Raw genomic sequence first — 288358 nt, 5'->3', positions numbered from 1 at the left:
AGTGGCAAATAAACATAGAGCACTTTTTATTATTCCAATAACTATTAAAGTAACTGAAATAAACCATTCTAGCAGTATTTTATATATGAATTATTTATTACTATATCGTATTATGACTAACAATACACAAAAATCCACATGTCGATAGTAGGCACGTGTTACGAAAAAAATGTGATAAAATCTTTTCTAGAAAAATCTTTTGCTTATAAGAAAACAGAAGAATCACGTAGTAACTCATAATGCCGTCTTTACTCATAACATGTAAATTCGAGTGCTTTAAGTAAAAAATGTAGCTTGTAATGAAAAATTCAGACAGGCTTATCGTTTTTGGTGACATCGATGACCATTTTGTTTGGAATTTATAAGAATTGTATGTTTATTAAATAAACATTGATTAGATTAAGTTTCGTTATTAAATAATTGATGTAGATGTACCCAAAGGAGGTAATGGGTTAGAAAAGTAAAACATATTATTAATAAAAATGTTATGTACTGTTATATTGTGTAGTTATATATTAATACGACAAGGCATATTTAACGTTTTCCGAGCATCCTACCTATGTTAATGATGCAGTAAATACTCTTTGATTCTATACAATGCATATAACACTTAAATATACTACTTGAAACAGAGTAATTATAAAATACTTGTACAGAAACAAACAACATTACGAATACGAATCCAAGAAGTATATTCTTAATATCTTCTTCAGTAATATTTCACAAAGAACATAGGTACTAATCTTTGTCTTCTAGGGTTCCGCAGCAAACGCACAAAAGCACCTAAGCAATTCTCTTTTTCTGGAAAATTTGCTCATATTTTTCTCAAATTACTTTCATGGTTTTTATTTTATTTAATTCTTGGATCTACAAAAATTTCATCCATCTTATTAATGTTGAAACTTTGAATAAGTTTAGCGTTTAACAAACAAAATGAAAAGTAAAACGTCAAATTCAAACGCAATCACGTTAAAATCTAAATTAATTTATTCCGTGTACGGGCATAATTCGTCCAAATCGTATCGAGTACACAATTAATTTTCATTTATATAATAAATCTCTATTAAAAACCGCTTCAATTAGTGACAAAATGTGCTTATTATTTCTATAAAAGCGTCCAATTAAATTCTCTAGAAGCATCATGGAAGTGCATTCATTGAGAGTTATACGGGGGACGTTAAGAAAAAAATGGCGCCATTTGCCAAACCATTAATTCCTGTTCCATTTTAAAAGAGAATTAACATTTAATGTGGTTAAACGTATCTGTGGCTGGATCGGACTATGAATATTAAAATATTTCGATCATTATTAATCGGTCTGAGCGCTGGTGGATGGGGTTCTGTTACACCGTTGTGTAACCGCGAACATAGGTAATCAATTTATTTTATTGGAATACTTCCATGTTCTACATCGGTAGGTAATGTAATTTTGGGTTACAGATAATTATGTAGTGCATGTGTAAGAGCGGACGTACGGCGTGGTATGTACTGTAACAGTACTCCAATATTTATATTTTATTGTATGATATACATAATTAGTTTAATATTCAGTCAAGTAGATTTATGATCAGTCGAAATAACATTAAACTAGCAATAGTGCAATGTAAATAATGTGAAAATCGAAACTTTGCTTAGTTATGTATTTACTCATAAACTTGTACTTATAAAATAACTGCCATTTCAGTTCTATTTTGATTGCAGTATCGCTATAATCAACGAGTTCAAATCACGTAAATAATTGCAAATACATCAAATGCTCTTAGTTTATAATTGCTATTTGAAATTATTGGATGTCAAATTATTGTTTCAAAGAAATAGTTAATTGAAATGAATTTATAACCTATATTCATCATTAAAATTTCAGATATATTTAAACTTTAATAACAGAGCCACCCACATTACCTCTATATCAAGTTTTAAAATAATTTTTGCTAGGAATATGTATAATTTAATTATTGTACCTAGTACCTACTACAATCTATACTGTTATTATGAAGCTGAAGAGTTTGTTGGTTTGGTTGAACGCGCTAATCTTGGGAAATACTAGTGCGATTTGAAAAATTATTTCGTTGTTATATAGCCCATTTATTGACTAACAGGAGCGGAGCACTGCAGGTAAAACCGCGGAGCACAGCTAGTATAATATATATAAAAACAATAAATTTTAGTCTAGATACAAGTAATATAATATTTGAAATTACATCTTGTACAATTATTAAAACCTAAAAATACTGCTTGTTACAGCACGGTGTAACAGAGGACTCAATAAACCCCCAATCGGAAGGCAAACCGCTCCAAGCGCCGATCAGGAGATAGGGAATAATTTTTCACCATTATTTATGGAGGTTCGCTGGATGCGCACAAGACATTCCTTAATTGCTTGTTCAATTAATATTGCAAAGATATTCGGTGTGATAGAATTTTTCACCATAGTTTTACATTTGAATGGTTTTTATTGGGTATTGGTTTGATCAAAAATACCGTAATGGTTGAAGGGTTTTAGATGAAATTTTTGACTAGACTAGACTAGTGTCTTAAATCTAGATTTACAAAAGTTGAACTATAACAATGGACAATGTATTCGTTTTCAAATTTAAAAAGCTTAATCTGATTCTTTTATTATTACGACGATGTTAGTTTATTCCATGTCTTCATTACCGTAGTATTCCCATCTTATTTAATTTGAGAAGGTAGTACAAAATATTACTAACAGTTTATATTATACTTATCTGTATCAAATTACTTGAGCTGTTCTTGTAGGAATAAGAACCCCACTTCACTTCAACCATGTTTAAAACTATTAAGAGGTACAAAATCATGTTAAAAAGAATAGAATGTAAAAAAACAGTTATTATGGTCATAATAAGTCTATTTTAGTTTTAGAACAGGCTTATGAGATATTTACATCCACAAAAGCTAAGCAGTGGGCGCTATTTTGCTAACATGCTAAAAGCTGTTTATTTCTGCCCTTTGGCCTGATATTTAAAAACCTTATCAAGATGAATTTTCTTGAGGAAAAACTGTAAAAGAGATATTATATAAAAACATTATTGAATTTCCCGGAATCGCTAAACAAATTATTATTTGGAATTTGTACCGGCTTCTATTTTCTCTAATAATATACGAATACTTACGCTAATTTTGGAATACACATGCTATATAAAAACTTCATAAGAAATTCCGTTCTTGGTATTTTTTTCACTTGTTTTATTATCAACATTTATCTTCTAACACGTGTAACAACAAAAAAAGTATTAAAATACTATAAAATAATTAAAATCGTTATAAAAATAATGAAAAAATTAAGTCTTTATTACGAAACTCAATATAAAGTTAAATAGAACTTGAAATCGAATGTTACATAAGATCTACAATGGAATATCAAGGTCTACCTTCTTCTCTATCTTCCAATACTTACCAGTAGCATACCGATATTAGTAGATAAATGTTTTCAATTAACTCTACAATTAAAATAAAAGACATATTATCACTACAATTTACTATTAATTTTACCATCTAAATCGTTCCTACAGAAGCCTCAAGAAATATGTTAACAACATATTACTTTAAAAGAGTATTAATCAAATGATTGTTGATTACCATCTGATAACGGACAATATAACCGTTTATATGCCTTGATTATAAGAAACATCAGCCCCCGTACCATGATGTCTCATAGCAGTATTATGTCCACCGTTGGAAAGTGATGGCGCTAGACGATTCTATAGTGCTGTCTCTTTTTCCCACTGGTAATAATACTGCTTTAAGACATAATGTATATTTATTTATTTCATAACAACAAGTAATTAACAAGTTTTACCTCAAAGCATTATATGTTTAGTTTTACACAAAATATAATAGAATACAGTTTTCAATAACTATCGACTTAAGAATTTAAAAACATAGGATTTATATGTATTTATGGACGTATTAAATAAATCTGTCTAGGGTAGCAAGTTGTTTACTAATAATGTCAACATTAATGCAATAATGGCTTAGTGGTGAGGAACTCGGACTTCAAATAGATAAGTCGGAGGTTCGAGACCTAGCGAGAGAGCAGGAAATAAATTGATTTTTCAAATTATCTGCGAATGTTATAACATCACCTCTGTTCGAAACGGTGAAAGAAAACATCGTCAAGAAATCGACATGTCGAAGAATCAAAAAACTCGTCGACATTGGATATCTTCCAGCACTTGTCCAGCGTGGTGGATTATGGCCTGTACCCTCATAGGAGGCTGTGTCCCAGTAGTGGGATCATATTATGGGCTGATGACGACATCATGGTACAGGGGCAAGTGCCATAAATCTTTTATTATTACCTGCATTTGAAGAATCCGCAAATTGCTATGCGAAGTAATAACGAGGTGATGGAAAGATGGTCACAAATTGCAATAAGTGGACACTCCTGCAATATTTAACCTTTAGCGGGAGCCTTTAAGTCTTGTTATTTTGTATAATGAAAGGTTGGTTGGAAATTACGAGATTCATCATGTGGTGATGGAATTTAATGATAATATGTGTTAGTGCGAAAACATTTTCTTCATAAGGTGCCGGTTAACTTCATTAAAAGCTTACAATTCATACATATTCGGTAAGTAGCATAATATCTTCGTTTTTAGTCACCCGGGTCAGTCACTTGCGTACAATGTACGAATACTTGCACGCATAAAACATTTTCAAATGAAGTTCTACACTTGTGGGCTTGCGTAGTCGTGCGAATGTGAGTGACCGGCATCTGATTAAATAAGAAATGCAGAGAAAAAACACATTTTTCTACTAATTATCTCGTTTTGTATAAAAGGCGCAACATGGGCGCAACAATGGACATAAACCGTTTATGACGTGTTCTGTTTGGAATTCTATAGATTGAAACTGTATTTATAAGGTTAATATTCTAGGAATAATGGATCAAATTAATAACGACAAAAGTCTTATTTCACGCCCACATCAACTCATAATCCACATAAATCTGATCTAATCATAAAAAATCTCTGATAAAAATCTATGATATAATTAAGATAAACTTCTTTGAAACAAAAAAGTTGTTAGAACATCTATTCAAATATCCTTAACGTAGAGTAACATAAATTGCTAGCAAATGTATTGAAAATAGTTAAGTTTCTTGGTAAGCTGAAACTAGACACGCAGGGAATGTCAGGTGCAATGCTATACTCATCCCGAGCACCTGCCGCTTTACACGAAAAGGTTATGGGTACATTAATACCGGATAACGATTTGATACATTTTATTTGAAATACAGATTAAATTGCTGGACTTAATTTAAAATGTTTTTAATCACATACATAATACTTGGCTTGTGAAGATTAAATATGACAAAAAATAAAATGCATTTTCTTCTTTAAAATTGGATATGATTGACTGTGCTGAGTTTGATTTTTAGTCATACATAGCAACATTAAGCTAGGCTAGAAATTAAAATTTCACATTGATTCATATTTTAAAAGTTTATAGATACACTTAACTACATATTGGAAATTATTTATTTATTATTTATTTGACACTTTATTACACATATAATTTTTATAAAATTTAAAAGTAAATACTGAATCTCATGCTTTACAGCTTTAATATGTGTGACGGGGCGGCCTTATCACTTCAGAGGGATCTCTACCAGGCGACTGTATAAAGAGAGGCATCAAAATTGTCATAGCAATCAAGGACCTAAAAGAAGAAAAACATCCAGCAGGAGAGTACGTTGCCTGTTCATGAGAACAATACAGTTTACGATGGTTAAAAGCTTGCATATAGCGGATAAGAAATCGCTTTATACCATTAATATACCATCACCCTTAGCACCGACAGGTAGCTGTGTTGATGTCGGAAGTATTTTACTCTAATGATCAATACAGTGAAGGTTTGGCTATTAGTGCTGAAATATCACTATCATTCAGAGAATTTCCTCTTAATGTGAATTTTCAGTATACTATTCTAATACCAGGGAATAGTAATAATTTTATGAGAACGAAAAATTATTTTTTAGTTTGTTCAAAACTTCAGATAGTTATTTGTTAAAATGGCCACTTAGGACGGAGAGCATTTTTTACACAGTAATTCATTACTATACAGCGTTACTTTAGCGGTTCGTATGCTGAAAGAGAGCATGAAAGAAAAATCTCATCGTTCCTCAGACAGAACATAAACGATAAACGATAAATTTGATTTATTGATTTATATTAATTTTTATTTATTGACTGGCCGGTTGGCTTGGTTGGTAGTGGCCCTGCCTTCAAAGCCAGAGGTCGTGGGTTCGATCCCCACCCGGGGCAAATATTTGTGTGATGAACATAGATGTTTGCTCTATGTCTGGGTGTTAATTATCTATATAAGTATTTATTTAAAATTATATATGTATGTTTATCTGCCATCTGGTTTCCATAACACAAGCGAAAGCTTAGTATGGGATCAGATCGTGCCGTGTGTGAAAATTGTCCCGAAATATTTATTTATTTATATTTTGATATCAGTCGATAAATGCATTTCCTGTATTGCCAAATAATCATTATGTCATCGACGTAAAGGGTCCATGAGAATGAGGTATTTAGAATGAGTTATACAATTGGACTAGTATCCTCTTTCTTCCAATTGTTATAGTCCACCGTATATTTCATGTCTCTCTTTATAAAATCTAGTACACTATACTATAATTAAATAATCCGCTAAGAGAAGTGTTTTACAATCCTCAATATTTCCACGCCATTTTTAAGCACATACAACGATTCAATAACGATTGAACGTAATAACATTCTAACTTTGCTCAAGAGGGGTAAAACCTCATTCATCTCCGACACTCGTCTTGTCGCTGCATCTAATTGGCTTTGAGCTATCTTTTTAAAGAGCTTAGATGTAGTGCGGGGCTTTGCCACTACTCGATGTGTTTTTTTATATTATGATGCTTGGTATTTTTTTTTTTGCGTTTTGTTTCAAGTTTATCTCATTCATAGGTGGAAGTAGGTTTAAAAAGACGGAACATACCTAAAGATGATTTATTGGGTTACGAGTGTGTATCTACGTTTGTGAACACATTATTTCATTTCGCTTCATTGTCCTTTTGCTTGCGCTGCTATAAAAATAAATTCCAATATTTTATCACATAAATATTAAACATCTCAAGTGTGTTGCCCTAAATTTAATTAGGCCACTAATGAAAAAGCAATGTTTACCTTCAAAGGTAAAAAGTTACATTCTTATGCTGTTCTTACAAACAGTACATTTTCTTGTAACATTATAATATTGTTCCTAGGTACCAAAACTTAGCCTATTATACCACCTATCAATGCATTAATACATACACCACAACCTCAAGATAAAGTTTGTCATGCACACTCAGAAAATGTCCGTAACCAGTGGCAAACTGCGCACTTAAGCCGTCATTGACATCGACTGCATAGGCCCATTCATCCCGCTCAAAATATTGACAACCCCTTTCAGCGTTTGAAAGCGCTCGAAAATAAAGGCGAAGACCCGATTTTTTCCTTACTAAGTCCCTTCAATGGAACGCATAGGGAGTTTCCCGAATAACTCTTTCCGCAGTAAGCCTTTAAAAAAGTGTTTTTGGTTGAAACAGGCTTGAGGCTTTAGGAATCGTCGAGATCAAAGATAGAGGATCTTGTAATGAGCATTTTGAAGGACTATTCATGGGTGTTTACTTAATCATAGGTTAAAGTTACAATGTTCGACCAACAGATGACGCTAGGTGTATTCACTCGCGTATTAATTCTCGCTATAGAAATGTTTTTAATTTTTAATAAGTATTTTTACTGGTGTATGAAATATAGTTTGGTTTTTTACAAGTTTTGTGAGTGTTTAATTCAGTGATCCCCTAGTGATTCAACATTGGTGCCGAAACCCCGGAATTGGACTTGGTAAAAGTAAAGTGAAGTGAAGTTAGGACTTAGAAAAAATTAACAAATCTCAAACACTTAGAATTTTCGTTAAAGTTAATTTGTGGACTTAGAATAATTTGCAGTGATTTAACACTTAGAAAATTTACGAACATTTCTTCAAACACTTAGAATATTTTCTGGACTTAGTAAATTTTGCAGTGATCCGACACTTAGAAAATTTTGCAATAATTTTATGGACACTTAGAAAAATTTTGATGACTGTGCTTGGGACTTAGAATTTTTCGAGTTCATGTCAAGGACTTAGAATTTTTCATGGAGTTTCTGTCAAGGACTTAGAATTTTTTCGTCGAGTTTATTTTGAACTTAGAAAATTTCTTATACTTTTACTTGTCACATAGAAGATTGCATTTTAGACAAATATGGAAGCACATATGTCAATTCAATATGACCTTTTTGAGAAATTAAAGAAGGCGGAACTGAACTTCCGGAAGTCACCAAAGGAAAGAATTAAACCATCATACATTGAGACTCGTTTAGAGAATTTGGAAGACTTATGGAGAGAATTTAAAGCTGGTCATCGGAAGATTATTGCTTCAATATCTGCAGCGGAAAAGCCTAAGACTAAGTACTTCTCGGATGATTTATATGAAGAATTTGAGGAATTCTACACAACGTTTAAATGTGTCTTAAAAGATGCCTGTGCAACTGTACCTAAAAGCAATAATAATATTTCTAGTGTAAGTGTAACTAAAGAAGAAGTGAAACTTCCCACCATACAGCTACAAACATTCAGTGGAAAGTATGAAGATTGGCAAGCGTTTCATGACATGCACATTTCTATTGTTCAGAATAATGCATCTTTGAGCAATGTTGAAAAATTTCATTATTTGAAATCCAGTTTAACCGGAGAAGCTGCAACTTATTTGAATAATTATGCTACAACGGATCAAAATTATTTGGAAGCCTGGAAACAATTGGTGAAACGTTATGACAATAAGAAATATAATGTTAATACTGTTATGAAAAGGCTTTTTTCACAAAAGAAGATAACACATGAGATTTCAACAGGATTGAAGAGTTTAATTGATACTACATCATCTTGTTTAACGTCACTTTACAATATGAAAATTAAAACAGATAATTGGGATACATTTATTGTATATTTTGTTGTTACTCGGTTGGATGCGGAGACTCACAGATTATGGGAGAATCATGACAGCCAATTGAATCCAGAGGAATTGGCTACCTGGACACAACTTTTATCCTTCTTGGAGACAAGGTTTAGAACTTTGGAAAAATTTGAAGCTGTGAAGCATACACCAAAGTCTCAGCAGGCTACTCCCGTCGTTAAACATAAATCTTTTCACAGTTCCATTCAACGTAAAGAATCTGTTGACAACATTTGTGCATTGTGCGAAGGGCCACATTTTATATACAGCTGTAAAAGCTTTCTCCAGCAGCCAGTGAATGCCCGTCAGAGCACAGTAGAAGATAAAAGATTGTGTTTCAATTGCCTATCATCTACCCACACTGTTAAGAAATGCCGCCATTCAACGTGTTGCAAAAAATGTGGAAGGCGACATCATTCGCTGCTTCATCGCGAAAGGGATAATGCGCAAGAGAATCTTACGCATAATCAGCACTCACAGAACCAAGACAGATCATCCCCATCAAACTCATCAACTGAGACGAAGATTTCAGCCCATTTTTCGAAAGTGAACCCCGTTCCATTGTCAACTGAAATTCATGTCTCAGCCCATACAACTAGAGAAACTAGTCACGATGTGGTTCTCGCCACAGCCATAATCAAAGCGTATTCTAGAAATGGTGTTAAACATATAGTGAGAGCGTTGCTTGATCAAGGCTCACAAGCATCGTTCATTTCTGAAAAGACTGTACAATTACTTGGACTTCCACGCATTCCCATAAATGGTTTGGTGTCAGGTCTTGGTGAGGGTTTAGCTAGGAGTAAATACATGGTCTCATTATTCATTGAATCGTATCACAACCCGTCTACCACAATCCAAGTAAATGCTCACGTTTTAAGTTCGTTGACTACTCATATTCCATCTCATAGATTGCATACGCCCAGTTGGCCAGATGTACATAATCTTACATTGGCTGACCCAAGTTATAATATTCCAGGTAAAATAGACGTTCTTTTAGGAGCGGATATTTACAGTGAAATCTTGCTTAATGGTGTGCTTAAAAATTCACAGGGTCTAGTAGCGCAAGAAACTACGTTAGGATGGATTTTATCAGGTAAGCTTCCACAAAGTTCAGAAAGATTAACAAATAGAAGTATAACTATGCATGTTCAAGAAAGAAGCGACGAGCTTTTAAAGAAGTTTTTTGAAATGGAAGCAGAACCAGACAGTATAGAAAGAAAATTATCGCCAAGTGAAATAAAATGTGAAGAGTTATATGACGCAACAACTACGAGAAATTCAGACGGAAGATTTATAGTTAAGTTACCATTCACTAGTGACGATCCTCAATGCATGTATGGAAATTCAAAAGACATAGCAGTAAGAAAATTGAAAGCGTTAGAAAGAAGACTTAAACAAAATTTAGAATTATACGAAGATTACCGAAAAGTTTTATGTGAATATTTGGAACTAAATCATATGATAGAAATTGAAGAGACAGATATCGATAACCCAAAGGCAGTTTATTTACCTCATCACGCTGTAGTAAGGAAGGAAAAGGACACTACTAAGGTGAGAGTCGTATTTAATGCATCATCGAAAGGTGTCAATGATGTATCTTTAAACGACGATCTGCACATAGGTCCTAAACTACAGCAAGATTTGAGACATCTGCTCATGAGGTGGAGAACTCATCGGGTATGTATCATAGGAGATTTGGTTAAGATGTATCGACAGATATTGGTTAAAGACGAAGATACCAACTTTCAAAGGATCGTGTGGAGAAATGACTCGAATCAACCAATTAAGCATTATAAATTATTGACCTTAACTTTTGGGACTGCTTGTGCTCCTTATTTAGCAGTTAAGACATTACAGACATTAGCAAAACAAGAGCAGCTCAGGTTCCCTACTGCATCGGAAATTACTCAGCGTGATTTTTATATCGACGACTTAATGACCGGATGCGAAAATCTAGATGAAGCTTTACACATATACGACGAAATGAATAGTCTAATGAAGTCTGGTGGTTTTCAAATGCAAAAGTGGAGTAGCAATGACACCAACTTTCTAAGTAAAATTGGTAAAGATAAAATGAGTGATGATTTCGTACGCATCAAATCAGATAATCAATTTAAAGTTCTCGGATTATCTTGGAACAGAGAGACTGATAATTTCGAATATACAATTAATTTACCAGATGGTCAACATCCTGTAACGAAGCGCCGAATATTATCTGATATAGCTCGATTATATGATCCGATAGGTTGGATAGCACCGGTAGTAGTTAAAGCAAAGATATTTATACAGAAGGTATGGAAAGCAGGATTAGATTGGGATGCAAATTTAACAGAAGACCTATTGATAGAATGGAATAATTTCAGGAAAGAGTTGAATGATCTGAAGAATATCGTGATTCCGCGCTGGCTTCATACAAGCAAAGATTGTGATATGGAGCTACACGCATTTTCGGATGCTTCTAAAGCTGCATATGCAGCAGCAATTTATCTACGAGTTGTTAATAAACTTGACAAATCTGTGCATGTTACCTTAATCACAGCGAAGACTAAAGTTGCACCCATCGACAAAGAAATATCGATTCCACGATTAGAGCTCTGCGGTGCGACACTTGCAGCTAAACTCGTGTCTGAGGTCGCTCAAGTCATGGGTATAGTTAAAGAAAATACTTACGCTTGGACGGATTCAACTGTAGTCCTTGCATGGTTGAAAGGTCCTTCATCTCGTTGGGCTACATTTGTGAGCAATAGAGTATCAATTATACTTACCATTTTGGAATATAATCAGTGGGGACATGTACCTTCGGAATCGAATCCAGCGGACTGCGCCTCTCGTGGTCTTAAATCTACAGAATTAAAGAATTACTCACTTTGGTGGAAGGGTCCTGACTGGTTGTGTAATTCTACAATTGATATCGATCAACCGATTATACCAGATACAGAAGAAGAAAGAAATACTAAATCATTTTGTGTTCAACATCAGAAGGAAGAAGATTTTGAGTGGATTAGATTTTCGTCATTGTTTAAAATGTTGAGAGTCATGGCATGGTGTCGTAGAATTTTTAATAGAGGAAAGGCTAAATTACCGAAGTATTTAACATCTAATGAATTGAACGAGGCTTTATTTATGTGTATCAAACAAGTTCAACAACATGAATTTGCTGAAGATATAAAACATCTATCATCCAAAGGCTACGTTACAAAGAAAAGCGTTCTTCACAAACTCACACCTTTTTTGGACGAAAAAGGCATTGTGAGAGTTGGTGGAAGAATCAAACAACATCCTATTATTATTCCCGGAAGAAGTCATTTAGCTACACTAATAATTTCAGATACTCATAGTCGTACTCTCCATGGAGGCCCTCAACTCATGCTAAATATTATTAGAGCAAAATATTGGATTCTACGAGCACGAGATCGTGTCAAAAATTTCTATAGAAGCTGTATCACATGTTTACGTCATTCTAAAGCTCAGAAAACGCAAATAATGGGTGAACTCCCAGATGTTCGATTAAATCCGAGCAAACCGTTTAGATCTACCGGAGTGGATTACGCTGGCCCTATATTAATGCGTTTCTCTCCAGGTCGTGGTTCCAAAGCCTACAAAGGGTACATTAATTGTATTTTCGTGTGCATGGTGACCCGAGCTATTCATTTGGAAGCAGTTTCTGATTTGAGTGCAAAAGGATTTATAGCTGCATTCCGAAGATTTACATCAAGGCGAGGTCACTGCCAGGATTTATATAGCGACAATGCTACCAATTTTGTAGGAGCGGACAAACTCTTGCAAAGCATGTTACGGGAGGCACGTAAAGAAAATCCCAATGAATTAGTGGATTTGTTGTCTTACGAATCTACGACGTGGCATTACATACCTCCATATTCGCCAAATTTTGGTGGATTGTGGGAGGCAGGGGTGCGATGCGTTAAAACACATTTACGTAAGGTGATAGGTGATAGTACGTTAACCTACGAAGAACTTACTACTGTACTTCACCAAATCGAAGCTTGCTTAAACTCACGTCCTATTACTTTACTTAATAATAATCCGGACGATCCCCTACCCCTGACACCAGGTCATTTTCTAGTCGGAGAACCGCTCATTAATATTCCAGATGAAAATCATCTTGTCCAAAACATATCTCATCTAGAAAGGTGGAAAACAGTACAGAAAATGGTTAATGAATTTTGGACAAGATGGTCCAAAGAATATTTAATAACGATGGCCCATCGTCAAAAATGGACCACTAAAACTCCTGAACCAAACATAGGCGATATTGTTGTTTTAAGAGATGAACAGCTGCCGCCTTGTAAATGGGCATTAGGTAAAATTGTCTTTTTTTTATTGTGAAATAAAATCACTCGTGTAGTAACTGTGAAATGTAAGAACGGTCTCTTTAAACGCGCTTTAAGTAAAGTTTGTGTATTGCCTAAATGATTTTTTTTGTATCCAAGTTCTTTCACGGTGGGCGGCAGATCTGTGCAGGTCTAATAGGTTTTTTTGTTATACATTAAGTAATGTGGAGAAGTTAGTTTCGTTTTTTATTATTTTTACTTTTGTTTTGTATAGAGTAATAGATATCTATTCACAGAGAATGTATTGTTCAACGCATACTTGTTGACAGAGTTACGAATTTATAAATGTAAATTTTTTTTGCCTGTAGCAGCAATACAAAAATATTTTCATTGCTTATTTTGTTTTGAGTATGTAGTTAGCTTGCTATGTAGTAGTGTTAAAGGTCGTAACTTCTTTTTTTGTATACTTTGTTCACTTATAAGTATTATTGTATTTATGTTGATTAAGAGGACAAGTCCTCGGTGGGCGGAATGTTTACTTAATCATAGGTTAAAGTTACAATGTTCGACCAACAGATGACGCTAGGTGTATTCACTCGCGTATTAATTCTCGCTATAGAAATGTTTTTAATTTTTAATAAGTATTTTTACTGGTGTATGAAATATAGTTTGGTTTTTTACAAGTTTTGTGAGTGTTTAATTCAGTGATCCCCTAGTGATTCAACAATGGGAGCTGACTATTTGAATATTATAGTTCTGTTTGCTTGTTTGCTGTTGCTTGAGAATCGAGACTGAATCAAGTTAATTTCTGTCTCTTATACAATACTAGTTTTCCACCCGCGGTTTTGCCCGCTTTGTTTAAAACCTAATAATTTATATACTAAAATCTTGCTCTTGAATCACTTTATCTATTAAAAAACGTATAATCCGTTGCTTAGTTTTAAACATTTAAGCATACACAGGGACAGAGAAAGCGACTTTGTTTTATACAAGTGATACATGCCTAGGCATTTCTAATTTGTCAAGCCATAGCACTACCAATTAATTCCTTGTCCCAGTATTACTGGGCTTATATTTTAAATAATCGTGCACCTTAAGTGTTTAATTATCAATTCCGAGCACGTATCACGCGTGGAGAAATGTCGGAAGCTGTTCATTATGGGCTATCTGATGTTATCAGTGCAGCTGTTAAATTACACCTCACTGCATTTTAGTTTGCGTTTAAACTGACCTGGAATGGGTATCTTCTTGCTAATATTATAAACGTGTACGTGATGTATGTTTGTTCCTCTTTCAAGCGAATACACGAAACGGATTTGGATGATACTGGACAGTGATTATGTACCGGAATAACACGAGCTATAGAAATAACGATGCAACGAATTCAGTAAATAAAAAATTTAAGAATATTTCAACTAAAACATTGACAATAATAAATGTGACATAAATATCATAAAAAACGTTACACAATCAATAAAATGAGCCAAATAGCCTCTTTATTCACAATTGTATGCATAATTTCTATCCTATATTACTTATATTTACCTTTGTTTTCACGAAAAAGTAACCTATGTGTGATTCAGTTTATCTTTATAATACGAAAAGGTTTAAGAATGCAAAAAAGGGCAAATAAGTACCTAAATTTTTTTTTTTCAGTAGGCTATACATATAAGAAATGGTTACGCGTAAAGCCTTGAGTAAAAAAAACTTTAGATCCTTAAGACGTGTATTCTTATTAATTTAAAATAAAAGATTATCGAAAAAGTAAAATATTATCGAAATAATATTCCCTGCAAAGTTTACTATTATTTCTACAAAGTTGAACTCTTCTAAGTTAAATGAAATTTTAAATCTTCTAATATATAAAAATCAATGCCACTTTTCGTTGTAATTCCATAACTCGAGAACGGCTGAACCGATTTCGATAATTCTTTTTTTATTATATTCCTTGAAGTACGAGGATGGTTCTTATGTAGAGAAAACGTTAATATGTACCACGGGCGAAGCCGGGGCGGACCGCTAGTCTAATATATAAAAATCAATGCCACTTTTCGTTGTAATTCCATAACTCGAGAACGGCTGAACCGATTTCGATAATTCTTTTTTTATTATATTCCTTGAAGTACGAGGATGGTTCTTATGTAGAGAAAACGTTAATATGTACCACGGGCGAAGCCGGGGCGGACCGCTAGTCCTATATAAAAATTTAATACCACGAACAAAATAAACTCTACAATACAATAATATATTCAAAGGTAAAACTATGTTTTAAAATCTGAAAATACTGGAAAGTGTTAAAACGGTTTATTTAACTAAATACACATAAAGTGTTAACTATTAAAATATCATTTTAAACGAAAACATATTATTATGTTTATTATAAAAACGATTTCCGGCCGAGTGAGTAATAAAAATAAATAAAATAAATACAGTATCTGTGTGTATTTATAATTATAACTGTATCACTTCGATACAGACAGTAAAGCGTGTGTTGGTTTATAATCGACTTTAAATGTAATGATAGGAATCCTAGTGAATTTATTTTTAACTAGCCTCTTTTCCCGTGTTTGTATGAGATGACCTGAAATAAAACGAACATTAAATTCAGACTGTATTATAGCTATGTAGTGCTAATTTTTTCTAAATCGGTCCAACAGTTCTTGAGCTAAATGATAACAAACGGAAAATTAATCTTGTTTCTATGAAAGTTATTAAAGGTATGAGCAGTCCAATTCTTCTCATATTATTTTCTTAATACATTGATATTTTTAATAAAATTTATACATAGTTTTTAAATTTTTTTAACGATGCAAATCAGTAAGTACCTACATTAAAGTTGGTGATTAAACCAAACTCGCTTAAAAGAATTATAAAATATTTAAATGATATTAATACTTTTTAATTGTTCCTTTTTTGTGGAACCCTAAAGCCAAATAATGGCTTATTGCATCTGTTTGCTGAGATAAATGAACTGCAACGGTAAATTCTTATTAACGCCTCTGAGTTATGTCGATAATAATATGCTTTTTAATTTTTAATTAATATACATTGCCTGGATGATATTGCCATTTAGGAATAAGGTTTTTGGAGTTATAAATAAGGTTAAATATTAAGGGTTTTATGAATTAGTATTTATAATTATGATTAAATAATAATGATGTGAGTGTTTGGGTTCAATTTCTATAAATAAAATAATAAATATTATAGGACATTATTACACAAATCGACCTAGTCCCACAGTAAACTCAATTAAGGCTTGTGTTGTGGGTACTAGGCGACGATAAATATAATATTTAATAAATATATATATAGATAATAACACCCAGTCCCAAGAATAAATAATTGAGTTCATCACACAAATATTTGCCCTGACCGGGGATCGAACCCGGGACCGTCGGGACCGTGAAACCCGGGACCGTGAATGCAAACGTAAATCATTAAAATAAATAAGTACTGAAAAATTAGAATACAAAGCATTTCAATACACTGAAAAGGGAAATATACCCAGTGTGAAAAGCCCTTAATCAAATTTCGATAGAGCCATCTCAGGTGTTGTGTATAATAAAACGAGAATTAAGCTATACGGTCTTGACCAAGTTTGCAAAACCCTTTTATTTCAAAACGTCGTTTAACCATAATCCTTTTAAATAATTTTCAACTCTATGCTAAGTGGATAGAGTTAAAACTCCATTGTGTTTGTCTCGTAGTTATGTGTTGTGTTTTAATCTGTTTGAGTGTCGATAGTCGAAGTCTTGTTACAGTTTCAATATGCTGTAGTTTTGAGGGTGTATTATAGAGAGTTCCAACTCATTTACGATTAGTTTGGGGTAACTTTGCCAACAATTTGACTAGATATTAGCCATTGTTTGGAATATTGCATTGGAAATTTCTAGATTATTCGAATTCTTTCTCTGATTGTGATGTTGTTCAGAATAATTGCTTTTGGTATTTTTAATGATTGCACTAATAGAGTTACATTTGCTTTGTTTGTGTGTGTGGTATCGTTGGAATCGTCTCTTTTGTAGAAATATCATGCTCAGGCTTGGTTACATAAGTCAGTATTTTCTAATAAATAGCTTGTAAATTTATTTACTAAGTTAACATAATTATTTCATGTTATCGGGTTTCTAGTGATCGAAATATTGTTATTTACAATATTAGTTTCAGTATTTCGTAGAAATAGAATAAGTATTACTAGTATTTACTTAGTAAAGAACTTTTTTAATTGATCAATACAAATCTAAAGTTTTTTTTTTTTTAGTTTTACTAAGGGCAAAGAAATATTGCTTATTATTATTACAGTATATTACCTAAATATACTGTAATAATAAATGCGAAAAGTTTTATGTAGGCAACGATTCGAACGAGTGTATTTTATTGTTTGATTAAGTAGAGCTAGATAGAGAATAGAGAAAGATTAAGTAGGTTAGAGTAAGGCCTCTGCGTCTGCTCGATGGAAAACCAGATGGACGTAGAAATCGAGGAAGACCAAAGCTCCGTTGGTTAGATGGTGTGGAACAGGACTTGGAAGCGATCGGTGTAAAGAATTGGAGATCCCGGGCAAGGGATCGCGGGGTCTGGAGGAAAGTACTGGACCAGGCCAAGGCCCACTCGCGGCTGTAGAGCCTCAGATAGGATAGGATAGGATAGGATAGAGTAAGGCGTCATGATGTAGGCTATGAAGCTTCAATCCTATGGGAATTTCCTTTGATCACGCTAGCAAAGCCGCCGGTAACATCTAGTAGTTTTACCAAAAGAATATTTAGAAATAGCTGCGCTCCGCGGTTTGTCTTAGCGTGATGATATATAGCCTACAGCCTTCCTCGATAAATGGGCTATCTAACACCGAAATCATTTTCAAATCGGTCCAGAAGTTCCTGAGATTAGCGCTTTCAAACAAACAAACAAACTCTTCAGCTTTATAATAATATATAGGTGCAGATTAATAATTTTAACTTAACATATTTCTCACGAGATTATTCATATCTATAAATTATTAATTACGCATAACATCCGTTCTATAGATATCAGTACCAAGTAATATACTTAGTACTTATGGAGTACTTTGTATTCTGAACATTGGATGCACTTCGCTTCTGCAAGCTTCGGATTGGATACGTGATAGCGTGCTGTAGAAATTTCATCAGTTCGATAGAAATTTTAGACTATTCCGCTGTATTGGAATGAGTATTACTATGCTAATGTTATGTGGAAAGTGTATAGTGTTGTGTTAATTCATGCATAATATTGATGATTTAAACTTATTTGCGATCAATGATTTAACGGATTTTCAATGTTTAAAATTACTGGAGTGTATTTCTTTTACATCGTTTATGTGAAATAGAGAAAAGTTTGATTATATAAAAACTAACTAACTACACACAGAAAATGATACCTATATCTTATTAGTCACTGATTTAATTGATTGATTGGCTCTATGTGCTTATGGAATAAAATAATATAAATAGACACCTATAATAGAAACAAAAACTACGGTAAACTAATCATGCATACAAAACTCTGCCAAAATCTAGATTCTGAAGTTTTTGGAATATTACGTAAATACAGAATTTTTTATGTCGAATCTCCCTTATCCTACTGTTTCAAAATTTATTCCCATACTTTTTACCTATTTCTTCCAAACTCAGAAGTATTAACATTCGCAAGAAACACTTTTTTCTGAAAACATTTATCGCTGTTTATTTTTTCGGACGAGCGCCTCGCGTATCTCATGTATTGAGTTTCATATCTCCCGATCCATTAGACACCCCTTCCGGTTTGGCTGGATTCAATGAACGGCGTTTTGGTACGTCTTTAGTTTTTTTTTTTTTTTTTTTGATATAATAGAGCGGGTAACGGAGCAGATGGGTCACCTAGTGAGGTGATCACCACCGCCCATGAGCACTCACAAAGTTACCTTTGTGAGGCTGTTACCGACTTTCGAAGGTGGGTGTAGGCTCTCTTTTTAAATAAGTCTAAGTCATACATGTGCGGAAATACCGAACTTGGTAGACTGTTCCACAGGGTGGTGGTACGTGGAAAAAAGTGTCGCGAGAAGCGTACGGTACTCGTTCGCCAGCGGTCCAAATGATGTGCATGGAAGTTGGCTTTATGGCGGGCGGTGCGGTGATGGAATTCCGCAGCAGGTATGAGCTCGAATAGCTCATTTGAACACTCCCCATGGTATATGCGATAGAAGACACACAGCGAGGCAATGTCCCTTCGCAAAGCAAGAGGGTCAAGTCGATCGCTAAGTCTTGGGTCGCCAATCATTCTAACTGCTCTACGTTGTACACGATCAAGTGGAAGGAGTTGGTAAATCGGGGCACCAGCCCAGAGATGTGAGCAGTACTCCATGTGTGGCCGTATCTGAGCTTTATAAAGTAAAAGAAGATGGTCAGGCATTAAAACATAGTATTATGTTTTAATAGTAAGAAGTTTATAATATGCTATCCTACTTGTAAACTCATAATTAATCGAATCGACAGCTTCTTTCAGCTTCTGCTCTATGTTTTATCAGTAAGAGTATAATATGCTATCCTACTTATCCTGATAAGCAAAACAACAGATAAAATAATTCCCTCTCCACCAAGGACCACCCAAAGCACGATAAATGATAAATTCGCTGTACAAAATCGCAAGAGACCATTAGCCCTTCACGAGTTCCCCGCCCTTAAGTGAAATACCACATTAATATGACTTATCGAAGCCTCGCCATAATTGTAGTGTCCTCAGAATGACAAATGCTTGCTTTTTATGGCTTTCAGATATAGTATGCGATTTATGATTGGAGAAATCAAAATATGGATGGACGTTGTTGAAGGTTTTTGATATCTAACCTCATTTTGAGGTCTATCCATTTTTTTAATAATTCTCTTCAAGTGTTCACACCTTTAATAGGAATTTTGTTAATCGTACCCAAATCGTTATTTCACAATCGTCATGGTTATGTGAAAATGTCTGAATGTCTCATACTCCTTCATATAAAAATAACTGCTCAGGTGTCACATTTGATATAGATATCATACTCCTCATTAGCGTACTTTATTACCACACGGTCACGAGGTGAAAGCCAAAGGTTTTAAACTCCATAGTTGCTCTTTTAAATCATGTCAGTTTTACAATTTGATTTTACAAAATAACTATTATTATCATATAAATAATGTAGGTTTAACTTATATACAATAATTGGTGAATTCAAAAACCAAAACAGTAAACCTAAACAATTGATAGTTGGTAACAAGGAACCGAAAGACATATTAGGCCAATTAAAATCGCTCAGGGACGTCCCTAATGGTCCCAAAGGTACCATCTGTACCAATCATGGTGACGTCACGGGCTTTGATCGATCAGGCTTAGTTCTTAAGAGCTTCCTAATGCTTGCTTAATTAATTTGGGTCGCAGGAAGGTGAGACTTGTGAAAATTTCTAGTTGATTCATCATTTGGTGAGAAGCGGTGATAAACTGGGAGTGTTCTTAGTTTTCTGGTCATTCTGCTTATTTCTAGTTCGTCAATATTTTTCGTATTATATAAACATGATATAGTAGTTTTTTTTAGGTCCAATATTTTTAATAATAAATCAGTTAATCAGAATATAGTATCTATCAGTGGAAGCGGTCATATTATAGTTTCACAGCATAGTTAATAAATTTTCAAATCATATTATCTGCGTAGGACATCTCTGGTGGCAAGGCACCCTTATAATCGAATTTTTCATACCAATTGCAATTTAAGATTTATCCATTATACAATTAAACAAATCCAAAGAAGTATTTCGGACAAATTCGCAAAGTTTTCTCGATCAAAACTCGTTAATTCGTTTGAATTAAAATGAAATTTGGAATCATTACGATTCCGCCATCTGCTTGTAATTTCGGGAGGGGCGAAGGGAGCCCTTCGGTTACTCCATTAATGAGCAATAACCGAATGTTCTAGCTAATTTGAAAAGAAATGTCGTGGTCCTTGGTGTAAGCTTCAAGCTTCCAGAGTATGCAAAATAATTATTATAATTTTTTTGAGGAAATAATTTTCTACTGAGAGAAAAATCATATAAGCACTAATTAAAATATTATATTGTAAACGATTTAAAGGTATTTGACCAAAAATTTTCTGTATAAAAGTGTGATAAATAAGATATGAGATAAAGCTTTAAAGATTATCTATTAGGTATCAGACCCAAATATACCCCTTCTGGGATATTTTAGGAAGAATGCCTCGAACATAAATATGCAGAGAAGAATACTATATTTTGTCTCTTTATGAAAGTAAAGATTTAGGGGCGGATTCATCACAAGCTGATAATATCCCTGACTATTTTTCAAGCAAAATTTCATACAATTTGTCTACATAACTGTCAAATAAGCTAATCAAAACAACCAGGATGCTGTGGACTTTCTAGTCTTGTATTATAAACTGGTATACATTATAATCCCCTTGAAACGTGACACTGTTGCTATTCAGCGACCGTCCATCTTGGCTAATTGTTAATTGAAAATCGAGCCACGGAGGTTCCCTAGAAAATTAGAGTATCCGTCCAGTGCCAATATCAACTAGAACTGTAGGGAATAGCGATACATACATACATTTCTCGTGTTTGCTTGGTCCCTGTTTTCATTGCTTTGGACTCGTGGAACACAAATTATATGTTGCTAACGTGAAGTTCGTGGAAGTTCGCATGATATTAATATTTGCAAGCAAGCTGGTCGCGGCTTGACTCTCATATTTTTTAGTAGTTACATAACACTTATGTAGATGTATCACATTAAAATTTACAATCTGACTTTACTAATGTTTAAGATTAGTTACAAATTTTATCCCCCTATTTTACCCTCATAGTAATTAAATTGCAAAAACAAAGAGAAATGCTACTTGCATTGTTTAAGTTCATATCCTGAATTAAACTACACCATGCAATTTCTTCGATAAAAGAATCAGTTTAACGTATTCCTGAGAGCGTAAATAAAAAAACAGATTGATGATCACATTAATTACCTACATACTAATAATTGTGGTAACATTTTATAGTTACAAATTACTTCTCTGTTCTCTTTCATAAAGTATCTAACAGTATTTAATGCAAACTTCACAATTCCTTGGACCAAGCCCGTGACCGTTAAAATTAACATTAACAAATTAGCTGATTAAGCATCCAAAGGACCCAATTAGTGAATTGGAATTATAAAATTTCGCTTAACGTATCGCCATCTGGCGCTTTGTGATCTCCTTTTTATTGTAATGAATTTACAATTTACGATTACTGTTTTATCAGGGATAATAGTATGTTCATTAATGTGTTAATTATATTTTGAGTGGCTGAAATCGGTTATTAAAGTTTAGAAAACGAAGTTAATGTGGTTTTGATAATCAAATTCTATTCTACCGTATATAAGGGCAATGTACACAATGAGGTAAATAAAAAGAGTCCTTAAAATAAAATACGTCTAGTCGTGCCAAAAATATACATCAGTCTATAAATGTGGGATGATAAGGTGAGATGTACGATTAATTGATGTTTATTAACGTGTGTAAGATTAGTTTCTGAACGATGATTAGAATGAAAGAACGATAGACTATGATTGAATCAATGAGAGAATGTGAAGTAATGAGCGAATGAGGAATGATCTGTCTCTTTTCATTGGGATCGTGGGTGAAGACGGCTGTTTCTCTGTAAGATGTTTTCTAAAAATTAAGATTGTGGTCCGAAAATAAATCTCAAGAAGTTCAAAGTGTTTTTCATTTAGCCCCGATCCTACAATCTTGGGGGCTCGTCCAATTGAAAGAGGAAAATCGAAGATTACGACGGAAAGACGATCGGCGGGAAAGTAAGGTTATCTCACCGGGCGAGGCGGCGCGGCGTGGTACAACTTTTCATGCTAATAAGACGACGAAGACTAATAAGACGTATTCCAATAAGACGACAACTATAAGAAAGACGCAAAGATGGGAAGAAAGGATAAGAGAAACAGCAGCAGTTTTAATATTGAAGACGAAGGACGAAAAGAATTTAAACAAAATGGCGGCGACACACAGCAGCAACAGAACACACTATTCATGACGGCGGACCTTATACCGAAATTTACCGGACAAGACTCTAATTACCCTGTACAAAAGTGGATTCAAGATATCGAAGATAATGGATTAATATTTCAGTGGACACCATTACAGCAACTTCTTGTTGCCAGGCGATCACTTAGTGGGACGGCGCTTCTTTGGCTTAAATCGGAACGACCATTTAAGACATGGCAGGAGCTGGCGGAAGAAATATTAAAGGAATTTCCATCTACGTGGGATACGAAAACGGTACATGAATTAATGAGTGCGAGAAAAAAACAGGCGAATGAAAGCTGCATTGATTATCTACTTATCATGAAGGAGATGGGTAAGCGCGGCAAATTAGCGGATTACGTGACTATAAAGTACATAGTTGACGGTATTATCGATGATGAATCCAGTAAGATTATGCTATATGGGATTAAAACGTACGCGGAATTAAAAGAAAAGCTGAAAATTTATGAGTTATTGAAGTCAAAAACAAAGAAAATTAGTACCAGTCAAGACCGTCAAGAAAAGCCTACAAGTGTATATTCGAATTCATCTCATGTAAGAAACACATTACGTTGTTATAATTGTGGTGATCACGGGCATGCCTCATCAAGCTGCCCTAATAAAGAAAAAGGAGCTAAATGTTTTCGTTGTAACTCATACGGACATATAGCATCAGCATGTGATTTGAAAAAAACAGGTGCATCAAAATTTCAAAGTAGAAGCATTCATAAACAAGATGGCGTCAGCGCAAGCGGCGGCGATAAGAACGAAATTCCATCGCAACAAATCGGAAGTATGAAAAGAACGATGTTCGGATCTATCGGCGAATCAGGTTCCGATCTGAAGTTTGTCGGTCAAGATGGCGGCATAAGAAATATTGAACGAATGATTGATTATGATTGCAATGAAGTTTCTATTGATCAGTTGACAGATGACAAGTCTCAACAGGTTATGAAGATTGTAAACAATGACGAAATAACAAAGAAAAGTGAAGAAAAACGTTTGAAAAAAATTGTTTTGAATAATACTGAAACCACAGCGCTCATGGACAGTGGTAGCGACGTGAATTTGATCAACGAGGACGTTTATTTATCGATGTGTACACCAAAATACGACGACAATGTTGTACTCACCGGTCTTGGCAGTGCAAAAGTTAAAACACTTGGACATTGTATTGTGAAGTTACGAATCGACGGGCGTGATTTCGAACAAGAGACATTTTATATTGTACCTAATAACTGTATGCCTTACCGTGCTATTGTAGGTCGTGCGTTCTTGAGCAATGTTGTTATGGTAATGGATGAAGGAACAGTGTTTGTTTTTCCGAAAGGTGAAAGTTGGATGACGAAAATTAATTGTTTTTTTTCTACTGTTGATCTTGTAGGTACAGTAAGTAATGAAAGTGTGAAAGATGAAGTAGTGAGGTTAGTTGACAGCTACAAGCCACAGCAAACAAAGGAAGCTCCAGTGGAACTGAAAATAACTTTGATGGACGAGACACCTGTTGCACAGCGGCCACGCAGACTGTCACCTAAGGAGCAGCACGAGGTCGACCAGCAGATACAAGAATGGTTAAAAGACGGCATTATAAGGGTAAGTTATTCAGATTTTGCTAGTCCTCTGGTATTGGTAAAAAAGAAAGACGGTTCAATTAGGATTTGTATTGATTATAGACTGTTAAACAAAAAGATTTTAAAGGATGAATATCCTCTTCCAATAGTAGACGATCTTATAGATAAATTAGCAAGCGCTAAAGTATATTCAGCCTTAGATTTAAAGAATGGATATTTTCATTTGAAAATAAATGAAGAGTCATGCAAATATACAGCTTTTGTCACTCCGACAGGACAATATGAATTTTTGAGAGCACCATTTGGCTTAGCTACTTGTCCTAAAGTGTTCATGAGATTAATTACAACAATTTTCAGAGATATGATTGCATCGGGAATTATTATAATATTCATCGATGATTTGTTAATTCCAGCTCGAGACGAACAGCAAGCTGTTATGAGATTGAAACAAGTTTTACAAAGAGCATCAGAATATGGATTGAATATCAACTGGAAGAAGTCGCAGCTGTTAGTAAAGAGAGTTGAGTATCTTGGACATGTGATTGAAAATGGAACGGTCATGCCTTCCCCTGAAAAGACTGAAGCTGTACTCAAATTTCCAGAACCACAGAATATCAAGCAGTTACATAGTTTCTTAGGACTGTGCTCATATTTTCGAAAGTTTATTGAAAATTATGCTCAGATTGCTCAACCACTTACAGATTTATTGAAGAAAGATGCAAATTTTAAATTTTATGATGAACACAGATTAGTTTTTAACATGCTTAAACAGAGTTTAACAAGTTCACCTGTACTCAAGATTTATGATTTTAAAGATGAAACAGAATTACACACGGATGCGTCAAGTGTAGCATATTCAGCAATTTTAATGCAAAGGAGTAGAGAAGACGGAGAACTGCATCCTGTTCATTTCATGAGTCGTAGAACATCGGAGGCAGAAAGCAAGTTCACAAGTTATGAATTGGAAGCTTTAGCCATCATAGAAGGAGTTAAAAAGTTCAGACATTACTTACATGGTAAACCTTTTAAGATTGTAACAGACTGCAAAGCATTTGAGATGACTTTAAAGAAGAAAGACTTGGTGCAATGTACTAGAGTAGCAAGATGGATTTTACTTCTGCAAGATTATGAATTTACTGTTGAACATCGCAGCGGTAGTAAGATGCGACATACCGATGCATTGAGTCGAAATCCATATGTGTCTACAATTACTATGGACCTGCATAAAGAATTACAATGCGCACAGGAGAGCGACGACGGTTTGAAAGCTATTAATTCTGTGCCTCCAGTGAATAAGGGAATAACTCAAAAACATCACTTTTCAGGAGAGACAAAAAACTATATATCAACACTAAATCTTTATAACTTCAAATTTTTAAGCTTGTATGGGGGTAAGATATGATGTTAGACTTTAGTTTTACATATAAACAGATATTTTAACAACCCCATAAATATACTTTTTTCGTGTTTTTTTGTAGTTGTGGCCTTATGAACGAGTACTTCATGGAATAACTCAATGTATTCACATAATTTTTTTTTTGCTCTTTGCAATATAACGACTTATGCCCTAAAGCACTATGTTCATAGTCGCATAACACGACTTATATTATTGCCAGTTTTGGTTTTATAGAAATAATGCGACTTATCATGCTTGAAATTTGTGTACTTTATGACTCAATTGAAGCCTTTTAGTGGAACAACCATGCATGTAGCTTGAAAAACGAGTGAAATCAACGGATTTTTTAACGTTATTAGATATAATAAAAACAAAACAACATTTAGGTGTTTATGCATTTAACCCTAGAAGTCCAATCTACGTAAATTTGATGTACACCGCGGCGAAATATCTTTGTCTTTTCTATATTTACCATCGAATCACTTCGAAATCCAGAAACAACTCATTAGCCGTCGAGACCTAGCAGTACATAGTTGGCTCTTCCCGGTAAATTCCGCCATTTTGTAGTAAAGAGGATGTTGTACGTCATTTTGACGTATAATTGGGCTTTTCGTAACTTTAACGATTGTTTAAAAAATTTATTTTGTGATTTATTTGAATATTTTTTTTCCAAGTCACGTTTTACATGATATAGTATTATATACTATAAGTATATTGAGTATAAAATAGGATCCAGAAAACTTTAACACTAGGACGAAAAGCCTTCAATTTTAGTAAATGACTGTTGTCCTCTGCTGGATTTGGACTCCAAGAAAGAGGATTGGGTGGCTGAGATGTTGTCTGGTGGTTATAAACGAATATGTGTTATACATTGAGGATACAAGCACTATAAAGAGTTAAGAGAAGCTCGAAAACCATATTCCTGTATGTTAAGTTACCTTACAGGGAAAGTTATAGGTGGTCTGTGGCGATATTTTACGGCATGATATGAAATTTTAACAATTTCTATATCTTATAATATCAAAATAATATAGATAAATAAAGAAAAAACAATGAGCCGCAGAGATTTTATGAAAAAATTAAGCACAGATTTGAAGGTGCCTTGGATGCAAATACGACTTGAAGAGACTCTACAAGACTGGTTATAATTTTTTTTTCTATGCGTCTATAATTATAGTATTATTGGTTAGATTAAATTAAAAAAAAAAGATTAAAAACTAGTTATTTTTTATAAAACTTACCCAATTATAAGAAGAAAATATAAGTTTAACATTATTGTTGGCTTTTTTAGATAATTCAATAATTATCGTTCTGTATTTATATAAACAAAGAGTATAATATCATTAAATGCACTTAATGTGTTAATTAAAACTGTATTTTTATCTATTGCAAAAAATAGTTAATTTCCATAGAAATATTATTAGTATTCCAAGTTGATTGATAAATACCTTTTTTTTTAAATATAAAGATTTATTGTTGCATATTTATTGAAAAAACGATTGAAAAATATTATTAAGCAAAAAGAAATAGTGTCTGTTGTTTCCGTGCAGTATTCAAATAGACCAATTACAACACGGCATTAATGCGAAACTATCTCATGTCGTCACTTGAACCAATGACACTAAGAGTTGTTCCTTTATGCTCATGTTAGAAAAATGACACAAATGCGTTTATATACTAAAATAGTGTTAGCACGGATGGAACAAAATGAATTATGTCTTTATTCAAAAAGTATAACTACACATACGTCCTCGTGTTCGTGGGTTATTTTGACTCGAGATGAATAGTTCCTTTGCGATTGCCTAAAATGATGGATAAGGTAACTTATACCGTTAATCACACCCTACTTATACCGTTTGGGTCATTCGAAAAAATGGGTTAGGATGCAGCTAGAGATATGTCCTTTTGATATGTTGTGTATTTTGACGAGCTGAATCCAATGGTGCAATAAAAACCAAAGGGAATAACTCGTCTTACTCCCTTATTCACTGGAGGCACAGTATTGATGTCCTGCAAGACGGAAAGACATACAATGACTACTATATTTATCAAGGCTTACTACGTAAAGGGCCAGAGCAGTCCCTTGTAGTTCCCAGAAAAATGGAGGATTTTATTATAAGAAAAGCACATGAAAATGGACATTTTGGAAAAAAGAAGACTACAGAACTGATAAGTAAAGATTATTATATTGAAAACTTAGAGAAGAAGGTAACTGATCTATTGGCGTCATGTGTTCCTTGTATCTTGGGCAGCAGAAAAGAAGGTAAACAAGAAGGCTATTTACATCCTATTTCTAAAGAAGAAGGACCCCTGCACACTTTACACTGTGATCACATAGGGCCTCTAGCGGAGACAAAGAAAAAGTATAATTACATACTCTTTTTTTTTTTTTTTTTTTTTTTTACTTAGGATAGGGAAGCGCTTGACCACAATCTCGCCTGATGGAAAGCTGAGATGCGGTCTAAGATGGTACGCGCTTCCCTAGTAGGTACCGGTTCACTCTTCGCTTGAAGACCCCCATATTGTACTCGTCGGGGAACACAGATTTAGGAAGCGCGTTCCAGTCCCTTGCGGTTCGAATGAAGAATGTAGAATCGAACCGCTTAGTCCGGGTACATGGAACGTCCACCATATGGCGATGCCTAGAATCTGTGCGCCTCGACGATCGATGGAAGAACGGGGATGGCGGAACAAGTTCGTGAAGTTCCGCAGCGCACTCACCAAAGTGTATCCGGTAAAAAACCGATAAGCTGGCCACTCTGCGACGATGAGCGAGGCTCTGGAGTTTTTACTTAGACTATCTTTATAGTTACTCACTATTGTGGATGGTTTCACAAAATTTGTATGGATATTCCCAGTGAAGACGGTATCAGCTAAAGAAACTATAGAGAAAATGGAGATTTTACAACAGACATTTGGTAATCCAGCCAGAATAGTAAGCGATAGAGGAGCAGCATTCACGAGTAAAGATTTTGAAGAGTATTGTGAGCAAGAAGGAATCCAGCACATTAAAATCACAACAGGAGTGCCAAGAGGGAATGGTCAGGTTGAACGTATTCACCGCACAATGATATCAGTACTTACCAAGATGAGTATAGAGCAGCCTACTCACTGGTATAAGCACACAAGTAAGTTGCAAAGAGCACTAAATAGTACTTACCAGAGAAGCATCAAAACAACACCTTTTGAACTGCTTACTGGAGTAAAGATGCGACAAAAAGAAGATATTGAACTCGTACATATGCTAGAAGAAGAATATGTATCTAGTTTTATAGCTCAGAGAGAAGAAACAAGAATGAAAGCAAAAGAACAGATTTTAAGAATACAAGAAGAAAATAAGAAACATTATAACAAGAAAAGGAAACCTAGTATACAATACAACGTAGGAGATTTGGTTGCTATTAAGAAGACTCAATTTGGAACATCTATGAAGTTAAAAGCAAAATTTATTGGTCCATATAAGATTACAGGCATAAAGGGAAATGACAGGTATGATGTTGAAAAAGTTTTTGATACTGGAGAGGGATCCAAGAAGACATCTTCTTGTGCTGAATTTATGAAGAAATGGTCTGATCGAGTTTGAGGTAAAAATACTGTTTCATATTTTTGTCTTAACATTTTTATCTGTTTCAGGTTATTCTGATGACTTATATTTTCTATAATAAAATAATGTGTATGAAAGACTATGCTTGAAAGAAAGGTGGAAGATTTGTTTATTTTATAAGATTTATTGCTCAAGTTTATTATCTTGTGATACATGTTAAAGTTGTATGTGTTAACTACACTACTAAGAAGGAAAGGTTATGGGTTAAATAAAACAATAAGGTTTATTGTTTAAAGTCTTTATTTATATTTTGTGTAACAAGGAGTAAGAAAATTTTTTTTTCTTTAAGTTTTTTAAACTAAGTTACTATGGAAAAGTTTTCTGTAATGTTTTGTAAGTTTTGATTTTATTTGAAAATGTAATGTTTTCTTAAGGGTTTATTTTGTTATGAGTATTTAAAGTAGAACGGTACCATTGTTTTTGTTTAAGTTGAAAGTTTTAAAGTGTAAAGAAACTTGTAAGATTTTGTTTTTTGTTTAATTTAAAGTCTTAACATTTAAAGATATTTGTAAGTTTTTGTTTATGCGGAAAGTTTAAAAAATTTAAAGATGTGTAAAATGTATAATTGTTTATGTTAAACGGTGTTATGATGACTGATGATGGAAGATGATGATGAATGACTGATGACTGTGTGTGCATGTCTGAGGGCAGACATGGTGCAGGAATGGCCGAGTGTGGGATGATAAGGTGAGATGTACGATTAATTGATGTTTATTAACGTGTGTAAGATTAGTTTCTGAACGATGATTAGAATGAAAGAACGATAGACTATGATTGAATCAATGAGAGAATGTGAAGTAATGAGCGAATGAGGAATGATCTGTCTCTTTTCATTGGGATCGTGGGTGAAGACGGCTGTTTCTCTGTAAGATGTTTTCTAAAAATTAAGATTGTGGTCCGAAAATAAATCTCAAGAAGTTCAAAGTGTTTTTCATTTAGCCCCGATCCTACATAAATAATATATGAATTCATATTTAAAAATGTCTTGTATAGCAATAGACTGGTCTAAATAAAAAATAAACCCTATTTTGTGAACGAAGAATTTAGCTGCAGATATTTATGTTGATTGACTGTGTTATATTTAACACACGTGGGTTGAAAACCAGTAAATTGTATACAGAAATACGTATGATAATTTAAAATAAATACTAGTTAATTTGAGCTGTAAATTCATTGTGTGCGACCACGACGTTCTGTGCCCTCATAAATCTACTGCTTAGAGCAGTCGGTAATTAGGTATACTGTGATGCTGAGCTTACACGAGCGAGACGAGACAATGTTATTTCTAATACCATGTGATTTATTGTTTAATTCGGGCAAGAATATGTTTTTAGCTCATTGGGACTGTTCTGCTTTTAGTTTGGAATGCAGTTTAGGTTGCACAATTGGAGGAGAGAAAATTCGGTTGAGAATGTTGTATTTTTTTTACTCCATTCTCTCTCACTCACGCAATTATAGTTTGTAATTTAAAATAACGAAAACGTATTGTTTCCTATCTAATTCGCACATGTATGATGCAAACGAATATATAATGTAATTAAGAACAGAAATATAACTTTCTAACGTTTATTCTGATTCTAAATTCTCAGGAGTATGCCGGAATTATAACAGATTCATTATCTATATTATATTAAATCAATGATACTTTACAAGCATTAAATATTGTCCCCATATTCTGCATAAGGCTCTACTCGACCCACAAAAAGGGTCATTCACAGATCGTTAAACTTGCATCCTTAAAAATACATAAACTCAATATTTCGTTACAAAGACATCCTCAAATAAAAGTAAACAAAAAAGCGAAATAACCCTACATTATACGGAATATAGTCCCCAGGTGACCGTTGAGCGAATGACCGAACGAATGAAGGAAATGAATGGGCCGGCCCAGTTAATGGGCGACGTCAAGACTTCTTTGTGGAATAAAACAAATACGGGTAATACATATTTATTACGAAGTGTACTTGAAGTGGTCGGGTTTTTGATAGGTACGCTTGTGAAGTTGTTCCTCCAGTGAATACAGAGAATCCTCTGTCGTATCTACTCTCAAATTGAAAGGAAGTAAAGAGTCCTCTATACTGTAAAAATCTGTTCATGTTCTCGCATTCGCTTTCGGATATATTATGCGTTTTAATTTATCAACTGCTAGTCTAGCAGTTGGTTAACGCTTTGCAGATAGGTACTGCTATATCACTAGATACATACAAAGTATATTATAATACTATAGATCCGTTAAAGGAAGAAAGTGTCGTGTGTGTATAAGAAGCATGAATAATTCCGATTGTCAAACAATGTGTAAAGTTACATACAATTTATAAATCTATTTCGTAATATGAAAAATATTTCAATTAGTTTCTTATATTACTGTTGGAATAATATAATATTAGTTCTAGCTCTCTTTTTACATAGGTATATTTATTTTTATGTGTCATCAGCAGCTATCTGCTTACCAGTAAAATCACTTACAGCTGAAATAATAAAGTAAAAGAGCTTAATAAGTACTGTTTTTTTATATACGATCTAGAATCTGTAACTACATTCTTGCAAATAAATATAATTTGAATTTGAATTTGAATTTAAAAACAAAATTCTCGAGAAAATCTGTTTATTTTCACATCGAGTGCCTTGATACAAAAGAGCTCAACATAAAACAATAAAATATTTTGTCTAGACTAAGGTTCTAGTTTTTCCGGGCTGGTAACTGCGTCCGGTTTCCGGGGTCTCCGCCGGAAGTTTGCCCGGACGGGCGTCCGGTGCGTTGTCCTTGCGAGCCTTCGATTATTTTGTACCTACTGTATTTAGTAATTGAGTTTATTGTTTTAGATTAAGCTATTCAAAAGACTTGAAGCTATTTAAAGTACAGTATGAGCTAAAATAAATAAAAAAGCAACAGCTATTTCAGACCAATTATTTTCTTTTATTTGCGATTAACCCATTGAGCCCCAAGCGGCCCCATCGGTCCCAGACACAATAGATTTTCTATTGTCTCTGTGGTACCCGGGGCCTGAGATAATAAAAAAATTGCTTGTCTACTTGTGCGGAAATCATAGTGTCGCGAGTCCGACTTGAATTTAACCAGTTTTTTTATTTATTTTAATGTCTGATTTCATTTCGATTCATATATTTTATTTTGATAATGATTTGCAATGTTTAAAACTATAAACTTTGTAGTCAGATATAGACATACTGCACTAGTCTACACTTTCCCGATTTGAAGCTTCTTTATTCTTTATTTTATACCAAGGTTACTCTATAATAATCAGAGATTTATTAACTTTATGTAAACTAGAATAACCTCATCATTACATACTCTAAGCACTAAAAACTAAAGCAATTAGTTATGCCTCAGTCAATAAACGCATGTCCGTAGAAGTTGGAGTAAGTTCCATGTTGTTGGATTATTGAGTTGCTAAACGGGAGGCGACAAACTATTAGTCGATTGTAATTATGGGTTAACTCAAACTCAAGTTCCAACTCAAACTTGAATTTATACTTGGATTATGTATTGAGAATAGAGATAGACTTATCTGAGAAGTTTTGAAACTCTGTAGATGGCTCTTGTAGCTGGTATGTAATATGAAGACAAAGAACAAAAGATTTTGTTAACCCGCCATTGGTGACGTGAATTTGACTTACCCCGTTGGTGGCCCCGGTCTCACGCATCAGGGTTTTTGACGATGAGTTTTTCTGTAATTTGCGGTTCGTGCTACTTTTCATTGGGATAGATATAAAGTTTGATCTTTTATTGTCAACAAAACATAGGTATTTCGTATATCAAATCTCTTTTATTAGCATACGACAATATCTTTGGAATAACTAAAATTTTCAAGTATTTTAACAAAGTTTTTTTTTAAACTCAAAAATAAAGCAACAATCTTAATTATTTAAAGAATGCTTTAATATTTTTTGAACGCTAGTACCTAGAATACCTAAATAGCTTACGTAATATCGTACGTAACTATAATAAGATCGAGGAGATCGAGGAGATTAGAGGTACTTTATTAAATGGTTCATATTATCATAATTAATTTCTTTATAAAATTTAGTTCAAGGGGAATAAATTAATATAATCTTAATGAACATCTGTGTTGTTAACTTGTTGACACAACTATAACTTTTATAATATATTATCTCGTTGTAAAATTTATCTAAGCGATTAAAAAAACTATTATAAAGCTTCAAGATATTTATTGATTAATACGCATTTTCAATTATTTTCAATAATTGGATTTAAAAGTATTGTATTGTATTGTATTGTGTATCTTAAAAGTTATTATTAGTTTATGATTATTCATATTTTCATGAATAAAATAACATTTATATAAAAAAAAAGTTTTGCTATGTCACATTTTGACTGCCAAATGTAAACTTTACCTGCACATAGTACTAGACAAAACATAGAATTTAATTCCCCTCTAATCTAGGTATTAACAACCGTAAATTTACCATTATGCCCTCACTATATATTCTATTTGCTATATCAAGTGATAGTAAAACTCAAACGATGCTAATTAATCGTGGTTTTGGTGCAACCACAGCAGTATGTGTGTATTCATTTGGAAGCTCGTGGTTTTCTGTATTCTAGAAACGGTAACGTCGTTTATGTTTGTATGTTTATAATTAAAATGTGAAAAAGTAAATTCTATAAAAGGGTATATTCAAATATTTATTGAATATTGATGTATCCTATATAACTCTGTTGCTCTGGTATTCATGCCTAAAAATAAATTATAAAAGGGCTCAGAAGTTGATTTTAATTGAAATTGAAATATACAATATTTTTTTGAATATCATTGAATCAGTCTTTTGATATGGTTATGAGCTATTTTTTCTGGATTTCGTAGCAGTTATTTTCAATTAAAAAGCCCCTTCACAGACAAAGCCACATAAAAAATAGAACCCAAATGTTCATCGCTGTTCAAAAATACAAAGAAATTTAAAAATTATAAGAGCGAAAAGAAACTAACGCAAATTTTAAACCGGGGAACAATCAGTTGAAAGTTCAACCGGCAATGCAAGAATTACAAGGTTGAGTCCGTTTTAATTAATCCTAGTATGTCCCTTGGGTGAGTTAAGTTTTTCCATTTCGGATGGTAAGAAGTCTGGGGCTAATTCGCATTTGATTGCCTTTCCTGCGACGTTGATTAGGTAAGGTAGACAGTAAACCAACTTTTAAAGAAGGATTTTGCTAGGAATTCGATGCTTTAGTTTGGTGGTAAGGTTTTATTATTTATATAAAGTTATGTTTTACATTAAGGATAATATATTTTTTGTACCTTTTTAAGCAAAGTACGCAAACAATAATTGCTTGTTATACTATTAAATATAATCGTGAGGAAGCCGGCATATCAAAACTTCGAAACTTCGTCGACATGTGACATTTGTCAACCCGTACTTGGCCAGTGGTGGGTTATGACCTGAAACCATCATAGGAGGCCTGTGTGTGTGTGTCGTGTGAAAATGTATGACCTGATGATGTTGATGATTAATTATAACGGATAGTTATAATCGGATAGTTATAATACGTAGGTACGATGGTTTAAAAGCGTCTGACAACAGACACTAAAACATAGATTTCAACAGATAAATCACGTGCTCAGACTGTTAGTTCATTAATTAACACATAAATATAACATCTCCAATAGATTCACCGACAAATTGATACATTTACATTAACATAACCTCATACCAGTTTTAACTTCAATTACAACCGTATAAATAAAATATCACCATATTAAAAACCTGCCTGACAGCGAGCCATTAAAGCTAACGCAGTCGTTTTATAATTTCTCACTTTTTTTCTCAAGGCGAGGTAATTGCGTTAACCTGTGAAGCCTCGGGGCGTAATTGCGATCACCCCTTTACTTGATCTGACAGATATTACACGTAATTTTGCATGTTTGCGCTTTATTACACCGCATAGACCGGGAGGCGGTGGGAGAAATGATACAGACTTCGGTTTGAAGGAATATTTTATCACTACTTTGCCGGACAAAGAAAAATTAAATCGTGAATAACTAATTCATACATTGTTTCGATAACTTAAATATGAGCATTTGTTTTTAAAATCATAAGATACTTGTTGTTTATCTATGCGCTGGTGAAAATATAGAGTATCAGTAATAAACTTTATTGTATATTCATAAAATTCAATAGTATGAATCACTTCATTGATACCCTGACCTATATACCTATATAGTTTGTTTATGTACATTGTAAAAGCATTTAAACATATTCTATTCTTGTTTGTTAATAATAAACAGCTCTATCCACAATTTAATCTCATATTCCACAGCGAGCTCCTGGTCTATACAAAGAGATTATCGCTCAAGGAATATTTATGCGCCATAATACACAGGATATCAATAACGAGGAAATTGCGGTGAATTATGTATTATTTTAAGACTAGAACGGTGTTATATGTATTAAATATTAAAGTTAATGTTGTACATTTACCTATTTGTAATAATATCTGTTGTTATTCTGAGCTAGGTATTATGTTCAATAGGAACCTACAATAAAATATAACCTTTCTTGTTTTATCTAATCTACACTGTACAATGGTTTTTAAATAATTAAATACCATTTTATTAAACGTCGGTTTAAAATTGTTTGTGGACCATAAAAATGTTTTATGTAATAATTTTGAATCCTTTTTAATATTTCCTAAATATTTTTGTATTGAAAAATATCATTTAGGTACCTACGTGAAAATTTTCAAGACACATTTGAACGGCATTTGATTTTACAAAATTTTATCGCACCTTATTTTTTATTCTGCCCTAACACAAAAATAACAATAATTAAACCTGAAACTTATATTTGTAAAAAGACTTTTCCCGATGATGTCCTCATATTTCCCAACAAAAGAACATACTTGTTATAAGAAAAAAACGTTAAAATGTAAAACTGGTGCTGGGGTGCATAAAATAAACGTCGTTGAAAGGAAACTTCAGAAATAAATCGAAAGGGGACCTTTTATGTGTATCTTAATGATGTATCACAATGTTGAGTTTGATTTAGGGGAATACTTGTATGCCCTTTATAGTGACGCATAATTTGATGGATTTTGCTTAACGATAGGTGGGAGAGGTAAAGATGCATACATAAAAAAAATAACGTTATTAATCGAGGAACCTCGAAAAGATTTTGAGGTTTTTGGGAAGTTTTGTAAAAATATTAGTATTTTTATTTCACCCGTAAATCAGAAATAAATTCGAGATAATCTCGATAATCAGAGTGTTTAAATTTGATTTTAAAATATTTAAATTAAAACAAAGTTGTATTATTTTAAATAACTAATAATTACTATAGATAGAGTCAAATAAAGATCCTCTACTTCTTGGAAACATGTAAGCTCCTCAAAATATAAAGCTTCATCCGTCCTTTATCGAAATGACAGTAGAATTGAAAAAACAATAAATAAGTAGAACATTCAAGGTACTTTTTATTGTTAACGTAAGTTTACGAAAATATCACATATTATGAAGTCGGTTTTATCTATGTTACAGGTTCTATTTTAAGTTAGTTCCTCACAAAATCTCAGGTTACTAAAATTAACCGCTCTAGTCTAGAAACTGGAGTCTTTTTCATCGAACGGATATAATATAGTCCACTGATCGGTTTATTTATTTATCATAAGCCAAAGTCATATTAATATTTGACATTCTTATATGCTAATATGTATTGTTATATACATATACGTTGTAGATATGTTTGTGATAAACACAAAAACTTCTTAATCGATTTCTGCATTAGGTAATTTACTGTTAGACTAAATATCGAGGAACTCTATATGCTATATAATATATATAATTACGCTATGGCGACTTAAAGCAAAACTAAGGTAAAACCGCAGGGCGCAGGTAGTATAAAATATTCATAACTTTTCTTGAAACAAGAGTGCGGTAATTAACAAATGATGATTTGTCAAAATGATAAATTTGTAACAAGAATTTAATGCGAATAGAACCCGGTCAAAATTTAGAGATCCTTGGGCTATAATAATGCCGGCCTCCCGTTGGTATTACCTGGAATTCATTGGAGAAATATACAGGAGTGTATTTTGCTTTTGAACGTCGCGAAACGTAGATATTGTTTGAAATATAGTACTTAAAATAATTAGAGCAACACTAGGTAAACTGAATGAAGGATTCGCAGAATTTACATATATACAGTGTATTTGTACTGACGTAATATTATTACCATTTAATGTTTCCAGTTAAAAGAGCTTCAAACTATACCATACTGAATACAAGACAGCGTTCTCTATAGCGCTTATGAACTAACTCAAATCGTACATACATTTCATCTCAATACACTATTTACTTGAAGTATTGGTTATTTATTTTACTCTTCAATATGTTATATTTAAAAAAAACACAGTATAGTGTATTTGGCGGCCTTATCACTTAGCAGTGGTCTCTTCCAGGCAACCGAGGCAATTGGTAACCAGCTCAATAAAATTCAAATGGCAGGTCGAAAAAGACGTGATGTGAACAAGGTAACAACAACACTACAAACAATTACATGACCAATTGAAAGGAGACACGTACAAAATTAACACCCGTGTGTTCAAAAAGTATCGTTTTTCCTTTCGATTAGTCGAGATTAAATTACCCGTTGATCCCAAACAATGCCCTCGGGAGCCCCCGTCTGGTGTTTAACCGTTTCCGAAGGCCTCTGGAGGATCGTCTAAAATAATTCGTTTTGTTTAGATTATTGTTAGAATCTTTAGAACTGTAGGTGGATTGGGAGTATCTTTGGAAGTCCTGATTACGGTAAAGAGCGACTCATTGTAGTAAGATTGTGTTCTAATAATATTATGTTTGTGATGGTTAATGACGAAATTACCTACTACTACTACTATTGGATCGATTTCTTGATTTTAGTTCTAGTTTTAATGTCTAAAAGATAATTTTAACGTTAAAGCATCCCTTCGTACATCCAAAAAATCTTTAATAAATTAACCATATATTGGACGTTTCATTAGATCTACCTATGCAACACTATACAATTCACTTATCACAACAACAACCTCAAGATAGATGTAATATATTTATTTACGTCATCGCATGCGAAAACTGTTCTAGCAAAAGAAATTTTACGTAACAAAATCGTGCCCCGCCTTCGATACTCCATTTCTAACAAGACCATTTAAAAACACAAAAAGTAACAAATGAACGAAACAAAAGAGGCAAGATTTAGCTGCAATGGAACAAAAACGTTACGCGAAATAGCGGAAGTGGTTGTTCCCGCCAAATGGGAGAATCCACTTCCGGTATGGCTCCACCGGATGTTTACTTAGCCGCCACAACCTCACGGCCGGATGTAGGTATTGATATATCGGTCATCTATAATTTTAATGACCTTATAAAGTTATAGATCGTGAAATGCTGGAGAAACAAGCTCTGTTCTTAACACACACATGCACATTAAAACTACATTATACTATTACGAGCACAAGAATGTTTTTTATGTGAATTGAGAATATGATGAGTTGGATCAATTATTAATTCTTGGTGTTTAAAAACAGGTACTATATAAATTACTGAACAGATTTTACTGACATTTGCTTCTAGCTTATTGTTACTGAGAATTTGAAAATGAAAATGAAAATGAAAATAATGAAAATATATTTATTTCTCATACACACAGTTTTCATATACAGAAAATGGATGAGTCCTCCTAGTAAGTTTACAAAAACCTGTGTCAGGAGGACCCGCTCTTCCATAACTAGAGTTTACAAACATAATACGTGTGCAGATGTATGTCTGTCAGTGAGTGTGTGTGTGTATGTGTGTGTGTGTGTGTGTGCACGTGTGTGTGCGTGTGTGTGTGTGTGTTTGTGTGTGTGTTTGTGTGTGTGTGTGTGCGTGTGTGTGTGTGTATGTTTGGGTATGTATGAGCTAAAACTAACTTCCTAAAACTAGCTTTAACTACCTATCTAAATTAAAAAAAAATCTCTGTAATTCTATGTCAAGAATACGATTTTAAAGCTTTTAAAAATACATAAAGTGCAAAAAAATAACAGTTATATCATGCTGCGATTTAGCCATATTACTAAAACCACAGTTCTAGCTCTAAACGCTAGTTACAAAAAATATTAACGCTATAGCAGATAGTTTAATTAATAACGAAATAGTCAGTTAGATAAGTTTAAACGTGATAAAAACCGCGAAACAACGAATATGGTATAAACTGTCCTTCTAAACAAGCCACATAAACAGAGCCAAATTAAACAGGAACATAAAGTATTTGCGCAGCGGAGATAATGAAAAAACTTCTAAAATGATCACTCGCCCGTACCTTAGCAGGGGACCTGACTTTGTTCAACTCTTGTGACTTTTACGTTAAACACGACTAACAGTGTACGGGGGATTTTATTATGAATCCACTTTGATTTTTAGTACTTTTTCATTAGATTTTGTTGTATGTACTTTTAGTTTAGACTAAACTGTTTTAGCGTATTGTTCCGCTCTTGTTGGTACTAGCGTAATAATATTTCGCTGATAGCCTTTCCTCGATAAATGGACTAACTGATAATGAAATAATTTTTCAAATCGGACCATGATTTTTGTGATTTTTTCCTTCGTTTATGTGTTCGTAACAAACAAACTCTGCAGCCTTATAATATTAGTATAGGTATATGAAGTGACCTTCAAAACCACTGAAAACAGTGCACACCTTTCAAGTTACGTAATCTATCTTTACCAGGTGAATATTTTACGCATACAAAAAAAAAACTTTAAAATGCTCTTCTAAAAAATATGAAAATAAAATCTAAAAACACGCTGTAGTTTCATGGACGACCAGTGAACTATTTGTAACATTTGATGTCAAGCACCTCACGTTTTTAACAATCGAACGCTCTATATTTAATATTTGTTTTCTATTTTTTTCTGAAATGTATTTTTGTAGTTTTCAAAGTACATATAAAAATAATAAGTATATAGTGGTGCTTGACAAGGCTTTGTTTAGATGAAAACTAAACACATACGTGCAATCAGGGTATAATTGTCTATATTTATTTTCTCTTTCCTCATTTAGTCAGGTTTTTCAACACTAACGACACAACACTTTCAACAAAGTACTCAATTAGAGTACTTTATTTCATAGGTAAAGAAATTTTATCAATTACATAACTGATGATTTTCAGCAAGAAGTCGATCAGTATCTTGTCGACTTCAAAATACAGACAAGTAACTCTTATGCGAATAGTTAACCAAATCTATCAAATCGTACAAAAGTACGGCATTTCCGACTACAAAAATAGTTACACAAACTATACACTAAAAGATTTATAGCACACAAACCGGACAAAACAATGATGCGTACAAAATAAATGGTGGGTCTAAATATTTTAGTGCCGAATTGGAGCGAGCCTCCCAGAGGCAATCGCTCGGAAACTCAATGACAGTTATTGGTCCTGTAGAACTCTTTCCATGCAAATATTTTAAGAATCCGCCAAGTTTACGGTTAGCTTGTTGATTTTTTAATCATGCGAACAATTTATTTTAATTTCCCCTTTCAGAGGAAAACGTTTGGAAATGTATTTTTAGTGTAAAGAATTTACGGATACTTGCTTCTACCTTGAATATTGATAACGAAGCGCAGAATAAGGCAATCTGCGCTTCTTATTATAAAGACGTAATAAAAAAATCTAATTTTGTCTAAAATTGAAAAGTTTGTTTGTTTGGTTGGTAAAATGTAGTTAGTTATCTTATGAATTATCAGTTCATAATGAAAAACATTGTTAGACAGTCTATTTATAGTTATTACTAGCGGTCCGCCCCGGCTTCGCCCGTGGTACATATTCACGTTTTCTCTACATAAGAACCATCCTCGTACTTCAAGGAATATAATAAAAAAAGAATTAAAGAAATCGGTTCAGCTGTTCTAAAGTTATGCGCTTACCAACACATTTTGGGATTCATTTTTATATTATAGATTACGTTTCTAAACTTTCATGTTCGCCAAGTATCATTTATTTGTATGTTAACCAACAAAAATATATATATATTTTTAATTTCTCAATACATTCAGACCTATAAAACTAAGGTTTGTCACACATGTAGTTAACTCAATCCCCAAGGGGATACGGAAGCGATGTTACCTTTTATAGTTGTCAACCCTTCACGACCTGTCTCCCCTTTGGATTGGTTTACAACTGTCCCCAGGGCCCCTTAATGTGTGAGGGTTAGCAAATTGTTACCTTACTTCGATTATGACATGCCTGGCGTTTTTAGCCAAAATACCGTAATCTTTGTGAAGTATGTCTCAATATTTTCACCAAAATTACCACTATAATTTATTCCATATCTATATATACTTACTAATATCTATATAGTCCTTTCTCGGGTATCAAAATATCTACATACTAAATGTCATGAAAATTGGTTCAGTAGTTTAGGCGTGATTGAGTAACAGACAAACAGACAGAGTTACTTTCGCATTTTAATATTAGTATGGATGGCTGTAAGCTACAATCATCACGGTAAGGCCAATAGGAGCGGAGTAATGCGGGTAAAACCGCAGGGTAGAGCTTACATTTTATGCACATAAACCTACTTAATCAAATTACAATTATTTATTTAACTCAATGTAAGTTATTAATCGTTGCGTATTTTTAGGGCAAACGAAAGAGCAAGTATTACAACTTTTAATGAGCAACTGTATTAACTTAGCGGAAAAATAATCCCCAACTATTACCAGGGGATATTGCTTACAGTATTTTAACGAGCTCAGAAATTCATAGTATGAATAGTTTGTGCAGCTTTTGTTTTTCACCTGACTTTTATACCTACATATCTTTTTTCTCAATGTATTGAGAAGTTACTCTTGGATATTGGTGTGAATTTTAAAAATTTAGAAATTCAAATTTAGTTTGTACTTTGTACAATGTACAATATTTGTGTCAACTTTACTGAAATCCGAGGAAAACATCCTAAAGTGTGCATTTTATATTAAAATTATTTTCAATAAAAAAAAAAAAAACTAAAGCACCACCGAATTGTCAAAACTGAAGGACCAACAAGAAGGCACTAGCTTATAAATAAACATAATCATCAAGATCGGTTCCGAATTGAGAATTTCCTCCTTTTTTTGAAGTCGGTAATATCAAAGTTCAACGACCTTGGGTTAGCTTTATGGTATAATTTGCAATGAATAAGCGGTGATTACTCATAAAATATCAGCTCATAATGCGCGTTTATGTGAAAAATTATGTTTCCCATTTAGAATACTAATATAATATTGTGCTAAAAATATAATAAACGTGAAATATTTCCAAGAAGCCGATTTATAACATACTAGCCGCGCCCCTCTTGTTATTAACTACTTTCTGACCTTTTTTCTTGTAACTTGGCCGAGTTTTGAGGCCTCAATTGCCGTGATTTTAAACGACCCATTACCTTCCTCAAGTATTACGGTAACAATTTTTCTACCAGACTGAGTTTCTGGTTAAGATGCACGCAAATGATTGTTATCTTGGCATGATATTTTGACTACTTTAGTAGGTAATCTGTGAATGGACAGTTTATTGGCAAGGATAATACTTTTGTTTCATATTTGTACAATGTATGTGTCGTGGTCATATCGTAGATTTGATCATTTCCTGATATGAGTGGCCATTTCACGAAATGGTCGCATATCGTGAAATGGCCAACATAGTTTGATCAGATCGTTAAATCGTCAACGTTTCACGATTTGGTCATCCACATTTGGCCAGATCGTATAAAATATAAAGAGTCCATAAAATGTTAAAAAATTTCAGAATAACTATACCTATTCTAAAAACTCTTTGCTATGACTTTCTTCATAATATTGTTATTAAACGAATTATGAAGTTTTTAACTGCGAATAATTTAATTTTCGCCAGCGGCCGCCATCTTATCACATAAACACAGAGCTTGCAGCGCCTCTACCAACGATTAATGTAACTATTTTACGATATGATCAAATAATTTTGATCATTTCATGAAAAAACCGTGCGTTAACTGGCCATATCGTGAAACGATTTCTTATCATTGATCTGCCCAAACCACATCATGATGTGGCCAAACTAAATTGGCCATTTCACGATATGCGACCATTTCGTGAAATGGCCACTCATATCATGAAATGATCAAATCTACGATATGACCACGACATATGCATCAATAAGCTTTTACTGACGTAATAATATGCCTAAGTAGCTAATAAACATTACGGATTTTTAAAAGTAACTGAGCAACAATCTTTCGTATATATTAAGCTAAACCGCTACAGACTCTTAAATAAAATGGTTACGTAAATATACGATCTATAGGCAAATTCGCGCTCAAAATACCGCAAAAAATCTTGAAAGCCAACAAGAATCAAATTTAGCGTAATCCCATAGATTACACAATAAATTTATTGTAATAACGGCCGTGATCGCGTGATCGACATTATAACATGGCGTCGAATTAATACTAACAATTACTCCCGTCGCACGCACAAAAAAAGCGAACAAATTGCTTGTGTGCGTGCGTTAGATGTGTGGGGGACAAGGTGAAAGCTTTAGGACAAAATCTAATACATAATATTATATAATCTATAATATAAAAGTGAAGAGTTTGTTTTTTTGTTTGAACGCGCTAATCTCAAGAACTAACTGGTCCGGTTTAAAAATTATTTCGGTGTTAGATAGCCCATTTATCGAGGAAGGCTATAGGCTATATAATTAAATATCATTACGCTAAGACCAACAGGAGCGGAGAAACCGCGAAGCGCAGCTAGTATGGTAATAAAAATAATATAGGTTTTGCTATAGAAGCAATTAGATATGGGATAGAAGCTCCAAGGGTTAATAGGTACATTGTATTATTTATTTATATAATGCATAGGAAGGACGCGATTGTAAAATATAATTATTTTTATTGTAATGTTAGGAATGCTGGAACCGTAGGTATTTTTTTAGCTGCTACAAATCTAATGTAGATAGAGCCAAAATCAAAATAAGTTTTTGTCTTGTGGCTCTAACACAAGGTTATTTTTCTAAACAAAACTAGATGAAATACTATATTTTATTACGTTAATTTCATGTCAGATAAATGGCATAAAGCATCCCTCTTCTTTTTTCATCAATCGTTGTACACATTTCTTTGCATAATATTATATTTATAAATTAGGTAGGTACTTCATAATTTTGCAACAAGTATACAAATCGCTCCCGCTTATGACTTAAACGCTTATAGGTTGTGGCGTTCTTGATATTCGATTAGATCAATTATACAGTAGCAATACGTATCGCATATTTGATTAGTGCTATAAAATTATTGATGAACTTAAATTTAGACATCATTAGTTAATATTGGATCCGCTAACTAGCTTTGTAAGTGAAGGTGGATATGATAATGAGCGTCGCGTTTTAATTGGACATTTTATTGAAGTAATAAAATAATTTAAATTAATGAACTCATTAAGACTAATGTAGTGATGGCTCAGTGGTGAGGACCGCGGATTTCAAATCTATAAGACCGGGGTTTGAGAGCACGCGAGCGTGAAGCAAATTGCTTTTTCAATCTGCGACATATTGAAGAATCTAAAGTTCGACGACATGCGACAACTACCAATCCTGGTGGATTATGGTCCGTACATTTTACAGAAATAATTCTGTAACTGAAATATCTTTACTAAAATGCGTCACTGAAATTGCAGCTTAAAAAGTACAAGACCACGATTACAAATAATCCGTTGATTACAAAACATCTAATACCATTGGAAATGTATTATATTTTTATTTACTCCTTTTTCAATTAGTAACGGATCTCAGCTTCTTTTGACCCTTGTCACGGAAAGTCCGCGCCGGTTTTACTTCGAAGCCGGCAATACGTTTTTGTAGAGAAGTATTTACTTGGCTGAAATGGAAAATGAGGTAAGCCAAAAGGAGTATAAGTACTAGATTTTAATACGACACTTTTTTAAACGGTATTTATATAATGACAAAGCATTTTAATTTACTTGGGTGGGTTATAAACGAAGAAGAAGAAGAAGAAAATTATAAATCAGTTATAAGGAGTCAGGTTTAATAAAATAATTGATAATAATATAAAACCTTTTGCAGCGGCTATAATAAAGAATGCCAGAAAGATAATGCCATAAAAATAAAATTAAAACTTGAAACTCCTCTTTGTTCACGATGTACAAATAGTTTATCGAAATCATCAAAATTTAACTATAGAGAAAAAAAAATAGATTTTGGTCTTTTCAGGTGCAATGTTAAACGATACTAATGAACAAAAATAAACCACAAAAAATGTCCCTTACCAAACTTTAAGCTGTTACAGAAAGTAAGTTAAAATCCAGGCAAAATATTACACGAGGATACAAAATCCAAGCGGCACAAAGATTCAAACGAATCCCTTCGTAATTAAAATTTTAATCCTGACTTTATGCTTAGTTCTAATATGACGACCCTTTGGGTGAAACATTTATAACATGATTATAGAATTACTATACTTTTGTAAGCCGATTAAATGAAGATTTGTGTTGTTGTTTTGTTATTCCCGTATTAATGCAATGGTAAGAATGGTCATCTTAAACTAATATTTACTTTTGTTAACAGTTGCTGACATAAAAATAAGCATGAGTTTAATTAAACATCATAGTTTTGAAGTGAAACTTCTTTAGGCGAGTTGACAGTAAAATTTCAAGGTCATGTCATGGAGCAAGGCGAGGATTTTGGTATATTTGAATCTTGCCAAAGAAGTTTCACTTCTGATACGTGTTCTTCACTTCTCTTCTCTTCTCTTACTTTTATTGATTACATTTACAGTCTAGTATTCCTGTTGTATCAATTAATTTTTGTCAATTCAGCATTCCACTTAAAAGTCACTTATAAGTCACTAAGTCACTAAAAACAAAGCCCGAAAAGAAAATAATAATTAAATAACTAAAAGTATGTTATTAAATTGTTCATTTAAAAACAGCGAATTACAGATGTATCAAAATGAACTCCCGCCCACTTTATTTTGTTCATTTGACCTTTCTTTACACATCAAAAAAGCAATTATCGAAGCTTCTTCGTTATAAATAAAGCTCATATTCCTTTAAAATATTCGCTCTATGTGCGTCTATTGCATGATCGTTTTATGTCATACAAAATTAAACCTTATCTTTATGTACTAAAACTCATATTTGCGTGAAAAGTTTTTGGATACGGTATGAAAAAAAATCCCTTTGTATTAGATAATATAAATATTGAACAGGAAGCATTGTGACAGAAATTATGCCATCATATGTGACGGGAGCGTTTTTATTCAATTTCGTTTTTTTCGGTCACGTTGTGGTATTATTTTGTTGTACGGTTAGCATAGAAATTTATATAAAGACATATTGCTGTTCATACCATGAAATGACTACCACAGACATTGTATGTCATGCTATGCCTTTCTATAATGAATTAATGAATTTAACTGAAATCAGTGAATTTCAGTCATGGTGATGGTTGGTTGGTTGGCTAACTCGAATCGTAAGTACAAAAAGACGTGTGGCACTCGGGGACTACCGCGGTAAAGTTATTGCATAGCATGCGTTCAAGCCACACATCCGCGCCCGTCGGAGTGGGGAGCGTGAGGTTTTTTCGTTACGGAATTTCCGGATTCGGTCCCCGCGCTCAAGGCCCGCGATAGAAGCTATGCAATAGCTTAAAAATCAATACATGTTAGTGTAAAAACATAATGATTTGAGGATTTTGTCGACTATGACGAGATATTGATAGATAGACCTACACATGACAATTACATCAGTGAAAAACATAATTTCATGATCTACAGCTTAAATTTGTTGTAATCGATTAATGATAAATCTATATTTTTTTACTTAGTTCAAAAGACTAGCCTTGATTTGTTATCATTTGATTACACCAATAAAAAATACAATAGGCTAGTAATTATTGATTATTATCACTATTTTTATAAGGTCAATTTCACAAAACATTTTATTATCTCCATTATATTTTATATTTCATTATTGCATTGCTGACTCTACATATTCATTTTGACATTTAAATGTGTTTCGCCATGTTGCCATAACAATTGAATTGTACCGGCCGCATGCTATCTTGTACTGTAGTCTGTACGGTGTTATAGTAGCGTCAGCAACATAAGATAATAAACAAACTTGGTCTTGCATACGACTCTATTATGGTGATTTATGATGACAGTAAAGCATATATTACTAAATATTTATCGATAATAATACGATGTATAAAGAGGAAATAGTTCATTGTTTATTTGTTTGTTTATGAGCATTTACAGGCAACTGGATCAATTTGAACAAATCTTTGACCCCAATAACGTAAAATTATCGCGCAGGAACATGAATATAAGTATCGTGTGTGTTTCCTACCCCTCTTATTTACTATCCTATCTTCCAAACAAAGAATTTTTCTCTTTGTATTAGTTGAATATAGAGCGAAATTAAAAAAATAATAATAAAACAAATTATCATGCGGTTTCAGTATATTTTCATACGCTTATTATGTAGATACTAGAATCACAGATTATTTCTGTCAAGTTCGTATCTAAGCCACGACCTCTATTTCTTTTCAAATAACAGATCACTGGACAAACCAGATCGTCAAAATATACCAATAAAAATAACATATCAAAGAAGGGAAGCAATAAATTCGCAAAGTGAAGGTTTATTTCAACAAAACACCATAAACTCCCACGTACAGTTATTTTGTGGGATATAAAAACATTCCGGGATTCAGTTACATCGATTTATAAATTTATCATTACCGTCGCTGTAGGATTTGTGAGAAAGACAAATGTATACCAGTCTGGAACGGGTTTATTCTGGGAGATTTAAATTCGAGGCTTTTTATTAAAATTTTTAGTTTGATTCCAAAAATTAACATTTATAATTAATAGTATAATAATGTGAATTTAATAATTATTATTAGTGTTGATTGATAGATTGACATCGATATGGTAAATCTACGAGTTTCTATTTGTCTAATTTATTTTAAATAAGCAATGTGCACCATTTTTTTCATAAAAAAAATGTTATATTGTTCAACTGATTATTTTACCATTCAATTAAACAGCTGAAATTCGATCGAATTCCTTAGCCAAGTCATTCAAATGTAGTAACTTTCTGCCTCTTGCCGCAGAAATTCATTTATAATAAATAACATTGAGTTGCGTTATGCGAGGCATGGAGCACAAATAAAAATATCTATTAATAATATATATTTGACTAATATCTTATGACAGCCGGAAATAGTACGAAGTTAGTAAGAAATGAATCAGAAAAAGATGATATAGCTTGTATACAATATTATAATCGCTATCTATGAAAGGTTTCGGTCAAAATTTCATATCAGATAGCCTATAAGTAATTCCAAAAACCTAGGTCTAATTTGTAACAAAATATAGAATGGAAATATTTTCTAATTTGCTTATAAACTACTGTTTTTTAATATTTGATCATATCTCTGGGTATTAAAACATCAATCATTCCAAACTATAATTTTACTGGTATTTATGCAACCATATTAGCCAGATTAAGTAAATTTAAATTCTTCTTGATTCCTGATAACTTATTTTAGTTATTGTAAGTATAAAATAACAAATTTTTGTTATTTTAAACGTATTTACGTTAAAAAATTAATTTGGCTGTCAGTATTAAAAATAGCTCGAATTCACATATACTAAAGCATCAGAATAATCCTTCTAAAGGTTATTACAAACCAGTCCGGTAACTCGATCGCATGTATTGTCTCTTTGTTCTATGACTAATGTTCATATCCAGCGGTTAAGTTAATGGTCTCACTTTAACCTTTTCTTTATGTTTTATCGAGTTATTCCGGTAATTATGTTAAAGTTTTAAGGATTGGGATTATTTGTAACTGGTTAAATTATGGAAAGGAGGTGAATGATGGTACAGATGTGAAGTTAACTCTATGTAATTATAATGTTTTACGCTGCCATTGATAAACTAATATTGTAATAGGTATATAAATTCGTGTCGCGATGTTGTAAATTAAACGTTTCCGATATCAGATGCTTATGAGTTCTTGTGTGAATAGCGAGTAGGTCTGTGAATCGGACAACACAACGTTTGCCGGGGCATCTAGTATAATATACGCTCTATATTAATAATTTTTAAATAATGAAACTACTAATAATTTTATGCATTAAATCTTATCTTAAATCGAGGCAAAACAGCTTCTGCAAACACATCTATTGATTTTAAACCAAATCGGGCCAAAACATAAACCTTTTTTTCCCAGATCTTAAACAAGTCTAAACCTAAAGGTACAAAAAAGAGCTATTAAGCGGATAAAATACTTGCAGTTTGCAAATGTAACAGGACTCGTTAGTAGCCCGCATCCATCTGTTTGACCAACATTAAGTGACTATTGACAATCGTCTGATTGCTACCTCTTAGTCTTTATCCAAGCTGTATTACTTTTAGTGGAGAGAAGATTTCATCGATACTTAAAACGTTTTAAAATTGTGATTTAAAATAGTGAATAGGGATAGATATTATGTTGTAAGACACAATATTTTTATTTGTACAAGCAATTTTCTCGATATTTTAATCCTTATTCGTCGAATAAAGTATCTATTATAAAAACCGTTTCGAAAATGTATCCTGTTGTTACGATATTGTATATTACTTTATTGGAGGAATAAGTAGTAAAATGTATAGAAAAATCGCCTAAAAGTAGCTTACTTTTGTTCTTGGTCCTTGACTACATAGTCGAGAGGACCAAGATCAAAATTCATCTAAATCGGTAATGTAGTTTAGCTGTCAAAGTCTAACATAGTTTATAATAATATCTAAACATTTCGAGTCACTAAATTATATTAAGCTTAAAATGCTACACTTTCCAGATGTTAGATTCTGCGCTCAATAGTAATGTCAGCTGAAATACAGGTTTCAGTACGTGACACGGTGGATTTTTGTAACGTTGTCTATTTGATATTACTAGCGGGAATCAGGTTTGAGTTATGTAAAAGGATGAGGTCCAGATTTTAAAATTAGTTGTAAAATTGTAGTTTATATATTATAGATATAGATATAGATATAGGTATAGATATAGATTTTAGAATTTTTTTATAAGTAGAAACTTAGACTTTCTTTCAAGATTTCAATATTTTTACAAAAAATATATAATGAGCACCTAACATAGGTATTTACTAATTAATTACAGCTCTGTTCCTTTTAAGTTTGTATGAAGTTCCGAATCACTTTATAGGTTAAAAGGTAAATGTATTTTGCAACAGTTTTAGTTATTTGATTTCTTCCTAGTTTTCTGTATCCTTTTGAAATTGGGAATCGAACCTGCGACCTCCTTGTTTCTTTCTCCGTATTTACCACTATACCTAGATTCAGTAAAGTTTTTTTAATACCTTTGCCCTCTATAAAACTATTTCCCATATCTTACACTCAAATAACACCAATATAGTGTTGTAGGCGTTATAATTTATCGATGTGTTTACATTAATGACATTTCTTTTGTTTTATTCGTATACGTGTGGTACAGCAATTGTGTCGACGTTTATTACTCTTTAAATCTGAGAACTATTTTTAATGCTGTAGGTTTTGGTAATTTTTAGTGGCGGAACAGAGACTGGAGAGGAGGCATGCTTTAAGTAAGTATATTAAAAATATTGATAATATTTTTGAAGTGAAACTTCTTGAGGCGCGTTGAGAGTAAACTTTGAAGGGCGCGTCATGGAAATACCGTCACGGCTACGATTTTGGAATCTTTGAATCTTGCAAAAGAAGTTTCACTTCTGACATATGTGCTCGGCACACATGCTCTTTTTTCATTACATTTCAATGCACTGAATTTCGAGGCATGTTTTATGTTTGATTTGAATTATTATTGTATGTAACGCTACATAAGAATCTTAAATCATGTTTTCGTAATTTATGAGAATTAAAATGAAAATTAAATAAGTGGCTCTCATCTTTTCAAATATTGCTATTAAATTTTTCCATACCATTATTTACGTCCATTATTTTCCTCCCATCTCTTTATATAATATCATCATACTAAACCCCTTTCTTGTAAAACTCCTTTATAAGTTATTAGTGCGTTCGAACCTCGCATCACTGAACAAACCCTTATTTCAAAACTAGAGCATCCGCTTGAAGCGTTCTCAACTGGAGATGCTTTTTAAAGATTTTCCGTTGCATTATTGAGAGTGCCGACAGCTCCATCGATTGTTTGTTCATAGATTATGTGAACAGGTGCTCCAAACTATGACAGTTTAATGCCTTGGTAAGCAGAACTCGGGGAGGAACTTGCTTGCTTTCACTTGCTAGGAATGATTTATGTACACTCCGTGTTCTTTTTTGTTCGGAAACAACGGTTGCATAAATATAATTGTGTTACAACAATATTTTAAAACGAAACTAAGAATGTCTATTCTAGTTCGAGTCATATTAGTAATATTATCATAGTTGACCTTGACCAAATGCGGTTACCAAAGGAGCCTCTATTACAATAATTGTTTTTTATTAATTTTCATAGTGTAATAACAGTTAATTACAATTCCCATTTGTATTAATTTGTATAAACAGAGCATAATATATAATATATTTATAACAAATTATTAAAAATAAATATTAAAAACAAGTAAATCAAATCCCCAATATTATTACGATAAACAAAAAACGTAATTTACATACCACATTCACATACCACATCTGTTAGTTTATTCTTTGACCCAAAGATGAAGTCTACTGGAAAGCGAGTGTAATATAAACTTTAGGTTTTTCCGTTTTTATTTGTCGATGCTCAAATACAGTCGCAGATAGTTCTTGTGTCGGTCTTGAGCACAAATTATCGCTTATCGTACTTTCTAGAAAAAAATCTTCCAATAGGAATGTCTGAACTACGAAATAATTTTGTGAAGAACTAGCGAGTTTTCTTTGAACTGTTTCTTTCAAAGTTTTTTGTATACCCGAAAAGGACTCGTCATACAAAAACGAAATCTCGAAAACAGCTGAACCGATTTCATTAATTATTTTTTATATTCCTTGAAGTCCTTGCTTATGGACAGAAAACGTAAACATGTACCACGGGTGAATCCGGGGCGTACCGCTAGTACTAAATATTATATTTTGCAAGATTTTTAGTTTAGTTTAACTTATACCTACCTTTCAAATGTAACTTTCCCAACACATAACTCTAATTGTTGAGGTAATAGAGATTTACCAATTATTAATACTAATATACATCTACTCATTCTATTATATATTTATAATATTATTGAATAATATGTATTCCGACTTCTTGGTGGAATTTAATTATAAATTACTTAATAAAATTATTAACCAATGCTTTCATTTCATTTCCAATTATAAAACTGCTTCTATAAATGAATTCAATTACCGCAAACGCCGGAGAGGTGATATTTTTAAACAGCTTTATATTTACTTGTTTAATATCCATTTCATTATCGTTTAATTATTTATCATTATCATCATCATCATCATCAGCCCATAATCCATACTAATATTATAAATGCGAAAGTAACTCTGTCTGTCTGTCTGTCTGCAGTTACTCAATCACGCCTAAACTACTGAACCAATTTGCATGAAATTTGGTATGGAGATATTTTGATACCCGAGAAAGGACATAGGCTACCTTTTATTGCGAAATATGTACCAGGGGCGAAGCCCGGGCGGACCACTAGTTGATAATATATTGTGTTCCCACTGCAGGGACACGGGCCTTTTTTGCTGGTATATATCATGAAAACAACGTTAAAAAGTCACATGATTGTTATTCTTTGTCATAATATAAATCTTTAGTAAATATTAGGAAGTAGTGCTACTACTACTTACTTACTTCTTACTTACGCCCACTATTTCGAGCGTTTATGAACAAAACTAAACAACAAACTTGTTAAATGTATAAATGTGTAACTTGTCTCATATTTAGGAACAATTTCGACTCAGTTTTGTAACAGTCTATTGGCTATTTGGCAAAAGCTTCCAACAAAAACAGATAATATGATTTGGCGGAGTTTTCATAAGTGGCTAAAGAACTTCCGCTTAAAAGAAAGGAAGTCGGATTCTTTTATTTTTTCTAACTTTCTTTGTGCAGAAATTGCTGTTGGAAATCTCAATTTGAAATGTATTTTGGCCTTTGAGTAATTTTAATGTTTAACCATTAGGGTGCATGGAATTTCTTTTAGGTGCTATATGTATAAATTTATTTCATTGACGTCTGCGTGGTTTGATGGTGATTTAAAGGCTTTTTTTTAGTTTCAAATGTGTGTATTGTATGATAGAATTAACTCATTTTCTTTCTTTCTGTCTATCTATTTTTTTTAAATATCTCGTATCGTCTATCTTCAATCCACGATCCGACCTGCAAAATGCTCTCTTGTAAAATATAAATATAATTTTTCTTCGATTTCATGCTATCTTACATAATTTTATCAAAAATGATCCATAACGTTGTTGGTAAAAACATAACTATCAAACAAACAAATACTGTGTCATGTGATTTACATCCCTTCTTTGTTTAATTAACACTTAGGTAAATTTTTACTTCCTTATAAAATATTATATTAGGTAATAACAAAAAATGTTTTAATTCATCTATCAAAACAACAAACACAATCAAAATCCCTTCCGCACTGCAGTCAAATCATAACAACTTCATAAGAATGTGATCAAAAGCGTTTTAAAAAATAAGAGAAAGGTAATTTTTTTGTGCTCGATTAATTTTCGTTTATCAATAACTCAGATGAGAATGAGTTGTCATTTCAGAGCATAATTAGTTACGGGATTATGGCCCCCGTACAAAGACGTTCGGGCTATTAAATAATATATTTTAATGGGAATGATTAATCTATGTAAAAAATATGTATATTTCCTTAAGAGTTTTATTAAACTATCGTGTCAAGTTCTACGTATTAAAAAAATATTTAGCCAATGGTAATTAGACATAACTTTTAATATAGCCCCACATTGCATTAGAATGTTATATAAAAAGCATGTTTACAGTTCGTTACTTCCTTGTTCTTAAATGAAATTCTGTAAAGTAAAACTATTTATCAAAGTAGGAAAAAGAAAATCTGTTACCTTTTCTTCTATTTTATGAGTTAAAAGGCATATACCTACAATACAATGCAATACAATACAGATAATAATAATTTGACAAGAATTTATTCAATCAGGGATAGGACATAGGATCTTTAATTTACAGCTTACAACATTCCCTGAGCTAAGAGGTCTTTGTTCAAGTTCTTAACATAATAAATGTTTACTAATAAACTAGCTCCGTATCTAAGCTTGAGATAGCCTTAATCAAAACAAATGTATCCCCTTTTCATCCCCTTAAGATTTATTTTCGTTACCAAAATCCAAGATTGAGTTTTTATCTATGCATATACCTAAAAAAAAAAATATTTTCTTGTGATGATGAAAATGTCACAGAAACAGACACAATAAGTAATTTTTTTATTATACTAGGCGCTAGCTCCGGTTTTGCTTGAAGCGGGGTGAAAACTAAAACATACATAGCCCATGTCAGTCCTGACTATAGTAGATTTCTACTGACAAAATATTAAAAATAGATTGACTTATTCTTGAATTTATTCTGTAAAAAACATACAAACAATCAAGTATTCCCTTTATAACATTGCTGTACATTCAAAACACATATTCATAAAACCACACAACACTTTTTTTAATCCTTAACCATAAGCGGTAGCGTTTTAATGTCCACCGATCGCGGAATTAATGGCCCCATAATTAAGTGACTAAGTAATTTATGGAGCAGTTAGAACGCAATAAATTAGGAGTTAAGCCATGGTTGCCATTAATTACATTGATTTTGGTAACATCGGCTATAGGCTATTGCTCTCAATAAGCTGCCATGTTGCCCAAATATTCTAGTTCATCAAATAATACCTGTATTTGCCTTACCTTGTGTTTAATTGAATAAAAGTTAAGGATATCATCATAAATAAGTAATAACGACAGATTAGTATTAGTCGTTTCAAAATCGAAGAATCGAATCTAATGAAAGAATGTCTTGAGAATGGAAAATATACACATAATAACATCGATAAAGATAACGGGATTAATAGATAATTAACAAAGTTCAAATAGAAAAAAAATCTTCTATAATTTAAATGTTAAAATTAAATTACATTAGACAATTATTCCACCACTACAGCAAACAAGGAAGGATTTATAAAATACATAGAATATACTTACTTCTTGCATATAGCATCAGCATTTTAAGCAAAATATTGTACATGTTTTATTTCTATAGATTTTACTAGCTGTGCCCTGCGGTTTTACCCGCAGTGCTCCACTCCTGTTGGTCTTAGCGGGATGGTATATTATATAGCCTATAGCCTTCCTTGATAACTTTATAGGCTTTCTAACACCGAAAGAATTTTTCAAATCGGACCAGTAGTTCCTGAGATTAGCGCGTTCAAACAAACAAACCAACACTTCAGCTTTGTAATATTTCTATATATTTTATTTTATTTTATTATAGAAGTTAAAAGTGATCTTATATGCAATTCAATAATATGCAAAATAAACAATAAAAACTAGATTTAAAATCCAGTGTCATTCAGAATAGATTTTATCGTCCATCAGAAAACAGATCAAAATTTTTGTTTAATTCAATTCCTTCTCACGTACTAAAGTTTTATTATAAGTTATTAAGTTCAACAGATTTATGTTGTCTCATTTCAAATTTTATGGTGTTTATAAATATTTGTTAGGGCCATAGGCCATTATTCGAGTGTACCCACTGCGCATGTCGATATCAAAGTGATATCTCTGTAGTGTAATGTAATCTAGTGTCATTTTAATTGAACTAATAATACAAACCTTTTGTAGAATATTGTTTATTAATTGGGCTCATCAAGTAGTAGTATCTCTTCCAGAAAACCAAGGTAAGTTATTAATATTATTGTTACATAAACTCAGAAATTAGAATAACACAATTTTGATTGCGCTATTTATTATAACAACAAATATTCCTTACACTACCTAGTTAAACTTTGCGGGAGCGATTTGACTTTTTTAAAAAAGAAATAAAATAAAATTAAAATTAAACTTATTTAATTACTTAACTATAACAAGTGGACGATTTGGAGTCACAAATGTTAATGCCAGAATTACATGCAATGATACAAGCGATACCTTATTGCGAAACAAATGTTTTCCATTATGTGGAATGCTTATGTTAAATTGCAAGAACTCTCCGGTGGTCTTGCTGAGGCCAGCGGAAGGCTATTGCTCAACCTAACACAGAGGGTTGGGGTGGATGCGTAACTCCTCCCTCCTTAAGTGCGAAATTATCGGTTTGTTCATTTTTAATAACTATCCGATGATTTCGCAAACACATTACATTTAATATCTTATAACGAAGTAAGTAAAGTAAAAATAGAATTACAAGTACAAATATTAAAAATAGAGACGTATAGCCTAAAGTAGCACTGAATCTAAAGTTTCTTTCACTGTTAACCATTTCACTATCACTGAACACTGATTGCTTTAATATCGTTGACATATATTTAACTTCGTCCAAGTTGATTCCTCGCATATTGAGTACACGAGTACTGGATAATGTTGGAGTTCTATTCACAGGTAATTGCGGCAAAACTATAATTTTTGTTGGTTCTACAGGATCATTCTCAGTGATTACTTGGTGAAGGCGAATCGTTATATTCTGGATCTCGATGCTACATGGTTCGTCGATGGTCATTATGTATGTGCCCACGACAGGATATTTGCTGCCATCACCATTGCAAATTTGAGTCAGAGTATTTCTGTATTGTGAGAAAAGTATCCAACTTATAGATGTGATTCTTTGAATTCTTATATTCTCTATATTGATTAGCTGTTGTTCGCAGTGCATTGGGTTTCCTTCAAATTTAAGCAGTTGTTCTATGCAAGTAGTTTCAGGATAAGGCGTTTGATTTTGTTCATCGCATAGAAATTGTTCTCCAGCAGCGAGCGATCGGCACGGTTTTAAGATCGGTAAGTATTTCATCCCCTTTGCCAACAGGTAAGGATATTTAGGAAAAATGGAAAGGGTTTTACTATCGGAAGCACGGTACATAGGTATAGAGTATAATTTGTAATAGTTATAAGTATAATTATCTGTAATTGAAACCTCCATTATGAACGTAATCTGGTTTTGTTTAATATATGATTTAACATTAATAGTTTCTTCTAGTTTTACTAAATTTGCCTCACTCGCTTTAAACACTAAACTTTCAGTTTGAGATATAAGAACTAAATGTTGCAACAACTCTGTAGAATTAATAATGCTTTGATGTAGTATGGATACTTTACTAAATGCTAGAGCAGTCTCTATTTCTTCTAATTTTATAAAAATAGTACGAAAGTTACTTACAAATAAATTTAAAAGGCTTACAACATAAGTAGTATAAACCCAATGATTATCCTTAGATGCTAATTCCTTAATCATAGATTATACAATTTCTAAACGCTTATCTAATATATTAGAATTTTGATTTAAGACTTCAGTAGAATTGATAAAACTATAGAGGATTTTAGATATTAAAGTAATTTTATTTCTAATGATAGTTTGATCGTTTTCAAGTTTAGGTGTAAGTTTATCGCGTATCTCATTGCGTCACTATAGTCTAAATTTCCGGTTATGTTTAAGAGGTTGTAGTTGAAGTGCCAGCGCGGACCTCATCACTATCAGCCAACACCACAACGCGGAGGGCGTTTTACATTTTTAATAGGGACCTTAGTCTTCCTTTTACCAATCTCTATCGGTATAACGTTCATTGAACCTTGTTCTATAAACTTGGTTTTATGGAGTATAGGTATACCGGACGATTCTACAATATTAGCTGAATGAACTGAATGAACAATATTAGCGAAATGAGTATCCGATTTCGACGTTACAAATTGTGACCTTCTAGGAGAACTCAGCGCCGATAGAGTTTCAGGATCGGGAATAGATATCGTTTCACTAGAATTGCGTTCTGATATAGAAATTGTACTAGAGTCGTTACGCGTTCTTGGCCTATTGTCTCTATCGCCTATATTAACAACCATAGATTCGTTTTCGTTATCGGAATGCGTAGCGTTAACCCTAATTTTAGATAAAGCGTCCGCGTTTAAATTTTGCTTCCCATGATCAATCACAAATTTGGAATTAATTTCAGAAATATAAATATGTGGCAATTTCAGATTTGGATCGCAATTTGATTCTACGGTTTTTTCTTGGTAGAGGCTTTCGTTTGAAAATTTTTTTTATCAGACGGAAGCACATTAATGTCTTGAGTATCGTCAGTGGGTGTATAAATCTCATTCTCATCGTATTCGTAATTCGTATCATAAGGATTACAGCCATAGTAATTGGTATAGTCGTAAGGATTATAGCTATAGTAATTCGTATAGTCGTAAGGATTGTAGTAATAGTAATAATTGTCATTATGTAAGTCGGTTTCGTTCACTCTAAAACCTGGCTGAGTTATATTTTGTGGTCGAGGGGGTGCCGTCCTCATGGAAACGTCAGTAGACTCAAAGTGGTTATTTTGAGGAGGTCTTTGACCGAAATTCTGTGGCGTCATACCAAAAGTTTGAGGAGGTCTATAACCAAATTGTGGGTTTTGATTAAATGTTGGTCTATAACCAAATTGTGGATTTTGATTGAATGAAGGCCTATACCCGAACTGTGGGTTATTATTAAATGGTTGTTGAGGTGTAAATTTAAAACCAAATTTTGCCTGCTGTGCATTTTGAGGTACATTTGGTATCCCAAAATTAAATCTTTGTTGAGGATTATTTTGTAAAAATTGGGGCACCGTAACGTTAGGCGTTTGTTTCGGCACCGTTGTATTACTATGGATACGATTGCGAGATTGGTATTGCTCGTGAAAATTAACTTCTTCTAAAACGATTTCTAAAGCCTGTTCTAATGTACTAGGTGATTTCAGTCTTACAATACGCACCATGCTTTCGGGCAAATTATATAAGAAAACGTTCAGGGCTGTATGATTATAAATCGCAATTTTCGCGCGTTTAATTTCCATATCTACCGATAAATTTACCTTCGATATTAATAATGATCGAATATTCTGTATCCTATTACAAAATTCAAGGTAACTTTCGCCGGATTTAATTTTACAGGACTCGAGAGAGATTTTTATGCAATCCTCACTACGCGGATCACCAAAATGCTGTTCTAGTAATTCCTTTAAAGCGGGCCAAGTATTAATGTCTTCGCGCTCGGATAATAACGCGGCGGCATCGCCTATTAATCTACTAGTTATGGCATGTAAAACGTAAATATTCTGTTCTTCATGCCCTCTAAATTTATTAATTATATATTCACATTTTCGAAAGAATAGATTCAAAATTCTTTTGTCTCCACCAAAAAGAGGAATAAGCTTTAACATATCACTCGGAATTGTTATTACGTTTACGCTTTCCATGTTAAATAAGTACAGAGTAATTAAAGTTCTGAAGTCTTTAACCAATTACAATAATTTCGAATTATAAAAATCACACACACACAGAAATCAATTTAAAACACAATATAATAAAAATTATTAAAATATAGCAGAATAAAAAATTATATGTTATCAATTACTATAAAAATTAAAACTTGAAGTAAAGTGAATCACATATAAAATATAAAATTTATTAATTGAATTACGATCAATTTTGAGATCATTTAAATCAATTAATATTAATATTTCTTTATGCAAAAATTCATTTACTTTTCTTATGTAAAACTTTTATTTAAGTTACTCTCTATAGCTAATTAGTCTGTGCAGAGTTTTATGCAAGACAATTCTTAGAATTAAATACGATATTCCTTATTGTATAAGTTATAACTAATTACTGATTTAATAGAATTTCATATTAACCTCCTGGGGCCTGCGGTCATATATATATTACATAAACAATAAAAAAATATTTCAACGCCATCTTTTGCGTATATGCGCGAATAATACCTCAAATCGATGTAGTGGTATGTCATTCGCTATACTAAACGGTTTTTGGTTTTATAAGTGACAGTGATTTGAAGTATTCTCATTTCGAAGTTGACGGTGGCTGTGCGACGGCAAACACGTGGTCAGTAATCTTACATTTCTAGTGGAACCATTCGTATATTGCAGTATATCTTTGTATATCTAATGATAATAGATATTATTTCTGCAACTGCAATAGTTATTTTGTAAGATAAATCTAAAACTTGTGAAAAATATTAATGTTTTCTTTTATGTCATACTGGTAAGACATTTGGTCTCAATTCTTGCCAAATTGGTATTGGTTACTAGAGCCCCATGTATTACCTATGTGACATTCTTTAGTTTATGTTACAGATTTTATTATAATTTCCAAGGATTATAAGATATTGAGATCTACCAACACCTGGATGAGTCAAATATTGACCTATATGATGGACCTATGGAGTTTCTTGCCGGTTCTTCTCCATAGATACTGCTTTCCGAATCGGTGGTAAATGTTAATACTGTTGTGACGATTCAAAATTATTTTTAGAAGAAGTCTAATTGAATAAATAAATGTTTGAGATGAAGATAATACCCCAAATGATACCGATGAAGCCGCCCAATTACCAGAACATGATTCTTCTTCCATTCGTCCAATGAGTATGAGTCATTTCAGAACAGAATCGTCACTATGTATGTCATCTTCAGTTGTTGGCAGACCATCTCGGGGATGCACATGACATGGACCAAGCTTATGGGGAGGCTGACCGAGAGGATGGATTAGAAATAAGACCTAGGGGTGGACGTGACAATATAAATAAACCACCACGCCGGTTTAAAATACATGAACTGGTCGTTTCTCACCCTTAAAAATACCTATCTTTGAACCAAGGTACAAAAAATAGACACAGAACAATGGATAGAATAATAACTATTTAGATTCAAGTTTAAAAATATATAATAACTAAAAAAACATGTAGTTTTTCTTCATTTTCATAAACTTATTACACTTGGAACTGGGACCCCCTGTAATATATACATGACATAAAGAAAATCCAAGTTTTCCACGAAAGATTTTTTTTACCATTTTTTTGAATATCTATAATTGCATTAGAACAGATACAGCTAATTTTTATTTCAAAAGAAAGAGAAAAAAATCCTGGGTCTCAGGAGGTTAAAACCAGATCCGTTATAATGAGAGACGTTCAATCCCAAAATAACAGTTAAAAAATAATTAAAAGTCAAAATTACACTCTCGTGAAAAGGATATAGGAATATATGAGAAAGGATGGCAAAAAGTTTTACTCACCAACCGATCGTCGATCCCATGTCCTTGTCGTGGTCGTTTAACAAATTTATATTTCGGTTCTTTTAGGATAGCACGGTCTTTATAGCAATGTTCTAGGGCTAATTTTGAAGACCTCTAGACATGCAGACCTTATGTGGCTATCCTACCGGCTGCGCCAGTTAAACTTTGCGGGAGCGATTTGACTTTTTTAAAAAAGAAATAAAATAAAATTAAAATTAAACTTATTTAATTACTTAACTATAACAAGTGGACGATTTGGAGTCACAAATGTTAATGCCAGAATTACATGCAATGATACAAGCGATACCTTATTGCGAAACAAATGTTTTCCATTATGTGGAATGCTTATGTTAAATTGCAAGAACTCTCCGGTGGTCTTGCTGAGGCCAGCGGAAGGCTATTGCTCAACCTAACACAGAGGGTTGGGGTGGATGCGTAACTACCTATACCTACAATATACTATACCTGTCATTTACGATATTTTATATCATATTATAAGTGAAGTATAATAATTAAAAAATCTTTGAATACTTTTTTACAACCCTTCAATCACAAAGAAGCAGTTAGGCTCTAGTAGATATCGTATCTATTAGCACAGTGCGTAAACACTCCAATACACATCCAATTGAAATATGTTGTAATTTGTAAAACAATTTATTGTGTTTATTTATTACGTCCTCTAAAGATATTTAATAAATCCCACTTTAAATTCGTGTTTAAATCGCGTCTCTTAATTAATTTGTTACTTAGTAATTATTTATTATAACATGTTCAACTTGCAAGCGGTATTACGTAATTAATCAAAGACATAAGATTTTATGACACTAGCTTCGCGATCGTGGGTTTGCTTGCGATATGGTATGGCGATAAAGATGTAGATTTATAAGCCTTTTTAAGAACTTTTAATTGATTTCGAGTAGTTTTTGAGTTTACTCGTAACAAACATACAACTAATATACTATAACTACACTGAATGAATGAATTAAAATCCTTTATTGCTATAGAAATAAAAATATAAAAGTATACAATACATATTTTAAAATAAGCAAAAGGCGACATTAACGCTAGATAGCGATCTCTACCAGGCAACTTACGAGTTGGCCAATATTTATACTCTTTTCTTTATTTAGATAATAATAATTAATTGATTCTGTTTTGTAATTCTCAAAGATTAAGCTGTGCCTAGTAACTTAGGTAAATGTCAGAGAAATTCAATTCTCAAAGGGAAAAATAAAAATAAAACACGAAAAACCATTAATGCTCGATATTTTAATTGAAAACATTTACAGAAACAAATTTCATTCTCCATTCAACAATAAACCATACTTTGTATGAATAGACAATTGACGTAAGTCTATTTGTGTTAATTTTTACAGTTCTTAGCACCGTTAGCACTAATTTAGACTAGACATTTTATGTATGTACATATTTACAATATTTACAGTAACCTTAAATTAATATCGTGACGATATTATTGCGATATCGTCGCGATATGAACTGCTTATTTACTAATAAGCTAATGTTAATATTCAGAATAATTTACAAGGAAATTAATTTAACTAATCTAATACAATAATTTCGTATGTAACAAATTCAAAACGACACATTAAAATAAACATAAAATACAGAATACTTACAAAAAATAAACAATAATAATAATATTAAAAACAGTCTTTGAATACTGAAACATCTCATACTTTAAAATTATACAAAAATAAATATAATAATTCATCAAATCTTCGTCAACTAAGACTTCATTGTTATATTAAAAGAATTTTCTCTAACATGATGATAAAGGCTTTTAAAACAATATATTTCAAGACAAATATATGCAAAATTTCATCAGTATATTCCTATAAAATAACATAGAAACAAATACTAGGAAACTGACATTTGAGAGCGTTATCTATGTAGCGTCAGATAACATTCTATGACGTCACTGGTTCAAAACTAACTGGGAATATGTATTTTGACAGAATAACTAACTTTTACTGTGACTTTCACACTAAAATTGATTTATTCACTCTTTTATTATAATTTTCTTCTAGTACATAATTAAAACAATATAAAAAAATGCTACATACTTTCACTAATATAATTTAGAATATTGTTATCAAAAACCTTTACCATCACATCAAAAGTAAACTTCACATTTCACCCGGTTTCACATCAATATTGTCGTTAATTTGCTAATAACACTTGAGCGATGTATTTACAAAAGACTTAACTAATTACGGCCACACACAGCATCTATACTAAAATTATAAAGGTGAATTTTTCGTTTGTTTGAACGCGCTAATCTCAGGAACTACTGGTCCGATTTGAAAAATTATGTGGTGTTAGATAGCCCATTTATCGAGGAAGGTTATAGCCTATAATCATCACGCTAAGACCAACAGGAGCGGAGCACTGCGGGTAAAACCACAGGGCACAGCTAGTTTATAATATAGAGTTATTATAATAATATATATATACTCCAATAACTTTGGCATACATTGCATGTTACAACCAAGACAATAAACGCTACAATCTAACATTTGCAGAAATGTAATACACATTCTCTTGAACAGAGAGGTTTTATTAAGGAGTTCCAAACATTTCAAACTCAAAGCCTTTGCAAGTAATATCATATAAATTGCTCAAGGTATTTCTTTGGCTTTCGTAAATATATCTGTAATATATGCCATATTAGTCTCTAAACAAAGAGGTCTAAATTATTAAAAAACGATCCTAGCAGAAAACCTATTAAAAATCTTAAGTTTTAACATATTTAATGAAAATTAAGATTTGCTACTGTTTCATATGAAGTTTTTTTTTTAAATTTCATTGTTTTTTTGTAAGTTGGATAAAAAAGTCTTTATTTTAACATACTTTTAAATTGTTAAGTATTTAATTCACTTGAAAAAAATAACGGAAACTGCTTTCACATCGCCATGATTATTTTTAAACCAAAAAAAAAATACATCAAATTTCATATTTGTTACCTACTCCAAAATATTTCAATTCGTTAACAGTGTCGCACGAAGTATTTACTCTATTAACTATTTGGTCTTCAAAATCCCGTGGGATCTAGAAAAATCCACGAAATCACATCCAGTTGACATCTACGTCGATAATTGGGTGACAAACAAACAAACAGTTTGACAACTGACCCGGACCCGCCTTTGACAAATGACAGGCGTGTTAATTTGAAGGGAAACCTGTCGTTACATTTGTATAGAAATGTGTGAATGCCGACTTTTATAGTAATGTAGATAAATATATTATAATATTTAAGTTAAATTTAATATATTTACTTATTGATTTTAGTACAAATATTTATTTAAAATATTCGAAGTGATTTTTTTTTGTAATAAACATAAAAACATTCTTTGATCTACAACATCTTAATGTAGTGTTTCTTTCATTTTTTTTTACTTTATTGGAAAATAACAGAAGTTAACTGTCTTCAAATATGGTCTCGGCATTATTTAAATGGGACCAACCAGTTTATCAGGAAGTTAAACCATAAAATACAGTCGAAATGTGAACCTCTTTTTTAAAGTCGGTTGAAAAAAATACTCAAAAACAGTATCAATGCACGAAACATAATAACAAATACTAGAGGTATTTAAAAGTAGCGAAAAATAAATCTCAAGATGGCGATCTTCAAACAAATTGCTGAACTTTGTTTTTCAATCAAATAAATTATCGTTGAAACGCCTCTCTTGTGAAGAGCCATTAAATTGGTTCAATTTTCTGAAAACCACGTCGAAGAAATCGCTGATAAATATTAGTGTTGATTTGATTTGCGGTCATGACCTTGTTGTAACTTTTAAAACCTTTTAGACTTCGCATCTTACATACCTTATTTTACTTAACAAAATAATATAATCTCTCTCTTTAATAATACTATAGTCTATGAAGAACGCTTTCTTTTTAATTAACTGAATAATAGTCAGAAGCAACCGTTCTAATATTATTGTGTACTAGCTTCCGCCCGCGACTCCGTCCGCGCGGAAAATTTAAGAAAAATTAAGATTTATTTTTTCTACGTATTTTTCCGGGATTAAAAGTATCCTATTTTATGCCCAGGATAATAAGGAATAATTATACCAAGTTTAATCGAAATCGAACCGTTAGTTTTCACGTGATGCCTGAACATACAGACAGAGTCAGACAAAAAATTTTTTAATCACATATTTGGGCTTGGTATCGATCCAGTAACACCCTCTGCTATTTATTTTTTCAATATTTTCAATGTACAGAATTGACCCTTCTACAGATTTATTATTTATTTATTTATTTATTTAATTTAGACATACCAACAGAGTACACATGAAAATTATCACAATTAAAACTAAACAACTATCGAATATTAATATGATGTATACACCAATTACAGGTATGCACAAGAAAACTTTTAATATAATTACGTTACTGTTGTTTTAAGTGCTTAAATAAATTTAATTAAAAGAATAGAAAAAATAAATCGTTCAACATAATTTCTTCTACTGAATTTTTGTGCCAAACAAGAAATTTGTAATTTTTTTGCGAAAAACTATAATTGAATCAAAATTTATGTCTATTATACCACCCAGCGACTTACATAGGTCATTAAAAGTACTACATATGCGAGTTACTGGAGAGTTTCTACCAACATTATTACGACAATTTGGAAGGTCAAAAACTTTGAAAACAGGATAACGTGGTAAATTATTTGGAACAGCAAACCTAACTAGACTTAAGATTTGTGGGCTATGATTTATATTTCTGAGGATTTTAAATAGGAACATAGTATCACGCAACAATCTACGATTACGAAGTGAAATCATTTTGAAGAATGATAATCGATATTCATAAGGCGATCTATGTGAAATTCCAGGTGAAAGGAAAGCTATATGTCTGGTAAATATACGCTGAATATTTTCAATTCTTTGAGAGTGAACAGCATAGAACGGATTCCACACTACACTTGCATATTCTAAATGGCTTCTAACTAATGAATTAAAGAGTATATATATGTATAGATTTCGTCAGGTTGGATATTAATCAACAATACAAACAATACTTACAAAAATCTGTTCAATGTTAAAACATTGAACAGATTTTTGTATAATCTAGACTTAGAAATATCAGCAAATTTTATGACATAGTCAAACGTAGACTTTATTTCAAAAATCAAACCCATTGGTAAATGGAACAGATAAACGGATTTCTAGGAAATGGTACGATTTTAAGTTTAATTAAAACTTTACTGCATACATATAAAAAATAATATAATCCCAAAAATTATTACACTTATTAGACTCTATTACCAGATAAAATAGCTATTCCAAATGACGTTAATTGTCATAATTTAGACGAAAATGGTTTAAAAAAATAATTATCTGCTATAATTAAAATCCTCATATAAAACAATCATGAAGCTATACGGCCTACGATATCCGGTATTGCATTGTTTAAAAATTAATAGCTTTGTGACAACATAACGTATTTAATTTACCTTTATATTCAAAGCCTTGTAATTGTAGATGACACATGAATCCAATTTATCACGTTGAGTTGAAATAATGTTTGTACAATTATTATATCCATTTTTGTAAAGTAAAGGAATTTAACCGACTTCAAAAAGAAGGAGGAGGTTTCAAACACTAAGCACTTAGTATTAAGCCCGTGGCACCGACATCATACCTTTTTAGGAAATAGCACATCTAAATAATATTATGTAGTAATTAATAATATCAAATCTTTTTTTATTTTTTACTTTTCCGTTTTTGAAGTCGGTTGTTTTTAACGAATTTATTTTTATTGCATTCGCAATTGGCCGCCACATCATAATATATCATTTTTGGTGAAATATTTTGCAACCACACATTTCCATTTCATACAGAACTAGTTTCACTAAAACCCTTTGAAGATTATGTTTTTCTTTTTATCAGATAAAGACGGACAGAAACTCGTTGATTTCAATTTACGTAACACGACGTAATATAAGAGACAAGCTTGTAAATGAATATACGTTGGACAAATGGAAAATTGCATTTGGTCGCGTAATGTCTTGGAGTGGCCGTAATATCTCTGAGGACGTGGCATTACTTTTTCATGCAACTCTGTTTTATGTCTGATAAAATGTTTGAAATGTTAAATTAAGATATAGCTTTGTGTTATTTCAGTGGACAGTACTTTTGAAACAAAATATATGAAATTTCATTTCAAATTACGCGATGAAAGTCGTAATGCAGTGAAATTCTAAATCAAAATGTAATACTTTAAGGATATTATGAGAGATTTTTGATTAACTTAAGAGATTTCTAAATATATTTCAATACAATAATAAACAAACAAACATTTTAATTCCATTATGTACTGATCATTTAATACTGAATGTTGTTAGAAATATAACATTTTGTTTTCAAAACGTGTATGTAATATTTCAATTAAGATTTTATGAAAGTTGAATGAAAAAGTAAGACCACGTGCCAAATTAACTTATCACTAGATTTCGAAGTAAAAACATTTTTACACACGTTTAAAGGAACACAGTCATCTTATTTATATTTACATCGGAGGGATTTTGAGCATTGCTATGAGTCAGTTATAGATTTTTTTGCTAATTCTATTGTAAAAATACGTCACAGGCCAGAGCAAGGGAGCATTATGACGTCATGTATTTTTTCGCTACAGCTATCACTAAGAAAATAATTAAATAATATACAACGTTAGCTAATCTGTTTACCTATTAAAAAAACAATAAATTGCCGAAAATAGAGTAATTATTTCATCGAATCGCGAAAATAAGCATTTTCTAAATGTAGAGCAAACCTGATTTTTTACTTTTATTTTTTTTTATATCTGTTCATTGCAACCACTGGATGTTAGAATAACAAGCCATTTAATAAATTAACAAAAATGTCATGAAATTTATTTTCAACGTGCGTTGGTGGTTGACTCCTACGCTATTTGCAAAATGTTAGAAGAAAGATAACAATCATATTTAGCAAGTTTTAATAAAATTGTATGTTATTAACAGCGCTGTTATTTATAGCAGAAATGCCTACGTTGTTCTTGAGGTGTGTATTTTAGATAATTTATATTTTTAACAACGCCCATGTTATTTTAAGATGTTTATCGATTACCTTTTTAGCAAGTGACTAAATCGTTAAGATCGTTAATCTTATAATTGCTTATTAATTAAACGTTGAGCCATGGAACTCAGCAGTTGTTTACTGTTGAAATAAACGGTAGTGCTCTAGGTTTAACAGACCTGGTGTTCTGATGTCATTGCGTAAAACATACAAATTATATATTGCAAGTTATAATTGAAGTATCTCCCTATTTTAATACAAAACAAATCTAATGGACCCTCCACACAATGGGCAGCGTTGGGCGAAAGGCTATCGTTATAGTGTAGAGGGCCTAAATGTCTATGATCGGCCGTCATTTTAGATGTTTATTCAAAGCGGCAAACATCGCTCATTTGTTGGGCCAACGTTGCCCATTGTGTGGCCCATAAAACCAAGTAAACATCATCACAACAATGCTCCAGAAAGTATCTAAATGCAGCTCTCTTGCACGCGGTGCGACGTGGTGACGACCTCCGGCCGCAAGCGGTGCGCGGTGAGTGATGACGTCACGCCGCCCCCGGAGCTCGGGCTGGTGGTTACGCCCTTGTTCGCGCGACCCAGGCTGTGGTATGACTGTGGAATGCGGGTAGTTTGTAAAAAATATTTTTTCATGCGATACATAAATTGAGATACTGAACATCGTTATGTACTACATGATTGTAGAATGCGGTTTATAGTTGTAAAAAATGATTATTATGTTATTTAGAATTTTAGACACAGAACATCGATAAGCTACAAGAGTAAGCTAAAAACGCGATGTGGTCACAGAAAAAAACAACTTTCAAATCTTATTCTTGGACTACGGTGGATAGGACTTAAGGCCGTGTACGCGGTCCGTGCGCTGTTTGGCTCAAATATGTGATTTTTCAAACCAGATTGTCCACCAACCACTTATCTTACAAACATATGAATTACTAATAATGTTAGGAAATTTTATTGTCTATATAGTTAGTTAAGAGTTTTTTTCAATTAATACAGTATTTGTGAATACCATCAAGATAACTGAGCCGATGATTACTTGATTTCACTTTTAGTGTCAATTTCGAAGCTAAAAATATCTGAAATTGCTGACAGATCTAACACACAATTTTTTTAACTAACTGCAAAAATCCTTATTAAAATAGTTAGTTAAAAGATTTTTTTATTTTGGACTCCTAACTTACGAAATTAAAATCCACAACAATGTGAATTTTTTTAGAAATTATAGTCGACAAAATGATTATTTTCACCAAGATATTTGACTTAATTGAATATAATTTATACATATTGCAATAAAAGAATGTCTTACTTATAAGATAAAATTTAAAAAATCAACTAAGGTACCTCTATTATTTTTCTACAATTTTTTTAAAAGTACTATAAAACACTGCGCGCGACCCGATTCAAATCAGTCGGCAGCGAGCCTTTCCAGAGAGAGGACATGTTGCTCGGCGCTCTCCTGTGGACCTATGCTGTTCATAGTAAAAGGATAGCGCAAGCCGCGATCTATCGTAATAGATCGCGGAGATTTTGACTTGCGTTAAATTGACTAGATAAAATAGTGATCTATCTTTATCTAAATAGAGAAATCATTTTCTTGTATCAAAAATAATCCAACACAAGCTAACAGTTAAATACTCACACTAGTTAAAGGTATCTTATAATCTTTCTTCCTAAAATCGTAATACCCCCCACCGTCAGGCTCCGACCTCGCGTCGTCGTTTTTACTTAACTTGCTGTTCGATAGAGGGCGCTGAAGGCTCATGTAGCCGTTCGATACTGGCCGTCGTTCTGTGTAAATAAATTATTATATACAGAATCACGCTACTGTTATAAATTAAGTGAAATTTTTATGAATTAATACTTCCTCATAGAGATGAAAAATTCTTCCTGATTTTTTTTTTTTTTAATCGAATGTTTTCCACTTTGTATATAACATTTTTACATGAATATTCAGTTTATTGAAATTTCCTAAATTCTTCAATAAGGAATAGTTTTTAATTGATTGATGAAAACAGAACTTTTTAACATTGTTTAAAAATTTGACAAAAATTAAAGATAAAATTTTGAACAAACAGTAACGAAGATATTCTATTATAATTTCTATTTAATTAACAGACATTTTTCAAATATTGTATTCCAACTTAATTTTATTTTTCGATAGGTAGGTAATATGACATAGAATGTACACGTGTTCAAGTCAGCACCCAATTAACGTTGGAACAAATATTTGCTTTACAACCTTCGTTGTATGATTAAATATTATCGACATCAGCATCGTTAACAATGCTTATTACACTTCGATAGTACAGTAGCGTTTATAAATTTAAAATGTATAGGAATATAGCTCTTATGGTAGGTGTGAATAAGGTAGAATATCGCGTTTAGCGTCCTATTGTACAATTTAGATACCATTAAATATTAGAAGAGTGTACCTTATGCACTATATAAATTAGGTATAATATCGCCTTCAGCGTCTCATCATACATTTAATTTATATAAAAATTGTATAGGAATATCAACCTTACGTATTATATAAATTAGTAATAATATCAGTGTCAGCATCTGTAAATGCTGACAATGTAAGCAATGATTCGAAATTCAAAATTCTACAGAATTGTAGACTGCGCGTTCTTTGCCAAATGTGTAATAGCATAATATTATTTTTTTATAGGAATATAATCCTTACGTTCTACATAATAATGAGTCAGTGACCTGTGTGGTCCAATACTACAATTATTGTACTACAGCCTACTATGTAAATAATAATTTAAAATTCAGAATTGTTTAAAAATTGGTGCGTCTTATAGCTAGTTTGTTAAAAATGTTTATAGGAATATAGACCCTACATACCATATAAATTAGGTATAATATCCGGGTCAGCGTCATCCTGCGGCTCGTCGCGTAGTAGCGCACCGCCCGCACCCGCCGACCCTACGCTGGACACCTCACCACGAACTTCTTGCTTCACTGGCGTGGGGCACTGGCCAGCACGTTCGGTGTACATTGCTTCGCTGTTATGAAGAGAATATGATATGAAATTGATGTAGGGAATAGATGCGTAAATGCATGCTAAAATTATATTTTCAGAATTTTGAACGTCACTTTAAATTATACGTAAGTAGTTTTTTTGCAAAATTAACGTAACTTGCGATAATAAACTGAAGTAACAATATAAAAAGTAAGTATGTATTCATAAAGGCACGATAGTAGAGAGGCATTTGAACAAAAATCTAAAATAAAAATTATATCTAGATTCAAAGTATATACTTACATTAAATTTAAAATAAACTATACCAAAAGTAGGTAATAAGTACAAAAAACTACATTTTTTAATAAAAATCTCACCTCAAGGGAGCGTGTTTAGCGGGCAAGTGGCGGTGCCTGCTGGCGTGCCGGCGGTACAGCACAGCGAGGATGCCGCACACAGCCGTGGCCAGCAGTGCTGACATCGCCGCGATCGAGGCTAGCACTGGGGATACGCCTAGCGAACTGCTTTCACCTATGTAAAAAATATCATGCTATGAAAGATTTAGGTGGTAGCTGATTACGGCCTAATCAAAAGGAACAATGAATTTATAGAAGAGCAAATATTACGAATTAGTTGAATTATTATTAGGTAAGAAGAGGAATAGGAGGTGACGCTGAACGGTGAAAAATAATCAATTGTTACATCGGAATGAATTTTACCGCCTCCTTGGTACAGTGGTTGACGCGCGAGCGTAGTACCGATGGGTCCTGGGTTCGATTCCCGGTGTAGACGAAGAAAATAAAATGTTTCGGTCTGGTAGGACACAGAAGGTTGATCACCTACTTATCCCTAAAGAAAATCGATCAGTGAAACAGATGTATAATCTGCTCCTTACCCTACTAGGGGACATGGGACTTCACTCTACATAGGAATGCTTCAGAAAAAAAAAATGAACCTGTAGATAATCATCAATAAATTTTATAGCGCAGTGGTGGCTCAGTGGTGAGACCTCGGACTTCGAATCGATAAGTCCGTGGTTCGAGACCAGGCGAGCGCGCAGGAAATAAATTGATTTTTCAATTTATCTGCGCATGTTGTAACATCACCACTGCTCGAACGGTGAAGGAAAACATCGTGAGGAAACCGACATGTCGAAGAATTAAAAAAGTTCGACGACATGTGTCATCCGCCAACACGCACTTGGCCAGCGTGGTGGATTATGGCCTGTACCCCCATAGGAGGCCCGTGTCCCAGCAGTGGGAACATATATGGGCTGATGATGATGATGATGATGAAATTTTATAGTTTTAGGCATTATACATCACAGAATCAATAATTATAACTTTCCACAGGATCAGCTTGGCTTAATCACAGCAGTAAATCAAACACTAAATACACACATAATGTATTTCAACTATAATCTAGATCTGTAATGATATCCTAAAGCTACAAGACCTGACATTATGCTATCTAGGATTATAAATAGCACCGAATAACTTAATACAATGATTTGTGTATTACCTATAGGTTTACATAAATTACTAGCTGAAGTCTAGAATTTCTCATTAAGCTTTCGTGTTGGCACGCGATTGACTTCTTTCGGTATTTCTGAAATTGCATACGTAATTGAGACGTTGTAATGCGCTGGCTAATAGTTTTGAAGGTGCTGTGTCGAATGCAATGTTAGAAATTTGAATATTTTTCATTTCGGTATAAATTTTTGATGATTATTATCTAATTAACAAAGCACTGCAGTAAGTGTTTGATGTTACAAATGACACAGCAAAGAAAACATTATTTATAGCCCTTTTGTCTTACCCCTCTCTATTATGGAAAATATTGTAACGGGCATAATAAAAAAAGAACTACACAATTAATGAGCGCAGTTAGTACTGTGCTTTAATAACATTTCATAAATCAAACGCCCATGAAAAACCACTGAAAATAAAACTTATCCTAATCAGAGATTAAACGCAAATCTTGTCGCGTCACATTAAAAACCAACAGCATTTTATTATCACAATTTACAAGGAATAAGTGCCTTTCAAAATGAAGTCATTTCTTTTTCCGTAATGGCGTGACTCTGGTTCCAAGATTACAAGCGAATTCACGACTTTATTATTATTGGGTAGTAAATAAACGGTCCCTGAATTAGATCGGGATTATCTAAACAAAATTGCACTTTATTTCCATGCTACACGACTGGATTTCGAGCAGGCGCCCAGTGTGAATAAGTAGGTTGTAATGTAATTATAGTTTTATAGAGGAAAATTGGCTAAAGATTTTTTTAGCCAAAGCAATCCAAGTTGAATTAAGGACCACAAAATCTAGACGTAAGTAACTTCTTTAAAGGTTTACACTGAATAAAAATACATTTTTTTTTTTTAATTTTACGGAATAAACTAAGCGACTTCATAATATAAGGTATTATTATGGATTCGTCATAAGTACAAAACTGATTTTTAAAGCAGCGTATTTTATGGGTAGGGAATTGAGTTCTCCTCGTATGCAGTCTTTATATTAAAGAAGAAAGTTAAGACTTTATAAAACGTCATCAATTTTAAATTGTAGTTAAACTGAAAAAGCGGAGCAAGTACCTATAAAACAGGAACTTGCAGAGACGTTGTTTTAGTTTTTTTTTTTTTTTTTTGTTAATAGAATGAATCAAGAGGAATATTTATAACCATATAACATGCACTGAACGAGGTGATATTATTTGTTTATATTATTACTTACCAGTGAATTTAGCCTGTCCCTTTAACGTGACGTGTTCGATCGTGGACACGTCGCTTCTGCCTTTAGCGTTGACGGCGTACAGGTCTATCCTGTAACTGACTCCTGGTGGAAGACCACGGATCTCGAAGTATGGAGGTGTCCTGTTTGTTGATACGTTGTACCGTACCTAAGGAACGATTTTGAAGCTTTAAATCTTTTAAATGGCTTTTAAATACAAGTTTTTGCTTAGCCAACGATCGTGGTTGCGGGGTTTAAAATTAGTTTTATAAGTGTTTTATTACTTACGTAGTACGTTATTTAGGTAATACTATGCTGAAAGCAAACTTGTTCGGAATAAATAAACTTCAAAGTGTATATGAGAGTATGATTAAAGAGTAGGTAACGTCTCGTTGTATTTTTATATGGCATATAGTTAATACTTGACTTTACTTTTAAATTATATTAATTGATGTGATTTCGGAACTACACGAAAAATAATTCTTCAATTATAAATATCCCATATTAGTTTTCATAAAAATTCTCAGAAAAAAATGCAACAAATTGGCTTTACTAGGCTTTCCACTTACAATCAAAGAAGGCAGTTCCAACAGTTCCATGAGGAAGGTCTGTGGGAGGCCACCGTCGAAGTTCTCAACGCACTCCACGTATAAGGAGTCGAGACTCTGGTTAGCTACCGTGCAGTTTTGAAGCTGGAATGGTCGACCTGTGAAGACATAGGAGATTAAGAATCTTCGAACTAATACAAATTGTTTTATAATTAACTAGCTTACCGCCCGCGGCTTCGCCCGCTTTGTATAAAACCTAATAAATTATATACTAAAACCTTCCTCTTGAATCACTCTATCTATTAAAAAAACCGCATCAAAATCCGTTGCGTAGTTTTAAAGATTTAAGCATACAAACGGACATAGGGAAATAGGGACAGATAAAGCGACTTTGTTTTATACTATGTAGTGATACGAAGTGCACATTATAATATTTGAGTGCATTACAATTATTTCAACGTAAATACAAGCTCGTTTATGTTTCCAAAAACTTTCGTTTTAATAGATTGGAAGCTACTAGAATCAATAGACATAATGCATTTAATACATTTTTGTATTTGAAGAATCCATAGACATATCTTATTCCTAACCGTTTCGTTCAAAACCACATAAGTTTACTTCTTGTTTCGTAACAGAAACAACAAAATAATATAAGTTTTATATAGAAATTTTTATCGAAATGGTAAAAATGATGAAAGACTAAAGGCAAATTAGCACACTATAAAACACTTGTATAGCAATACATTACTTAAAATACTAGAATGAAAACAAAATCTCACCAGCAGCGACCAACTGGAACAAGCAAGGCACCTTCTGCTGGCCAACCGCGTTCTCGCCATAACACGCGAGGGTTCCGTACTCCATGTCCGTTGTTGGTGTGTAGTTTAGTGTAGATGTGTGCCCGTGGGTGCTGTATAACCTGTGGAATTGAATTTATTAGTAAAGTGTTTTCAAGAAAAGGATTGTTAATAAATCGCTTATGTTTTTTCTAGAGTAAAATTTAAGGTAGTTATGTTTTAGCATGTGTCCAAAACAGCTGATGATTAAATTTACAATTGCAAATTTAAGATGGGATAATATTTAAAAAACAATCAAGTTTTCATTTTCTATAGCCCTATCAATCTATCATTTAAAAAATTTTACCTACGTAAATAAGTAAACGGAATGACCACTGTCTCTTGATTCTCAGTTTAAAGGCAATAAAGTATCCAATAATTTATATGTACAAGTAAGAGTCATAGATTAAATCACAGTACCGTGGCGGCAGTTCAGACTGCTCCCCAGAGTTGTTAAACGTCCAATGGAAGGAGACGAGCGCTGGGTTCGCGTCCACAGAGCAATGCAGCAGTACTGTTTCGTGCTTCAGCGCGCCGAAGAGCTCGCTGTCTCGCCTTTCAGCGCATACTGGTGCATCTGTGGATTATTAGTCTGTGGTATATGTTGGAATGGAGGGTGTTGATATACAAAATAATAAAGTCCCTTGTTTATGGTAAATATTTATTAAATAGTCATGGTATGTGGTGGTTTAAGGAATATAGGTCAAAAATAATAGATGAATCATTTGATCACACTAAATAATTAAATTATTGCTTGTTATAAAATTAAAATGTTAGCTTCAAAATATATGCCACTTTGAAGTCTACTCAATTTTATACAAACGTACGCATGATTATATTTTATGTATACCTAAATCCAAATGTACAAAACTATTTAGACGAACATATCAATACAGTATTCTTGTAAATGTAAATCGATAGTTTAATAAGTCAGTATAAGAAATTTTATTTATTTATTTTTTACTTATTTCATTTATTGAAGTGAAACTTCTTTATCGAGGTTGGAAAAGAATTTAGTGTAACATTTTTCCGTTACGCGCCATCTTTTTCTTATCCCTACCACGCGTGATTCGACGTATTTCTGTAAAGTTGCATATAGTAAATTATTTTTTGAAAAATAAGGTCATAAAGAAGTTTCACTTCTTACGTGTGTACACGCACACATTTTTTTTTAGATAAATTTAATATCCATAATATAGTTGTTATTATAATGGCCTTAAAAAAACTATGTTAGTATAAGAAATGAATTATTATTTTCCAGCTTCCCAGCTAATCAAATAAAAGAACAGTAATAATAGTTAATTAATATTATCGCAGTGAAATAATTAAATAAATGAGCGCAAAGACGAAGAAATATTCCAACTTCCTATCAAAAGACTGAAATAAAACATAATTAAACAAGAAATTCAAATGCACATTGCGATTCCAATAAAACTGTAGTACCACCACAGAGTACCACTTTAGAAAAATCTATTCCGTACACGTTTTTAAAATTAAATAGAAATCTATATGGCAGCGACATGCGGTATTAGAGGGAAAACAGATGAAACATAAAGGTGGTGTTACATTGTACGTAATTGGCCGGTTAATTAATATCCTACTAATATTATAAATGCGAAAGTTTGTGAGGATGTGTGTATGTTTGTTACTCTTTCACGCAAATACTCTTGAACCGATTACAATGAAATTTAGCACAATTATAGAGGGTAACTTGGATTAACACATAGGATAGGTTTCATCACGGAAATCCCACGGGAACGAGAACTATGCGGGTTTTTCTTTCAAAACTTGGGCAAAGCCGCGGACGGAAAGCTTTTATATTAAAATTTTGCTTCTTTTCGCATTTAAAAGTTTCTGTGTCGACAATAAACTGTTTTGTATTCGAATAATGACTGTACATATTAATTATCTTATGATATATTTGTATTACATCTTGTGAAATATTATATTGTGCTTTTGATTCATTTCATTTTATTAACAAGAACAAATTATTTGGTTTTAAGCAACGATACGTACTAATTAATACACTCACCACTACAGCTTCCAAAAAAGCTATCTGAGTGTGGGATGAACTGACTTAAAAATAAAAATAAACGACAAAGCTCATAATGTAATATTTTTTAAATCTTTAGAGTACTCCTCTTGGTAATATAAGTATAGATTATAATTTATTATTAAACTTGCTACATTTTATAAGCATTTAAATGAAATGTAACCCAATTATCCACCTCACTGAACTTTCCTAATTTATTTGCACAGTATCTGGTGAATCAGTAAATAAATTAAATAAATTTAATCTAATGCTCGTAATTTTGTCCAATTTATACTTCTGATTTTACCACAGTGCTTGCGAAAAAGGGTATAGGTTCAATCCCCTTCGCACCAAAATGTAGTGTATTTTTCATGTTTAATTACTGTTTGTTTTATTTTTCGTGCCAATAAACAAAAATTTTTATTTAGAAAATATTCAATAAGTTATTTGTTAAATTAGGTACTAGATAACCTTTCTTAATTATAAATTTTCCGCCTAAATCCACATTTAATCGTGGCACACACACAAACACACAATTACAATAGTTTTTAAATGACCATAAAGCTACATTTTTTTTAAAACAGAAGATGTAAACCAAGCTTTAGTTCAAGGAAACAATATGCACCTACCTTTACATTTGATTATTGCGATCAATGATTGGCTCGCGAATACCAATTGAATATTTTGTTTTCATTGTATGAACCCTTTTGATTTCTTCTAATTGGATTCCAGATACTGATGTTTCTCTGATCACATTATTTTTACGTTCTTTTTGAATTGCAACGGAGTTATTGTTTCGTTCAGTGTGTTTTATTATAGACAATAGACAAAGTACATTTATTCACAAAAATAACACATTATTACAACAGCTGACAATCACAATAATTAAACATAGAAAAAATACAAATAAAAAACACGAAACACATAATTTATGACAATTTTATACATAATAAATAAATAATTAAATAGGTTGCTAATAAGTGTTATGGCTGTGAAAGGGTCCTGGCTCAGCATATGTCATGAGTCGACTGACTCACGACGCTGTTGATTCTGCCAGAACCCAGAAGGCAGATGGAACCAAAAACGGAAAAAAAAAGAAAAAACTAACCAGAAGTAAATAAAAAAATAATTTAATAGGCAATATAAATAGATATAATATAATATTATAAATTAATATAGTATTATTTACAAAGATAAAATGCAGGGATGAAAGAAAGTTGGTATATACATGCACACACATACATACGTGTGTAGAACAGGTCACAAGAAAAACACAAGGAGATCAGGACAGAAGAGTAAATAAAATAATAATGTTTATACAAGTACAATATGGAATGAATAATAAGAGGGATACAAAGAAAGATACAGTGTGGCTTACGGGGGAAGAAGCTGAAGCGACATGAGATACTTTTTGTATGCACGTCGGAAGCTAAATTTAGTCTGCAGACATTTAATAGGAGGTGGTATATTGTTCCAGCATTTGGTAGCAGCATATCTGAAGCTCCCACGAAATGCTGCAGTTTTGTGTGACGGCACTGACAACTCCTTGGTTACACCCCTTATTAGATTGTAGAGCTGTGTTTTTTCAACTTTAAAGGTCACAAAGGTAATTATATTTAAAGAAACATATTATATTGTATACTTTAAGAGGAATTAACTTGAAATTTTCAAAATGTTATGAATAAAGTCACCAAGGTTTAAAAATATCTTGAATTACCTACGCAACTTGTCCTAAAATTGACATGCACTTTTACTATAGTTTATTTTTTACTAGATTTCCGCCCGCGGCTTCGCCCGCGTTTGCAAAGGAAAACCCGCATAGTTCCCGTTCTCGTGGAATTTCGGGGATAAAAACTATCCTATGTGTTAATCCAAGTTACCCTCTATATGTGTGCTAAATTTCATTGTAATCGGTTGAGTAGTTTTTACGTGAAAGAGTAACAAACATCCATACATCCATACAAACTTTCGCATTTATATTAGTAGGATTTCATAGCAATTTATATGTAATCTTCAGCCAACGTCGCATAAAGATATTTTACTTGGTCAGATTGAAATAAAATGAAACTTGTTCTAATCTTGCCATTTCTAAAGGAACATTTCACACCAAGATTTGTAAACCCAGGTCACACGAAAATCGAATGCTCGTTTCCATTGTCAAGCCCGTCTCATAATTGGATTACGTCACGTGTTTTCCCGTATCGTGCCGTGAGCTCAAACGCCCTAGTTTCTAGTTTACCACATTTTAGCGTATTAAAAGTGTACTGCGCTTTTTTCCTTTTGTAAACATGGTTGTGATGAAAAATCCACAGAAGTTTGATATTATTAAAACGTTATAGTTTGCTTGCGAACGATGAATCTACGAGATTTGAAAGGGTTTTGTTATTATAATAATGATTATAAAACGTAGAACGAGCATAAAAGTATTTTATCACTAGCTTTCCGCCCGCGGCTTCGCCCGCGTTTTCCAAGAAAAACCCGCATAGTTCCCATTCCGAGTTAAAACCTCTATGGGTACATTCAATTTACCCTCTATATATTGTGTGCTAAATTTCATTGCAATCGGTTCAGTAGTATTTGCGTGAAAAAGTAACAAACATACATACATACACATACATCCATCCTCACAAACTTTCGCATTTATCTGATTAGTAAGAAGGATTAACATCATTACTAACAAATGCTTTACAATCTGAGATGTGCCAAATCTATCTCTTTCATTATAATAAAAATTGTAAGTTCACTATAAAAACATAAAATAATAATTTTAATAGCCTTCAGTTCTAGTGTGTGCTGATATAAAATGTGCATTTAGTAAAGCAAACAATTTTCATGAGTGATAAAAGTTTACGTTAGAACGTCGGCCATTTTGTTATGCTGTTCAAATTACGTGACCGGTGCTCTGAAATTTTTATGTAAAAATTTTAGCAGTGGAAATATTTTAGTAGTGTCTACATGCTAATTGTGTATAAAAAATTGTTATTTTGTATAGAAATAAAGTTTTTAACACTTGATACGGGGTAACTTTTTGTTTGTATGTGAGTAACTTGCTCTTATTTATTTTGCGATTACTGTTTACAAGTAAATAAATAACGTTATTTTAAAGTTAGGTAAATGTTCAAAGTTCGTATAAGATTTAAGTTTTTAATTATTAATTTAAATTATGATGTTGCTGTTCTATTTTTTAGAGCAAAGGATATAAAAATTTTAAGCAAAAACGGTAGTAAATTCTCAGTATAAACTTTTTACACTTGTCCGAAAACTCGAATTACCTACTCATACAGCATCATATGCGAATATAATATAATGCTGCTTAAGCAATAATATTATATTGAGTAAATACTTTGTATGTGTTGATAGATAAATTCACTGATTCTTAAAATAAGTTAAAAAATACTCCTTTCATAGGACGATTTGACACCAATTTTTTATATAGGATCCATTGGCCTTGCTAGGGTCTGAAAGGGTTTCTGCAAGCCCTACTTAGTCATTGTTACCGAACCTGAATCGATTGACGATAGATTTGAGCTTTTATTCTTTTTATCAGTAATAGATTGATCGATATTTCACTTAAATGTCTATAGCATTGTAATAAATCTTGAACTAAATGGTTTGAATCGTTTTACTCTCAATACAGATATGAGATTGTGTCATTGGTTCGTATTGATACCTATTAAAAAATCATAAAAACAGACAGAAATATTTAATTTAATTATATAAGAAAAAGTCTGATCATATCTGCATTGTTTATAATGTGTAACTAGCCATCTGCGCGTGGCTAACAAATTATATGTTACCAGCTTCCTAAACAATTACTCTTTCTATTAAAAAATCTTATTATGAATAGCATATTTTTAAGCTTAAGCTTGTAGCATACCTACATAGGGACGAACAAACGATGACAACGACTTTTTTACACTATATTATAATCTAGATTAGAACACAACTTTTTAACTGCACGAATAAAATTAGACTAGTAAGTATTTATCGCGATTACCTAAATAGGCCACATGGCAAATGCATTTCGTATTTTTCACTGAATTTATCCACTTTTTAAGCAGATTTTCCTGCACTTAGCCTGAGAATAAATGGATGATCCAACTTCCACTGAAAGATTCCAACTATGGAAATCGAACAGGCAAATGGAATTTCACAATTAAATTATTACTAAACAGTTTGTAGGGGATTAAATTGTCCTCCAATGGTAGATTTTAGGCGCTCTAATTGAATCGGGTTGGGAACCATAACTGCGTCATGTGGGTAATATATGGCATAATTTAACAAGTTATAGTATATCTGATGATGTTTGATAATTGTTTTGAATCTATTTATTTTGAAGATTGTCTAAATTAAGAAGGTTTATTGTAACTGTAGCAAATATATTAAAGACTAGCTTCCGCCCGCGACTCCGTCCGCGCGGATGTCGGTCTTCGCGTGGATGGTTATTTCTCCATTTTGAGTACCTCTGTCAATAACATCTTATAAATATCTATTGGACCCAATTCCCAAATACGGCTAGGCCTATAAGGGGCCATCCATAAAGTACGTCACACTAATTTCATGAGTTTTTGAGCACCCCCCCGTCCTTGTCACAGGTGGTCACATTTCTAAGACCCCCCCCTCCCTAGTGTGACGTCACATGTTTTGCAATTTAACATCGAAAATTTTTTAAATTAAAACAGCAGTTCCGAAATTAGTTTTTTTTTTATGAAATCAACATAACAATATTTGAAACAATAACAAAATAATAAACTAATGAATAAATATAAATTGTCAACAAAACAATTTAAACCGTATTGCCCTAAAGATAGAGTTGGACATATTTTTTAGTTTAATTTATATTTCAAATTACGCGATTAGTACCTCTAGATTTTGAAATGTGATGTCACGAAACTTAGGACCCCTCCCACCACCATGTCACACTTTGTCGACCCCCTCCCCCCCTCTTTACGTGTGACGTACTTTATGGATGGCCCCTAATAATACGCAACGTGTGTTCGCGGTTCTACGGAACAACGTCTATGGATAAAACTGAAAAATTAAGATTAATTTTTTTCTACGTATTTTTCCAGGATAAAAAGTATCCTATTTTACGCCCAGGATAATAAGGTATAATTATACCAAGTTTCATCGAAATCGAACCGCTAGTATTCACGTGATGCCTTCACATACAGACAGACAGACAGCCAAAAATTTTTTTAATCACATATTTGGGTTTGGTATCGATCCAGTAACACCCCCTGCTATTTATTTTTTCAATATTTTCAATGTACAGAATTGACCCTTCTACAGATTTATTATATGTATAGATTAATCTTAAGGTATATTAACTATGTTATTTACTGCACTTAATTATACTCTTCAATTCATTTTTTATATAAGGTTAAATTTCGCAAAAATAGCCTTGAGAAATATTCACAGACTTGGCGTTCGCCCTGGCCACAGTTGACAGATATATACTACGTACACCTGGCTACGCACGATTTATTGTTGTCATTTCAAATTTTATCACTTCTCATCCTAATCCCAATAGTCACGAATACTACTAACCAAAAGTCATTAAAATCGGTTCAGCCGTTCTTTAGATACCAATAGTGTAACTAACAAGGCCTTAAAGAAATTTTATGCCTTTAACGGATTTTAAACGCGACTTATTAATTAGGTATATCATTAACCCGACATTTCCCATACTTTTTTTCATAACATAGAAAGAATAAAAGTCGAACTAGTGTGTTGTGCTTCTTTAAAAAATCTTAACTATAGATAGAAGATTCACTTACATCGAACAAGCAAAGATACAGGATTACTTGTTCCCTTCCCTTCGCTGTTCGCAGCCATACATGTGTAGTCACCTGCCGCCGCTCGCGTCACGCTCTGTAGTACTAAACTCTGAGCGCTCAGAATGATACCGGCCGCCTCGTTGTGGTATATTTCTGTGTTCTAGAAGTAATAAATCAATTAAATACTTATAGGAATCATTTTTGCCGGAGTTAACAATGCACACTTGTTTTTATCAAAATACATATTAATTGGCATCGACCTGATCATTATTATTTTAGCAACAGAGAAAAATATGATAAAGATGGTTATTTATCATAACCTAGTTTTATGAAATACAGTGTTTCAAATTTTCCAACAACATTAAAACTAAGAAGTTTCAATAACTTAAATGAGCATTAACAATTTCATGCAGAAGCATTCAATTCCCCAAAACATACATTTCAAAAGACATGTCTTAAAACAACGCTCATTCTATGACTTATACCATTTAAAAATACACAATACGTATAAAACTATCGACATTAATTGGCTTATCAATTTCGTACTTACCCCATGAAACCAAACAAGCCTATGTGTCTTAGGATTTGCTTTAACAGTACATTCAAAGTACACGTCATCCCCTTCTTTAATTTCATCAGGGTTTAAATTGGATCCCATCTTCAGGTCCACGATTGGTACATCTGAAACAAGATATTTAATATTTATTATATTCTGAAAAGAAATATTACCTACTGCTTATTTAGAAACTCATACCAAAGATTAGTAAATTGTTAAAATATTTGGATAAAACTATTGAGTAGGTTTTGCGATAGGAACTTTTCATTTCAGTACAAAATTGATTTTCGGTAATATTGTTATAACAGCTCTTAAAACATTCCTACCAACAATATCTGTAAATGAACATGAAAAAAGTCCCTCTCTATCGTATTTTATTAGCAATACTTTATTTTATTAAGACATTAAAATACAAGTTTATTTCAAAAAATCAAAAACAAAATCAAAAATATTTATTCTGTAACAAATATGATTACAATTTTTTACAGTCATTGAGACATACATTTAAGCAATTACATGCTTGTGTTAGGACATCTCGCTCTTCCGACAGTACATTATGCTTAAGTGTTACACGAATAACATTTTCTTAGATAAAGAGAAATATGTAAAAACTATTTAGATATATCTATAGGCAACAGAACAAGTGTGTGTATATGTGTGTGTGTGTGTGTGTGTGTGTGTGTTGGTGTGTGTGTGGGTGTGTGAATGTGCGTGTGTGTACGTGAGAGTGTGTGTAATGTGTATATTATATTATAATATGTTGATTTATTTTATTTAATTTTAATATTTCTTCTATTTCCTCATAATTTTTATATTTTAACCATTTAATTAGTTGCAATTTACACTCCTTCGTTGTTTTAGGATATTATATATTTAAGGCTTTATTTATTAAGTTGTATAGGCAAGAAGATTGTTTAGCCTGTTGTCTTCGAGCATAGGCGGTTTTAACAAGTACATCAACGTTAAAATTCTATCCAGTAGAGAGAGTTGGAACCTATGACGCTCTACCACCCAAAAACAGCGTAGTATTTAAAGTAATCATTGAAGCACAAATTACATTCTACAAAACATTTCCAATATCCTTTTCTCTGTAGATGGTTACTCTGAATTCCATCTTGAAATCCAACTATATTAAAAGTATTTTAATTTAAAAATAATTATGTAAAAGGTCTCTGGATTTAATTTTAAAACACTGGTATTCTTTATTTATGATTCTGCATTTAAAATGTAAAAGGTTTATTATATTGGTATTGTGTTTATTTATTACCATGATTAAGAAGTTGCAAATAAACCATTTATTTAAGTAATATTATATGCTTCTTTTCAATCCTTTTTTTTTAGTTTGTGTGATAAATTAATAAAAATTCCTGTGCCGCTTATGATAAGTTTTTCAATACCAAATGAGCCACTATAGACCACCTTTACGTATTTATTTTCATACAGAAAATAAGTCTATCTTATCTGTTTTATGTATACAGTGTCACTGAGTCATAATTAAAATACGTCTAAGTCTCATCTTAATTGATGAAAAACTCGACAGTGAAATGGAAAATTGTTTTAGATCGTTTTAATTATATGAAAATTAAAAGATAAAATGTTGGAAGCGATGTTATATGAGTTTTGAAATAAGGCGTTTGTAGACTGACGTGTATGCTGAATTAATTTATTTTCATAAAGTTGTATTCCAGGACTTTGAAGGACATATACAAACAAAAATACGGTGACATACAGCGTAACATATTATTTGAATTTTAGTTTCATAATTATTCATACGATACGAATTATTCAGACGATATAGTTCTTCTCTCTGAATCAAATACCCAACTACAGTACATGCTACAAACACTTAATGAATACAGCAAACAAATCGGCTTAGAGATGAATCTAACTAAAACGATGTTAATGACAAACAGTAGAGTGAAACCCACAATTTCAGTTGACAACAAAACATTAAATTATACAGATACATATATTTACTTGGGTAAACAAATCAGCTTTGACAAAACAAACAACGACCAAGAGGTAGAAAGACGGATACAACTCACCTGGAATAAATATTGGAGCCTGAAAGAAATATTCAAAAGCAATATGGCGATACAAATTAAATCTAAGGTCATGACGTCTTGCCTCCTACCATGTTTAACGTACGCCTGTCAAACCTGGAAATTTACAAACAGTATAAGACAGAAAATATCTACATGTCAACGAGGCATGGAGCGCAGTATGCTCAACATAAGAAAGATACAAAAAATAAGACATACTAAAATCAGACAAACAACAAAAGCTACTGACGCACTAAACCAGTCTCTAAAACTCAAATGGAAGTGGGCGGGACATGTAGCGCGACTTCAAGACCAGAGATGGACAAGGAGAGTAACGACATGGACCGGCCCTCTGGGCAAGCGCTGTAGAGGAAGGCCGCTTACGAGATGGCAAGACGAGATTGTCAGGACGGCTGGCCATGACTGGATTCATAAAGCCCTGAATAGGGAAAAATGGAAAACGTTGGAGGAGGCCTTCACCCGAGGAGGGGTTCTGGAAAACAAACCAAAATACTGAACAAAACATTAAAAACTACAAATATATTTAAATTAATATAATCAAGACAAGTAAAGGTTAAGTTTAGTAAAAAACAAATGTTATTTAAGTTTCTTGTTTCCTGGAAATATAAGGCTTTTTATTTTATTATTATTATAATTATTCATACTGCCTAGTTTTTTGTAATTTTTATTTAATTATTAAGCTATTGCATAGCTTATATCGCGGGCCTTGAGCGCGGGGACCGAATCGAGAAATTCCGTATAAAGTCCTCTACATGTATTGTTATTATTGTGTTACTTCAATTCCGGTATTCCTATTCCCTTTTCTTCATTTCTAAACATTTCACAATTAAGAAACGTCCTAAAACTCAGTAATATTATTAAAAACGCTCGCGTGTATCCCGCCTTATGAATGAATATTATAGTTTCCCCGCTGTACAAGCAAATGAATTTTTAATTAAGTCGTAAGACTTATATTTGCGTAGGACTAGATTGTCTTTGTGAATACATTTTTATTAAAACATTTATCAGTAAGTATTTAAGCTTCTATTTAATAAGAATAACGACTTTTCTCACTTTTAATCTTCTGATATAAAACACAGCTTTCTTAGAAAAAATAATTGATACGAAGTGACTCTTATCTTCTTATTCTTCTTACAGAGATTATGAAATTGACACAACGAACTGAAACTGGGTTTAAGATTCCGCTTCGCATTTCTCAAAAAATCTTCATCGACTTATTTGAATAGATAGTGGCTTATATTTCTGACTAGACCCGCGGCTTCGCTCGCTTCGCCTGAAACCTAATAAGTTATATACTATAATTATGTAATTTATTAGTCACAAAAAAGAACTAATTGCGTTTTTTGTAAAAAGTTTTCAAATCTCAGTTTGTACAACTTTTATTTAAATGATAAATATTTTACGATTCTACGTTTTTTAGAGTACCTACGTTTTCTAAAAATTCTGTAACAAAACCCGTTACCGTATAGCAGAATACTAGACTGTTTCATATTGCCTGTACAAATATAGCTTTAACCTATGACCTAGATATCTAGTACTCACAACTTTGATAATTATGCGCATATGTGTAAGGGAATGAATAGAATTAACCTTTTAAATTGTTTTAATATTTTGTTTTTCTTGTATTAATTTGTTTGTTGATACTGTTGTATCTACTAACAGTTTTGTTTATTCGTTTGATCTTACACTTTTAAAAGATAAACAGTATGATCGTATGTTTTTGCGTAGGTATAGGTTGATTATTTAGGTACCTAGGTTTTAGGTCTAGGTCGCGTACGTATGTTGTATACGAACTTATAAATTACTAGCGGTCCGCCCCGGCTTCGCCCGTGGTACATAGTTCGCAATAAAAGGTATATATGTTCTTCGTAGGGTCTAAAGATTGTCTGTGCCAAATTTCATCAAAGTCGGTTGAGAGATTTAAACGGGAAAGCGTAACAGACAGACAGACAGAGTTACTTTCGCATTTATAATATTAGTAGGGATGTATCTACAATCTACATAATATTTTTTTATAGTTTTTGTTTCATATTTATAGTATAAAAATGTGTTATTATTAATATAAATGATATTACTACTTACAATGCACATTCAACCGCCATTTATCTTCAATAGCAGAGTCTGGTATGAACTTGTTCTCAGCTCGGCAAGTCAAATACTTGCCGTCGTCTTCCACACTCGGTAATAGGCTTAGAACACTAAGTGTTTCGTTGTTTTCTGAGAACTAGAACAGGGAAACATGATTAGTTATTTAAACATCTATACATAAATATATATAAAACTAGCTTTCCGTCCGCGTTTTCAAAGTAAACCCCGCAAGTTACCGTTTCCGGGGGATTTCCGGGATAAAACCTATCCTATGTGTTTATCCAAGTTACCCTCTATATGTGTGCTAAATTTAATAGTAATCGGTTCAGTAGTATTTGCGTGAAAGAGTAACAAACACACACATACACATCCTCACAAACTTTCGCACTTTTAATATTAGTAGGATAGGATAAAGTCGGGGTTGATACATCACATAACTGTTTTCATTTTGCATAGCTTTAAATACCAATAGTAAAATTCCATAAACAAACGTTATTGCCAATATTTTACGAAACTTTAATTTCATTTCACGGGACTCATATTAAACAATAACAAACACCATCCATTATAAATTATAATTAAATCAATTTACCACAAAACAGAAGCGTTATAATGTTAATAATCTAAATTAAAATCTAGACAGATCTTAACAAAAGGTACCTTAATTAACCGCCTATCTAATTACTTAGAGAACCAAACTTTGTATTAAAGGCCTAGCGGAAAATTCCAGACAATAGTTTTTTAAAACGAAGGAAAAAACACGAAGAATCCCTTACGGAATTCCCATTATAGTTCAAGACGGAACGAAATATCGTTTATGCAGCTCTAATTAATTTATAACTTGATAAAATGGCGCGGATGTAATTAAAATTTATTATTCTTGCAGTTTCAAGTTAATTTATTGATTGAAATTACTATATTTCAATGCTTTTAAAGGTATGAACTAGAAATAAGGTATTGTTATTTTAGGGAACATTGTATAGATAGGGTCATTCATTTAAAAGCGAAATTCTCAAAAAATGCATTTTTACGTTATTAAAAATTTAATACAATTTATCTGACTGAGAAGATAGAAGTTACCCTATTGTTTTCTTCTTATTGCATTATACCAGAATCTACATTTTAAATTTACCTACATTCTTATATTTATCTTAATGTTTATTGAATTGTTTCATTGTATTAAATAAATAAAAATAATAATGTTTTACTAAATATGTTCCTACATATATATAGTCATCACAACACTCAAAACCCTTACTCCAAACAATACAGAATTCGCAAGAAAGGAATCTATCAATTACACAAGACAATAGCTCACATTTTTCGCCATCCTCTTCAGTTGTCTATTGTTCTTCCACCAAGTGACTGACGCCTCCGGCCGGGAGCCCGTCGTCTTGCATTCGACCTCATACCGTTTGTCAGCGGAGACCTGCCGCTCCTTGGTCAGTATGGCCACGGTTATCGGCTTCACTGTTCAATGAATTAGATTTATTATAAGTATTCGATGATGCTTGAAGCGTGTCGTTTGTTTGGATTGATTTACGGTTTGGACTAGGCTTTGTAATATGTTACCTGTCTGATAGATTTAATATGATGTCGAATAATATGATCTTTTCGGGTACTTTTATCAAGTACTACTAATCTTTGTTAGAAACATTAAATTCATGTAACACATTATTATAATAGAGATGTTGACAAAAATATTATGTGAAGAAGATATTAATACGTGTAACTATAATAAAAACAAAGCTGTTTATTGCTTTATAACAGCTTGTTTAAAACGATCATAAAAAAGCAGTAAAACTTACAGTATATTATCTGATCACTGTTTTGTGTTTATCGTCATGATCAAAGCAGAAATTTATAATGTATTTTATATGTCACGCTATTTAAAGCAATTACTGTAAATATTAATGAAGTTTGTGAACGAAATTTAATTAATAATGAAATTTTTTTACATTTATTATAGAAAATATATTACATTTTATCCTCTTTTACATATGATAAGTACGATAAATGGAAGCAAAGATGAACTTTACTTTCATATCCTAATTTTAGTTATTTCATATCAATCTATTTAGCTATTATCAGTAATTTAGACTGTAGTCTAACAGAACATGATAAGGCAAAACAGTGCCACAACACAATACCAATCAAAATTCGTATGACTCACGATTAATATCAAGTATCAAGACTTTGGTCTCCGGCGGTGCAAGGTTGGTATTAGACGCCTGGCACACCAGTCTTGCATTCAAGTGCTGTCTACCAACATTCGGAAAGGTCAGCGTGTTGACCGTGATCCCATCTGCTCTTTGCTCGAAGGAGTCATCTATGACCACGTTCTCAAGGTACCACGTGACGCGTGGGCGTGGTCGACCTGCGAAAGACATTACCACATTTTTAACCCTTAGCTGGTATCGCCTTTTTTGGCAACACTACCGGTATCGTGGGTCAAATTCTACCCATACCAAACAATCTGTTGTAGAACGTAGATTTTTTATTATTTGTATAAAATATGGTAAGATAAGAAATAAAAAAATATTTTTTTACAAAATTAACTTTATTTAATTTTAGAATATATAAAAAATATCATGTTTTACACGGATTTGTAATTAACCTTATTTTATGGCACTTTTTGGTTAGTGTGAACTTAAAACATAAAAAAAAATATAAATATTAGAAAAACTTTAACTAAAATATATTTATGGCACTTCTCATATCTTTATTATAACAAAAAAATAAATTGCTTCTGAAATCAGCATAAAATAAAAAAAATGACAACCAAAACCAAAATGACTTCTACCATCAAATATCATCCTCATCTTCATCACTCTCATCTCTCGTATTTTCGTTCCACGTATATTTTCTATTATTCTCGTATCTCTTCTTCGTTTTCACTGTCGTCAGAACTTACTCCAAGTACACTGTCTTCTGAGCAACTAACAGATTAGGGATTGTCTCGATCGCTGATGATTTCGTCGTCACAAAGTTGGTTTACATTTGGTATTCTTTCATTTTTCAATTCCAAATCATCACTTAAGTCGTCCATCAACTCCTCGATTTGTCTGTCGTTCAAAAAGCCCTCCAATGTAGTACAAATAAACAATAAAACAAAAAAGTAAGTAATTACACTCAGTGAAAAAAGTTACTTATTTGGTGTCGTGGGTCGAACGTGACCCAGAAAGCTACATACCTCCACTCCTAAGATAGTCACGGTCCTGCACATCCACCCCCCGCTAAAGCTAGCGACGCACTGAGAATACTTAGAAGCGCACAGTCGTTGCATAAATATTTAAAGAATTATAACCCAAAATGTGCGCTTCTGGGTCAAATTTGACCCACGATACCTGCTAAGGGTTAAGAGGAACTGCTAAAAACGGAAACGTTATTTCGTTTGAGAGGTAAGGCTGTACGGTAACTGTGATTCAATTATTTATTCTATTAATGCACTATTTCGATCACTTTTATAATACATTTTATTACGGGTACTTATTACAAAAGTAAATAAATAAATATTATATTTAAACTAAAGATAGATTTTCGTTAAATATATTTTTTTCGTCAGTTAAAAGTCATGAACAAACACATAATTTAACCAACCGAAATGAAAAGAAACTACCAAATAAACTACCATGAGAATATTCACACATATTTTCAAACATTTCATACTTCCAAACAATTGTCAGTAACACAGACTTTACTCAGATTGAAATAAACCAACAACCCATACTCTTACCCATACTAAATCTAAATTATCCAAACCTCTTCCTTCACCATTCACAACAAATTACAAGCATTGTTTGAAATTCAAAGCAATTAAGCCGCCCATACACGAACATAAAAACGCGCGTGTATAATTAAATAAAACAATAACATAATAGTTTGTATGTTAAGACAATAGACACTCAGATATAATGACGACCACGTTTGGTCTATGCCATGTTCGATTTCATGTAATAATCCTAGAAAATGACTTCCCACCTAATTGAATGTTTGGTAATAAAGTGTCGTGTTTAGTTGTGAGTTAAAGATATAGCAGTGATTGTTCGACATGACGTGTAAATAATTGAGTATCTGTAGTTATGTATTGCCGAGTCAAAGCAAACAACGATTAAATACAATAGAATTACTATGAAGAGATAAAGCTATGTTTTGGGTTTGAAATAAATTTTGTTTTCTATTTGAATTATTATTTAAGTAGTTATTAAAGTAAGTGAAAACAATTATGGACACAATTCTATAATGGATATTAATAATTTATAAATTTTAAAAGATTAAAAAAAAAAAAAAAATTCTTTATTATTCAAGACACGTACATTTTAAAAGATGATTTTATTATTTCATGTTATTTTTTAATTCGCAAATTTATTCGTATTCGATAACAGTTTACCTCATTAAATAAAATAACAGGTCGAGTATAGCCAACACCGATCCCACAAACACAGGTAAGCCCAGGGTGGTCGTTTCTTTAATGATCTGATAACAATCAAGATATAGTGATATGATACTTAATGTGTGCATAATGTGGAGGTGTTAAATTATGGACTTTAATTATTTATAACGAAAAACTGGTAATTTGTGGTATTTTGGGAAATAAGGTTTGACTTTTTTGTAAAGTGTAGGTGTAAGAAATGTTAATTGTCCCCTTTTTTAGAAGAAAATTCTGATGATGTATAATTTAAACGTTTTATTTGTTCTTAAATTCCAATTTATTTATTAGACAATAAATGTTGCATGAAATGCACTTCGAATTTTGTTGATTTAACACTATTGATTATTAATTTAAATACGTAATTAGAAATAGCTCCGACTGAAAAAAAAATTGCTTTCAAAACTGCTTTAGAAATTTATCTATAACATCTACTACATACTAAGATGGAATGTACCTAGATTGAATTAAAATTAATTTCTTATGGTTTCTTTCGTTCGTATATCCAAATTTTATCGATTAATTTATCGACTTTGATCCATTTCTTAAAATGTATTGGGCGACAAACTAATAATGCGTTGAACAACTCAAAAATCACAGTTAATCACAGTTTAAACCAAGTTTAAACAGAACGTGAGGTTTAATCAATCATTTGAAACTAGTGTCATGTATCAAAAGAAATTTTTAGTCAGTAGCAATAAGCAAAAGTACGGGGAATCAATAATACGTGATTACTGAGCTTTGTATGCCAATTAGCTTATTTCAAACCACTTTATTCAATACTAGCTGTGCCGCGTGGTTTCACTCGCAGATGAACCTACAAAATCAAGTATTTCTATAGCTCTTGTGTTATTCTGAATTACAATCTATATAAATGTAAAGTTTCATCCAAATCTGTAAATCATTTTGTTCGTGAAAGAGTATCAAACGTATACATATACATTCACCATCACAAACATTCGCATTTAAAATATTAGCAGGAGTAAGAAGTAGGTTATGAAATATATTATTTTAAATTAAGTTTAATAGATTTTAATATAGATAGATATTATTAAAGTTTTTAACTCACCTCCCTCGACTTCGCAGATTAATAAAACATTAGAGCCTTCGTTATAAGGCTCTACGAGTTTTGTTCTGTCTCTTCTTTTAGCGTCGTATATTGTAGGTCTGCTGGGTGGGACTGAAATTGAAGTATAAAATCAATAATCAGTAGTAATTTAGTTACTCTGTACAATAAACTTACATTTATTAGTTATATAAGTTAAATTTTATTGGTAGCTACACATAGAATAATTATCATTTGTATGAACAAATAGCTAAATTTAATATAGCTATTTGTACTTATTAGAGATGATAAATTTTTAACCCAAGAATTAAATACAAACTTAAAATATACCAAAGTCTATACTACTACATATCTATACTTACTTATAACAGTAAAATTGACTTTCAAATTCCTAGTTGGCGAATTCTTAAAATCCACCCTACATCGATACACGCCCGCATCCACGGCCATAACGTTGTCTATCATCAGCACCGCTGGTGTGGCGCCCCCCCTGAAGTACGCCCTGTTCCCGAAGACCAGGGGGGAGGACCAGAGCTTGGGCTGGTTGTAGGAGCGGCCTCTGATGTCGTAACTGGCGAGAAGAAAGGATACATAAGCACAATAATGTTTAAATTTTTAAAGATATATATTTAAAAATTGTTTTACCATTAAAAAGAGTACATCTTAGTTGAAAAACATAGGGAATTCTGTATAGAGAAGTTGGAAAGCAGCTAGCATGTTACAATAACATGTAAATTAGTATGATAAAAAGGATTTATATGATTTATATTTACTATTTAACAAAAATATATAGAGCATTTTTGCTCTTCTAACATGATCGATTACTCTTCGGTACACAACTGAGTATCATAACCCAAATTTAGAACTTCCTGATCACTAGCAAGCGAACTTCTCAAAAGCTCAAATTCCCACCTGTACAGCGGTTCACCATCAGACTCCTTGAACCACAGCACCATGACAACCGCGTCGTCAGAGTGTAGCGGCTGGATGTCGCACGGCAATGACGCTTTCTTGCCGAGCACCCCTTGCACGTCTGATGTTGGCACTGCAAATAGAATTACGTTATAATATATTACATACAGTTATACAGGGTGTTGTATTTATAAAATATTATACAGGACGTTATATTTAGTAAGATATATGGAGAGACATAAGTAGAAACTATACCATCGGTTTAGGAGACAATAATTTTTGCTTAAAAATAAAATTTGAACTGCGTTTGTAAATTGACACATTATTTAGATAATAATATAACCATTATATTCTGCGTAATATTTGTAATCCATACAAATATTATAAATGCGAAAGTAACTCTGTCTGTCTGTCTGTTACTCAATCACGCCTAAACTACTGAACCAATTTGCATGAAATTTGGTATGGAGATATTTTGATACCCGAGAAAGGACATAGGCTACCTTTTATTGCGAAATATATCCACTAGTAATAGATAAACATTTATAAAACACTAGCTGTCCCGGCAAACTTTGTTCTACCTTACTCTTCATCACTTAGTATGAATAATAGATGTTAGCCGATTCTCAGACCTACCCGACATTCGACATACACACAAAATTTCATGAGAATCGGTCCAGCCGCTTTGGAGGAGTATGGTAACTAACATTGTGACAGGGGAATTTTATATAATTATTAGAAGAAGAAGATGAGAATACAAAAGTTAAAAAAAGTTAAGTTCCAACATTGATAGCAATGTACTTGATCCTTACATCTTAACTTTATAAAAACTTCTCGATTGTAATCTTTATTGAGCCAAAGAATAAAATGCTTGTTATACCCACATTTAAAAAAAGTAAACTCGAGATTATATTTTTTGGTTTTTATGGCATTCAAATGCTTTATAAATATAAATTTATAATTATTATTATAAATTTATATTTATAAATATAATTATCTTTTCTATCCTTTATAAATTTATATAAACTCGAGATGTTTAGATAAATTTTAAATTCAAAAAGAAAGCCTAAAAAATTCACAAATTCAAATAGGTCAAGACGACTTCAAAGAAATTGTAGTTTATCTCGTCTTTGTAAAAGGTATTCAAGTAAATTGACGTTTTTACAGCATTTTAAAGGAATTTTGTACTAGAATTGAAATTTCAATTGAGGCTATAGTTATTGTTTTAAATGGAATGTCTTGAAGGTATCGACCGCCTCCGTGGTACAGTGGTTGACGCTTCCCGGTAGAGACGAAGAAAAAAAAATGTCTCGGTCTGGTAGGACACAGAAGGCTGATCACCTACTTGTCCCTAAAGAAAATTGATCAGTGAAACAGATGTATAATGCATCTTCCCCTTACCCCACTAGGGGACATGGGACTTCACTTTTCGTGAAGGTATGAAATTCAAGCGTTTTCTTTCATTCAAGTTATGTCATAAAATTGCCTTTGAAGATGAACTAGAAAAAAAAATTACACGTCACACTGATGATTCTCAAAATAGAGGAATGACCTTTTCAGTTCGCACCGGGAATCGAACTTAAACCTTTTCACTTGCAACTTTCAAATGATCGATAAACTTACGAACCAAATTTAATTTAATTAATCTCAAATATTATTATGTTCCTGAAACGTAAATTATTAAAGTTCATAGTATGTATTCAATCTTAATAACTAGGGATAGTGCACATTCAATTATTTACATTATTAATTCAATTTATTATCTCGCGTTAACATAACACAAAAGAAATTAAAGACTTTTTCACGGATTTTAAACGCGATTTGTTCATTATGTTACAAACAATAATTCTATAGTTTCTATCGTTTAAAACCCGTTAAAAAGAATTCAATTTCTAAATGATACCACTCGGGTAAAAATACATGAAAATACGATGGCATAAAAGCCTAAAAATATATCGCATGTTTCCCTTCAGTTAAATCCACATCAGGGCTTATTCTTCGACAAATATAGTCCAGTTATAAGTGTAATACGACGAAGAAACGACGTTGCTATCTTGAAATACATTCTCACTATAATATGAAACAGAAATACGAGTGTCTGAAGCTTTGTGAATGAAATAGGAGATATTTTACAGATTAGGTACATGTTATTTCTCATATTATAAGGAACTGTAGTTTTATCTAGAAGTGAAACTTATTTAGCCGCTTTGAGAGTAAAATTTCAAGGTCGCGTCAGGGAAATACCGTCACGTCATGACAATATCGTCACGTCATTATTTTGGTATCTTTGAATCTTGCTAGAAGTTTCAGTTTTGACACGTGTGCTCGGCACAAACGCTCTTTTTTTGTATGCAAATTTTTGTATGTCCCTGATTACGAATAAAACATCTATTTATACATTTAATATCCGCATTCAAGCCAATAAAAAGTAACTTAAACACTTCGATGTTCTAACAAAGTAAGGCAGGAGTGTCAGTATTACTTTATTAGCAATCAAGTATCGAAGACTCGGTCATAACTTTCTTGTTACTAAATAAGTCACGGATGTGCCTAAGGGTGGGGGTACAATGGGATTTTTCGTATTTTTATTTCATTTATTATAAAGGAAATAAATCGATGTTAAAATATAATAATAACTTTAGCTGTGTGTATTATGTTATGCATAACTGCTACAAGTAGACAGAATATATTATATTTTATATAATACCACATTGATTGAAAATAATGTCTGCACATGTAAATGAAGATATCGCTATTAACAAAAGATAAACAAGATTTTATATGTGTATAAATAACGCAGTAGCAAAGGCAAATATAAATTATGAGTATGTACAGATTTATAAAAATGAAATATTCATAATAATAATTGTTTAAAAATATAATTTTATCCATTAAATGTAAGCAGACAAGTTGTCTGACCCACGTAACTTCAACTTAGCTGAGCACTGTCATTTTTCTTTTGTTTGACAATACTTGTCTTGATCTCAGACTTGACAATGGAATAATCCTCCCACAGACTCGGTAAAAATGGGCAAAATAATCGTGAATTAACCTTATTTATCTTGTCGTCTTTGTATTTTGATTAGATACATAATATTTACAAGTTATCATATTTCTTTGAAAGAAATTTCAAAGATTCTATGCAGATTTGCAATTTTCTGTTATACAATAGGATACTTAATTGCAATAATCGCTTAAGCAATTTATTTTTCTAAAATACGGTTAGGTTTAACCTAAAAAGTTAAGTCCGAAAATTTACTACTGTACCTGCACAATGGACATTTCATCGTTTGATTATATGTACATATTTACAAGTTATCATATTTGATCCACATTGACCTTTGACTTAGCTAATAGAAAAATAATAGAACTTTAACTCAGCTAGACAAGCAAACGCCACGATCTGGTACCAACTGCTCATGTGTCCCCGAAGCACGCAGTTCATTACCCTTGTAACCCGCGGCTATGTAACCCTTAATAAGAGCCCAGTGTGCCACGACCTTTATCTTTTTATTCACCTGAATGGAGTTCGGACACGCCAATAGGTGTGCACTTAATGTCTGACATAATGTTTGTTGATAGTAAAACGGTAGTTGAGATATAACGATGTTCCGAAGCGTTGTTAGCACGAATAGGCTGTGTTCAGTTTTATTATGTATACGATGGTAGGATAGTGTAAGTGTGTAGTTAATCTATGAATAACGAATTAGTCTTTTGATTGGTTTGTCTTTTGTATTTGAGATGTAGAGTTGCTGGATTGTAGAGTTAAAAATAATAGCGTTATCGGAAAAATTGAAGAAAAAACAGTGTTTGTTTCACAGATCTACACATCAGAGTTAGTCACTAAGAAAGTTATTTTTGGTAGATAGTCAAATCAGTATATCAACCTTTAATACAAAAAAAATACCATCTATGAAAGAGGTTCATATTAAAAAATGTCGTGTCTAAATGCATAAAAGCAGTAGTTACGTGTAAATAATCGCGATCATCAACTCCATATTATAAAACAAAGTCACTTTCTCTGTCCCTTTGTATGCTTAAATCTTTAAAGCTACGCAACGGATTTTGATGCGGTTTTTTAATAGATAGAGTTATTCAAGAGGAAGGTTTTAGTATATAATATATTTGGATTTAGACAAAACGGGCGAAGCCGCACGCGGTAAGCTAGTCGACTATAAACAATATACTTAATCAACAAAAACAAACCTATATTCATATTATAGCCTTTTACTAACCCTATCATTCCAAACTGACTAAGCCTATACTAATAACTGCTTCATTTATGTCACTGTTTGTTCACCAATGTTTGTCAAACATTTGTGCTTCGAGTGGCTCCTTGATCGATGTCAATCAAATATTAAACAAAATAAACATTTCTATGATTCTTGACATACATTTTGATTGGTAGAAACGTTCTTGTTTGCCTTTTGAGCACATAATATGTGTGATGAAATAAAATAGAAGGTTGTAAAACAAATCAAACAATTAGGAATGATTACGTTGTACTAGATATCGAATTTCGTATACACAATAATATAGGTAAGTTAATACGTTTATTTGATACTAGCTTTCCGCCGCGGCTTCGCCCACGTTTTCATAGAAAAACCCGCATAGTTCCTGTTCCCATGGGATTTCCGGGATAAAACCTATTCTATGTATTAAGCTACACTCTATATAATATAATTTTCATCTTATTAACTACTTTTTAATTACAAGGTAGTTTACAAACGTAGCATGAATCATTTTTCAATATACATATTATATCCGTGGTACTTCTATATTATACACCCACGTAACAATAAACGCTATTCTTTCACATTATAACGTGTAACACAGCAATTTTACCAACAAAAAAATAACAATATACAAGTAATTATCATCTGTAATAATAAAATGACACAAGAAATAATCAATCATCACAAGGACGGCTATGACATCTCGCTACAAATGAGTGTCTTGTAATGATGTAATCGTAAAAATTGACTCATATTTTTTGTGGGAGTTTTGATTAATTTGATTCGGTCATGGTTTTAATTTTAAAGCGAATTTACATCCTGTTTCAGTGTGACGAATAACAATAGCATCATGGGATTTAATAGTAATCATATGCAGGATTAAGTTCTTAGAAATCGTAAGGATTAAAATTATGCTAGGCCTTGATTAGAAGATACAACTATTTTTTTGTGCAATGAAAAACAAACGAGTACTTACACTTAGTGTGTGATTCAATGCCTGAACAATCGTAGGTACATACTATGTTCTTCTTCTCATAATAATTGCAATTTGTCTAATTGCAATTATTATGAGAAGTTATTATGTCATTTCAAAACCTTACTTAACCAATAATCTTCGTCGTGAGATCTACCTATGCTATCTATTACAAAGCATATATTTGTCCCGTTACCTCATTACCATCGCTCGTGACACTACGGTCAACTAGCTTTGCATTGCGGCTTTGTTTGATTTCTAATGTTTGAGTATCCATACTTTGCGATTTTGCATGGGTGCAGTGAAATTCCTACTAATAGAAACGAACTTTTCTGATTTTAGAATTGATTTGATTAAGGTATGAGAAAGCTTTCTCTTTTTTTATCTTTTTAAAAGCATTTAAGTATTGTTTGAGACGTACTTAGCTTATTCACGCTACCACACACACGAATTTTCCTTGAACAAATACTGATTTCAGAAACCGGTTGTAAGTGAGGTCTGCGTTGATGCTTGTTCATTTTTTACTCAAAAGCACTGAACAGATTTTGGTTATACTTCATAGAGTTTGAACTCATTTACCATATTAACAAGCAAGCCTTAGAAATTTTTGAAGTGAAAACTTCTTTAGCGGCGTTGAGCACTTTTTCTGTAATGGGTATAAAATCTTAAACTCGCGTCAGGACACGTGACCTGATCGAAAAAGCGTAAGACGGATGGAGAGTAGACAGCTATCCCCTCTCTACTACGCGCGTTTTCACTTCTGCCGGCACTCCCGGAGTGCAACCCGTCTTTTTTGCTTCTATCCGTGGTTTCGTCCGCGATTGAAACCTTGCGACATAGCTATTTAGATTTAAAATTAATGACATCAAACATTATTAACATTATTACCACACTTGATACTAAAACTATTACGCTTTTAACAATCTATCTATTAACTTCTTACTCAATTAACATCCTAAGATCCCAAGGAACGTTTACAGAACATGAACCGATGCTGACAGCGAAACGGTCAGTTAAAGTGACTTTAACAACTTGTCAGTGAGAATTACAATCGCTTTTTAGTTAATTAACAGTGGCCCTTCGATCTGAGATGTTCTTGGAAGGGTTTTAGCTGATTATTTGATCTTTGCGAGGTATTTCGGGGTTATATTTTAAGAGATATACTTAATGTTAGATATAAATAAAGGTAAACAACGATCTTGTAAACGCAAACCATGATTTTTTATCAATTAGTTTTACTGACATTGATTAAATTGACAATATTTACCTTAAGTTTTAAGAATATAATGTGTAGTATGTTGCCTATTAAAATGGCTCTACTATAGTTTTAACTTACAATACTGACACTTTAGTATTAAATATATTTATGACATAAACAATTATTTAAAAAATGAACTCCTTTTAAGTAAATTTTAGTCTCTTAAAGTTATTTTTTAATCATTTCCTTTGTTGTAAAGTGTAGTTTGCCAGTATTATCTTTGCATAATGGTGGGATGTCATAAAATTATAACATCCCACCATATTGAAACATTATTTTGTTGAATTATAGTGGGATATTAAAATGGGATCAATATCCCACAGAACACGACCACCAGCCACTAAACTTAACCAATGTCCTAATCCTGCGTCACTTACGGTCAGAATTAATACAATAGCGTAAGATCTGTATCGGATTAGTTAACTAAGATTACATCTGCATACTGCAGTGCGTTCACTGTATGAAGGTTCATGGCAAATGGAAAACGGTAGCGTACTGTGACAAATAGCTGAATTTACTTATTTATGAACAGTGGGTGGTTTTTTTTAATGAGCTATACCTGCTAATCTATTATTATTTCGGCTGAAGATTTTGTTTATTTACCGGTATGGACAAAACGGTTCGAAGTGAAAATTTGTTTTGATTGGTAAAACAGAAACAGCTGCTTAAGAATATACTAAGGACATTAGCAGCGAACAATTAATGTGTGAATTATGCAAGATAATATTAAAGTAAATTTATATAATTTCTAGTCACGTCAGTAATTCCACGTCCGTCGGTAGCAAAATACAAATTTTACCATAAGCTCAAACAGATGCACAAAAACAGAGTATTTATTTCACAGAACTGAATAATAAACTTAAGAACTAATGGTAGTTCTATAGGGATGTGTTTTGCTTCTATCTTAGCATGGGCAAAACACATCTCTATTATCCTATTAATTTACTATAATCATGCCTTTAAATAGAGGTTTTGTGCGATATTAAAACCCCACTATTTAATACAAAGCCGGCACTTTATCATTAATCTATATGAGAGACAGTTTAATAGATACATATCATGGGCGTTCACTTAATTTGAAATTACAGCGTAGTCGGTAGTATAGCATAGTTTAAGAACTGATGTAGGAAATTTAATGTGTATTTACTATGAAGGATATTAAAGTTACTTGGTCTAATGATAACTGTATTGTAATGGGATTGATTTTTATATTCTCCTACTAGCTGTCTACTTACAAGTTAAACATTGACAAATAATCATGAAATGTGTTAAATCAATATTAGAACACCCAGAAATCGATAAATAAAACAGAAATAACTATACAAATAGTAACGTAATTGTAATAGTACCTACCTATCTAATCAACATAATTAAGAATTCCTAAAAATCCTTACATTTTCTATTCACAATGTAACAAAAATTATGTAACTTAATTACTCCAATATATTTTTTTAATTTATAAAATAATACCCCGCAAGTTGTATGCAAAGATCGTGCAAAATATTATCATCAGCTCTTTTTTTTTTTTTTTTTTTTTTTATGGTATAGGACAGCAAACGAGCAGACGCGTCGCCTGGTGTTAAGCGATACACGCCGCCCATAAGCATCCACTCCGCTGGGAAGTGGATGTGTTGCTGTCCTCAAAGGGATTTTGAAGGAGTTAGGTAGAAGGGGCGAGGATGGGAAGGAATGAGGATAGGGAAGGAGAGGATGGGTAGGGGATGGGAAGGGATGTGGGCCTCCGGACCCCTCACTCATCGTACGGAACGCGACAGTAAACTGTCACTATGGCGCCTGTCACTATGGCGCCTGTCACTATGGCGCCTCTTTGACTATACCATAACTAATCAAAGCTTACTTATACTATCTTATTACACTAAACTGGGTGTGGATTGATTAGTCATTCTCTTACTTAGTACTTTAGTAAAATATTTACTGTATTACTACAAAATTTTAAAATCTAATTAAACACGTGTTTGGCTTAACTTTATTATAATTCTGTTTAATATTTTGTTTTTTTTTATATAAGTAGGTGATCACTTTTCTGAAATGTTATATACTAAAGCTACCTTTCAAAAATAAAAAAAGCCTGTAATGATTAACAAATTAAATTAACACATATAAAATAGATATCTCAGATAACATCAAAGTAATTACGGCTGTTTCACTTTAAATTAATTGCTCTGAATATTCAAAGATAAATTCAAGAGAAAATATAACATTATAGCCTTTAAAACAAGTAAATAGCAACGGTAAATATTTTTAATTATTCCATTTGAACGGTTAGACGAACCAACCAATGGCTTGTTCAGAACTGAGACGCAGAAATAATTCAATTTTCTATTTCATTATGGAGTGGAAATTGCATGAGATAGACAAGTTAGATAGCTCAGTTGGAATGTTTTAAAAACTTCTTTGGTTTTAGTTCGTAAATGGTAAGATGGTGTATTGAAGCTTATTGATTATTGGCACGTATTAGTGTGTTTTAGATTTAGAAGTGAATAATAATAAGTTTGTTGTTCTTGTGTACGTAGTTTAAATTTCAACATTCAAAAACCTTTTAGTTAGCAAATTTTAAACATTAATATTATGTTCAAGTCTTAAATATATTAATGAATTAATAGATGCAAGATGCTTCTATTCTGCATTAAAAGAACACAATATATCATCGCTAATATTATCTTTTATTGATCATTCTAAAACACTTTGGTTATTAAATATGCCTTTAGTAGTAAAATTTTATTTTACTAATTGGATCAGTGATGTAATAATTGTGCAGATAAAGGAGATTGCCCAAGTGACTATGGCACTTGGTATCGCAATGAAACTTATTGTGTCAAGATGAAATATAGCTCAATTTAAAGCTTGATGTTAGTACTTTTAGATATGATTAAAGATTTTATGTAAATAAGCCGCAGTTCGCAACAACAAAAATAAACAATAGTTTTATTCAACACTTCAAAAAATACTTTATCGAGTTTAAACTAACGATGAACGTTAAGTTTTACATTTATTACATGAGTAATATTTTAATTTACAAGACAAATGTAAAAAGTAAATCGTAATAATCATTATTTTAAAATAAATAACGTCGAACAATGCGTCGAACACATTCATTTCAAATAGAAACATAACATGACGCTTGCAAGAGAGATAGATATATGTGTCAAAACAAAAACTTTTACTTTTATTTCTATTTATTCGGTATAATTACGACTTAATATTGATAAATATGATCATTATAAATACAAATAAGAATTAACAATATCACGAACACGTGACACAACTAGTATTTTACCAATTCCATCCGTGGTCATACATGTTTCAAAACAAAAACTTTAACTATTATTTCAATTTATCCGGTATAATTAAGAATTAATAGTGATACATATGATCATTATAAATACAAATAGGAATTAACAATATCACGAATACGTGGCACAACTAAAATTTTACCGATACCACCCGTGGTCATTCTCCTTTTAAATTAAATTTTTCATCGCTCCTTTACTAAAGAAGCCATGACTTTTCTTCTGAAGAAACATTATCCAACAATCTATTGTTCATTCCTTAATTGATACCAAACATCCATTTGTCGTGTCTTCCACCAGTTTTAGTAATTTACTCAATAATCCTCTTACAAAGGCCATATCAGTCGTGGATAATCAGTAATAGACTTGTTGCCTTCAACAACCTAAGTACATAATGAAGTGGTTTACTCCGACAAGCCGTATTATGACTTATTGCTGTACACATAGGGTGTATATTGGGATGATGGATAATTATAATCGGAATGAAGACATCAATTTCTGATTTCACGGGTGTACAGTTCTATGCGTGGCAGTCGAGCCTTCCTAGCTTATCGTAAAGTAGGATAATGTACGAGCTTTCTATAACTAGAAAATTGTAAAAATTGCCTGTAAGTACTATGGAGATAAACAAGGAAATTCTTAGTTTTTGTGGCTTTTTACTAAATTTAATACAAAATGGCATATTACTTGTATAATTACGATAATACGGAACCTTTTTATAAAACTTAACTACGTTACAGAATCAAGCAGTGCTTAGAAATTTATTATCTACATACACATGAGAAAATCGATAAATCAAACAATAGATTGCATCTACCCTACACCTTACAAGGGATAATGCGTCTTGATACTAATATAATAAAGTTTAATTTAACTATCTACGTTTTTATAAAAGACTTTAACAAAACAAAATCTGTTGAACTTTTATCCGCAATTGTCTAATGTTAAGAGCTTACAAAAAATATACTCAGACAAACTTTAAATTGGCGACAAAGTTAAAATTAACGTCTTAAACTTTTTAACTATAAATAATTTAAAATCCTTATATTTTTTGTGCTTTGTATAAAAATCAGATTCTTTGATGCTGTATTACAATAAGAACCACATTTAGATTAAGAACCATATTATTATCAAAGGGTAAAAATAAAATTTAAAATAGCTCATTTCAACAGACAGACACACAGATACACATACATATATATTTATTTAGCTTACAACTCTCTATTTCAGATGAAATCATAAATGGTTTACCACAAGCTTTTAGGTGAATCTATCAATTCCTAAAATTGATTACGTTTACATTAAAACAAGTTACTATACCTACTGTTAGCCTTTGACCAGGGATTTTGCCGTGTAATCTATATCGTATTCCAGACCATACCTGCGTATTAAATTCCAGTAATACAGTGAATTAATCGTAACTAACGTTTGTCCAGGATGATGATTTAAAGGAAATTGCAGGAGGAGGGAAGAGCAGGCAAACCACCTTTCCTGTTCTTGGATTGCGCCTGGCCTGGAGATGGGCTGCCGCCGAGGGGGTCGTGGAAGAATTCTAACCAATACCCGCGGCCCCATCATTAAAGCGGCTCGACGGAACACAGTGGGGTTTTAGTCGGTAAGAATCCGACATAACCCACGGCTCCTTCCCCGGGGGCCGTGGGTATCTTTGGAAGATTTCCCCACTATAAAAAAAGGAGGAGCGATTTGGAGGAGAATAAAAAAGGCAATAGTGGAAGAGTTTGGAGGAGGGTTTTGTCGAAAGGCAGGCAAGAAACCCAGAAGAAACCTAGTTAAGCTATAATTATTATTACATGTAAATTATCTTGCAATAAAATCTTTCTATTATATTCATTTCACAAAACAACATTTTACCGCCGCGACGCGCAAAATGTTTTTTTGTAGACTGACAATTTGGGTTAAACGCCCGCGATACCTTAAGCCTAGTATGACTAACTAGGATGTTCAGTGGTCATTGCACCGAACACAACACCGATCATTCAACGTTTGTCCATCTGTCCTTCATATATTTATCTACCACTAGCTGCGCTAGCAGACATTTTCTGCAACAACTCACTAAAACAATTTTAAATCATATTTTCAAAAATAATAAAAGTGAAACGAAATAAAATCATTAATTACAAAATATTTGTGATATAAAAGCTTGTCGCCAGGCTTACTAATTTAATAAATAAAATATTTTCCCTAGAATTATTGCTTACGCAGAATCAAGTTTCATTGTATTCTTGTTTACAAATATTCCTCCAATAATTTCTAATAAATATTTAATCAAAGATTCCAAGTAATATAATTGCTCTATTTACATACTATGTGTGCCGCGCGGTTTCACTCGTGAATAAAACCACGTGTAAAAACTTTCAGACCTCATTTTAATAATGCAGGGATTGATTTTAAAATGAAAAATCACTAATGTTTTGCCCTGGGTCTACAACTATTCTGACTTCAAAGTTCATCCACATTTATGTTGTTTAACCGTGAAAGAACAACAAACATACGGATAGACTTTTGCATAAATAAAAAATAAAAATAAAATAAAATAAATAAAAAGTTAATCCAAGTTACCCTCTATATGTGTACTTAATTTCATTGTAATCGGTTCAATAGTATTTGCGTGAAAGAGTAACAAACACACACATGCACTTCCTCACAAACTTTCGCATTTATAATATTAGGTACCTAATAGGATCAGAATTTATATTTTTTACTTTTTATTGCACTTCAGCACCGAAAATTAAAAAAAGTATACTTAATCGCTCTACCTTACATTTTAAGGCAAAGAAAGCAGTATTTACTAAGGAGACAGGATTAAGGACTAAAAGTAGGTTAGTACCTACGTACGCGTTAGAGTATCGCACGGCTTTAGTCAAAGTAGTTATTGGATTTATTTTATCAATTTATTAAATGAACCTTGCTAAAGTATAATTTAATTAATTTAATGGATTAATTTTATAAGGTTTATATGAGAACATAAACTTTATATTGATAAGTTTTATGATTTGCGCTTTTAAAGTTAAGAAATAAGGTGGTGGTTTTTCCAGACTACGTACCTAGTAACCCACCTTAAATTGGAATCATTTTTTTTTGTTATTAATGTTAATTATTAAGCCATCTCATAGGTAATCAATAATTATCAGTCAGCGATTTCTCTCTATATTTCTTTGTAAATATTCATTCAAACGATAATTCATAGACTTCTGTTATCTTTATAGAATTTATTAAATAACATTATAAACAGTATAATATAAACCCCTACTTATATTATAAATGCGAAAGTAACTGTGTCTGTCTGTATGTTACGCTTTCCCGCTTATACCTCTCAACCGATTTTGACGAAAGGTACAGACAATCTTTAGACCCTGATAAAGAACATAGGCTACCTTTTATTGCGAGATATGTATCACGGGCGAAGCCGGGGCGGCCCGCTAGTACGTAATAAAGAAAATTGATAAATGATGTAAATTAGAGTTTTCGATAATGGAGCATGTTCCTTTATCATATCGGTCACGCTAATATCGTCGTTTTTTATAAAGATAAAATGTAAAGTATTATTACCATATAAAATCCCAACACGAATCCTATTTAACCACATTTATATAGATCAATAAAGGATTTTACAACTTCCATATCAACATACGATATGGAGTTTGATTTAACTTTATCTTACGTGATAACAATAATAACATATTATTGTACTGACGAGTACAATATGGGGGTCTTCAAGCGAAGAGTGTACAGGTACCTTCTAGGGAAGCGCGCTCCATCTTGGGCCACATCTTAGTTTACCATCAGGCGAGATCGTGGTCAAGCGCTTCCCTATCATACAATAAAAAAAAATTGTTAAGTCTTTATGCGTAGGTGTAAAATTAAACTGGATCGGTATATATGAAAAATCGGTTTTAATGGTGATTAATTCAAGTATTGAACATACGTGGGAGGCTCGTGAAATTCGACTTGATTTTTATGTATATTAATCAGAAATAATAGCCGCTATTAAGTAACAGAACTGTTAATGTGATGTATGGTTTAATTTATTAAATATGTTATTTATAACTTGGTTCTGTGGAATCGATAGTGTGATAATTAATTAGTTCAAATGATTTGTTATAAGCTCTTTAGAGTCATCCATTTAAGTATGTGAGGATGTTTTTCGCTATTAATCACGGAAACGACTAATCAGATATGTATGAAATAAGACAATAACTTAGAGTGAATACAGGGCTCCTGAAAAATCCGTACTAATATTATAAATGCGAAAGTAACTCTGTCTGTCTGTCTGTTACTCAATCACGCCTAAACTACTGAACCAATTTTCATGAAATTTGGTATGGGGATATTTGATACCCAAGAAAGGACATAGGCTACTTTTTATCCCGGGAAAATGACGCAATCCCGGAAATCCCACGGGAACGGGAACTATGCGGGTTTTTCTTTGACTGCGCGGGCGAAGCCGCGGGCGGAAACCTAGTAGTTTATAACTATATGTATACGGAGCCTGGGTCTTTTAATGTATGTAACAAATAATGGTACGTAATAAACGTTTTATTTATTTAAAAGATTCATTTTTTTTTTGTTTTCAATGAAATGCATATTTTTAAGCTATTGCATAGCTTCTATCGCGGGCCTTGAGCGCGGGGACCGAATCCAGAAATTGCGTAACGAAAAACCTCACGCTCCCCACTCCGACAGGCACGGAGGTGTGGCTTGAAGGCATGCTATGCAATAGCTTTCCCACGGCAGTCCCCGAGTGCCACACGTATTTTTTGTTAGTAGGTTTAGTACCTATGACGCAATCGTCATGTTATTTAAAATACTACTATCATAAGACTTTTATATCTATAACATGAGCCTGTTATGTGATGGCAAACAATAATTTGAAGTTTATTTATTTACGGCATACACCAAACCATATACATATAATTAAATAACGATCACAAGGAATAATATCTTAACTTCTTTTTTTAGCATCTTATTAGCTTCCTTCAAACGTTTTTCTATCACAAATATTCTGTCAAACCCTTTTACCACGACTGTTAGGTCCAACAACTACATTGTAGATCCAAAGCTATTGTACAGAATGGACCCTGACGAAGCACATTACTTGAAGCCCTATAAAACGGATAATATGGGATGGGATAGTAAAATATGGGATTACAATTAATTAATCATTCTCATAATATAATACAAATTAATCACAAAACTTTACTATAAATATACAGTTATCGGGCCAACTGTTATACATAGAAATGACGAAAGGTGTAAAAATATAAACTCCAATGTTTACTCGACCACGGACCACCCGTGGCGTTTACGATTCCCATTCTATTGTTATATATTTTTTATTGTACAGTTGACAAGTTAGGTGATGTTCATGAGATATGTATAATTGGGTCTGCTACTTATTACCGGTTTTTGGTAGTGATTTATGATCATGTGGAACAATTATTAATGCTATGATGAATAGTGGTGTTTCGTAAGTAGGATTAGGTTTAGGGCAAATTTAGGTATTTTTTGCAATATATGCACGTGTATTTTTATGAATTTTTCTAATTTTAAAACATGAAATTCTAGAGATTTTGCTATTAAAAGCGCTACCTATAATTAATTTCACGTTTTTAAAAACATCGTCATCCAACATTTGTCAACTGTTTCATATATATTTTTGTTCAGACTACTTACTCGTGAAAAAACACATTTTACATACAATTGATCTGAAATACTGAAAGATTTATTTAATATTTTTATTTCTTAATAAGTATCGTTATTCTATTATTACAATTCTTTAACTTAAGCTTTAAAATCGTGAGTCAAATATTTACTACTTAAAGTGAACTCTGCAAAATATCTTCACGAAAGCACTACAAAATATAGAACTATAAAATTTGTCCATTTCAATATAAATCTGCACTTATATTCATTACTGATATAACGTTAAATACGCTTTGAACAAAATTGAACACATAACTTCTCTTTACGCGTCACAGGTGGGCGGCAGATAGCTTTTGAAATAGTGTCCACCCTGCCAGGCTATAATAGCATCTCAAGATATATCAATATGCGTCTTCAAGGACGATTTTAGCATATCCAGGATTGGAGTTACGTCGTTATGGTTTAACAAGATGCAAGGTTCAGATTTGGGAGTATTCGTCATTTAGAATTTTGATTGAAGATGTCTTGAGTTTCTTAGTTCTGTGCGGTTTATTAAATTATATTTTGAGCATGTGCTCCAAACTTATAAACTTTCGTAATGAATGTTTAATAATTTCTTAGTTTGTTAGATGGGAACTTAGAAACTGATCGGCTGCCATGCGATTGAATTTTGTAATATACATAACAAGTAATCTACCCTAATTATATCTGTATATTGTGATTATATTATAATGTGACAAAGAGGAAGTTGAGTTATTTTATTTGTTCCCAAATAACTGAATATTGTGTCATTTTAAGTCATTAGAAAACTACCTCTGTACAGATTTACATAGACTTTTATTTATATCCTGGCTCATTCCAGGTAAAACGGCTAAACATTTAATAATGTTTTACCTACGTCTTTTCTTTCGAAAATAATTTGATTACAAATAAATCACGAGGTTTTTTCATAATATGTCAACAACACACGATCCGTGGATTTTAGACAAAACTTGTAAAACTTCATGTTTATATTAGTTGAAACTGTATAAGATAGATCGTGGAGATAAACATACGAATTGAAAAACGCATTCAATAAAGAAGTCTGACTCCGTATATTTTTGGACATCAGAAGCAGAGTCGTTCAAAACTGTATGATGCGCAAATATGTAGATAACTATGATTTTTCGAAAGCTGTAATGTCAGCTGTTTTTACCTTCTGATAAAAATATTGTAATTATATGTTTTTAGAAATTAATTTTTTTGTGGAACCGTTCCTATCATAGGTACCTTCCTAGCGGATAGACTAATTACAGTTAGGTTCGTTAATCTTAATTTTTGACGTAAGAATTGATTTTGTGGTTCTCTCTAAAACATAATATTTTCGTTAAAATTCGTATCTTATGAAATACTCAAAAAAACATTGCTATTGTATGTTAGTCGGTTGTAAAAATACATGTAACGTATGATGTTGTATGATAAAATGAAAATTTAAAAACATAATAACAGATAAGCTTATCAATATTCGATATCCAATCGATTCTTTATCCGAATCGTAAACAGATGTAACTACGATGTAAAGATAGTGCGGAGTATCGAGTGGAAATAAATCGATATCAGATTTGAATCGTTACTCGAATAATTGAATAAAGTCTTGTGATCGATATTTCCTCACGAACATTAAAGGTGTTAACATAAGTTTTGATTTCTATTTGGGTGGAATTTCTTTTCTTATTATCTACTAGCTTTTCATTCGGCTTTGCTTAAACAAATTTCAACTGTATGTTTTTCCTGTCAAGTTTTGTGAGAATATTAACCTATATTCTACGTATAGAAATACTTCAACAAAATCGGTCAAGCTGTAGTATTGTCATGAAAATAGTATAAAGTAGAAGCAATATGATTGAAAGGTCAAGAAAATAACAATAAATGTATGGACTATGGAATGAATTACCTTCTGAATAAAGAAATTACTGACTAGAAATTGTACACTTGAAACTCTACATTTTTACAGTATTTGTATAATATTTCGAATCACAATTTTCTTCTCCTTTATTGGCACTAACGTGGTGCATTTAATATCTTTACAATATTATAAGGTTTATCCTATGTTTCACCACGACATACATCTCACATAATCTCTCATATAATTTTTTAAGCATGGAATGATCTCGAAGCAACTAACCATAGTAGTGGCATGTCTCCTGGCTTTAAGTAAACACTATTTGGGATTTGGTTATTTCGTCCACCATTATCCGACCGGTTGCGTGTGTACCACGTCACTGTACAAACATGATGCGTTTTGTGTATTTTTAATTTAGCCGTATTGTTTTGAATTGAAATGGCTCGTTTGAATGTGCAGTGTAATGTAGACAGGCTTAATACATAGCTTAATAGGGTGAGAATTACAGGAAAAACATTTTTTTTAATGTTTACATGTTATTTATATATCAAAGTAATTTTAGCCTGTTAATGATTTCTGAATTGTAAAGTATCTAAAATAAGTATGTAACAATTTTTGGGAGTCCCTATGGGTCAAATAATTTTCCATTATTTACTGGAACGATATGCAATTTTATAATATACTAGCTATTCCCCGCGGTTTCACCCGCATTGCTCCGCTCCTGTTGGTCTTAGCATGATGATACATAGCCTATAACCTTCCTCGATAAATGAGCTATCTAACACCGAAAGAATTTTTCAAATCGGACCAGTAGTTTCTGAGATTAGCGCGTTCAAACAAACAAACAAACATACAAACAAACAGACTCTTCAGCTTTATAATATTAGCATAGATTTCACATATTATATCTACATGTTCTTTTACTGTGAAATTATTTAAGAAAAGGACTCTACAATGGTTTTAAATCCTAATAATTCATTCCACCGCAATTCTCGACCTCCGAGTGTGGTCACCGGCACATACAATTCCAACAAAAGGCTTTTAGACTGAAAAAATAAACAAATAAAAACATAATCGCATTGTTAAACAGATATACAATTATTTAAAATATATGATACTTTGTTGTATTTACAAGAATCTTTGGTTTTATATCTAATTCATAATATTATACAGTACATTTCTTTATACATTTTTATATATAAAGATATAGGTATCATAATTAATCGTAATTAGGTAATATTTTTAGTAGACTACTACCGGTCCGCCCCGGCTTCGCCCGTGGTACATATTTACGTTTTCTCTACATAAGAACCATCCTCGTACTTCAAGGAATATTATGTATAAAAAAAGAATTAACGAAATCGGTTCAGTCGTTCTCGAGTTTTGCGCTTACTAACACATTTAGCGATTCATTTTTATTATATTAGACTATTAGTATTAATTTGCTTAAGAAAATAATATCCAAATATCTTGTCGCAAATCGCAATGCACAAAGTTGTATTAAGCCTTTGAAGCTGTAAAAACTGCATTTCATATTATACCGTCAGTTTGGGCCTTAAAATTTTATATAGAGACGCAATGATATTATATATAAAATATCATTGTATTTTATCGTCTCTACAATGATATTTTATGACGATAAAATATTGTCATCGCTTATGGAATGTCATTGGACATTATGAAAATTTTAATATTAAATATTTGATAGCTGCTAGCTTTATAGTCCAGTATTTATTCTGAGAATAGTCAATAGTATTGTTATATTGGCAGGCTTATGTGCGAATGAATCCTAGGTACCTACATAGAGAATTATTATAAACTCATTATTCGATTGGAATAAAGCAAAGGGTATAAATTTGTTTGTTTGTTCAGGGTTGATTTTCTGATTTTTTTGTATGAAAATAATAGTGACCTATCCAACAAAATTCTGTCACTACATAGTTTAACCCATTGAGCCCCGAGCGGCCCGATCGGTCCCAGACTAGATTTTCTATTGTGTCTGTGGTACCGGGGCCTGAGTTAATAAAACAAAATCGCTTTCTCTGTCCCTATCAACAGACATATTGTCCTACAAATTGCGTAATAAATATTTGAGAACCATCAAATCAAAAAATTTTATCCTTGTTATCTCTGTTAGCTACCACAATCGAGACTTTCGTACACGAAATTATTGGGCGTCTCATCAAAATAAAGCTACAAACGGAAAATTAGCTTGATAGTAGTCACTTGCAAAAATGGGCGATGTATCCTGAACTAAATGTAATTCACAAATAGCAAAAACCAATAAAACAAAGGCAAATAGACATTTAACGGCAAATATTTGTGAACAAATAAATAAGTAATTATATCAGTTTTGGAGCAGGATCGTGACAAAGTTCAAATTTATTAAATCTCTTTCGAGAGGGCAACACAATGACAGACGTGGAATTATCTCGTTTTGTAAAAATAAATTGTAATGTTTTAATGAAGCAAATTTGTTTTATATTGTTCAAATTTATTTGGAAAGCTAGATTCTGTGTAAGGAATAGATCAAATAATAATACGTATTAGAACGTAATTAGGACTTTATATAATAATTATGTATGAGACTCTCTTTATTTTACGCTTACACGCGTAAACCACTGAAACAATTTTAAAGATGTTTCCAACGGGAATAGTTAAGACTTTGGCATAAGGCTCTTTTTTCTCAAACAAGAAAAAAACTTTATGGAAGTAATATAATACTGTCACCTAATAATGATAAGTTAATGAAAGGAAAGTAAAGATATCTCAAGTTCTATAGAAAATTATTGTGAACTATGTTTGATTATTATAGGTAAACCAGAATCTGATGGCAATTAGGGAAATCAAAATTTTGAGTGTGCAACCCTAGGGAAAATGGACTGAACGATCTTGATACTGCTTATTTTTTAGTTTGTTCTCAATATCATTAGTCACATTACATAAGTGGACAATAGTGTACTTAATAATGAGATATCCACTTAATATTATGTAGGTAGGTACATACTTACATGTATAATATATTACATATTACTTTTACACAGGTAATATACATATTATTATTTACACATATCTATATTTGTATGTTCATTATCATTATGCCATGTGAAAATATCGATGTTATATCGATAGAAAACTAGACTGCTTGTAATTTTTTATAAAATAAAATAAAAGTAAAATAAAACTATGTTTATTTTCGTAAGTATTAACAGATACACACATTATAAAATTGACTTGGACAGCTTGGACTTGACGAATAGCCGTATTGGAAACTCCTGTAATAAGTTTTCATAAAATTATATTCCAATCAACAAACAATATTATAGTTACCTACATATAATATTTTTTAATTAAAAGTATCAAAGCGGGTAAGTCCAATTTACCAATAAAATCTTCTAAATTGAAAATTGTGATGTGTTTGACCCTTCTTCATCAAATATTTTTCTATACACATTATAAACAACACCTCTTGTTTGTGATCACAGCGGCTTTTTCGACATTTTCGAAGATTTTTTAGACAAAATCCTAAAAATTATTTATCAACTGCAAAAAAGACAAATAATTTGACAACCAATTTGATAGTTGTCAAATAAGTTGCCACATGAAAATATTTTATTTCTTAAATATAAATATGCCATCAGATTCTGGTAGACCTATACCACACTCCGGACACTCCATACAAAATTATCGTTTTGACAGTCACACTGTAGAGACTGTAAATGTGTGTGGTTGGCACATTTGTGACTAGCGTAAAAAAAATTCGCGTTTTTCTGATGAAATACATCCGTAAACAGCACAATATCACATTTTATACGAAAAACCTTAGATTACAAAATAAAAGACAGATGGAGCGTTGCCGAACTAAACCGAATAATTTATCGTCATTTTCAATAAAGCTATGTGTGCTGTCATTTCGCCGCTGCACTGTACGTACACGGTGCTTCTGTGTGCGTGTAATGTTGCCAGATATTGAAAAATTTCCCAAATTTTTCCCCGACTACGGAAAAAAGAGGGTTATGTTTTTCGAGTTTATGGATGTATGTATAATATTTCTTTGACACGCCCTGCAGATAAACCGTTGGACCGATTTTGAGTTGTGAGGTTTCATTGCAATGATCTGAATTATTATGTTAGTGGCGGTAGTGACGTAGGCTATATACATAAATGAGAAGTCAAGTTTTAATTTTTATTTAAATTCTTTTATTACATAAAGTACCTGCCTACTAAAGTTATATTATGGACAAAATAATTGTATTCAATTTTTTATTAAATAAATTACATAAAAAAAGTTTCAATATTAACTATAATAATTATATTATTTTTTATTTTTCATAATATATGAATACGAATAGCGGTAGTTTTTAGTCGAGAATACGGGACATTTTATTTTCATCATATCCATCATGGAGTTCACATAAATTAAATCGCTAGCGAAAACGACTATGACGTTTTTAAGCTTTATAAAAGTAACAAAATAATGTATTATGCTTATTAAAATAATCTAATAATTATCATGAACCTTTAGTGCACTATACAAATAATCACATTCACGATCGAAAAATCCAACAGCATTACCCTGAAGATCTTTTAACCATTTTACCGTTTTACCAATACAAATGGCAAATTCATTTTCAAAATACTGGCAACATACGTTGAAGTTTTGTATTCCTTCATATCTGTAAAATTATTATTCGTATTAAAAGAAATAAATCAGCCAAATAATCTACAGAAAACCTGTGAAACGATGTTTTATCTTTTTTTTGTTTTCGGGAACAAATTTTACAGCGTTTTATTATCACAAGACGGCATTTTTTTACTAAAATTGTAAACCCTTTTTGACGTATTGCATGACACTTTATGCGCTAATAGCACTGGTGCAGCGACGTATTTGTTTTTGATTTCGTATTTTCTTTGACAAGGGCGACGGGCGGTTGTCATGCTCCATCTGTACTTTATTTTGTAATCTAAGCGAAAAACGATAATCACAAATCCAAAATAACAAAATTACTTTAAGTCAATTTGATTAATGTTGTCAATCTTCGTTGCGTATCGTCCTTGCAGAAAAATACGGACCATTTTCAGGCTGATCGTGCGGGGTGAGGTAAGTGTTTAATTTTGGCGGGAGGCGGAGAGTGTCCGTTCTGTAGCGTTTAGCTATAGGTAAACCAGAATCTGATGGCAATTAGGGAAATCAAAATTTTGAGTGTGCAACCCTAGGGAAAATGGACTGAACGATCTTGATACTGCTTATTTTTTATTTTGTCCTCAATATCATTAGTCACATTACATAAGTGGACAATACTGTACTAAATAATGAGATAACCACTTAATATTATGTAAGTACATACTTACATGTATAATATACAATTATACATATTACTTTTATACAGGTAATACATATTATTATTTACACATACCTATATTTGTATATTCATTACCAGTATGCCATGTGAAAATATCGATATAATGATAATGTAGATCAAAACTGATTATTATTTTTTATAAATAAAATAAAAATAAAATAAAACTATGTTTATTTTCGTAAGTATTAACAGATAAACATATTATAAAATTGACTTGGACAGCTTGGACTTGACGAATAGCCGAATTGGAAACTCCTGTAATAAGTTTTCATAAAATTATATTCTAATCAACAAACAATATTATTATATTATTATTTACCTAGATATAATATTTTTTTAATTTAAAGTATCAAAACGGGTAAGTCCAATTTACCAATAAAATCTTCAAAATTGAAAATTGTGATGTGTTTGACCCTTCTTCATCGAATGTTTTTCTATACACGTTATAAACAACACCTCTTGCTTGTGATCGCAGCGGCTTTGTCGACATTTTCGAAGATTTTTTAGACAAAATCCTAAAAAATATTCATGTACTGCAAAAAAGACAAATAATTTGACAACCAATTTGATAGTTGTCAAATAAGTTGCCACATGAAAATCTTTGATTTCTTTAATATAAATATGCCATCAGATTCTGGTAGACCTATACTATTATGTATTCTGTGTTATTACACAAAATTATTGAATAAATTTTCGAAGAGAGAGTGATAGCGTTACTTATTTCACTCTAGCTGTAAAGGTAATTGAAACCATTATTTGTACGAAAATACAATTTAAATATTGCTTCACAGAAACTGGTGAGTCACTGGTTTTGTAATAGTGAAATGTCACCATTAACAATATAGTTTCACCTTCAATGTTATTATTTATTAGACTGGTGTTATGCAGTGAAACTTAGGGAAATGCGGATTGCTAAATTTTGAACCCCCAGTATGAAATTAAATAATATTATTAATTGTTCAATTTTAAATAATAGCATGAAATTAAACAGTTAGAACTACTATCACAAATTGAAGGTAGAACAAGTGAAACTTATTATTAACATCATCCAATCATCGTCTCACAAACGAAAACTACAATAAACAAAAAACCACTTCAAATCTTAATTTCTTCTAATATTATCTTAAAAAATAGACACAGTGATTATTTCAATCAGCAATTAAGTGTGTAATAATTAGTAGACAATTCACCTTTAAGAACTGAAGTCTTATATCGTTGTTTCTTATAAAATCGCTGTCGCCTATGCAATATAGTCTCTCCCTAACTATCGAGGTTATACTTTTAAAATGTGGGTGGACAAAGCTTGACCCGTTATAATCCGCTTGCGCTACAATAAACTTTTTACACTAAGATATAATCTCTGTCAATATTATGAATGTATTGGTATTATTTTGCCAATAAATTTATGCTGTAAATGCTTGAATTATTTAACTAATGATACATTTTATGTGGTATTACTTTATACTAGTATTTTGATCTGACTTCACTTGGAATTTGATTTACCTATCTATTATTATTCTGAGTAGATGAAGCTGAATTACGTAATATGTAATGCGTTTCATTTTGCGTACCTATATATATTACTTATGTTACCTATAAGTATATGCAGACAGATGTATAAAATTGGTTTATCTAATGCAATAATTTATTTTAATAAACATCCTCTATGCTTGCATAATATATTCGATACATAACTATAGCTTTTTCGAAATAAAATTTCTGCAATAGATATAATAATTTTCATTGATAGATAAAACAATTATAATCATAATTTTAACATACTTAAAACCAACATTTAAGCCTGAATGCAATGATTATTTGGAAGTTTTAATATATTCATTTAAACAAGCTCCGGTTTAAACTTCACGGAAAGATTAACTGCGTCCATTAGCTTAAAGCTTACAACGATAGTATCGTATACAGCGAAATTTAAATGGCAGATTAAGTAAGTAATACTTTTGCTCTAAAAGTAGTCTATTTTTAGAAATACTTAAATTATTTCACATTAATTTAAAGCAAAGGTCCACATTCCTACTTATAATAATTTAACATATTAATATGTTAAAATACACTCAAATGTCATAGTTTGAACTATAGCCACACCCCGGACACTCCATACAAAATTATACTTTTGACAGTCACACTGTAGAGACTGCAAATGTGTGTGTAAACTCTTTATGGTTGGCACATTTGTGACTAGCGTAAAAAAAAATTCGCGTTTTTCTGATGAAATACATCCGTAAACAGCACAATATCTAACCATTTTCTACGAAAAACGATAATCACAAATCCAAAATAATAAAATTGCTTTAAGTCAATTTGATTAATGTTGTCAATCTTCGTTGCGTTTCGTCTAAAGACGTCGTTGGTATCGTCCTTGCGGGGAAATGGGTACCATAACATGTCTGATCGTGCGGGGTGAGGTAAGTGTTTAATTTTGGCGGGAGGCGGAGAGTGTCCGTTCTGTAGCGTTTAGCTACTATTATGTATTCTGTGCTATAGCTGTCTAATTTAACTTATCCTTTAGTTGTTGTTAACCTATTTAGATATAGTTAGTTAAACATTATCCTTAAAAGGAATGAATTATTTCATTATTTTTTATACTCTACATTTTTCACGTGTTATAATTAAAACTATTGTTTATGCGTTATCAAGGAATATCATCATAAATGTATATTTTTGGTATACAGCAAATAATAGAGAAGTTTACCAACAAAATAATATGTAAAATTTTGTGAATACGTAACTAGAGAAGCCACTGAAAAACGATACTGTTTCACTTTTTCGGTAGTCAGTGTCTTTAATGTGTTATTAACCAACGCTAAAGAAAGAAAAATTTTGAATTTATATTATCCAAGATACACGATAATTTTACAAATATGTCAATGCACTTCTATTGAGGTACAAAATTTTCATATCAAATTCTTAAAAAATGTCTGTGTCGTTTAACGTTTTTATGAAAATCAATCGTAAACTATTTTAAAATTTATCGAATATTGCTGTTATTAACGTCGTATATTATAACACTGTAATAGAATCTTCTATACCTGTAACTAACGTCTTTAAAGTTCTACATTTATAACATTTTCTTACATTTTGCACGCCTCATAAGCGAAGCGTTGAGGTGGGTACTACTGTCACTTCGCGCAAAACATCTGATTTTTCAAACTTAAAATGTCTTTATGTATCGTACATTGCACTTGTAAGATAATACATACACACACATATTAAGAAAAAACACTATTTTTAACATTCATGATATTTTTGATGTCATTTTTGTTATTTAAACTAGTTAAAAAACAGTTTAAAAAAGTTCTGTCTTGGACGTCCGTGTGTCTGTATGTGCGGAGGATTTTCTTGTTAACACGATAGCGACCGAAATACTTTACTAATCGCGTCTTTTTTTTTCTCTTACGCTTGAGTATGCTCAGGAATAGAACCCTTTCATTTTTCAGGGTCTGATTCGATGTGGTTTAATTGTTATTAAATAAACAAAAAAAAATATCGTCTTTTTTTATTTTATTTTTTTTTTTATATTTATAGTGTACCTCAAAATTCACCATTATAAACTCGATTCTTTATACTATAAGCCAAGGTTTAAAAAAATAAGTTGGTAGTCAGTCCCTTAAACCTGCGCAGTTTCACATCTAGGTGGGAGTTAAATCCACATCCACAAGAAAAATAGCTCAATTATTACGGTACCGCTTTCTTTACTTTTCCAACTGTTTTGAGACAGTACAAGAGCATTGGCACATGAGAACAAGTGTATCTACATACTTATATTATATACACCTTTATAAATAATCAATTTTATTGTAAAGGATGAGATTATGAGGCGTGCACTTTTGGATTTTCCAAACTTTTTTATTTGTATCTTCGCCAGTTCAATAACGTCACAAGCCATTCGTTAGCAAAAAAGTTTTTTATAAACACAATACAAAAACAAACAATCGATGTTCGTTAGAATGTGTGGGTGTAAAGAATTGTTCGAGGAGATAATATGTCAATTATGTATGTAATTATTTTGGATGATGTATTGTAATGTGTTGTATACGAGGTCAAAGTGAATATGAGTTTCACACTAATGTTATGTAGAAAAACATGACATCAGTCATTTGTGTAGGTTATAAAAAAAACTATATTAAGGCCTGTGCGGTACCTTATCTGTTCCTTAATTATTTTTATGTAAAGGGTGGGTCTAACATAGTCGCATTTTTTATATAAATGTTATACATATTAACTATATGATGATATACATAATATAATATTAACTAACAATATACCAAGCAATTTTGTGAACATTCTTGTAAGAAATAACGCATCTAAATCGCTACTAAAAGTATTATTTCTCTTTTTTATAAAATATTCTTATATATTATATATTATATATTACTCATTCTTAATTATCATCTATCTTTATGCCAAATTTCATTCAAACATGTTCAGCCATTCGCGTGATTACACAAACAAGTTCAAATTTAATGCTTACAATACAAGAAGGATTATAACTCAAATGACAGTTGACACTCGTAAAAAACAACTGTAGTCGGCCTTTGTTTCTACAAGACAAAGACAAAACATTACGCAAGTATAAATCAAATACTTATATAAACATTTAGTATTGTCAATCCGTTTGTCGGACACCTTGTTAGCTGCATAATCGCCTTACAATTTAATTACATATAATATGTAAATACTGTCGGTGTCTGTTTGTAATGCGTCCGTTAGTTTTGCCTGTAATAAGCGATTGACGACTGCGGGTTTATTTATTTAAACAAAAGTATTCAATGTACTAGTTTTTAAAACAGGCATTGAATATAACTTAACAGTGACACTGACAAAACGATTGACGAAGGCACTGATATTATTCTACAACACTGACAAGTTCCATCAAATGTTGTTGAATAGTTTTGGGGTGAAGGAGCAACGAGCAATCATTCTTAATAACACCGAAACTAAAAAAAAAAATAACAACTTATGCAGATATTTCTACTTATTTTTAAACAAATTACCTACCAGCGTAGTTGTAGGCAATAAAACGAACATTGCAATCATTAGATTTACTAAAGCATTTCCAAAACAACAATTCTTATTAATATTATTTCTATAATTCCTAGAATTAAAATATATATGAATAGGAAGCTCTTCTTAACTTCGTTTACAACACCTCAGCGTAACCAACAAAAATCTAATGACAACTCTATACACAAATATAAACTTACAGCAACAATAAATAAAAACAACACCAATGATTTATGATCGTTTATTATGCCATTATTTATTATTTATTTCCGTTTTACTGTTTTGTCGCCCACAATGCGTTCATTCTAAACACGCTATATAGTACTATAACGCCCACATAGGTACACAAAAATTACAAAAAGACATTACATAATATAGAACTAGATGACACAAGTGTATGAATTTTTGGTGTCACTTCCAGTTGCGATATCTCACATAATATTATATCAAAGATTAAAAAATTATCTGCATTGTTACGTCAAAATCCTAGAGAAATTGACATCATAATATCATAATATTACAGTTCTGTAATCTATACATATAATAAATCTGTAGAAGGGTCAATTCTGTACATTGAAAATATTGAAAAAATAAATAGCAGGGGGTGTTACTGGATCGATACCAAGCTCAAATATGTGATTAAAAAAATTTTTGTCTGTCTGTCTGTCTGTATGTTCAGGCATCACGTGAAAAGTAACGGTTCGATTTTGATGAAACTTGGTATAATTATACCTTATTATCCTGGGCATAAAATAGGATACTTTTTATCCCGGAAAAATACGTAGAAAAAAAAAATAAATCGTAATTTTTCTTAATTTTTCCGCGCGGACGGAGTCGCGGGCGGAAGCTAGTGTATTAATATAAATGATTTTACAATCTGTGTGACATTAATATGACATGATTTTGTGGAGAGTATCGACCAATATTAGTTGGGTTTAAACTATGGTGGGATCGCAAATTAAACACATAATATATAAATACAAAAAATATCGCACAAATATACATTTTACAAAATATTTTTTTTTTAAATAAAAAGAAAAAGTAAGAAATATAATAATTCTATGGCTTCATAGCATCTGTACAATACGCACGTCCTACGACCTACAAGATTTTATCGGATATCTTTTGTCAATGTGTAGAGACATTTTATATAAATTAAACCAATGTTAATTGTACAGCCTCGTAGAAATAATTTCAAAAATTTTCTGATATCGCATAACATTTTTCTCTCTTAAAAATTTTATATCAATAAAAGTAACGCTCAATTTAATAACGCGTTTCAAAATTAATAACTTTTTGTTAACTATTTTTCAATATTTACACATGGCTAGCCAAAGTTGTTCATAACAATAATAAAACATGAAAACGATAATATTTGAAATACGAACAAACAAAGTAAGTTTTTATTTTCAGGCAATTTATATTTGCTTTTACTAAGTTTACTATATCTCATTAGCATATTGTTTAAAATCTCATACAAAAACTTTGCTAATGCATTAATTCTATTTCACAGTGTCTTCAACAGTCATCATCACGTTATTAATAATCAAATCCTTACACGCATCATGGCCGAATCCAGAAAACGATACACTTATATACATAGCAAATCCAGTGGAAGCAGATTTACCAGGCCACTGGATGCCTCTGAGCGTCATGAAGATAATCCTCGGAGGAACTACGAAAACCACAGCAAAGAAATTAAAACAAACGCTAGCAACAACAGTGCCAATGACAAGACCAACAGTTAAGATTACAACAGTGAAAAGGTTTGAGGCACTAACGGAGCCTGTTACGTCAACAACAGAAACGTTACCACCTCCTAAAGAAACAGACCCACCATTAACAACTGAGGCTACAATTGCAGCTACAACTGAAGCTATAACTGAAGCTACAACCGAAGTTACAACCGAAACTACAACTGTAGCTCCTCCGCCACCAGCATCTGAAGAACCTCCACCTCCACCTCCGCCAATAACCACACCAACTTCTACTACTACTGAAGCAACTACTACTACTACTGAAGCAACAACAACAAAAACAACTACTACTACAACAGTTCCCCCTCCAACAACCAAGAAGGGACCTCCTCGAAAACCAAAACCGGCCACTGATGGACATGAAAATTTACCTAGTTAAAATAACACAAAGCAAAAATAAATTATCAAAATTTTCCAAATTTTTTTGTCAATTATGCGTAAATTATTTAAATTTTTGATTCGAAAATTAACCTATCAAAAATATTTTACACACTATTAGAAGAAGATAAATGAGGTTGGCATCAAAATAATCGATACAACTGCATGATGAAAAGACAATTAATAATTTATGTAGGTAGGAATATTACAACAACCACAAACATTGATAACATAAGATTTGAAATACAACTTGAAATTAATATAAAATTGTAATAAAGTGTTCCCAACATGTCCCAGGATCATCTAACCAGATCACGAAAATTCTAGAAGCGTCAACAAGGACACATTTCAACTTTTTACGCGCCAAAAGCCGTTATTCTTCATAAACCGCTCCCAGAGCGAGGCAATTCAAAACTCGCGACACCTGGTGGACATTTTAAGAACTTAAACCTATAAACTAGGAAACGTCAGATTGTGGAAGGTTTAAAGTTTTTGGGTTATTTATAATTTTGTCGTAAAATTACAAATAACACAAAACGGCTATAGTATTAACTCAAATACACATTTTATCTCACTACCGGTATCTTTATTTCAAAATAATTAATAAAATGTGAAATAAAATTCTTTCTAAACTCTTATTACATTTTGGTAACGTAGAAACATGACTGAATTAAAATAATCTACATATCATTGAAATCTAATGTAATTTTGCAAAGCGAAATTTCCAATTCTCATTAAATTTTTTGCATGGCAAAAATATTCTCGAACATTCATGATTTCTCATATAGTTCGCTTTCATAAACCGACCAGCTAGAGCTTCGTTTTTATAAAAAAAACGGCCCTAATTTTGACAGTTCGAAAACCCAGAATTTAAAGGATATTCCGCCAAAAATTGAAATTCGAATACGAAATCGAACAAAGCCGTGCGGTTCACTGGCCAGTATGAAAAATAATCCCGATTTTGTCTTTCACAAACACTGACTGGCAAAGAAAAAAGTAAAACGCGGTCGTTCATAGAGAACAAGTGTGATTCGTCTATTTGAAATAAATTGATGTGTGTCTATGGGTGGAAATATTGCGAAAACTGTCAAAGTCACGGGACGAAAAGCCAAAAGCTTTTGATTGTCATTTGTGTGGTTGGAATTTGAAATGCGAATCGCATATTTCTGCTTTGATATGAACAATACTATAAAATTATTATTAGCTAGTCGTTTATATAAAATATATTATGTTGCACCTATTATGATACTGATACCTATATGATATTATGTCAAAATTTCTCTAAAAAGTAGCCAATTCATAAACCTTGATAATTTTGTAAAACTTTTTTCCTATCTCGATGATAGGAAAAAATAATTTCAGGTAACCGGAAAAAACTTTACAAGTTTCTTAAAAAGTTATCCAGCTTAGTTTATGAGAAATCGTCGTAGCCTACGAAATCCAACCACAATGTGAGGTTAAAGAACGATATTATAAATACACCTATTGTATCAAACAGGATGTTGAGGAAAATAAACAAATGTGGAGCAAATACAAAAACAAGTGCAGCGGCGATTGTTTATTTAAACGGAACGACGACGGATGGTCCTCAGACTTCACTTGCACACGTTTTAGCGGGAAACGCGGTATTTTAAGAATTTTATGACCATGTTTAAAGTGGTAAAGAAACAACGATAAAAACATTTAGACTTAGACGAGAAGTGTCGATCGTAGAAATGAGTAATATAAGAAATTAATCGTATTTAAAATCCGTTAAAAAGGCTTTAATTTATTTAATGGCTTTAAATATAATTTTTAATTAAAATAAAAGAACACCAATAATTGGTCTCCAGTTATTGCTAAAATTTTAATAATATAGGTTTCATCTAAGTATTGAGTATTTGAATAAAAAAAAATTATTGATTTTTTTCATGTATTTTAAAACGTTATTATTAATAATATTGATATTTAATGCAAAAAAGTCAAAAAAATGTTTATCAATTAATTATAAGCAATTAAAAATTGATGAAATTTAAATTAAAATCACGTGACTATAAACGCGCCATGACTGGTCACCATAGATGTGACGTCAAAATGTTATAGTTGTATACGTTTTTGTATCAACTGCAATGTGTGAAAACTAACATTATGACGTCACACTCGTCCGGGTGACGCTTCGGGAGTTGTCGGTGTGTTTTCGGTACTGCATTCAAATACTAATTTTTATTTTGAAATAACTTTTGAATTATTGCAAAAAAAAAATTAAAAAAATAGTTTTGTTATAAAACTAATATATGTGGGAATAGGATAAATAATTAAGATTGTATTTCATAACTACTTTTATTTTTAGTCTGTGCTTTTCTATTATTTAATCTGTGGATATGTTATCTGTAGACTGTAGAACGATCTATGTTGTCTATGACTTGACTTTGTGTTTTTTGGTACGAGGTAATGGAGATTGTTGAAATGTATTTTTGATACCTATGTAACCGGTGTCTGGGAAATAAATCGATTGGGCGAATTTGGCTTTTCATTTACACCATCCCCACATAATTTGGGGGCTCGTCCGGGATACGGGATGGTGGAATAAAGAAAAAACAGACGAAGACTATGATGCCGGTGATTTAACCTGATTAAGAATTTACGAATTACGAACGAAGACTAAGATTTAAAGAAGCTTATGATTATACGATTACGACTTGAAGACTATAAAACTTTTTATTTACATTTTTCAACATGCCGCCGAAACGAGTAAAAGATGATGATGATTGTGGTGAACCATCGCCGCGTATTTCCTTCAATGACTTAGAGAAATCAATGACGCCATTTTCGGGTGATGATGCCTATGGCATCGAAACATTCGTAAAAGATTTTGAAGATATTTCCTCTTTAATGCAATGGGGCGAAATAGAAAAACTCATATTTTCCAAGCGGCTTCTCGCGGGAACCGCCAAGCTATTTTTACGTTCACTAAGTGGGACCACCACGTGGGATACACTTAAGTCTGAGCTCCGTGAGGAATTTGGTAAGAAGTTGAACAGTGCAACTGTTCACAAGAGACTTTCAACTCGCCGGATGAAGATGAATGAGACTCATCAGCAATATTTTTTACATATGAAGGAACTTGCAGTACTTGGGAATGTTGAAGATGAAGCCCTGATGGAATATGTCATCGACGGTATTAAAGACAGTGAGTCCAACAAAAATATTTTATATGGCGCTTGTAACATTAAAGAATTCAGAAAGAAATTAGACATTTATTCAGAAATTAAGAAAAAATCATATTCACCTAATAAGATTCAAAGTAATTCAGTATCAAAGTCCATTGGCATGAAAATTCAAAAAACACTACGAGTAAAGAGATGTTTCAATTGTGGAGATTTAGATCATGAGTCGCCTAATTGTACTAAAGGCATTAAATGTTTTAAATGCAACTTGTTTGGCCATAAATCAACTGAATGTTCTAAAAGTATAAAAAAGAGTTTGGAAATTATGTCAACTAAAAATAATATTGATGTGAGACCTTTCAAGAAGCTGAAAATAAATAATATTGATGTAGAAGCCCTGATTGATACCGGAAGCGATGCTAATTTAATAATTATGTCTTATTTTAGGAAGATTCAAGGTGAAAAATTGTTATCTTATAGTTCAGGAACAACAGAAACTTTAACTGGAATAGCTGAAAAGGAAATTTATACAAAAGGATCTTTCACAGCAAAAATTGAAATTGATGATTGTTATTTTGAAACTTTATTTTATGTTGTTGATGATGGCGCTATCCCTGTCAACATTATATTAGGAAATCCTGTACTGAAAGAAGTAGAAATCAATTTTAAATCTGGAACTATCACTGCAACAAGAATATTACACCTTACAATGCTAGAGAATGAAAATGAAGATATCACAAATATTGAAAACAAAGAATATAAGAATAAAATACAGAATATTATAAAAGAATATAACCCCAAAAGATGTACTAAAGAATCAAATGTAAAACTTAAAATATTATTAACCGATGATGTACCAGTTTATCAGAATCCACGACGATTGTCACCTTTGGAGCTTAACATTGTTGACAAACAGATTAAAGAATGGCTTGATGAAGGAATAATAAAAACAAGTAAGTCTGATTATGCTAGTCCAATTGTGCTTGCAAAAAAGAAGAATGGAATGTTATGGAAGATTAAGGATGGAAATAAATTAATGGTTGTACCTAAGAAAATGCAAAATGAAATTATAAGAAAACATCATGAAAACGGACATTTTGGTTGTGTTAAGACTGAGGAATTAATAAATAGAAATTATTATATGGAGAATTTAAAAGAAAAGATTAAAACAAACATTGATAATTGCGTGGAATGTATACTTAATTCAAATAAAAGAGGAAAGAAGGAAGGATTTCTACATGTAATAGATAAAGGTGATTTACCATTGTCTACTTACCATATTGATCATCTACGACTGTTGACTCATCTGGGACAGATGATTCTGCAGGATGACCGTGTGGGAATAGGATAAATAATTAAGATTGTATTTCATAACTACTTTTATTTTTAGTCTGTGCTTTTCTATTATTTAATCTGTGGATATGTTATCTGTAGACTGTAGAACGATCTATGTTGTCTATGACTTGACTTTGTGTTTTTTGGTACGAGGTAATGGAGATTGTTGAAATGTATTTTTGATACCTATGTAACCGGTGTCTGGGAAATAAATCGATTGGGCGAATTTGGCTTTTCATTTACACCATCCCCACATATATTATAATCTTTCCATTTAGCACAAAAAAAAATTATTCAAATACTCAATTCTCATTAACTAGACAATAATTCTGGCCCTTATAATAAGCGTTAATATGTTATCATTAAAAAAGTAAAACACACATGTGCTGAAGTGTGCATTTGCTTGTACGCGCGTGTGTGTATTTGTAACAGAACGTATCATATTACTTCACACTAGAGCACAGGAAGTCAAAATCTAAATTCCACTTACCTGTAAGGCGCCGCGTTTATCAATTCACACGCATAAGATCAAAAAAAAAACAAATCAACCATAAAGTATAGCATGTGTAGATAACATAAACAGATTATTGTCTTATGCGCAGCTGTTCGAAATTCAAATATAAGAACTTTTTTCTCTCATTCCGCTTTAGTACCCCGCGGTGAGAGGACGCGTTTGATGTTAAATGAGATCTGTATTTCAACAATAACTTTGTTCTTTCTCGCTTTTGTGGGTGGTTATTTTTTGAAATAATATAAACACTAAAATTCACTTTGTTCAATGGAAAGTTTATGTTAAGTTTTCTACAAGTTCTAGGTCGTTACGTCTTTGGAATATTTCTTTGAAAAAAGATAAGACATTATGCGAAATATATTCCGTTTCAAAGTAAATTTATTTTTATGGAGTAAGAAAAATACTTAGACATACCAGAATATCTTGCCTATTTCGGGTATTATATTATTTCTAAATGAAAAAAAGACGATATCAGTACTAATATTATAATTATTATACGAAAGTATGTTCTGTTACGCTTTCACAGCTAAAGATCAGCAATAATTTTAATGACATTAGGAATGAAATCGAAAGACCTAGTCATGAATCATAAGATGCTTATTTCAAAACAAAATCGATGCAAGGATTTGATAAATAAAAATCGTTTCCTCATTAAACTCCAATTTTTCTCGGTCAATTAAATTGGTTTAAGGTAAGGCGGTAAAAGAAAGTATAACCCTTGAATATTGATGATCCTATTTATATAGAATTTGGTGGATAATTATAAACTTAATGGTAGGTAACAGCGGGATACAATCTCATAACAACGAAGGATACTTTAATGAATCAATTTTAATGCTATTCAGTTGAAAGAAGCATTGTTATTTATTAGTGTTTGTACTTTTTATATTGTCTAGTCACGAGTCATAGAGTCTAATGTTCTGTTTGGTTTTGAAGCTAATATCTATCTAATAAAGACTTATTTTGATATAATATTAAAAACTTTAATATGATGATAAACAAAACAGAGAGAGAGAGTCCATTTTCGATAAGAGAATATATCTGTAATCATCTAAAAGTCTTATTTTAAAAAAAATATCAGCAATCCAAATAATTCATCAAAAAATAATAAATTATTCGAAAACATTACTTCGGAATCTAATGTAACGTAAACTGCTAAACTTTATTCCTACAATTTAAGTGCAAAATCATTGGACGGACAAATTAAATCCGAACTTAGTAAAACAATGAACACAAAAGAAACGAGTCTAAAAATAAAAATGAACTACAAATTGAATCACTAGGCGGAACAAACTTTTTCACTTTTTTGCTTCTAATTCTTTAACGGATATCGATTTTAACTTAGCTATTTGGTGAGATTTCAGAAAATAAAAACTTTGAATTAGATGACACTAGAAATTTTAAAATATCTAGTGAATTACTTGAATCTAAACTCTAAAGGTATCATCCACTTTTATTTAATTATGAAGTGCCAAAATTTTTATATTAGTATCAAATATAAGTGAAACGTGAAAACAATTATTTAGTTAAATTTTTTGCTTTCATAAACATGTTATGTATTTTATAAACCATTTCATTACATTTTGAACATAGTAAACCCTTTTATTCTTCAACTAACGTTTTAATCACATTAAATACAGCCATTTCAAACTTGAGATTTATCTCTGTTTTACTGCGCATGTTTCTTCCTTACGAAAAATTCGGAAGCTCAGAAATATGCCTATAAAAGAGAATAGGTTTTTCCTCTTAAACAGTTAAGGAGTAAATAGGTTCAGGTGAATAAAACTGAATTACTTCCCAGATTTCCAACTCCACCTCGTTTCGGCGTTATTAATATTTTATTTTATTTTACCTCAAAACGTAGGCTAAAGTATTACATTAAACTTGCATAACCTTTCCGAATATTTAACTCGAGAAGTTTCGTTAATAGGCTTATTTTACTTTGCCTTGCACCTAAATGGTTCTGTTAATAACTAGTGTTATGGAACCTTCGAGTATTGAGGAGGTAACTTTATGGTTAATAATGTTTGAATGTAGGATCAAATCGGTTAACTTTAAAGGACATTTCAGCACTTTTCTTTTACAATTGTGGCTAAGCACCATCTTCTCTCTTTCGTCACTGCTTGATCTGTGCGTTATTTCGCCTAGTAAAGTTCGGTTGGTTGGGATAGTTCATACTGACCTGAATTGTATGATTTTGTAACAGAGAACCTGAAAAACTGCTTAGCCGATTGTTAAATTTGAATTGTAAACATTCACATAATAGAAAAATAATGAATTTACGGATATGACGTTAAATTTTGATAAACATTATTTATCGTGTTGTAAAATATTTTCTAAATTGAACACTCATTTCAAAAAGCGTCCAGGATGAAATAAATGCCAAAATTATAATAAAATTTACCATTTTAGCAGCATTCATAATATCTTAAATACCTTCATAGTACACAGATGCAGGCAAACTAGTTTTCCAACTGTCCTAAATTAAACATAATGACGTTAGCAGTTGGAGTGAACAACAGAGATTGTAGTCATTCTAAATATATTTAATGCTATAATGGAGATCTGTGTAAATTTAGTAAAATTAAATTCGTTTGCGAAAACTTAAAAAAATTGTTGATAATCGAATAACAGTTGTTATCGAAGAAAATAAATATTTCACAGAATATTGAGGTATTTTGCTTAAATTTAATCCTTTAAAGTTTGAGTTTATATTTGTTTGGTTTCCGTTAATTTCATAACTTTGGTAAATAATACGAGTTAATTATGTTGATAGGTTAGTTTGAGTAAGGTTTTTTCCAGAGCTCTTTAGAAATTTCCTTTTAAATAACTTCCATATCGAAGATACGATCCTCATTCATGGCGTGATGAATATTTTTCCGATGTATTTGAAATTCAACTAGAAAATGATGTGGATCATCCCTCGAGGTAGGTACATTTTTTTCATCTGACTGACTACTTACAAATGGCGGGGTCGCACAGGGGACGATATCGGGGCCGCTTTTGTTAAGATGCGTTCATTGGATGTGAAATGTTTTGAGATAGATCACGATAAGTGATTACTTTTGAGAATATGTTGTTGTTCAGGAATGATAGTTGAGATATATCAGAATTGGTGTCGATTTTTCTTGAGAATAAAAAAAGCAAAGCAAAAAAAAAAGCAAAATTAAAATGTTGCTCCAATTTACACTTATAAATGATCACTGACTCGAGTACTCCAATATTAACAGTTATTTTATTCTAGAATATTAATATCAATAGTTGATGAAACTTTGAGTGCTAAATTAATTAATATTGGAACATTCAATATAATTTGTACGAAATATAAATCTGTGTACCGTTTCATTAAATTAAATTAATCATTTTATCGTCAAAAGCGTTAAGCCGTGAGTAAATCTAATGGGTATAATGTTTTAACAAGCTTTATCCCGCAGCTTTCGGCTACAGATAAAACGTGGCTGGAAAATTTAATATCATTGATTTTTGTTAATTTTTATTTAAGTATATTAATTTTAAGCGATTGCATAGCTTCTATCGCGGGCCTTGAGTTCGGGGACCGAATCCAGAAATTTCGTAACGAAAAACCTCACGCTCCCCACTCCGACGGGCACGGAGGTGTGGCTTGAAGGCATGCTATGCGATAGCATTACCGCGGCAGTCTCCGAGTGCCACACGTCTTTTTTTATTATAGTAGCGTTGGACAAGTAGAGGCAATCACAAGAGGACGTAAATGACTATCGTCCGTCATTGCAGATGTTAATTCATAATCGCCGTGATGGTGGCAAACATCGACGATCATTTATTGGGCCAACGCTGCCCACTGTGAAGGCCCATATCATCCAAATTGGTTTACTTTAGCCATGAAAACAGAACAAACTTTATTCACAATATTATTATAAATTGCGAATACCCGTATTTAAAGAGAAGATTGATAGCAGTTTGAGGAATAGAATCCTATGTTTGTACAATGTATGAACTCGGAAGCTCTCAATTCATCTCGTCAGCTGGTTTCAGTTGACGTTAGATTTATTGCCACCTCGTATATTACATCGATGGTTAATGTCTGATAGAATTGGCGGGGATAGGTGCAGACCAGCAATGGATAGCGAATTTTAATTAAACACACTTTTTAGTATACGATTTTCTAGTTAGATTATGTACTGTGAAAATGAGTCTGTTACGATAGCTGATGAATATAATATTATTTTGTGCATTCGTATGTGTGGACCCGCGTAACAATGTGTGAGTAAAGGTTTAGGTAATCTATACAAATATAATAAAGCTGAAGAGTTTGTTTGTTTGTTTGAACGCGCTAATCTCGGGAACTAATGGTCCGATTTGAAAAATTATTTCGGTGTTAGATAGCCCATTTGTCGAGGAAGGATATAGGCTATATATATCATCTCGCTAAGACTTACAGGAGCGGAGCTCTGCGGGTAAAACCGCGGAGCACAGCTAGTTACCTATATTTTGTATAACAGAAAATTGCCTTGTTTACCTGAGACTTTTTGTTACATAACTTATGACTTAATCCAAATACTATTCTGTTATTCGCATACAATCTTGGACGTATAACATTTCTAAGTTACAAAACACACTAGAATACTAGGTATGCAGATAAATATTTGATGTAAGAAGTAATCTTTACTCGATTTCTATTTTAACAACAGGCCTATCTTTTATCATAAAAAAATACATTTATTATTCTAACAACAAATAGTCAACATGTATATTGTATGTACTGCATTCTCACATTGTAATATTATTGTGAAGCAGCGATGCATATGTGATATGTAAATTCAGGCTTGTTTATATAACTGTTTTATGGATCTTTATTTAAACGAATACATTGTGGATAATTTGTAATTTTAAATTAACCGAGTGTTATTAAGTTATTGTAAATTAAGCTCTTTGTATAAATGAAACTGAGCCTGTAAAGAATTGGCTTTGTATAGCCATCAAAATGGTTTATTTTTAATTATGAGAAATTTAAATAACGCCTAGAGTATTTTAAGTTCTTGTGTTTCTGAAAATGAGAGCTTAACACATGCTTTAATAATTTAATTTTGTGAAATCCATTCAGTAGGTAAATAATTCATGGTCGATTATTTTCTCATTCTTTAAAAAATTAAAATTTTTACATTATTTATATTGTTCTAACTATCCAATTACAGACCAACAGAACAAATAAACATATATTTATCTAATAGGATCTCATAACATGCCATAACATCTCGTTATCCTTCTTCAAAACTGATCAAAAACGTCGATCAAGTTCCGTCCCCTCCAGATTGCAAGTTCGTAACATGAGAAATAGAAAACTTTTCATATCTTTGACAATTTAATCACAAACTCAAATATTTACTTATTAAGTATTAATCTATACTAATATTATAAAGCTGAAGAGTTTGTTTGTTTGTTTGAACGCGCTAATCTCGGGAACTACTGGTCCGATTTGAAAAATTCTTTCGGTGTTAGATATCGAGGAAGGCTATAGGCTATATGTCATCACGCTAAGACCAACAGGAGCGGAGCAATGCGGATGAAACCGCGGAGAACAGCTAGTAGAGAAATAAAAGCTGTTATCTTAAAAAAATATTATTTTACATGATTTTTCAACAAGCTTATATTATGTTATACCAAAAATTAGAGTATGAAAAATTATAACAACGACACTTGTCACTACTCAAATCAACTTCTAATTGTTCTTTGTCAGATTATACAGCTCCATGTAAGAAGTTTATGAGTAAATAAAAAGTGAATCATCTCATCAGTGATTAGGTAATTTTCCTCAGCATAGAGTACGCTTAACATGTACCTTAAATTGATCATCTGTTCAAAATTGACATTGGCAGAATACGTCCTCACCGGGATCGGGAATTGCCATATGAGAAAGAGAAGAAGAAGACGAAGAAACACATTTACAATATTATAATATCTACATAATATATTATAATGTGATATAGAATTTGTAAGGGAAGACACTACCTTCTTAGATACAGGTAATTATCTAGTTCAGAAGGCAGAGCAATATTGTAATGTTTATATTTGAAGTAACTAATAATTGTTTTATTTTTTTATAGTTTTAATTCACAACCCATACATCAAGCCAAGTCGGAAAAGTTAAAACCTCTAAAGAACATGAAGTGAAAACTTATTTGTTGGATTTATACCAGTACATATTATATGAAAAGCAGTGGTAATTTATGTCCGGCACAAAGCAAGCGCCGTCTTTATTCGAGCCGACATGAAATATATGGGAGTGTTTACTTAGCGACAAGAATTTAAGACTTCAGGTGTATTCATGGCTATATAGATTAATTTTATTTGCGTTTCCCTTTAATCAAACTGACGGGAAACATTCGCTGGTTACTTGATACGAGTGGGGAGGTTTTTGCTCGCCTTTTACGTGAAGAGTACATTGCTTTTAAAAATTATGTAACGACTAAAAGTACACATCGATACGTGAACTGTGTTTTTAGTTGTATGTAATGTAAGAAGTACACTTAATGTTAATACAAGTAACTAGTCAAAGTATAGTAACCTGTAACACAAATTAATAAATTATCATCTTGAATTTGGATTTAAATCACTTTTGAGAATTTTATTTACTTAGATTGTTTCTATAATAATATTAATGGATACCTACTTGATAATATTAGATATCTATAAAATACAGGAATATAAATCGAAAATCAAGTAAGACTATAATACTATACCTATAATACAAAATTTAGTATAAAGTCAAACTACACCCCTAATCAAAAATATACGATTTTCAACACACTACACTACTACTCTAACTTTTCTTCTACATTCCCAGCCTGACAATTCATAAGTGTTTATTTAAAAGCCATGACGTAAGCTTTGCAGTAAAACTGAGGGTAATACGCCCATTTGGTGACTCCCAAATGTTAAATAAATCAGTTGACTCGTAAATGCTAATCTCATGCGATCTGACTTCACACCTAGTCCGAAATTATGTCTTCATTGGCACCCTGTGTGACGAGCTGGGTGCAAGCGATTTATTAAAATTTTGTCTTCATATATTTTATAATTTAATTTATTAGCAATCATCTCGATATATTTGTCGCAAATTCATTTTAAAGTGTCTTATTATTTATGTACTTATCTAAAATATTATGCAGTACGATGATGTGTCTGTGAAATCGCACTGCAATTTGGACGTAGACGTTAATTTTTTTAAATAAATTAATACGGCAATTTGTTAAGACAGAAGAAAAATTGTTTCAACTCAGGAAAATAAATTATAATGAAACCTCAGAATTATGTTTGTGTCAGAATATGAACAGTAGGTAAGTATAAAAGAATAACCATTGTTTCTCTTAAAAATTGCCTTATATTTCAACAAAATGTAATAAATATAATCGCCGATATATTAGCTTATAACTTACCCCACATCCGGGTGAAAGGAGAGCCATAAAGATAATGCAGAAGCTGATCTCATATCTCAAGAGTCGGGAGATTTGAGTACCAATAAAACTTATTTAACTGCCTCTACAGGATGCAAGGGACTAACTTTATGCTCCATATTGATTTAAATAACGACGGTGATGATTACCTGAAAAAGAAAGAAAAATCTTGATTACTATGTGAGAAAATACAATACAATCTTAGGTATAACAGTTTCAGAACGTAGGTATAAATAACTTAAAATCAAAATTATTAAATACAGAATAATGTTTTGGCCGAAACAAATAATAAACTTATGGATGTAAGTACTGTATAATTATTATTATTTAAATTAAAAATTAACAGCTGAAGGTTATTCATAATTTTTATATAACAACATATTTTACTCAGACATGATCCTCATAAAGTCAAACTAAATGCGAAAGACATAAAAAGCAACCGTTTATTATGCAAATATTATCACAATATTATAAAAAGATGACATCCAAATCTTATCCTATCCAATTTTATCAAAACGGAACCATACAAACCGAACCTGAAACATACACCGGGAAAAGATTAAAAGGCTGTTTGATTAAAAGGCAAGTAAATTGCGTTTTTAAAGCACTTCTAAGGGCTTTGGAGCAATAAATTAGGACCTGATGTGTTTATATCGGGGTTTTTTTGGGTTCAGATAAATCTCACCTTTGTTTATTGGAGCTATACGTGTTGTGCCGATGTTTTATGTGTTTTGGGGTTTTAATGATGTTGGTTTAATTTGTTGAATGAATGATAGCACTTTAATTGCAAACATAATAACAAATATACTTTTGAATTAACTTCGATGTATTTAAATGCTATGTAGTACTAATTGTATTTATTATGATTATGTTGCATGTATGTGTATGCATTGTATGCGGCAGTGGTGGCTCAGTGGTGAGACCTCGGACTTCGAATCGATAAGTCCGTGGTTCGAGACCAGGCGAGCGCGCAGGAAATAAATTGATTTTTCAATTTATCTGCGCATGTTGTAACATCACCACTGCTCGAACGGTGAAGGAAAACATCGTGAGGAAACCGACATGTCGAAGAATTAAAAAAAAAAAAAAAAAAGTTCGACGACATGTGTCATCCGCCAACACGCACTTGGCCAGCGTGGTGGATTATGGCCTGTACCCTCATAGGAGGCCCGTGTCCCAGCAGTGGGAACGTATATGGGCTGATGATGATGATGATGATGATGATGATTATGTTTGTGTGTGCAAATATGCAAGTTCGTTGGAAAGTTTTTAAGCTATTGCATAGCTTCTATCGCGGGGACCGAAACGAGAAATTCCGTAACGAAAAAACCTCACGCTCCCCACTTCGACGGGCGGAGTTGTGACTTGAAGGCATAGCATGCTTTACCGCGGCAGTCCCCGAGTGCCACACGTCGGTTTTTTTTTAATCTGTCAAGTTCTTTATAATTATAACAATAGGTACCTAGTATGTTTGTGCATTTAGCAGTCCTCGTACCTTATAAATATAAAGGTATGTCCATCAAACAAAGTCATTAATATAATAATTAATATTAAAGACGAAATTATTTCCTCGAAAATGCAAGGGTCTGGCGTTAAGGGAATTATTCTCATTACTGGAATTCTGGCGGATCTCTTAGACCTTAAGATTCTATTGTAGGGACCTCCACATAATGCTTTGAGTTTAAATGTATATATAATAATCAGGGTTGTCACAACCATGTTTTAATTTACCTATGGTAAGTATCTAAATCTCATAAACGTATTGATGGACAATAGGATCAATTTTAAGTGTTTTATCTGGTTTTGATTTTTGTTTTATTGTATTGTTTAAACTCAAATTGAAAGATAAAAATGACAACCTTTTATAAGTACATTGAATGCTTAGATTACAAAATAAAAATTGAATGCATTATATTATTGCTTATTAAGGCTAAAAGCTTATTCACAATATGGTGGGTAAGTAAGTTTTGCATATTATAATATGAAATAATATCGAATATTAAATTAAATTAAATTAAATTTATTTATTTTTTCTCATCACAAATGCACAATATACATTGTTAATCTATATAATATCTTAACACTAACTTAAAAATATGATAAGTATCTTTGTCTATTATTTAAAGAACATGCCGTAGGTAGTAACTTATATAAAAAACGTTACTCGACATAATTATTGTGCACGTATATGAATTTTCGAAACCAAACGGCAAAAAATTTTTATATAAAAATATTGAGTTTGACCACAAAAATAATCCACACAAATTAAAAATCGCTATATCACTGCGCTAGCCCTAACCACAATTGGTACTCTTATCTAGTGGGATTATAAGATAACGGGCCGACTCGGGCCATTAGACCGAATTTTGAGCTGGTTTTAAGAAGCCATTGTTACAATGTGTTACGGTGTAATAGATTTTAATCGTTCTTAATTAGGTAATGGTGTTGAGGTATTGTTTGAGATGACTCGGATAATATCAACAGAAAACTATACAATAGTGATAATATTCTATGAATGTGAGTACGGAAATGAACGCTGAAAATAGTCTTATCTATACTAATATTATAAAGCTGAAGAGTTTGTTTGTTTGTTTGAACGCGCTAATCTCGGGAACTACTGATCTGATTGGAAAATTTTTTTTTTATAAGGCACCCGTCATCACAGGGTGTTCGCGCCACCTCTGGATTATAGTCCAGAGACTTTTCTTGCTTTTTTTTTTTTTTTTTTTTTCAATTTTTAGAAATATTAACATACTGGTTACTCACATAATATAAATATAAATAAGTACAATTAAAATTATAAGAGCTTAAATTAAATTACAATATAAAATATACAAAATTATTAAGTAAAAATTTAATAAAAACACGGCACAAAAACACTCAACTTAATCCTATATCACAGTTAAACTAATATCACACACTACTTATTTCTTTGGTTAACTACGACTACAATATGCTTACAATATTGCAAGAACGCATCCCTACACTTGTCCCCCAGGGCGGAAGGCAGATTCTCACCCGTCATCGCCATGCCCAATTTTTGCTCAATAGCATATCTATTGCTTGCAAAAATTGGGCACTCGAGTAACAGGTGAGGAACCGTCTCCTCTACTCCGGGCTGACATAGACATGACGGATTCTCCTTCAGCTTGAATCTGTTCAAATAGAAGGCGAATCCACCATGACCAGTCAGTACTTGTGTGGTGTGGTGTGTGATGTCTAATTTCCCGACTACCTTGTATGCAGCAGCAGCGCTTGGGAAAAAGAGCTTCGTGACTCCGGCCGTTCCTCCTACGTCGTATCTCCTATCCCATTCGCTGATCGTATCTTGTCTCAAGATACGCTTGACGAATGAAACAGGACACAGATCGTAATCCGGTTTCCTCCTCAACCCCAGAGCGGCCCCCTTGGCTAACTCGTCTGCCCGTTCGTTCCCCTTCAGCCCTGCGTGCGCCTTAATCCAAAACAGGGAGACCTTCCGCCTCTGCAATGCAGCTTTTCGGAGGGCCGCCCGTGTTTGCACCGCCAGAGGATGAGGGGAACTCAGGGTGACCGCCTGGAGCGCTGATCTGGAGTCGCTGAGGACACCAACCTTTGTCGCTCCGCTCTTGCAGGCTATATCTACTGCTCTTTTGAGCGCTAGGAGCTCAGCCTGATAAACGGTACAATACGGTGGCAACGCAAGCTTGATGGCCTTTGTCTCGGTCTCACCTTTCCATACGGAAAGGGCGGCTCCGACTCGACCCTCAATTTTGCTGCCATCCGTATAGATCCTATGGACGTGGCTGTCAACCACGTCGGCATAGGTATCCTCATCTACTAAGCCAAACCCCAGCTCTACCTGCTCTGCCGGATGTGGGTCCTCAATCGCAAGAGCCATTCGTTCCACCTCCCTGTCCCTCAACACCGCCGGGTGCGACACACCCCTCCTGATCTCATAAAGCCTCGAACATTCGAGTATTCTGAGATCAAGTGGGAGTATCCCAGCCAACAGCATCGCAGAGTTCAGAGAGACAGTTCGATATGCTCTGCAGATCTTCTGGGCAAAACCCCGTTGAACGGTGTTAAGCCTCTTTCGTACCCCCATCCTTTCCGCTGTGGGTGCCCACGCTGCTGATGCATACAATATAGTTGGTTCTATAACTGCGATATATATAGTCTTAACTACCTGGGGGTTAAGCCCCCAACCTACTCTCGCTGCTCTCGCTAACAGCTTATAGCGGGCGATTGCCTTCTTGCAAACGCTCCCGACATGGTCGTTGAATGTCAGGCCGCCATCAATAATAAGGCCCAGTATCTTAATATTATCGAAATATTGGATGTCCACACTCCCCATTGTAAGTCGTGGCTTGTCAAATTTTAGTTTTCGTGTCGAGAGCAGGGCACATGTCTTGTGTGGCGCGAATTTCAGTTTGTTTCTGACACCCCATTCGTCAATTTTTCTCAGTGTGCGATTTGCCTTGATCTCTATTTCTAAAGCCGTATCTCCATCAAACACTAACACAATGTCATCGGCAAACGCCTGACAGAACACTTCCATCTCCTCTAACATCCATAGCAGGGGATCCAACAAGAGGTCCCACAGGAGCGGTCCACCTATGGATCCCTGTACGCACCCCTTATTGGTCTCCTTACTCACTTCCACACCTGCATACCTTACATTCACTCCCCTTTCACTCAGGTAACTGCTGATCACCCGCCTCATGTTCACCGGACACCCAACTTCGGCCAACCGCACCTTTATGGCTGGCCACCAGGCGCTGTCGAAAGCTCCCTCTATGTCCAGCGAAACCACAACAGAAATCTTCTTCTCCTCCCGCTTATTTCTGATGTGGTTCACTAGTCTATAGAGGGCGTCCTCGGTACTCCTCTGTGGCATGAAACCATACTGGTGGGGGCTTATTTTGGGCAGCAGGTAGAACCTGAGTCGGGCGACCAACATCTTTTCGAAGATTTTGCCGAGAACAGGTAAGAGACCAATCGGTCGATAGGCTTTCGGTACCCGGTATGATTCCCTGCCCGGCTTTCTCAGGACCACCACAGTCGCCCACTTCCACTGTTTGGGGAAGTAGGCGACAGTGAGGCACCTGTTCAACAGCGCAAGGAACCACTCCGGGTTACAATCTACAGCGTGCTGGCAGATGTCGGCCGTGAGGCCATCCGCCCCGGGGGCCTTCTTGGGATTGAAGGACCTAACGGCTCCCTTCAACTCCTCCATGATGAAAGGAGGATCGTCCGGACCCATCGGCGGTTCGATGTCCAAGGACTCCGCCCGCCGGCGCGTCAGACGATGTTCCTCACTTTCACCACTCTCCAAGTCCACGGGGTAGAAAGTCTCCGCCAACAGTTCTGCAGAGCTTCGGGCGTCGAGGGTTTCACCGCCCTTCGTAAGGGGCAGATCCTCCTCTCTCCTACCGGCTCTGTTCAGCACCCTGTAGATGCCCTCCCAGACCCCCTCTCTATCCTGTTTCCGGCAAAACTCCTTCCAATTCTCACATTGCGCATCTTTCACAGCCTTTTCATACTTCTCCTTTTGTTCAAGATACAATCCAATTACGCGGTTTCTGCGAACAGGTGCTGCGTTTCGGATCCTGCGTCTCCTCGTGGCAACTTCCTTTTTCATCTGCGCGAGCTCATCATTCCACCACGACAAATTGAATTTTTGTGTGTGTTTTTTGGTCGGCATAGTGTCTCTGCATGTCTGTGTGATTGCTTGTGTGTAACTGTCTATTGCTTCGTCTATTTGTTGTGTGCTGTGTATTGTGTCTATGTCGTGTGCAGTCAATTGTCTGTCCGACATCAGCTGAGTCAGTTTCTCATGAAACTGAGTCCAGTTTGCCTTGCGTGTGTTAAATAAGCGTGTAGTTCGTACTATGTTTGTGCCTGTGGATTTCTGTTGTCTGATGCCGAATGATATGCCGTTGTGGTCCGAGCTCGTGAGACCCTCCTCTACTCTCCAGTTGCCCACTCGGTTTAACAGATCGTCGGAGCACGCTGTCACATCCACGCAACTGGAGAATCTTTTCCCCCCTCTGACGGTGTCGAATGTTGGGATGTCCCCGGTGTTGAGTATGTGCATACCCATTGCTTCCAGTACAGCAGACACATCCCTACCTCGCTGGTCTTCCTTGTCTCCACCCCACCACGGGCTCTTTGCGTTCACGTCACCTCCCAAGACCATCTTATTGGTACCCAACTCCCTTCCTATCCGCATAAGATGGTCCAGGTAGGGCCCTATTGGCTTGTCGGGTTCGAAGTAGAAGGACACTACAATCATCTCCCAGGCTTTGGTTCTGAGGGTGGCCACAACAATATTGTTGTTGCTAAGGCGTGCATGTAGCTCGACGTCCAGTGAGTCGTCGAGTACCACAACAGACGCCTTAACTACACCACCCCCTTCCCCATCGCTCTGAAAGATCCTCACTCCATTGTATGTCCTCATACTTCGAGCCCCACCTACGTAGGGCTCTTGTAGTAACGCTGCGCAAGCCTTACGCTTGGTGGCCTCGAGCAAAAGCTCTTTGGTGGCGATTTGGCTCCGCTGGAGGTTGGCCTGCAATATTTGGTACTGGAAGTACTCACCTTGGACAACCTTAGCAATACGCCACCGTTGACCTGGCTAAAGCGTCCCACTTCTTTCGTTCAAAACATTCACGATCAAAGGCGCTGTGCTCAGCGCTACCTTTCTTGGCTTTAGTGCAGTTAATGCACTGAGGCGCTTCTCCCCGCAACCACTTGTCGCATTCAGTCCTCATATGAGGACCGGCGCAGTGGCTGCATCGTTCCTTTTCTTCCCTACACATCCTCTTAGTATGTCCATACCCAAGGCAGCGGGAGCACTGCACCAGTGGACTATGGTCCATTACTCTCACTCTGCCCAACCCTATGTGGGCGTGTCCTTCGTTCATCCATCTCCTCCATACCTGTGGGTTCGCTCTTACTACCACGTGGTTTTGGAGGGGGTTCCTAGCTTTCATCACATACGCTACTTCAACCTTTCGCTCTTCCCCCTTCAAGCCCTCAAGGATGCCTGCGTTCTGATTATTTAGCGCAGTGATGAAGTCGCCAGTGTCACACTTCATCACATCCCTGAAAACCAGAAGGGGGCTCTTGTTTTTAACTTCTTCCACAACTAGTCCCTCATTCTTTCCCAGTCTCTCTTTCACCTTATCTCTTTCTTCTTCGCTCACACAGCCGACAACTACCTTTCTGTTCTTCACCTTCCTTACTCTTTCCACTTTTACCCATCCATCTTTTGCATCCACAGTCTTCCTAATCTTCTCCAATACTTCTTCTCCCGTTTCCTGATCATCCTTGGAGGACACCACAACCGAATGCAAAGCCCTTGTTCCGGGGAGTCCCTCAGCGACTCCTCTCGAAGCAACGGCCGCGTAACTTGTCCTTTTGGCGACAGTTATGTTGTTCTCCAACAACAAGCTCAGCCTTTCCATTCTCACCTCACTCTCTTTCATAATTCCGCTCATCTCTTCCATCTTTTTCGTCATTCCTTTCATACTCTCTTTCATGCTTTCATGTAATTTGTAATTTTCTTCCACCAGTGCTTGGTCAAGTATCTTCGAATTTTCGTGGGACGGCTGGGGGGGATGTAAAGGGTCCCTCCCCTGCCCTCCGCCGCTCCCAGCTCTCGCACTGGTGAGCTCTATATCTTGTTCTTTAATTATCTGGTAGAGTCTGTCTAGCGCTGCGATAACTCCCTCTTTTCTTTCCACTTTGAGATTTCGGGAGTCCCTTATGTGACTTTTCGCTTTTAATAGACAGGCTTTACCCTCAATCAAAAAAATGGATGCCGTTGCAGGTGGGCTTCCCTCCTTGTCTTCGACTTGTCTCTTACTTACGACTACTTTCTTTTTAAGAACTGGAGGCTCCCGGGTGGGGGGCGACACAATAGTGTTCAGAGCCTCCAGTTTATCAATGCTTTTCCGCACTACGGATGCCTCAGCTTTTGTTGGAGCCCTGCTCACGTCAATTGTCAAGGTGTCACTCGTACGTTTTTGGGGTGTGTGGAACATTGTTAACTTATAATATAATAATTATTAGTCAAAACAACCTAATCTAAACAGTTTCTCCAATAGGGAGACAGCTGTATAAAATAATAATATAATAATTATTTGTCAAAACGACCTAATCTAGACAGTTGCTCCAATAGGGAGACAGCTGTATAAAATAATAATATAATAATTATTTGTCAAAACAACCTAATCTAAACAGTTTCTCCAATAGGGAGACAGCTGTATAAAATAATAATATAATAATTATTTGTCAAGACGACCTAATCTAGACAGTTGCTCCAATAGGGAGACAACCGTATAAAATAATAATATAATAATTATTTGTCAAAACAACCTAATCTAGACAGTTGCTCCAATAGAGAGAGCTGTATAAAATAATATTAATATTAAAATAATAATAATTATTTGTCAACGGTATAAATACTAACCTAGCCTAACCTAACAGTTGTCCCAATAGGGGAAACCCTGTCTTAACCTATTAAAATATATTGTGTAATACAATGTGTAAAATATATTTATATAGTCAGTGTATTCTAGATAATAAAATATTACAATATGTACACATATATATATAACACAATATATAAATAAGATAATATAAATAGTTTGTGTGGTGATAAATAGCGGATGTTCCTATGCTCCCAGAATAAGGCGATGAAGCTATGGAGTGCGTGTGAAACCGCGGAGCGCAGCTAGTAATTTATAAAGGTTTTCTTAATGACCGTGTTTTTATGAATGGTTATAATACGCTAAGTTTTTAAATGAGTATCAAATATAGGTAAGGCAATTAAATTTATTGTTATTTTTATATTCCCAATATTTTCCAAAATCTAATTTAATTTTGTTTTTTCTTAGCTTCTAATTTGTACAATACAATGTACACCTACACCTCGCTAAAACAACAAAGATTCTAATAATAACCGAAGTCTATCAAATCCAAAGTTAACCAACAACAAAATTTCCGTACGAGAAATATTCATTCATCGAAACACAAGTAAAGTTCCCGTATTATTCATTCAGGAGTGAACAAGTTAGTACATTTTCACAATATTCAACGTTAAGTGGGAAAGAGTTGTGCGCATTTATTAAAAGTTCCACGCAAGTGTGGAACTTTCTCGAACTTTCTGATACTGTATGGAAATAAGATTTGTGGAAGGAAAAAGGGAGATAATTTTGCGCGACGATTTACAAGTAGAAGGTATGGTTTAGAATTAAAACATTTGCATTGATAGCTCTTATTAAGTTTCTGATTAGATCATTCTTCAGTCTAAAGTTCACAGAAGATTAATTATACAATAATCATATTTGCAAACTCTATGACGTAATTGTAATATTTATGACAGGCATCAGACTTTCTTCTTCCAGTCAGTCGCGGCGCCGAAATTGGCGCCGCGACTAACTTGTCTACTGACCCTGTATAAATCAGCACTTATCACTGCTCATTTTTAAACAAAGTCACTGTCGCTATATTATGTCCGTCCCTATATCCTACTAATATTATAAATGCGAAAGTTTTTGGGGATGTGTGTGTGTGTGTGTGTGTGTGTGTGTGTTTGTTACTCTTTTACGCAAATAGTACTGAACCGATTTCAATGAAATTAAGCACACATATAGAGGGTAACTTGGATTAACACATAGGATAGGTTTCATCCCGGAAATCCCACGGGAACGACAACTATGCGGGCTTTTCTTTCAAAACGCGGGCGAAGCCGCGGATTGTAAAAAAACACGGTTCATGTATTCTTTTAAAATATGTCCGTCCTTTGCTTAAATACTCCTAATGTAGGTATACATATAAGATGTATGCAATCATTTCCTAAAACTACACGTGTCACAAAAAACTCAATTTCGTAAAATAAACAGTTCAAACTACAATCTATAAATTACCGAACTACAAACACTTGAACTTAGAAAACGAAACTCAAAGTATTTTCCGCGAGCATTCCGATATTCTGGAACATTCCAATACGAGGCAATGAATAAATGAATTTCATTATACTTTCTTTGTACAATTTGTAAGCCGAGGAATTTATTAAGGAAACCACTCAAAAATTGCTTTTAGTTACTGAATTTCGGAGTTTGTGAATGTTTTAACTTTATAAATCTGTTGCAGAGATTAGCGAAAAGAGTGCTGAAATTTCATGGTTTTCTTTTTTAATCCTAAACATAAATGAGGGATGTCGTTAGCATTTCATTTTATAAAGTAGGAAATAATAAGATATTATGATAAAGACCTACCAATTCGTCCAGATCCACTAGAGTCTACACCAAAGGCAAATCCATACTAATATTATAAGTGCGAAAGTAACTCTGTCTGTCTGTCTGTCATTCAATCACGCCTTAACTACTGAACCAATTTGTATGAAATTTGGTATAGAGATATTTAGATACCCGAGAAAGTACATAGGATAGGTTTTAACCCGGAAATCCTACGGGAACGGATTTTTCTTTGAAAACGAGGGCGAAGCCGCGAGCGGAAAGCTAGTTTATAATAAATTATCTAAGTAAATAATTAAGTAAGTAAAATCCCTAAAACATCTCACACTTCTTCAAAATATGTCAAAAAGGTGTATAATAATGCATTTAAAAATGGATCAATTGCTGAAAAACGAAACATCCTAAAACTATATTTTTTAAATGTAAAAATAGCTTCAGAAATTTGCTATTCATAGCTAGTGTTAGTTCCGTGAATGAAGATTGTTTCAAAGCAATTTCAATGTTAATGAGCACTGGCCAATCAAAAAGCATGTTACGTAAATATGTAGTATGTTTACATTGGCCCTCATTTCGTGAGCAGTCACACGCAGGTTACGTTAATTTTATACGAACTTTTACACGAAATACAGTAATTTCTACACAAACGTATGGTTTTCCTATAATAAGGGAAGTCAAAGAAATGGTTTTGCTATATCTGATTCCTGTAAACTAGATTCAGATCAAATATACCTATATATTCCTTTTCCTGTATTGTATTTTTAAAGTGAAACTTCTTTAGGCGCGTTGAGAGTAAGACTACAAAATCACGTCATGGCAATACCATCACGTCATGGAGTAAGGTGACGATTTTGATATCTTTGAATCTTGTCAAAGAAGTTTCACTTCTGACACGTGTGCTCGGCACACACGCATTTTTTGTTAACATTTGTTAGCTTACGGCATCAAATCTTATTATTTTCGATAGTAGTGAATTAATTATCTGTGGTTGTGATACCTAAATAGCTTCTTTAAGTCCAGATAAACGAATTTAAATTTGAATATCGCACATTACAAAAAATACCTACAACTATAATTGTTATTTTATAAAAAAATCAAGGTTTTTATTAATAGTAACAGGAACGACATTCCAACATTATTATTAATATTTCACAGATGTTTTTAGTAAGACATATAAATAGAAAGAGGGTCATTAGATAGCATTTAAACTTGAATAAATAATAATAAACTGAACCATATTCCGAGCTGACCTTCAAAGAATTCCGACAAAGGGCAAAACAAGCCACTGACATCTGGGGTTAAAAAGGTAACAATAAAAATAGACTAATAGTTCACTGACTTAAAATATACACTTCTTAAAATACTATAACACAAATTCAAAGATAACTGACCAATTAAATACCTTAATATAATATATGAATTAAATAATTAAAAACAAAATAAAGGGTACAAATATTAAATAAAGGGTTTTGTCTAGATTTTAATAAAATGCGCACATCCGACTGTTCTAGGAAGGAAGGTAATGAAAATCATATTATATCTTCGTATTCGGAATTTTTCATCTCAATTACTTTCCATGTAAAAAAATATATAATGACATTGTATGTATGTAATATATAAGGCCGGATATCGATGATTTCCAAAAGTTATTGTCATTTTTACGAGCGAACTACACCAATAATACACCAATTGAATTTAAGAGAAATCACAATAACAACGTTTTACATAATGTCGTCATTTTTAGAAAATGTTTTATACACTTAACATTGAGATGAGTTAACTATATTACTACATATTTATATTTTATATCTATACTAGCGATCAACCCGCGGCTTCACCCGCTTTGGCTGAACCCAATAAATAATATAAGTACTAAAACCTTCCTCGAGAATCGTACTCTATCCATTAAAAATTGTATGTATAGATATACCCATGCTTCTACCACGAAAGAACTACCTTCCATGCACTTCTCATAGTAAACACAGTCTTTTTGCAAACTATCAAGTCACTCTCATTTACCCGCCCATAAATTTCAATCCATTTACTTGGCAATCCTTATCGCGTTAATAATAATCATTAAATTAAAAGCGAACAGCGAAACTGTGTTTATCTCGTAGAAGCAGCTAAGTACAAGTAAGTAATATTCGACACCAGCGGAAGGCTTTGAAGATGATTGATGACGCGACAAAAGAAGAATGTGTGGTGCAAGGTATGAGCGGCAGCGAGATTTAAAAAGATTTTTTGAATTGAGTGGTTGTTATCATTAATTGTATAAGTATACTGTCTTACAGAAATATACAAAAATAGTTAAACAAAATAATGGTGATCTAGTATTCTAGTTAAAATAAATAAATACTTTCATTGGCTCATACACACTTTAAATCAATAATTTATAGTGAAGCTGCTAAGTGCTAAGCTTTTAAAGGGAACCTCTCAACTGCCTTAATTGCTCGCTTGTTTTGAAATCCTTTAGGGTCTAGAACGATTACGTCCTATATCGTTATTTTAAAGAGTAAATCGCTTCCACCATTCACTTACACCACGCAGTAAAGAGTATCACGCGATGTAAACACCAAAATGTCGTGTTGAATATTGAATTTTGTTCGTGCTAAGTAAAGTTGTAAGCTGCCCGTGTGTGAATGGCATTATGTTGACATCTTAGTTCATTTCGCACACATTATACACACACATGTCTTTGTGCGTGTGTGCGTGAAGTTCTTGTGCGTGTGTGTATGAGAACAGATGCAACGTGTTTCACTGATCGACTTTCATTACGGACATATTAATTATAGGATCTACCATTAATAGATAATAATACTTTTCAATAATGTTTATTAACATAAATATTTTAGAATAAACAGATTATCGAATGTTTTGTTTCAATTTTTGTTCATGTTGCCGATGATATCCAGGTGATCCGTTTGAAGGATTTTTATTGTATTTATTTATTTTGAGCTCTTTAATAGATCAACAGAAAGAAAAAACAAAACGCTACAGAAATACCTTATAGACTTTTTATTTATTTCCAACTGGGAATCGAACTCCAAACCTTACTCTTAAAATTCTTAGGAAAACCACTAAAGATGCGGTCAATAAGCATATGATTTTGTAATAATTAGAACCAGTACGTGCTTCAAAGGATTTCATTACATCGAAATATGAACTGAGAATTTACACTCGATCTTATTTCAAGATACATTTCTATTCAGATATTCAAATATCAGATTCGAAGTAATGTTACACGGATATCTCACGGTTATACTAATGATTTCGTAGGAATTATCGAGGATATTCCTTTTTTAGAATGCTATGTGAAAATTTTATTTATTATCGAAACGAAGAAAAGCGAATACATACATTTTGTTTAATACGTCAAGTTTTTAGTTCACAAAAAATGATTGGAATACTTTTAAATGTTACTGCTATAAGTAATGTTGTTTATCCAACCTTTTTTTATTGTTCAAAGTTATGCTTAATCGAAAAATATCACAACATTCTACACAAGTCACAAGTCAAATTCATCATTCACACAAAGCATTCTTCATATTTCCATACAAATCAATTAATATTGAAATACACATTAAGTCAGTAGTTTTCGAGCAACAGACACACATATCAACATCTGCAAAACCAGGAAATACAGCAATGCGCAGTCCAAACGGTGGCAGTAAAAGACCTAAAAATACAAGTACAAACTTAAATAATTTACGAGTTGCAAATAGCGTCGAGGAGATAAATTAAACACAAAAGGGTGAAATTCTGGCCAACGGAGCAGGGCCATAAATAACTGGACGTTTAATATACCCCCGGTCAAAGGAAAATTTAGGTTCTTTATGATCTTATAAACTGACTTAATGCTTCGATTTTTTGCAGAATTGAATTAGAGTCTGTGGTTTGTGGTTTTGTTACTAGCTTCGGTATGTGGCTTTACTCGTAGTTTTATGTAGTTGAAGCAGCCTTTCCTTATGCCGTGTAAGAGCAAAATCAGTGGTGGGAGTGGCTACTAGCCTAAAAATAGATCTCCGTCGTATAAAAAACTATCCTGGACTGTCAACTAACTTACTAGATTTCTAGCTTAGAAATGAAGCTAGTTTTGTCTACTCGAAGCTAGAGGTACTAGCTTGATACCTTACTGATACTAGCTTGCTATACTAACTTGCTATCCTAGCTTGAAAATCTATGCTCATGTATCCCGGGTATTATACTTCATTTGTTATTTTCTATTTTATTCTGTACCAAAGTCTACATAAACTAAAACTTCATGGAAATCGATTCAATAGTTTATGAGTGACAACATAACAGACCAACAACGCTATTTTTCATTTAAAATATTATGTGGGGATAATATGATAGGGATATCAGATGGCTGATAATGAAATGTCAACATAATCAAGTTGTGTGGCCAACTTTAAAAAATATTTTACGGGATTTCACAACGTAATAAAAAAGAAAATTGATAAGGCCGTCTTACAGAGTTGTAGAGTATTTTTCTTTACACTTCTTTAAGCTTAAAAAAGTGACCAAGGAATTTACAGATGTAAAACACAGTTACCTATATTGGATACTTCCACTTTGTCAATTCGATAAAATATGATAAGAATGAATATGCAGAGTAAGTGGAATGTTATGCAAGTCTTTGAATATGTATTAATAGTCAGAATTATAAGCCCAAAGTTCTAAGTAAAATGAATATTTCACTCATACTGAGTTATGAAACGCGTTTTACTAAGTGATTCGCAAAATTTTGGGTAATTTTACTGTTTTAATCTTATTCCGTCGAACGTAAAAAAAACTACCGTAGTAAAGTAAAGAAATATTTTCACGTAGAAAATTATTTACGTACTTAAACAGGATCAGGCCCACGTAAACAATAAATGGACAAACTGTAATACAAAATAAAATAAATTTTCAAGGAACTCGCGAGGATTTCAAGAAATATTTAAGCTTCTGGTGAAATATGTCGTTCAATATTAGTTCTACGATTTATATCGTGAAAAATAAGAGTCATTTCTCTGTTAGCCTGTCTCGGAGGCCACCTACCTGGCTCGTGCAATAAAGAGTGTTTAATTTCAACCAATGTAGTTTTAAGAACTTATATTGACCTATATTTTTAACCCCCCACGAAAAAGAGGGGTGTTATAAGTTTGACGTGTAAATGTGTGTCTGTCTGTAGCTTAGGTCTGTAGCATCATAGCTCAAACGGGTAAACCGATTTTGTTATTTTTTATCTGGCCTTATGCAAATTGGTTGCCGACTTCGATAGGTAGGTAGGTATAATATAAAGAAACGATTGATGAGTGGAATATAAAGACTGGTATGGATAAGAATGCGGGTACTCGGATATTGATTTGTAGGAACATATTGTATACCTACATTAAAGTTGGCGACGTTTGTTACAAACTTGACAAACAAGAAAATTTTTTTGTATGAAATTATTTATTTTATTCATAGGCCTTTTTTTTTCTAGCATCAGTAAAATTATGGATCTAGTTCATTTTCCACCACAAAAAAGCAGTATTACGTCACCTACTAAAACCCTGAACTAAACACGTAAAACATTACTCAGCTGTCGCGTACCAATATACGTAATTATCTTTTTTCGAGTACTTTACGTTTTTTCGGTAATAACACATCAATCCTGACGTGTGACGAGCTTGAAATGGCGACTCAGCGTACATAATGATCGATGATGACTTAATACTCGACTTTTTTGGCAGAGTCGTCGTAAATAATTGACGTAAACTGGGTATCTTTGGTATTTGGTAATCGATACTTTGTTGTCAGCGAAATTCCCTTATAGTGTAATTGATACTCCGTTCTCTTCCTGTTGGAATTCCCTTATAGAGAAATCGATGGTTCGCTCTCTTGCCAGTGAAATTCCCTTATTCTGTCATCGACACTATCTTTTTATCTTATGTAAGGAAAGTTTCATATTTATAATTGTTCAAATTCAATGTATTTCTTAAATTCTACCTGCCATCCTTTAAAATAATCCATAATTATTTCTTAGTACGTTGTATTAATGCCTGCGTTCAATTCGGGAGTAGTGATTATGTCATATTGTAATAGTCTCAAATGCATAAAATAATTATTCCTGAAGCCTAGTAGACTGTAAGGAGTTAGTAAACAGTTTACATGTACCTACCTATATAAATAATTGTGTTACTTTAGTACTAAACTCTTTACTTGGCAGGGACTATTGTAGTGTGTAATGAAACCTATTTAATTAAATTATTTTAATGTATACAAATCCATAATCACATTGTTCCAAGTTCCTTCGTAACTATAAGTCAATTCCCCTGAACAATACAATAATAGATATAATACAAATATCTCGGAGTAATTCTAAATTCTTAATTGTAACGTTTTGTGGTCATTAAAACGCAAAATTTAATCAATCTGGGAATCAATTCAGTCCATTAATTAAACATCAGAATTGTAATCACGATTGTAAATATTATTTTAATCAAAACCTTGTAATTAAGTCAGAATAGAGCGTTCTGGTCGAATCAGTTAAAATTGTAGGTAAATGGTGTAACTTGGTTGTCCCTTTTAAATGCGTTGTAATATTCTAGCAGGCGTTGTATTTTTATGTTTATCTCCATCTATCTGTATCAATTATGTAGGTATCATGTGAAGTTTAATTTCGTTATATTTTAATAATTAATATTTACTTCTACTTTGAATTATATAAGCATTGTTGAAGTGAAACATCTTATGCGTAAAATAAATCAAGGTCGCGTCATTGCAATACCGTCACGTCATGAAGTAAGGCGACGATTCTGAAACTTTGAATCTAGCCAAAGAAGTTTCACTTCTGACACGTGAATTCGTATCCATGCTCTTTTATAAGTAACTATGTAGTATCAAAACATTTTCAACGTAGAATAACAAAAATTCAACCTATCAAATTTAATAATAATTGTCATTAGTGTAAAAAAATCACTGACGTGACGGCGAGAGAGCCTAAACACAATCACCCATCTCATTTCATTTATTTTTGACGAAATGAGTCGAAAATTCAACACAATGGCTAGTCTGCTTTGTCTCGTGAAAATGGCGAAGACCGTAATCCTCCTTTTATGCAATCACATTTTATTAAACCTAGAGAATAATTCTGTGGAAGATATTAAACATTTGCGTAGGACCCTAAATATTCATAAAGAAGTCATATTTTATGATATAGACCAGTGGAATCAGCGCCTAACAGCATAGCTCAATTATTTTGCGGCATCTGTGTTTATTAACAACTAAATATAATAATATACTAGCTTACCGCCCGCGGCTTCACCCGTTTTGTCTAAAACCTAATAACGCACAGATATAAAAAAAAACTGAATATTTATTCATAAATTTCAATAATTAACAACATTATTTTCTACACCAATAGTTATGATTTACAGAAACGAAAAGCAAACGCAAGCAAAGATGCTATCAAAATGGTACTTAAAACAACCAATTATATCCCCTAATTATTCCAACCCTTTAACAACATTACCCAACAATATAACAAACGAGTTGAAATTATCATAATTATTGGACGAGAAGATACATCTGTCAATTCGAATCGGTCCTTTGAAGGGGATTAAATTATGCAAATCACATCGTATTGGAAATATAATGGGGACCATGTTCCCAGTTATAGCTTCCATGGACCGTCTTGCGAACGGAATGCTAAATAGCCGGGTGTATTTAGTAAAATCATAATTTCATTTGGAATCTTAATGCTAAGATTTATGTGTATTTAGATTTAAGTAGGTGGAAGGTTTTTATAAAGGTCTTAGTATTGTTTACACGGCTAAAAGAGTAGTCTCCGTTTTTTTAATAACAATGAAATCTATACTTCTATAGGTACTAATATTATAAAGAGGAAAGGTTTGTAAGTATGTATGTATGGTTTTCACGCATAAACTACTCGACCGATTTTGATGAAATTTGGGACAGACAATCTTTAGACCTTGAGAAAGAACATTGGCTACCTTTTATTGCGAAATTGTACCACGGGTGAAGCCGGGGCGGACCGCTAAACTGCAACTAAAATCTCTCTGCAACTAGAATCTGCATCTCTCATACATACAAATCTTTCTTGGCCGTGAAGTGAATTAAAGAAAAAAAGGCACAGGGAATATTATACCCAACTATACAGATATATAGCGCTAACACAAGTTTGTGCCAACAACAAATCAAATTTAATCTGCTCTTCAACAAAATCTATTAATAAATCGCACAATCACTAAAATATCAAGGCGTTTTCAATGAGTAACAATAAAATTCAATGCTAAAACCAAGTGACAGCAATTAGATTGTAATACGCATCAGGCTGATCAACCAAAAACAGCGAAATACTCGAGACAACCGAAACGGATTAAGGGCGACCAACCGTTTTATTGTTTTCAAATATATAGTGCAGGAGATGGCGATAGTTTTCCCTGTATGTTGTATTAAAGATAGTCTTGCTTTTGAAGTATATGCAGTCTTAGTAAAAGCATAATTTGATTATGAGGCTGCATTAATAGTATGTCAACTATGAATATGATTCATCCTTTCCATTATTGTTATTTAATTTAAACACATTTTCGACTGCATTGCATATAACTATAAACTTTCGATATCATTGTAAACACAATTTTTTTTTACTCGTATGTCTATAGACCACAATTTTACATAACTCTATTTCATATAAAATATACACCCCAGTCTATAAATTTGATCAACGATCTTCAAAACAAACAGCGATACAATAATAATAAATCGTAAATCGTTCTTCAGCTCTCGGCCATAGAAAATTCCAGAAGGGCGTTTGAATTACTGCGTAGGCTTTGCGTATTGTAATTATTTATCTGTCTGACTTGAAATACTGCGGAAACTGCTCGCTGGACTAGAAACTTGCCTTTCAGCGCTTCGTTTTGTATTAAAGGGTTGATGTTAATGTTTTTGGAATGTTCTGTGAGGAAAAGAGATTTCGTATTGATATTAAATGAGAATGGTAATTTATTATGCTATGCTGGTGTTATTATAACAACTTGCTAACTAAATACCAATTAATTTTTAACTGACTTCAAAAAAAGGAGGAGGTTATCAATTCGGCCGGTATGTTTTTTTATGTATGTACACCGATTACTCTGAGGTTTCTGAACCGATTTACGTGATTCTTTTTTTGTTCGATGCAGAATGGTGTCGAATTGGTCCCATAAAAATTTTATTCGGATAGACCTAGTAGTTTTTATTTTAAGAGCATTTTTGTCTGTATTTGTAAATGTTGCAAGTGCAAGTTTGAAGTCGGTTGTTTTTAACGCAGCTATATAGACTTGTACATACTAATGTACACGAACACAATTTCTATAGTAGGTATAGGTTTAGCTTAAATATCTTTTTGTTTCAGAGAAACGTTAAAATTGAATTTAACCGACACTATCTAATATAACCGATTATCAATTAAAAAAAATAAATAAAGAATACACTTTGAATATTTATAAAATGTTTTATTTGATTACAGTCATTTGTATCTAATCAGAGAAAACAGTCTTATTTTAAAACATAACTCGAATTATCAGACTTTACTGCTGCCGGTAAATCCCTATTAATAGCTCAACTTCCATAAATTTAACCAAACTGAGGGACAGTACTTAACATCACCATTCACCACGTAAGAGGTTCATATATTATAATGCACAAAGCTGAGTGCGTCGTTAATTACATGGAAGATAAATAATATTGCATCCAAACCGCAGATTTGATTGGTACTGCGGTTACTGACTAATGTTCTATACTGTATCGCTTGGTATCATGATAAAAGTATACTATGTGCTTATGTAGATTATTATCTATCTCTGTACCTTTATTAGATATGTAATCAGCAGTTCTTGCGTGAAAGAGTACTTACAAAGTTTTGTAATATGTAGGATCTTCTAATCTTTTAAATGGCATATTATCACTACATAGTATAAGACAAAGTCGCTTTCTCTGTCCCTATGTATGCTTAAATCTTTAAAACTACGCAACGGATTTTTATGCGTTTTTCAATAGATAGAGTGATTCAATAGGAAGGGATTAGTAAGATAATTTATTAGTTAGATAATTTATTAGGTTTTAGACAAAGCGGGCGAAGCCGCGGGCGGTAAACTAGTCTCATATATTAGGTACTTTGTTTAATAAGCCTTTAATTGCGTTAAATTGTTCTACTGTTGGATAAAGCAATCCTAGTTTCTTGTTTAACTTTTTTTCTGTCTCTGATTTTTACATTTTTCTCACATGCTCGCAATCCCCATAAAGAAAATCATTCAATGAAATCGTATATGTCCCGTACCCAACTTGAAATAGGTACAAATCGAAATAAACCCTAATATCAAAACAACAATGATACAAACATAACAATTGGTACCTCCAATCGCTTTGCCATTTAAAAGTCAGGGCTATTACAGTTACACAAAACCTTTTGATGTATAAATACTTGATAGTATGGTGACATTTGTCATACAAGCTCCCACGATTTGGGAAACTTCCAAAATGAATCAAATTGTATGTATTTAAACTTCCATTGTAGTTTTGCTTAATGATTTTAGAAATTACTATGACGTCACGGTTAACTAGTAAAAAAATATGTGACGTCATTTGGATTGTCTTCAAAGGGAAGGTTGACAATATATTTATTGTTTCATCTTAAATAGAAAATATGCTTACTCCCGATCTCACACAAGGTGGATTCTACTATAGGTAAAGGCCTCCTATTTCTATTTAGTTTCAAATATTAAACTTATAAGCTGAAGTAGGCAATAGAAAGTGCATAGTCGACGGTTCATATAGTTTAAAATGTTGAATTTTAACCTACTCACCCCGCCATTTTTCCTCAGTAGTTTGTACCTAATGATTTATAATACGGTCATGATAAAAATTGTCTGTATCTACTTGCTAAAACATGACTGTTAAGTCACTAAAAATAATATTATAGGTATAAATTCTGTGACTGTGGAAATTTAAGTATTATCAAAATCTATGTATAATGTGTATAACTAGACACACTTCACCATCACCAAAAATGTGCTTAATAGTAGGTAAAACATGGAATGAATTAATTTAACATTCTAGTTAAAGGCCAAAAATTTCAGTGAAATTTACTTTTAATTTGCCTTTTGAGAAGCAATCTCAAGCAATTACCTTCGTTTCGAAGAGAGGTCACCTTCTATTATATGAAACTTAATTGGTGAGATTACGGCCTTACTACGGACGGAACCTCTAGAAGAAACCCTATTGCACATTTTCCTTGAAAATTAATATAAAATTTAATTGTTTTAATAATATAATGCATTCTTAACATTTTTTAGATCTTTAAAACTACACATGGATTTTGATGTGGTTTTTTAACAGATAGTTCATGAGGTAAGTTTTTTTAAGTGTTAGACAACGCGAGTAAATCCAGTAGAAATATAGTAGGCAGGTACGGGATACTAATATCTTTTGTTTCGTAAAACATCTGGAATGAATCGATTGACTATAATAATTTTAATTCGATGGTGTTATATTATAGGGTAAAACACTGTCAAATGAAATCGTAGTTCAGGTAAATTAATAATTGAAAAACAATTGGTATCTACGGATATATAATTATCTGGCAATAAGTAACAATAGGGTAAGACATTTAACGTTCTTCTTTAAAGGTCAAAGTGAGTTGTATAACTTATTATTTCCAAAATATGTTTTACTAGCGATTACATACAGAGATATATACAAGGATTACGTATGACTGGTGTAAGAATTTTTGAAATAGATCTTATAGTTCCTGAGGTGATTTCAAATAAACACGCTTTATTAGTATTATTAACCTATAGTCTATACTAATATTATAAAGCTGAAGAGTTTTTTGTTTGTTTGAACGCGCTAATGTCAGGAACTACTGGTCCGATTTGAAAAATTATTTCAGTGTTAGATAGTCCATTTATCGAGGAAGGCAATAGGCTATGTTATAATTACGCTAAGACCAACGGAGCGGAGCTACGCGAGTGAAACCGCGAAACGTAGCTAGTTAAATAAATATTATTATATTTTCCTCAACTAAAACATTATATATTTGCATCTTCATCCACTTAAACCGAAACACCTAGAGTCTACAATAATGAATAGGTAACGAGAATTTCTTCGAACCGATACTAACACAACAGAATTTCTAAGGGCTATAGAACATAACAAGCATTCAGAATCAATTGAACAACACTAATTGTTATCGTTTGCAAGTCTATAAATCTTGGGTTACAATTAAAACAATGCTTCGAAATTTACGGTATGTACTGTAGACCCTTATCTGGGGGAACGCTTCATGTGACCTTGGGCTTAGTTCGGTTAAATTATTGGCATAGTAAAGTTTGTTACGGTTCCAATTGAACGTTGGAAAGAATTTATTGATCGTGTCTAAGTTAAGCTTATATTGAATGCCGTTAAAACACAGTTGGTAAATAGAGTTTGTGGTAAAGATAACGATAGGTATTAGAATAATTGCGATATGAGAGGAGAACTATAAATATTTATTTAGTTTAAATTATTATGTAATTACACTTAGTATTATATGTAATGTTAGTTCAATATAATCGTAGTAACAAACAGTGTCGGTCGATTTGTGCGTAAGTCGTTGAAAATATAAAAAAAAAACAATGAAATTATACAGAAAGCATGTTCTCTACTTATTTTTCAAATAAATTTATATATTATATTGCATAAAATAAGCAGGCACTTCCATATAAACTAACATTTACATCTATTTATTACATGCTAATTACACACACACATATTACATACTTTTTTACGAGCTTAAAATGGCCCATACACTACTCCATTCACACACAACAAAATAGTCCGTCCATACACTAGATTTTTCAATGCACATATTCTTCCAGAAAAACGTTCCATAATGAAATCCCTCTCAATTATTTACGAAGCACGTCGCAAGGCATTACCGGGTAGAATTTGGCACGTAATTCATCCCACATAGGCACCACTAAATTGACACTCAACAGACACAGACAGTGCAATCTGGGTGCGGATTACCCGTAGTATGAATCGATCAAATGAATTTAAGAAGAGATATTATGTACATTTATCATTCGAGATTGAGGGAGGTGGGTTTTTGGCAATTTTGTTGCTTGTCTACGTGTTTAAAGGAAATTCCCTAGTACCTAATCAGATATTCGAACTGTGTATTCGAACTTGGTAAAAATAGCCTATGCCACTATCCTAGTCACAAACATCATATTATAATGAAATCATTCCGTTACAAAAGAAAGAAAGACAAATAAACACTCTTTCGCATCTATTATAAAAAATAGTATATACAGAATTTTCATTGTTTTGTCTATGTGACGTGAACTTTTATTTTTTAAGAAAACGTGCTAAATCAACTAATTACAAAAATTATTAATTACAAAAATTATTAAATTCTAAGAAATAAATTGAAAAAAATAATTTATATTCATTCTTGGGTCATAATTAATAGTGTAACTAATGCGCTTACTACATAATAAGTGGTATATAAACTCTAGACACATTGTCACATTCAAATTTAAAGCTTAACCCGTTTCACCTTAGAGTCTTCTTTTAAATAACTATTTTTAACAGTATATAATAATATATTTAAACGGCGTAGATTATATAGCCACTAGACACTACAAATTACTACGATAAAAAACGTTTCCCCTACAGTCTATTCCTTTTAAGGGTGATTATACGCGAACGACTGCCAAATTTATTATATTATTGTTTGCATAAAAATAACTGTGCTATATAAATTTAAAGAACACTGCATTATATAGGTATACTGATCTTATTTATTATTGTTATATCATGAAATACATAGAAGTAAAGTTAATATTCGTTTCAGGGTAATTTGAATGAAGTGCCTTATCACGCGTTGTGAAAGGGGGCTAGACGGAAAAAATTGTTACGAAAAGTTGTCACGACACTTTTTGCTAGAGTTGTAAGCCGTGCGGTGTGCGCGTGGTTCTCTGTCTGTCTCTCTCTAACTTAACACTTCGTTCCATCCGAATGTCCCTTGACATCGCTCAAGTTTTTTTATAATTTAATGACTTTATATAAATTAGATTTATTCATTTTTTTTTATAATACTGTATGCGTACATAGTATTATACTAACTAATAAAATATTGTGCAAAGTCGCTCGTCTGCGCCGCCCTAACAAAATCAAGGAGTGTCTCTCCACACCCCAGGGTTGGTTGGGATGATTGCGACTCGTTGAGACGAGGGGCTATAAGACGTTTTAGTCGCACGTCTGTGCAGTTTAATGCTTTTTAACTAGTTGTGGAAGTAGTCACAAAGTCGGAACTGCTAGTCATCTTAGAAGGGGATATCTGGTTATAATTTTATATGGATGATAAAATTGTGAGACGAAAATAATTGCAAACCCTTTATAAGATGTTTGATTTTGATGGTAAGTATTTTAGTGGATTTAAATCGCGTTTTACTGTGGTAAAACGCGATTCAAATCCGCGCTTGTCTTTGATTATCATAAATTTTAAATACTGACAGATAATCTTACATAAAAAGTTATATCTTAATGAGTTAGGTTTTTCAAATGAACAAAAAAAGTGTGATACGTAATAGAAAACTTAATTAATTACTCCTCACATTTGTCTCCGTTATAAGAAAAGTAATAAAAACGATAATGAATAAAACTGCGGTAATTTCACACATTCAAATTTAGGAAGCGCTTACAATTTACGACAACAGCAAGAAATACTCTAACATCACTACATCGTTAAACAGAGCGTAAACACAATACGATGTCCATTGCTTGCCACCTACCTAACTTCGTGTTAACACTCTCTAATATTCCTACACGAAGAGCGATGTATTTCGAATAATAATTATCGTGCTGTCGCAATGGGGCTTAGTACAGAGAGAATCGCGTGGTTAGGCGGAGAGCCAGCAAGTTTGAGGTTTTGTTACGATAATATTACATTCGCTTTACATTCGGTTTCGCTCGTAATATGAACGGGTGTCATACATTGCGACTCATTTTGCGGTTGGTTACATGACTGTGTGAAGAAATATAGGTATAATGAGACTATTCGTTTCAGAATTGTAAAGCTAATGGTTCAGATCTTGTTTGATATTCTATTTTTCGGTTGAATTTTCTAGTAATGTGATGATAGGAATATGTTATATGTTATTATTTTTGAAGTGAAAGTTCTTTATCGGGGTTGGAACAAAATTTAGTGTAATTTTTTTTCGTTACGCGTGACATTTTTCCGTTACGCGCCATCTTTTTCTAATCCCTTCCATGCGTGATTCGACGTATTTCTGTAAAGTTGCATATAGTAAATTATTTTTTTTTAATAAAGTCGTAGAGAAGTTTCACTTCTTACGTGTGTACACGCACACATTTTTTTATAGCATTTAATTTTTTTTATAGGAAAATAGCTTATTACCCTTCTGTGTTTTCGTGTTACAACTCCTGTAGTTTTACTTCTGTATTTTTTAATGATTTCCACAGGAACTAAATGCCGTATCTCTCCGTTGTGCATCCATCATTCTAGCCACGGTATACACCATAAGGCTTATAGTATAGTAAAATGTTATGCCCCTCAGCGCCATTTGGGCATAAATAAAGTAACAGAAACGAAGTATTGAACCATTCTGAAAACTTTCCACGGTTAATTTTGTTTAATTCCAAATTTCACGTAAAATATTCCGAATTGTGTTTCAGATTAGAATGTTCCAGTCCTTTATTGTAACGGTATCGGTTGACAAAGTTAAACCCAACATCCAACATTCGCGATGTACCCTCAGTAAGCCAAACTTTACTAATTTATTCATAACACGAAACCTTCTTGCAATCCTTAACAACACAGACGGGTTACCAAAATAATTCTCAACATGGCTATCGTGGTACTTTTCTGTATTTATGTTTTTAGCAAGATTCAAACTTTAGGGCACTAGTTGTTTGTGGAGTTCATATTTGAATTGCTGTGTTTTTTAGATCTTTGTCTCTTTCAACAAGTTTCTTTGTTACGTTAAATATTAGATTAATGGTATTTCTTAAGTTAAGTTATTCTTTAAAACTCATAAATTTCTCAATATTGGAATAGAAGATGTTTTAACTTTACGATATTGGCATATTTTTTTTATTTCAGATGTATCGTTTTCATATTGGATAATCGTTTTCATCGTGCATCTCTCTATAAAATCTTTTACAGTTATATTCATTTTAATTTGTTCTTTCTCTTCGTTTATGGTTTTTAATATCATATCAGTTTAAAATACTCTCAACTTATTTTAAGGAATTTCGAACCAAAATGAGCCGAGGATAAAAGAAAGTTGATATAAAATTGGAATATATGGATTCCGTCTAATATTATATTAACTTCATCATCCTTTTACAGTCTAATATTTTTCTTGAAAGCTTATAGAAAATTCTAGAACCGCTATTTAAGTGACTAATAAGATTGCCAAGTAATAAGTTTGTCAGACGCAGACACTGTTTACGCTGCGCGCACCCAGTTATTGTTCTAGCGAATGCTCTTTTTGGTTGAGAAAATTTCACGTTACATTATAGGCTTTGTTAACAGCCATAGCCTGAACTGTGCTTCTTACCGTGAAGTGTACTTTGTTCAATATGAAAATTTCCACTTCAGGTCTGGTGCAACGCTGATTTTGTATTATGTGCTAGGTTTGGAAGTAGGTCAGTTGTTTTAAAAATGTATTTTGAATGCTTAGGTAGTGGTTGTTATAAATAATTTGCCTGTAAAAGCAGGCATGTTTAAAATAGTTCACAGAAATGCCTTTTAACTGTTAAAGAATATGTATATTATAATGTTTCACTATAGATATACTTATACGAGTAAACGCTTCTGTAGTTGCTTGTTTTCGTGATCGAAACTATTATTTGCCAATTTTTCATCGAAATTAATTGCGTAAATTTCTTAAAATTCAGATACATCTGATTTATTATTTCAAAAATAGACCACAAAAAATAGACCATCCATCTAAAGGATAAACACTGAACTAGTTTGTACACAGGTAAATTACGACCAATTAAATCGCGCCTCTGTATTTACTTTGTAATTCTCTGTAGTTCCTTACTATTCTGGACCTGAACAACCTCAATTTTTACTCCTCAGTAAAACACATTTTCGCAGCAAATGAAATTACTGTGAGTTAATTACAAGAGACTCCGTAATATCTGGCTTTCAGCTAATTTTTTTTTCCTCCTTCCTGTTCTTCATCAAGCTTTAAAACTGTGAAGCCAGCAATTATCTTGCTTATTTATGTTGTAATATATTTTTGTTTAGATAACGCTGCCTAAAATGTCTTATTTACGCAAATTTCTTATTCGGGTTTAGCAGAGGCACGCTAGTTTTTACACCATACATATTTCGATCATGTATACTGTTTTTCTATTCATTCGATTTTAATGTTTATTTTGTCGTGATATTATCTTGGTGTTTGTTGAAGCACGAGCTAACAAAAAGGATTATTGATCAAAAGCAAAATATAAAATTGCAATTTGATGTGCTACGATCTCACTCCGAGCTGCTTTTCGAGGAAAATTTTAAGTAAATGGTCGAAGAAAGACGTATAAGAGGAGCATTATATAAAATAATAACACATAAACTAACTTAATATTACAGTGTAAAATATACTAGTATCCTAAATATAATTTTACCACGCTATAGGTATGTATATATAGAGTGCTCAAAAAGGTTACATCCATAATAAGATATATTCTTTCCGCGGCCATACCTAAACGAATTCAAAAACTCATACATACACAAGGAAAATACGTTAGCGTAAAATATGTATTACACGATAATATATGATACATTATGATATTTTTACTCAAAGCCTTACAAAGTTAATTTCCCGTTGGCGCCCAGGACAATTTTATCGTAGGGCGTACTGTGTTGTAATGGCGAATTTTGTCCGCTCTTACTTTGAGTCCGTGTTGGGGCGTAAATTGAGGGACAAGGGGTAAGCGGAAGAGATTAGCGATTCTTGTATGCACGTGTGAGATAAAATAAGGATTTACGTGGATTAACTGAATTTAGGTTTGAAAAGGGGAATGTTGAAAGTAGGTAGAGCAGTTTGAGCCAATTGTTTGATTTGTATTAAATTTTGAATCTAAATACCTCTAAAATGATGAAACAAATAACTGTTCATTAAAATTAAGGAATACTATGCATCCGAAAACGACATATTAAAGTTCTACTTTCTAATAAACATTAAATAAATAAATAAAATATCCTTTATTGAATTATTATGTACATTACATTATGTACATACAAAGATAAATTAAAATATTAAACATTTACTACTGTCATAATCGATTTTATTTCAAATTTATATATACAAACTTTACTTTTACTATGTAAGACAAATACTTACCTATTGTTGCTTCAAATCCTAGCTAGGAGAACATGCATTTGCCTTAGCCTTCTATGATGTAATGTAATGTATAGAAATCGCTTTCGCTTATCACTTCCACTAAACTCTATTGCACAAAGCGAGCCGAGAACTTGCGTAATTTATTCATAGTCAAGTAATGACACTCGATTACTTTAACGTTAACCCTTTTCATTTCAACGAGGTTTTTTGAAGCGTTTTTTAAAGAAACGTAGGGTCTGTTTCACCCCACAGTAATTATGCTCGGCTTAATGAAGGCTGTATTAAACGCGGCTTTTTATAGTATTTCTATTTTATAATATACTAGCTGTGCTCCGCGGTTTCACCCGCATTGCTCCGCTCCTGTTGGTCTTAGCCTATATTCTTCCTCGATAAATGGGCTATCTAATACCGAAAGAGTTTTTTTTTAATCGGACCAGTAGAAAGACGACGAGTGAGATTAGCGCGTTCAAACAATCAAACTCTTTATAATATTAGTATAGATATAATAATTGCTTTATATTTGAACGTTTTAAATATGAGCTCTATTTTAATATCGGAAGTAAATGATTAAAATGCTAATGAACTGTGTTAATGACTTAATTACATGAACGTTAATTTTTTATTCAATTTTAAATCACATTTAAAATGTTTTATTAGATTTCCACGCTTAATAGATATACTAAAATCCAATCAAATAAAATAAATCAATGATAATAAAATGCGCCTATTATTATAGAATAGAGTAGGTACCTTCCGCCGTTTTTTGGGAACGGTTGAAGACTAACCATTTACTTTAAACGATTTTTATTTTATCATAATATTTTATCGTATGACACTAATGCATTAAAATAACCATAAATATTTTTATTTACAAAACTATACTTATTTTTCGCCCGCAGTTCCAGTTCCCGTAACATTTTCGGGATAAAAACTTTCCTATGTGTTAATCCAACTTACCGTCTATATGTGTGCTAAATTTTATGAAAATCGGTTCAGCAGTTTTACCGTGAAGGAGTACCAAACAAACACATAAACTTTCGCATGTATAAAACTAATAGGATTAAATTGCCAGTTTTCGAAAAGCAGACTCGCGTATCAAACTAAAACCTCTTGTTTTAAAGCTATACGAAACGGTCATTCAGTCCCATCTTCATTAATTCAAAGTGCAAAAACGTTGACATCCTAAGATTGTGAAATGAAAACAAAAAGCTTGGCAAGTCTTTTTGCTTTTAATTCCGTCTGCCTTTGTCGAGACATAGGGGACTGTATTGTTGTTGAAACGTAAGTTCTTAAAGGGACTGTGTGATATATTGTATTATAAGACTAGCCGCTTCCCCCGGCTTCGCTTGGGTTGGCCCGGAATAAAACAGAATTGCGTATGTTACTTGTTAGAGATCTAGCTTTCTGATGGTCAGAGAATTTTAAGTTTATCGATTAAGTACTTACAAACTTACCCATACCCTTCTTTTTGTCTTAATGTTACTTATTTGCAAATATTTTCATTTAAGACACACAGATGGAGGTATTATTATAAAAGGACATTAGTCAGATAATATAAAAGATATGTTTGATAATGTATATGAGTTGGTAATTAACCAAAAACATACCAAATTTATGAAACCTTGCGTGACAAAATATATCAAAACAACGATTGCCATATAACATTAAAATATAAATGTTAATTAATATTCAGAAAGTTGAATCAATATCTTAAGGTCAATAAAAAAATTCTTATTTTATATTCAAGACTTTCTAGTACTTATATTATGAATTTTAAGCGCATTTTATAGACGATTTGTGGGACCTAAATCCAGACCTTTCCATTTCAAATTATTCAGATGCCTAAATTTCTTTTAAATTTTGTATAAGACCCTTTTACCTGAATAAAACAAGCATTTCAACGCAAGTTCATATTTTAAATATAAAGTTTTTGGAATGTTATAATATTTATGAGCAAAATTACTTTTCAAAAGAGCGAGTAGTCTGTTAATTACTTAGAAGGTATACTAAAATGATAATCATAGTTTCCATTTAAAATTATATAACACTAGTTTACCGCCCGCGGCTTCGCCCGCTTTGTCTAAAACCTAATAAATTATATACTAAAACCTTCCTCTTGAATCACTCTACCTATAAAAAAAACCGCATCAAAATCTGTTGTGTAGTTTTAAAGATTTAAGCATACAAACTATGTCCCATAGGGATATAGGGACAGAGAAAGTTTTATACTATGTAGTGATTTTAAATTACACTTATGGAAGAGTTTTAGAGTTCTGAAATCTATTTACTATACTTATCTACTAGGTACGTTTATATTTTTACTCCATATAACAATTAATACAAATTTATATCTTCCTACTCTTGCGCATAAAATGTGCCCACAAGTTAATTAAAAAGTGATTCCATTACAACATAAAGATTCGATAAAAATCACAGATAAAGAATTAAATAAACGCTTCAATTTATTTGCGTCACTATTTCTTAACATTTACATCATAAAAGCTCTTTAAACATGATTTATAACTAACGTTGAAAACAAATTGTTATAACATCAACAACTGCGATGTAAACATTTTAAAATGAGGCCATTTGACACGTGTTTTAACGTGATTTTTATAAATACTTTTCACAGGTGTTTGATGAATATGATATTTATGATATGATTTTTTTCTATTGGCTGTCTTCTCAGAGAAATATAAGCTTAATTATTGACAAAATAAAGCTTAGCCTACATTAATGAAGCAAGTATATTGTACGCTATGCTTAAAATTCTAAGTTACCTACATTAGTAGATTATCTACTCAACGTGCTAAGACGCAATAGCATAATTTCTTAAAGAGTTATTATATAAAAAATATGCTAAGCTCTAGGTATGATCCATTTTAATAAATTTGTGTATAGGTATATTATAAACATAATATTATTAAGTACTAGCTTACCGCCCGCGGCTTCGCCCGCTTTCTCTAAAAACGATTTGAGATTTAAACTATCCTATCTCTCAAGTTGGATAGAACTGCACATGGTGTGCGAATTTTATTATAATCGGTTAAGTGGTTTAGGAGTCCATTGAGGACAAACATTGTGACACGAGATTTATATATATTCTAAGAAATAACACGCGAGGCCGGGTTAAATATTAATTTGAATGTAATAAGAATGTACTGCAATTCTACACAGCTACCTAATTGATGTAGGTAGTTGATAACAAAACGCAGCAAGTCAACGACTATTAGCAAAGTGAAGGTAGTTGGGTCGAACGTCGTATAAACAACGTCCGAGCCCCTAGGCACGATTCGTACGAATGCGCCACGAGACAAAGGAAAGCGGCTTTTTATAGTATTCGACAGCTAAGCATGTTCAGACTTGAAATAATGACAACTATGTTGACAACTATTCATCCACAAAAATATTAAATCAAAAGTTACGTCTAACACGGCCATACTGACAATCGTACGTCCTCGTACGCCTTTTCTCGTATTACAGTACAACGGTAGTTCATCTCGGGATTACACAACCATCCTGCCTCGGCCACACTGACCTTACAGAACAACAATCACATCCACATGACATAGGCACTACGTTCGCGTATCATGGGAACAACACCTACTCATTTGTGACATAGGCACGACGTTCGCTTAACACAAATGAAGGCTCAACTACCCCGGACCGCAGGGCGCAGTTCGGATAGCACACACAACTCCTTCGATGAACTACATTCCCGTTACAATAATCCACGTAACAAACTTTTACTTTACACTACGCACGAAAAAACACAAACGCCAGTATGCCGTTACAAAACTACGTAAACTCAAACGCATTTAAATAAGTGTAGGCTTGAATTCTATCCCGCTTCTGATCTAAGAAATAACACGCGAGGCCGGGTTAAATATTAATTTGAATGTAATAAGAATGTACTGCGATTCTACACAGCTACCTAATTGATGTCGGTAGTTGATAACAAAACGCAGCAAGTCAACGACTATTAGCAAAGTGAAGGTAGTTGGGTCGAACGTCGTATAAACAACGTCCGAGCCCCTAGGCACGATTCGTACGAATGCGCCACGAGACAAAGGAAAGCGGCTTTTTATAGTATTCGACAGCTAAGCATGTTCAGACTTGAAATAATGACAACTATGTTGACAACTATTCATCCACAAAAATATTAAATCAAAAGTTACGTCTAACAATATATTATTAAGATAACCTTTATGAACATGGAGACAAAAATAACACAAATAATGAAAAAAATAATGGCTTGAGGCTAGTGACATAATATCAACAATTATATTTTTTACTCGACACGCAGACTAGCTGTCTGTAGTAGCACGTTACCTTGTAAACAACAAACGAACAAACCACGTTCTAAAACATTTAATAATAAATGTATAATATTCCAAAACCCAAAATATCTGCCAAATAAATTAAATCATAATTCAATATTTTTTATAGCGATCGACTGGATTTTAAATGATAAATTAATCTCAAAAACCAGTTGATAGTGAACGTAGGTAGGTTTATATCTAATCAATTTGACACTTTACTAATGTACAGTGGCATCAAATCTGAGCATCAAATGAATATTTCACATATCTTCCAAAATCAATCATTAAACTCAGAACAAAATTTTGTAATAACCACGTGTTCATAAATCTTTGTCGTTTAATTTGGGAGAGCAAACTTTTCATTAGTTTTGCTTCATTGCATAATTTAAAATTGAAGTTATTTCTATCGTGGGCAGATTTGTTTCACTGATTTGAATTTACTAACGAAGAAAGAAAAAAGCAATTGATCATTATTAGTAGGGCAGTGGTGTGGTGTATAAGTTTTAGTCTCCAAGAATCGAATCCAGGACCCCTATAAAATTAGGCATTAACTGTGGCATTAACCACTACACTAGCACTCAGTCATACTAAAACGGATCATATTTTGCAAGACGGTTTATAGATACACTAGATTTCCGCCCGTAGTTTCGCCCGCTTTGTCTAATACCTAGTAAATTACATAATTAAACCTTTCGATTGAATCACTCTATGTATTAAAGAACCGCATCAAAATCCGTTGCGTAGTTTTAAAGATTTACGCATATGGACATAGGGATAGAGAAAACGACTTTGTTTTATACTATGTAGTAAGTGCTGATTTACACAGGGTCAGTAGACAAGTCAATCGCGGCGCTGAAATTCGGCGCCGCGACTGACTTTAACTGTTCTTAGACTTCAAGCCTCTGTACTGACTTCAAATCTGTTTACACAGGGTTTTTTTTCAGGTCAGCACTGATTTGCCTCGAATTTGTAGTCAGTTACTGACCCTGTGTAAATCGGCACTTATGTTCTTCTAAATTAATTTTCATAATTACGTCATATAATAGCGTCTAGATATAACAAGGTATATTCACAACATAAGTAGAGTTTAATTAAATCGTCCTTCCTTAATTGTTTAAGTAGCAAATAATAATATAATATTCTATTTGAATAAACTACTTATAACTCTAGTGTATGCGTTTCATAACTACATATTTTAAGAGCCGACATTCTTGATGTGATATTACGCTTTATGTGTTACTTATGTTATTTTAGTTACTTTTTCTGACATCGAATTAAAGACCTCTATGGATTAACCTTATTATTGACATTATTACGTACTTTCTTACTTTAAAATTTCAAAACAATCTCTACAACTGTAGAGTTTGAAAAAACAATACTATGATGATATCCAACTATTATATTATTTTCTTATTAGACGTTTCCACATTGATTCAAAAATTTATTGCTTCTTATTATTTATCTTACAGATAAAAAAACGAGATAAAAGAAGAGATAAAACATTGATTACATTAGTAAATGTTAATTTTTATGTCTAGTAAGAACTATAATTGTGAAAACAACTTACAGTACTCCAAAAGTGATAATGCGCATAGAAATCTTCGTCACAGTTCGATAACTGTCATATTCCCGGAGCGTCCGAAGACGATTTGTATATAGAGTGGTTAAATGCATTTTCTTCATGCATAATTTAGTAAAATTTGTTTAGTGAAATGAAATACATTTTCGGAAATACGACAATTAGCGTAGATTTGCATGCGCATTATTAATTTTGGAGTACTGTACACGATACAAACTTACAATAAAACAAATAAGAATAATATAATAATTAATTACAAGCATAATTCACACAGCTTATTAATATTATTTTCGAGCTAATGAATATTCATTTACCATCTCGTTTCGGTTAAAAACTGGTTTTGAGGTCAAATAGCAGTTTACAATTCCGAAATTATGTGAAGTGACCTTTAGAAGGACATAGCGTGATAAGAGATTAATTTATAAGTTTTTCGTAGGTCAATTTACTATATTGTTCTTTAGACGTTAAAAATAGAAATGTCAATACATAATGTAAATAGGCACCTTTGATAGTCAAATATCCACAAATATCGATATCAATAGAACAAGTCAATCTATTGATGTTTTAGAAGCAATTAGCATTAAAATGCAGTAATTACTACTACAGACTGGTCTAATATACGTTACTTCATTCATGAAATGATTCAGCAAATTATTGGCTGAAAGTAGCCAAATGAATTGAAAATCGCCTACAAATTGCTTTTTACATACAAACCTTTCCTCTTTATAATATTAGTATAGACATGCAAATATATTTCAATTATAGGTGTGCAAATAAATTGAACATAAAAGAATAAATGAAAAAGTAGGTAAATAATGAAAAGCATTTATTTTCTGACATGCAATGCTAATAAAAAAAGACTCAAATTTAGGAAAAACTAAATTATTAAACAAAAAGTAGGTAACGTAAAGTGTAATTTAATAAGTACCTACCTACCTACTTACCAAGAATGACTTATTTATTTTGATTTAATCTAAATAAAAATTTATCCCTCAACCATGAAAACACCGTAACAACGGTGTTTATACCCTAAAATTAAAGTTCGTCCGTCCTTGAAAAACATGTCAACCTATGCTTCTAAAGGTCAATCGACCTTTGAACTTTATAGCAATCGAATATAACGATAAATGTTTCGACGTTACGGTGCATTTACATCAAACGAACATAGAGCTAGAGCAAGAGCAAGAGCATTCTTTCGTGATCTTTTAGTGTGAATGAAAACTTGAATTAGGTAATTAGTGTTATTCGGTATAGGAACATTGTATAGAACCTTTTCGAACGCACTAAAAACAACGAAATATACGCTAAAAGAATTTGACATAGTGGGGTTAGAATTATGAGCATTCGCTCGTTTGATGTAAATGTACCGTAAGAATAAATCTATAAAATTGATTGCTAGTTGTGCACCTGACTTTTTATATTGAATTCGTCATATTTAATAATTTGGCTGGGTTGCATTTTAGGGTTCCGCTTGCAGGTTATAAAGACTCAGTACATACTAAGGCTTTGCTGTCTAAAAGTGTGTAGCCTACTGTACAACTCAGTCTATATTTATACGGACTATAACTATTTCAGCATGGAAGTATATCTAAAATAATTTTGCCACTAATTAAAAGCCTACCTTGCCAGTAAATTACTTCTAACATGCTCACTGGTCAGGTATCTATTAGGTGGTCGCGGAAGAAGTCCTGACGCGAGTTTAAGATTTTATACCCAACGCCGCTAAAGAAGTTTTCACTTCAAAAAAGGTATCTATTAGGTAATAAATAAACATTACTTTTGGAAACGTTACATAGAGTACAGAATCCGTTGTTTTGAACCCGACTCGCACTTGCCTGGTTTCATTGCTACTCAGTTATTTTCATTTGTAAAAACAATGCCAATAAATGCCACCAGATTTCTGAACAAAGAGAATATTTTACTACACTATTTTAACTTTTATTTTACAACGCATATTTTTAAATATAGCATAATATAGGTAGGTACCTAATTCGTGATAGTTTAAAATTTATGACTCATTTGATAGTGATTTTGACACATTAAAATAAAACTAAGATAAAATGAACTCAACAGCATATTAATGTTTATTTTATGCTTATAAGCAAAAATTAAGGACTGTTTTGGTATAATTAAAATATACCTACGCAATACATTTTGATTCTTATTTATAACACAGAGTATTTATTTAAACATATTTCTTTAGGAATTTACTAAAAATACACTCTCTTTTACCTATTTTAACTTTTAATTGCAAAATGATTCGTCCTTAACCTACTTGTATACAATTTTCTCCCTAGCGTACATTTTTAGACCTAATGTGGAATTTCTATTCAAATGTATACCAAAAAAACTTTTAGAGTTATTCAACGCACCCTATTCAAGCACATATAATATAAAGTTTATATAATATACTTACTAGCTCTCCGCCCGCGGCTTCGCATCGATTCAGTAGTATTTGCATGAAAGAGTAATAAACAGACAGACATACATCCATCCTCACAAACTTTCACATTTATAATAAAATACTCTTCATTCATAATTATTAATTGATAAACAGAATTCACAGAATATATAACAAGTCAATAACTGCGTTAAAAACAACCGACTTCAAACTTGCACTTGCAACATTTACAAATACAGACAAAAATGCTCATAAAATAAAAACTACTGGGCCTATCCGAATAAAATTTTAATGGGACCAATTCGACACCATCCCGCATCGAACAAAAAAAGAATCACGTAAATCGGTTCAGAAACCTCGGAGTAATCGGTGTACATACATTAAAAAAAACATACCGGCCGAATTGATAACCTCCTCCTTTTTTTTGAAGTCGGTTAACAAACAAGTACCTAATGCACATAATTTTAACAATTTTTTTTACTACCATCTAGTTTCAAACCCGCAACTTTTTGATTGAAGTTCTTAACCACTAACCAGCGCTCGAAGAGGAGAAACTAATTAATAGTTTAATAAAGAGAGAAATCACGTGTAACCTTACATTATTAAAACTCTAAATGAGGTTCACGAAAAGTTGGAAATATGGTTTCCTTGTGAATAAAAATAATTTAAAAGTTTAGTCTACTAGGACTAATTAAACTGACTTCGCATGGAAATATATTTTATCTTTTAGAATAATTATTACTTATAATTTTATTGTTCCAGATTTGTTCCAGTACCAAGGGACTTGGGAGTGCTGACAAAAAACGTTCTAACGATTTCAAGAAACAACCATAAGTTTTATATTATCACTACATAGTATAAAACAAAGTCCCTTTCTCTGTACCTATATCCCTTTGTATGCATAAATCTTTAAAACTACGCAACGGATTTTGATGCGGTTTTTTTAATAGATAGAGTGATTCAAGAGGAAGGTTTTAGTATATAATTTATTTGGTTTTAGACAAAACGGGCGAAGCCGTGGGCGGTAAGCTAGTTATGAGTAGATATAGAAAAGAGATTGTGTGCCGAGCATACGTGTCAGAAGTGAAACTTGTTTGGCACGATTCAAAGATACCAAAATCTTCGCCTTACTAAATGACGTGACATGTATTGCGGAAAAACAGCCACATGAGAAGAACTGTAATATTTATATCCCTCTAAAACTTGACAAAACTTCAATTGTCCAAAAAAGTTCGATACAAGTTTTCTGTGAACACACTTCTTAACTTATGAATGGGACTCCCCTTGTACTAAATTCATGGTCACCTAACTTTTGTTTGAATTATTAGTACAATGACGCATTGCGGCTATATGAATTGTATTTGGAAAGAATATAAGTTTGGTAACTCCGAGAATATCGGGAACTGCATTATCTACTGGATAAATTTAACTGCAGTTATTAGGACGCTAGTGAACTTTAATTCTGCATAATAATGTACCTACTTAAATTATGAATAACTAGCTTTGCCCCGCGGTTTAACTCTCATTTCTCCACTCATATTTCTCTTAGCGTGATGATACATAGCCTATAGCATTCCTCAATAAATGGGCTATCTAACACCGAAATAATTTTTCAAATCGGTTCAGTAGTTCCTGAGATTAGCGCGTTCAAACAAACAAACTATTCAGCTTTATAAAATTAGTATTAGTATAGCTGATGTACTTGCTGATAAAGTTACTAATAGCGTTATAATAATGTATTTATATGTTTGACTACTTGTACTTTGCGTGAAAATATATTTTTGTTGTACAATGTTACATCTCTCTTTGTAATTATTATCCTATATATTTCTCTTTGTATCTTCTTAATAAACGGAGGATCTTGAAGAGGATGTGTTTTTTACGAGGTTTGTTACCTTAAATTTACGAATAAATAAAATTACAAATACGGATTTTAAATGCCTTTAAATTGTTCTTAATTTAACAAGATATTACGTTTTATTGTTTTTGAAACCAGTTAATACTTAACAAAATATTTTTATTGCCAATTTATTCGATTTTGATCGCGATAAAATATAAAAACAACACGTTTGCTTATTTAGTTAAACTATTTTTAACGTACGAGGTTTTAAGGAGATTATAAAATAAAATTTATGATATAAGCTTAATATTAGTTTTAAGTTTTAATATTAATGAAATTAATTTGTTTTCCGCACAAAAAATTAAATTTAATAATATTATGACGAGTAGCTGTAAATTGTTTGAAATATTAATATGATAACGTATCTTATTTAAGGGAATTGTGAAAATGGAACAAAATTATGGAACAAATCTCAAGGTTTTACTCGACTACCACGAAAAAAGGATAAGAGGTATCATATTTATAATTATTTCAACTAGTTATGTTTTTAAAAATGCTTTAAAAGCCCAATGCCAATATTGACGATTTTGTGTGTTTGTTTGAACGCGCTAATCTCATGAACTACTGGTCCGATTTGAAAAAATCTTTCGGTGTTTGAAAGCCCATTTATCAAAGAGGGCTATAGATATATTATATTATCATCTCGCTAAGACCAGCAGGAGCGGATCACTGTGGGTAAAACCGCGGAGCCTAGCTAGTCTTCAATATCTTCGTGGGCGATCTCAATCTTTATCTTTACAACGGCCATTTTGTTATCTTTAAAGATAGATTGTGTGTAACGTGGGCTGTTCCCGTTAAATTTTAATATAATTGCATGCATTCAAATGCTGATACATATCGATGTATATTGTTATCATTTAGATAAAGTGTTGGCTATTATTATATGAAAATCAATTTAAATATACATTTGTTTGGAAGTGCTGTGTGGGTTTAAAAGTATCTGTTCAAATTTAAATAAATCTGGCTTAATTTTTTAATGTTTTTGAATGTTTACCGTTTAGACCGAGATAAACCAAAAATAGTCTGTGAAATGGACTAATGTATTTAATTAATTGTGTTTTATTACGGCTGCCATAGTCTTCACATATTAGGTATATTCCTTAAATTATGTACGTGTAGGTATAAAATAACGTGATATTAATTGTAATAACCGAGTTATTTCTCCCGTAAAAAGACAAGCGATCTTTTCAGTAGACCTTTTATGGTATAACGATAAGAATTTTTATCAACAAGCCGCAAACCCATAAAGAAAATTAATTTAAAACACAGGCCATAGTTCATGCGCCGCAATAATTTTTACTGAAAGAACCCTTAGGGTAAGAAAATTTGCAATGCGTATACCTAACAAAGTGCCTTGTAAATCATTCTTGTAGTTTAATATATTATACGGTATGTGACTGAATATGATAATGACCTCCTTGGTTATTGTGGAGTGGTTGCCACGCGAGCGTAGAACCGAGGGACCTGGGTTCGATTCCCGGTGGAAGCGAATAAAAAAAATGTCTTCGTCAGTCAGGACACAGAAGGCTGATCACCTACTTGTCTCTAAAGAAAATCGATCAGAGAAACAGATGAATGTATAATGCCAGAAGCATTATGCCTTTCCCCCACTAGGGGACACAGGACTTAAATCAGGAAATAAATTATTTTATATATTATTTTGTATTATTATTTTATATTATATTATTATAATATATTTGTATGGATTTGAGTTTGTTTTGATGATACTCAACCGTTTACTATAATTTTGAATGACACATTTTTTCCCTGTGAAATTAATTCTGATAGTACACATACACCGAGCAACGCACTTATTACCGAGCAGTATATTTTATTCAATATATCAATAATGTTAGTGCATGTACCAGGCAAATGAAGCCTCGGGCTAAAACAAGTTAGTTACTATTTTTGAATTTGTTAATAGTTGGGAGCTTACTAATCGACTTTAACTTTAATTTTATTCTTTAAATGAACCTTTTATTCCATCATTTAGATTAACACAACAAAGATGCAACAAGGTACGAATAAATGTTCACAAGTCTATCTCCAGAGCTTCTAATTAAGCTGAAATGTACAATATTATTGCATGCAATCTCGAATATTAACAAAGTTACATGTGTCGGCTTGAGGAGCTCGAATTACTTCAAACTTGTAAAACACATTTCGTATTAAGACAACTCGACCAAAAAGTATGAAATTTTGTCATACAGAAACGTAAACAAGCACTAAGGAAAATTAACTTTTAGAAGTAGGTAATCCCTAAAAGGGTAAGGAAAAGATTAAAGGTAGAAAAGTTTAAAAATATTAATCCTTTTCTGGGGAATTTACCCTTCAGCAAAACTTTCGAGGGCGGGGTTTTGCTAAAAGGTTTGCAAATTCTATGAAATATTTCTATATTAAAATTGAATTAAAGAATGTCATCGGAGGATGAAAATGCTGTTTTTAATTAAAGTTTAAGTGGATTCCGATACTAATTACTTTAACCGATATTGACAAAAAGAGAAGATGTAGGTTAGTATTTTCTAGGGTTTGATTTTACGCGAGTATTATACATTTAGAAATTAAAGACTTTTTAACGGATTTTAAACGCGATTTAATCATTATATTATTTTCCCGACGTTTCGAACACTTTACAGCGAGCGTGGTCACGGGGAGACTGAGATGTTGTACGTCTTGACGGTCATTCACAAATTGTTATTTGTAAACTACCTCCACCTATTCCTCCGTAGTTGGTATGTGGAGTATTTTTCCGGATGTTGGCAGTATTGGCTGATCGTGTCTTCTAGTCTTTTGGTATGTTTGACATGGGATTTTAAATTCTTAATAACAGGATCCCAGGTGTTAGAGAGTTTCAAACCATCTTCTCTATTGAAATTTGGATGTTTTTTAATTTCAATAGCCTCGCGCACAAGTCTTGGAAAAAATTTATTTTCTCTGGCAAGGATTTGTGGTTGGTCAAATCTTATGAAGTGGTTGTTGTCCAGTGTGTGTTCACATACCGCAGACTTCTTGTGACGCCGATGCTTGATATCCGCAATGTGCTCCTTCAGTCGGTTAGCAATGCTTCTTTTTGTTTGGCCGATGTATGAGAGACCACAATCACAGTCTAACTTGTACACGCCTGCTTCTTGTAGAGGAATATTACTTTTAATTGGTCTCAAGAATTGGTTTATCTTCTTGTGCGGCTTATATATAGTTTTAATTGAAGCTCGTCTTAGGATTCTTCCAATTCTGTCAGTAACTCCCTTCACATATGGTAGGTAGGCCGGTTGTCTTTCAACTGTGTGTGGCTTCGTTCGGCTCCTGTGATGCTGTGGAGGCGCCTGCAGCTTGTTGTTACGTAGTACCCGCTTGACATGCTGCAGTTCCCCGCTGAGGTGGGCAGCATCACAGAGGTGGCGGGCTCTCTGAAACAAAGATTTACCGACAGAAGCTAGTTGGCAAGGGTGGTGGTGAGATTCACCATTGAGGTACCTATCAGTATGAGTGGCTTTCCTATACACTGTATGGTTGAGCATGCCATCCCGTTCCCTCATTATTAAAATGTCAAGAAAGGCTAGACGGTTGTTAGTTTCTAACTCCATAGTAAATTGGATGTTTTTATGTATGGAGTTAAGATGTTCTAAGAATGCAGGTATATGTTCAGTAGGGAGTATTGTGAAGGTGTCATCTACATAGCGTTTATACAGTCTCGGTTAGACTGGTGCTGTGGCCAAGGCTCTCTCCTCGAAGTCTTCCATAAAAATATCAGCGACAACGGGTGATACTGGAGAGCCCATGGCCACCCCATCAACCTGCATGTAAAATTCACCATTCCACAATAAATAGCCAGATGTTAGGCAATGTTCTAAGATCTCTGCATATTCTAATGGCATATTGTGTTCATCTAACCTTTTCTTAACAATATTGATGCAATCAGTCACTGGGAGATTAGTAAAAAGAGACTGCACATCAAAGCTAACCATGGTTTCATTGTTTTCGATATTTAGGTCTTTTAATATCTCAACAAAATGGTATGAGTCCTTAACCTAAGCACTGGTGTTACCTCTGAGGGGAGCGAGCACCCTAGACATGTGTTGTGATAGTTTTTGAGTGGGTGTATCAATTTGACTCACAATAGGTCTTAATGGAGTATTAGTTTTGTGTATTTTAGGTAAGCCATACATCTTAGGGGGTTTCACGCAAGATGGAATAAGATACTTAGTGTCAAGATTTAATGTCGTTTTGTGTTTATTTATAAGGTCAGTTGTTTGTTTCATTACCTTGTTTGTTGGGTCCTTGTCGACTTTTTTGTAGGTGTTTTCGTCCGACAGTATTTCCGACATTTTGTTGTTGTAATCTGACGTATCCATTATAAGAAAAATACTCCACATACCAACTACGGAGGAATAGGTGGAGGTAGTTTACAAATAACAATTTGTGAATGACCGTCAAGACGTACAACATCTCAGTCTCCCCGTGACCACGCTCGCTGTAAAGTGTTCGAAACGTCGGGAAAATAATATAATGATTAAATCGCGTTTAAAATCCGTTAAAAAGTCTTTAATTTCTAAATGTATAATACTCGCGTAAAATCAAACCCTAGAAAATACTATGTAGACCAGTACGGACTGGAAAATGCTAACAAAATTCGCCGTTTAGAAGAACTGAAGACAAAGCGCTCGAGGTTTTTGACATCCCTGAATTTCATGAAGCAATGTCGAGAACATAATATCATCCCAGTTTGTTGTCGAATAGCACCAAAAAAGGACATAGCTGGAAGCGCAAGTATTCTAAACAAGGCAAGTCAAAAATTGTTATCTAAAGTAATTGCTGGACACCGATCGGATATTGAAAGGCTCAACATTGAGATCCAAAATGTAGCAAGTAACTTAAAGAATTTCATGTTAGATACAGATTGGCAGCTGTGCTTGAACATCTTAGATAATCGTGCACATAGTAAATTCAAATCATGCACGGATAAACAAAAGCAAAAATTTGAAAAATTACTGGCCAAGAAGAATAACTCAATGTCATCTGAGTATCCAAACGTCACTGAATGTCAACCTCAAGTGACAGCAGTTGTCAATCTGTCAAAACAAACTCTTGATAACAAAACTATTGAGGTACTGAATAGAGGTTTAAACTTTGCTCCTGCGCCGCAAAAAATACCTTGCGAAGAAATAATAAGTCATGTGGAGGAAACTTTATTCAAAAACAACATTCTTAAAGAAGACGCAGAGGCGATTCGGCAAGACATATCTTGTGTACTACGCACTTGCAAACCGCCGAAACCTAACATCTCTCGCTCTGAGTCTATCGCTTTAAAACACCTGCGAAAGAATGAAGATATAATAGTACTCCGAGCTGACAAAGGAAACGCAACGGTTATAATGGATACGTCAGATTACAACAACAAAATGTCGGAAATACTGTCGGACGAAAACACCTACAAAAAAGTCGACAAGGACCCAACAAACAAGGTAATGAAACAAACAACTGACCTTATAAATAAACACAAAACGACATTAAATCTTGACACTAAGTATCTTATTCCATCTTGCGTGAAACCCCCTAAGATGTATGGCTTACCTAAAATACACAAAACTAATACTCCATTAAGACCTATTGTGAGTCAAATTGATACACCCACTCAAAAACTATCACAACACATGTCTAGGGTGCTCGCTCCCCTCAGAGGTAACACCAGTGCTTATGTTAAGGACTCATACCATTTTGTTGAGATATTAAAAGACCTAAATATCGAAAACAATGAAACCATGGTTAGCTTTGATGTGCAGTCTCTTTTTACTAATCTCCCAGTGACTGATTGCATCAATATTGTTAAGAAAAGGTTAGATGAACACAATATGCCATTAGAATATGCAGAGATCTTAGAACATTGCCTAACATCTGGCTATTTATTGTGGAATGGTGAATTTTACATGCAGGTTGATGGGGTGGCCATGGGCTCTCCAGTATCACCCGTTGTCGCTGATATTTTTATGGAAGACTTCGAGGAGAGAGCCTTGGCCACAGCACCAGTCAAACCGAGACTGTATAAACGCTATGTAGATGACACCTTCACAATACTCCCTACTGAACATATACCTGCATTCTTAGAACATCTTAACTCCATACATAAAAACATCCAATTTACTATGGAGTTAGAAACTAACAACCGTCTAGCCTTTCTTGACATTTTAATAATGAGGGGACGGGATGGCATGCTCAACCATACAGTGTATAGGAAAGCCACTCATACTGATAGGTACCTCAATGGCGAATCTCACCACCACCCTTGCCAACTAGCTTCTGTCGGTAAATCTTTGTTTCAGAGAGCCCGCCACCTCTGTGATGCTGCCCACCTCAGCGGGGAACTGCAGCATGTCAAGCGGGTACTACGTAACAACAAGCTGCAGGCGCCTCCACAGCATCACAGGAGCCGAACGAAGCCACACACAGTTGAAAGACAACCGGCCTACCTACCATATGTGAAGGGAGTTACTGACAGAATTGGAAGAATCCTAAGACGAGCTTCAATTAAAACTATATATAAGCCGCACAAGAAGATAAACCAATTCTTGAGACCAATTAAAAGTAATATTCCTCTACAAGAAGCAGGCGTGTACAAGTTAGACTGTGATTGTGGTCTCTCATACATCGGCCAAACAAAAAGAAGCATTGCTAACCGACTGAAGGAGCACATTGCGGATATCAAGCATCGGCGTCACAAGAAGTCTGCGGTATGTGAACACACACTGGACAACAACCACTTCATAAGATTTGACCAACCACAAATCCTTGCCAGAGAAAATAAATTTTTTCCAAGACTTGTGCGCGAGGCTATTGAAATTAAAAAACATCCAAATTTCAATAGAGAAGATGGTTTGAAACTCTCTAACACCTGGGATCCTGTTATTAAGAATTTAAAATCCCATGTCAAACATACCAAAAGACTAGAAGACACGATCAGCCAATACTGCCAACATCCGGAAAAATACTCCACATACCAACTACGGAGGAATAGGTGGAGGTAGTTTACAAATAACAATTTGTGAATGACCGTCAAGACGTACAACATCTCAGTCTCCCCGTGACCACGCTCGCTGTAAAGTGTTCGAAACGTCGGGAAAATAATATAATGATTAAATCGCGTTTAAAATCCGTTAAAAAGTCTTTAATTTTCAAGATGTAGGTTGTATTAAAGGTATTGGTATAATTATTTAGATATAATAAAGGCAAAAGGTCGAATGGGAGACTTCCAGATACTTCAAGCTTTAATAAGTAAATTGTGAATTTAGATTTAGAATATTATGAGGTAATATTGTAACACTATACAAACATATTTAAAAAAAAAACATGAGACAGTTTAATCGCTTAATCGCAAGTCGTCCTCCCGGGTCGTCGGGCTTCCGGGCCGGTACCATGATGTCTTAAAGCAGTATTATTTCCCAATGTTGAAAAAGGACAGCGCTATACGTCGTCTAGCGCCATCATTTTCCCACACTAGGAATAATACTGTAATAATACTTCTGTGGTTACTATAATACACCTTTTTGTACACAAGCGACGTAACAACAAATGTTTACTAAAACAACACGGTAATAACACTATTCCATTTAATTGTCACGTGAATTCTACATATTTGAGGGTCCGGGGTCCGTCCCAAATATTTGACCCGGGACCGTATGGGGAATGCAAGAATTACAAACCCTTTCTTTGTAAACTATTGGATATTATGCGGTATTTGGTTACATTTTGCATCGACAGGGTAAACAGGGTTGTTATGGTTAATTAATGTGTGATTATTATTTTAGTTTTAGTAAAATTTATCATGGTTACATAGGCAATAAACAGTACCTTAATAATTCCTGCCTTATTAATGATACCAAATATTAAAAAAGAATCATCAAAATCGTTTGGCCAATTTGAAAGTTCTGAGGTAACAAACCCAAAAAATACAGTTGAGAGCCTTCTCCGTTATTTTAAAGTCAGTTGAAAAAGTAAAGAAAGATCAATACACAGGCTGTATTGTATGTTTATCAGCCATCTGGTTTCCATAACACAAGTGAAAGTTCAGTATGGGATCAGATCATGCCGTGAATTTTTTTCTGAAATATTTATGTATTTATAAAATAGTTATTCAGCAATGTCTATGACAGGTTATTTTAAATCAACTAAAATTGTCTATTAAACTCGTCTGATACGATCGCTACTGAACTGTAAAACAACGCAGCTTTCAAACAAGCTATAATAAACTTTAATAAACTAAACCTTAATCTAAACAACGTAATTATACTCGTAGGTATATCGACAAAGTTGAAAGCTCTACCTTATATCACTACATAGTATAAAACAAAGTCGCTTTTTCTGTCCCTATGTCCCTTTGTATGCTTAAATCTTTAAAACTAAGGAACAGATTTTGATGCGGTTTTTGAAGTTATACTTATTTTGGCGCGATGGAGAAAAATGATGAGAGTGAATTTTTACGATGCGCGCGCACACCGACACCTAAATTTAACAGCATGAAGTTAGTTCAAGTTGTATATTCTAGTATTTTTTCCATACGAAGTATAACTTCTAACGCGTGTACATAAGTACACACTCTTTTTTTATTTTAATACATAGAGTGATTCAATAGAAAGGTTTTAGTGTATCATTTATTAGGTTTGAGACAAAGCGGGCGAAGCCGCGGGCGGTAAGCTAGTATATTATATAATAATACTTAGAACAGCGACTGATAAAAAGTACTCCGCCGAAACCTAGAAAACTAGTTGTATTTCGTTGTATTATCAAATTCAAACTAAATACGAAGAATATCTATAAAAACTTACTGACCGGTTGGCTTAGTTGGTAGTCACCCTGCCTTGCAAGCCAGAGGTGGATTCGATTCTCACCCAGTGCAAATATTTGTGAACATTCATATTTGCTCTGTGTCGGCTATCTATTAGTTATCTATATAAGTAGGTATGTATTTAAAGTTTGCTTTCCATAAAACAAGCGAATCGCTTAGTATGGAATCAGATCGTGCCGTGTGTGAAATATTAAATACTCCTAATCGAATTTCTAACAAAGGTCATACTAGATCTAATATAGCCTAACAAACTAGTTATATCAATGTAAAATCGCAAGCAAAACTGCATTACCATCACACCAAATAACTTCGCCTATAAAACTTAATACAGAAAATGGATATCACTAGCGAATATTCGTGCTATGAAACTCACATCAGACGTTCAATTTAAACTGAGTTTAAACCAAGGTGCGGAATAAAATGTCTAAAGTGCGATGCAATTTGCTAGCACGATACTCTGCGGTGGAAATTAATGGGACTAATTCCATGCAAGCCTGTTTTTCTTGAGGTTTCTAAGTGATTGGTTGAACGTCACAGTGGATGAAGGGAAGTAACATTGATTGAAATTATGCGGCGAAATTAATAAGCTTTTTGGGTTGTACTTGGGGTTTATTATGTTTCGACTTATAGGTAGGTATAAATGGGAATGAAAGAAGAAGGAAAGAAAGAAAATTAAATTTATTCTTGTGCTACGATGTACTGTATGATTAAAAAAACTAAAAATAAAATTTTGCAACGTGGAAGAGAGACTCGGCATATTAATTGAATCCTTTTCAACTAATATTGTATTACAATTAAGTATGATATGACGAGCCCTATGAAGAGCCCTGTAGGATCTTATATTATCCAAGTTCTAGTATACATATAAATGTATTAAGTATTATAAAGCATTTGAATGTAATGCTATGTCATAAAACAAAAATTATCAAATTCCAGTTCAAGTATTCATATATTTTTACTTCCTGAAAATGTTCGCATGATTGGTTTATTGTTTGATATCAAGCAAAATCACATACCAAATGTAACTATTATCCTTCAAAGAAACCGTATATTTACATACCTTAATAAGTCATCAGGTTACCCAAAAATACACAGCCATTTATCTGGTTAAATGTTATACCTTATGGTTCGTTATCACGCGAGAGCGATAAGGTTTTAGTATCGTATCATGTAAAGTTGGTATGACGTAAATCGTAAACATGATTCCATTTTCTTAGGTTTCGTTTTGTTAATGATATGATATATAAAGAGAATATAAATTGCATGAAAGGTAAAAAGGAATGGCGCTCCTAGCTATATATGATAGTAGAGAAATTCATAAGTTTATTCAATTAGTGAAAGTACAGATTTGTAAACGTCCTACTAATTTTATAAATGCGAAAGTTTGTATGTTTGTTAATTATCTTCCCTATTAAGCAAAGACTACTGAATCGATTTTAACGAAATTTTGCATAATCATCTCGCTAAGAACTATAAAAGTGGAGCAACGCGGATAAAACCGCAGGGCGCAGTTATTAAACATAAAATTGCAAAAAACAAGAGTCCTACTGAGTTGAAAACGTACAATATACGATTAAATTCTCAATAAGCAATATATTATATAATCTTAACAGAAAGAGATACAAATAGGTCAATCCAGTATTCTAAAACCAGAATCTAAACTTAAACGGAAGGTAACAATAATCCAAGAAATAGCATTGGTCAGATATCGAAATTCGAGTTCATTCTAACGATTCGTACGTTCCAATGCACGTATCAAGATGGAATATATATTCAACAAATCTGCATTGTAAAGCGAAAATATATGTGTATCATTTCTATATATTAAAGGTATACTGTTAAATACATAATAATTATATGATGAAAAGACTGATTGTTATCACTACATAGTATAAAAAAGTCGCTTTCTCTTTTCCATTATATGTTCCTGTGTATGCTTAAATCTTTAATTAAAATTTTGATGCGTTTTTTTTTTAAATAGGTAGAGTGATTCTCGAGGAAGGTTTTAGTACGGAATTTATAAGGTTTTAGACAAAGCGGGCGAAGCCGTAGGCAGGAAGCTAGTATTAAATAAAAAATAGATAAGAGAAGAAGCCTTATTGATATGGCAAATAGGTATAGTTTAAAAAATAATACGCTTCAACTCATGAATTTATTGTATTATCACCGATCCTTGATAAATGTTATTAATAAATTTTCTAGGTTTGAATTAAATATTGTCAGTATAAAGTGGGTTAAAATCGATTCATAAGAAGACAGTTACATACAGGTGAAGCTACCTGAATAAGTGTGTTAAAAAGTAACAAAATATTCAAATCGATTAATCCCTTATATAAGTAGTGGAAAAGTAGAAATTGCCGTCGGCTTTTGACTATTTAAGCACGATTATATTGGCTTATACAAACATATTGATGTATATGGTTTAATTTATTATTATGCATCGATAATTCGATTGAAAAGAGGGATTATCAGCCATCATTTTGGTTTTATCTGTCAAAATATTTTAAGACATAATATTTTAACATATTTATGTTGTTTATTAGCTATTATCGTACAAGCGATTCGACCTGGTGTTACTTGAGTATAGTTATAGATAAGGAAGTGTATTGTTTTTGTGTCATTATAAATAATAAGAGAAAGGATGAATTCAAAACCAACATAAAATGTTCGGTAAGAATACACGATGTTAAAATATCTTTTGCGTGATTTACACGGACAAATAAACAGTTATTAATAATAATTAATTAAATATACCGTATCTATAATCTATATAAACTGAACGAATTTTTTAGTTGCAAATTGACCCGTTTTATACGATATAGATATCATTTCATTCATTTCTGTAAATAAAATCTAAATTTGTATGAGTTTTTACAAGCTTTTATGATGTAAAGATTAAAAATTATTCAAATGGTAATTTCAACGGATTTCATTCATGTAAAGTTTAACAGGTGCCTTTGAATAGAGGTTTTTACGAACCACTTTAAAAGTTATCCTAAAATTTTTTGTATAATTTCAACATAAAAACTTATTTATATTTTGTGATATAATAAAATCAAATGGAAGTTCTTATTTGCTGAATGAATTTGGATAAAATTTATCATTTTATAGATCACACTGACTCTTGACTGCAAAAAATGGCTTCATCATTTTTAAGTGATGTTTGATTTGAATCTTCGAATATTATTTACTATACACTATACATCTATATTCATTTAACATGTTATGTAAAATAAACCTCCGTTATTTGGCAAATATGTGGATAAAAATTGTGAATTAATACTATAAAATATATAAGTCAAACAAGTTTTACCATTATGTTATTCTTATTCATACGAACTATCAAAAATTAAGTTCTTGTTTATATATTTTTAACTAGCTAAAACCCGCGGCAACGCTTAAAATACTGACCTTCTAGAATTCTAGATCATAAACTATCTCTACCAAATTCAATAGTGTTTACATATTATAAAAGCACCTTATAATACAACCTTACTAAATTCGATTTCTCATAATTATTATAAGAAGAATAATATTAAGCTTTGTTCTATTATATAGCAAGATTGTTAGTTCACAAAATATGTTGTTTTGACATACAATAGATATGACATTTTTACGCCTAGAGGCTTCCGTTCTAAAAATGGATTCCCGTTGCAATCATTTTTCATGTTCCAAAACTGTATAGCATTGAAACTTCTGTTTCATTTGTATGCAATAAAGAATGAGAGTATTGTTATTTGTAATTTTGTTACTTATGATACATGCTTTTATATTTTGAATCATTTGACTTTCACTGTTTGGCAAGATTTTAGCCGTGGTGTATCAACAATATTTTTTTTAAACCTTAAATTCAATGACAACTGAAAAGTATTATAATAAATTGTGACAAAAATTGTCACAACCTTGACAAAAAATTACAACTAAAATGCCTTGTACTTTTTATGTAGGTGTTTACGTAGTAAAGGTGCATAGGGGTAATTCCCGCCACGGGGTAAATACAATGTTAAGTTAATACGTAACTAGTAATTGATTAAGAAAATAATATGTATGACAATATTATCAAACCTTTCTTCGTGCAATTCCTTGACGATACTTACGAAGCGAAGCGACTCTAAAGTGGTATTCACAATTTTCCAAAACTATCCCTCATCCGAAATTTCCCCAATGAACTGTATAATTATAATTTTCTTATCACACATTCAACCCCCAAATACAATAACTACTCAAATTGCCTGGTTAGGTATATAATTAGAATTTCCACCCACATGTTCACGCCCAAAATTAACCTCTACTCAAATTACCTGGTTTATCCAAATCACTCAAAAACTCCTCAGTGTCCGTATACGCGGTGGTGAGTCCCAGAGCGAGGGCCAGCCACGCCCACGTAGCCCCCGGCGTCCTCATGACCTCACGAGCACATCACTACACTCACAACACTATTTGTCACTGTTCTTTTGTACCTGGAACAAGTGAAATATAATTATGAGCTGGGTTTCTAAAATTATCCTACTAATATTATAAACTAGCTGCGCTCCGAGGTTTCGCCCGCGTGGATCCGCTTCTGTTGGTCTTAGCGTGAATATAGTATACATAATATGTATACTATATTCAATAGCCAATAGCCTTCCTCGATAAATGGGCTATCCAACGTCGAAAGAATTTTTCAAATTGGACCCGTAGTTCTTGAGATTAGCGCGTTCAAATAAATTGCTTAGTTTCGCTATTGGATATTAAAAGGGAAATATTAACCAATATTTTTATCTATGTATTACAAAATGAGAAACAAATTGGGAACTTAAAAAAGTTATAAATGATGCAATGAATGGAAGTTCTAACACTGGTATCTATTCTGATTTTAAAGAGACAAAGATCTGCAATATTGACACAATTTATACGATTCCTAGTGCAGAAGACAAATGAGCACCAAACTTTAAAAGCGTTCAGCATTTGAACAGATTTTCGCCGGACAAACTGCAATGACGTCACCAATTCACATTGAAGCATGCTTCACATCTACAAATATACTTCATCTACGTTCAAACTTACATTAATAGTTAAAATATATTGACACGGAAAATCTATTCGTGGCAGTAACAAAAGCCCATTGTTCCACCGTAGTGAATATCTTGTTTATCTTCAGCAACTCGATATTTTAACAAAAATAAGGACGTAGATACTGCGTTATGAATTTTTCCAAAATATTTTTCTTTCCGGATCTAATTTACTTTCTTCAGGAAAGGATTTGTTTAAGTTTCGACTTAAATTCCAAGATTTTTCGAGTATGATTTTTTCTGCTCGGGCGGAGTTTTGGTTTATCTTTGGTGGATAAATTTCTAACGTACTCGATTATTCGCTGTTACTTGTTTTTGTCTAATGATAAAATTCTTTATTAGAATAGAAAGGGCATCTATCAGTACTACACTCAAAATAGATGAAATATTGCACCACCAATCACAGACTCAAAAAAATGTAATCGGAAAATATTTTTGCAAAGGTATTAATAATAAAAGAAATAATAAAAGTTCATTTATTTGCCTTCACAACTTCAAACTATAATTACATAAGTACATACAGTATTGCATAAGTCATGACCTTAATACAGTTCATCTCACTTCCTATAGTCACTATTATTAGCCATTTAAACATAGTTATCACCTGACAACTATCAATAACCTTAATAATATTATACGCATCCTTAGACACTGTTATCTCGAAAGGAATCGAACCGAGGACCTTTCAATTGTGCTCTACTTTTACCACTTGACCACTGAAGCAGAAACATGACCGGTCAGTGGTCAGTTTGACAAATTTTATCGAACGTATTACATAAACAACGACCTTAATGTCTAATTGATTGATTAAACGAGATTATTATCAATTCTTAATATAATTAACATGTTATAAAGATTAAATGATAATATTAATAAATCTATATTACGTTAATATAATTCTTATTGAACTATGAATAATACGTTCTAATTAATAATTATTTGCGATACAGTTTTTATGAGCTTTGATTTCAGCTGATAAGATTTTATAAATAGAAGAACAAAAATTGATCAAGTCGTCAATCAGATTTTGTATTAAAATAATAAATAAGCACAAATTAATAATTAATAATTGAAATTTGAAAAAAAAAACGGCGTGTGGCACTCGGGGACTCCCGCGGTAAAGCTATTGCATGCTGTGTCTTCAAGCCACACCTCCGCTCATCGGAGTGGGGAGCGTGAGGTTTTTTCGTTACGGAATTTCTCGATTCGGTCCCCGCGCTCAAGGCCCGCGATAGAAGCTATGCAATAGCTTAATAAAATAATATATTGTATTATTCTCTATATTACTCTCGATTCTATACCCCAGAGCTTTTCTCGAAAAAGCTTCTCCAACATCAATACAATATACTTATTGTACTTAATATAATATACTTATTATAGTATAATATGACTATTACTCTAACAATGTGCTAATGACAATAATTCCATTGCAAGCAGAATTCTAAGCTATTCATAGAAATCTATCTGTTTAATCTATCAACAAAATAACGTTTCATGATAAGCAAACTATTAATACGCTTATAAGACGGAAATCTACACTAATATTATAAATATTAAGAATTTGTTTGTTTGAACGCGCTAACCTCGGGAACTACTGGTCCGATTTGAAAAATTATTTCGGGGTCAGATAGCCCATTTATCGAGAAAGGCCAATATCATCACGCTAAGACCAACAGGAGCTAGTGTTCTATAATATATTTACATTAACTGCTAAAAATAATCTCATTACAAACCGCAAATTTTAACAAAAAGTTACTAATATTATAATTCTACTTTAAATTATAATTTGAAGCCGCTAAGCCGTAAATTATGTTCAATAAACTATGATAAGCCAAAGGCCACACCCGATAGTTCATACAAATGTAATGTTTTAATTAAATATAGTCATTAGCCGTGGCATTGTTGGTCTATATTTGGTGATGAAAGCAAAAAAGAGAGTAAATTTTCTGTAAAAAACAACATTACTAAGGCGATAGTTAACTCTTAGGGTATACGTTATGGTAAACTAGCCTGACCTTTTAAACTCAAGTTACTTACAGTCGCAATTTTTTCAGAAAATTTGCAATTGTCCATGCAGTTGTAATAATTAGTTACAAAGTATTAATAAATAAAACAATAAATATACCGGCCGAATTGAGAACCTTTTCCTTTTTTTGAAGTCGGTTAAAAAGGATTATAATAAGATCAAACTCTCTCGACTCATCATACTAAAAGAAATAGGTTTCCTTTTCATAAGTACATAGTAAAATCACGTGTAATCAAAATTACCTCTAACCTATTATAATAATACGCCACCAATATAGGTACTCTATAAATTATCACATTAAGTAATTACACCTAGACCTGTACAAAATCTATTAACTTTACCGCTCCCTACGGAACCTTTTTGCACCTAAAAAAGAGAAAATGTAACCTCCAAGATTCAGCCTGTGACAGACAGATGGGTGACGAGGGTCAGAGGAAACGTGACCAGCCTTCTGAGTGGGTTGATGAAACGTTTTTATACTATACCACTATGTCAATTTTATCATCTCGAGTATTGCTACTGTAGAATTCTCTGAATGTTAAGTGATTGGTGTTGAAGGGTCTGTATTAAATTTTAAATTTTTTTGTATAAAGTCTGAATTATATTTGAAAAAATGTTTAAAATTTATCTGTATATAATATGTAGTGTATCTGTGTATTACTCATGAATTTAATGTTATATTTATATTTTCAGCGTTTGGCTTCATAGATGCTGCTGTGTGTAGGCCATAGATTACGTAATAAAATGCATTATTACTTGTAACAAAAAACCTTGTAACGAAAACTAGTAGAGTTCACTCTACAAATGTTTGTTTCTGCACACATATATAGAAATTCTGATGTGATGTTATTTTAAGAATTACAAAATTTTAAATTATATTCATGTAAGTATAATCTACGTTTTTCTGTATTAAAACTTTATTATCCATACTAATATTATAAATGCGAAAGTAACTCTGTCTGTATGTCTGTTACTCAATCACGCCTAAACTACTGAACCAATTTTCATGAAATTTGGTATGGAGATATTTTGACACCCGAGAAAGGATATAGGCTACCTTTTATTGCGAAATATGTACCACGGGCGAAGCCGGGGCGGACCACTAGTATTCTATAGTTTTTAATTTATGTTGCTTCAAACCATATACCCAATACAAGATGGTCAATCGAATCTCGTCTCGTCTATAAAACTCCAACAAAAACAGACGTAACTCAAAAAGCGACATAAACTAAAAAGCAGAACTTTAAATTACGCCCGACTTGCAGAACGCTATCAATGTCGTATAAATTAGACCTTACCGAGTGGAGCCCCAACGCAATGTTTGAGTAAAAACTTCATTCGTATTCAAGAGATACGAATTCCCATAACGGCCAAGTGCGAGCTGGAGTGGTGATAACGAATTAGTGAACACATTCCAGTTTTTACAACGCGTGTGTGAAATTAAAGAAGAATTATAAGACGCTTTGAGACATTGAATTAGCACCTTCTTGGCAGTGTGATTTGATATTATAGACCGAATCATAAACGGGTAACTTGCGTTTATGATTAATCTGAAGAGTTTCTCGTTAATTTGCTTAAATGAGCTTAACTTATGACCTACTGCTCATAATGGAAAGCATTTGAAAACGCAAATATAGTCTAACTAGGTTTCCACCCGCGGCTTCGCCCGCGCAGTCAAAGAAAAACCCGCATAGTTCCCATTCCCGTGGGATTTCCGGGATTGCGTCATTTTCCCGGGATAAAAAGTAGCCTATGTCCTTTCTCGGGTATCAAAATATCTCCATATAAAATTTCATGAAAATTGGTTCAGTAGTTTAGGCGTGATTGAGTAACAGACAGACAGACAGAGTTACTTTCGCATTTATAATATTAGTATGGATTGTAAAGTTAGAAGTTACATACGCTAAAAGCAAAAGGACTAGGTAATGAAAGGTATTGCAAAATGGTAAAAGAATCACTTTGATTTATAAAAATGCTATTTACCTACAAAAATATCGACATTGTTATAATAATACAATATCACTATAATATAACCGGTAATTTGAGAATGTTACTGTTGTTCTATGTTGTTGTTGTTTGTTATGTTGTTAAAGCTCTTACTTATTTCAAAATGTTGTGATAAATAATTATTCCAACCGCAGCATGCTGTTGTTAATTTCATTAACATAAAATATTTTATCGATAAACTGTCTGATATACAAAATTACACTATACAAATTGCTTACAAATTTAAAATGGTCAATTTTCCAAAAAAACATCACCAAAATCTTGTCAAGCTTTAGACCAATCAAAATAACGTGTCATAAATTCAAATCGATACTTTCGAATACATTTCGACCGTTTAAGCGCTCATAAACAGAATGTTTTATCGCTTTCAACATAACCAGTCTAACTCGATTGTCAGCTCATTATGTCTGGTCTATTTCCCTAATCTTGTTTTTCTGGCATTATTCATTTTGATAGTGGTACCGTTAAATGAGTTAATTATGAACAGTGAAATATTTCTATTCACACTTGGAAGTTCATTATCGATGTTGTTGCATTTCATCATAATGTTCGTGATTAAACGGTGACGTTTGAAGATTGTAACTGATTAGATGTTAAACAGATATAGTATGACATTTATGGTTGTTATATTATAAAGAAAAACCCGCATAGTTCCCGTTCCCGTGGGATTTCCGGGATAAAACCTATCCTATGTCCTTTCTCGGGTATCAAAATATCCCTATACCAAATTTCATGCAAATTAGCTCAGTAGTTAAGGAGTGATTGAGTAACAGACAGAGTTACTTTCGAATTTATAATATTAGTATGGATGTATAAAAAATTATATATGTGAATAATAACATTTTTTTTCAGGTTTTTAGTAGGTCCGGTCGCTTAGCTTCCCAATCGGAGCTTATAAAATTTACTGCTACAAAGCTAGACAGGCAATTCTTATTTCAGAACACATTTTATAGTAGTCAAAATTTATTCTAGAGCTGTAAAACATTAAGCTATTGCATAGCTTCTATCGCGGGCCTTGAGCGCGGGGACCGAATCGAGAAATTCCGTAACGAAAAACCTCACGCCCCCCACTCCGACGGGCGGAGGTGTGGCTTGAAGGCATGCTATGCAATAGCTTTACCGCGGCAGTCCCCGAGTGACACACGTCGTTTTTTATATCTATTTGAATATTATGATAATAATTTATGCAGTATTTTCATGTTTAAAATATTACCTAAGCCATTCACTACAATGCTTCTTATATTAAGACATAATGCTTACAAAGACACAATCTCAATAAATTCCAATTAGACATAAATTATTTGACTTAAAATTAAGCCTAAGGCATCTTAATATTTCATAAAGTTGGCTTAAAGTTCACAACTCAAATAATAAATAATAGCTAAGGCTAAACAGACAAAAATAGGCTATAAACTTAAACATATTGACTCTCCCTTTTATTGAGCATTTTTTAATACAAATTTATCTTTAATCTCTAAGAGTTTGTTTGAACGCGTTAATCTCAGAAACTGCTCGTCCGATTTGAAAAAAATTTTCGGTGTTAAATAGCCCATTTATAGAGGAAGGCTACACGTGATGACGCTAAGACTAACAGGAGCGGAGCAAACCAGAGAAACCGTGGAGAACAGATAGTACATTATAAAAACCGTACAAATATAACAAATATATCCAAAATGAAATGTATAAAGATCTATGCTTTATACTTCCTATTATATGCTTCTTCTACTACGATTAACATCTAAGTAATATTAGTATTAGTTAGATATAAAAAGCTTTCGTAGACCAAATGGAATCTGACAGTTACATGTACCAGTAAAGAATCGCGTAGGAATACACAAGGAAAAACTGACCTAAACATGTGGGTCATTAGTTACAATTTACTACGACAAAAAGATTCCAGTTCTATAGTCTGTTGAAAAACGAAAAACAATACATTTGTCAATGTTAAAAGGCTTGCAGTTAACTAGTTTTCTGTGGCCGAGTTACGTTAGAACTGGCACATTTGACATTGCACGGTCAACATCACAATCGGATATCTGATCATGAGTCAATTACAATTGTTGTATCGGGAGTGTGATAGCCTTGTGTTTCTGTTTTTGAATGAGAAATGCTTTGTGATTGGTTTTTAGATATTTGACATATCAAAAGGCTTTTTGTTATGGATATGTCAGCTGTGAGCAAATTTGGAAAAGGAATAATCTGATATTTTGTATTTGTTTTTGTTTATATTTTTGAAGACTTGCATCACTGATTCTTATTTCATACGTTATGAAATTCATGTAACTGAATAGCGTTTTGTTATATGTTATAAATAAATTTTGCAAGCATTATAAGCATACTAATATTTATAAGCTATATCAAATACTAGCTGCGCTCTGCGCTTTCTCCCGCGAGGCTCCACTCCTGTTGGTCTAGCCTTCCTCGATAAATAGGCTATCCAGCACTGAAAGAATTTTTCAAATCGGACCAGTAGTTCCTGAGATTAACGGTTTCAAACAAACATAGCTCCAGCTTTATAATATTAGTATAGATGTAACAGATTTTTGATGATCTTAATAAATAAATAACATTACAATGAGTGTAGGTAATACGCAAATAGCTACGGCGAGATCAAAGCAATTTTTAATTTATGTACCAAAATATTCAACATAAACCTATATCCAAACGAAGGTGGTAAATGTTAAAAATATGTTAAGACGAAGAATAGTTGAAATAATGTTTGAGTTTGAGTTTGAAGCCTCTCAATATTCCAAACAATACATTAATTTATTTTCAACAGCTATAATATAAACCACGTACAAATAAAATGTATTATTATGTTAAAATACCGAAATCGTTCGCCTACGATCAAACAAAACTTCTTTGAATTCATCCATTATGTATGGTTCATACATTCTACATAAGGGTCCTCGCCAAATTTGAACGAACTTACCTATAACTAAAATAGAAGTGACTATAATATATAAGCAGGCTGAGACGAATGTCACGGAATAGAAACTGCTAACGTTAATTATTGACATAATCTCATGTCATTTTGGTAATGGTGTGGTCACACTACTAACGACGACGACGTAGGGTGACCGAATCCTTAGGCCAAACATCATACGCTTAAGTGAATTTGTATCGATATGGTCTAAGATCCGAATATAAGTCGAAATGCAACGGCGTGATAATAGAATAAGACTAATTTTATAATAAACTAGCTTCCGCCCACGACTTTGTACGTGCGGGATGCACGTTTTTCCCCGTTCCCGCAAGAATTTCGGGAAATTCTTTCTTAGGGGACGCCTACATTATGACATCTACCTGCATGCCAAATTTCAGCCCGATACGTCCAGTGGTTTGGGCTGTGCGTTGATAGATCACTATATCAGTCACCTTTGAGTTTTATATATATAGATTTAGTGTATTAAAAATGGGTTGACTGGGAAAATCCTGATACTTGCTTGCTTGCTTGCACTTGTATCTCGGCTTGACTTGACGTATTGAAAGAAATAAGCTTATATTGGTGACATACATAAATAGAAAGGAAACTGAAATATATATATTTTTTTTTATGTAAGAGCAGGTAACTGAGCAGGTGGATCACCTGATGAAGTGACACCACCGCCCATGAGCACTGACAAAGTTACCTTTGTGAGACTGTTACCGGCTGTCGAAGATGGATGTAGGCTCTCATACACGTGCGGGAAAACAGAAGGGGGTAGACTGTTCCACAAGGTGGTAGTGCGGGGTAAAAAGTGTCGCGAGAAGCGTACGGTACTCGTTCGCCAGCGGTCCAGATGGTGTGGATGGAAGTTTGCTTTGTGACGGGCGGAGCGGTGGTGAATATCAATATCATAATATATTTCAATCTTATAAGTTCATATTATTACGGTCTTGCGGTGCATTTAGATCAAACGAATATAGAGCCAGAGATAGAGCAAGAGAATTATTTCGTGATCTTTTAGTGTAAACGTAAATTCAGTGTTATTCAGTATTAGAAAATTGCATAGAATCTTTTCGAACGTACTAAGAACAACGAAATAATGCTCTACGCCTGTTTTCGCTAAAATAATTAATTTGACATGGTGGGGTTAGAATGAGCATTCGCTCGTTTGATGTAAATGCACCGTTATGTAAATGATCTCATTAAATCTTTTTGTTCTAGCAAGCTGTAACATTTATAAAATTATTTATTTTTAGTTATATTTTAAACCCATCTCCCCCCTTATTATATTAGAAAAAAGATTGTACTAAAACTTAACAGCGAGGGTGGTTGCTGTCAAAACATCAGAATAAACTGTCTGTTAAACAGTCTACCATAAATAGAATCCTCAATCGTTTCGTTTCCACGAAGTATTTATTTTTATATTTTGCACAATAATATAGGCCATTTTAAAAATAGATTCCGAAAACATTTTGTCTTACATGTGTCCTCATTCCACACACTTCACTTTTTAAGTAGGGTCGGCAGATATCAAATATTGACAGCACAAATACTCGGAACGAAGGAAAAGGTCTTAAAATCAATAAGGAAACCTGGGATCAATTCTGAGACCCTGGTAGTTGCAGAATAATACGCTGTATATATTTGGTGGGTACTTCGGTTAGTATATTGGTACAGTGGTCTCCTCTGAAAATCAGTGCAGCAACACATTTTAAATAATGGTTGCTGCTTTGCTGACGGGGAGTCCTTTTTGCCTCCATTACTATCTTTTTTTTCTGTTTTGTGTATTAATTACTAAGAGTTACATGGTGGCAAATAAAACGATTTCTATTTCTATTTCTATTTCTATATTAATTGTAAATTAGGTATGGTAACAATTAAGAAATTGTATCGTTAATATTTTGGAGATATTTATAGTATTTTTGTTTGTTAAATGGTCTATTTATTAATATTCATACTTTAAAAACAGCACGTCTAATTAATATCCATTGTAACGTCGTACATCGGACATCCGATTTCTATCCATCCGACCTAAAATTACTTTTATTAGACAAATCTAACGACAACCTTCAAGTTAATAATATCTATAAAGCCTAGAAAACATGTTACATCCTTAATCGGAATAAGCAGAGACAAGAACATGGCCCGGTCACAAAACCAAAAACGTGCGGCGTGAAAACAACGATTCATACAATAAAGTAATAACTACCCTAACTAACCTAACCACGTAACTTCAGCATATTAATTATCTAGTACAATCAAAGCTAAATCCTTTACACCATATCTCATTGTTTATGCTATCACGGTTCCCAATTTACTAGACCGTAAGATAGATGGTGTAATCTTCACTGTCGCGAAAAAATAACGCTAACAAAGGAAAGGAATTTAAAAGGCCATATTTCACTGTACCTCTCCGAACCCTTTCCGGTCCCACAATGTTTTCACGAAACGAATAAATCATGCTGTTTCAATTATACTACACTTACCTACTTTATACCTCTGCAGTGTGTATTATTTTATTTAGAAACTAGCTTCCGCCCGCGACTCCGTCCGCGTGGATGTCGGTCTTCGCGTGGATGGTTTATTTCTCCATTTTGAGTAACTCTGACATTGACATCTTATAAAAAAAAAAATTATTCACATATTTGGGTTTGGTATCGATTCAGTAACACCCCCTGCTATTTATTTTTTCAATATTTTCAATGTACAGAATTGACCCTTCTACAGATTTATTATGTATAGATATGGCGGATATTACATTTTAAGGTATGGTCAATTGAAAATGGTTGATGGGTATGGTATATGTGGTATGAAAATTACATTCGAAAGTTCAATTAATAGGTATTTTTAACGAAATTTTGACGAACGTGACTAATCTGATTGATATATAGACAACTGCGCAAGAGCCAGTGTAAAAAAAAAAACGTTTCACAGCCGAATTATGAACTTCTTTTGTTAAATTTTTTATCGGACTGTGAAACTGTAATGTTAAAAGTAATTTTACATCCGTTTGTGCTGTTTCCAGTGACAAAAACTCTTATTTTTTTTCATGCCATTTAAAACAACAATTGATATCCTCCCGTACTGTTCTTCATGTTAATTCTTAATATCATACATTACAATGAGTCCGGAAAAATCAAATTCGACCGGCGTATCTCTTTCCAAAGCCGGAGTACTCCACTGTATGTAATATAGAAATAAATCATAATAAATGACGCCACTGCCGCCATCTTCAGCGTAATCTACGTCTACTGCCGTCTTATAAATTTACTTTTTGTGATAAAATTGTTATGAGAATTTTTGGGACTTTGTTTGCTTCATTTTTATTTTAAGAGCAAGCGCGTCGTTTGGAGTCTTCGCGGATGTCAATCAAGGAAATATACAATAATTAACCATATAATATACCAGCGGTTTTATTTCCACATAGCAAAAGTCAAAGTATTATTTTAAAAAAATAAGTTTAAAATGATTTTGGTCGTAAATTAATTTTAAATGTTCAAAAATATTCCCTGGTCAATGTTTCCTAGAAAATGGTTTATTATTAAATTAAAAAATATTTTAAATAGTTGGTTTGTACTTGAAAATGAATCCATATTTTATTTTCATATAAATTCGACAACAGCATACGTTCCAAATACCTTATTTTATTAGTAAAATTCTGGAATAAATTTTAATTAAAAACAACAATAACAACACACCAGCACCTATAATGCTTATCCGAATGTTATGAACAAAACAAACATTACATTTTCATCAGATAATGTAATAAAAGAATAATATTTCTTAATTCCTTATTTTACCTTACTAATGTCGTCTCGAACAATCTTAGAACAAAAATCTGTCAAGTGTGGGTTTAACTTACCCTAGAGGATTCAGATATGTTGTATATAAAAACGGAAATTGAATTAGGAGAAAATAACTCCTGTTTTCTTTTTGATAACATCTTGGAAGAAATGTTCAGTTATAAAGCATCAAGAGGCCGTACAATTTTATCTAATGAATATCTATATTTAAAAAAAATATGAAAGTATACAATATCAGTTCATAATAAGTATTTCTAGACTCGTATTTTTTCGATACACCAATCAACTAATGCACGAATCAACATACGTTTACGTATTTCATCGAAAATGATGTGATATCTACTTTCAGAACGTATAAAAATATCTAAAACATATTAACCGGCAAAAGTACAAGCATGTATCATACTCGAAATAACAATTTATATCAAACCCTACATCGTAATAAATAAAGGAAAACTTGGAAGCCATATTATATTCCGCCAATAAAATGTTTTCGTACTTCGATTACGCAATACATCTCGACCGACATGGCGATAGCTTGATTTATTCGAGATGAAAACATTTAGTACAGTCTAAGGTAAATGTAATTTTGGCTTCTGACAACCGCTCCACGATTGAGATTAAAAAACTTTTCCCACGAGGCCCGTGGCGTAGAGGGAAAAAAATATTAATGAAAATTTTTGGGAAACCACCCGATGACCGAACCCCCGACTTCATCAAAGTATCCTCTGCAGTGGATAGGCAATTAAGAAATTCAATTTTCTGTTACTTCCTCGGGGACTGCGATTACAATACAACATTGAGTTTGCGACTTGTTAACGACTGGATTACGTTTTGTCAAATTAATGCAAATTTCATCTTTCGCTCTAATCTCGAAGATTTCTCGAAAATTAAATGCCATTGCTTCTTTAATCTTTGTGATTATCGCACAATGAAATTCTGAATTTCTATTTCCTTTTTCTGCCTCAATCCTGTCCATATTATTATCAATAATAAATTAATTTAATTTCAAAGTTTATCTTAACTTTATGCAGGATAGATATATAATTTTTTTATACTTAAAATAACAATCAAGTATATGATAAAAGGTCCAAGATTAATTTTTAAAGATAACCAAATTCTAAAACTGAAGTTTGCGAAGAAAAATACAGAACGTAATATCAGTCTGACCTTGGCGAACTCAAATAACGAAGAACCGTCCAAGTTTAAGAATTAATGATCAAAAAGTTTGCAAGTCGAGTGAAATATAAGTAAGTAAATATTACAAAAACGCTGAGGATTCAAGAAAAAAGGTCGAAAGCGTGTAGGCAGACCGAAAGGATTCTTGTTAAATCCGTTTATTACCTACATGTATGGGCGAAGAAATGCTTCAGCCATTTCATTGAAATTCGAGTGGCACATAAACCGAGACGTAAATTTCATCCACTAATGTTTGGTTTTTGGGTCTCGACTGCTCGGCTTTATCTGTGTTTATGGGATCGCTTCTCGGCTGAGCTCGATTTTTGCAAGATACATTGAGTTGTCCTGCTTTATTTAATCACAATAGCGCATTTTGGCGTCTTCTTTCGCGTGGATATTGCAATCCTCAGGGAAATACAGGAGATGAAAAGCGAAATCCGAGTCTAGCCTAGCAATGCCGCCGTTGGAATACTAAAAACATTTTTGAAACTACTCCGTTGAGCACCACTGAGGCTCGTGCGAAGAATTTTACCTTTTTAATTTTCGTTTTATTGTACTTGTGTAAGAGTATTTACTTTTCATATTTGGATATAAAATTTTCTAATGATACAATATTATGATTTTATGATGCTATGAAATATAACACAGAACAACTAGTTTTGTATTTCTGTGACAGATAAAACGTAACATATAAATGATGAGTTCCGGTGAAAAATGTACGTTTGAAAATATTAGCAGACAGGTTTGGATCAAGGGGATTGAAATAAAGAATAGTAGCAACGAGCGAAGAGTGTATTATAGTTGTGGACAGGTTTTGTTTCCTCAGCCTTTGTTCTAGTCAGACGCGACCCAAATATTCCGTGCCGTTTTTCTGTAAACAGTGCTGGCGACAAAATGAGGCGTTCACAATCGAATCTTCTGGAAACGTATTCAGCAACAAGTTGATTTATTTGAAAACGTGATTGAGTTGAGTGGATTTCGAGAAATCGTAAAATTTGAGGGTAAATTTACAGAGCGTTTCGAGTGTAAACGGCATTCTGTGAAGCAGGATCCTGAATGATGCTTATTTCCGCTGTTTTGGTCTGATTTAATTTCAATTTTCAATTAATTAAACTTAATTGTTTATATTTAAGCCTTCATACTTTTATTGGTTTCAACTCTATTGGTAAGGTTATATCAGTTTAATTCATTGATACATAAATGTTCGTCCACTGTATCCATTGGAATATGTTTTAGATTGTAGATGCACTTCACAGCATCTCTAACCGACATTCTGTCAAGTTGGTTATCAGCCTTATATTCCCAGTTTCTCTAGAGAGATTTTATTTTGTTCCTAACAACATTTCTGGTTATTAACAAAATATGTTTACCATGTGGGGCTTTACACACATTGTCTTTTCTGGAATTTGTCTGATTCATCGAAATACAGTATCTATTTAAGGAGAAAAGACATCGGTTACGTGCAGTTAATTAAATTTACATTATTAAACATATTTTTAATACTGTATTAATTAATTGATTATTTATTTCTTGGATTTACATTTAAATATTCCTTATTGTTATACCAATATAATATTTTTAGTCTACAGAAATAAGTTAAAATGGTTGGATAAAGAAAATTTTTGATTTATATTTACAAGGGTTCCTGCCGTGTAAGTAGAAAAATAGTTTGATAAAGCATAGAGGGCCGACCTATCTTTAGAGGTATAAATAACTACAGCTACCTACATAAATACTAACAATTCTTTTTACATACAAGTTATTCTGAGGGATTGGGTTTTACGACTCTTGGATAAATCAGGTTTCTTTTTAGATAAATTTGAAAGCTTTCCAAAATTTATTTGTGGGAAATAATATAGTGTTTTTGTAAAACTATTTTTAGTCTCTTCAAAAACCATAGACGTTTTACGATGAGTATTTTTATAAGTGATAGAATTAGTTGTACGTTCTATGAAAATATACATCTTTCTTTTTTGAAATCTTAGTTATTTTGTATGTACGTTACATGTACAAACAAATTAAAGATTTTGGCCAAATAGCATTGTATTTTAAAATCAAATCTAACATCTAACATATATTATAAAGGCGAAAGTTTGTAAGTATGGATGTATGGATGTATGGATGTTTGTTACTCTTTCACGTAAAAACTACTGAATGGATTTGAATGAAATTTAGCATACATATAGAGGGTAACTTGGATTAACACATAGGATAGATTTCATCCCGGAAATCCCACGGGAACGGGAACTATGCGGGTTTTTCTTTGAAAACGCGGGCGAAGCCGCGGGCGGAAAGCTAGTATAATATAATCTAAGAATATAATACTAACAAAAAATCAATCACAAGTCAATTAAGAACTTCAAATTAAAAAACAATAAAATACAAAAAGTATAAGTTCAATGCTTATATTGAAATACACTAACAAGTCGATATTTTAAAACTAACAAGTGCTAACAAGTAAGTTAATTATGAATCTCATCGGATCGAGAGATACTTCGTTAAAATTTTCCGAGCGAATCAAAACATCAGTCGGAATATTAGCATGAGTTTCGCGTAAAACAAAAATAAAGCGGCCATTTTGAATTCTTTTTCGATTAAAAGATAACAATTAAAGTTTAAATTGGAAAACTTCGAGTGGACAAGCTCCGTTTTAATGTCGATTGATATACTTTATGTTTTTCTTTGCAATATTTTTACGTAATGTATTGAAAATGTTTTTTGTATGAGAGGTATATTTTTAGATTGTGTTGGTGTTTGAATAGCTGTTTCATTCCTTTTATCCGTGATTCGTATGATTGAAATTTTAAATATTTGGATATTACATAATAATAAATATGAATGTTGTTTTTGTTTAGAGTTTCATCAACATTAATTTGTTATAACTCAAGACAAACTTAAAAACATCTTTTTTCAACAATCAAACAAAACACCAACAGAAAAACATTACTCTCCTTACGCAGTCGGATAAAATAACAACACTGCCCTTTATCCACTCAAGAATATTAACCATCTCATACAACAAGCAAATTTTCGTTAAAATAGTTCGAATTCAAAAGAACCCATTCGTGAACCGCTTCATTGATCAAAGTAATGAATGCGCAAAGGCTTTCTAGCCACTTATACTTAGTGTTGTTTTGATTAAATTTTCATGTTCCTATAAAGTAAAAGGCGTGGTACAGTACAGTTATTTTAATTCATAGTGCACGGTTATAAACGTTTTTAATATTTTAAAATGTGAAATAGAATTGTTTGTTCATTTTAAGTGCCTTTTGGCATCTGTGGTCTAAAGCATTATGTGAACTTTTTAACCCTGTGAAGTTAAAATATGGACTGATGATGATCATGATGATTATTACGAAAGTGTTGGTTTTCTTTTTCTATTAACCCATTAGGCCCCGAGCGGGCCGATCGGTCCACGACACAATAGATTTTCTATTGTATCTGTGATTCCGGGGGCTGAGTTATTGTTACTTTCATCTTTAAGTATGTTTCTTTATTAAATCCTATCTAGTTTACTGTCTGTCTTTACGTAGACTGTTTACGACTGGTAAAAATCACAAAAAAAATATACGTACAGTTGCCATGCTTAGCTTAGATAAGACCAGGCCAGAGATGTCTCTTCTTCGACGTTCTTGCTTCCATCGTTTATTATATTTTATTCCTAAGTTTTCATACAAATAAAAAATATGTTATCTACTTCATTGCATGATGTCAATAGTGGTTGAACACAGAGGCTTTTGGCTCAATTATTTCAACGTTCAATCAATTATTTAACAATGGTGGTGTAGCGGCTTTATATATTTAGGATAGCGGAAATTAAACACCGGATTGACAACCTCTTTATATTTGAGCCAATTTAAGACTGAAGTACAATTAGTGACACAATACATATTAATGTTATATGATGCATGACCTAATAAGTAAGCTGTAATGTGCTGACGGCACAATGGTATTAATGAATAAAATTCATAGATTTGCGCAGTTAAATGCACAGAGATTAATCCTAAATCAACAAACCGCTTTCATATTTGAATTGGCAGAGCGATTAAAGGGCTTAACATTTTTCAATGTAAATTTTGTAAGTTTTTTTGTATCATTATACATTCATTGGACTTTTGAATTATTGTGTGAATTTTTCATAACTCCTCTCATTGTTCGATTTATCTTTTGTTATTGAACAAATGCTTTGAATTTTTAAATTTACCGAAAATATTATAACATTTACGTCCAATTGAAATAAAGTAAAGAAACGATGAAATGTTTTTATATTGTAGAAATTTATAACAATCAAATACAAAAATGTTTGTGCTATAAAAGGGATCTACACTCAGCTATATTAAAATCTAGAGACCTTAATCTTATTTAATACTACAGTCATATTGGTAGTATCCACTCAATAGGTACTTTAATTAATAATTAAAACAAGAAGTTACTGTTACTTTCACATCAAATTCTGTTGAAGTTTTAGTTTTATATGTACACAAAACAAATATTATACCAAAAATTTATGAAAATAACTTTGTTCAATGAACTGCAAATTTTTCATCTAAACATTTCTGCAACTAAATTGGACTGCTTTATCGTCGAAAATTTGATATGCGTCGTTATGGTAACGAATACAAAACACGCACACACAAATTGAGTGTAATCAGACCATAATATGAGTAATTTCAACTGATATAGTTCTTTCTAATACCAGCTGATGCTGGTGTCTTGTAGTCATAGGATACAGAATATTCTTTCTTATTCCAGAATCATCATAGTATAATCACGGTAGATACAATTTCACATTAATTCTTGCCATTTCAAGGACGTCAACCACTTTATCCAAGTGCGTGTTGGTAGATGTCACCTATACTTAAACCATATCAGTTTAGGTAATGATAATAACGTCATTACTTATTATAGTATACGCAGATTACCAAAACTACATCAATAAAAGAAACCCAACATATCAAACATAATCGAAAAGTCGACCATTAAAGCGTAAACTGATGACCCTCACAATATACGAAATAATAAAAGCGAATTACAAGCACTTGAATATTCAAATACAATCAATGTTGAATTAAAAACTCGTATTGGAAATGCGATTCGAGATAATAAAATTAGCATGTAGATATTAATTTCTCTCGCTGGAACCCCAAATCGCTTGTTGAGCTTTGCGCCAATTTCAAATGTAAATTGGCAATTTGGTATGCGACGATTTACAGACTAACCGACGTTGTAGACAATGTATTTATATGTGCTTCAAATATAACTGAAGGTATTGGAAAATATATAGTTGACAAAATAGTAATGAATGGTAAAGATTGGAAGCTACGCTTAGCGTTTGTATATTTTATTGATCTGAGATCGTTTACAAATCATATTTAGAGCTAAGACTGAACTTCAATAAACTTCATTTTAGTGAATTTGAATCGAATACACGAGAAGTAGGATACTTTAAAAGTTGATACTTGATAGTAGATAGGGATAATATATTACTAGCTGTCCCAGTAAACGTTGTTCTGCTTAATAATTTCATGCGAATCGGTCAAGCCGTTTCGAAGGAGTACGGTATCTAACATTGGGACACGATAATTTTATATGTATACTAGATTTCCGCCCGCGGCTTCGCCCGCGTTTGCAAAGGAAAACCCGCATAGTTCCCGTTCCCGTGGGATTTCCGGGATAAAAACTATCCTATGTGTTAATCCAAGTTACCCTCTATATGTGTGCTAAATTTCATTGTAATCGGTTCAGTAGTTTTTACGTGAAAGAGTAACAAACATCCATACATCCATACATCCATACTTACAAACTTTCGCCTTTATAATATATTAGATATTAGATATTAGATACCTATAGAGATTATGTATGTAGATACCTCACAAATTACTATCTTACCATACCATTTTAGCAAACAAAAACTAAGCTGCAAAGTTTTACTAATTAAGTCCACTAGTTTCAGCAAACATAAGTAATTTAGTTTTTGCGGCGTCCCACAAGGGACCCTTCTCGGACACTAATTGTTCCGTTAGGATTATTATGAACCGGTTATTCGCATTGCGACGGATTTTACGTGACGGTTTTAGATATATTGCGTTTTAAGATGAAAAGTTCAACCGTTTATGGCATAATTTACATGTGTAAGAACGTTTTGATTGGACGTTTTGTTGGCATGATTTATGCAGTATAAAATTTAGATTTTAATATTGAAGTAAACTTCTTTATCGGGGTTGGAAAAAAATTTAGTATAACATTTTTTCGTTACGCGTGACATTTTTCCGTTACGTGCCATCTTTTCTCTACCACGCGTGATTCGACGTATTTCTGTAAAGTTGCATATATAGTAAATTATTTTTTGAAAAATAAGGTCATAATGAAGTTTCACTTCTTACGTGTGTACACTAGTACACGCACATATTTTTTATAAATGCAGTGTTTGCGTGTAATGACTTAATAATAGATTGCATAGTTATGCCTAATCTTTGAAGGAAGAAATGAAAATCATAATTATATGGTAATATATCTACGTACCATTTTTAGACACATTAACAATCAAGTTTAACAGGTCACTGAAATCACGCACACTGTACATAAACCATATTTTTACCAAGCGTTTATCTACCTTTCACACCGTAAATCCACAAAAACAGCTACAGCTCATACATACGAATTCACGTCCACAAAATAAACACTTAAATTCGCATTTGGTTCACAATACGAGGATTTAAGTACACAGTATCAGCATTACAATGGCCCTTGAGTACGCTGTGGGGTGACAGGCGGGCGTCAAGGCATCATTAACGATGGATAAACATATGATTTACAAACGCTTTGACGGGAAATGGTATGTGGGTTATGGGGTTTTAACCAAAAAATAGGTTCACAATTCGACTGTAGTTTTGACTAGGTAAACCAACTTTGATTCTTTTTCTTTTTAAAACGTTTCCTCCCGTGCGTGTTCAGTTTACTAATTCAGGAGCCGAAAGGTTCATGATTTTTACCTGTATATTATGAATAATATTATGTCAAATAAGATTGTTATTTAAGTTTAGTTATTTGTTATAGGTTCTAATAATACGAAAATAGATTTTATAGTAAAAAACTATTTAGTAGGTACATGAGCTTTTAATTCCTGACTTATAGATCGTCATATCAAAAAATCAGAAATCAAATACGTTTTATCAAAGATGTACTTTAAAACCATGTAATTTAGTATTTGACGTCAATAATTTATGTTTCAGGTGCCCTAAGCCCTTTGATGTCACGAAGTACAATGGTAGAGATTTGTATTTAAATGTCAATTGATAGGTCGTAAATTAGAAATGTATTACTACCTATGTGACTAAACATCTGCCCCTACTTTCCGGATTCAATTAGAAATAGTAGGGAAATTCAGAAATGACTTTTCGAGAAGAAACCAATTCTAAATGTATAATTATTTTACGTAGATGTTAAAATTTATAGAGCTGCGTTTTGCGTAGTATGCAACTAGCCATCTACCCCTGCTTTGTCCGGATTAAATAAGAAACAGTAGGGATATTCAGAAATGACGTTTCGAGAAGAAATATTTTCTATTATTATTTTTAAAGGTAAGTTTGTATAATTAATTTTACGAAGATGTTAAAATTTATAGAACTACGTTTATTTTATTATGTTTTATAACATTTTTTTTATGTATTAAAATATTCGTGGAATTGGTAATTTCCTTTTATAGTTAAATTGTAAAGCTTCATAGTACTTACATTCCTACATGATGCGATTACACCCGTCCAACCTGCAAACAAAGGAAATTTCATGAGAAAAATGTATTATTTAAGAATATTACTTAAAAGCTCTTAATAACTGATTATATTTTTATCTTATATTTTGTTATTATTAGGATTTGATATCTTATAGGATACAACAAAAATTGCTTGGAATTTCCCTATTAATCAGAAAATAATAATAATATAAAAAATATCTCTTTCCTTTTATTTTTTCCTATAAAACTGATCTAAATATTAAAAATAGTCGTATTATGTAAACACTAAACACGTTGATGAAAAATTAAAATACATAGTCGAAAATTAAAAGGTCAGCTGGGACTACCATAAAGTTTGACTTAAATAAATTTTATCTTTTAATCACTCACATTTCACACAAACACATTGTTATAAACAATTTATTCACATAGGTATGCTATGTTTAAAAAACCTCAAAACATGCACACACCAATGATTTCACGTTATAAAGTCCCATTGCATACAAAACAGAATATAACACAACGATAAATTCTAGATAAAGAAGAGAATCCAAAGCTTAAACCCTAAAGCCCGGCATTCACTACACGCGCCGCGAGCCGAGCCCCGAGCCGTACCAATCCGTGGACAAATCCGTCATCGCCCACACACTACACGTCTATCACTATCCGTCTGCAGACGGCGAGCGCCGCGCCGAGCCGCGAGCCGCGCACAACTACACATACACACGCAGATTTGTCCGCGGACTTGTCGCCAGCTACAAATCCAGCGGATGGGTGCGCCTGTGAATGGTACCCTTTTTTTATTGAACATAACCTATAATAATCTCCGAGTCAACAGCGGAGCGTGACACATATGATATATTTGGGATTTCCCATCCAAGAAAAAAGGATTTGCTATCAAAACGTCGATATACTCTTTGTACAGTTTAACAGATATATATTATGCGTTATATTTTGTGTGGAAAGCGCTTAATTTTGGCAATATTGCAACGATAATATTATGCTAATTGAGGTTTTATATTCAACTAGCAGTCTTGGGCCAAACGTTGTTCTGCGTTACTCTTATCACTAAAAAAAGATGTCCTATTCTCAGAACTATTTATGCAAACAACATTTCATCCGAATCTTATTTATTCATATGGGTTGTTTAAAAAAATACCTTACTGTATTGCAACAAATTATAATTTATGCTCTATAGAGATAGACAGATGTTTTAATTTATAATACATATTTGCAGTTTTCAAAAGCATTGAAAGTTGTCCTTTCATAGATTTTATAAAAGGAGATTACGTGAATTAATTTCGTGATTTATTCAGCGCCAAAATAATTTTACGTTACAAAATAATATTTCCTCTCAGGCTTTGTGAATCTAAATACGTTCTAGTTTAAAATGCATGGCGTTTTATTTATTTTTTCATTATAGCCATGTAGTTCGTTATCCCTTTGTAAAGTTTTCAGTTGGAATTAAAAATGTTATAGATTTATACTATTTATGCATACATTGAAACATTTTTCGGTGATAACTGTAAAATATGAAGGCGAATATTTTGATTACATTATGGTTTTAATATTTGTGTTTTGTTAATTTGGTCAAGAGTTACAGAGGATTATGTTATTTTTAGGGCTACTCTGAAAAACGATGAAAGATGAAATTAATGTATTTATTCATATTAAAAAGCTGTAGTTAAGTTTATGTATCATTTGTACAAAATCTATGTACAAAATACATAAATGAAATCTACACTTATATTATAAAGCTGAAGAGTTTGTTTGTTTGTTTGTTTGTTTGTTTGAACGCGCTAATCTCGGGAACTACTGGTCCGATTTGAAAAATTCTTTCGGTGTTAGATAGCCCATTTATCGAGGAAGGCTATAGGTATAGGCTATATATCATCACGCTAAGACAAACAGGAGCGGAGCAATGCGGGTGAAACCGCGGGGCACAGCTAGTTAGCGATAAAGCTGTAATTTGCTGTATTAACCACTTTTGTAGCAACTGAAGTAAAAATAATAGGTTTTGGATAAAAAGGGTAAACAAACAGTACTTCCGAGAAACCTGCTGATGTGTTTATTTATATAAATGCTTAGTAAATCTCGTATTGTGTTTGAACCAATTGTTAAGGTCTAACAATAGCTTTGACGATTAACATTGATAAACGAAAAAAGGCTCTGAGAACCTTCATGTCTTTTCCTGTCTATTTGAAATTATGATGTGAAACTTATTAGTTTGATGTTTTTTCAACATCAGACTCTGAAAAGAGGATCTTTTTGTTTTAGGAAGGCTGCTCAGAAATATTACCTATATATTTATATTTTTGCCAATAAGTTTTCATCTTCAAACCCGTAATTAAATTATTAAAAATATAATATAATATCAATGCAATCTACGTTACTATCAGTAAAGATGTAGCTTTTTTAAGCTTTTCTTTTATCGTTCGAGTAGATTATGCATATTTAAATGTTAAAATAAAGGTGTTATAATGAACAATAATATTATTTTTTTATCCTTTCAATTGCTCTATATACCTAATAAAGACTCATATATTCTTAACCTTAATCTAGATAAATCCTCACAAAGCATATTAATATCACCTTATACGAGAAGATCGGAGATTGACCGCCTCCTTGGTACAGTGGTTGACGCGTGAGCGTAGAACCGAGGGGTCCTGGGTTCGATTCCCGGTGGAGACGAAAAAATAAAATATGTCTCGTTCTGGTAGGATACAGAAGGCTGATCACCTACTTGTCCCTAAAGAAAATCGATCAGTGAAACAGATGTATGCATGCGGGTAAGGGGCAAATGTATTATGCCCCTTACCCCACTACTTCACTTTATACGAGAAGATTCAAAATGTATAACTTCAATCAAAATTTCAATCTCAAATTCGTAAGGAATTGCAATATAAACTCTTGTTAATGTTTATTTTTCATTTCGACCTCCCGCTTGAGGAATCGCGGCATTATTTATTTTTTAAACAACTTCTCCGGGACGGACAAATAAAATAACATCCAACCATCTTGGGGAAACTATGAAAATATGATTATTGACTTTTCCTTTTGCTTTTCTCATATTTTTTATAAATTGAATGGATTGATGTATCGATGTTTGTTGCTCGAGCACGGCACCATTGAATAGATTTTGATGAAATTTTGCAGTGTTGTAGTTTACCTATGTAACTTAATAGTAGGTTAGACAAGTACAAATTCATTACTTGCTTTGTAATGTTTACCTAATCAACAAATGTACAATTATTTGTATTAAATAGTGATTTGTGTTTATTTTTATATTATTATTCCATCACAACCGTCCCTTGAGATACCATAATCAGGTATAATAAATAATTTATTTTCTATCGTTCCATTACCCAAATCAAATCAAATAAAACAGTTAGTTCATTTATCCATTAAGTTATATTACATTAATAGTAGAAATGAAAAAATATGAAACATTCCTTTTGAAAGCGCACAAAGTTGCATCAGCATGTAGTTTAGATAATTAAAACTATAAACGATATAAAAAGTACTAAACGCAAAGCATTACATTGCCTCCATAAAGCCTTACAACCACAACATCAATTATAGATAACATTATAAGTAATAGATAACATCGAGGTTTAATTGTTGGTGTGAACGTGAAAACATACGGAACAATGTTGGTTGACTGAACGCGGCGTTTTTCCTTGTCAAGGTTAGGTGTACCAAAATACTTTTTGTTATAACCAACAAATATTATATGACAAATGAAATTAACATTAAATAACATCATTAAATATGTCCTTTGTCGATATTCTTGAACCTGCATCAATTCTCGTATTTCACAAAAAAAGCAAGTTATTTAGCAAGAAATGTAGAGCATCAAAGATGATAAAAGGTTAACAAAGGTTTATTTTTTATTTATTAAACTCCATCTTAATATTATTATTAAATAATATTAATATAATTGTTAAATGAATAACAACAAAAGTCGAACATTGTGTAAGAACGTAACGTTAAAAAACCGAGATATTACCCGTACGTTTTCTAGTCTGCGTGTGGTCACAACCATCTTCCCGATTAGAATCGTAGTCGATAATCGATTGAACGAATTAAACGGAAGCCGATCCGATAAAATTTATTGACCGGTAATGCTGCCCGTTATTTATCGATTCGATTCGCGATAACACTGTAAAATTCCGATTTAGGCAATTTGTAGCGACACGGATGCAAAATTTGGGATGAGATTTACGGTTCACGGTAGAGAGAATTATAAATGAATTTCACGAATTATTTGTGGTTATTTTTTGGGATTATGTGCATGTTATTTTGCTTTTTTTTTGTAACTTTTTCATTTGAATATAAACAAACGTTATAACTGTAATTGATCCCATTACAATTTATAGTCTATTACACTTAAATAACAACAAACATACATACATATTTTTGAGAATATTAGACTTATTTTAATCGACACAAAGCCTTCAAAAGTAAAATTACCAGAAACAAAAAATACGCCAACTAATTTCAACTTAAATACTCCGTTGTATCGGGAATGGTTAAGAAGTACCTATTACATCTATGACTGTCTATATAAATAAAATTTGATTAATATATACTAATACTAGCGGTCCGCCCCGGCTTCGCCCGTGGTACATGTTTATATTTTCTCTACATAAGATCCATCCTCGTACTTCAAGGAATATAATAAAAAAAGAATTATCAAAATCGGTTCAGCCGTTCTCGAGTTATGCGCTTACCAACACATTTTGCGATTCATTTTTATATACTAACTAGCTGTTGCCCGCGACTTCGTCCGCGATTAGGTCGTTTTTCGTCATTCGTCGTTTAAAAAAAATACGTGACACTTTATTTTAAAATTTTCTTAATTATTGTCTCTTATAAAATTTAACTACATTAAAATTGAACACTCTGATAAGAAAATCTTAAAATCTGAAGAAAACATGAATGTGGTTTAAATTCTACATTACTTATAGTATCAAATAATAATCTAAATTAAATGTAGATTAACAGTTTGAGCACACCATTATAGAATATGTACCTAAGTATTAAATTACGTTAGTTTACATAGTAACTTTACTAAAAACACGATGACTATCTTTCGCGCTCGATACCACAAACTAAGCATGTTTGTGGTACGTGGCCCGCGTCACTTGACCCCCCGCGAGTTCCCCTCCGTTGCTATGCGAAAATACATTCGTCGCCCTACTGTAGGAAAAATTGTAATACTGTGGCCTGGGCGTTATAACACGTCCAGGGAGTTCCTGAGTGCCGATATCACCATCTTGAGGAAAAGCTTCTAATGTCGATTTAAAACTGCATACATACGAATTAACCTGTTCTAAAATTGTGAAATGAGTTCAGTTTTAAATTTGAGAAATATTGATTTCTTGTATTCCACGATTCGTTGTAGTCGAATACAAAATATATTTAAACAAACTTAGCTTGGCCTTCAGGCAAAAGGGATCCTATCAAATGGTAAACTTGACCTTGTATCTTAAAAGTAAGCATGAACGGATCTTCTGATAATTATTGAGCACCAAAGGATCATTTGAAACGCACTACTATAAGAGCGAATATTGTCTAATAACAGTTTACATTGCACCACAGAATACATAATAGTAGCTAAACGCTAATTGCACAGTATGTTCCTCTAAAAGTAGTGATTTTGTGAAAGGTTCCGGTGTATCTTCAAACGAAAGCCGACTCGCCTTACTACACTATAAAGCATTACAAAAAGAACATACTACGTTAATATCGCCTATACAAAAAATGATGAATGAATGTTACAATATTATACTTTGACTACTTTGACTGTTAGTTAAAGTTTATTTTTACTAACAACATGTAAATGAAGAAGAAATAATAATTACCAACGAACTAACCTTTTCTATAATACTTAACACGGCACATTTTTCAAATTATCTTGCTCAACTCTACTAAAAAATTTGAGGGTTTTGTTGGAACTTTAATATGTAAAAACTATGATATATCTAAACTACGATACAACTTGCATGCGGAAATGCTCATTACAATTGTGAATCTAAAGAATAACTAACATACTGTTCAATTTTATTGAGCTGATGAATATCTTTTGCCTGGAAGAAATCACCGTCGCCTAACTATAATGTGTTTTCTTATAAAACCGTTACATAATTTATTTTATCTACTTAAATAATGAAAATGATATATTTATAAAATATAAAACATATTATGTAAAATGATTAAAAATAAATAAATGAAGCAACTACGATTCAAAGAAAACATCTTTTTCAGTGTGAAAATGCTCTAAGCAATCCTGGATGATGAACTGTATATCATGTACCTACTCTGATCCCAGTACGGTCGGTACGTCGATAGCCATAACGATAAATATTATAATCAGATAACCGCAAAGTCAAAATAAAAACATTACTTGTAAAGTTGTGAGTGCAAAATTTACGTTTCATTTGGCAATAAAAATTTTTTCGGTACTAAAACGTAGTAGTTTGATATGTGGTTGGCTACCCCTCCTCTCCTTCCTGAAAAATATCCTCCAAAATTTCCCGAGATACTTCCAATGATTGAACCATTGGACGTTGGACATTAACTTCAGTCAAAAATTGACGAAGCGGATGATTACTAATTTCCACTTAATCCTCGCTGCTACTGTCTTTATCATCAAATCATCAATTTTCAAGTGGTGTAGTAAAAATATCAGCAGAAATCGTCTTCCAAAGGCAATATAATTTTATTAGCATTGAATCTGTAAATAAAAAAATCAAAAGTTAACTGTAAATCTATAAAAAAAACTACTTACAAATAAAATTTTATCAAAAACTTCTGTTCCCAATGCACCTCAAAATAATAAAAGAATCATTCATTTCATTTCATTTCATTTCAATAAATACCTGTAAGTAACAACTTACCTTTTGTGGGAACGCATGATGGTGAAAATTCACAAAACACGAAGATTGCATTTGATATTTTTTGTTTTATGGCATTCAATTGCTTTATAAATATCACTACATAGTATGAAAAAAGTCGCTTTCTGTGTCCCTGTGTCCCTATGTCCCTTTGTATGCTTAAATCTTTAAAACTTCGCAACAGATTTTGATGCGGTTTTTTTAATAGATAGACTGATTCAGGAGGAAGGTTTTAGTACATAATTTATTAGGTTTTAGACAAAGCGGACGAAGCCGCGGGCGGTAAGCTAGTAAATTTATAAAACACGAAGATTTTTAAAATTGTAACTAATGAACACAACAATATATTATTATACTCTTTGGAACACAATCATTAGATTAACTGTAGATAATGGTGTCTATTTTTACTTAAAATAATAAACATCTACCCTCACTTTAAAAAAATGTAGTTTATTATTTACACGAAATATATCTTATAGGGAACGGAAGATATGGGTTAAAGAGTTAAATAAATAAATAACATAATTATATTTAAATTATTAATTTTTAACATTGTGTTCAGTAGTGTTAACATGTAAATTGATTTGATTTTTACGAAATCTCATAGATGGCGCTGTTACAAAATTAACATTATACAACTTACATTCTTTAAGCTATGTTTCTCTTCCCAAGTTACTTAAATGGCATAATTTTTATAGTGTCAATATAGATATTGTCAAACAACATTTATATATGCGTCATTTGATTATTAATTTCCAATAGTTAACGTGTAAATTGAATTGATTTTTATAACATTTAATAGATGGCGCTGTTTCTAATTTGTCTTTATACTACTAAATTCATTAAACTGTTTCTCTGCCCAAATTACGTAAATGACATAGTTTTTATTTTGTAAAGCTAGATAATAGCATGGCTTACTCGAAACCAACATTTAAACATGAGTCTTTAGATTGTACGCTGTCGTAATACACGGAATACGTAAGAAAAATAAAGGTTCACAGCTCCTCCCCCGTAGGTGATAGCTTGATAATATGTAGCCTATAGCCTCACCCGACCTGTTAGTAATATTCATGCAAAATTTGAAGTCAATCTATGCAGTACTTTCTGAGATTAGCAAGGAAATACATACAGACAAACAGACAAACAGACAAACAGACAAAAATTCTAAAAACTATGTTTTTGGCTTCTATATCGATTATAGATCATGGATTATGTATTCTTTTAAAAAAATATTCAATGTACAGTTTTGACTTTCCTACGATTTTATTATATGTATAGATATTATAATTCAATACAAAACCACAATCTTTCCCTACTCGGGTCGTTACTCCATATCCTTTAATTTACCTTCTATCGGGACAAAAATAGATGTAACTCAGCCAACCAATAAATAAAGATTTACCAAAGTTCCAAATAAATTGGATAAGGTTGCTTGGGCTCAAGTAATACCTCTATGTATGGATAACATGGCTTTATTACTGACCGGGGCTCTTTTTGCATAAGCTTCTGATAATGTAAGAATATTGGTAGCACTGTTTTCTATACTTATAGCCGAAAGTTATTCTTTGAGCGCTATGACGTATACATTTTACTGCTATGTTTTGCGATATAGAAATCAATGGAGCTAATTTACACTATTTTTCATACATTATGATGAAGGTTTGCATGTTTGTTTTAGTCAAAAAACTAAAATTATTTTAAGTGTCAATTACGTCGAAACAGGTAATTTTTCATCTACAGTGTACACAGTGTCGTGTGTAGTACAGTTTCCTTCTTCAAGCTTATTTTACAGAATGAGAATAGAAGCTAATTATCTATACATATAATAAATCTGTAGAAGGGTCAATTCTGTACATTGAAAATATTGAAAAAATAAATAGCAGGGGGTGTTACTGGATCGATACCAAACCCAAATATGTGATTTAAAAATTTTTTGTCTGTATGTCTGTATGTCTGTCTGTCTGTCTGTCTGTCTGTCTGTCTGTCTGTCTGTCTGTCTGTCTGTCTGTCTGTCTGTCTGTATGTGAAGGCATCACGTGAAAACTAACGGTTCGATTTCGATGAAACTTGGTATAATTATACCTTATTATCCTGGGCGTAAAATAGGATACTTTTTATCCTGGAAAAATACGTAGAAAAAAATTAATATTAATTTTTCAGTTTTATCCATAGACGTTGTTCTGTAGAACCGCGAACATACGTTGTGTATTATTATAGGCCTAGCTGTATTTGGGTCCAATAGATATTTATAAGATGTCATTGTCAGAGTTACTCAAAATGGAGAAATAAGCCATCCACGCGAAGACCGACATCCGCGCGGACGGAGTCGCGGGCGGAAGCTAGTATAGAATAATCCTATTAATTTTATAGCTATAGCAATGTATACACGCTTTTATCCCGGAAAAATAAGCGTTGCCTTGATATATATTTACACACTTGATCATAATCGTAAGTCGCGTGACGCAGCTGGTTATGAATAATAATATAGGAGTTTGTAAGCGATATATGTTTCTTAGTTGTAGGAAAAACCTATATTCATAATATAGTTTACTTTTTAACCGACTTCAAAAAAAAGGAGGAGGTTATCAATTCGGCCGGTATATTTTTTTTTTATGTATGTACACCGATTACTACGAGGTTTCTGAACTGATTTACGTGATTCTTTTTTTGTTCGATGCGAGATGGTGTCGAATTGGTCCCATAAAAATTTTATTCGGATAGGCCCAGTAGTTTTTATTTTATGAGCATTTTTGTCTGTATTTGTAAATGTTGCAAGTGCAAGTTTGAAGTCGGTTGTTTTTAACGCAGTTATCACTTGTAAAATATTCATTTTATTAAAATTCCACAACATAATTAAATAAATACTTAACTTGCATTTAATGAAATTTCATCTCTTTAACTCGCACAAAATGGAGAAAATATGAGGTATAAAACATAGCAGAGTCGCTTGAAATATTCACAAACAGATAAATACGGTTCCTTCCATCTCATAACCTTTTAGGAGTTACTGTTTGTTTGACCCCTTGAAGCAAGGATCCTACTTTCATATAAACGGTGGTATTTTCAACCTTTCGCATTATGAATGCAAAAGTTATTATGTTATGTTATCTTTTGTACAAAACTCTATGGAAAACTATGGGATGCTATTTTAGGCAGAATATGCGGGAATGGTTTTGAACTCACTTGTGTTTAGCATTCGTGAATATTGATTTTAAGTGGATATATTATTATTAAATTTAAAAAATAACTAATTTAATGGAATATTACTACAAAGGTACTATAATTATAGAAGGTCGCTTCCCATTTCTGTTTTTCTGTTCCTATGTATGGATCTTTTTAACTAAGCAACGGATTTTTAGGCAGTCTTATAAAGATAGAGTTCAATGTTTGAAGGTAAGATTTAGTTAAATATACAAAAAGGATTAAAAAGATTACAAAACGGATAAACATAGAGTCATACAAAAGTGAAAAACAATATACCATCCCGTCTAATGTAAAGTGTCCTTCGTACAATTTTTATCGCAGTACCCATATGGGACATAAAAATATACCCGCGGCACTGAAGACTGCGGCCTGTAAGCCTCACCTGTCATCGCTCGCTATAAAACCGAAATAAACCCATAGTTTTATTATTTTGTCCTATTTTTTACGATTCTTGTGACTGTATGAATAATTTAGGTGCTTTTGATGCTTTGTGGAGGTTATAAAATGTTATGTAAATACGCAGATTTTATAAGCAAGGCTTATTTTCATTGCACGCGAGTATCAGCTGTTGTACATGTAGTTTCTACATATTGACATAATCTATGGTGATCGAACATCGAGTTCTTATAATCTGTTTTAAATGTCAATGCGTGGTTAAACACTAAACTATTCAAATCCCGCTTAATTTAAAGTTCTAATTTTTTTTATAAAAAGTGAATTTATAGTATGGTATTGGCTTTTATTTGTGGCATTTCTATATTATTAACAATTAGTGTTGTATTTCTTTTTAACCTGTTATCAGAAAGTGGGTTTTGGATTCGCTATAATATTATCAATTTTTATTAGATTTATTTTTATTTTTTATTTACTTATTATGATTTATGACTAAAATACCCAGGTATTGTATTACCAGTAATAAGTGCGTGTGCTGTGAGATTTTTTATCCAAATTTGATACCTACTTTTTCCAGTTTCAATGGTAAGTAAATATTTCAAAGTGTGATAAATACGATAATAGGATACCGTTAATAAATTGATCATATTTCAAAACTAAAAACGATGTAATATTGATGAAAACACGCATAAAACTGCACTATCGACTGACATAATTGGACAGCAATTACTGAGTACTCAATACGATTTGTGTGTGCAGTGAAATAAAATAATTGTCGCACTTTGACGTCAACATGTTCGCAACAATCGTTGGCACGATGTCGTTACGATATGTCAATCTATTTTTGTCGTGTGGCAATCTGTCAAATGATTTTGTGCAACACTGCAATATAATGCGTTGGTGTTAGTTAATTATAATCTTCTTATAATATAAAAATGAATCCCAAAATGTGTTGGTAAGCGCATAACTTTCGAACAGCTGAACCGATTTCTTTAATTCTTTTTTTATTATATTCCTTGAAGTACGAGGATGGTTCTCATGTAGAGAAAACGTGAATATGTACCACGGGCGAAGCCGGGGCGGACCGCTAGTTTATGATATTATTTGGAACCAGCCCAAGGGCCACATAGTTTAAAAGCTACAATAATAGATACAACTCTTATTTCACCGAGATAAGTACCTAATACATTTTATTTTATTCGTATTGATAAGTTAGAAATTATTTTCGGTAAAATCAATCACATATACTGGACCTATTGAGGAACTTTTATAAAAAAAATGTGTGCGTGTACTAGTGTACACACGTAAGAAGTGAAACTTCTGTATTACCTTATTTTTCAAAAAATAATTTACTACCTATATTCAACTTTACAGAAATACGTCGAATCACGCGTGGTAGGGATAAGAAAAAGATGGCGCGTAACGGAAAAATGTCACGCGTAACGAAAATGTTACACTAAATTTTTTTCCAACACCGAAAAAGAAGTTTCACTTCAATAAAACTATTGAAACGTATTTTGCAAAAATATAAATTTTTATTTGATTAAAAAAAGTCGTATAAACGATATTTTAGTTACATTGATGATATCGAAATCTGTCGGTATGATTTGAATGTTTCATTTTAAATCATAATATTATAGAGTGAAATATTAGAGGCTTGATAAAAGTTACTCTCGTAAATCAAACCTTTTTAGTATATTGCATTAATCGTTATAATTTTGATACGATTTGCAGATGTTGATATTTAGATTTTGGTTAATCTGTTTGTGCATTTAGTACGAATTACTTCTACAAAATGTGTAAGAACTCCAAAGAACTATCATGTAGCACACATAATATATTATTTAAAAAATAATTACTTAATGATAATAATGAAACAATTTCTAATTGGAATAGTTATAGTTAGTTAGTTATTCTTTATTGCACACAATTTTTTATTTTACAACACCTGGATATCAGAAGCAATTCGCGGCGTTATTGCTAAATAGTAGCAATTTGGCATCTATATAAGTATATAATATATCTAATAAGTAGGTATTATTATACCTATATTAAGCTATTGCATAGCTTCTATCGCGGGCCTTGAGCGCGGGGACCGAATCGAGAAATTCCGTAACGAAAAACCTCACGCTCCCCACTCCGACGGGCGGAGGTGTGGCTTGGAGGCATAGCATGCAATAGCTTTACCGCGGCAGTCCCCGAGTGCCACACGTCGTTTTTTTTTATATTTCGGGAATCCTATACTAATCAAGAGTAAAAAATTACAAATGAAAATTGCGACTCTATTTCATACCATTTTACATTTTCGCCTATAAAATATAATACAGTTCACAACTGGTATTAATTTCATATAAGTATTTACAAACAAAACAATCGAGTTTCATTACATTACACTGTTTGTTTGGGACGAAATCATCAAAACTATGCGCAAACATTATGAGACGAATAATTAGTTAGCATACCTCCATTATTTAGTTATTTTAATTCAAACAATAATTTCACGAGTTGATAATTAAATTTAAATAATGTGTGTTTACATCGACCGTTGTAGGTTACAAGAGGTTTGATTTTTATTTCGTTTTTTATTAAGGGCTAATTTTTCAATCCTTGGTTAAAACTTATTCAATGAATAACGTATTAAACAACCATTTCAAAAATGTATTCTAATTGTCCGTATTTGACAGTTTACAGGTGACATTTTAATATGTTCGTGTAATACTTTACTGGACGGATAAATTTTAACCAAGGATTGAAAAATCGGCCCTAAAAAGAATTATTGGGAGAATGAATATAAAATAGATATATCATTCAATAAACATTTGCATAGTATCAATTTGGAAGGATTAAAAAATTCCACGAAATGACTATTAGTTCATTTAGTAACGCTGAAAAATATTTTGTAAAATACACAGTGATTAACTAAAATTGTATATCTTAGTTTTTATAAAAACGTAACTAAATATCATAAAACATGAGCTTTAACGATATAAAAAAATGTCTTTGCTTGTAAAAAACTCTATCAAAATAAGCCCATTTGTTTCAGAGATTACATTAAAATGTTGATTTAGACACAGGTAAAAACGGTATTGCGAAGTAGTTAATTTAAGTAATTTGTAATGTCTACAATTAATGTTCTATTATTCTTTATTTGTTTTTTTTTTACATTCGTCAGATTTCATTAAAAACGTATACTCGAGTTTATTTTCCTTATTAACATCTATTTCAAATAACTAAAACAGCAGAATAATTTTCTCTAATCCACTTCAGTGAAATGTAAACAAGAGCAGAATAATCCTTGGAACAGTGCTTTGATAGTAACACTTGGGATTTCTGATAGCCTAGTACTTTGTTTCTATAACTGTTTCACAGGAATTGTATAAAATTAACTCATATTCTATATTATATACTCTATAAATTGTGTCCAATTAATTGCATAAAACTACTCATTAATCATTATATAACTAATTTTCCTATATGAAAAAATACTTTTAAATATTTATAATTATACTAACTGCTCGCTCCAGCTTTGTCCAAGTTTATATGAGTTTGTCAAAATACATTTTCAGCCGTACTTAAGGTGTAAGTGGTGTAACACGACTAAACTACACTTTTGTAGAATACATAGAACTAGCTTTCCACCCGCGGCATCGCCCGCGCAGTCAAAGAAAAACACGCATAGTTCCTTTTCCCGTGGGGTTTCCGGGATATAATCTATTCTATGTCCTTTCTCGGGTATCAAAATATCTCTGTACCAAATTTCAAGCAAATTGTTTCAGTAGTTTAGGCGTGATTGAGTAACAGACAGAGTTACTTTCGCATTTATAATATTAGTATGGATGGTGATTGAAATTCGACGAACATACATCATCGTTGACACATTTCCATTGTAATCGTATGGTGACAGTGAAATATGTATCATCGTGTAACATGGAAGAAAATATCTCAAACATGCTTGAAAAGAATATTCATTCATGCAGGCATATCGATAGTTCATAGTGGTACTAATTGATGAGCATATTACATGTGTGTGTATTTGTGTGTATGTATACACATTCTATAAAACAAAGTGGTTTGCCGTTTGTGTGGCTGTGTGGTTATTGCTGCAGTTTTTATTAATAGATAGACTAGTCAAGTTAGAGCAATGTTTAAGAATATAATTTATTAGATCATAAAAAGATCGGGCGAAGCCGCGGGCCTCGTGCTAGTATAATATAAACGAATAGACGTTGAACGATTCTGAAGCAATACCGGCTAAGTCTGGAGAGGAAGGCGTCGATCGTCTCTAGCACAGATATTATAGGTATTCATAGTTGAGGCGATCGTCGTGTAAATTGTTTTGTATTTATGTATTGTTTCCAAATAAACGATTTTTATTTATTTGTTGATTTATTTATAATTTGTAATTGTGGAATACATCAAAATTATTCATAATATTATACATTAAGACTATGAGCTAGGCTTCTAGGTATTTTAATCGAATTTTAAAATATTATATATTTTGTAATCTAAACATTTAACTAAACAGTCATTCCCAAAAATGATAAATACACAAACCAATTCAAAACGGCATTGCATTTATCAATTCATAAACATCTTACAAAACATTCTTTGTACCGGCGAATAATTTCCTTAAATATTAAAAAGAGCCTAGGGGCAGAAATCCCTTAGTTCGCGAACTCGTATATTATTCACGCTTCCTTACCAATACCCTTTTCCATTATATCCACAAAGAATACGAAAGAGTAGCCGCATCTCAAAGCAAGTTCGCTATTGTTTCAATATTCACAATCTTAAAGCTTCCAAACTTTGTGCACGTCGAAGTATGTAGTTGTTACAAACACATTAGCTTGTAAAACATATTAAAATCATGCTTGAAGGCATAGCTATTGTTTTGTGAATATCTCCGCAAACTTAGAGATCACTGTAAGGGGCTTAAACATTTCTAAGAAAGCTTAGTGAAATTGGAATATAAATTTTAGAACGTTTTCAGTATTGTTAAGTTTTGTAATTAGGTTGTTTTGAGAAATGTACGGGGTTAGTACAAAAAGTTATGTGGTGTGACAAATTATATTCTAATCCGTACATTGAAGAATCTTTATCTTATAGGTACTAGCTGCGCTTCGCGGTTTCACCCGCGTGGCTGCGCTCCTGTTGTTCTTAGCGTAATGCTATAATATAGCCTATAGCCTTCCTCGATAAATGAGCTATCTAACACTGAAATAATTTTTCAAATCGAACCAGTAGCCCCTGAGATTAGTGCGTTCAAACAAACAAACTCTTATAATTTTATAGTATAGATTGAGAAGTGAACATACATACGTACTTCTGGATGTTTAAAAAATACTATTAATAAAATAAATTAGTAGAATCGTTTCCTTTTTAACAATATACAATTTCTGTATAAATGATTACGCACGTGAGAGTTTTGGAAAGTTGTCAAACAGAGACTTTTAACTTTAGGGACTAACGTTAAGCGGAGTTTGGATACGTGAGCAAAATTGTTTATTTCCAAAGAATACGTCTATTGTCAAAATATGTGATAAATTCTCTTTTAAGTGCCTCCAGCTTTTTGGTAAAATGTGATATCATGAAGCAAGAAATTCATAATATTTAGTGGATAATAAACATGTATTACAACATGAGAAAACATTGGAATGAACGTATCATTTATTCAGGAATAAATCACGTTTAAAAGCTACCCATTTATTACTCAAATGAGTACTAAATAGGTGAACATGATATTTAACTATTTTTAAGCATCATCACGTCCATAAGCCAAAACAAAATCGAGAAGAACACAATACAACAACTACATGACATTTCTTCAATCGAGAAAAACACAACCCAAAACATTGAGTTACTATGTACTACGTACTAAAAAGGAAATCGCTACTACACTATTTGTAACATGAGTTGGAGTCAATCGTCTCAAACCAATTTTTTTACATTGATTGATTTTAATTTAGAAGTAAAGCGGCAGAATATCTACAAAGTGTATATAATATTATACTCACAAGCCCCGCGCCGCCGTGCTTCTCGCACAAATTTTGTTCGTGGTGTCCCCTCTATACGTAGTAATGTTCTAAAACGAACCAGACATCAAATACCCTATTTCATATACATCAGTACAAAGACTACACCTATATCCTGTGGCCACTCAATCAATAATTGCTTTAATCATCACCCAATGGCCATGTTTGCACGCGTCCCACTCTCTAATTGGCTTTTACACTAAACATAGGTTTGTACAGAAACCAATTACGTACGATAACTCGATGAATACAGGATTAATCTGGGGTATCTTAGGCTATGTATGCAATACATTTGTACTGTGTAGGTAACTGCTGTAAGTGCTGGCTTTGATAGCCCTATGATAGTTCGTTTAGGCGATTTTGATAAGATGTTACCTGTGATTGTGTGATAAATTGTAGTGTTTACTCGTATGGTAGTCATCCAACTCTATTTTAGAAGTGCTTCTGCATCGTCCTATTATATACAGATTATTTACCTTCAATCTAATAGTAAGAAGCCGTATGGAGCTGTTTGTGTTTTTTCTCAAATAAGGTAAAAGTAATTAAATTGCCCTGAATATAACAGATCTGTGACTATTATAAAAGTAATATGGAGTCAGTCTTTAGAATAAGCGACTTTGAATACGTTTTATGGCTAAGAATTTATAAGTATATTGTATTTAATTCATTTTATAGCTAAATTTAAATACAGTATACACCTATATTTAAATTTATAAGCATTTGAATGCCATAAAACCAAAAATATCAATTTCTACAGTATACTTACTATTTAAAGCATACAAAGCATCAATCCCACAGACGTCAAAGAAAGAGCAGCTGAGAAAAATATAGACATTTGAAACTTATCCCACACACTTTATCGGTTTACCAAAGTCTACTATTATAATAAAATTATTTATTCATGTGCATGTTATGGCTAGAAGCTGTAGTCTGATAATAAAAATTCCTTGTAAAAAATTGGTTGTCTGTAAAGTCGGTTTACAGACGATAGTTGAACGTGACAACGTCCGATTGTGCTTCTTTGTCGCTCGTTCCGCGCTCTCGCTCGAACTACATGGAACGCCTCAGATGAGTCAGAGCGAGGTAACGCCGCATGAGTCATGTTTTTTCGTGCGTGCAGCCGGCTCTATCGAATTATAAGACGTTGTCACGTCAAAAAACAATTATTCCAATGGCATACGATTGTCAAACAAACTACCACTTTTACAATTACTTCCAAGTTTTCATAGCACATAATTGTGATTGTAAAATTGCGAAAACCTTCAATAGGAAATCCTTCGTATTCCATCAAAAAGTTAGTTTTATGAACAATAGCAATTACGCTGTGTGAACTAAACCCTTTTACCTCAGATTATAGCTGAATTTCCTTGATTAGAAATGACGTGACTCGTTTGCTGTAGTTCAAGGCAATTTGGAGTAAAGCGTCGATAATAACAAGTATTTAGGAATATTCAAATTACCAATATTGTTTGCTATAATTGATCACTTAATACAGCGTTCGGTGAAATGCTATTTATAGCTTCAAAATGGCTGGGCTAATTATTAAAAATTTGTAGATAATCTTAATATATATAAATCTCGTGTCACAATGTTTGTCCTCAATGGACTCCTAAACCACTTAACCGATTGTAATAAAATTCGCACACCATGTGCAGTTCGATCCAACTTGAGAGATAGGATAGGTTTTATCCCGGAAATCCCTTGGGAACGGGAACTATGTGGATTTTTCTTTGAAAACGCGGGCGAAGCCGCGGGCGGAAATCTAGTATTATAAATATAGATAATAATGTAAATATAAATAATGTTATCTTTCATAGTAGCATAAGAATTGAGATGGAGGAAAATTCTAAAATTAACCAAAATTCATGGTTTAGGATAAGTTTCCCAGTAATTACAAAATACCTCACCAAACTACATGACGAGAAATAAATAATGTTAATCACTTTCAATTTGAATTGACCTTCACAGCTCCCAATGATGTATTAACGTTTACAATCGAAATTAAACTTGGTCAATAAAATTTATTCACCAAATTTTTCAAAATACCACGAGAAGTACAACATCACCGTAAAATGATTCGTCATCAATCCCCTCAAGATCTGATAGCGCGAATTCGTGCCGGTATAAAAAGCCTCGAAAACTTTTGACGGTGTTTTGATTCGGTGTTAGTCACGAAATATCCTCATTTGGCTTTGATCTTCCACGTCTGTAATGCCTTCACGCTATTGTGTTTCATTAATGAAACGTCGATTGACGTATTCGGGATTGACTGGTTTTTGTAAGGGTCAATTTTTACAAGTTAAATACTACCCACCTCTACCGATAGCTAATGTGAACATAGAATCTTATCTCACAATTTTACTAATACTACTCAACTATAGCTAATGAAAAATGGAACCTTTCTTCATGAGAATATCAATTATTAGTTGCTGATAGTTTCGAACCTGTAGTTTATTTATGGATCCGATATATGCAGTGTTAAATAAAGATAAATTATTTTCAGTTTTGACACTCACTAATCAGTTATGCTATATAATTTAACATGCACAGAACACAGGACATTAAATGGACTTAATATGAGCTACTAAATAACTTGTGTGTTAAATTTCTGAGAAAATAGATAGGAAATTATAACATTTCCACTGAACTGTACACCAATTTTTTTAAATTACTACCACGTTCATGCTCAAATAATTGTATCCACGATCAGCAAACAAAATAAAATTGCAGCCACAAATGGCCTTCTGTACACCTAAATCGATTCCAAAGAGACCATGACAGTTTCAACGAATCGCCCCATCAAGTAAACATTATATTGCTGTCACGTGAAGAGTCCATCATTAGGTTCCAAGTTAATTGGCTCTGGATCAACAAAGATTACTGCATTTTGATAGACACCAATAGCTTCCTGGTATTCAGTAATTATAGAATTTAATGGACATCCATCATTTTATGTTCGTGTTATTTTAATGATAGCAGAATTTACATTATTTGCTAATGAGGCTAAATAATCCTCTTAACGAAATGTAGCTTCAAGTTGAAGTAAACAAATGATTTGATCATGTTTCAGTATTCCAATTGTTATGTTATTACCTTCGTAATAGAGATCAAAATCGGAACTCTTTGGTTTTGTTGTGCCGAAATTATTAACATTGAGCAATCTAATACTACAATAAAACAATACAAGTTTATTTATATTCATTTACTTAACAATTTATCTGTTACTCTTTTTGTAAAACGGGTTAGTTAATTCCTGGTATTTGTCAACTCAATTCACGATAAATGGAACAAATTTATTTTTTGTCACAAACTTCTGAGAAACAGAAAACAATAAATAAATAAAGAACATCAAATTTTGAAGAAAACGTCTCAATACCACCACAACAAACCATCATCAAATCATATTATTAATTGGATAAAAAACTAAAAATAAACACAATTAAAATTTCAAAGCCTATTTCAGCAGTACAAAAGTATAGTCCATTCCAACAGCTGACCACTCCAAACTATAATATATTTAAACTAGATTCAATGCAAAAACAGCCAAATTATACATTCGCAAGCCCACTAACCTACTTACTATCGCTTTGTATTTCGTACCCTTAAATAATCGAGGCCTATGAGTAAATAATAAATATTCATAACTGGTTTTCCGGACTACTCGCTGAGTGCTCTTTCTACTAAATTGCTAATGTGATTTATGAAGATTACATTAACTAGCTTTCGTCTACGGACTTAATGAGGGTTTATTTCGAACTTGTTCTCGGATTTTGGTAGACAATCTGGTGACAACATGACCTTGAGACCATATGGTACGTAATATTTAGTTTTATAGCATTCAAATGCTTTAATGCATTTGAAGAATGAGATATTTTAGAAAACATTTTATAGAATAGAAATTAAATCGATTCCTCGTCTTTTTACCATAACGGGTCTTTAATTTTGCCCAATCATTTGGAATTTTGATGTTCATATATTCAAAATAACTAGGTACTATTGTTGTTATTTGAATTATTAGTAGTACCTTCAGTAATTTTACTTATTTTTCTTACTGACTGACAGAGTATTCGCCCACTCTTCCCTGTAGAAACTGCCAAACTGGAGGTAAATGGTAACAATGTTATGACGATTCAACAGTATTTCTAGAAGAAGTCTAATTGAATAAATAATTTCAGTTGCGTCTGGGAAGAAACTTCACGATAGTCTTGTAACAGATTCAGGTAGACGTCAGCGAACCGACTAGTTGCTATAAATCTACAAGTGACTCTTAACAAGGCATTTTATTTGCTACACGCTCCATATTGTCCGTGCACTTATATAAAAATTGTATAACTTTGCGAGCGAGTCATATTCCGACAACGCTATTCTTCAGCTTTCAAACGTAACGAGACACGGACGTGAGTTTCTTGCTTTTATATTTTCTATTCCGTAGCAATGTAACCAGGTGAAGAATTGGTGTTTTAAACATGGATTGAATGTTTGACAGCTGTTTTGCTGATGGTACCTGTAACATCACCGAACGGTAGTGAACTTGCAGGAATATTTTTGCTTGCATCGCCATAAAAATGACGCAGTAGTTTCAATCGCGATAGTGAAAGAAATTTGTAATGAACATACAATTTTTGTTATCCCTAGATGTAAATCTATGTTTTATTACAGAAAAAAAGTTAGGCTTTTGCTGGTTCTATAGTTTGCGTAGTACAAGCTTTGCTTCGATTGGGACTAGGTTGTATTTGTGATTATTTATTAGGAACATGGAGATAGTCAATATAAATCATTATAATACAATTATTTTGATTCCACTAACATAAGAATTGTTAGTTTTTTGTATTAAGCAAATAATCAATCGTTAAACACAGCATAAGAACTGAATCGTGAATTACAGAAATAAAATTCGTATGCGAAACTGTTGTTCAATATAAAGAGCAAACGAAGCCATTGGCAGAAAGCTAGTAAACAAGTTAAATGATAAACCACGTTCATTTTAAAATGAAACAGTATTCGCATTAAATAAAGTAGCTTTAAAATCGAAAAACCAAAGAAATTACTTGAAATTTCGCTCAATCCAATTAAATTCTTATTGAAATGTAATTTCGATGTCTCTGAACTCTAAGCTTTATCTGTCTAGACTAGATTAACCATTTATGGCTTTTTTATAGCAATATTTATTACTCGATAAGATATAGGATTATAAAATTGATCTTAATCTTAGTTGTTGAATGTAGAGTTTTATTAGAAATAAAAACAGTGTTGTATTATTATTATAATTGTAGGTATATTACTAATAACTACTATACTCCACCCTTATATCGTATACCTGTAAAATTACTAAAGAAATATTGAAACTTAAAACAAGTATTGTTACGTGCGTATCATGCAATACATTAATTTTACATACAAAAAGTTTCTTTTAAGCTCTTCTTTGTAGAAACCAATTTCCATAAAAGTCTATTTGAATAAATAATTAATGGAATTTCAGTCACACTTATAGGTTTTATGGAATACGCTTTTTTCTTAAATTTTTATCTTACTACTATTCTTACCTATACATTTCTAATAGAATTAATCCTACTAATATTATAAATGCGAAAGTTTGTATGGATGTATGGATGTATGGATGTTTGTTACTCTTTTACGTAAAAACTACTGAACCGATTACAATGAAATTTAGCACACATATAGAGGGTAACTTGGATGTTAATCCATATGTGTTAACATAGGATAGTTTTTATCCCGGAAATCCCACGGGAACGGGAACTATGCGGGTTTTCCTTTGCAAACGCGGGCGAAGCCGCGGGCGGAAATCTAGTACATGCATAAAAATGTATTAACATGACTGTGGGTGGTCGCACGAATCTGTTTCTATTTAAATTAAGTAACATTGATGCATTTCTATTCTTTTTTAAAAACACAGCATCAATTGCAACTAATGTTGTTAAACTAAAACAAAAACCGATTGTCAAAACTGAAAAAAGCTACTGCATCCTTGATTAAATTCATCCAAATTTGAACTGTAAACAACACACATTAGGTTGATTTTTAATTGACGCCCGATCCTAATCAGCTAACAAATTGACGTGTGCACGCAACATCAAACAGAGGTATTGAATAACCGAATTTCCAGCAAGTTCCAAATTAAAGCCGGCTCCAAACTATTTTCCTTTGTTTCCTAATTAATGGGAATAAGGCATCTGACCGCGTTCATTAGTGAGTGTCTTGTGTAAGTTCTTTAGGTTTAAATCGTGGAAGAAGAAATGCTGTCTTTGTTCATAATAAGGCAGGTCCACACAGAGCGAGCAGCCTCGCGAAGCACACGCGCAAGCAAGCGAAATGTTCTCAACAAAGTTCTCATTTCGCAGAACGAAAGATGTTCTCAGCAAACTATATCGCTGCATAGTGCATACGCGTTTTCCTCGGCCAATTACGTGTAGGCAGACCGACTTGCTTCGCGCAGTTACTGCCTCGCGAAGCCGCTCGCTCTGTGTGAATCCACCTTTTGTTAACCGACTTCAAAAAATAAGGAGGAGGTTATCAATTCGACCGGTATAATTTTTTTTTGACTAACACGACGTAGTGAAGAACCTTTAACAGTGTAAATGTGATACAATCAATGATAAGTTTATATGACGTCGCAAAATAATGTTATGTTGGGTTGGAACTTAATTTATACATACCCATATTTTTCGAACTTCAAGGACATTTTATCATTTAAAATTATAGGTGGATCAAATAACAAAATACCGAAAATATTTCGGTATTTATTTTCATAAACAAAGGTCGTTAATAACTATTACTCTAAAGTCTAAACCCTATTATGTTGGGAATATGAGCGATTATCACGAGAACCCTTAAAACTGAAGGACCTTACCTTATTCAGCCTACGCAACAAGGCGTAACAGGAGCAGAAAATATAATACTTATAGTTTAGGAGCTAGTGAAATACTATACTCATTATAATTTATATTATTTGTTATGTCACATAAGAATGGCAGACAGACAGACATATTTTAAATACAATTTTGATTTCGATATAATATTTAGGTAAATGATATTATACTCAAAATAGCTTTAGTGTACAATGACATGTTATATAGACAAATTATTGTAGTGTTGATAACATAATGAATATATAGAATTTTTGATGATATAAACACTTTTTAGTTATAATAGTTACTTATGAATAAGCCTGTCTGAAAATTATTTTGCATATACATTTATTTGGTTATATTTATATTAATAGGTACTAGATTTCCGGCCGCGGCTTCGCCCGCGTTTGCAAAGGAAAACCCGCATAGTTCCCGTTCCCGTGGGATTTCCGGGATAAAAACTATCCTATGTGTTAATCCAAGTTATCCTCTATATGTGTGCTAAATTTCATTGTAATCGGTTCAGTAGTTTTTACGTGAAAGAGTAACAAACATCCATACATCCATACTTACAAACTTTCGCCTTTATAATACACTAGTGATTCGCCCCGGCTTCGCCCGTAGTACATATTTCACAATAAAAGGTAGCCTATGTCCTTTCTCGGGTATCAAAATATCTCCATGCCAAATTTCATGCAAATTGGTTCAGTAGTTTAGGCGTGATTGAGTAACAGACAGACAGACAGACAGAGTTACTTTCGCATTTATAATATTAGTATGGATTAAGATAATCACTAATGTAATCACTAATTATGATCAGCTATATTAAGGTTTATTAACGTAGGCCGTACTAAAATATCAACGACGACAGTATAAAAAGGATGTTTTATTTTAAATGTTAACAGAGATATCTGGTATGAACGTTGTATTCAAGCGTACATAACAGTTGATTGAGCTTCCATTTTTTGCTCGGACTTTAAATTCTTTTGGAAGCTCTTGTGCGAAGTGAGAGTCACGGGTATTGATGTGTTCATAATTGTTTTATATGAATTATACATTGATGAATTAATTAGTGTAACGAAGCAAAAATTATGTAAATGTGAGTGGAATTGTGGTTTGGAGTTTATATAGTGGTAATATATTATTGAGTTTATTTTTATTTAGCGTTGTATGAATAAAAATGAAGTGATTATTGGAAATACGTTTGGAATTATATTTGGAAATAAACAAATGAAGTACATCATTAATACATGAGAAAAATTTAACACTAAGAAATAAATTGATATTTATAAACATATTTAACAGCCATAAACTATTTTAAATCAACGATAATGCAAGATATACAATTATATTTAACTCATAATGCATAATGAACGATCACCTAATTCATAACTTAAATACCACCTAAAACATAAGCCCGAAATTATTCACCAGCTCTCAGACACACGTATTACCCAACAATTTCCTTTCAAAATCCTCAATTGACCTGACCACAACCTCCTACCCATTGTATGGGCTTAATTTATGATCCAGATAATATCGTACTTTGATCTGCTTCGTAATGGATGCTAATATTCGAATTATTTCTGCATATAGGTTGTGCAGTGGAGTATGATATTTCCTATGATAATATAGTGCAGGACGTAGGTATTATATTTTTTTATTAATCGATATTTTGAAAAAGACATTTGAGCCAAATGCGTGGTTTTTAACTGTGTGTTGCGCAAAGTAAAAAGGAGATTGTCACTTCCTTACCTAGTTAAAGACATGCTCATTTATGATTTCAATCTAGTACTAGCTTTCCACCCGCGGCTTCGCCCGGGTTTTCAAAGAAAAACCCACATAGTTCCCGTTCCCGTGGGATTCCCGGGATAAAATCTATCCTATGTGTTAATCCAAGTTAGCCTCCATATGTGTGCTAAATTTCATTGCAATCTGTTCAGTATTTGCGTGAAAGAGAGAAACACACACATTCATATCCTCACAAACTTTCGCATTTATAATATTAGTAAGATAAACAAATTCGCTTTCTCTGTCCCTATGTATGCTTAAAAGTTAAATCTTTAAAACCTCGCAACGGATTTTGATCCGGATTTTTTCTTATTATATAGAGCGATTCAAGAGGAAGGTTTTAGTATAATATAATTTATTAGGTTTTAAGACAAAGCGGGCGAAGCCGCGGACGGAAAGCTATAGTTTCCAATAAATTAATTTAGAAGATAAACGTTTAATTTATAATGATTTATTTATTTAAAAAGTCTTGTGTAATATAAAACAAGAAATCTTAAAGATTAGGAAATTTACAATATAAATTATTAAATTAGACAGTTACTTTGACTTTTAAAGTGTTAGTTTAGCGTTTAATTAGATTAAGAACTTCTAGAATTTGATTCTTCTAGTTTGAGAAGCCGATTTGGTTTTTGCGACTAAGTCAATATAAATTAATGTTTATCTTATAGAATTAATAAGTCTCCTCCTAGTTAATAAATAAAATTAGAAAGATGAACTTTGCATAGAGAAGACCATTTTTCATGGAAACATACTCGTAGATATAAAATATTAAACCTATTTATCTGATTATTTAAGTACAAAAACTACGAAATAATATATTTGGCGGACACTATTGATTATGTTTATATGTAGATGTGTTGTTAAGTAGTATATATGTTGAAATAATTTTAACCTTAATGAATATCATTAAAATATAACGTAATTTCTCAAAAAAATATTTTGTATTATAATAAAATGGAAAATTTGTGACATAGATGCATGGATTTTTAATCTTTCACGAAAAAATGATTCATCAGATTTCTATAAAAAATTGTTTAAAGAAAGATGGAAGTTTGAATAAGCATATAAAACAACCACTTTTTCAAGTAATATAGGACTATTTGTTGGGGGGGTTGGGGTTAAATTTATAAGATATGTGATTGAGTTTTGAGATATATTTATTTGTTCACTATAGAGTATTGACTTATGGGATGAGATGAGATGATCTAGGATGGAGCTCCGTCCGGTGCGGAATCCGAATGCGAACTCGTCGTGCGAATATCAAAATTAAGAAGCAATCATAATAATATTATTGTATACAACTTTAATTCGCACGCTAGCATTTTACGTAAAAAAATCCGTAACGATTAACTATTTCTAAACCAAGAAGAGCATAAGTAATTTATTACGAAATTCTCTAACTATAAAAAAAGCTTATCGGAATATTTGACCCAGTCGTAAATGTAAATGATGTGGAAGCCGGTTATCTTATAATTAATTAACTGGATTGATACACTCTCAATTTGACCGGGTTATAATGAGACGCAGCTTGACTCTACCATAGTTCCTATAAAGAGACTAAGACTATCAATAAGACTATCAGACGATATAGTCTTAGTATAATATGTATCTATTTATAGGTACTATGGTAGAATAGACATTCAGTTATATAGATATTGAATATGGTCTGTTTATTTGTTTATTTAAATATTAACCCGGTATTAGATGGTTTAAGAATTTACTTATTTATTAATAATATTATTTTTATTTTGAAGAAAGGAAGGATGATTGGGATATTATAATAATTATATTCGAGCTATTTGTACTCTATTACGTTACATTTTCTATGTGTCTTAACATTTTGGATTGTGCAGGAAATATAATACTATATTTAAAATATAATAGTTCTGATAAAAAAGTAAATTACCTAATTCCTTTTTTATGAAACTTATTTAATCTCTAAACATAGAAACCTATTAAATAATCCTCAAAGAAGATAAAAACACCACTGAGACCGCCATCTTATTAGAAACATAAATCATCTCTTCAAACCTTAAAAGTTGTTCTTTCAATAATAATATAATATTCCAACTCATTCAAAAATCCATTCCATTCACTCAGACTCTAAATAATTACAGCGATTAGATACAAACATACATTTACGAATCAGGCTTTTAATTGTATTTTATTGATCAAATGTTTCCGTGTTCTTGTTAAAATCATTCCACTCCTTATCATTTTTAGTCCCAGAACACAATCTAAATTGCACCTTAAAATTATAGAAATAGAGTCGATATTCCCATGTAGAGTTTAGAAGAATGACAAATGTATGGAGCAGATAATGTCTCAGTGTTTGGGAATTTTTAATAAATTGAAGGGGATAGGATAAATAAATTGGTTGCTGATAATGTGATGTTATTCTTAAGAATGACAAATTGTTGTGTATAGTAATCGAAGGTAGGTTAAAAGTAATTGGTCATAAATTGTTGTTTATAGTGTTTTAAAATGTATCTATTATTTTAAGCTGTATTACTTACGTGCAAATACTTTTTATTTCTATAGATGATGAGTATAGGCTAATCTAGGTATCAACATTCGACTATCTATTAAACGATTTTTTTATTTTAAATCACGGATCCATTCCTTCATCCAAAATAATAACATTTTTATTGTGAATATCAGCCATTATTTCGCTGTTTCAACAAAAAAACAAAAGCCACACTAAAGATGAAACTTTTGCTAATATGCAGCAGTTGAATTTGATCACAACAAACAGAACAATCTCTTCTCTCCATACTATAACTTTAGATATACATATATATGGAAATCTATTAATTTTTCCTCTTCCTACAACAACTTTAGATATATATACATAAAAATCTATTACTGCATACCTGTGTGAGGGATGTCCCCTCGTTTCCGCAGCAGACAGTCTGAACATGGGGTGACAAATTGATAGACAGCCACTTTTGTATCCCCATCATTTGTACATTTGTTTATCTGTGGTTGTGCAATAGCAATAGCAAATATGCTATTTATAGGTCTGATGAGTTTTTAATTACAAGTAAATTGAAAATCCCCCTTACCAAAATATTATTATTTGCCTGATTTAACCAAAATATCTTAAAATATTTTCGATATACTTATGCCGTTTTATCTTTTCGATTGATAATACTGTTACACTACCACTACTATACCTATCGATATTAACCAAACATAGTCCACCGCAAGAAAAGATGAGAAATGAGAAATAGAGAGATGGCTTTAAAATAAAAAAAAACCGCATCGAAATCGGTCCATCTGTTTGAAATCTGCGATACCACAGACACGCACACGACATCGACGTCAAACTTATATCATCTTATCATCATATTATTATATCATCCATCTTTTGCTTCGGAGATTAGCAAAATTGTATTATGTCATTATATTATTATGTATGAAAAGTGAAAAGCTACAGTGTTAAAAGTGCCTGTCGTAAAGTAACTAAAGTCATCCAAAAACTTATTTAGAATTAATCCCGTCACAAACTAAGCTTAGACTTAACCGTCACCAAAATTATTATTTGCTTGTAGTTTGCGTGAGTTATTTCACTATATTTCAGAAGTTAGGTACTTCAAAGAAATTACAGTTCTACAGTAAGTGCTTTATGAAGACGGGCAATTATCTAAATCCTCAACCTATATCTATAGTTATAATTATATACAAGTAAGTCCTCTTCTTAAGACTTCTTAATAGTAGATTTGTCAAATGTTTCATCAAAATGTGCGCAGTGGGACGCTAGTATACTAGACACCGAGTGATCTTAGTTTGCATAAAACTACATTAAAAATTGATAGTGAAACTAATGTTACGTAAGTATCAACAGTATCAATAAGAATAATGTTCCAATATATTAATTTGTATCAATATCCATTTAACCATAAATTTATTAAACATTATGAAATAATAATAGAGTTCTTATCTGTAATAACTGCTTTCCAAATCAGTGGAAATCATGTTAAATTTCATAGGTATATGTTTCAAATGCATTTCTATAAGTAGTCTGTTTCAATAAATAAAAGTTTAACTTCGACTTTTAAACAATTGACTGCTATATAAATCAGAAGCACATACGATAAAAATCCACGGTCACATCATCGGTAAAAGCTCATATTATGTTCGATAACCTAAACCACAACTACAAAATTGGCAGCGGCATGTCACGGTATGTCACTGACATGCGAATCCACGATATATGTATATTTATGATTCCGATAACATCTATTGCAAAAATCGACTTGTATGATAAGACGATAATATGATTTCGTTATGTGACTGTATTCGTTTCAAACGATTCCTCCTAATTTTGCCCCAAACCATGATGTTTTAAATCAGTATACAGTCTTAAGCAGTATTGTTTTTAGTGTGGAAAAAAGACCTAGTACCATCTAGCACCATCACGTTCCCACACAGGAAATAATACTGCTATAAGACATCATGGTAACTCCCCTAGTTTTCATCGTAATTGTAGCAAAATAGGAGAAACAGCTTGCGGTTAAATTAAGCATTATATTTGTAGTTCCTCATAAAGGTGATGGTCCGATAAAAAGACTAAAATACTAACAAGAATTATCCAACATGCCGTCTATCAAGTTTTGAAGCCTATGTCCACAATTCTGATAATTACAAAGACAAATTATAAATCAAAATCCGCCCAGCGGTATGGGCTTGCCAAGAAAATACGTACATACATACATTTAAAAATCGTAACCCAGCAGTCAGATAATTTTATTTTTTTTATTTTCTTTATTTAAGGATCACAAAAGGTCGTTACATGTGTACTTAGGCTAAATACAGTTTTTTTTATATATAAGTTGGCGTATGCACTACCGGTTATATGTGACCACAGCTTACACACAAGCGTTAACATACATTTATGGAATTAATACAAAGTGATAACAAATATTAAAACAGCTTAATCATGCATATAAATATACCTGCACCAAGTGACTGGAATTATGCTGTTTTAAGAATTTAATTAGGACAAAAAAAGTTTTATAATCTTGTTCTTCATTACAGGCCATTTATCAGAAAAAATATCAATATCCACTAAATTTAACAACGAGTTATAATATCTTAAAGTTCTTGTAATAGGTGAATTATATTTAGTATTTGTTTTACATGAGGGTAGAAAAAATAATTTATAAGAGCTAGGACGCTTCTGTCTACAAGGCACAGATATATTTATATGGTTAAGAAGTTCTGGACAATCAACTTTACCATTTAATATTTTATGCAAAAATGCCATATCTAAAAGTTTGCGTCTGTTATCTAGGGAGCATAATTTAAAAAACTTTAATCTTTCGGAATAAGAAGAAAGCTGTAGGTTGTGATGATAAGAAAGTAGGGACAAAAATCTTTTCTGAATCCGTTCGACTCTGTTTCTGTGCACGTCATAGAAAGGAGACCATACTTGAGAACAATATTCTACAATATTGCGACATAAACACAAATATAAAATTATTTTAGTTCTATAATTTTTAAATTGTTTTGTATTACGTATTATAAAACCTATTAATTTGGAGACTTTAGTTAAAATTGCGTCGATGTGTGGATAAAATGTTAGCTTTTTATCAATAATAACGCCTAAGTCTCGTATCGAGTCGACCTGTGCCAAAGATTTATTATCAATTACATAAGTTACTGGAATCAGATTTTTATTTCGTGTAAAAGAAATGTGATAGCATTTCTGAATATTTAAAGACATGTCATTCTCTTGGCACCAATTAAATAGTCTATTAAGGTCTTCTTGTATAAGAAATTGATCGTAAGTACTAGCAACAGGTCGCATTATTTTGAGATCGTCTGCGTAAAGATAGGGAGTTGTATTTTGGAAGCAGTTAATTATGTCGTTCACAAAAACTAGAAATAAAAGCGGTCCCAAGTGTGACCCCTGGGGAACACCCGACATCACGTCAAAACACTTAGATTGATAACCATTCACGACAACATATGATTTACGGAAACTCAAATATGACCTGAACCAATTCAACAAAGATCCAGTGACGCCATTTTCATTTAGCTTTAGCAAAAGCATTTCGTGATTGACTTTATCGAAAGCTTTGCTAAAGTCAGTATAAATGACGTCAACTTGAACACGATTGTCAACATAACCTATAATATTTTCTACAAATGAGATTAAGTTACTAGAAGTAGATCTATTAGAGATAAAGCCATGTTGACTACAAGAAATTATTGATTTGAAATGGTTGCTAATAAACGGATAAACTATTGATTCGAAAATTTTTGGAAAAATTGATAGGATTGAGATTGGTCTGTAGTTTTTAATATTTGATCTGAAACTATCTTTAAAGATTGGAACTATTTTTGCTTCTTTCCAATAGTCAGGGAATAGACCAGTTCGTAATGATTCATTAAAGATAGTAACTAAGGGTGGAGTGAGCATTTTATAACATTCTTTTATAAATATGGGAGGGATTTCATCAGGGCCCGGCCCTTTATTTCTATCCAAAGACTTAAGTTTATTTGAGACCATTAATTGATTTATTTCTATTTGATTAAAAGATATTGCAGGTGTGGTAGTTGATTTTATAGAATTTATAATTAAATTTTCATTTGTGTTTTGTACGGCACGGGGTAAAGAATAATTAGATGAAAAGTATTCAGCAAAGCTATTGCAAATATCATCAAAATTGTTACAAACTTTGTCTTCAAATATCATATAACTGGGTATAGCATTTTTTGATTCTCTTTTATTGTTCAAGTATGACCAGAAAAATTTAGGATTGCTTGCGATACTTTCTTCTATTTTAAAACAATAATTATTGTAACATACGTGTAATAATTTATCACATCGCTTGGTTAAAAGGTCTAAAGTTAATTTGTCCATGGGGTTTCTATATTTTTTATAGCGCAATCTAAGTTTATGTTTCTCTTTTAGTCGTTTTATTAAGTTATGTGTGAACCATAATGGATATTTCGCAGGAACAGCTTTTGTGAGAGGTACATTTTTATGTATTATATTTCGTAGACAGTTATAGAAGCTAGTAACCATATCATTTACATCAGTGCAATTTTTAAAAATCTCATCCCAATTTATATCTCCTAAATCTTTGTTTATATTTACATAGTCAGCTTTAAAGAAATTTAATTTTGACTTTCTCTGAGTGACAAGACATTTTTCAAAATTTAATGTTAGTTCAAATTTTAGAGCAGGATGATAAACGTCAAGAACGGAAAGAGAGATGTCGCTCTTATCTACATGGACATCAATATGTGACGCTAGGACTAAATCCAATAAATTCGATTTATTATTTAATACTCTGTTGTATTGTGATAAATTATTAAAAGCCATAAACTGTGACATTATATCTCTTACACTACATGAAGATGTGTCAAGAACAGAGCAAACGTTATCAGCATTAGGCACCCAGTGTAAACTGGGCAGATTAAAATCTCCCACAACAACAGTGTACATATACTTAGACAGAAATAGACTAGCAGACTCAGTGAAATGTTCCAATGTTTGAGCGCTAACAGGTGGCGGAATATAAACTATACAGATACATAAATCAATAAACTCTTTACCATCTTTGAAACGCACAATAACCCACATATCTTCTACACCAGTATTAATATTATTACATATTTGATATGAAAAGAGATCTTTATTAACAGCTATCATGACACCACCGCCTGTTTTTTTTGACAGAGGCTTTGAAATATCCCTATCTCGTCTATATACAATGTAACGATTATCAAACAATTCTTTATCCATAACATTATCTTGGAGCCAGGTTTCAGTGATAAATATAACATCAAAGTTATGAAGCAATACATTACAGAAAAACTCATTTGTCTTGGTATTAAGACCGCGACAATTTTGGTAAAAGCAATTTAGTTTAGAGAATTTAAGTGAAACAAAAAATATATATAAATCTGTTAATCTACATAATTAAATCTATTTGATCTTATTTAGGGTATCATAGTCCTTAATATGAATAGCATCAGTGTCTTCTGACTTTCTCATGAAGATTCTACCATCACGGATCCAAACAAACTTATAACCAACTTCTTTTTTTTTAGGCGTGCGGCTCTATGTAGTTCCTTATTCCTGGGAGAGAGATGTTCACTAATAAATACATTCTTTTTTTCACCGGCTATCCCCAAGTGACTTGAGTTTAGTTTGTTTGTGGGGTTGGCTTTATTATATCTGATTGCAGCCGCTAGTATCCCATCTCTAACTACTGGACTACGTAACTTAATTACTATTGATCTAGGGCGAGGGCTGGTCGTATTTATTTTCGCGGTCCTGGTGCACAATTGTATATCGTTTTCATGCAAATCAAAAGACACTGTTTTCGCTAATTGCAATGTTAAGGTTTTTAAATTTTCAGAACGATGCTCCGGTACACATTGCAGTTCGATATTACTAGCTCTGACTTGTTGTTCCATTTGACATAATCTGTTAATTAAATCTTTATTTTCTAATTTAATTGCGTCCAGCTCCTTTTGAAAAAATGAGATTTCACTGAATTTGCTTTCAACCTCTTTTTTAACACTCTCATATTGCGAATTTATAAACTCCAATGAGTCCCTAAATGCGTTAATTTCTGTCTTTATTAAAGTCAGTTCAGGGTTGATATAATCTTTAATATGTGCTACAAAGTCCACGGAGAGAAATGCTTGAAACTCCTCTTTAATAATTTGTCGTATGTCCTCTTTTGTTAAGCAAGAATGTCCGATATCTGCCTGACTTATGGAAGACGAAGGACTGTCGTCACCGCGGCGAGTGCGTTGCGGGATCCACTGTGTTAGTGTATCTTTTTTTTCACCTGCAGGGCGTACCGGTGTGTTACTATTATCCCCTTTAGCTTGTTTACTAGTGCAAGAAGGGCAAGTCCATAAAAAGTCCTTGCGTTTTTTTTTGTGACGAACATTTGCACACAAATTGTGACAAAAAAGCTTGCAAATCGAACACGTAATATAATCCTCGCCATCGATCCGATTCAGACATCCAAGACAAATTTGCGGCATATTTATAATAAACCAACTTGCAAATGTTTATAATTACGATATTATGTCAACAAGTTAGTAAACAGATGTTCAAGGTCGCGCGGTCACTTGTAGTTGCACTGTAGGTACGATATTGTCACAGCGGCCGCGGCGATGTATAATGCCACAAATTGTTTTTCACTAAAATTCACACAGTTTTGTTTCGCTCATGCAATTCTTCATACACATAAACGTTGAAAACGATTAGGCCAACGATATTAGTAAGTAAACTTTCAACTTTCTCAACTAATCACTTAATTTATCAATTTAAAACACGGAGGCTAAAGTAATGCGTAACGCTTAGTGATAATTACCTAATATGTCTGTAATTCCGATCATGTATTACATCCTTATGATTCTGATAGCTATCTTGCCAAAAGTCCACACTTGGCCTCTCTCCAGTCGTATTGAATTAAATGTATGACTAATTGTCAGTGCTTATGCTCTATATCGTCGATAAAATAAGTAATAGGTTAGTTTGGTTCCAAAAAAGATCTGGGAACATTTTATAGGAATTTGTTACAGGGCAGAATTAAATATAGGGACTATTTTCTTATTTTTTAGAGCTATAATCATTATCGTATAATCTATTGATTTCAATAGGTACCTACACTCACAAGGACATCATTTTTTAGAACAATTAAAACTTCTATCCAAATTCCTACTATAACGCGAACGAAAAATATCCCTACACTCACAGAATAAACCCACGATTTATTCCAAGTAATGAACGTATAAAAAACAACCGACTGTTTATTCGTACGACGCATCTAAAACACACAAACACCTGTCAATTCATACCGCCATGTAAAAACGTATTCTGTTTACGCAGCCTCCGTTTTATTTATGTAGGATCGGCTCAAAATTCAAATTTCGTATTGTTTACCATAAACAAGGAACATCACATAATATGATGCATATTTTTAATCTTGCCCGAAATTTCACAATGTACATAAACATGTGTTTATTACCTCCCGTTTCGAGTGAATATCTCTTTTATTTCACACGTATGAAGGATTAAGCATACATTTTTCAAGCGACTGTTATGACAATTGACTCAACAAAAAAAATTTAATGCTGTGATAATATTTAAAAATACTTGGAAAATTTAGTTTTTATAGCTAGGTATATTCGCAATATGCTTAACAAAGGAAAATAACAGAAAATGTCACTACGATTTATTAATACATAAACTAAATATAAGAGCGTACCTATATCAAATACTTAAAACAATACACGACTAGTACCCTACTTATGAATGTACAATTAAACGCAATATACCCTTATTATTAACCGCTATATAGAACATGAATACATTTAAAGGGGCGAGGCAAATATAAAATATTACCCAGTCCGAATCCGACATTGAATCGAGAGCCTGAATATTTGATGAAAACCACGTACTTTAAGAATCATCTAATGATAAATTCAAATCCCAAATCCTTTGGCGAAGCAATCGGACGTCGAACAAAGGTTATGTAGAAACTTACATTCCTCTGGGCCTCGGGGAATGACGCTTGTTCCGATCAATTGTAGTCTTCGAGAACTCAACTGGGGTAAGGTATTAGTTGTCAATCCAGCGGTGAACAAATATTTAAAGTATACAGAGAACGAGAGGAATATATTACGAGAAATAGACGCTAAATCTCGTATACCATATCGTTATATTAGTTTTCTATGGGATGCTGTTCCTTCGCGATATAAGGTATCCTATGTTACTCTCCTGTAACTATCTGAAGACATAAAAATCATAGCATAGTCGCTTCATTGCGATATTATAGCAAGACAAACAGACAGACACACTTTCGCATTTATAATAATATGTTCCGGAACACAATGATGAAGCAATATTGTCCTAAAATACGTCAAACGATTCTACTGGTTGATTATTATTAAAATTAGGTTATTATCAATGAGATAACCTTGTCCTTAAATAGCCATAACCACCAAGGTCTTCGTCTTCGGTTTTCTATGCTATTTGACATAAAAATATGTAGTAGGTAATGAAGTAATGAAAATGAAAAATAGTAGTATATCTGCCTATTCAATATCGCATAAAATATTTAAACAGACATTGTAATATTTAAACAGACATTGTAATATAATCACAATGTCTTATATGATATAATGTCAGAAAAGAGGTTTAAATAACAATTTCAGTAGTAAGTAAGATTTTACGCATACAGTTGACAAATTCACAGAATAAGACGCACATATTCAAGGTACCTAAGTCAAGTTCAGAAAGCTTCGAGACTAATTATACATTCAAATCTTGATCCTTTGGGAGTTGAACAATTAGAAGATGCGAGTTACAAACTCAGAAGACAACTACAAGGTTTTGCTGATTAAAAAGAGCCTCTTGAAATTAGTTTGCTTCTAGATTCGCGGTATTTTAATTCCCTCGTCTTTAATCACGTAGTTGTTATCGACGGTCCTAATGAAATTTCTGAGATTTCAATGATTAGCTTTGCGTGTTAGTTTGGATAACGGTCGAGATGGGAACGACCTTTGGTCTGGAAAAGTTTGGCTAGGTCGGAATTAAGTTTTGGTTGCCAATTTGTATAAACATAATACGTACATACAATATTTAAGGCATTTGAAATATTTTATTAACAATATATAAACGAGTGTTATAATAAAATTAATGTTGCTACATTTCCGACTTGAGAATCCAATTAGAGTATAATTTTTATTCTCACAAACGCAATCATATTTTTTGTTTGTTTGTCATGAAACTAAACTAGGTACTGCTAAATACTATTCTGAAACATATTTTTTGTGTATATAAACATAACTATTATCAGATGAACACACAGACACAAAAAACACTATATTCATAGGACAATTTTCGAGGTGTAGGGTATCGAATCCACGCCTTCTAGAAGAATAAAATATAGAGTTCCTAATTACTACATCACGATTTTAAAATATTAAATCAAAATGGAAATGGATTTACATAAAATAAAATTCATCTGACTAAAACGTTACTAAACAAAGAAATTACGAAAAGCGATTGGTCAACATTCTGACGGAAGCGTTGAAATATCCAAATCCGAAAGATTCGAGAAGATTCGAGACCACGGGAATACGTAAAACAAATAATAACTTGAAATCTCCCATCCAGCAAACCCAAAGTTTCAATTTAATGTCGAATACTTGATCTTAAACACAAATAAGAGACTTGAAAAACTTTTAACTCTGGTCGGGGCTAAGTCGCCCGTTCAGCGAAGTAATTTGGACTTTGTTTAAATATTTTAAGGCGTTTTAGAATTACAATGCTGAGGGGGAAGCTCTCCGTTGTTTAATTGCGTATGTTTTGTGCGAGTTTTTGTAAATGTTACGAAAATTTACATGCACATAAAATTTAGGGTGTAAGATACTGAATTAGCTTGAAGCTATCAGCTTGGCTATCCTACATTAGATAAATAAAGATCTCTTTCATTTCGTTGATTCCTGTACATTTACCATCTTTTGTCATTTTATATAAACAAATATTTCTACCTGTCTTAATACATCAAATTGACATGTTGACTTCCTTAACGTGCGCGGATCTCTATACAAATGTTATGTATTGATTAATATCTATTGTATTTCTGCTGATAACCTTCAAATATTAACGATCCCTTATCCTTGTTGAGCCAATTAATTTAATTGTCTGATTTATTGTATTCTGGAATATTTTCTACATAATATAACAAAAGGTCATGACGAAATTTTATAATAAACATATATCGTTTAATTGGAATACAATCATATGGAAATTCAAATAATGTAGGTATATATACAAAATTAAATGGATTGCTTAATGAGATATTACATTTAATTAGCAGCTTTTGAAAGACACAATTTCATATACTTTTTTTAAATATTTTGCCATTACCATCCACTCCCATACTTTGAAATTTGACAGCTTTCTTGAAAACTTGAATTTCTATACCTTCAATGTTCATGGCAAATCAAATTAAAAAGCATGGCAAATCAATTTCATATACTTTTTTTAAATATTTTGCCATTACCATCCACTCCCATACTTTGAAATTTGACAGCTTTCTTGAAAACTTGAATTTCTATACCTTCAATGTTCATGGCAAATCAAATTAAAAAGCATACATAGTGTTGTGTGGTCTATCAATTATTTAAAAACAATACCACCCAGAACGTATAATGTTAAAACATAAAACAAATGTTTGTGTCAAATTGATTGGCCATAGTTCATGCTGTTGTAAATTCAATCTTATTACGTTTATGAAAGATATATTTTCCCTTATGACGAATGAAAGGCCAACCATTCCTTCGTTTGACCGAATGATGGCCATTGAATACGTTCATTGAATGATTTAACAACGTTTCGATTAGTTCAAATTGGTTTACTGGGATTGTAAATTGTTGGAAATGAAATCAATTTTAATTATTGTCTTGCTGTTTAGCTTTGATGTATATTATTTTTATGGTTGTGATCATATTAATGTATGTAAGTACCTATGTCAGTCCTAAATATCTGTAAAGATTACTTATGGTGATTTTTTAAATATTGATGATGATCTAAAAATGTCTATTTTATTTGAGCATTTGATTTTTTTAGATAGCTGAATGAATTATATTTTTACTTGTTATGATACAATACAATGACATAGCGTACATTAAATTGTATTGAAATACAATGGCATTTCCAATTCCACAGCAGCGTACCAAAGAGGCATCGTTGAAACTTACATGATCCAAGATATACCTGAAACAGAAGATTTTTAATTAGTTATAGAGGTTTATAATAATTGTAATAAACCTAATTGTATTGTAATAATTAACACTAAATTAATAAATTTTCATATAAGAATCTAATAATAAAACATTCATGTTGTACACTATAATATTAACTACGTTTATCATCTGGCATATGTAACAGTGCTTTCATTCACACTGTAGATCGTATTTCTTATAGTAGCATTTTAAAAATGCATTTTTTGGTAACATGATATTTTATGAGACAAGCCGCCAGCCTTTGTGATTTAATCCTGTTCGATCTGAAATTATATAAAAAAACTTACATGATTTCATCGTATGTTTGTTTGTGACGATGGAACTATAATAAAACTATACTATATTGGTTTAAAATTATTTCAACATCAGAAAGCTATATATTATCTAACCAAAAGCATATACTATTTTGTCAAGGCGAAAGATTCGGTTTTGAATTACAGCTCATTATCGTTTATTTTTTTTTCTTTTATATATTTGTTTATATGCTATAATATAATATACGCAATATTCGTTTTATTAATCCAAGCGAAGCCAGTTCGAGCAGCTAATACTTCTTGAGTTTGAGTTTATGCTTGTTCTCAAGCTCACAGATCTTATCAATATTACTTCTTCGCAAAGAATCAGCTTTTCTTTCTTATTCCTTGCGTTTTATCTATTCTCTAATCCCCATTTAGTTGAACCATAGTGTATAGAAATCATGGCATTGTCTTTTTAACATTAAAGCACATTTAAACAGTTTTATAAATTATGCAATACACTGAAAACAGATTAAATATTATATCGGTTCGACTTATTACCCTGTACAACTATCTATAGATAGATTTAATATTAAGTTATATATTATAAAATTAAATAATTTTTATGAAAATTCATCTACTTTTTAGTAAAATATTAATTTTAATTCAACGTTTTCAACTTCATAATATAAAAGCTCAAGTAATTATTTCACTAAAAACGTATACCCAATCTTTTGTTATGCTCAGTTAAAAAATATGCAAATAATGAAATAATAAGTTATATACTACATAATGCGTGTAATAATATGAGTAGATAATGTCTAGGTCTACAGCTAGTGCTTATACATGCGACTTTACTTATATATTATCCAAACTATCAAAGCAAAACACAACTATAGACAGATGTCTTTATTTACACAAACAGACAGATATAACGATAAGATTTATCAGTGTTCAGCTCAAGTTAAATCCGTGGAAGTGTTTGTTAGATCACACTTAGCGGAGCGTTGGATTTGAATTAAATACAAGGCTTACTGGATAGGGGCGTAATGGCGCGGAATAAGCCTTATCTAGAGCATTCAATAAAACTGCTTGTGGTTTTGCTACATGATACGGTTAGGTCATTTTAGTATTGACAACCTTTTTATTAATTTGTGTCAAATGCCAGGATGTTTATGCGCGTGATGTTGTAGTTTGAAGCTTTAATAAATTATTCGTTGATCGTTAGACTATTTGTTGCGGAGAAAATATCTGGAACTTATTCTTAAACTCTGGCATTAATGGTTTCATACGTTTACCAATACTTCAAAATACAATGTGATAAATTAATATTCCTCACACATAATTCTCATTCTGGCAGTTAAGTGAGCAAAAAGTAGCTTATATCCTTCTGAATAATTCTAACTTCCTATGTATTAAAATTCACGCAAACTCTTTCATTGGATGAGGCATAAAAGGAATTTTGTATTGATATTTTACATTCTAGGATTACTAAAATATTACCTAATTACATGATAATTTCATCATACAAATGCCTACATCAAAAAATTAAAGTTAACCCTTAGCTGGTATCGCCTTTTTTGGCAACACTACCGGTATCGTGGGTCAAATTCTACCCATACCAAACAATCTGTTGTAGAACGTAGATTTTTTATTATTTGTATAAAATATGGTTAGATAAGAAATAAAAAAATATTTTTTTACAAAATTAACTTTATTTAATTTTAGAATATATAAAAAATATCATGTTTTACACGGATTTGTAATTAACCTTATTTTATGGCACTTTTTGGTTAGTGTGCAATTAAAACATAAAAAAAAATAGAAATGTTAGAAAAACTTTAACTAAAATATATTTATGGCACTTCTCATATCTTTATTATAACAAAAAAATAAATTGCTTCTGAAATCAGCATAAAATAAAAAAAATGACAACCAAATCCAAAATGACTTCTACCATCAAATATCATCCTCATCTTCTTCACTCTCATCTCTCGTATTTTCGTTCCTCGTATATTTTCTATTATTCTCGTATTTCCTCTTCGTTTTCACTGTCGTCAGAACTTACTCCAAATACACTGTCTTCTGAGCAACTAACAGATTAGGGATTGTCTCGATCGCTGATGATTTTGTCGTCACAAAGTTGGTTTACATTTGGTATTCTTTCATTTTTCAATTCCAAATCATCACTTAAGTCGTCCATCAACTCCTCGATTTGTCTGTCGTTCAAAAAGCCCTCCAATGTAGTACAAATAAACAATAAAACAAAAAAGTAAGTAATTACACTCAGTGAAAAAAGTTACTTATTTGGTGTCGTGGGTCGAACGTGACCCAGAAAGCTACATACCTCCGCTCCTAAGATAGTCACGGTGCTGCACATCCACCCCCCGCTGCAGCTAGTGACGCACTGAGAATACTTAGAAGCGCACAGTCGTTGCATAAATATTTAAAGAATTATAACCGAAAATGTGCGCTTCTGGGTCAAATTTGACCCACGATACCTGCTAAGGGTTAAGTTTATCCAAATAATAACGGACACACGTTTACGAAAACCGTAAGCCTCCACAAAACCGCTACCCATGATAAAATAATGTTCTATTATGCACCCACGCACTTAATGCACTATTTATTAATTCCATCAAACAATTACGGGCAAGCTGAATAGGCTTTTATCCTCTAAAATAACCTTATCATGAGCGTCGCACGCTTTCCGGCGACCCCAACTAACATACATATAAACTCCATCAAAGCATAGTGTTTGGTATTGTTTAATTATGCTCTAGAATTCTAGATATATAATCTTGTATACAGGGTGTAATCGTTAAGTGTGCACAGACGATTTTTCCGTAAGTATTACAGATAACAAAAAACTTTAAACTGATATCGAAAGTACTTAACCTAATGAGTAAAATGACCGTAATAAATTTTTAAAAATGAATCGAGAAATATAAAAAAAATATCTTTAAACCCTCCCATACATTAAGTATGAAATATGAATATCCCTTAAACAGTTGTAAGGATTTGCGGAAATGAAACAACAGATTGACAACCTCTTTATATTGGAGCCAATTTACGACTGAAGTAAAATAAGTAGAATACATATTAATGTTACATGATGTCTGACCTAATAAGTAACTGTAATGTGCTGACGGCATACATTTAATATGAAAGATTTTAGCTTTCTTTTTCATTTAAATGTATATGGGATATTCATATTTCATACTTAATGTATGGGAGAGTTTAAAGATATTTTTTTTGATATTTCTCGATTTATTTTTTAAAATTTATTACGGCCATTTTACTCATTAGGTTGAGTACTTTCGATATCAGTTTAAAGTTTTTTGTTATCTGTAATACTTACGGAAAAATCGTCTGTGCACACTTAACGATTACACCCTGTATAGTTACTCTATGACATAATATTATTCATCTTAAAAAAAATACCAACTATTGTTTTATTATCTACTTTTATTCACATATTGTTTATTTTGATTTTAGATTTTTTGAATATCAGGAATTTGAGGAAATACAGTGCTCTATATAAAATAGGAAATTACTACTACTCTTTGAATTTAAATTTCTTTCAATTTTGCTCTAAGTACTATTTATTACCATGTACATACGGATCAAAGTTACTCATACGTGTCAAAATTTTATAGTAATAATGACAAATGATGTTTATAAATCTGGATATTGCGTATAAAACATAGCGTTAACTATATTTCAACTCTTTGTCCACATAAAGCTATCTATGACGTCACGCAAAATACATTCACATTATCACATAATATATTGTTTATTAATTTAAAAGCTTTCATGCCACTTTAAAGAAAAACTTTTAATAGAAAAGATAGGCATTTGGATTGTATGTGGGTTGATAATGATTATTATAACGAATTGAAATAATGGTATGAGATATGAGAATGATTTAAAGGGACAAATTAAGAAGAACTCACACATTTGTCGTCATTGCTTCATAGGAAAATCAGTTTTACTGTTGTTTTTTTTTTATAATGGTTCTATATAAACAACTATTTTGGCTTTATAAAAAAAAACTTCATAATCGTATTAACTTCTTTATTACTACTTCAAAAAGACAATCCATAAATTTCTATTTAATTTGTGTTTCAAAATAAGATTATTCTCGAATTCAATCACATTGGAACTAACCAATGAACAAACTCGAATACGGTGTATTTAAGTACTTATACATAATTGATTGAAAATCTTCTACCACCCCGATTATGCGGTCTTCAACCCGGACTTCAAACAGAAGACTTAATTCTCTTCAATAGTAAATACACACACAACTGCAAAAATAACTAAAAATCTTATGCATTTGCTTGTAAACTCAGGAAAACTTAGTGATAATGTATAGTTCAGGATACATCGCCCATTTTTGCAAGTGACTACTATCAAGCTAATTTTCCGTTTGTAGCTTTATTTTGATGAGACGCCCAATAATTTCGTGTACGAAAGTCTCGGTTGTGGTAGCTAACAGAGATAACAAGGATAAAAATTTTTGATTTGATGGTTCTCAAATATTTATAAGGTACTAACTGAATTTTTTTTGTTCAATCTCAAGATAATTACCTAAATTATTCGAAAAAATATTTGTCCTACAAAAACTATGGTTTGTTCAAAGAGTCCCCCTTTCCAAAGTGTATCGATAACGAGGTCATCATAAATGATTACTAACAAGCTGATTTTTTTGTTTTCACTTAGTTAATGTTTATATAATTCAACAGACATATTGTCCTACAAATTGCGTAATAAATATTTGAGAACCATCAAATCAAAAAATTTTATCTTTGTTATCCCTGTTAGCTACCACAATCGAGAGTTTCGTACACGAAATTATTCGGTATCTCATCAAAATAAAGCTACAAACGGAAAATCAGCTTGATAGTAGTCACTTGCAAAAATGGGCGATGTATCCTGAACTAGTAACATGATCATTTGGCAAAATCCCTTTCAATACATGACGTCTCACAACTTATCCCATATTCAGTAAAGTGTTGAAAGTCTTTCAAAAGTAATCTACCGTTATCTCCAAAAATATACTGTAAATGGGGAGTATTAGAGTCCCTTCGGCCCATTGAGGTGACTCCATTATGTAAATTGAGCTAGTGATATTTTTATAAAAATATTTCGTTGCTTTATTATATTAAGGTTATCCACATGCAAATTTCTTAATGCACGCCATCTTAGGGGACAAATGAAAAGTTCCAAAGAAAATATTACATTAGCATATTCTTATAATTTAGGATGGTTAAATGCTTATCAGAAGAAAGATAAGAATATGTGATACTTTTCAAATTGGCTTGAATTAAGTGTCCCCTCTATAAGCAGTTAAATCCAACTAATTGACGGTAAAACCAAAAAGCCCCATCACCACCACGCTTTGACTCCACAATCTTGTTCCAATCTCACACTTAAGTAAACCCATAAATAAATAAAAAGCTCTAGTTTTTCACGAACACATTTCGCGACCTTTTAAGCATTAACTGAGTAAATCCCTTAAGCCGTAGTGGGCGGCCGCGACTACTTCTTGTTGTTAGTGGTATATGCCCCTCTCGGTCCCTTCGAAGCCCCGTAATCCCCGCTGATGTCATCATTTACAGATAATTTTTTTCGTAATAACGCAAGAGTGTTTCCAGAAAAATCGCTACCAGCATTTTTAGGTACGCTTTTAGAGGTTCGCTTTACTCGTTCGGAGCTTAGTTAAAAGCTTTTAAAAAGGTTAACCGTTAGAGTGAAAAGTAGCAAATAATTTTTGTCTATTTTTAACGTGGTGACGGAATTTTAAATAGGTCTTTATCTGGCTTGATTCTGAAATGTACTTAAAAGGTTTTTGGTTTTTTGCCTGTATTTACTCAAACAGCAATATAATTTTATTCTAAATATTAATAACACAAGTATATTCAAATAGTTCTCGGCAGTTTAACTATTTTTCATACCCACTTTACTGCAGTGAAGCAATGACAAATTTGGCCATTTTTCATCCGGCCTTACTTCTCAATATTTTATGCTACCCTTTGTTGGATACGGTGACATGGAAGACGTAAACTAGCTTGAACATCGAACATTAATTTTAATTAAAATGGTTAGAATAATAATAATAAGTTTCTGTTAAGATTGAATGCAAATATATGAAGATATGGTAAAAATGCATTTCATATTTGAAACATTTCTTTAAGCTCTAGAGAGAAAATTGAGGATTGGATTAAAAAAAAAACCGGCCAAGTGCGAGTCGGAGCTCTATAATATATAGAGCTCATAAACACCTCACCACAATACTTCATATTAACGGGAAATAAGATCACAATTGAACATTAAAATTTTCGATCTACCCTCCAAAACCCGAAGTAATCAGCAGATCTAAACTAAACTGTTATCTGGGATAAACAAAACCGTGTGTTATGTAAATATGAGGGATAATGTTATAAATTCCAGGCCATGGATGTTCGATACAATATCTTGAAGTGTAGGGTTGCCATGATTTTTGGTAAATGCATGCAAAGTATATTTATATATCACTGATAAGGCTCTATCTTATCACTGAGCTTGTTATAGTCAGTTGGAATATTCTTTTCAATTATTATTATATATTACCACCATTATATACCATTATTTTATCATAATAATGACCAATGAGTTAATATGTCACAATGACAATATTTCTAAACCAAGCAATATTTATCACTTCAAATATTCGCACGAGATTCTGGTCGATTCTGGTTGGTAGAAACGACATTACGAACCGATTAAAAAGGGATGAGCTGAACGTTAACACTAGTTAAAATCTACATCAATAAAATGTTTTATTATGTTTTAGTTTTGCTTTAAGTTAAAGTTGAAGTACATAACCCTAAATATTTCAGAATGTAATATGTAACTATCACACCAACTTGTTATCATGAAACAAGACAGTCCCATATTTTGCGAACGTGTGGCAACCCTATCTACGGAACCACTTTGAAACTAGATACAGTGAAGGGTCGCCATCAAAACACGGACACCGTCACATTTTCGTATTTATCATTTTGCTAAATTTTCACTTTAAGTGGCTTAGGAGTTGGGATGAGTGATACGGGGTTCGTAATTAGTCTTGTTCTAGTTGCATATCATGTTACGTTTATTTTGGATTTATCGATTATTTTCTGGTGTATATTATGTTCTGACGTAGTAGGTTAGGTATTATTTTTGACGACATAATATTTGTTAGGTTATTATTTGGAACGAAAAACGTGTTTTGGAATTAATACTCTTTTTTATTCTACTTCGCGACATTTGATGAAGATTTTATTTAATTAAAAAAAAAAAAAAACATGTAACTGGATATACTTCGACATGGGTTGAATCAATAACCGTGTAAATTTTACTAAAAATTATGATCATAATCATCCCACTGCTGGGACACGGTTGTTTTGTGAAAACTTAAGTACCATTTTATCATAATATTGTGATATCAAGAATATAACCTAAATCAACTTTTAATTGATATCAAAAAGAGTTGATTAATTGGCTCGATTGATAGTTATTAAAAAAATTGATCTCTTAAAATTTAATACCGACAAACGAGTTTTGATCAACACGCTAATAAAAACTTTGTTTCTAATTAAAATCGACACATAAAAAAGATGATTTGATCGACACGGATCCGATAATATCTCACGGTTCAATTTGCATTCAAATTAAATTAATAAATATGTAATATAGTTAAAACAAATAGCTCTTTTCAACGCAGATATGAAGAAATAATTGGCATAGGTAATTACAGCAGCTTCATAAATTATAACTTGACTGTAAATCTTCAATAATGACGCACACATACAATTCATACACACACGCATAATATAAATGCAGGCACGGTTTTGCCCAGGCGTGATCCTGTGTAAAAAAATCGGCGCGAGTCGATCTCGCGACACTAAGAGTTCCGTACAAATAAGCATAATTAAGAGCAATTTTTATCTTTATAGGTAATTATGATGGTTCATGAGATACAGCCTAGTGACAGATGAACGGATGGACAGGCAGACGGACAGCGAAGTCTCTTTAATAGGTTGCTATTTTTTTCTTAAGGGAACCCTACAAACAGGTAAAACAAAAATATTTCCTGTTAATAATACACTAAACATAATATACACAACCTGGCAAAATATGTTATGCTATAAAATAATATAATTTCCTCTTATTAGCATTTTGTTATATTTTTTACCTAGTAACAGAAAAGATACGAAGAATAAAATTATGAGATGTCTCTCATAATTTATTGCCAACAAGTTCTTTCAATGTATAATGATTTTGTATATGAATTAATTGAAATTCCTTTGATATTGCTACAAATTCTAGATATTTTGGCCAATTTATGCCCAGGTTTGAACCGGGATAGGAACAAAAAAAGACGTGTGGCACTCGGGGGCTGCCGCGGTAAAGCTATTTATTGCATAGCGTGCCCGTCGGAGTGGGAGCGTGAGGTTTTTTCGTTACGGAATTTCTGGATTCGGTCCCCGCGCTCAAGGCCCGCGATAGAAGCTATGCAAGAGCTTAAAAAACAACTCAATATTTTGAAAATTATTAATGTTAGTACTCTAAATTAACTCTTCAGTAAAATACTGCAATTAACTTTTAGTATTTCTTAATTTTATCACAAATAGAGAAATACCATGATGTTTAACAACGCTAGATGATCTGTATAGCACTGTGAATGGTAATAATTCTGCTTTAAAACATGGTACGGCAAAGATCCAAAATATCAAATTCCCTCATGATATTATTATAATATTATGACACCTACCATTGTCCCATTAAATCCCACAAACTTCGTCAATGCTTAACAAACTTTATCCCAAATCCCACTAGGCTGTTGGAATTGCAACACAATAGCAGCCATCTTGCTTTTTGCATACTTCAGAAGTGGGATAATGGGAGTCGAAACAAAGACAATACGGCTAATCTATGTAAAGCGGGAATGTTATGCTAACCGTACAAGTGGGATAGATATGCCAGTTTTGGGTGGGATTTTCTTTAATTATAACGTTAAAGTATCGAGTTTCAAAAGGTTTTATGATATATACTGATTTTAAGGGGGATTCGCGGCTGCGTTCACATGATAATGTTAGTTGATAGTATTTTTTTTTATTGTTGATAGGGAAGCGCTTGACCACAATCTCGCCTGATGTTAAGCTGAGATGTGGTCTGAGATGGAACGCGCTTCCCTAGAAGGTACCTGTTCACTCTACTCTATATAAATTTATAGTAATGGTAATGTTTATAAAATATTTCAAATCCTTGAAGTATTGCATTTTTTATTAGCTATATTTTCTTGAAAAGCCCAAAGCAGCAAGTTTATGTCTATTTAAAAATATTTAAAGAAAAAACTAGATCCATAGAAACACGAAAGTATGATCATTGAATTACAATATTGAATTATTAGAGCCATAGATATTGAATAATTTATAATTAAAATGTAAATTGAAATCTGATATCTAGATCTCGATACACGATGAGAACAAAATGCGTACGAGAATATGCCATATTAAAATATAGATAACGTATTTTCGAACATTTGAAGACATTATAATTCAGCACTTGATCCGCATTCAATAACTCGAAGCGTGTAAGCCGTGTCATCGGAAGCTTAACCAAATCTCTTCTATGTTACCTGAACTTTTTTTCCTTATAAATAATAATTTTATATCCCAAGTCTCAACTGAGGCGAGTATCCTAAGCGAGTATCGAAACTTTTCCGGCCATTCTCAAAACACTGCATGTAGTTTCAGACTTCATTTTGAAATTTGTAAGCTGGTTAAAATTTTATAAATTTTTTTGATATAACTTTTGCTTGACCACAATCTCGCCTGATGGAAAGCTAATAATACCTAATATGTGGTCTAAGATGGTACGCGCTTCCCTAGTAGGTAACCTACACTTTTCGCTTGAAGCTTTTGCGATATGAAAGCTATATAGGTAATAAGAATTTATTTATTACTAGCGGTCCGCCCCGGCTTTACCCGTGGTACATATTTCGCAATAAAAAGTAGCCTATGTCCTTTCTCGGCTATCAAAATATCTAACCAAATTTCATGCAAATTGGTTCAGTAATTTAGGCGTGATTGACTAACAGACAGACAGAGTTACTTTCGCATTTATAATATTAGTATGGATTAATTTATGTACATTGATTATACCATGAATATCAAATAAGTTTTGTACGATCTCTTTTATTTTATCTTGTCAGGCATTTTGCAAAAATGTATGTGCATTTTTCATAAGAATCTGTTTGAAGTAGTTAGCGCGAGATGTGACAAAGAACATTGCTTTATTGGGTTTTATGAAAAATGAAATGACAAAAGACTGTATATTGTAGTCTAGGTATACTAGTTATGGCTCTAATTCTGCTTCAATATTTTTAAAAGTAAAAAGGTATAGATAGGTTATCCAAAATATTCTGTCTTCAAAAACGGCAAACTAACGCACACGATTAGACGTCATACGATGTCATGATTCAACAATCGTGAGCGAAAAAAAGGCAAGTAAAGTAAAATGTGGCTACTTGGCCACATTTGGACGTTCACACCAGGAGCGCCAATAATCTATATATTTTTTTATAAGTAAAATATCATAGGCAAATTATTACAATTTCTGTGGTTCACGAGTGAACATATACGGATTACGGAGTGACTTTCGCTTTCACATAAGAGCAAAGATAGTTCGTAGTTAGCAACCAGAAATAATTTTCTCAGCGCGTCAGAACCAATAACCTTTTTCATTTATAACCTGTACATCTTTCGCAAACAGAAAGTCACGCGACCCGGTCATAAGTAGCCGGGCAAGAATTCTCTAATTGAAGCTGACGGGAAAAAGTGGCCCGGATGATTTACCGGGGACGAGTGTCCGGATGGCCCGGGATAAACCGAGCGTACATTAGTGTGGATCCCTTTATGTCTTTATTTTTATTTCTTTTATCTTGCGACGTAATTTATGGGTATTTTCTGTTGCGCGGTTAATTGTTTCCTTGTTTTTGAGTCGGTCTGGTCTTGATTAATTTGGGGATTTTGGGAAACGGATTGGAGATGGTGATAATAAGGGATGCTGGATGTTCTTATGATGCAATTCAGTCGTTAAATACAAAGATTGCATTACAAAAATTGCCAAGTGGAATTTATACGTTTCTTACCTTACCATATTTTTCTAAATGAATATGAATGATTATGAATATAAAGATATTATGTACTCAGAATTTTCCATTTGATTAACCTAGACTTAGAAATACATCTTTTAATAAAATACCAAATTTTTAAAATTAGTATTTAATATTGTGGTGCTTAAATGTCCCTAGATTTATAGAAATGGATTGAAATGGAATAGAACAAAACTTAAAAATATATCAAGGTGTACTTCGTCAAGTGGTCTTTTACTGCCTGATTCTATAAAAAGAAACCTTCAACATAGAAGTCATAAAATCCCCTTCAACGTTGAAACTCCATTTATTTCTGCATCGTTATGCATTGTAAATCTGCATACCCATTGCTCGAGCGGAGTCCTATTTAGCTCTGTGATTGATGACGTGTACATGCTACCTTGTAACAATGTGTTGTGGAAAAGTGCACATAAGTTTGGAGGATATTTATATGTTAGAAATAACAGGCTATAGATACAAAGTTTTACTAATTCTACTACTACTGGATAGTGTATACGTAAGGATGTATGAATATGTGCTTATTACTAGCTATACACCCGCGGCTTTGCCCGCGTTTAAAAAAAACTCCCGCGTTTAAAAAAGTTCCCGTGTGATTTCCGAGATAAAACCTATCTAAAATAAAAAATTAAACTATTTAGGACTTTTTAAAATTCATGAATTAAATAGACAAAACGATTTCTAAAATGAATTATATTTTAGGAATATGTTTTTCTTGATCTTGTTCAAAACAGAAGAACTCAAGGAATTTCGCCTGCGAATTTTATATGTGGGTAATACGTCTAAATCAAGAAATTTCAGGGATTTTCACGTGTAGTCAAGTTAAGCGATTCTTGGAAGCAAACCTTATGGAATCACGTCATTCACATACTAATGAGAAGTATTGTGTTAGTCTGTCGACTAATGCTTTTGTGAGAAATAAGGACACATTTGTAATATTAATGGGGCTCTTTGTCGAGTAGGTTTTTCAATTTTGTTGGGTTTACTGCTGCTTTTGTAAGGAGAAGTAATTTGGGTTTTCTTTCTTTAGACAATGAGTTAGGTTTTACTTGAAACTTGACTATAGACCTATGTATATCGTATAGAGTCATGAGTTCGTGTGAATATTACTATTATTAGCACATGTTAATTAGTACATACTAATAGTATATTATTAAAATTTATAATAGTAATATTATCAATTTTTAAATAACAACTATTAAACATATTTAATTTGCTGAAGATTGTCTTATATAATTGAGAACAAAAACAAAATTATCATCAAACCTGGCATAATTGAATATCCCCTCACCAATGAATATAAAAATATATAACCACTTTAAAAATATTATGTACTCATCAACAGCCCACAATAAAACATTTTAATTTAAGCATTTAAATTAAACGACAATAGGCTTCAGATTTATTTATAAACAATCTCACCACACGACGAATATCAATAAAGAAATGAATTTAATTAAGCCACGAGGGCGAGGTATTCCAATTTTATCGGCTTTTAATTAAAACTCTTTGTTGTGATAATGAGTCTGAGCATGCAAATAATTTCGCCACGTCAGACATTCACTTTAAATATTTAAATATGAAAGCTTTGACCAAGATTTTAACTCTAACTACTTCATTAAAATGGGTCCAGTAGTTCTCGAGTGCTTGCAACAACTTGATTAAACGTAAAACAATCTTCAAGTAGGTATCACCTTCTTATTATTTTTTGTTCAAAACTATATGTAATGATTCTTTTTTTACGGTTGGTTGGATTTTTATGCTCAGTCCATGAAAATTGTATTAGAATTAAATTGTGCGTGAAAAAGTGGTTCGGAATGACACTAATTATTTTCGCGCATGTCACCATGTTGTTTCTCGTCATTCTTTTGATAAAGAAAAGCCTTTAGGCATTTAGATTTAAAATAGACATAGTCCATTGAAAAGTTACATTTGGGGTTGCATTTCTTAGAGGACGCAATTTTATTTTTTTGATGTGTAGAGGGGGTTAGTGTGAAGCTATCACCAAGTTTGTGGGGTCGCCACCCTTGTCGCACGGCCGCCATCTTGAAAATAGCGGATGATACGGTTTATACGATATATCTCTTAAACTGTTTATCTAATAAAAAAAATTTGTTGACATTATTTGTTGCAAATTAAATTTTCTACAATTTTGGTCCAGCAACTTTTTGTCGTAGAACTATAAATAAAAAGTTATAAGTGAAAATGTTCAGATAATAGAGTTATTTATATTTTTCAATAAAACTTTTTTTTATCATTTTACGAAGAAATGATATCAGACCATTTCTGTAGATTTTTTTTCGAGGAACAACTTTTACACACAACATTTTTTCATAAAGTCAATAGCTAAGGTTTTAAAGCGCTCCGAAATTAGTACTATTTTTCAGTACTCTTAGCTATACGTTATACATATATTATGTGTGTACTAATAATTATTTGTCATCAGTAATTGTTTTTTTTTTGTTAATATAATATTTTTAATAATTAATTTTGCAATATTATTAATAATTAATTATTGACTCTTTTCCCCACCATCCAGGAGGTAGAGTCTGGAAGCACGTTTTTTTACGTCGAAAAGCAGGGCTGAAATGTTCTGTTCTTGCAGTGCTGCATGGGAAAAGAGCCAATAGCCAATATATGTATAGTTAAGAGTACTGAAAAATAGCACTCACTTCAGAGCGCTGTAAAACCTTAGCTATTGACGTAATGAAAAATGTTGTATCTAAAAGTTGTTCCTCGAAAAACAATCTACAAAAATGGTCTGATATCATTTCTTCGTAAAATGATAAAAAACAATTTTATCGAAACATTTAAATAGCTCTAATTTCTGAACATTTTCGCTTATAAATTTTTTATTTATAGTTCTACGACAAAAAGTTACTGGATCAAAATTGTAGAAAATTTAATTTGCAACAAAGAATGTCAACAAACTTTTTTTATCAGATAAATAGTCTAAGAGATATATCGTAAAAACCATTTCAACCACTATTTTCAAGATGGCGGCCGTGGGACAAGGGTGGCGACCCCACAAACTTGGTTTTAGCTTCACATTGAACCCCCCTACACATCCAAAAAATAAAATTGCGTCCTCTAAAAAATGCAAGGTTAAGCCAAAAAAATGTAACATTTCAATGAACTAACAGTAGATGACATTTTGTAGAATTGCGACATAATTTTTAACCGACTTCAAAAAAGGTTGTTGTCAAAGGTGGTTCTCAATTAGGCCGGTCACTAGGCCGGTATATTTTTTGTAAACAAACTTTGAAAAACTTCACCGCGAATATTATAAAACATCACAAAATAAACTGAATTTTAAATATGGACGGAGGGAAACTTTTTGTATTGTCTAAATTTTTTATTATCTTTATTACATTAGAATTAATATTATCTAATTATTTTTACATCATTTAAAAACAAATATATTTTCCCTTACAAACAAACCACCATTTCTAACTTCTGGCCCAGTAAACCTCTCCCTACGTCCTCGACCTGTATAGCGAGGTGGTGTAAGGGCCTTGATCAGTTCACTAGATCTATGAGAGATTGAATTAAAATGCATTGCTGTAAAGGTAAGTATAATATTATAGAGATTTGATTGTTTATTTGTTACAGTTTATATGTTATTAATTATGAACCTCTACGTTGTATATTTTTAGGTAGTCGTACATTATTGTAATTGATCAAAATCTTAATCTATATTGAATTTTAATTGGCCTTTTCGAGAGATTGAACTGAAATGTATTACTGTGAAGGTAAGTTTATAATAAGAGAGATTGTTTGTTTGTTACAATTTAACTCAAAAATGGCAAGACCGGTGTGAAAATTAGATACCTACGTTTACTATTTGGTAGATCATACTTTCCGGGAAACATTAATTTTATGTATCCTAAAGTGACAGTTTTTAAAAATAAATTATTAGTAAATCTTTATCGTGGCTGAAGTAGGAGATAAAATATGGTTAATATAAAACTATTATTTTGAAAAAAAAATGACAAACATTCGCATACAAAATAAACAGCATTAAGAAGCAGAAATGGCATGAGTGTTTATATAATAAGTTATACATTTAAATAATTTAAACTAATCAGAAATAGTAGATAATAATTGAAAGTTCCCGTAATCATCGTTGGCATGTTAGCTCGTCTTAATTTTACGATCTTAGTTAAGATTTTATTAAACGTATCTCTTGACCTAAATTCAGAGAACCATTTTCGATTATATCCTTCAAAAGTCTTGACATCCTTAAGAATCCCTGGAGCTAGTCTATCTTCAATTATTTCAATTTTGTAGATTACTTCAAACCAGATTATAATTAAATGTAGTTATTATTACATTGAAATTTACCTACTTAAAATAATGCAAACAAACCGAAGCAAAATAAACATAATTATGTTTCTTCGTGACTGTTTTCCTTATTTTTAAGGAATCTGTATGTCAAAAAAGGTTACGACATTTTAATGAAAAAAATGTAAATAATTTTTATTTTGCAAACAGTAAAAAGGCCTTTTTTACAAATAGGTTTTTATGGTAAATCAACATAATTAATATAAAAAAATAAAAATAAATAAATAAAATAAATAAATTGCTATAGAAAAGCATAATTTTATCCTTATTGAATGAAGCACGCGATTTCCATTGACATTACCTCGGTTAAAGTGATGTTAAAAAAACAATCTAAGATTCATTGATCGATAAGTAGAATTATAGGAAGCTTTTATATGTTTTAATACAAGAACAGATGCATATCTATGATACTAATTATTATTTTCCACTCTTCTATTTCTACACTTATATATTTTCCAATTTTCTATAGGCGATGTGTAATTTTTCTTTGTTTGTCTCCTTCACGCAAAAACCACTGAACCGATTTTCATGAAATTTGGCACACAAATAGAGGGTAACATGGATTTAACACACAATATTATCGTTTCATCCCGAAAATGCCATGGGAACGGGAACTATGGTTTTTCTTTGACTACGCGGGCGAAGCTGCTTTCGTCTTATAGCATATTCGTTAAAAAGCCTCTAAAGAATCATACATATATATATTAATAGTAATTCCTTGCTTCTAAATCGCCAGTAACACAGATCCTCTTAGCCTATATCCAAAGGACGTAATGGCTCTTACCCCGCAAAGCTTTTACTACCTAACTATTGTAGCGGAAAACCCCTCCTTAGCACCATTACCTTTTAACTCCCTTTGTTTAATTAATTACGGTTCATTTGGATAGATACGATTATTTCTAATGGTGACCTGTTTCGATGTAGTGGTACATATGTGTTTAATATTAGATTGGCTAAGAATAACTAATTATTAAATTTACTTTTACTTCCTCAAATTTTATATCTTATTGCTTTTAAATGTCACACTTATTTATTCTTTACAGTTATAGGAATGATTGATTTGATTTCTTTTATCATGCAATAACATGAAAAATATTAAAATATATAGCTCCACTGTGCATTCACGTAGCGAAATAAAGTGTTGTAAAAATTAATTAAAATTACATCAACAACAAAACATAGCATAACAGCAACATTATCAAAACTATCATATAAACTATAAAACAGCACTATCAAAACTGAGCAACAAACAAACAATACAAACTTACAGTTTTAAATAAACGTCATGAGTTAAAAACGAAATTACGCGTGTCGAGTTCAAATTTCATTCGGCGCGTGCTTCATCTTTTATAGTTTCCTAAATCAACTAATGATGCGAGAAAACATCTGTCTCGATTAAATATAAAACTACGATCAAAATACGGTCAATGCAAATACGTAGTCCAGGAACCAGTTTCGATTTCTACTAATTCATCGCGTTTGCAAATGGCGTATAAATAATGATTAAACAGACATTTATGTTACGGTTCGGAATTCACTTTTGTTTGGAATACATTTTTCGTGGATTTATTGATGATAATGACTATTGGATATGGAGTGATAGTTTCATAATAAACAAGAAATTATAGCTCAGTTTGTGTGGTTTTGATATAGTTTTCTCTATGATGAATAAAGATTTCATTTATAGAACTGTAATATACTTAAATCTAAATGTGATTTTAATTTAATAACTAAGAAAGTTTCCTAAATCATAATATAACATCAATACATTATCAGCAATCGAATATCAACCCATAATAAATGAAGAAGAAAGAAACATGTTATATTTATGGCTCTAGAAAATACAAGGAAACGCGTTGATCGCTTTTAAGCCATACATAATTGATGATAAGCACTCGAATCTTCATCCACCATCAATGTGCCCAAGCCAAATTAATTATTCAAATGGCAGATGACCTACCTAATCTCGCACCGAGCTCCCGAACTAAAATAACTTTCTTTAGCGCAAGCTGTTCTAGATTTTACGTGTCCAACTTTAGTGATAAATATTGCATGTAGGCTATCGTTAACTCCATTGTGCGCTTGTCAAATTCATGTTTTGATTGCGGGTTACCTAATGTGACTCTTGACATTTGCGTCTGCGGAAATTGAAAAAGAAATATAATGAGACGGTATGGTGTTTCGTTGTTTTGTTGCTTCTCAAGGAGAGCCGTGTTGATGATTGTTTGGATTCATGTTCGTATTTATTTTATTTATTTATTTATTTATTTAGTTGTGTTCCGAATTTCGGAATTGTACACCAGCAATATTGGAAAATTTTCTTCGACGGAATTAACGTTCGTTGCCACAGTCTCTACATGCATGATTGTAGTGTATAATATATAATATATATATTTAGATTGATGATGTGTAAAATGATTGGTACAAATGTTATATTTAGTTTTAATTGGCGTCTTCTTAGACCTTTTTTACACATCCCAGAATACGAATCGAACCTCTATAACACTTTCATATTTTTACGTGCTCAAGATAAACATAAAAGAATAAATTTTCTCAGAAATAAATTTGAAGAAATCATTATAATTTTCCTTTACTCTTATTTATATTCTTCTAATTATCTAGCTAAAACAACTTTTATACTAAAACTAAATTACATTCGTCTGAACTTTTCGACTCTCTTTAAACAAACTCCAGGTAACTAATAACATATTATCCCCCTGGTGTATGTAACAATTACGTAATCTGCAAAACAAGCCATCAACATATTTACACTAAAATCACTAAATACGAGCACATTAATAAAGACCAACTAGGGCTAAACGCTCCCTTACGGATTATGCTAATTTAGTAGAAGATATTTTGTGCTCATTTCAAATAATTTCCGTCCCGGCCGAATGTATAATGAGAATTAGGGTCCGCTTAGTTTGTTTGTGTATGTGTGTATGCTACATGTTACATGTATACATACTACGTAGTACATAAGTACATAGTTACTTGATTTTCGTAATTATTTTCAAAGTAATTTGCGTTATGTTTCAATTTTTTTTTGCTGTCAGTAAAATTTACCATCATTAGTAAGACTATTCTTTCCCTTGAGATTACAATCATTTACAGTTTAATTAGCGATCGAGATTTTTGAATTATTTCTTATTTTTATTTGATTGGCAGTTTTCATCGTCATCATCAGTAACTATTCTCCCCCTTCAATTAACAATAAGCCTTCATTACTGATTTTGGCTTCAATTTTATAAGATATTATCTATGTGTGATCCCAGTAAAACCTGAAATCTAATTTTTTCTACAACACAAATTGCCCTCAATGTGAATTACCATATCACCATCTACAATCAATTATACATCACATAGCTTTTATATACCTAATTCAAGTATTACATACGTGTGTGTCTACTGCCAACATACACACGTACCAAATTTATAACACCCCTTTCCGTTGTCAGGTGAAAAATGTGACCAAATTACATTGTAATTCTGGGACCGTTACGGGAAAAAATAGATACATACGTTATTCCTTCCAGAGATAGTGAGCTGAATAATCTAAAATGATCGTTCGCTTTAACATGAAGTCAAGACAAAGACATCTTTGATCTGATCTCGACAGACACTTATTTGTATTGGCATCTGTTCATCCTTTGTCTTCTTTCTTTTACAATATTTACGGAATGGTGAATAAGCTTTTTTTATATCTTTTACAGAGACGCGAGGAAAATACATTGAAACAATTGTCATAGGTACCTTTGGATTAAGGGGTGTAGTCTCAATATTACCTATACATCTATACTAATATTATAAAGCTGAAGAATATGTTTGTTTGTTTGAACGCGCTAATCTCAGGAACTACTGGTCCAGGTGAAACCGCGAAGCGCAGCTAGTATAGTATAACTAGAATACATGTTACAGTTTTATATATCGTACAATAACTATCAGAATAACATTATATTTTTAGATAGAACAGACTTATGGAGGCTTAGATCGTATTAATCGCCTACAGCAGCTAAATACTGGTTGAGTGTAATACATAAAATAGTAAATAAATAATTTAACAAGGTTCATATTATCACCCACTATCACGCTATTAGTCTATTACAAGCCACCCTTTATATATTCACTGTTCTAGTCTAGGCCATGCCTAATATCAGTTATATCATACTTTAAAGGTAAACCAAATATGCGATAAATTGATAAGAAAATGCATTCTTGCACGCACTCCCAACTCTTTATCGTTATTATTAAAATCTCTGTACTTCAGCAGTTTTTTTGTCAATTGTATTTCCAACCACAAAAAAACTCATATAAAAATGATACTGAAAATACTCTAGTCTAAAAGTAAGGTAATTGGGCGACGCATTCGCCTTAAATAGATGTAAAGAAAACTTTAAAGGTGAAATTTTGAATCGGAGTAATTTGCCGTGTATTCCGATACAAGAATCACGCAAGCAAAAGAAAGGTAGTGGCTTGGATGTGCGGTCATCTGTCAATATTTACATTAAAGGAGGGTGATTCTCGATTCATGTTTTCCTTTCGAGTCGAGAAGACTTTCTTGTTTGTCTTTTGTTGTGTTTTGTTTTGCCATGAAACAGGAATATGTTGTCGGATCGTGATGTGCCTATGTTAAACATTGGCTTGACTGTTCGTGAATTCAAAGTATGGGATGACTGTTTGTTGAGATTTCATGGGTGGGGTTTGTTCTGTGCAGCGTATATTTTGTTTTAAAACGTGTGTTTATTTATGAAGAGTAACAAAAATTTGTAAGCTGATTATCACTGATCACCCAGCTTTTATAATGTATTTTTTCATTAAGATCAAAATTATCATGTAATTTCTTTAATTTTATTCATATCAAAGTACATTGAACAACTTTATGAACAAAAATCAATATTTTTCATTTTCTGTTTTACCATAACAGCATCAATCCAATAACATAATAAAATGTTTTTATTCATTGAACATGTTACAGTGTACTCCACCCCTTACCCTGTATCCACTATTCAATGCCCCATTGCAAGTGTATCCATGCCTTTACATTTATGATGAAATTACGTCCCTCCTCTTGAAAAATATGAGTTTTTGATTACTTCGTCTAACATACCGAGATTGAATATGCAAGGACTTGCTTACAGTGCTAGGGAAAGCATAAAAACAACATTTCAATATGAAATATTGAAATGTTGTTTTATTAAATACTAGCTAACCGCCCGCGGCTTCGCTCGCTTTGTCTAAAACCTAATAAATTATATACTAAAACCTTCCTCTTGAATCACTCTTTCTATAAAAAAACCGCATCCAAATCCGTTGGGTAGTTTTAAAAATTTAAGTATACAAAGGGACATAGGAACAGAGAAAATGACTTTATTTTATACTATGTAGTGATTTTTTATAATCTTACTGTTGCGCTGATTGTATTAATGGTTAAATTGGTTTTTGTTTTCCCATATAAAATTCTGTCACGTTCGCTTTGAATAAAGAACAACTTTGTACTGACTCTTTTCATCGCATTTGAAGTCAAGGAAATAAGTATACCTACTTTATCAAATCTAACTGTGCAGAATACTTAATTTTCAGTCGGAAATATATTTTTTATTAATTCATTTAATAATAATCAACACAGATATAAATAGCTTTAATTAAAAAACAATAAACGCCGCAAGGCAAGATTCTTCGTCAAGTAATTATAATATTTATTCTTCATAAAAGAAAAACTCGTTTCATTATTCCACTTCAATTATTGTCTTAATAATATAAAGTATAAACAATTTTCTTTTATCTTATTATTTAAGTATTTTTCGTTTTTGCTTAAAATAATTTATTTTCTACCCTATATTTAGTATAGGTATTCTCCTACAAATTAGGTTTCTTTAATTCCTGTAATTCTTAATTTTATAATATTTATTCACCATTATTTAAATAAAACAAATTGTTTAGTTAGTTTATACTAATATTATTCTATAGTGTTTCTTCGTCTTTCTAACACATGTTTGAGACAACGACATGATTTTAAAAGAGCAACTATGGAGTTTCTTGCCGGTTCTTCTCCATAGATCACTGCTTTCCGAATCGGCGGTACCTAAATGTTAAAAATAATTATGTAATGACGATACGAAAGTGCTACTAAATAGTAGTCTAATTGAATAAATGAATGTTTGAGTTTGAGTTTGAGTTGGAAAAATCACAGCTATTCCATGTATAAAGCATCAAACAAGAATACTTCTGTCAGAACGTTTACGTTAGTTTTACAATGTGTAAACAAAAACAAATAAAATATATGTACTTTTTATAATTATTTACTATTATTTCTAATGTTTACCTTATGTAATGAAAATGAAAATGAATTAAAAGTATCTAATCTAGTATCTAAGATTTTCAAGGAAATTACTTTCTACTATGATATTATTTTGTACAAAACTAAGCCATTTTCTCATCAAAATGATCCCAGGATTCACTAATTAATTAAATATTGTAATAAGATTCTTGTATTCTCTGTGAGTGCTAGTTCGTAACGCTTACAAAGGATACAGTATACTTATATAATTATAACTACAGCACTAACTACAAAGGAATAAAGCAAAATAGTGATGTAAAATGAATCTTCAAAGATAGAAGAACATTGTGCATATTTATTATATATTTTGTGGTTTAGAATTTATTATTTTATCAGTAAATAATCAATTTTCGTGCACCTTCCATACTTTTTAAGCCTTTTATATTTATGTCTAAATATATTCCATATTTTCTAGTTTATTTTACCTTTTATAATAAAAAGGATAACAAGAATAAACCATTTAAATTAGAAGTCTTAAAACATGCATAAGATCTTTGAATGTTATTATTATTATCTCTCTTTTTAAATGCATCACTGACCATATTATACGTCGTCATTCAGTCTTTTTAAATTTTATATTTGTACTCCATTCCGTTCCTCAACAGATTTCCAAAAAATGAATTCACCAATTAACAATACAGTATTAAAATATCAACAATGCTACAAGATAACATAATTAGCCCAATTTCATTGGACGCAAATTACGCGGTAATGAGATCATAATTAAAGGTATCGCAAGGGACCTGCTAAATGACCCTACGATTACGGTAAGATTTTATGTTCACTACAGCTTTACAATTTACGAGAATAAGGTCCGATTTCACTTCTGATTATGGTGTTTAGTTGAGCATTCAAAATGCTTTATAAATGTGAAAATTTTAAAGAATAGAAAAACGAGGCGGGATTCGAACCCATATCTTTCGATTTACTTTATTATTGCTCTGGCGCGGCGGGATCACGGGTGGCCGAGAGGCTAGGCGTCGCACTGGTATGGCGAAAGACGCGGGTTCGAATCCGGCCTCGAATTGTTTCTTTTTCTTTAGATTAAGTTATCTTTCAGTTGAAACTAAAATTAATATTTGAACATATACGCCACAAAGAAATGAGCCTATTTACCACTCTTTCAAGAAGAGATGAAACAAGCCCTTAAAACATTAAGAAATTGAGATATTAACCTATCTATTGTATCTTCTCACTTCTACATTCACAAATCTATTTGAATGTAATTAAGATGGCTTTAAAAAAGGTTTGTGTAAAAAATATGATTGTTTTGTGTGAAACGATTGTTGAAAGAGCAAATAAAAATGGTATTAAGTAAATACAAACGTACAAACATGAGATAGCAAATAAAGTATGAAATATCACATTTTAAAATGTACAGAAAATTGTATATTTATGAATAAAATATACTCATAAAGGAATCTCTTCATTGTTTTTAAACATCTACCTTATTTAATACAGCGCAATTTATAGGTCATTGAAGCGATAGCAATTTGTTTATGTTAGATATTAATACATAGTACATAGAAAAGTAAGACAAAAATGTTGTGTGGTTTTATGAAACCACGGTAAAAGTGAAACTTTTTTTCACACTATAGACATTTAACTAAAATTTATCGTATTTGTACGATAATTATCGTACGTATCGTGCGTCACGCGACATGCGCTACACAGACCGAAAAGTTCGAGACTATGTAATAAAAGTTTCACTTTAAAATTTCCATTTAAAACGCTCACTATCAATACATCAACCCAAATTAGTATTGGCCCATCAAATACATTAACAAGCCAGACCACAGTTCCACCTGATTGGCTCACACTATACAGCCAGAACAATAACCTATAGGTAAATAAACAAGCGTACTAAACGCGAAATAAATTGAAATGTAAAATAATCCGCTGATGTTAACCGGCTCGTTAATATTCATGTGTTTTACCGATACCATTATCATGATAATTATGGTAATTTAAGCATTGATTATGACATATAAAATCGTTCTAATGAAATAATTGAGGGTAGTACATCAGATGGTATGGCTTATTGGTGATAAAGAACGCATTATGTTTGGTAATCTGTGGTGTTCATGGTTATGGTACTTTTGAATTATTTATTAACATTTTTTGTGATTGAAGGTTGTATTCGTGATTGCAGAACGATGGAACGTGTACCTATGTGAGCATTAACTGAATGGACAGCTGAAGAATTAATAATAGCAAATAATTATGAGATAAAGAAGATATTAATGTAATACAATGTTCTTATTGTATGCACAAACTTCTATAACATAATACGAATGCATATTTACACTTCGATAGTAATAAGAAACTAAAATATAAGTAACTAGTAACGATAACAGAAGTATACCTACGCTACACATCATACAATCTTAAACTACAACTAACTCACAAATAACTCCAAACTGAAATGTCATGTTGAAGCCTCACAAAGCATACAATATCCATCGCAATTATAATAACAAAATAATCGTGTTAAACAAAAACAATACCTTTTGAAGTTGAAAGGGATAAACAAACAGGGAACGTAAGCTATACATTTCACGGTCGAATCAATAAAACATCCAAATAAGAGGATTACGACAACAAGTCTAGCACTCTTCACTTAATAATTTTACACGAAAACAGGGAAACAAGAAAATAGACAGATTCCGGAATGTTCATTATTCAAAGGACCGCTAATTTAAGCTATTAATCTCCCAAGATCACCTTTGAAGAACCTTCTAATTACATTTTTATTATTCGAAGATTCGACAACATTAAGATCGCGACGGAATTTACCGTAATCTGGTTTTATTTCGGTAGTTTGAATATTTTCTTCGATTAGCAGCTGTTTGTGAGATTATACCCGTTTTACATTCATTCGTTAAACAGTAGTAAAGTCCCATGTTCCCAAGTGGGGTAAGACGCATATGCATTATGCGTACATCTGTTTCATTGATCGATTTTCTTTAGGGACAAGTAGGTGATCAGCCTTCTGTGTCCTACCAGACCGAGACATTTTTTTTTCTCTTCGTCTCCACCGGGAAACGAACCCTTCGGCTCTACGCTCACGCGTCAACCACTGCACCAAGGAGGCGGTCTTTCTTTAAATATTGAATTTTTTTAAATATTTATAACGATGCATTTTGCTCATCATCATCATCAGCCCATATACGTTCCCACTTCTGGGACATGGGCCTCCTAAGAGGGAATTTGTTCAGATATGTTTATTTTTGATGAAATAACCATTCAAAGAAATTTCTGGTAATTTATACTTATTTGAAAACAACATAAGAGAAGCTTCTCAGGCCCAAGTTTTTGGAGCTCCCAATTTACAACCACACATTCTTACTAAAAGGCACTTATGGACAACTTTCTTGGTTAAATAAATTAATATTAAATACCTAATAAGGTAATAAGAGTCAAGTAACCTAATCATTTTTTCAAAATATTTAATATCAGTAGCCTAGATAAGCCAGAGAACGTGTTATACAACATGCATAACACGTTCTCTTCTTTTTTTAATGATACCAAATAAGATTTATAAAAAAGTAACCATAACTACTATTGTAACCTCGTTTATTTTCCTTTAAAGTTTCTTCAAAATAGTTCAAGCTATGTTTGATATTTGCCGCCTTAGCAAAAAATATGTTATTTGGTTCTAGTTCTAACTTATATATTTAATGAAAAGCTGTTCCAACATCACAAACAGACGATTCACTTTATATATTATTTCATTGATAACTTCAACAGAAACTCAAAGGCCTTATCGATTCGCCTAAAAATAAATCACACTTGAGAGACGCTCACAGCCTACAATCATAAAAATCTGCAAAGTGAAAAATCTTTGTACAAAAGAACGGAATAAATCGTCAGCGAGATAAAGTAAGCAAAATTCGCATTTTTGTTTATACACTCGCGATTTATTAAGATAATTCGTCAACCAAAGAGAAACATCAACATTAATGATTCTATTATTTTACCGGTTGACTTAGTTGGTAGTGGCCCTACCTTTCAAGCCAGAGGTCGTGGGTTCGATTCCCACACAGGTCATATATTTGTGTGATGAACATAGATGTTTGCTCTGTGTCTGGGTGTTGATTATCCTTATAAGTATTGATTTAAAATTAAATATGTATGTTTATCAGACATCTGGTTTCCATAACACAAGCGAAAGCTTAGTATGGGATCATCTCGTGCCGTGTGTGAAAATTGTCCTGAAATATTTAAAATTTAACACATTAACTATTTTCAAAATGCTATATACATTGTACTCGAGGCCTGTCACATTTGTCAATTAATAAAATGTACATGTTTGTGTGCTTATTTAAATGTATGCCCAGAATAGCTCAGCGTATTTGCATGTAGTTCCATATGCAGTAGTGTTTGTCGTTATAAAATTGGAAAAGCTTTTGTGGACGTAATGTGGTGACGTTAGGAAATTTGTGTTTGATATAAAATTAGAAGAATGGGTGATAATATTATTATAATTATTGATTTTTAGTGTGGCTGGATGATTGAGATTGTTCATTCTTATATCACTCTATAGCCTGCTAACAATCTTTAGAACTTTCAAATAAAAAAACGCTCTGTTGCGACGTGAACGAAAGACAAACTAAGAAACACACGCATTTATAATATTAGTTACGTACTACATTATTTTAAAATTATTATAAAATGTGTGATTGGATTGCATTTAGATTGTAAAAATTGAGTGCGTTAGAAGCATAACTAATTAACCGCATACACATTCATGCACACTAGGAAGTACCATAATATAATATGTGAATTTTGGTATATGTGTGCGTGTGATTAAATGATTAAAACCAAAAAGTGATTGACCAATCACGTAACAGCAGTCAAGTAAGCCCGTAATGAGATGTTTCAGTTCAAACAATTAGTGGTCCAGCCCACGTATTCGTAAATAATTACTGATTCTGTTTTATCGATTTTTTACTAGCAAATACGAACAGCATTGTTGACGAAGCTTTCCATATACTTAATATGAGTGGAGTGTGCCGTTTTAATTTCTTGAATGATAAATTTATAAACTATGGAGTCATATTTCTTCTGCTTATGACAAAATAGAGTTTTGGATAGAATAATTCAAAAAATCAACATCGCAGTAGTCACTGCGACTAGTCACTAGTCAGTCTCTAATACCAGCAATTCAAAAAATCAACATCGCAGTAGTCACTGCGACTAGTCACTAGTCAGTCTCTAATACCAGCCAATCCTATCCTATCCTACTAAATTATAAATGCAAAAGTTTGTGCGGATGTGTGTATGTTTGTTACTCTTTCACGCAAATACTACTGACCCGATTACGATTAAATTTAGCACACATATATAGGGTAACTTGGATCAACACATAAGATAGGTTTTATCCCGGAAATCTCACGGGAACGGGAACTATACGGGTTTTCCTTTGAAAACGCGGGCGTTAAAGTTATATTTTAAAAACAAAGCATTATAAAACAATCTGTATTCTCAGCCATCTTCAATATAGAGCTAAACGATTTAAGATTAACGATTTAACGATTAAGATACATACTACCTATATGAAAAACACGGTATTAAAAATCCTTCAAAGTCTAAAATTGCACACAATGTCCGAACTTAATAAAGTCATTGAAAGAACCCTCGTAAGCAATATATTTTAATCTGCGATTTAGCTCCAAATTACAAAATATAAATGAAAAGAATGTTAATATCAGACGAATCCTAAACCTCTTAGAAATTTTAATCTCCCCTTTCTGTTTATATATCATCGCAATTCAGTCCTTCAGATTTTATTTACATTAAGATCCATTTAAATGTTTCTTACAAAAGTGTTTTAAGCTTTGTTTTTTCTCATTTCTATTGGATTCCTTCTAGATTATTAGACTTTGCATTTACAGTGTTATTTCGTTTCCATTGATTTGAAATTTTTGTCGATTTAAACCTTGGTACGGCAAAAATAGTTTTTGCATAATATAATCTCTGTATATAAGTTACTAGCTTTCTGCCCGCGTTGTAAAAAACATAACAAATTATATACTAGAACCTTCCTCTTGAAGCACTTTATCTATAAAAAATCACATCAAAATTCGTTGCGTAGTTTGAAAGACTTAGCAAACATAGAGACGAACTACAGCGACTTTGTAATAAACATAATATAGATAATAATTAAAAATCTGTTTACTTAATTATGTATAAACTTAAAATGAAATAAAATTTTACGTAAAACTTTGATAATTTAAAATGTAAATTATAAAGAGAATAACTAACTATGAAGAGTAAACTTCATTATTTTAAACACAATAACCTATTTAATGTTTAAAATACTCTATAGGTCGAATGGACTCATGCAAAAAGCGTTGGAGCAAACGATACTTTGTGGTTAAGACCACAAAAATAGCTTCGCCATTACTCGAACAAAAAATATAATTGTATTCGAGTACAGTTGTAAACTCAGATTTATTTGAAGTGGTTTAGAGGAAAGCATTGTTTATTTTAAAGAAGAAGCATTATTTTTTAAATTAATATTTTTATTGTAATATTAAAATTAGAACAGCATAAGTCTCTTCTTATATCTCTATGTAAATTTCACGACAAAAAACAACACCAATTTGGATTATATCTGGAATTTTCCATAGACCTACGAGTATCATGAAACATTTCTTCTAACGGTGCATTTACATCAAATTACAAATTCTAGGCCCCACTTTGCCAAATCATTTTTAAGTAAACAGACGTAGAGCGTTCTCTCCTAGTGTCTAATGTCTATGCCATGTTCTAATACTAAACAATATTGCATACGAATTTTCGTTTACACTAAAAGAACACGAAAGGATGCTCTTAATCTTGCTCTAGCTCTATGTTTCATGTAAATACACCGTAACAAAAACTCATATTATTTTTATCCATGATTTTTAAATGAAACTGTGAGGCTCCCCTAGTATAGATTATATGTATATTGTATAGATTACCAAAAGAGGTTAGCTATATTTATAACAGACGTTATATAACTTTAAGTTAACGTGAAAGCCGTCGAGATGCGACGTGTCGGGAATCAAACAAGAGTTTGTAAGTGCGTATAACTTTATGAGTAACTTAAACAAGCACTCAAAAGTTAATCACACTTGTATACAGTGGCGTAGCTATCATATGGCCAGGTGGTGCAGTGCACCAGGGCCCCGGAGCTCAGGGGGCCCTCAAACCTCAGCTTTCAAAAAAAAATTTTTTCTAATAAAAAAAAAAACAATTCATACGGATGATGATTGGTATTTGTGTATTTGAATAGTTACGGAAGGATTGTCGATAGCTTTATCGATAGGTCGACAGATGATTATGGTTGGATGGATATATCTATAGATGGATATATATGGATAATAATATTCGCCAGCTTTGCAAAGAAATTTTAACAAAATTTGGCGTGCTCGAATGTGACTAGTGTTGCCCAAATTCAGTCTTGGTCTTGCAGTCTTGGTCTTGTTCTTGCGTTTTTGCAAGACCAAGACCAAGAACAAGACCGCGTATTTTTAGCAAGACCAAGACCAAGACTGACCGTGCAAGACTTGAGCAAGAACAAGACATAGCCTGCAAGACTCTTGCGTCTTGCAGCTAGGACTTAGCGCTATTTCACTGAGTAGTTAGGTGTAACAGTTCGGTGTATAGGTAGGTACGCTTAGGAATTCTATGAGACGCAAAAAAACTGTATCAAAGAATATGAAAAACTGGACCTATGCGCATTACGACTAATACCATAAACATAGTGATTAAAAAATATCTATTAAAATCAAACTGAGTGCATGCATAGTTATGTTTTAACCATCGGCACTTTGATAATGCGGCATCAAAGGTTTTGTACTTACTTCTCAAAGAAAAACAATCGTTGCCGCCACGCCGAAATCATAACATTTGACACTATTTGATTGCCGCCATAGGGCGTAGGGCGTCCTACTCATGCAAAATAATTTCGAATTTTTTTAAGAGTACCTACAGGTGTTCCAAAGAATAAATAAGTTTCAGAGTGCTTAGAATGAAAATGAATACATTATACTGATCACGCAAGTATCTTTACTATGGCTATGTTAATTCAAGTTCACAATGTTCCAATTCTAATACGTTTTTCTAAGATTTAAAGTAAACTTTAATAAATAGTAATAGACTAATAGGTAATTGCAAGACTTGCAAGACTCTTGCTGCAAGACCAAGACCAAGACCAAGACTGGGAGCGCAAGACCAAGACCAAGACCAAGACCAGGTGTATTGGCGCAAGACCAAGACCAAGACCAAGACCAGGTGTATTGGCGCAAGACCAAGACCAAGACTGGCTAAGTCTCGTCTTGTTCTTGCATTTGGGCAACACTAAATGTGACCTTACGGAAGTGTATACAGCGATGCTACTGTTTCATACAATTCCTGTTACTTCCGCGGCAGCAGAAAGATCTTTCAGTAAACTGAAGATTATTAAAAATTATTAACCGACTTCAAAAAAAAGGAGGAGGTTATCAATTCGGCCGGTATATATATTTTTTTTTTTATGTATGTACACCGATTACTCCGAGGTTTCTGAACCGATTTACGTGATTCTTTTTTTGTTCGATGCGGGATGGTGTCGAATTGGTCCCATAAAAATTTTATTCGGATAGGCCCAGTAGTTTTTATTTTATGAGCATTTTTGTCTGTAGGTATTTGTAAATTTTGCAAGTGCAAGTTTGAAGTCGGTTGTTTTTAACGCAGTTATCACTTGTTTAAGAAACAGCATTCGACAAGATCGCCTCCGACATTTATCGTTAATTGCAATAGAAAATGAGGCGGCATCAAACTTGGATTTGAGTGAAATTATAGACGAATTCGCAAAAATTGAAATTATAGGGGAATTCTGTTGAAAATCGTTTTTTTCATTAATTAATCTCATCTGTACAATAAATATTCTATATTGTCATGTGCGTCGTTGTTTATTTATTCCCTTTTTCTTCTATTAAACACATGGAGATTCTAATAGAGACGACGTATGGATTTAGCCTACTAGGGATAATATTCTATATTGTCATGTGCGTCGTTGTTTATTTATTCCCTTTTTCTTCTATTAAACACATGGAGATTCTAATAGAGACGACGTATGGATTTAGCCTAGTTACTAGGGATAAGTTCACTTACCTACTGTTTTCTATTCTTATTCTTATCAATAATTTTGAAGGCAAATATAAGTTCAAACTACGCGGAAAGAGGGGAGCAGGGCCCGATTCTTTCCCTATGCACCAGGGCCCTAGTCCCCTTAGCTACGCCACTGCTTGTATAAGATACGTCATTATCTGTTTCATGAGTACTCCAGTCATATTTCAGCTGTTATGATAGTTTAAACTGTTTTAAAGTTAATTCAAAATCAAAATTCGCACTATTCGTTGGAATTTTCTTCAAAAAATATTTCTTCATTATTGCATTAATGGAGTGACACAAGGTTAATTTATTTTGGTCATTGTAAAATTACGTAAGCATAATATGCTATATATTATATATCTAGTATTTTGATTCATCTATTTTGATACATCTTCCTAATTTCTCAGTAGTTATAGGTAAACTATAATAACGTATATCTGCCAAAATTACTGCATTTTTCCAATCTCGGTATCTCTGCAATTTGCAACTGCTCTTGTTTTAGACGATTCCTAATACCATTTATTTCTGAAAAAATTGGAAATTTAACACGTTTCACCTTGATACTTTTACATCAATTCCCTCAAGATAATTTTTGATTGAATTTCAAAAGAATGTCAAGCTTTTGTGATGGTTTGCCCTTTGTCACTATACTATGGCCGAAGTGGCTTGTAAAACACTCAAACCCTGGAGGTCGAGGTTGTGTGTCAAGTGATTACATAAAATAAACTGTCACTTTAAACGTATTGACAAGCCTCTCACCCCGGCTCTACCCGGGTTGTCGAGCGAAAAACAAACAAGCCGATTTCATCTAGGTATAGTATAGATTTATTCGGATGCAATACATTTATAATCTGGAAAGTGCATTTTGAGTCAACCATTATAGAAATATACTGCCTGTATTTTGAGTCAGGTGCGAGTGAAAGTCTTGTTGAAATCGATAAAGCCATTATGGTAATTATCCGGAACAAACATACATGTATAGATAAGATTATTCCATACTTGTCACTTAGTAATAAATATTGTACACAAAAAATTACTGGTCGAAATTGTACAGGGATAGATGAAACTATGGAATTATATCTATACTAATATTATAAAGTCGAAGAGTTTTTTTGTTTGTTTGTTTGAACGCACTAATCTCAGGAACTACTGGTCCGATTTGAAAAATTATTTCGGTGTTGGATAGCCCATTTTTCGAGGTTATAGGCTATATGAATGAATATTATAAATAATTAAATAAAGTTCTATTTCCTTGTAAAGGGAACAAAAATAAAAATAATTTATGGCATTGAATTATATACTGTCCTATTAATATAAGTAATTTATTAGTTCCCTGATAGCCATTATTTTTACGAGCAATAGTGATTACATTACCGAAAACAAATGATATTTCTGTAGCAATTTAAATCGCCCTACCATTATAGTAGAATTAGGCTTGTATTCATATCCACAGTTAACTAGTTACATCACCTTTACCCACTTCTGTATTTTTGATAAAGGATTCGTTATATATTTTTGGGGCGTGAATAATTGTTACTGTTCCGGATATAATTTTAAGTGTAATTACTGCTCTTTGACCGAATCTTTGGTATGGTAAAAATAACTAATTGCTAGATTCGTTGCCTGGTGGATAATAATAAAAGAGTATCTATCTGGTAGTTTATACCGCAGAAATTTTTAACGATAAAAAAACCAATAAATCAAACTGATGGGAAATGTATATAAATGTATAATGGAAGATAATATATTTCCTGTATTTTAATAAGATATTTATCAAACCCTGTAGAAATATCTTAGTAGTTAGTCTAAGCTACTAGAATTGAAATAAGAGATTCCTTGTAATATTTTCTGAAGACGCCAAACAAATATTTTGCTGAAGAAAATAAAAAAGACAATTGTGAAGTAAAAAAGCACTTGTAACCCGAATAAGCAGAAATATGTTAAATTTAGTGGCAAAAGGCACAAGGGTATAGATATTAAATGTTATAACAGATTATTTGCGTTGTATTTATAATGTCGAAGTCGAGTGTATATTTAGAAATGTCATTATTTCGAGTTGCCTTTCTTGCTATTGGAAAGTTGAGCTTCCAGTTTATTAAAATTATTTTCTGTTCTTCATGAACATTTATTTTTGTATACTTTTTTATTTCGCTTCGTCTATCTTTAGGAAAGACTACCAAATGATATTACTGTGTTAAGTGAATTGAAATATTCATTTACGTCTGTTTTATTCATTAATTTACAAATTATTGTATTTATAATATGAGAAGTCATTTTTCCATAACTATGACCGAACTTTTTTGACTTATGCCCAAATTAATTATTTCCTAATTGTACCTAGTAAATTTGCAAGATACACAATATAAAAAAGAAACGCTACATTTGTTGCTAAGCGCAAATCTCGATAACAGCTGAACCGATTTCGTTAATCCTTTTTGTATTATATCACTTGAAGAACGATGATAGTTCTTATGCAGAGAAAAAATAAACTTGTACCACGGCCGAAGCCGGGGCTGGCCTCTAATAATTAATTGAATGAAATTAATTACGGAGTCGGACATTACAATCAACGCCATCTAGTGACAAAGTAAGCAAATGTTATAGGTACTATGCATGGTAGAGCCTAAGGACTCTAGGTACTAAAAATTTTTTCCATTTCACAAATATAATAATAAAAAAATACAAATTCGTGAGAATCGAACTTTTGGTGATCCTTGGTCATTGTCACTGATCACACTTAGTTATTACACTTATTAAAATTTAAAGATTAATTGGTGAGAAATGTTTTTACACGCTTTATATTAGCTTCACCTGTATGTTTGTATGTTTGTAACCGACTTCTTTGGGCGCGATTTTGACCCACTTTAAATGGCCAGATTTCGTTCAAACTTTGTAGATTTATTGAGGACCGATGACAATACACTAATTTGATAAAATTTTCTATTTTTTAGTTCGGTTTTCTATAAAAAGCGTGATTTTTAGTTTTTTTAAACTATTATTGTTATTTTCTCTTTGTATCGAAAACGTTACAATTATAGTTTAACATAATATTTATTTTTTGAGAACTATTCAATATTTTCTGCTCACATTAAATCGTGTTACTTTACCAATCACTTATTTCTTTTGTAAAATGTCTGAAAATTCAAAAAAGTTTTCATACAAGATACTGCGTGCCTTTGTTTCGTCTCGTTATGAGAAAAACGTAAATACTGAGTTCACAGTAATCCGTTGAGTTCGTTCTAATTACTTCTAACTGAACGAACTTTTGAAATTAAAGTTAAATTTAAACTGTAGTTATTACTTTGGCGAACTTTTACTACCGTTAGATTAAAACATTAATTTCGTATAAAAATGAATGATCGATATTCTAGAACTTTGAAACTGCAGCAGTTTGTCGCAGTTTTGCTGCAAAGATAATTAACTGTATTCTTACATTATGTATAAAACATTTACCTATGTGGTAGGTATACTACCATGACATAATATGTAGGTACATAATCGTCGTCTCTTATATACGATATATACGATACTTTAAGTGACTATTTACTAGGGATGCGCCGAATACCGAATACATATTCGGTATTCGGCATATTCGGCATTTTTGTCACTATTCGTATTCGGCCGAATTATTCGGTTTAGGTGCCGAATATATTCGGTATGAGTATTTCTACTTTCTTGGCTATAGAACTAAATAAATAACTTCATATTATGAATGATTTATGTCATACTATACACAAGTCAAAGAAATCCTATGAAGAATGTTTGAACCTAAGGTATACAGGGTGTAATCGTTAAGTGTGCACAGGCGATTATTCCGTAACTATAACAGATATCAAAAAACCTTTAACTGATATTGAAAGTACTATGCCTAATGAGTAAAATGACAGTAATAATTTTTTAAAAATAAAACGAGAAATATCCAAAAATGTTACATGAAACGCTCCCATACATTGTCCCATACAATGTTCGAGACGACATCCTCGATTTGGAATACCATTGTATTCCACATCGAGCTCTATTTACAGTCTCTGAATGAACTTTCATTAAAATTTGCGAAATAATTATAGCACAAAATCAAATAACAAAGCAAAACCTTTCATATTAAATGTTTGAAATAGTCATATTTCATACTAAATGTATGGGAGCGTTTCATGTAACATTTTTGGATATTTCTCGTTTTATTTTTAAAAAGTTATTATTGTCATTTTACTCATTAGGTATAGTACTTTCAATATGAGTTAAAAGTTTTTTGATATCTGTAATAGTTATGGAATAATCGCCTGTGCACACTTAACGATTACACCCTGTATAAAATAAAACGATCATTACATTTAAAACCAACGTTTATTTTGTAAATTTACATCAACATAATAATTTAATCATGTTTATTATTAGAACTTAGTCAGTATTTAATATTTATAGTACTTTAAATCCTGAAGTCTGAAGACAATGCTTTTAGTCCCAATTGAAAATGACATTACGTCCGCTCATATTGCAAACACTAACTTAAAGTAAAAATATAAAATTTTTAAACAATTTAAAAATTTTGATATTTTGTGCGAAGTTTCAACACAACTGAGACGGCACGGAGTGCGCGGGCGATATACGCGGGTGGCGGGCGGTGAGGTAAGGCTCGCTCACCACTGAGCCGGCAGCTACTTGCGACCCGTTAGAACTGGTTTACGCATCAAAACACGTCAAAACATTGAACCGAATAATTCGGCCGAATATTCGGTTCGGTAAGGTTCTAACCGAATAGTATTCGGTATTCGGTTATTCGGTGAAACCACTATTCGGCGCATCTCTACTATTTACTATTTATACGTGACTATTTATACGTGTCACAATTTTATAGGTAGCGCTTGTAATTTCAGTTTATTTTTACTTTTTTATACTAATAATCCTTAATCCTAAAATGCGATATACGTAAACAAAAAAACTGAAACAGTTTTATATATTAATAAGTCTTTACATATTATCTCTCTCGTAACAGTTTTAAAAAAGCAGTAACAGACATCACCAATTCAATAATTTCTTAGTTTACTTTTACACATTCTCACCACACTACACCATTATACACAACACACACAGTACACACATTCACACATCCATACCAAACATTCTATAATGGGTAGGTACGTTTTCCTCTTTTTTGTATATCATGTCCAAAAACATATGTATAAATTAATTTTTTCCACTTTATCATTGTTATAATTAATGTAAAACTACTGTCACATTAATTGTCTTATTATTGGTATTCCTTTTTATTGGCGTATTGTTTTGTTAAAGTTAAATAAAAATATTGTAATACAAATAGCTGTAAGGAATCTATGTATATAAAAAATAAAAATAAAAATAAAAATATTATGTAATCTCATACATAGGTTGGTTTGTTACCAGACCTTGGCCTAACTTGCGGATGGAACAGGCTGTCAGCCTTGAGGCGAGATGACGAGAAGAAATACTCTATCTACTGTAGGTATGTATCTATATTCGCAAATACATGCATTTTAATTTGATTAATATGGTGTTGATTAGTTCTTATTATATATATGAACCATGCATGCCTTTGGTTTTCAGTAAAGGATATGCGCATAGTTAATATAATATTATTTATTTATTTATTTTTTACATTCATAGATTCCTTACAGCTTGTATTACAATATTTATAATTAACTGTAACAAAACAATACGCCAATAAAAAGGAATGCCAATAATAAGATAATTAATGTGACAGTAGTTTAACATTAATTATTACAATGACAAAGTGGAAAAAATTATTATTATATATAGGATAATAAAAAAATATATGATTTAGTTTTAATTATATAATATGAAAATGGCAACTACATCTGTATATAGATTCTTCTTGGCTTTTCTCTGTAGACACAGATTCTTGAAATCGATAGTAACCGGTAGTAAACTAATTGTTACGTAACATGTGCCCAAAATGCTTGTAAAATAAATCAATTTGAATAATTACATGTTTCAGTCTTGTAAAAAAAATCCTGACTTGTAACTTATTTCTAACTAGATAAAAATAGTTACACATATACCTATATGAAATTGCAAAAACGAATACAATTTCACAAGAAAACATGTAAATCTCTCTCGTGAATCTAGTTTAACATAATATAGAATCAATAAAATGTCAGTACACTATTTGTTTTAGTGAAAGACGGGTGGCAAAGTATGTTAACAGTGTTGGTCAATATTTAAATGGCTGAGTGTTAAATATAAGAAACTAGTGTTTGAATGCGGTGTTGCTGCGTTTATGAAAGCTATGTATTGTAATGATAATGAGCAAAATCGTTTGAAGATAGGGTGTAGTACTTAATATGTTAAAGAGTAACAAACAAATAAATTTTTGCTCCAGTGAAAGAAATTCTAAGAAACTCTTACTCTTCACTATGATATAATATTAACAAAATAGAATGGAATTTTCTTTTATTTGAACTGAAAGATATTTTTTTTATTAAGCCTTTCGAATTTTCCAATATTTTATATTTGAGTAATTTTAATTGACCAATTAAGGTGTAACATTTGAAAATAATATCAATTTGATAGTCAACTCAAACTCAACTCAGACCAACTCAAACATTTATTTATTCAATAAGACTTCTTCTTGAAGCACTTTTGAATCGTCAATAAATATTTTTAACATTAACCACCGATTCGGAAAGCAGTATCTATGGAGAAGAACCAGCAAGAAACCAGCAAGAATTTAATTTTACATAATATGCCGAAAAACTGAATAAAACAAAATTTGTATTGACATAAATATAACGAATAAAATGTATTAATTCTCAACTCTCATAAATAATTAATGAAATCCAGTATATTTAAATTATGTTCAATTAATCTGAATTAATGGCATTGTAACGTAACGTTTTGTTAAATATTTTATTTTATTAAAAGCACTACATCGATTCACTATAATGTGTGCTACTTTATTAACTACAAAGACATCATTAAACTAAAACTTAAACAAGGATATAGTATACAATTAAATCCCGGCTCTACCCGTGTTAAATGAAAGATCCCATAATATAAAGATGACCTTTGAGATGAAATAGTAAAATTTTATCTTGAACTAAGTATTGTTTGCTAGGTGTTAGCAATCGTTGGTGAAAATATCCAAATTCCCGTTCACTGACGCTACCTATATACCTAAATACTAGATTTGTAAATAAACCGACTCTAATTTAAAATTTAAATTCAAATTATACTAAATAATAGCAGAAGTACGACAGGCTAGTGAAAAGACAAAAATTGCAGCGACATTTTAGTTTCAATTGAAAACATTTATTTTTACAAGCGCAATAACCTTTCACAATTAAGAGCAAGCATATAATATTTGTAATAAAAAACCATAGAGCCAAAATGCCAAAAGAAAAGGCATGGTAAAGCCTATAGAGCTTTTTGTAGAGCGATTGAAAAAATATTTAAATATTTCGTACAGCGATATTTTGGTAAAACCTTTATATATACAGAACAACAAAAAAAAGGAAAAATATTTTTTGAATACAAATGTCATTGATTATTTCAACGTAATATTTAAAACTTGTAGTATCTATGTTACATCTCAAAATTGGGCATATATTTTTTCATGTTCAACTCTATACATTTTAAATGAACTACAAAAATCTCTACCAACAATAGAGATAATTATATTTTTCTCGTAGTTAAATTAAGTGAAAAAAAAACTATGTACTTACACCAACAATACACCTAATTAATTTACACTTAGCACAAGCACTAGTTTTTACACCAACCAATTTCGTTACAATCAATTCCAATTCGATACACACAGATACACACAACAATCACAACACTGCAAAATCCGTAATCCTGGAAACTAACAAAAAAATACTAATTCCACAAAGATAAATTAGGCAAAAAAAGAATTGTTCGAAATTCTTCAATTACGAATATTCGAACGCGGCGATTTCTAGGGTAGAGACAATGAATGTACATTACACGCTTCTCGCTCGGCTGGCAGAAGGGAACTGAGCGCCGATACCTGCAGCGGCACGCACACAGACACAAAGCACGCACACATCGGAACAATATAATATTCTTACGATTTTAAAGCCCGTCTTCACGTGCGGAGCTTTTGTGTATTT

General features: G+C 32.4%; 4 protein-coding genes across 4 annotated transcripts; 3 read left to right on the top strand and 1 right to left on the bottom strand.

Moving 5' to 3' along the window:
- Positions 1–8286: 8286 nt before the first annotated feature.
- Positions 8287–10681, top strand: LOC123699927. The gene is made up of 2 exons (XM_045646975.1): positions 8287–10587; positions 10658–10681. The coding sequence occupies exons 1-2, from the start codon at positions 8287–8289 to the stop codon at positions 10679–10681; spliced, it is 2325 nt and encodes a 774-aa protein (XP_045502931.1).
- Positions 10682–10740: 59 nt separating this feature from the next.
- LOC123699926 lies at positions 10741–20716 on the top strand. Its single transcript, XM_045646974.1, has 3 exons — positions 10741–12978; positions 19353–19474; positions 20542–20716. The coding sequence occupies exons 1-3, from the start codon at positions 10741–10743 to the stop codon at positions 20714–20716; spliced, it is 2535 nt and encodes an 844-aa protein (XP_045502930.1).
- Positions 20717–69742: 49026 nt separating this feature from the next.
- LOC123699844 (protein sidekick-1) lies at positions 69743–288052 on the bottom strand. The gene is made up of 20 exons (XM_045646884.1): positions 287951–288052; positions 248924–248939; positions 209991–210022; positions 189564–189722; positions 95327–95459; positions 94777–94985; positions 94418–94528; positions 91093–91296; positions 90238–90389; positions 88914–89055; positions 84763–84893; positions 84213–84372; positions 76821–76977; positions 76344–76483; positions 75586–75722; positions 75020–75185; positions 72661–72814; positions 72166–72326; positions 70955–71103; positions 69743–69906 (listed from the first exon to the last, which is right to left on the bottom strand). Exons 4-20 carry the CDS (start codon positions 189664–189666, stop codon positions 69763–69765), a joined length of 2553 nt encoding a protein of 850 aa, XP_045502840.1. The 5' UTR covers positions 189667–189722; positions 209991–210022; positions 248924–248939; positions 287951–288052; the 3' UTR covers positions 69743–69762.
- LOC123699846 (integumentary mucin A.1-like) lies at positions 124401–125204 on the top strand. The gene is made up of 2 exons (XM_045646885.1): positions 124401–124429; positions 124548–125204. Coding segments are annotated over exons 1-2 (624 nt in total). The 5' UTR covers positions 124401–124428; the 3' UTR covers positions 125171–125204.
- Positions 288053–288358: the final 306 nt, after the last annotated feature.

Source organism: Colias croceus, chromosome 18 (genome assembly GCF_905220415.1).
Source record: "Colias croceus chromosome 18, ilColCroc2.1".
In the NCBI taxonomy this organism is placed as follows: domain Eukaryota; kingdom Metazoa; phylum Arthropoda; class Insecta; order Lepidoptera; family Pieridae; genus Colias; species Colias croceus.
The sequence above is the reverse complement of the archived record's forward strand: the minus strand, read 5'-3'. Positions and strand labels throughout refer to the sequence as shown.

Excerpts from the sequence above, each read along its gene's own strand:
- LOC123699927 (XM_045646975.1), top strand. The coding sequence starts at position 8,287 with ATGGAAGCACATATGTCAATTCAATATGACCTTTTTGAGAAATTAAAG. Across the intron at positions 10,588-10,657 it reads AGGAAAAGGACACTACTAAG|GTCCTAAACTACAGCAAGAT; the intron begins GTGAGAGTCGTA and ends ATCTGCACATAG.
- LOC123699926 (XM_045646974.1), top strand. The coding sequence starts at position 10,741 with ATGTATCGACAGATATTGGTTAAAGACGAAGATACCAACTTTCAAAGG. Across the intron at positions 12,979-19,352 it reads TTAAAACACATTTACGTAAG|GGTGGTGGTACGTGGAAAAA; the intron begins GTGATAGGTGAT and ends ACTGTTCCACAG. Across the intron at positions 19,475-20,541 it reads GTGATGGAATTCCGCAGCAG|TAAACCTAAACAATTGATAG; the intron begins GTATGAGCTCGA and ends AAACCAAAACAG.
- LOC123699844 (XM_045646884.1), bottom strand. The coding sequence starts at position 189,666 with ATGAGGACGCCGGGGGCTACGTGGGCGTGGCTGGCCCTCGCTCTGGGA. Across the intron at positions 84,894-88,913 it reads ATGGCGGTTGAATGTGCATT|ATGTACCAATCGTGGACCTG; the intron begins GTAAGTAGTAAT and ends ATCTTGTTTCAG. Across the intron at positions 75,723-76,343 it reads GTTCCAGTTGGTCGCTGCTG|GTCGACCATTCCAGCTTCAA; the intron begins GTGAGATTTTGT and ends ATGTCTTCACAG.